We start from the raw sequence: 282,091 nt of genomic DNA, 5'->3' as shown, positions 1-282,091 counted from the left end.
ATAAACGCACTGTCTCTCTCTCTTTGGACTTTATCCAAAGAGCTGCAATCAAGTCTGGAAGTTTTACAGCAGTCAGTGGCATCAAAATAATATCCATCACCCTTTTGAGCTTTTAGAGAGGAAAAAATTGTGAAAAATACAATGGTTTCTTCGGCAGATTCACTGTTATTTCTTGGCTTTTTGTTGGCACCAGCAGTCAAAACTCCATCTCAAACTCTGAGCTGTCATTTATCTTTAGATATCTGGTCCAATTCATCTTGTCACCCAGTTCTGAAGCTTATCCGTAGTCCCAGACGCAATGAGGGACTAATCTGGTTATTTCTTCCCGATCGATGTCGCTGTGCACACCTATCATTAAGGCTGTCTCACTGAATGAGAGGAAAGGCTCCAAACCTCGGGAGCCGCACACAGGGCCTCAATGCCAACGAGTTTGGCAAGTGTTCTAAAGACGGCCACAAGTTCAGCCCCTGTCTCAGCTCATTGTCCCGGGGCTGAGCCAGCAGTCACCACACAGTCACTACAAGAAAATCTCACACTCAGAGGTGGAAGGGAAAAAGACCATTTCTTCCTGCTGACAATTATTCCATACTGGCAAGGCACTTTGCTCAATCCAATAGGGCTGCTCCGGGATAGCTGTGAGTGAGTGTAACACTGATGTTTCTAGAGCTCATTATTGGCAGGCGGGGTGGCTGGAATGGCTCTGAGTAGAAATAAGGAAGTGAGAAAGAAAGGGGAGGATGGCAGAGGCAGACGTTTACGGTTGTGCCGCCGTACAGTATGATTTGGGGAGTTAGCGGCGGAATGCTAATCGGCCTCTGGGGCGCTGAGCCGCAGCAAATCAACTCCTTGGAGCGGATCATGGCCTGGGCTGACATTAGACCCCCCCACCCCCCACCCCACCCCCCCAACACACATTCTCGTCTTACGACTCAGAAGGCGAGAGGAGGCGGTAAAGGAGAGAGGGAGAGTGAGCAGAGGACGATGTGTGATTATAACTGTGTGAGTTTTTGCGACAGAGATCCAGAGAGAGAGGAAGGAAAGAACAGAGGAGGGACGAGAGGAAGACAGAGATGCAGAAAAACGAGACAATTGAGAAATTAAGGAAGAAAAAGTTTTTCCACTTGCCTCACCTGCCAAGCTGTCCATTGTTGAATGGCACCTATGCTGTTCAGATTTGCCACTTGAAATTCATAGTGAAATAACAACTGACGATAGCAGGTCTTACCCGGTGTGGCTAGCTACATAATTAAGCCAATGTTAGTGTCGTAGGTTGAAAAGGCTACATGCTCATTTTCCTATGGAAACAGACACCCCCTATTTTTTTGTTAAATATTTGAACTGATTTAACATTTACACAGTTAAGTTGATACTTAAACATGTCAGTAGATGACGATATTATCCCACTGTGGATACCCTAGGGAGAGTTGTATAACCGCTCTGCTCATGCGCAGCTCAGAATTAAATGAGCAACGGCTGGAGCAAGACGCAAACTCATGTCCTCTCTCTCATTAATCCACAGGTATGTTTAAACTTGCTTTTCCGATATAAGCTGTTTAAGAACTAATGTAAGGTTTTTGTAAGTAGTTTTGTGTTGTTTAGAGATGCTAGTAAGATGTATAGTAACAAGAGAAGAGTGTATTTGTAACGGCATAGTGAACGGGCAGCACCGAGACCCGCCGTTTCGCGATTGTTAAGCTGTTTTAAAAGTAGTATTTTAAGTGTATGTTACAGATGTTCGTTATTAGAGATATACAGAAATGTTACAGAGTTCAATTCAGTCAATTAAAAGTAGATATTAGAGAGAGAAACAGCATATTCAAGTTCAGTTTGCAAAGCATATCCGCACCATATATGCGAGACGGTTACTTTCAAAGCTAAAGCAGTGTCAATGTCAATGTTGTAGGGATTATGTGTTTGTTATGTGAGTGCAGGATAAGTGTGGAAGCATGTAGAAGTGTTAGAACATGAGTGAATGTAGGTGTAAAAGTGAGAATGTGATTTAAGGATGATTTCACTGAAAATGTATTATAGTTCTATGAAATTATCGAGAATTAAATGAGCAACAGCTCAAGCAAGACGCAAACTTGTGTCCTCTCTCTCATTAATCCACAGTGCACCCTTGCCTGTGGACCTTGTCTGTTGGCCCAGATTTCCCCTAGGTCTGGCGCCAGTAGCATTAGCTCCATGAGTTGGATTGAAAACATCATTTTCAATCTGTCTTTTGACTATTTAAAATTACTCAGGTCTTAAATATGCACCTGATGATAGGCTAATGGGCTAAAAGCCAGGGGCTGAAGCTGTATGTCCCAGACAAAAACTCAGCATCCTCACCAGCTGATGATCCACGTCAGTAAAGAAACAGCATTGTTGTTGTGTTGCAGTGAGGAGCTAGTTAGTCCTAGTCCTAGTCCTGTGTAGCTGCTAAGATTAATTTAGTTACTTGGACAGCCAAAAGGTCAGATTTGTGCTCATTTTTTTTTTTTTTTTGGCTGGGGTTTGGCTCGTATTTTCAAACCATATGTTTTACTTTGAATGCCACACGGTGTATCTTGCGAACAAAACTCAATCTCTGAAAATGAGATTGCTTGAGTGTAAACTTGCCCAAATCCCACAGAGCATGAGAGCCACTAATGTTACCCTCCACTCTGATGTAACCCAAAACTGGCTTGCAGTGGGAAAATGCCACACAGTGATTGTGCTAATTGTGTACAGGGCTTTTATTTCACTGTAACACCACAAAATAAATGAACTATGAATGTCATTGGCCTCAGAAGGAACGCTTAGGTGCTACAGTGGGTAGCAAGTTAGTCAGATATTTTAACATCTGATGTTATCAGTGATGAACAAATTCTCTTGTATTTCAGGGTTTGGATAGTCTTACATAAAAGAAATCATCACTCTTACTACAACCCCAACATGTGGAGAAATCCAAACCTAAACAGGCCTGCTGTGCCAAGTCACGGCTGCTAAGCTATGATTGGACAGTTGTTGTGCAGGGAGAGGGTTGTGACAGCGGTCAATTACCTAATGGCTTTCTCCATAATGTTTTTATACCTTGTCTACAATTTTATTTGTTCCCAAAAAAGGATTGTGGGGCATGCACTCACCAAAATAGTTTGTTGTTTTTTAGGCAAAGGAAAAACAGACGAGGGGACACGGTAGCAAAACCATTAGGTCCCCGATTGGAACCAAGGTTAGTGGTAACACAATTGGTGCTCCAGAGATGTCGCTCTGAACCATTTGATCATTTCTGAGCATCCGTGTTTACAATTTTAATCCTCTATAATCCTGTAAGGATCAATCATTCAATGTTAAATGCCAGCGGAATGCTAACGTCCACCAGTTCGTCTCATAGCTGATATTTCAGAGGGGGGAGGCGATTCCAGTTGAAGCGCCAAAGCCTTGCGACTAAGGTGATTTGGAGAAAGTGCAACAGCTTGATCAATTAGAGTGATTGCAGCCCATTGTGCTTTCGTCCGCCATGACACTGTCCGCCTATAAAAGCACCTGGAGCAGGAAGGGGGGAGGAAAGCCTGTAGTTTCGAAACACACACATAATTGCAAACACACAGTTGCCAACAATCAAAGACAATGACACACAAACAAATTACTTTGCTCCGCTCTGGTCTTTCAGGAGACGTGCTTGCATCAGCATGCTGAGCCCACAGCATCCCGTCTCACCTGGGAGCTGTGTTGGACCACTGAGGTGTGGTAAGATACTACACGCTCCAGGGCACCCATGACCTTTGAGTTATGGCCGTCAGAAACTGTATGCCTTTGTGTGTTTGCGTGTGTGGGAGATAGAGCGACAGAGACAAAGAGGCAGAAAGGCGATAGGAGGAACAGAAGGTGTATGTGAGATTTCACTGACAACGTAGTATTGCGAATGACTTTTCCTCTAACTAGCACGAGAATCAGTTTTTGTTTATAGCTGCATCTACAGTATGTGTGCCCTTACCTGTATGGAGGATCGGTGCCCTTTTCTGAACCATGATCATATTCGCACACCGTGCTCTGTTCCCATTTACATTCAGGCCTCTGAGGAATACGCAATTGTGATGGCTGAGCATCTCTTTGTAGCATTCAAGTGCTTTACGAGTGGGGTTGATTTAAGATCCAATGACATAAGGGCATTATTTCATGTGAAATGCAGAAAGTCTCCAAGAGCAGTTCTGTTTTTTCATGCAATGACCAAACTGTAGCTTTTTTTTTTTTAAAGGGCCGTGCCAGTTTCATACAACAGGGGTCTTGGTCGTTTTTTAATCATTCATACTGGTGGTAGTGACATTGTACTCACCAAGTCAGCCAAACATATTTGCATTGACTGTTAAATTATAACCCAAACTGTCACATGCATTTCAGTTTACAGACAGCAGTTGCACTACAAGGTCCATTTAGTCGCTGTTCGTCATCAGCAGATGGAAATTTTCCAGTTGGTGGAATTGTAGACATTCAAGTTTCCAGTTTTTTCTGAGGATTGGAACAATTTCTCATCCATATTGGCTGAAAAGCTGATGTCCATTATTATTTGTAGTAGTGGTAGTTGTACTGAAGCTTTTGGTTTTTGTCAGCAGATACAGTTTGACCAGTATTTCTCATTGGCACACATGTTTTTTTTTTCCTGTGTAATCAGGAGGTTATTAACATTTGCTTTGCCCTCACTTTTGGTTTTACTCCAAATGAAGTGGTTTAGATAATGTGCTAAGCTGCTGGCTTTGTTTACAACCCATCTAATCCTTCTGTTTATGCTGGATCTGACTTCATTGGGAGGATGTTGACATGCTCCCAGATCTCAGAAATTAACTTGGTGATCCCAAGTTCCAATAAAGAGAGATTTACCTTTAACTAGCTTGGCAGAGAGAAGCATTTGCCTGCCCTCAAATCACATTTCCATATATTTTTCTGCCTCTAAAGCCCTGCTCCTTTGACACATTTACTTGCTTGTGAGGATTCACCTCCACATGAAAATGAACCTGAATAACATCTTTGCCAAGTCCTCAGTTTGTTGTGAGTATATGAACAAGGTAAATAAATTCCTTCTGCGCAGCATCATCAGTATGACTCTGACTACTCTGGAAACATGAATCTGTCTTATTCCTTTGATTTTCTGTTTGGTGTTAAGAGGCGGTGTAGTATGGCTCCACAGGCTCCCTGAAAATAGTTTGTTTTGTTACTCCCACGCACACAAGAGCAGCAACCGTCTCCCATAAGATGGAGAGCAATCTGATATCTCAGCAAGCCTGCTTCATTTAAAATATGGTAAAGCCCTCTGCTTTGCTTCTGAGAGATGCTCTCTGTCTCGTGTGTGTGTGTGTGTGTGTGTGTGTGTGTGTGTGCTCCTAAGATTCAGGGATGATGCATAGACTCTGACACTTTGACAGATGAACAGATTTAGAGCGCTCGAAGGACCCAGCCTGTTCAATAGAGGCAGGAGCGAAAGCGTGAGTGTGTTGGTGTGTTTGTGTGTGTGACTGCTTGTTTATATGTGACTGCTAAGATTTGCTAAATGTACAATTCATGCCGCTTTTATTTCTCCTCATTGATACATAGTGCCGCGTAATGGGTAGGGATATACGGGCGTGTCAGTCACGTTTACCGCCATGATTGAGCTAAAGGGAGTATCCTTATGTGCTGTCACAATCAGATGGGGCATGTGTTGAGGGTAACATCCCACTATTACAACCAAGCAGGCCAAACTCACACCCATGTTATTACTGCTGGTGTCCTCATTTATGTCTGGCATCATTCGCTAACAGGCTCTGCGTATGTCATGTGACTTTGTTTTGTAAGGCCAGGCAGCTTTTCCTAGAAATTCTGTCCGCATTGGACATGAGTTGGGGGATTGGGGTGGGTGGGTACTGCTGATTGGGCAGCACGTGAGAGGCTTATTATGCATGTGCAATGCAGGGGGCTCTGGGTGGCGGCCCTGGGATGGCGGAAAGTCAGGGTGAAGAGGTCAGGGTGGTGGATACATGTGTAGCACATCTGGGTTTCATGCAAGAGAGTGCAGCGTTTGTGCGTCACAGGTTGCCATACGTAACAATATTCAAGCATACATTGATAAATCTCATCTGTCTGTGGAGTCGATTTCAGCTACAAGTAAATAATTCCAGTTTTTGATCATTGGCCACAGTTCTTTACCTCCCAAAAAGGGTCCTGCTCCTGAGAGGAGGAAACATTGGATCTCACACGAAGGCTGTTGTGTTTAACCTTTATCAGTCTCATTTGTCTAATCTTCACAGTTTTTCAGAAGCAGAGGAAACACAAGCGGAAAAACTTTTTTGTTCCCGCTGTAGTTATTGGCCTCAAGGACTGTTTGTTCAAACAGGAGCATTTGTTCCATATTTTGTCACATTTCCCGGCCGTATATGCGTGGCCATTTTTTTTTTTAATGCACACCTGTACACACAAGACTTCAAGATAAATTCAGGTCATTGTGTGCGTGTGAGTGAATGCTCACGGTGTGTGTGTGTGCTTCACTCTGAGCACGTTTCTACCAAAATACCAAATATTGTTCACTCTGCCTAAAAGACACACTTAAATTAGCATTGTAAAAAAAACCTCAACAGGGAACACAGCGGGGAAAAAGGTACGATCACAGTCCAGCTCAGCTTTTCCCAGGTTCTGAAAATTCTCCAAAAGCATCCCTGAAATCAAATTGTAGCCTCAGTGTAGCTGACTGCAGCTCAAGACATAGATAGTTAATTAGTGTCTTCCCAGAGACCACAAGACTTGCCTGGCTCCAAATTCCCAAATCCGAGCAAAGGTGACACAGTGCCCCAGCACGCGCGCACACACACACACACACACACACACACACACATCCACCAAAAAGAAGAATTATAAAAAAGCACTTGCATCAATGAGTCGTCATCCCTGCTTTTCTCCCCCGGCTATCGTGCTCCAGTCCCCGTGCCCTCATCCGGACACAATGTTCTCCTGTTGAAAACTGCCGAACACAGACAAAACGTGCACTTTGTCTGCCTAAGCAAATAATTACTCCGATTAATTAGCCATGCTGTGGATAGCTGCAGGCAAACATTCCATTAAAAAGAGCTAAAACACAGCAGAAAATAGCTGTAACGTCGCCACTGGAGGGTGCTACTCCAGTGACCTTCCCTGACAAGGCCTGGGAAGGCGGATGATATATCGGAGGAGCTGAAATTTGGACACAAGGCACTTTACGTGCTCTTTCATTTGACTTGTTGCCTCTTCTGCTTCTGAACAGACCTAATTTGAGCCATATGATTAGAGTGGATTAGACTGCAGTACTTCTGATGGATGTTAATTTCTCCAACATATTTTTCTTTTCCCTTGCCAAAAATGTCCTTTCAGTTCCTGATCGACCCAAAGTTTATCTCCCGTCTTACTGTATACCAATAGCAGCAGAAACATCCTGTCCTGTAGATAATCTTTTTCGGGCTATGAATTAAGATAAATACATTCAAATATTCTAAGCTAGACTCTGTGGGCAACATTTTGCCAGAGAGGAATTATTTGTTTCAGTGTTAACACACATGAGAACAGCATGTAGTTTCTCTTCTTTGAATTAGTTTGTCCCCAAATTGTTTTGAGGGGCTCAAGAAATAAGATTAATAAACCAACAATTACATATTATGTGAATTTGTTTTTCATTAGATCAGTGCTCACAAGAGTTTTTTAAAGCTGCTCTACTCAATATTTTTAGATCAACAATGTGTGTGATGTCAATGGTGTCCCTCACAGTGATGAACCCAGAGACAGGTTCACTAAAAAGCTCTATTAAACCCACAGTACACTACTCATCTAGCACCAAATGACAAAGTTAGCCGCTAATTGCTGAACATAGTGGAGCATTTAGCAGCTAAAGAGCCAGACACCTGCCACAGAATTTGGAGGAGACCAAAAATGGGGCGAAGAGCATGAATATTGAACTTAACCAGGTAGAATGCAGCATATTAACACACATTTCTGAGGTTTATCTCCAACATTACCCTTCCATCCCCTTGTGTCATTTAAGAACTGGCAATGTTGCTTTTTGTGTGTTATTGTGCATAAATCTGTATGTGTGTGTGTGTGTGTGTGTGTGTGTGTGTAGTTTTGAGTGTCCACTTGTTTTGTGTGTAAAAAGTTAAGACTGTAATCTCTCCCATTCTTTTTACCTGCCCTTGTGGTGTTGCCGGTGCCGTCCGACTGGCACCATTACCCACTGAGTGACTAATGAGTCTTACAAATGTGTATTATCTGCATCAAAAGACAGGGACAGATTTCAGTGGTGCGACGCATCGATACCTAAGCGATGAGAGGCAGTTACAGGTGGGGCCTGTTGATCTGCCGACGCGGACAGGGGATGAGGAGAGGAAGAATGGCGATGGCATTTGTTCTGTGCAGCACTAATCACTTATATAAGAAAGTTTTCTCCCTACTCTGTTCACTGAATGTTACTGTGTGCACATTGATCTTCCACCTGCCTTTGTAGCCTGCTCCAGCATGCCAGAATACGGATTGGCAAAACCTGTATTTTGCTCCTCGTGCTTTATGCATCTGCTAACATCTGTATCTGTATGCACAGCACATTCATTCAAGTGTTTGCGTATGTGCTAAATGCTCTCAAGCATTGTTCTTCCTGTTCTCCTCTCATGTTTCGTATTCTGAATATGACAGGTGAATATGGAGTACCTTTCATACAGAAATTGCAGCTCAAAGTACTTTAGAAGAAAGAAATCACATGCACAAAGTAAGTGCTTTACATGGAAAAAAAAAACAGAATGGACATAAAACAGATAAAACGATGAACGTAAAATAAGATGAACGGAGGAAAATAAAAATAAACACAATGCATAAAACCACACAATACAATATTAAAATCTAGGTAAAAGCAGAGTAGAAGAAGGATAAAAATCTGATCTAAAAGAACTCTTCATTTGCTATCTCTGCTTTCTGTGGCTCTCAGACACAACAGAGTCTTCAGATACTGATTCCCCACAGGTCTTGATCACACTGAAACAGGCATTTCACAGCCACCTCAGAACGTCTTCCTCATGGATGTAATCTCACTGTGGGACTTATCTACCTATAGGGCACAAGCCATTGTTGCACCACCGTATTCACAAATCTTTGTTCTAATCACCAAGAGTAGAATAAGGGTCAAAATATAAATGAGGATAAACCATCAAATCACAGCATAAAATGATAAATATGGCTTAAAATTGATGACATAGAATGCATAAAATTAAGCAAAACAGAGCATTTTAAAAGAAGTGTACAAGCCCGAGGCAAAGCACAAAAGTTTCAGGCCTGTATCAGGAGGTCATAGCTAGTGAAAGGCTAGTGAGGAGGAGGACGTTAAAATCAAACCTGAATGTTACAGGAAGTCAGTGCAGAGCAGCTAAAACTGGACTTATGTGCTCTCTCCTCTTGGTTCTGGTTAAACTTACTATCTACATTTTTCATCAACCGCTGACCCCAAAGCTGCTGCAATGATCTCAAATGAGGCCCTAACATAGCACCATTCCTGCAAAAAGATGATTCACATTGAGGAGATGTGGAGCAAGCTCTTTTGGAACTGAAAACTACCACTCCCCCTAGTGGATCTTGAACGAACATCAGCCTATTTCCCCAACCTGGGATGTACATCTGCGCCTATGTGCATAGTTGCTTTGTAAGGGCTCTTGTTTACCACAGAGGCAAAAACAGGTTGAAGTGTGTCCGCATCTCTGTCTCTTTGTGCAAACTTTTGTCCCTGTACATTCACTTCAACGAGTCTTTACTTTCTGAGTATACATGTGCATGAGACTGTTTTGCACATCAGGATGAGTCCCAGCACAGAAATTCCTCGCAAATTATATTTTCTCCCTGTGTGTGGGCAGAATAGGAAATCCGGTCCCATTTGAGCAAGTGACTGCAGTAATTTCATTTCTATTTTCGAATGAGCTTTCTCTTGTGTTTCATTTTGCAGCATTTCTAAGTGCTTTGTTGCAGCTTCATTTTCATATTATTGTTCACTAAAATGGCTGAGACATTACCACATGCAATATGGTGCAGTCTGTCCCCTTGATTTCACTTTTGCACAACCGCTGATTGTCCAGGACCAATGAGAATTCCATCTTTATCTTCTGATGAAGTGCTGATATCGTGGACTCCCAATATACACTGTTCACTAGACAGTAATGGAGTTTCATAGTAATGGAGTTTATAAGTCAGTTATTCTGATTGTGGACACATATGGCTGGATCCATCCTCACAGGGGGTCTAATACCTTCATTTGATGAAATCAAACATCCAGGAGTCCAGAGGGAGCACATCGCCTCCTTGGTGACACACCATGGGTGGTTGGGTAATGTAACCAAATATATTCGCTACAGTGGAACGCTTGGCAACACTTGCCATGGTTGTGGCAAAGGTAATTTAGAGCTCTAACAGGTATGACAGAGCAAGGAGTGTATGTGTGTGTATGTGTGTATTACCAAAGGAAAGGTTAGACTCCACCACATATAATGAACCATGGGGCAACATCTGGGTTCGTATAGGTCATCTATCGCATGTAATCGAGGCAGAGGTGTCCATTTCTCCTATCTAACTCTGGATCTGTGATTTTAAAGTCAGACATGACATGACAGACTGAAATCCACCTCATGACTGGCTCTCCAAGTTTGGATTGAGCCAGTGGGGCAAACCAAGGACAGAATTACTCTCTCAACCCGTGTGAAGGGACCTTGTGAAAAGAAGATAGGGCCATCCCAACACCCATCACTATTCCCTCTCCCTTTCCTTCCCCCTTCTCCCGATCCATTAGATGGAGCGCTTCTTACACCGGCAGGAAGCAGCAGAGGCCCGTCTCGATAGCATCCGCCATCTATTTTATTTTTTCTTATTCTTATTTTTCAATTTGGTGGCTGGGGAAAGGTCAGGATTAGTTATCGACGTGGCTGTGTCTAAGCCAGAGACAGGGAACCACAGCCGCTGCCATGGGTCCCCTAAAGCCATTTTCCTCAGTCCCAGCAGTAGCCTAATCTGTGTGTATGTGTGTGAGCGCACGTGCACATGCGTGTGAAAGCACCTGTGTGTGTGTGTGTGTGTGTGTGTGTGTGTGTGTGTGTGTGTACATTTACACGTGTACACCACATGTGTAGTTGTGTATTTATTTAAGGGAGAGTAAATACTATTCGTGTGTGGTTTCAAGCATACTTGCATTTGTATGGGCGCATGTGTTTGCGCGTGTGTGCATGTGTATGTTTTTTTTTTTTCCCTGCATTATTTTTCTCAAAGGACAAGTCCTCACATTGTGTACAATGTATATGCATGCCCTCACAGAGTTGTATTTGCATGTATTTGCACAGAAATTGAGGAAAACCTCCCGGCCTCTCACTCGGCAACTTAGCATTCCAAATACATTTCCGTTCAAGTGGCTCTCAAATGCTGTTGTGTACAATTTCAATCAGTCTAGCAACTCACTCACTGGCTTTAGTCGGTGGCTCCTTAAGTGGCAGTGTCTAGTCCACCAAACTGATTGCGTTCCACCTTCCTGTAGCATCCTACTTTTCTTCTTTTACCATCTCCCATCCGTTCCCAAACCAGCGGTGATTCCCACTGTGAGAGGCTGCTGTCTCACAGTCCCAGACCTGTGAAATGATGATCGAGGAGCACAAACTCCCTGCCCATCAGTCTTTATCGCTCGCTTTTGCCCTCCCCCGCTTCCACCGCCACCTCCACTGCCTCCCGTGTGCTAGACTGAGCTCTGGTTGTGGTCACTCTGACGGTGACGGATGTTCCTGGTCAGACAGGGCTGCCGACCCCACCCCCCCAAAAGTCATCTCAGTGTTGGCCTTAACCTACTGGCCAGGTCCCTTAATAAGGCCTTCACAGGTTAGAGGTCAGAGAGTGATGTAAGGATCTGTTACTCAGAGTAGGAAAGGTAGAAGAGGAGAGTGCTGGAGTGCGAAGAGAAAGTTTGCTAAATCCTCCGTCAGTGTTCTCAACAGACTTTCTTTCCTCTGTGCTCCTCTTCTCCAGCAGAGTTTAAGCTGCTGGAGTGGTGCGATTTGTTTCATGTCATCAATTTATTTTGAGTAGTGCATTGCATTATTTAGATGATGCTTATCCCACCCTCAAAATCATTATCTTGTCCAGACTGGCACAGAATAGCATCCGTATCTCTTGTGCTCATCAGGCATCTCATTTATTAACCAAAAGGAATTCTGAGGAGAGGAAGATATGCAAGAATGATTAGATGCTCAAAAATTTGATGCTATCTGTCAGCAATTGGTTTTCCTTAATCTCTCTGTAGCTGCTAGATCTTTAAAAGACATTAGCCACATACTGTAAGAAATAAATCAAACAAATGGATTAGCAGAGCTAAATAGTTGTCAGGAGCCTCACAAGGCCTTATGAAGACAGATCTGCCTCTTATGGAGGCAATCAGGTATGGAACTTATCATAACAGAAATTAGGAGTGAGACCCATTTTTTATTCCACAACCCAAGGCTATATTTCCATAAAAACTAATGGCCAAGTATATTATTCAACTATACTGACTTATGTGCTGGTTCCCCTGTATTTTAAATATGCACACACATACATATATATTTATATATAATGTAAAAATTGCCTAGATTAATGTGGTGCTGCATTCTGAGATAAGGTGGAGCAGGGTAATATGAACAGTATGTCATTAATGTGCAATGCCCTTCCCACCACTTGGCACAGGAAAAGAGGGCGCACTGGGAGACTGGAGTGGTATTTCAGTGTTCAGTGTGTATGACCAGATATACATTTCAGAACAGCTGTGGTCTCTCTGCCAGCGATCAGCTGATAGAAGCACACAGTGTTTCCACTATAGTCTGTCCCTGGAATATAACACACATGTTTCCAATTTAGCTCTTCATCCCTTACTGAAACTTAACTCCATGGACCATCTGCTATTTTCATGAAAGGTAATAATTCAGTTCGGGTAAAACACCGGTGGTTCATTTGAATGCGAGCTCGATGAAAAAGGTGAGGTAAACACTGCTGATTAGAAATTAGAGAACCTTCTCTTAATAGGAAATTTCCTTTTCCTGCAATCTGGTAATAACAGAATTTCACGAATATAAAGTTAAAGCGGCATTAATTAAATTCTTCCTTTTTTTGGCCACTTGGGGCCACACACTAATCTGCAAACACAACACCGACATGTTATCAGCTTAAAAAGTTGCTATGACGAACATGTTAGCAGTGATTCGATTTGCACATCTAAGCCTAATATTAGCATTCATTTGGTTTCTGGCCACCTGACTCTCTCCTTCTAACTCTGTTATTGTCTCTACTGACTCCTGGGTGAAATATCTGGCTCTTTAGCCACTAAATGCTTCACTCTGTTCACCAGCGAACGTGCTTGCTTTGTGACAGTTGTTTGTTGCTGGGCAGGAGCCACACAGTGGGTTTATCGGAGCTTTTTGCTGAAAACAACTTACTTTTGTAATATCTAAAACAACATAAAACCCTAAATTGAACTTTTTTTAAATTCAGAAACAAATTCAGACAGTGTGTAAAGTAAAAAGGACAAAGGGCATTTGAGGCTGGTCTCATCCTGTGTACTGACCTCTGGGTGGAAAGAGCGTGGGCGCGCAAACATCCTGATATGTATAGGTCACAGATTCTACATGTAACTCCAACTCAGGCGTCCATTTCCTGTATCTCACTGTGCATCTGTAACTGGAGGACTGACGCACACACAACCCCTGCGCGAACCCCGTGATGATTGTTTTTGAGAGTTAACCTGCGAAAGCTGGACAGTTGGCATGTAAAAATGTCATCACTGTAAAACTCCCCCGACTTGGAAATGGGAAAGTAAGGGGGTGGGGGCGCAGCAAGCCAAAAGGCCATTAAAATCTGCGATCATTTATTTCCACTCCCTCGTCTAATCCATCTCTCTAGGGAATGGTTCTGTCCTTATCCACCCAAGGCTACCAATCTATTCTCCTGTCTGTCTCCATGCATCAGAATGAACCTGTGAAACAGTCAGACACGCTCTCTTTCTCTTTTACCCCTTTCTCTTCTTCTGTCTCTGTCTCTCGCTGGCTCAACCCCTTTTCTGATTTGTTTCTTTTTATCTCTCCTCCTACCCCCCCACGCCCCCCCACCCCTCTGTCTCTGATTGCTCCTGTGTCTTTCTGTTCTCACCTTTCCTCTCCCCCAGCGCCCGTCCCTTCCTCCCCCCATCTTCCTCTCTCCATTTCACTGTGTCAGAAATGTCTACATGAATCCAATTCAAATCATATCCAGAAAAGAGAGAGCAACAACAAGACTTTGTCAATGGCAATTTAATCCATGGTGAGCAAGGTGTATGTAATGCTGTGCATGTTCCAGGAAGCTGTCTGATTGCATTTGGATTTGTGCAGATCTGGTTGCTGCTCACTTGTAGAGAGAGGAAAAATTACACAGAAAGAGACAGCTGACTCATTTTTCACAATGTACTTAATTTCTCTCCTTTTTTTGTGTGTAAGATTTTTTTTCAGAGAGGGGTGTTTATTTAAGTTTTGATTGATTTGTTTTGCTCAAAGAATGGGTGTACTTGTGTGCATGGGGGGGGGCTTCCCTCCCCTCCCCTCATCTCCCCTCTCCTCCATCCCTAACCTTGTATTTTGGGAAGATAGGAATGAGGGGTCTGAAGCATGCAGCTCATCATTCACGGCCTCACTAGTCATGAAAAACAAGAGAATAAAAGTAGTGCCGCAAACCAAGGTCCAATTCCCCATCAGGCCAGATACCCAAGGTTAGCCACACCATTGCACTGTCACGTCAAGAAATAAAAAACGCCCCTCTGCCTCCCCGCCTGACACAAACGTCTTTTGCTAATGGCAGCCACAAAGTCCCACTAAACATCGAGTGCATATTTATAGACCATTAATAACCTATGTGTAAACCGCTAGTGTCACCAACCGGGTGCAGCAGATGATGGGGAATCACGGTCAGGGCATTAATATTGGCTCAGACTTCCCCAAAGGTAGATAAATGGGCCTTAGTATCTCGGACTGTGTGCACATGGGATTGGCTGCCAGGAATCCCAGACGGAGAGGTCTGTGATCTGAGCCCGTCCAAATTCCAGCGACCATAATTGGTGTAATCGTGTGATGAATTGCAGCCATTTAGCTTTTTTTTTTCACTATCTGCAAGCTTCAGCAATTTTTCTTAAAAAGGTATATGCAGCTGAGTTCGTCGGGCATCTTCTTATAGTCGAGTAGGGAGAGGACCGGGGCGATGTTAAATATGTACAATTGGGCAAGTAATTAGATTAATAAGGCCTAAATGAGCTCCAGGCCAGGAACTGAAACCCAAAATCCCTCATCCTTTGAGAGTCTGAAGTGAAACACATTACAGTATCTGCTCAAAGTTTAAATGGAGCCTGAAAAAAGTTTCTGCGCTGTGGTTCCTCTGCTCGTTTCTCCCAGACAGACTTAAATCCCCCCCCTCCCGCTCATCTCTCTGTTCACCAGACTAAGAAAGAGATGTTCAGCAGAAGTAATAATGAAGCAAAACTCGTGAAGCTCTGCAAGGGGGGGAAAAAAAAGAATGAGATAAGAAAAGGCCCTTTAGGATTATTTAACTCCATTCAATCTTTGGATGCACAAGTTTCATGTCAGATTTTCTTTGATTTGGGTAGTTAGAGCATGATATAGATTCCTTTCGTTCCTGAAGCCTTTATTGATTAAAATGTATGGCCCAACTATGCTGAATGCACAAACTCAATTCAATTAGAGAGGGGTCCAGGGAGGCTGCAGAATTTTCCTCTCTGAATGATAGTAAAAGGAAGTTCCGAACAAGTTCTAAACAAGATTAGGAGCCTACAGCCGTGCTTAGCTGTATTTAGGCTTTAAGATAAATGCTAATGTTAGCATAGCGACATGTTAACAGTTTCAGTGCTAATATGCTGATCTTTAGCAGGTGTTATGTTCACCATATTCGCCATCATAATTTAGCTTGTTAGCATGCTGGGCTTTGCTAATCAGCGCTAAACACAAAGCACAGCTGAGGCCGATGGGAATGTCATGAGTTTTGTCGGAATTTAGTGTCGCATATTGAATAAACTGACATTTTGACCTGATGATGGCGCTAGATGAAAAGTCAAGGGATCCGCTAAATAGTTACAGTTCCTCCTGAGAGGGACATGAACATCTGGACTAAATTTTATGGCCAATCAAACCAACAGCTGTTGAGATATTTCAGTCTGGGTAAACGTGGTGGATGGATCGACCGACACTGGCATCCCTTGAGCCACACAGCTAACATGGCTAAAAAACAAATGATGGCTGCCTCAGATTTGGCATATTGTTGCCATCCCTTCCTCTCTTGATATTTATTTGTAAATTGGAGTTACGTTTTGTGTGCCAATCCTCCTCTTTCACAAGCTAAAATTAAGACCAGAGCATCCATCTTACAAATGTCAATTATGTCAGCAAGTGCCACCACTCCCTTTCAGGACTAGCCTTTTCTTGTCTTCAAATGCAAATGTTTGTCAACATGATTGACAGCGGCACTTCTGATCGGGCTAATTCAAAGCGCTTGCCATTGAATAAGGCGAGCTATCACTATATCACCTAAGGTGGGAGTGTAATGAACCTTTTCACCTCCATTAAACCTGAAAATTGGTTGTAGAGCCTTTTATTCTCCAAACATCATAACTTAACTAAAACTTTTTGTAGCAGGGGAGAGGATTTTTATATCGCTTTATATATTTTATATGGATCGCACATTTTAATTTCGGCTATTTCTACGCTCCTGATTTGATGGCGCAAGTTGAAATTGGGGTTATGTTGTGGTCACATATATGAGCCCAGCATGAATTGTCTTTTGAAGATATATATTATTTGTTCCGCCCCCGCTAGAAGGCTGCCTCAGTCCTATAGTGGAGAGAGAGTACAATGGGACAAATAGAGCTTTAGCGGGCATTAGAGACATGAAAGTGCTGTAGGAGGGCCGATGCTCCTTGGGGGTCCCAGATTTCCTTCATGAATGCAAAACAATACAGCGCAGGCGTGTGTGTGTGTGTGTGTGTGTGTGCGTGTGTGTGTGTGTGTGTGTGTGTGTGTGTGTGTGTGTGCGTGTGTGTGTGAGCAGTGGAGTGGGGTGGGGTAGGGGTGCTATAATCAAAGGCACCTCATACTTCAGCTCGTTTCCCTTCATTTTTCCTTCTTCTTCTTCTTCTCTGACCTGACATGGATTAATTACAGCCCTGCACAATTTACACCCTGCTGGAACTGTGGCAGAGAATAAAGAATGGTTGAAATGTGAGCCCAGTGACAGGGCGTTAGAATGCTGAATTGCTTTGTGCGCTGCACGTGCTGCGCTTCTATTGCCTTTGCAGGGACCATGTTTACGAGGCCCGACTCAGGGGTGAGCTCCCGGGCCTTAAAGTGACAAAATGCATTCACTTAGATCAAGACAGCCACAATGTTTTACGGACTACGCAGGATCTGTTCCATTTTTGTCTTTTACACGCTGCGTCTTGATCATATCAAGCTTATCTTGAAATTACAGCGTGCCTCTTAGGGTCTGTCACTGCTGTAATATGATGCAACTTGTTTCTGAAATCCAATAGGGAACCGACATCACATGCATTACATACCCAGACGAGAGCATGCAAAATTTCTGCTTATAAAACATGCACTATGGGGTATGCTTATTGGGAAGGCAGCATTAGTAGACACCGCAGCCAGAGTCGGCCTGGCGCTGCCAAGGAGGTGTCAGTAACAACTGGCAAAGCAGGCGCCCTGCCAGCCCGCCTGGCCGCCCTGCCTATGAATGGTGCTTTTGTCAAAGGTGGCAGTGAGGACACTTGAGAAGGCCGCAATTAACACCACCTAAAATTAGAACGCATGACCCTGTGTATCTGGCCCAGAATAAAAGCCCTCCTCCCTTTTTTGCTGAATACATTACGATTTTAGAAAAAGCAATATTTTTTGCGCACAGAACCCTGTATATGGGGACAAGCACATGTCTGAAACCAGTTACTGAGTCCATTCAGGTTAACTGGTTGGGAGGAAGCGAGATGAGGGAAGCCATCTTGGCTCAAAGTGACCAGTGAATCAATGCACTAAAAGGCAGAGCCAAAGGTCAGGCTGCTCAGTGGCAGCTCAGGGATTCACTTTGACAGCCACCAGGATGGGGGAGAGCCACCACCTTCATGTGACCACACATTCTCTTCGGCTATATCCTTAGTTAGCCATTTAACACGTGCATTTAAACTATCTGTCACACAGGACATCTATTGGTGAGCGAAGGGCTTTCAATCCCCTTGAATCTTAAAGACCTATTCAGAAAATATTACCAATTTGTCACAGATTGGATGCTTGAAAGCAACATCGCGGCCCCTCTCCTCAAAACTCATCACCTCACAAAGGCTGTGTTGGCTCAGGGACAGAGCAGTTGACAGACTGGTATGGACACCTGCTTTGAATACCACTTTTGTTGAGTGGCATGCTTGGCAGACCACACCCGAGGCCGGAGCTTTTATAGCAGGCAAACTGACAGTGGAACATCCTGTCCACCTAAACACTGACCTTCAACTCTCAGTCCAAAATCCAGCTGTGTTCGGCACATTTCGATTTAATGTTTTATTGCTGCGCGTTTCAATCGTATTCAGACGTGACTTAATTTTAGAATTTTCACCTCCATCTCCAGCTCCTTCATCAACCCGCTTTTCTTTCTTTCTACCCCTCTTCATCAGCCCTTCCCTTATTTTCCTCCTTTAGCGGATGATAATATCAAACTGTCACACAAATCCAACTGAGTTACAGATTTTCTGCTGTGGTGTGTTTGGCAGAAATAAACAAGATGCCCACCAAATTGAGAAGAGGGAAGGACCCCTGCTGTGCATTCAACTTGGTCCGCGCAGCTTGACAGGACACTGTCGTACACATCTGTGGGATTAGCAGGCCCAGAGATGCTATTTATTCACGTCCGCTCGTGCTCATCCACACCTTATCATCCCACTTCCTCAAACACCTCTGTCACCCAACTACCCTTAGTAGCAACAGAACTTCTATCAGGAAGCACTGACCCTTAAATCATCATCTTTTGATGTGTGTCTTCTCCATGTTTTTTACTCCGAAACAATCAAATTGGGAATTCACCTCGAGAATTATCCACACTGCCTGACAGCCACATCGTAAAGTTGGATAATGTTGAAATATTTAATGTGGAGCTGAGGCCATTTCCCATCTATCTCACCAGTAATATGACGGCAAAGCTTGCATTTTTCCAGGAGATATGTTGTCTTCAGTGATCAGCATTATAACAAGACTGGTGTTCTGTATTTTTTCCCAAACCAGTTAAATGCACCGAAAAACATCCAAAAGCATTACTCTCATGCAATCTACTGCTCATTCCTCCAGCTGTGAATAGTGCTGCACAAACACAGAATCACCGCCGCCTCCATGCAGCCCCTATTTTCCCCGGGATAGCTGGACGCCAAACAGGCAAGAAAAATGACCAGCATGCTCTCCGTACTCCCCTGAGAAGTGAGTCCTACACACAGGGATGTGGCTATTACTTATCATCATCAAAAAGTGCTTGTTTGGTGATAATAAGGGCCTGGGATAGAAATCTCAGCTAAAGGGAGGGAGGGAGGGACTACCTGAAGAAGCAATGGAGGAATCCTTCCTCTGCTTACCCAAGCACTTTTTGCGTCTCTGTAAAACGGAGGGCCAGCACTAAGACCTGGCTTAGCCCAGAAATGGAGGAAGATAGGAAAAACTGTTATTAGCCATGGTTAGAGGAACGAAATGAGATAAAAAAAAAATAATAATAATAAAATAAAATAACAGACAACAACTTCAAATGTGCTTACTGTGCAAGAGACAATCATAAGGGAAAAGAGAAGGAGGGTATAATAGAGCATTAGGTCGTAGCGTCTTGTTTTTATCTGCAGTTCTTGCGACTGCAGTGGTAAACATGAAAGTAATATCGCTTCAGACAAGAAAGCTGTCAATTTGTGAGGCCCACCTTGAAGGACTACGAGTGAAACGCTCTTGAGTGAACAAGCTTTATTGTGTATCACTGTGCATTCGATCCCCACAGTATTCGACCTGAAGCCTGGTCACATATTGCTAATAGCAACATTCAGCCCAAAGGCAAAGTCGCAGCTCATAAATTTCCATCTACCTTTTTATTTTTTTTCTATTGCAGTGGGTCAGGAGGACCGTGCACCCTGGGGGAAAGCAGGACAGCTCACAATTCAACATGAAACATACCTCATGTCACGCTACGTGGGGAGAAAGTTCATGCAATACATAAATTTAGGGTCATATGCTCCAGTTCTCGCAGGGGTCAAGCTTGATAATAGCCCAATTGCTATGCAGGGCTAGCAGGCCTTATCTGTAAAAGTTCTCGACAGTGCGGCGCACATCTCCTCGCCTCCCTCTGCAGGCAGCTCACGTTCCTTGTTTGTTTTATCTATCGCCATTCAGCTATTTGAGTTTGACACTAGGTTCATGACCACTTCAATTCACCTCCTGGTATCTGATGATTCCGTCGCTCACACTCCTCTAATGTATTCTGAAGAGAGAAGGGGATACGTGTTGGGGAAAAGGCACACGTCCCATCTGATTGCAAGGTCTTCCCTGATGAATCATGCTGCAATGGACATCTCGGCTTTATCAAAGGATGCTTTCCATCTCACGAGTGTGATTAATCAGAATGGGACTTTATTGTTAACACAGAAGTCACTGCAGATCACTGGGAGACTCATAAAATCAAGTATTTACTCGCTCTGTTGATGAGACGAGACCTCAGCGTAATGGGGTGATGTGCCAAAACTAATTTTTACCAAGTTCATCCTCAGTGTCTTTTGTCTTTGCTTTGTTTACTATTTGGTAAAGTTGGAAGGGTGTGATCGGTTTGTAATGGAGGAAGAACAAAACACAAACAAGACAGATTGGCCTTAAAAAAAAAAAAAAAAAAAAAAAAACGTACGAGGAAAGCAGACAGAAAAAGACTCATATATGCATGCTGACAGAAATACCTGCCTTGCCACAAGCATTTCTCCGTTCTGTGCAGATTTCTCCACTGGTCACAAGCGGTAAAGTTATACCTGTAGGACAGAGAGGAGAGAGAGAGGGGAAGAAAAATTGAGAGAATGAAATAAATATCTATTTAAAAATAGCCTCTCAGCATGGCAAGGAGAGATTTGAAGATATTATCCTCAAAGGCTGCTGTGAGTGAGGCCGGGAGAAGGGAAGGCTGTCTACAGTGAAATATGAAAGGCACATACTCCCTGACAGCCTATGGCTTTTCCTGATACTGCCAACACCAGCCCACTGGAGTGATCCATAGACTCTTTGTGGAGACTTGTGATATAAATGCTGAGGGCTAGATGTTGAAGATCCTCAGCTCGCCGCCGCCCCACCCTCCCTCGTCATCCTTCGCCATCGCTTTGCCCGTCGCATGGGGGGAATTTGTTATGTTCCCTCTCGTACGCTTGCCTTGGATATATCAGGACAGCGGAAGGGGGGCAAGTCGACTGACTTGTCCTTGTCCCTTTTCAATTTGACAAGGCAAGCAGCCTTGGGGACTTTCCAGTCTATTTTCAAATTGACCATTTATAATCAGTTTTCTAAAGGAGAAAAAGAAGGGGTGGAGGAGTCGAGCCAGCCCTGTGTTGTTGTGGAAGGTATAGAGCTGGGGGTTGGGAGATGATAATACGGCAGCGTGTTGTCAGATGTGTCAGCAGGTAAGATGAATGAAGAATAGGGAGTGGGTGCATAAAAGGGTTTGCACGGTGGGGAATTGACCTCTATTCAAAAAAAAAAAGAAAAGGTGGAAAAAAAAGGGAAGAAATCTATATCCTCAAGCAAATAAACATACACAGCCTGTCTTTGAAACATGCACCACCTCTCAATGAACTCAAATCGGAGGAAACAGTTGTGCTGGCGGTGGCTAAAACCGTCCAGAAAAAAAGAGGCACCCGTTGTCCATTTTTTGACACCAACGTGCCTGCATATATCAGCACCTGCAAGGTCAGGCCGACTCGGGCGTGGCAAGCGTGGCGAGGGCCCCAGCCTGGGAGGCGTTACAGCATTCTGTCACACTGCTTGCTCCACCGGCACCACACGATGACATTTCCACAAGATGGCTCTTCTGAATTATGCGGCCCAGCGGAAGGGTAAGAAGGGAAAGGGGGAAAAAAAAGCTCATTTTCTGGGTGTCTGCTTTCGACCTGAAACCGCCACTTGTTTTCATCAGCGCCTTTTGCCGCTTATGCAAAACGGTGTGCAGGGTAATAGGGGAACAATCAAGCCGGCCTGCTGCTTCTGTTCTCCATTCACCAGCCACCTCTCTCTCTCTCTGGGGTGGAACGACACGGTGTCACCTCTACACTGGCCCCCATCCTCCCCAAATTAATCCCAATTTGGCCATCAAGCACAGGGCCATCTAAAGGGGCAGGCGGCAAGTAATTGACATTCTCAGGTGCATGAGTTTTGTTTATGTAGCAACGCTGAGCCAAGGCCTTTCACCGTGGATGACAGCAGACCCGGTTTGCATACACCACTTGATTCGGGAGCCCCGCATGAGTGACTGCTCAGCAGCCCGTGGCCCTGTGGCATTTCAGCAGAGGACATTTCAGTAAAGATCGCCTCAGGTGTCAAGCGGCTTGGAAGGTGCGGGTGGCAGCGGGAGGTCGTTTGTCCAGTGCATCGATTCCACCATGACCCCATCGCTCTCTCTAACTATTGATCCGTCCCCCAAGACCCCTATACAATGCCCATGCCACACTGGGGAATTAGCAATGTGGCCTACGCTTAAACAAAGGAAAGGCAAATTTTCAATAGGACGTCACACATCACTCTATGAAATAGGCATTGCGCTGGCCACTTACCTCCGAGGTCATTCCAACGAGATGTGGAGTCCATTTTGGTTATTGGGATTCCATAAATGTGGGAGTGGGGAGTTTATAAAAATGAGAGCATGCTGGGAGCAGGGGATGTCCGTAAGTCATTACAGGTGGGGATTCTGAGTGTGTGTGTGTGTTGAAGTGGGGGTGCTGGCGCTCGTACACGGAATACCCTTTCCTAAATGCTTTCCTAGGCAGATCTCCCATGCCTTTTAACATGTCACACAGGGCCATGAATCACCATTACGGCACCTACAGTTTTACCTGGGCACCTCTAAGGCTTTTTCATTAGGGTAAAAGGGACCCTAGGCAAGCGCGTCAGGGTTGTTGAGGGGGTTGGCTGTGTTTGTGAAAAGGAGGGTCAGGGATTTGGGTTGGGTGGGTTAATTACAATAACAATGGGGGCGGCCAAAAAGGAAAAAAAAAAACCATGGCATGGCTGAGCTGCTCTCATTTGTTTCAATAAGGTAAATTGATTCCTATGTCCTCTGGTGCCATTTGCATCACATCCATTTAGTGCGCGCCTCCCATCCCACTCTCCTCCCAGCCTTCGCCACCTCCTCCTCCCCCTCCATTCACTTCACGTGCAGAGGGCAAGACAACATCGACGCGGACGCATTGATCTTCCTGGACAGCATACGCATGAGAACACTCATACGTACATACATACATCCACATGCATTGATATATCCCACCCGTGCATGGACGTGCATGTATGTTCATACATGCACGTCCATCCAACACACGTGACCACTAATAAAGACATGCAGGATTCCAGGCTTCTTCAAATACTACGACAGTGAACCCAAGTGAACCCCAAGTTTTGTCTGATGTGTTTGCTTGTTTGAGCATCACCTGTTTTTTTTCTCATTTTAACAGTCAAAAATCCTTCCATTCTACTCATCAATTCATTTTGGAAAATCATGCTTAGCCTTGTTAATGTGAAAGCGCTCCTGTTTGTTTTTTGTCCCAACATGAAACAGACTCCACTTTACAGACTCCTGTTGCGATGCCTCACTTCCCTCCAGCGGACCTCTACACCATAGTTTGACAACCACATAGCAAAGCTATGTATGAAAATTCTCCCAAAATACTGATGAATTTGAAGCACACCACACCTTTTTGTTAGCCCTCCATGCCATCCAACTACACAGTGCCAACTTGCCTTCTCTAACTTTCCTTTTCAGTTTCATGCTGCCCAAGTGACAACTGATCCATCTCACCAACCCTGTTGTCCTTGTTTGGCTGCTGTGCCGAATAGCCCCTGTATTGCTGAAAGCATGGTCAGTGAATGCAGCACTGCCCACTGGCCTCTAACCCAGGCCTCAGTCAGGGTGGTATCCATCTCACCTCCCTCACTGCCTGCCTACCTGCCACGGACCCCCCTTTGCTACAACACACTCTCTGGTGTTAACACATACACACTCCCATCCCGCACTGCCGTCATCAGTCACCGTCAGGGCAGATAGGAGCGGCCGTCAGGCAGATGAGTGACGACTGGGCCTGTTACCTGAGCGACTGCATGACAATGGGCCTGTGGGCTGCGATAGAGAGACAAAAGCTGCAACTCTGCCACACGCGCGGCACAGCACGCCGACTGATCTTTATTGTCTGCTGTACAATTAGCTGTCAACCGGCTGCATGTAAAGATGTGCTATACAATGCACCCAACTTGGTAACATGTAATTTAATACTGCCTGTCTGTGCGAGTCATCACAACAAAACTTTTCACCCGCCATAATTAGAGCAATATTCTGACACTAGGTTTGATCACACATGCAGCGCAGTCAAAATACTGTCTGCACTGATTCTAACTAGTTGAATTCAGCCTACTGAAAAGCCATATAACAGGGAACAAAAAGGAGCAGCACAATAAATTATCTAATCCAGTTTTTATTACAGTTTCAGCGTAGAATCTTTCACCATTTTCTTCAAGATGACAACACTCTGAAAGGCTTACTCCTCAGTTAATACTTTAACTTAAAAATATACATTGCAGAGCAAAATTGCTACCAAAGGTATCGCGACCGCCTCCTTAAATCAGCAATAAGCCAATCCTATTAAATCCCTTTTAATTGGTCCTTGTTCAGGCAAATCCTAACTGCTTGTGAACAATATAAAAATATAGATTCTAATGACTTCAGGGAGGTGGAAAGACCTTGCATATTGGACTCATTAATAGTTTTTTCCTCCCTATCCTGACACGTTTCTGCATGCTGCAAGTGTGGGATGGTTGCAGGCCAGGAGGGTGCACTTGCCTTCTAAACCTGCACAAACCTTGCCGGTTTACGCAAGCAGACGTAGGACCCAAGGTTGCGTTCAACTCCCTGGCACACACAAACACGGTCGCTCAAACCTACATGCTCAGAGTACCCCACAAGATTTATAACAATAAAAGTCTCCCCAAAAGGCATTGAAACGCACCAACCATTTCGCGAGCAGCCTTGAACTCTGGCTGATCTGCTATTTGTTACCTCGAGCACTTGGCAAAACAAAAACGTCTACAGCCCAAACACTTGAAAGGGCTTATTGCTCATGTTGCCCACAAGTTCAGCGCTGTCTGGCTGAAACAAACCATCGCAGTTAAGCTCGCAAGACAACAAACCGAAAATACCTTGATCCAATTTGAAACACAGGCTTATTTGCTGCAGTATAAATGCTTAAATTGGTAATGCCAGCAGGTAATTATTAAATTCCCCCGACCCGCCCCCCTGCAGAATGTTTGCATTGCATTTGGAAACAGTGTGAGCACAACAACCTAGTCACAGGTTTGGGCACCAAAGTACGATTATGGTAATCCAACAACGCCAAAGCTCTATTGTATGTCACAGATTTTTGTTGCAAACTCGTGACCTTATTAACCTTCTTAATCCTCAACTGGGTTCTCATGATAAGGGGCTTACACGCACACACACACGCACACAAACACTTTCACTTTGATGCCCGGCAAACACTTTAGAAGCCATATCCACCTGTTTTATCCTGCACACCTGAGGTTCTCTGCATAATATCAGCAGAGGCCCTTGAGTCATCCAAGACAATTAACGCTCTCCCTTAGATCAACAGTGGAAAAAAAAACAGTGGATGGCAGCATTTGGAGCAGAGGGCCCTCCCAGTGTAGGCACATGAGAAAGCAGGTCTGATTGGTATTAAGTGGTGAGATTAAAAAGCCATCTCATAAGTCAGGTCAGCTGGTGTTCATTTGAATGCATTACCAGGGTCCGAGGCTAGATAATTCTCTCATTAGCGCCACTCAAACCCTGAGTGACAACACGGGTGAGAAGGGAGCATGTCGTACAACACTTAGAGTTAATTAGTCCACGCGCACTGTTGCTCTGCGCCCTATGCGTCCGCTCTCTCTTGAAATGGCCTGAACCTAAAGCATTTGCAGTTAATCAAAGATGAGCTGTGGAGTTTTCCAAAGGAACCACTTGTTGTTTCAGGAAATACCTGAAAATAGGCTGCTCAAAAACTCAGAGTGCACACAAAACTATAAATGTACTATAGCGCATGCAGTGTGCCATTAACTACTGTAGCCCAATTCCGTCAACACAACCAGAATGCAATTATTTGCAAGCAAACTATGTTTACCGATGTCAGTTTTACCTGGTGTTCCTGAGCCCGAGCGGTGATATCCTTGATAAGATCATGTGTTTCACATAATGGCGAGCCTCACCCCGTCCTTGCTTGTGAACGACCTTTCATTCATTCACTTATTGCAAGGTGAAAAAAGGCACATAGATGGGTGCACACAACTGGTATGCAGGTATGCATGCACAGCAAAAATCAGAAATGCGTAACATCAGCTAGGCAACAACTGTCAGCGGTCGTCAATTCAAATATCTTGTCTACACACGTTTGAGAGCTGTCCAAAAAATGATGACATTAAGTGGCTACTTTAGCGTTCTGCCACCAACAAAGAAACATCAAACCGAACCGAGCGGAAGAAGACTCCGAGATATCCCATGGCTTGAAGCTAAGGGTGAGTACACCAAAATGTGTACGTTATTTGATATACATAAAAACAGTAAGTCAAGCTGATATGTCATTTGGGCTGCTCTTCGATGGATGGAGGATATCACAAAAACCAAGCAGGAGTCAATGTGTGTAGAGACGGGGCTGCTGTTAATGTAATTTTACCAAAACTACGGCAACCGGTTGTGATCCAGGATTCCCTTGACTTGGTCCAAGTAGTAAATACAAGTAGTCCAGATTATTACACCAAGATCAACAAGGTGGTTAAAGTGTGTCTTACACAGCCTGTGCAACGCAACATGTGAGAGGAGATTCTCACATCTCAACATAATGAAAACCAAGTACGGATCTCGTCTGTCACATTCTCTTCTCTGATGCACATTGAACTGTCAAAGATGGCCACAGACAGCTGTCTCCAAAGCCAGCTGTTGGAGACAGCTAATCAGAGGCTCAACCAGGGCCTGGGGGGGTGCATCTTCATCATCTGCCATCCAGGAAGCTGAAGCAGAGGACAGCAAGGAAGACTCACCAAACACTGGTACTCACATTAGGCACCTGACTAAAAAGGTATGTGCACAACCGCACATTGAGCAGCTACGTGGGTGATGACTGGCTGATTATCTCACATTAGGATGACCTAGTTCAGCTCAGAATCAGTATCCTGCTGTTGTGGGCATGCCAGGGAGTGATGAAGAAAAATGCATCAGAGATGGATCTTGACAATATCAAGGTAATTACTGCACAAATTGCCCATTAAATGATAGAATTGAATGCTGCAATTTCTAAACCAGGAGTTGGGGACAAACCACTTCATTTGGAAATAAAACCAAAACTTAGCATATTCAATATATACCAGCAAAACTGTAGCCACTATTTTAAGTAAAGTGGGTCAAAATTGAAGCAGGAAGTCATTCTTTATGCTGCGACTTCAAAAAGTACTTTATGTACCACTTTTATATGCAGTATAAGCGATGCTGTCGAAATAACTGTTTTGGAAATATAACTCATGACATACAGTCTCTAGAAGTGTATTATTTCTCATGGTCGAGTGTTCATGAGAATAATCATAATATCGAATCGCTGTACTTGTAGAATCATAATACACATCGACACCCGAGTATCACGATAGTATTGAGTCAGGAGATAAGAATATCGTCCCAGCAGTCCGAACAATTAACTGCTCACCTCCGTTTGGCGAAGCGGGTTCGCTTGTGTTTCTTGCCCTGTCTGAGTTCTTGTTAACGACGCATTTCCAGAGCTCAGCAATTATCTCCCTGTCCATTATTATTACCCCCGCGGACAATGATCAAAACTATGAAAATGAGAACCAGGTTGTACGAAACCGGAATTGCCCATTACACTTTTGACTGAAGTCGGACGTGAGAGGCCAAGGTAAATGTGGATTGAAGCTTAAACTGTACGTTGCCCTCTGTATTCCCTTCATTATTTTCAGCCAGATAAGACCCACAGGTAACCATTTTCTGTCTCTCAAGTTTCAAAGGAGATTGAGAGCAGATGAATTTTTCACTCTTTCTTTGTTGATGACATTGTGTTTGCATATTGGGAGCATGAGGTTATATCCACGTCATTAGTCTCTCTGCTTGGATCCGGGCCTGATAACTACACCGCCATCACAGTCACATTCACTCTGGTTCTAAAGGTTCCACAAATTGTCTCTTTCTCGCTCACGTTCGCTCGCAGTCCTTCCACTGTTCCCCTGAGACACGGCGCTCGGCTCATTGGCCACCACACACACGCACACGGAGGGGGGTTCTCTCTTGCCACCACCGCTGGGCTTACCCACCACACACACACACAGACCCCGAATACCAATCTCTGCATGCCGCCCCCCATCACCACCCCCAACCGAGCGCATAGGGTTAGCTGAATATTCTAGGAGCTTTCAATTTTTCAGGCAGGTCCGTGAACCCCCTCCCATCACGCGGCGCCATCACACTCAAGGGAGTTAGAATTTCAACAGTCGTTAGCAGGGTCATCTCCAGTCCCTCAGGGAGGGACTTAAAAGAAAAAGATTTGAATTGCCTTTCTCTCTTTTTATTCCCTTTTCGCCTCCCCACTTTAGCTCTCTGTATGGGTCTGTCATAATTCCACTTCCTGTCTTCAAGGCCTAGCAATATTCATCCCCCTCAATCTTGTCTCCGCCGCCAAATTCATCAATCACAGACGAGGTCTTTCAAAGCACTTTTTATAGCTCCGATGCCACGCTTCTTACACCACTGTCAAAAGTGGTGACAGAGCTCCAAACCGCTGGTTATGCCACGGTAAGGCGTTTATCCACTTGTATAATGTACTGTAGTGCTCATACAGGATCAAATGGGATGTGAGGAAAATGGCTTCCAGCTGAAAGAGAAAGAGAGGGAGGGGGTTGTGAGGAAGACGGAGGGGGTGGGGAGATGAGAAAACATTTCTTCTTCTAACTCTTTTGCACTAATATGAATTCCCAGTGAAATGTCTGGCGAAGTAGGTCAATGGGATTTAGAAAGTTTGTGCTGTTTTTTTTTTTTTTTCCCCCCTCCCTCTCTCCTCATACTCTCTTGTCAATGGAAAATGAGCAATGCGATTAGGAGAGGGGAAGATGATGAGCTAGGGAGAGTGACTGAAAAAGTGCAGGAGACCGAAAGAAAAGAGACGGGCTGAGTGGCGGTTTGGGCCTCTTGCGGGGTCCCTCACCAGCTGACTGAGAGACCCAGACAAAGAGAGGGAGAGGGAGGGGAGCAGAGATTTGTATCTGTGCTCCAGAGGAAGGGAGTGGCTGATGTCTCCTCATCTTGATATTGAAGCAACAATCTAATTACACAATTTCCCCAGGGAATATGCATATGAGGATAATCAGTAAATAGAAAAAGGTAATTATGTGCCAGAAGTCATACCCTTTGCACCTGTAAGCACTGCACCGATACACAAGATTGTGCTTTTCCCATAATTCACAATAAAGATAGTTTATCAGCAGCTAAATGATTTCCTTAATTCATAATAAGTAAATGAATTTCCCAGTTATTGAATATTTCATAGTGCCTGTCAAAATATAATGAGTAAAGTTTGGTCAAATACAAATAGGCCTCTCTTGGTAATTTGCCAGAATGTTCCTCGGGGTAAATCTCTGCCAGTGAATATGATTGAATGTTACAATTAAACGTACTAATTCATTGTCAAAAGCAACTTATCTATACACATGATATATTTGGCACTTAATTGGAAAGCACATTTAGAAATGGTTTCTTTGGTGACTTTCTACATCACGGCCTAATCAGAATAAATTCTGCCCGCTGTAATGAATTGAAGTTGAATATTCGTCATTGGGCTATTAAAGAGACTTGAGGAGTGAATTATTTAAATGCTAATTAATGTTTTAAGCTTTCCAACCTGCAATAGGCACATATTATTCCTCAAATGGCTAATTCCAGCATTCACTAAGCGGAGAGTAAGTTCTCGCTCATATTTCGCTCAATCAAGTCAGCAGCAGCGGTGGTTCTTTCACCCATGCAGCTACCTCGAACTGGTGATGGAGGGAGATGGAATCCATCAATACTGGGAGACTGTTGGTGGAATTACTTATCAACTCTTATCTGTGAATTCAGTTGCCCAATGGCAATAGGAAAAATCTCTGCTTTAGTCCTGAGAATTCTCAGTTTCTTAACTTTTTATCAAAACATGGCTTGATTTTTTTTCCCCCCACCACCAGTCTCCGCCTGACAAGATGCATATTTGTTGACTAAATGTTTATTGTTTTGCAGCAAGTCGCCATCATCCCGCAGAGACGTACAGCTCACCAGCCGCTTCTGACAGAGCCACAGATATTAGACGAACTTCATTAGCGTTGAAATAGTGTGAGATGCGGTTCAAGTCTGTGCTCAAAGCAGCCTGCAAAGAAGTTCTAATGCGAGCGTGCAGTGGCATTATTCATGTTTCCACAATAGCTTGTTATTCATCATAAGACAAAGGAGAATCTCACTCGGCTTGACATAGATGGAGGAGGGCCACAAGGGTATTACTCACATCTGTTGAAAACAGTATGCACAGCCAACTGGATGTCACGATACACCATGCTTATTAATGCAAACAAAGTCTCCCAACACAGAATATAAATGACATTTTCCTTCACATCAGAGCATAAATATTAATTGTGTTAAATCTATGATGTATTGTGGTTAGGGAGCTGCTTTAGTTGTTTATTGTTAAACCAACAGGATGCATTTTATTAATCAAAACAGCACATCATGTGACACCATATTGTACAGTACACACTGGGCTGCCGAATTCAAAACTGTAGTTCCCCTTAAGACCACAAGGTGGCACTGTAGGCTTACAAACAGGTGCCACCAAGCTGCTCATCCTCCCCTTTGGTTCTCTGATTACTGATAAGAGCAAAGATCAAGTAGATTTTAATTAGCATTTGCTTAAACTTGCACCTAAAACATTAGAAATGATCTGCGGTGCTCCACTTTCTTTGAGACACACCTGCACGCACTAATGTCAAAGCCTAATATCCAATATGGCTCTCTCAGCCTTGTGGATTTACAGTGCACTGTTCAGCATGTCATATAAGTAATCCTACCTCAACCACAGTATGCACAAAGAATCAACAGAAGGCTTTTCGCCTTGTTCCCGTTTTTCCTTTAAGTAGAGAGTTTGCACAGCTGTCTGCGGAACACAAATGGCATTACACTCTCTTCCTGTGGCAGGACATCTGTTGCTTTCAGCTGGCATCCCTCCTGAGTCCACTGGAGTGTGCTTTGTGCAGCTTGGTGGCATTATAATAACTGAGCTGCTTTTTTTTTTTTTTTTTTTGATGGATTCTTTCAAGTGTGATCAGTGAAGACCTCCACGAGTTTTGTGTCAAATACAAAAAGGATAACCAAACTGACCGGATGATGTGTGATTTATTGACTTCAACCTTCTGGTCAACCTGAAACTTCCAGAGTAAAACACGAAGTATTACACTGTATTTCCAGGTTCGTCGTGGCATCTGCATATCACTGCACACCTGTTCTGACTCTCACAGGTGCATCTCCCTGACAAATACATTCGTGCACATCCCTCTGCTGCAGCCCTGTGAAGTGGCTGCAGCAGCTTGGTCTTACAGCTGGCTTGGCCCTCTGAGTGAGGGACTCTCCCCTCTCCATAAACCTCCTCACACAGACTGACTGGGAACCGGACAGGACAGAATACTAATTTGCACTCCACTGAATCAAATTAACATTCTTCATCCATGTCCTCATTTCCCCTGCTGAAGTCAAGATTATTTTTTTTTTACAGCAACCAAGTAAACCTATTCGTATATTAAGATAATTTGGGGTTTTTATTTCTAATTGCAGATGGACCGAGCTGTCAAATGGCACCCGCTTGGCTCTTCTTTCATTTCGCAGAAAGAGGGATGCAAACACTGACCAAGAAGCAATTTTAAAGAGACTACGGCTAAAGATTACCACAAAAAAGATGAAAAAGGCAGCATCTCTTGAAGAACCAAGTCCGGCTTCCACTGTGCAAAGACATACAAAATACTAGTGCAACAAAAACCACACGGAGAATTGAGGTGGGCTGGCTGCATTTTCAAAGTGATGATTTTCTTTCAGTGAGGTCCAAGAATGGAGGCAACACTCGGCAACTGACACTGGACAAAAGTACTACAGCTACACAGATCATGGAAGCTGCTCAGGATCTGTTTTTTCCTGAGGGCCGGTCACAAAGGGGACCCATCAGAGACTTTCCATTTGACATGCTCGACTTCAAGAAACAGACATATCGATGGCTGCTACGCTTGTTGAGGCTTCACCTTTGCACAAGAGATTTAGCTCTTAGAGATCTATGAATGGGTCATTTACGTAGAGCTGAAATCATTTACATGTCCTGGGGCCTGCTTTTCGAATGCTGTATGAAAATGATTATCTTTGGACAAAACAAGGTTTTTTTTAAATGAGCTTGAGATGAAATGATGATGCATACATTTTAATATCAAGGTGCTTTGGGAAGGTAAGGGAAAGGGAACAGGAGGTAACGCACATCAAAACAATCTCACTGTGACCCTTGGGGAGCTCCATCGGATTGACCTTGTTTGTATTTCAAGATAATCTTTGCATACTCCCGTCCTGACTGGTACATGGTTCGCCTTAGCTTTGCATCCGTGAAGTCCACGTGGAACAGTCCAAAACGAACGCTGAAGCCATCAGCCCATTCAAAGTTGTCCAGCAGCGACCACGCAAAATATCCACGGACATTGACCCCATCTTCTTGAATCGCTGTGCAAGGAATAAAAACACAGGAAATAACTTTTTGTAGATTTGAAAAGCGTAAATGCAAGTGCCCCTTTCTTTTTTATATAACTGAAGACAAGCATCACTATCAAGGTTTCTGAAGCATACCAAGAGCATGAATTATCAGCAACACGTAGAAAGCACAGTAGCCTAGTTTAAAGCATTAACTGTGTTTTCTATGACTTTCATCAACATCTCTGATGTCAACTCCAACCAGAGTCTTTGGTATTGTACTGTATGTGGAACCTTGCCATTTTCCTACTTTATCTCGCCTTGAACTGCGACTGTGCCATCCCACAGAAACCAGCTGCTGAATGTGGTCAATGACTCTCAGTTTCCCTGGCAATGAACGTACACAGATTGGCCAGGTGGTGGTGCCAAAACAAACAGCTGGACTTATGGGTAATAATTCTGAAGCCTGACAGTCTGAGAATAAAATAATATTGATAAAAATGTTTTCCTCTGCTTTCATGGATCAGGAAAAATCTTGGGCACATCCAGATTTTTGTGCAAAACAAAACTGAGGAAATATTCAAAACTCTGGATGCTAGAAAAACCAAATCTTAGACTGGTGACCAATGTATACCCATTGTAAACGGGATGAAAGAATAGCATTAATTTACTCAGGAGAGTTTATCAGGTAGGTATTGATTGGCAGCTGCAGGACTGACAGCAAAATAGTGTGCAGAATGTTTCCAAAATGCTCAATTAGCATAATATTTACACTCATTTGCCCCATTGGCTTGGATTTTGTTACTGTCTGCTCATGGCTTTTTGCTTATTTTCCAGTGCAGAATTACCAGCCATTACCTTTAGCCACTTCCGTGATGGTGTCCTTGTAAAACTCTGAGCGCTGTACATCCTCAATTTGCAGCGGCCCCACCTGAGAGAAGCCATTCTCTGTAATGTAGACTGCTGGGCTGTTGAAAGTGTCCTGGAAAGTCATGGGGCAAACATTATTGTCAAACAAGGCATCTCAGCTGTCAGACACTTCAGGGAGAGACCGATTGGTCTACACTGTGCCGTTTAGCTGCATTTCAACGGTGCCAAGCTCAAACTAATGGCCTGTGACAAGTCACAACAGCAGGAAATTGCAATTGCAAACACTTTCAGCAAAGTAACTGTTTCATTCAATGTGACAGCACTAATGAAGCATCAATGTGTTTCTGGAGGTGTTAAAAGGAGATTACTGCACACAAAATCAATAGCAAGACACTAAACAAATGTCACGGCGTTCTCCTCGTTTGGTTGAAGGCGATTTGTCTTTGTGTTGGTCAATTCAGTTTGATGCCAAGAGGAAAAAGAAAAATGACTTCACATTTCAACTGATTGAACTCACAGTCAAAATAAAGGATGTGTTTGAGCCTTGTTTGGGGTACTGATGAGGACAGGCAGCTGAGTTTCACCAAAGCATGAAACAGAAAATGACCCCAACAGATGAGCCAGTTGTTCTAGTTTTACCTTAATGTACTTGAGAAGTTTCCTTAAGCCGTGGGGCACCACAGCGAGCCAGGACACCCCACAAACGGGCCAGGATGGATCCACAACTTCTCCTGCGTCTCGGTCACTCTTCATACTCAACATCTCTCCACAGCCGCCTCCTGGCGCCACTTGACGAGACGTATAGTAGTTCAGCGCAAAGAAGTCAGCAGTGCCCAAAACGGCAGGCTCGTCCTTTGAGAAACTGGGCAGTCTTGTGCTGCCATCGTATCCCAGCTTCCTACTTTGAGCGTCGATGGCTGATCTCATTATCTCTGGATAATCTCCAGTTACGAACACAGGCCAAGCAAACCACCCAAGTGTAAATGCGAGGTCTCGTTCAGTGGCGGCGATGTCCTCGGCGCAACCTGCTCGCAACGGCTCAAGCCAGTCGCTGTTGATGGCGAGAGACACTGCACCCTTCTGCTTCGTCCTGTAAAAGGTGTTGTAGCTGTGCCACGCCATGGCGTGGGCTCGCAGCATGTTGTGGCCCACCAGGTAAGCAGCAGTGCCTGGTTCTTTTAACCCTGGAGCATGGATGCCATCTTCATGGCCCAGTTTAGCGCACACGTAAGGCTCGTTGACGGTGATCCAAAGTTTGATGCGGTCACCAAACGTCTGGAAGCAAAACTTGGCATAGCTATCAAACGTGCTCGCTGTACCCGGTGATTTCCAGCCACCTTGATCTTGGAGAGCTTGAGGCAGGTCAAAGTGGTAAAGTGTGACCATGGGCGACACATTGCAGGCCAGCAAATCATCAATCACCTTGTTGTAGTACTGCACACCTGTAGGACGGGTATACAGTGCTGTCATTAATAGGTTGTAAGGTTAAACAGCACTGCAACCATCAAATGAGCTCATTTCATTGTGTCGTTTTGGATTCAACCATGGCATGGGTCTCACCAGGATATGGAAATACCTTTTTGATTGACATGTCGTGTGGTCCCATCGGGCAGGAGGCGGGCCCAGGAGAGGGACAGGCGATAGTGCGTCAATCCAAGCTGCTGGATACACTCCAGGTCCTTCTCCCACAGCTCATAGCTGTTGCAGGCCACATCTCCATTCTGCTCCCCGAACACTCTGCCTTTCTCGTGACAAAACGTGTCCCAGATACTCGGTCCCTTGCCATCTGCCTGCCAGCCACCTCAATGAGCACAAAAACAGGTTGTTTCATTTCACAAAAGTAGGTAAGATGTTGACATAGAAAAAATAAATCACAGTAATGTTTCTATTGGGACTTTAAGTAAGCCGACAGATTTCACTGAATTTATTGTTGCTGTATCTTTGTCTTATCACCTGCACGATTTATGGTTTTAATGATGGTGCAATTATGTCATCTATTGTGAGCAATTGTCTGTTGAGTTTTTGCCAGTTTTAAATTAGAGTGACCAGTGGGCGAGCTCAGGTTGGTCCATAGACTGCATACAGTATATGAATTGGTCAGATATTCCAGTGGTCAAAATCTATATGGGTTATAATTGAACATTCATTGGGTAACAAATCATTAATTAAGTTTATTCAACAGGTACAGAAAGTTCCGGGCTCAACGACAGCAGTAACTGAACTCACGTCTTTGCTGTAGGCCTGTTTATTTCGATTAGACTGCACGACTGTTGGTGGATACTGTGTCCACTTCACCCATCATCCTCACAAATCTGATAGTTGTATTTACATACCTTCTATTTGATACGCAGCAGTTCCGGCTCCCCACGCAAAGTCACATGGGAACATGTTTTTTCTTCTTCCCGTGACGTGTTACTTAAGGACTAATTAGTACTCCTTTTGCGTTACTTACATCAATATAACCACAAAGGTAGCAGTGCATGCTGCGACCTGGACTCAGCTAACTATACACCTTTCGTTGGCACAACCTTGCTGGAAGCTGGAGCTCTAGCGACGGCCCACATTTCCCATCATGCCGTGCTGGACTGAGTTGTTTACGCTTGGTGTTACATACTCCAAAATACAGTATTACTTTGTAACACTAGTGTTTGTAACATTATTGTCCGGTTATGTTGCACCATGTGAATTCTGTGGCTAAATAATAGTCAGACAAAACTACTTTTAGTCTTTTTATTTATTTATTTATTTAGTTTTCAGTCCTTTGAATTAAAAGTTGTTTTCACGAATCGCATTTCCAGATTTACCGAGGAGCACTTGAAAGCAGCACACGAGCCTCGAGTCCTGCGTGAAACGTCGTCACGTTCAGAACGTAAAGTTTTCACCGTGTGCCGAGGGAACTTTTACTTACTGAGTTTTTTTTGTGTCATTTTTCTGCGGACGTGTTAATATGACATGTAAATAATGGGAAGTATTTATCGTAAATCATTTGAAGAAATGCTGAAGTTCAAAATAGCATCCGAACCATGTTTTTGTTTCAATTTGTCAGCATACCATTTTGTTCTTGGTGATACAAATGATATCAAATGAGCCAACTTACATAGCAACCAAATTAGACAACTTATGTGTAACTATGATTGCAAAAGAGCCCACATTTTATTAAATTATTGAAGTGGGAAAAACGTGACCATGGGTATCTCTAGACTTTTTCAGACTGTGGAATGACTTTTAAACTGTTTGATAGGTTGTGATGAGCAGACTGATGAGTAAGTGAGTGAATAATCATTCATCAGCATCAAGTTTGTATCATCCATTCCACTGCTTTACATGTGACATCCTGTATGCAAACAAAAAGGTTAAAGGGTACTTGTCAGAGTATGCCAAGCCTCACAGGGCCTGAAAACAAATACACTAGTGGAGGTGAAAGGATTATAGCCTAAAGCCATATGTTCCCTGGCCTGTGACCACTTCAATGCTATCCTCTAGTCCAGTTTTCTGTGACTCACTTGACTTGATCATAACAAAGAAAATGGACTGTTTGCCAAAGGGCAAAAAATCCTTCAGCTGAACATCCTCATATAGCTACAGGATACAGTTGGATTTTCGCTCCTCATGTGACAATCTTTCATGCCTATTTTGTGTACAGCAAACTAGAGCGAATTTGTTATTTTTACAATTTATTATTATCACAATTCTTTACAAGAACAAAAGCATATAAATCGTCTGAAAGTATCAAATGAAAAAGTAGGCAACTACAAATGCATAATAATAATAATAATAATAATAATAATAATAATAATAATAATAATAATAATAATAATAATAATAACAATAATACAAACTTGATTGTCATACAGAATATTTCCGGATTGTTATTTTATTTATGCAGTAGCTATCCAAAGAGAAGCTATATTTTAACTACTTGATATATCGTTTCATATTATTGTGCGTCTGGAAAGTTATTAACGACTGTGAAATACACATATTGGAGTCAAACGTAGAATAGTTGCACCCCAAAGTGAAGTAGACATCAAAAGCTGCATAACGTGGAAATATTCAAGTGAAGTGCCTGTGACTTAAACACATATTTGTACTGTACTTGAGTACAGCTACTTTACTACAACGAATCCTTGATAAAGGTAAGGCCATTGCAACGATGTCCTTCAAACTTAATATTTGACAAAAATGGCTCCGCTAGGGTTTTGTTCTGAAATTCGGACCGGATGTGGTTGGAGTCCCGACTGACTTGACAACAGTGGATCCCGGGGCAGGACCACGGGAAGAGGACTTCTCAATGGACAGAACGGGCTTTGAATGTTGTCTAAAGACGCGGTGGAGTTCATAACAATTAATTTCGATACGCTTTTCCAAGCGACGTACAGCTTTTCACTTTATCGAGCATTTGCGGCACACCCCGCTGAAAAGGTGTCGTTGTGGCCCTTTTGTGTTTTTTTTTCCGGGAGTAATTTCCTGTTGGTGCCTGGAAAAGAAGACACGGGGAAAGTTTAGTCGCTCGTGCTCGGGTCAGGGTATGTCGCCCGGAGTGCTGGGAAGTTAAAGTGGGTGTTGTGAAAAAGCCTGGACGCTATTCCTAAAGTTAGTGCGGATAACCTGGGACCACTGCAGCCGCCTCAGTAGACCCCACGCCATGAGCAACAAAGAAGAGCTCTCAACAACAACCGGACAAATTATTTAGTAACCAGCGAGTTTACTCGGCATGTGAAATTTTGGAGGAAATGAGCTGCACGCCGGGATGGGGAGGGAAACATAAACGAGTCGTCTGCCGAACAAAGAAGAACACCTCTGTCGGACTGAAAAGCGCCGAGCTAAGGGGAAGCCTTGCGAGAAATGGAGGAGGAAGGCTCGCTTGAGCCGAACAAGACACGGGCAGAGGTCTCATTGTTGTCTTTAGCGGGCTCTGGTTTTCAGGTCACCTCTTCGTAACAAAGCGACTCGGTATCAACTCTCCCATCTGTGCTGCTTGAGTGTCTGAACATTGGTTCCGGAGCCGATGCCGCAGCGGGTCTGCCGAGGCGCGTGAAAATGAGGGCGGATCTGTTGCAGTTGTTAGCGATTCTGCTGCTCGGCCGCGGCGGCGGCGGCTCCTCGGTGGTCTCATCCGGCTGTAAGTCGTACGACGAACACTCGAAAAGCGGTGGGAAAAGCCTGGCGTCCGACAGGAAGGTGGTGTGCAGCAACATGGAGCTCCGTCAGGTGTTACCTCCGGACTCCTTCCCCAACAGGACGGTCACACTGTGAGTGTACACTTTCATTTCACCGTCTTTAAACACATTGCTCACAGCTTTTAAACCTGTGTTACACTCAAGTTCGATTTTTCCAGGTTTCAAGAATAATTATCCACTTTTGTAGTTGCTTTACTTAGATTCCCCGTGCGGTCTGCTTCCAAATAGTTTATTTCATATCACTGAAGGGACTTAAACATGTTTTGTTACACTAAAACTACAATTTTCCAAAGGGGAGGGGATGCTTAATAGCTGTGCTTGACTTCCTTGTATCAAATAAAGCAAAACATAAGCAGTACAAGATACATATGGCTTGACAAGTGTACTTAAGCTATACATGTATCCTGTCTATGTCAGACTCTTTCACACCTCCATACTGTGACGGTGTAAACCCCGAGGAACAGTAACCACCTGTCTTCCAGCAGTGCAGCGATTCACACACAGGAAGATATTTTGGCTACTGAGTCAGTGCTTGCAGACACACTTATCTCATCATATCTCCAAGGCTTGTTAATAGATATCAGAGCTCACTGACTGTTGAGTTAATCCTTGTGATGTTTTTTTTTTTCTTTTTTGCTTCTCTTGGCTGAAATATACACTCTGATGGGGTTGGACCAAGTAAGTGAGGTACTTTCTTACTGGCAACGCGCCTCAGTAAGCCTGATGTTGTGCCCAGTTTTTGCTGGGAGCTGCCACTTGCACACACAGTGATTATATGGATTTTTAGCTTGGTTCTTGGTTGGCAATCAGCCACCATTATTCTTAATTCAGAGGCAGCAGTTGTGATTGTATGTCCCCCACAACGCTAGTGGAGCCATCAGTCTTATTGATGCAGTTGTTAGTTTTTGTGTGGCCGTCCTCACACACACACACATACTGTGCACTGTGGATTTCCTTTCCAAACCTGTTCACGACCTCCTGGACTCAGGTTCTAAAATGTTTCTGCAGATCTGATGAGTAAAAAGACAGAAATTCATAGCTGTGCATCCAGTTTGCACTTGTGCTTTCTGGTGGTGGTGAGTGATGGGGGGAATATGAGAATACCAGGGCAGGGTGCTGGAGTCGAAAGCAAATAATAGACTCCAGGTAGGAAAAGAGAGAGCAGACTGGGTGGTAAGTTAAGTGAGCGTACATGTTTTAACCTGTTTACCACAAATCATATGTATAACTTTGAAGCACTTTCCAAAGCCATGGACTGTTAGTTACAGGAGCCAAAAAAATCCAATTTAGGGCAGTGTGGTGTCGCCTGGGTGGAGCTTGAACACCTGGCAGCCACTCAACTGAGTGTTATAGCCTGAGAGACCTGTCAGTAAAACAGACTTTATGCCTCTCTTTACGACTAAATATCCCTTTAACAACAATTTCCTCCATGCTGACTTCCATGTTGTCAGGCCTTTTTTAAAAACCCAACATTATCAAGCAGCCAGTGGAAGTGCATCGTAAGGCACTTTCAAATTAGCTTCACCTCTTACCTGTTGCGTTTCAGCAGGTGAAATCTCACGCTGGATCTTCCCACTGACACATAAATGCACCACCCTGGTGAACTTCTGAAGAAATCAGTCCGACTGTTCAACTGCACGACCACCAAAATACCAAATGTTGACTGTGTTGAATTATTTCATCCCTGATCCCCATTTCCTTCTTCATTGTGGTCAGTAATCATCTGAGTGTCCTCTCTGATATTTGTAGAATTTGAAATATGCTCATCTCTTTTAGCTGTGGTCTGTTCTAATGTCATTTAGTAAGCCTTGTATCCATTCCTGGTGTTTGCTATGTCTGTGTGTCGCGCCGTGAGCTTGGGCCTCTGTCATCTTGTTCTGGCAGTGATGGATAGGAGGAGGTCGAGCCAGGCTCCTCATGATTTAGCACTGAGCTTAAGCACTGTAACATGGAGGATGGCCTCCAAAGAACAAGAAGGATGTAATTAGAGAGCACAGACAGAAAGCAGTGTAACTCTCAGGAATTCACCCCAGTCTCCACTTTTGTGTTTCTGGACATTTGCTGTCATCCACTGGAGGAAAACAACAGGACTGTGTTCACGAGGAGCCCTCTTCACAGTCCCCTTTAGATACGAGTGGCGACGAAGCAGCAATTTATGTTGACTGCACAGTTCTTGGGTGTCAATTTATGACTTGTAAAGTCAGCGAGCCCTCTCAGTTGGTGTGGTGGTCCTGTTTTACCACAGACATCTCTTAGTTTTGTTTTGTTTTTTTTTAAATTGCCAGTAATAATTTTCACTTCTCCTTGAAGATAATTGTACAAATTTCCATTTAAAAATCATCACAAATAAAAGTAAATAAACAAATAGTGTCAAAATGTCAGACCTGACTTTTCAAACTCATCCATTTTAGGATAATGCTGTTTTGCAGTGACTGGTGGCAATATATCTCCCTTGTTATATGGATGTTTTTCAATTTGTGTGTTGGCACGCCTTGTTATGTGTGTTAATTAAAGGCCTTGCCAGAAACGGCGGTATAAACTTGGTGTGATTTCGAGACCCATTCCATTAATCTTCTTGCCCCCCTAATTTGTGTGTAAGGTTCCCTGTTTCCTCTTCAGGGGTCTGGAATCTAATGAATAAAAATTTTAGTCTGGCTTTTCAGTGAACATTTAAAAAAAAGAGAGCGAGAGAGAGATTTAAACCACAAGCGCATTTTTTTTTGAGCAACTGCTCTTTCGGGTTTGGTGAACTAATTCAACCACTGGGATAATTGTTTTGACTCCACACCAGAAAATTTACCCCAGATGCTCTCACGTGATGGGTCTTTTACCTCGTCCTTTGTTTTAACTACGCCTGTCTGTACACGAGCAGTTACACAGTTAAGTAGCCATTATTTTGCCTGACTTTAAATGATTGCCCGTTTTAGTTTACCCTACCCTGACATAGAATGCAAGAAGGTGCTCAGTGCAGCTCTGCTCTGAATGCCTCACTGTAGAGAGGAAAAAAAAGTCATGCATTCCCTGCATTTGTGCCTTCCAAATGATGCCGCATGCCGAGGTAATCCGAGAGGAAATGACACGAATGTGTTTACAGCTGGCCTGTTCTTCCATGTCAGTGTGGGCTCGGTTAAAATACGAGGGGTTGAATTCAACCTTTGCCTTTCATGGGAGGATAAATCAGGTTGTGTGAGTGCTCTGGATGGGTGTGGACATGAGCATTTATTTCTGTGTACCTGTTTAAGTCTCAGCCTACATACCCATGCAGACAGGAACTGATTATATTTAAGCTTTCTGCACTCACCCGGCTCATATTTCTTTACAGGTCTTGTTTAATGTAATCAGGATCCATTCATAGGAGCACCTGGGCTGCACAGAGCAAATAAGCGCACCTGGTTTTGGTCTCTACAGAGCAGCACAGGATTAATGTCAGGAAGAAAGCAGGGATTTCCTTTCTCGCTGCAGGAAAAGTGCCCCAAGTTTGATGACACATTAGAGTGCCATAAACTGTCTTGTTTCACAGCGGTGCAAATTGGGAGTTAGGGTTACGTTGTCATCTCGTTTCCCTGAGACTTCCTTTCCTTCAGGTCAGGCTTGTGGAGAAGTTTCCCGTCACATTTCAGGTCTTAAAAATCAGACTCATCACTTTGGAATGTATGTGATGAGTCCTCACGCCTGTGTGTGTATTCTCCCAACATTTAGAAGCTGCTATGTTCTGCGGTGAGCTTTTCAAAGTGCTCGTGTAACCAGACCACAGGTGCCTGCTGTCATGCATGTCCTAAGAGGATTTGTTTTTGTTGCTTTCCAGGCAAGCCGCTGGTCTAACGGAATGCCCCTGTGCTTTTCATAGTAGTTCTGCTGTGTTTGCAGAAGAAAGTAAATTCCCAAAGGCGAGGCACTGACAGCTGCACATTTAGTCCGTTCGTAGCCTTTTATTTCACGGACCTGTTGGGCTTTGACTTTGCCAGGTTGCCCCAGGTCTCATTTAATCCCAGACAAGCACTTCAGTTTAGTGCGTAGACATGAGCTAAGGCTGTGCAATGCCTTCTTGTCTGTGTTAATTGTGCTACTCATCTGCTTTTATCCTGATGTTTGCATAGTGGATCATTTTTCCATTCAGGCAGACAGCTGTGAGGTGAATACCGTGCTTCAATGTCTTGGCCTGTTGGATGTGGAAAGAGGATATTGCATTGCCTCCTGTACAACTTCCGAGAACGCAGGGGCAAAAAGAGCTTGTATGACAAGTGCCATTTTAAGCTTGCCCCAATGCATGTGAATCCCTTTTAATGACTTCATAAAAGCTCAGTTACATGTGAAACCTAAATCCTCCCCTTTGGTGCCTCAAAATAATTTCGAATGCAGAAAAATCTTCACACTTGGTTTATGGAACAAGAAAGTGCTGGATAACTGCAAGAATTACCCTGGCAAGTCACAGCATCTTAACCACTGGACCAGTTCCCTTTCCCACCTGAGCTGAGGCCCACTTTTCCATCCACTGCATTCAGAGGAAGTCACTCTAGAAGGGTTTTTATGAGCTCAACTGCAGCCTGAAACTTATTTGAAAACCCATTGAAGAGTTACAGCCCTCCGCTCTTGGGAGTCCTTTGTTTAAAAGCCTCTTGAGCATAAAGAAAGTGTTGAGAGAGCATCAGTTGGCTTTGTCCTTAAAACGCCATGTGCCTGTGAGGGGAGTGTGTAGTGGCTGGCCATTTCAGTCCCTCTCTGGATAATGTGCCTACAGCCAGGGGTGTATGCTTTCAAAGGTGTGTTTTCCTAAGTGAAAAAAACATGGGACTACCTTCAGTGGTGTCATAGTTACTCACTGTGAAAGCAAGATGAAATCTAGGCCAATGTATTTTGTATTACTCTCCCACTCGGAGGAGAAATTCTGGCTTCAGAGACAGCTTTTCCATAAATTTGCCTGAGATTTATAGCATCGGTATCAGGAGACAGGATGTGAAATTTGGTCACATCCCCCTGCAGCTTGTTCTTGGCTTTAGCTCAAGTAGGTCTTATCTATGCATCAAGATAAGGAGACTCCCCTCCTCCATCGTTTGAGGCCCGGCCCGAGGAAATTCCATAGCCACATCTTTTGCCTGGAGACCTCAGGCAGACGTCCAGAGACAGACAGTAAGGAAGCAGACAGTTTAGTTACAGACGACCTGAGGCCGATGGAGATGCTGGCGGTTTAATGGCTGTAATCGCCCTGCAAATTTGAGGCTTTGCTCTGTGTACCTATGTAAGTAGTGTAGTTTGCAGTAGTATTTCTTTCTCACCAATGCATGTGTAGAGAAGACTAACTTCAGCAGCCGAAGCAGTTTCCAACATAACAAGGTCACACTCCTGTCATGAGGAAGAGGGAGGGACAAGGCTAGTGAAGGAATGAGGGTAAAGCCTGCAAAGAAGGGAGGGAAAGAAAGGGGCTCATGACTCTCAGGAGAGCTCTCTTTCACACATATATTTTGACAACCCGATAGATTCACAAGGCTAGAAATGTGTATTTATGCAGCCAGACTCGATTGATTTCCAGGATGTGTTGTTTTATATTCAGGATCTATTCTGTAAACTGAAGTGCACAACTTTGTGTGAAGATGAAAGGCCTGTTTATGCGGTGTACAACTTAACGTCGGTGTTGGAGAGGGTCTGCTTGTGGCCGCTCAACGTCTTTGCTATGAGACTTTTCTTGTTTGACAAATGGTTCCATGATGTGCCATACTTTTAGCATTATTTTCCCCCCTTTGTACTTCTGCAATTTGTCTTGTGATGCCAAATGAAAAGGATGATTGTCAAGTCCAAATTATGACAACTCTCCTGGAGAGAAGGTCACATGGCTCATGTACTGTCTGTTTGGCAGAACCTGGAAGTTGCCCGATATCCTCCCGGATTATATTCTCCATGCATGTTTACATTCCATTTTTTTTGGGGGGGGGGGTTTTCCCCATCAAATCAAGGGTCTAAGGATAGAGGGTGTTGTGTGCTTTTTCCCCCTTCAGATTTGTGTTAATGGACTCTATAAATAACCTCGATTTGACTACGAATTGTCATCCAACTGAAAGAGTCGCCACCTTAAAATCTGGTGCCAACGCTGTCGTCTGAACATTATGGGCTTCCCCAAACTGGTATTAACTGCAGATCTATTGTTTTGTGAGGTGTTTTTGTGTGCTCACTGTATTATGTGGATTGAGTGCCACATTCCTAAATTCACACAGGCCTCATGGTAAATGCATCTCATTGGTATGTTAACTATTTTTCATTCTAAATGAGGCTTTTGTGACCACGATCTTGGGAGGCCTGTGTCTCTGCCTTATATCATCAGATCACGTGTGCACAGGCAGTGATAGAATTTGCAGCCTTGTACATCACCGTGTTTTAACATCTGCAATTTCAGCATGTGGAGGTCTGTGGAACACAGGAACCGTTTGTGTGCACACTCTCTGTGAGCGGCAGAGAGCCAAGCAGCAAATCTCCAATGAGTCTCCACCGTCCAACCCTGTAATAAAACAACCCCTCAACACCCCATAATGACTCCAATCTGGCCCCGGGTTGTGGGTGCCACTAGCATGTATGTCACCCACCACATCCCCTCCTTGCTAGCCAGAAACATATGCTAACCGCGAGTCCCTGCTTGGCTTTTCTGCAGGGAGTTAACAGCGCTATTGATTTCCCAGACCCATTGGGAGTAGTTTAGGAGAAAGACAGGAACTCCCGAGGACTTGGGCGCAGAAAGTGAAGCTTTACTTTGCAGCTTTGTATGCAGGGAATCAGCTTGTGTAATGCACCGGGAATAAACTGGATAATAAAAACTGGTTTATTAGCCAGGGAGGAAGCAATCAAGAATTCACACTTGGACTGGGAGGTTTTCTCAAGCTCGCTTTTATTTTTGTAGTGATAAAGTTTAGTTTTTCAAGAGATATAACCTCGGTTGAAGATTCAGTTGGTTTGGTTTACTATACTCTTGTGAATAAGCTGACGGTGTCTAATTTTTTGTGAGATCTACATTTAAAATGACCGCGTGTTCGATCAGAAACATGGATCTCTTGTTGCTGGAATATATTTATACATTAATACACTGCAGTATCACTGGTGCTACAGAGCAGATTATCAGATCTGTCAAGTTAAATGTGTCACAGAAAGATCATTCTTTATCTTGTATTGGCTACCCGTCTCAAGGGAGATCAGATGCTGCCAATGTAACATGAAAGTAAATACTCAGCTGAAGTTCACCTTGTTTTTCTTCTCATGTCTTCCTGGTGGTGAGGAACATTCTGTGACTGCAAGCTAAGAGGGGCTAGAGGACAAAGAGTGACATTTAATATCGTTACCTGTCGACAAGTATCAGTGTGTCACCGTTCCACTTGTCGTAGAAAGCGACACTAGATTCTTTTGAATCCACTTTCACAATTTAATTAACGCTCGTTCCTTGCCGATCTTTGGAGTGCTGTGGCTGGTTTTCTGTGTGACAGCTGCTATCTGACAAACATTAAATGTGGGCCAGTATTAAATTGGACTTTGTGTGGTAAGTTGACAGAAACACTTGAGCTGCCAACAATAACACAATGTATCGGAAATAAAAACTTACACACGTGTTTTTTGGTGCAATAAAAGACATTGCACATCATATATTTTTATATTAACAAAACAGAAATATTGCAGTACTTTGTGGATGTACACTGAATTGTAATGGCTGTACTCTTTTCTGTGGCTTTGTGTTAATAAGTACTTTTCTCTTCGTAGAATTTTAAACAACAACAAGATTCAAGAACTGAGAAATGGATCCTTCTTTGGATTGTCTACATTGGAAAAATTGTAAGTATTATTACCATTTTCCCTTTTCTGCCAGTGATTCGTATGAGCATGAATGTATCTGTGTTCACCATTATTCCTAAACTTTGCTTTTGTCCAAGTAAAACATCACTTTCTGAAAAGAAAAAAAGTGATTGCAATTACTTGTATGACAATTAATCATCACCTAAAATGTCATGATCGTGACAGTTGTAGCTGTATGTAGCTATGAAATATGACCAACGGACTCCACAATGGTGGGGCCTCGCAATATTTCACGTTCTATCTACCAGTGCATTAGCAGGAACCATCCATCAGTCCACAGCTGAAGCTCGGACTCACGGAGTCGGAGGTTTGTAAGACTCACATTGGCCTTGTGCCAGTGGAACATCCAGGTCATAGAAAATGAGTCGGCGTCAGCGCAGCACTTAGCCTCAGTCAAGAATGTCAGTCTGTGATAGAAGACTAGAGATGGTCCGAGAATGGCTAAATATAGATGTAGCCCCAAGGGTTGGTTGTTGTCTGCCTGGTGACATACTGTCAACATACAGCTGCTTGGGTCCTCTGGGGATGGGGCCTATTTTAGAGTAAAATACAGGCAACCTCATTACTTCCCCAAGAACCAATAATACTAGTATGCAACACAGGCTTTAAGGTTTTTGTACTTTATGTTGGAGGAGAACCTTTTTGAGTGCAGAAACTACGGTAGAGTTGAGAGGAGAAGGCCTGTAGCTCTGGATGGTAAAGACATTTGTTGTTCTAGTCGTGCATGCTTCCTGAGATTCCTTGAACGGTGGAGAGATGTCGTTCATGCCGTGTGACTCTGACTTTGGAGAATGGAATGTCATCACCTGCGTTTCCTTCCGACAGAGATTTCAAGAAAATGGCTCTGGGCCTGCGTACACGGGCCACGGGTGATTTATCACCCCGGAATGGCTTCATGCAGATAAAATAACCAGACCATTAATGGCCGTGCTTTTACCCAAGGCTACAATAACACATGACTGCATTGATATGGAATTCTAAGGGCATGTTCTCCCTGTCGCTCTTCCTGGTCTGGTTAAAAAGACCAGAAATGTAGAAGGCATATGAAGCCAAATTAGCCACATTTGTTCTTGTAGTACGAGTTCAGATTGTACATTTATTTGTCCGGCATGACTTTTATCTGCCTAACTTTTTTAATATCAGATTTGCGGGAGAATCCCCTGTTAGCTTTCCAATTGGGTCAGCTGTTAGTTTTCAGAGCTCAGGCCTTGAGGATAAACAGAAGGCTGTGTACTGAATGTGTTAAATAAAAAAAGAAAGAAAGAAAAGCTTTGATCTTTCTCCACCAAGAAAGCCTTTAAGGCACTGATGTGCTTTGTCTATGAACAGCCAGTCGATTTGGTTGTAAAGTCCGTTCTGCCTGTTGTTGCATCAGTCCACAGGCAAGTTTACCTCCAAAAGCAGCTCCCATTGTGCCTCGCAGACCACACCCCACTCCTGTGTGCCCTCGACCAGCGAAGCGAGATCGCGAGATGGCTTGCTCGCTTTTGTCATTGTAATGAGGCCAAGCCAAGGCCAGAGGTGTCAGCAGTACAATTCCCAAACACGCTCTGCATGCTGAAGCCTCCCCCTCTCTGAAATGTTCCTGTACCCCCCCGCCACACACACACACACACCTTCAATCACACCCCCCTTTTCTCCTCAAACTCTCAAGTCTGTCTGAACGCGCTGAGGCTCTCCATCTTGCCTTCCACCCCTCCTTCCTCCTGCCTTCACAGCTTCTTTTTTCCCCCTCAGTCCACAAAGAAACTCTGCCTCATTTGGACTGCCTGTATGCAGTCGCGAAGACTGAGACAGCAGCTGGCTGTGAGTGCCAGAGAGGGGTAGAGAATCGATTACGCCGATCCGGCACTCTGCGTGAAATTGCAAAGTAACTGTGGAGACCGCTGTGTTTTGTCAGGGCCAAAAGGTGCCCCTGCTTGGATATAAGCCACACAGAATCCCCATTATCACTCTCCTCATAGAAATAGGAGCCAAGCAAGGCGACCGTCACATGCTAATTCCTCACTAAATCCGCTGCTGTGGAGGAATGCTTATTGTGGAAAACAGAGCAAGGATAACGGCTCTAAAGAATTCAGTGTCTTGTTCGTGAACGGCACAGTGCTAGTGGAAGTAAGTCTGTAAGCAAGTTACGCATAAGCAGAAAGTTAATTTGAAATTGATAGTGCTGTACTGATTTTACTTAGTGCCCCATGGAAAGGAGGACACTGGTGACAAGCCTCTAATTTGCTGAACCAGTGGGATTAAAGAGACGCTATGGCTTTTTGTCATAAGAAATAAAATGCACCATTTCTCAGATACACTGAGTAATATTGTCAGTACAACCTTATTTGGTCTAGTATGACCAGAAGCTTTTGGTGGCTAATCTTTGCAAACTCTATATACAGTAGATATTGCTGTGTAACTGGCAGTGTTATTTGTAAGCAGAAGACAGGCTTGTACTTCATTCAGGAGTTACAGGGCCTGGCTTTAAGCTGGAGTTTTGCAATGAGTCTGTACAGTTGAGGAAGACATCTTTTTTATGGGTTCTTTCATTGTTTTTATCTGTTAAGAAGGAACCGTTTATATCTGGAGGCTTGTTTAACAACCTCAGTTACTCTCTCCTCAGAGGGAATGTCAGTGTCATGCCAGGAACCCTCCATACAGATGCAACCCCCCCCCCCCCAAACACACACACACACGCACAAGAAAATGATGCCAAAAACAAATTCGGAAAATAGAACTTCAATTCATCTTGTCACATGAGGCTTGATGTTATTATAAATAACACCTCTGGAAGACTGTATGGGTGCCCTTACAAATGGCAGCAGATGCAAAACCACCCTTTGGTCTGGGGCCAGTTCAAGAACAGCCCTGGAACACACCAGCTATTTCAGTTTGAACATGTTGAGAAAAACCTGGCATTTTTCTCTGCAAATAGATTTTAAAGGTGCCAGGTCATGTGTGGTCAGTGGTCTTGGAAATCTGAAGCGCTGTTATGGGTGGTTAAGCACGGACTGGTTCTCCCTGACTCCCCATATTTTATCCACCAGTGTTAGAGTATCGGAGAGCTACAGTGCTCTTTTTTTGTCATTAGTACTGGTGGTTACAGGCAGTTTTGCAGGTTTCCCAGTGTGACTGGTGTCTGAACTGTCAAGACCACCTGCAGATATCGTTCAGTAACTCTGTCCTTTAGTATCAGCCTCTTTCAATAGCTTTCTTAACATGGGAAATTGAGTGCAGCAAATGCTGATGGGACCTGCTTTCCCTCACCTGTAACAACCACGACTCAAAGCCGAGTTTATTTAAAAATAAATTAGCTTTAGCAACAGGCAAATTAGTAGACTTGTGGAGTCGAAGGATATTTTTCAGTTCTTTGTCTTGTGTTCTCATTTTTCTCTCAACACTCCTGCACAAAGAGGCCAAGTCTGCTCTCTCACATCAAAGCTTTAACAAGCTGAAGTTTTTTTTTTGTCTATGACTTATCTATGGGCACCTACCCGCCTTCAGATGACAGGTCCTCGACATCAAACAGGCAGAGTTACCCAGAGGCTCTTTGTATGGGTTCAGGTGGCAACTAGAAAGCCTCCTGAACCTCCGCTGTAATGAGTGACTAGGCAGTGCCAGCGCAGGTGAGCACCACAGGAATTCTGTGACCGCAAGCCTTTGAACCTCCAGAGAGGGAGGTCTGAGAGTGTGTGTCTGTGCATCTGTGGGTGGGGGGGGTGTGGGAGTGAGAGAGGGTCAGACGGTCAGTGACGGCGGCTGTGTTGTAATGATCATGGCGGGGATTGTGGAGGTCCGGGTGTTCCAGTTAGGTAGAAAAAGAAATGTACGCATGTGCAAGATACGCTCCATTGTATGTATTGTTACCATGTTATTATGGATGACAGTGAATTTGTATCATTGTGTTTTAAGGATAGTATTCCAAGTCTCTCCTCGCCACTTTTACTTCCCTGCCATGTTGATGCTTGCGCACTGAAAAGTTAATTTCAAGTCCAGTGGTTAAAGTGGTTTTCATGTCAGCAGAATACTGAATCCCTGTCTGCTAATATTTCATAACTGTTGGCTGTAAGAAGGTCCAAAAAATGTAAAATGTATAATTGGCATGAATCACATTCTGTAACATGCTGTTTTGCAGACCTGCAGCTGTTACTACTTTCATTATCAATTAATCTAATGATGGCTTCCTCGATAGGAAATTTCATGAAAGAGTGAAAACATGCACATTAAGCCTAAAGGCAACGGTGTCATTTTCAGGTACCTGGTTTTGTCTGAGCAACATCCCAAAACACAAAGACATTCAGTTAAGTCGCACAGGAGCATAAGAAAGCCAGAAAAAAATCATATTTGAAGAGCCGAAACGAGTGAATCTTTTCCATTTGTATCCTCCAATGATTCAAATTCTCAATATTTTTCCCCACAGGGACCTGCGGAGTAACATGATCAGTCGTATTGAACCGGGTGCTTTCCTCGGACTGCCAGCACTCAAAAAACTGTGAGTAATAGTGACAGAGCTGTCTCTTTAATGTGGTTTCTACGTGTGTGTGTGTGTGTGTGTGTGCGCACACGCTCTACAGTCACACATTCAGCTCCTCCAGGACTTCAATGAGGTGTTCTCTTATCAACCAGTAAGATCTAAATTCCATCTTTTCTTGGAGCAAGTTTGGAGTGCTTGCTTTAATTATTAGCCGTGCGAGAAAAGTGGATTATGAATATTGTGTGTCACCGCTCCCGTTGATGCTGCTGCTGTTGTTGATGTCGAACTACTGAAAGTCATTTTCCTTTGGTATTTTAAATTGCTGCTTTTGGAAGATTTTCCAGATTCCTGAACAGTGCGGGCTGTGTTCGTGTCAACAGCGTCTGATCAGAGGCTGCTTCGCTGCTTTCAGCAACCACTCTGATTGCATATATTGTGTTTCAAGCAGCTGTTGTTTTGTATCTGTCTATGTAATGTGCTGTGCATGTTCCAGCAAGTCCAAAGTCTATCCATTGTCCATAAGAGAGCATGGTCAGGCAGAAGTCTATTTCTACTGCCTTGTTTTGTCTGGCCCACTGCCAGTCACCACTGCAGACAGCAATGAGGCCTTATATACTTTCACACAATTTAAAAAAAATAAAATAAAAGGAGGCGGCTATGTAAACATGTGTGTGGTGGATATGAATATCACTTGATGATAATTTTGATATGCCGAGAATACATAAAACTAATCCATCTGGGATATGTGGTGTGTGAGCGCGGTAGGTCAGAAAGAAACCGTGTGTCAGTGTATGGTCGTGTCTTTCTCTTTGTGTATTGCCTGTGTGTGTGTGTGCGTGTGCGTGCGTGTGTGTGTGTGTGTATGTGAGTGAGAGAGAGCATGAGAGAGAGCAAGAACTCAGCGTGAATTGGAATCATCCAACAGTACCCAGCCACTGCCAACACAAACTTGAGCTTGGCTGCTGCTGCGGAGCAATAAGAGCAAGACAGGAAGGCAGTCAGCTCCTTGGCTCAGACCTGGCTCCTCCCCCCCCCATCCTCAATGCATATTCATGCCACACTCAGATGGATTCATGCCTGCCTGTAGGTCTCCTGCATATCAAAACCTCCACCCCACACACAAGCTATTCATGAAGACCGTCCTCGCCACCACAGAGCTGTCGGCAGCCTCACACGCCTTGTTCCAGGGTACAGTTTGGTTTTGCCCAAGGGCAACAATGTTTAATTGGCCCCACCAACCGTCTCCGTTAATTTCAAAGGGGAGTTGTCACTCACTGGACTGTGAAAGGAAGGGAGCACAGAGAAGAGACGATGAGGTAGTGCCGGACCCTGGGAATGTAAACACAGAAGCCCGACATCAAGGGTTGGCATCCATCTCTACATATCCACCCTACTTTTTTTCCCCAGTCTTTGGAAAATGAAAGTGAAGTTAATTTGCAGCAAGAAGTCCATAAACATGGATTTTTAGCAGTATTTATATCACCTTTATTTGACATACCTTTGGCATGGTCTTCTCTAGCTTTCTCTTTGTCCTTATCGTGGACTCAACTGTAGCCAGTCGTTGATTTCCCTCTACCTCCCATCTCAGTATTGCATAATTAGCAATACTCATTGCAAGACATGCCATTTGGACAGCCTAATTATGTCTTGTCACAGAGCAGTGACGGGGCATTTAAGGAGACGAGTGCAGGAGTTTGGATAGTATGGGCTGAACACGAGGCATTGCTCTCACTGACACGCTCAAAGGGTCGTTGTGTTTAAGAGTTGTTAGTTTAGTCGTAATAAGCAACGTTTGAGTCAGATTTTCATAGCAGGTTGGAAAATAAGGGTTTGGTGGAGCTGTTGAGAAACACTCCAGCATCATGTGGACTTACGCGCTGCACTGACCGCAACCATGTGCGTAGGCTTAGTAGTGACGCCGTAGCTGCTTCTGTTTGCTCCTACAGTTTTCTCCTCCTTTCTTGTTGCACACATCGAGGAAAGCCGTCTCTGTGCAACCCCGTGGAGTATTGAGTCATGAAACAAGTTTGACTTTCCCGCTGTTGTGTGTGTCACAAAGTAAATGAATGTTAACACGGATACTGGGGGAGTATAATTGAAGCACGAACATGTGCGAAGCGTTTATCTTGTGTTGCAGTGGTGCATCAAACACGGCGCCCTAAACCGCAGCCTACATCACAGGTTTTTACGGCGAGTCTCCCGTTAACCCCTTGTGTCGACCATAAATCCAACTATTCTCAGTCCCTAACAAGGCGTTGAACAAGGCACTCACACCATGTCCACACTGAAGTGGAGACATTTCAAATGTCAGTCTCGTCATCGTCAAGTTTTAAATGGTCAAAGTTACGGATGGAAGCTGAAAATTGAGAAAACAAGACACCTGTTTAAATCCTGTGTCCACCAGTTTGGGAATGTCCGAGTTACCTTGAAGCAGTGTGAATGTAAAGCCAAACAGTGGTGAGAAGCAAACCCTTCACTGGTTTTATACAACAACAAAAATGCTGTCCATGTCAAATTCAAGCCAAATCTACAGATGAGAAGACTGACATGGACCATTACAACAGGTCTAACATCTATCCTCAAATGGTCTGAGTTCCTTCATTCGTGCTGGGGGTTAGGCTGCACTGTTGGTTCCACCCACAAGGGAAATACAAGCGTGTCCCTTACTTAACATTACACGCAGTTCACACACACTTCCCACACGGTTTTTCCCTTACAAATAAATGCAAACACAATATCCGAAACTCAAACCGTCCGGATGTCTCTGGCCTCAGCCCGTTTTTACTCTGCATTCCACCGACAGCTGAACAGACCCGCTGAAGCCTCATCACACGGGGCTATTTTTGCCTCTGCTCCTTGTATCATTTGCAACAACTGAAGCACTGCTATGCTGTTAATGTGCTACATGCCTGTAGTTGACAGACGCGTTTGAGATTGGGCTCTGGTCATGAATACTAGGCGACTAGTAAAAGCAGATGCACAGTAGACACATTAGTCAGTAATGGGTGCGTGGCCAGACAAGAAAATCAGTGATATGTGAGTATAACTCACCAGCTTGTCTTAAGTCCCTTGATGTAGCTGTAACTCTAGTATTTGAACCTAGGTGATAAAGCGAGATGAAAATTTGCCTTTAGCGAGGGGAGCCCCCTCCCTCCACCCCTTCACTTCTGCTGCGTTATCCTTCCCCTGACACAGAATGCTCAAATTGGCAAGCCTGCAAAAGGCAGCTTTTTCTTCTCTTCCAAGTGGAACTAATAACCTCACACAGTAAATTCCCCAGCTGGTACCTTAAGGACCAACACCAATAATTACATAAATGCTGGGATGTTAGCATATGCCTGACAGTCATTTTCCAGGTATCACTTTGTGTCAGTATCACATTCCTCGAGCACCCCAGGATACAGTGTAGCTGGTGGGTTGAGGTAATGATCTGTCTTTTCTCGCAGGCTCTCGTCTCTTCACTTGGCGCTTTTCAATGATTGGATCATTCAAAGTGGAATATGTGTGACAGCGAATGTGAAGGTGCTGGGACTTTGAACCGTGGTTGCTTTAAATGTTATCTCTGTGGGAATGCAGAGAGATGAAAATGGAATTGTTGGATAATAACCGTGTTAGCACTTGATCAAAGCTTTTTTTATGTTTGGCTTTCAGCTATTTTAAAGCTGCACTGATAAATGTTTTGTTTTTTTTTTCAGGTTTTTATCAAATAACTGTGTGCATTGTGAAACATGCCGGTCGTTTTGGCAAACTCACAGAGAAATATCACCGGCGATGGCAGTTTCTCTTTCTTCTCTCTCATTTTATCGCCTTTCAGCTCATTGTTTTGGTTCTGTGGCCCACACATGTACTGTGTTCAGCCTCTCTCATGCTCTCACAAACTTTGTTTCCAAATGCAGCAAATTGAAGTAAATAACTCCAATAACACTCAAAATCTAAAAGATCAACTTAATCGTGAGACTCATGCATTCTGGCTTCTGGGATTGGGGGGGGGGGTCCCAACCCACAGGTGTGGGACCATTGTGTCAGAAGATTGGTTTACTTAAGTTTACCTGGAGCCTCAAGTCAATATTTTCTCTTTGCAGTTCTTTATGAATGTTTGCACGCTGGGTGCAATTCACAGAGGCAGGATCAGCCTCTTGTATGTTCAGTCCTGAACTCGTCTGCGATTCCTTCTGAAAGGCGTCAGGAGTCTCAGACGCTTCGATCTGATGCTTGCCAGAGACATCATGTCAGGTCACATGCAGGGGAGAAACACACGCTTTTGACGTGTTTGACATTAATCACAGGCGATTAATCATCTCCCAGGGTGTTACCTTTGATGTGCAGGTTTCCCTGGAGGCCCACATAGACATTAGCTAAAATCACCTTCAAAGTTGTAAACCTGTCAGCTGAATTTTTTCGGCGCCTTTGCCTCAACCTGCCTCTGTTGAACTTGGCCCTTTCTTTAGGAAAGTCCTGCTCGGCTTTATCTCAGCAACTTAAGCATTTCTCCATTTATCAGTTTTTCTCTGGATGCAGTCTGATTTTCAGGGCTTATCTTGTTGGAAAACATAATGCAGCATGCTAATTGATGGTCTTTTAGACCATTGGGGCTGTCATAGTGTGTTTGTGAAATACTGCAGAAATAAAACCAAAACTTTCTTTTCCTTTGTGTTCTACAGAGACTTGTCCAACAACAGCATCGGCTGTCTCAAAGTCGACATCTTCAAGGGCCTCAGCAGTCTCATCAGACTGTAAGTCATTAGCATTTTTGTGAATGTATCAATTGTACACTAAAACAGGCATTTGTCTTAGTACCAGACCAGGGTAAATGATTTTCCATCATTTATTTTTTTTCCAGAAACCTTTCAGGGAACATGTTCTCTTCATTGGCTCAGGGGACCTTTGACAGCTTGGTGTCTCTGAAGTCGTTGTAAGTATGATGAAGAGCACGTTGCCATGCCTTTCCAGCAGGCGAATCAGGCTTTTTGTGACTTAACTTGATATTCGGTAGATCCTCACCACTTAACTTGTCCGCCCCCCCCTGTTCCTGTCTGCTTCTACACATCCACAGGGAGTTTCAGACCCCCTACCTGCTCTGTGACTGCAACCTTCTGTGGCTGCTGCGTTGGATCAAAGAGAGGAACATCGTCGTCAAGAACACCAAGTGCTCCTACCCCCAGTCTCTCCAGGGCCAGGTCATTACCTCCATCAGGCCGGAGCTCCTCACCTGCGGTAGGGACACGCACACCTGGCCGAAAACATTTGCCTCCACACTTGGATGCATGTAGATTTGATGGAGCGTCTTCACTTCAGTGACGCGATGTGTCATTTGTCCAGGCATTTCGAAAAGGTTGAAATAAATCATGTTGAGCTGTGACACAGATTGTCGCCTAAAAATGGAACACTGTCTCTTTAATTTCTCTGTTTTGGTATCAGTGAGGCTGCTGGTGTCTGGGGAACAGGGGCTTGTGCAATGACACGGGAGATAAGAGAAGGGCTGCCCAGGCCAATGCTGCCTTTGTTTGTACTTGCTCATGTCTTATCAGTTCGGCACTCATCACAGTGAGGGATTATGAAATACATGGCACAGATCGAGCAGGAGCTGTGGCCTGACGTGAATGACAAATACCCGGAATTCAAGACACTGTTTTAGTTTCCCTGTGTGTTCAACAAGTGCCAAAAGTGAAACAAAAAAGGCACTGTGTCTGGAGTAAATGGGATTACATGCGAAAAATATGAGCCAAATAACATTTTTATTTTTCTGTGACGAATGACGACCTGACTCTTTTGCTCACGCCTTGTCTGGCTTCCTCAGATGCTCCACTCGAGCTGCCCTCCTTCCAGCTGACGCCGTCCCAGCGTCAGGTCGTCTTCCAGGGGGACAGCCTGCCGTTCCAGTGCCAGGCCTCCTTCGTGGCCGAGGACATGCAGGTGCTCTGGTACCAGAATGGCCGCATGGTCAAGCCCGACGCCGCCCAAGGCATCTTCATTGAGAGGCGCATGGTGCAGAACTGCTCTCTTATTGCGAGGTATGGCAGATGTGCCTTTTTGATAGCATTAGCGTTTAGCTTTTGCTGAATTCCCCTTCAGGACAAACAATGCGTCTCTGTCTCACTCTGTGTTCAGCATCAGGCCAGAATATCTGAAATGTGTTGATTTCTCCTTCATGTTTCCCATCAGTGCGTTGACCATCTCAAACATTCAGCCTGGTTTTACTGGGAACTGGGAGTGTCGGGTCAGGACAAGCAGGGGCAACACCACCAGGACCGTCCATATTGTGGTGTTAGAGAGTTCCGCCAAGTATTGTGCTCCTGAACGCGTCGCCAACAACAAGGGAGAGTTCAAGTAAGTGTACGCGAACAGAACCAGACAGAGAGGTCCACAAACTGATAAAAAAAAAACTACTAAAAGCAAACAGGTTTATTCAAGTAAAATGTTTTTTTTATTATTTGTTCATCAGATTTTGTAATTAGCCAATTCAGTACTTAAATGTATACATACATCCATTTTCAGAAAATAAATATAAATATGAACCACTGTGTTTAAAGTAATGCATGGACAGCATGCAGTCATGTCAAGCTCTGTGGCTCCCCCTTGTGGTCAAATTGTAAATTACTGGCCGTCATGGTTCCATTACTCTGTCGCTATTGATGTCACACACGTTACTGCGCACATGACACAAAGTTAGGAGGAAATAAGGACATCGTCTGTATCAGTTAATGAGGAATGGAAGCAGCAGGACTGAGCTCTAATTGGCTCCTTCCAGGTGGCCCCGCACCCTGGCAGGGATCAGAGCGGACCTCCCCTGCACCAGACTGCCATCCAGCGCAGGCACGTACTCAGGCAGCTCAGGCGAAGAGCAGCGGGCGTGGCGCTACTGCGATCGCAAGGGGGTGTGGGCGGAGGAGGACTATTCACGCTGCCAGTTCCAGAAAGATGTCACAAGATTTCTGTACGTCATCAACCAGGTCTGTGTCTGGTTGGTGAGGTCGATATTTCCGATAACCTCATTCACTTTTATCTTTTCTTTCTCCTTGTTGCCATGTTAATTCAGTTCCTCTTATCTTTTCTGCTTGTCCCTCTGTGCTTGGACCATTTCGAGACATGCAGACTGATTCTCCCTCTCTGCGTCTTTCCTCCAGATGCCTCTGAATGAGAGCAATGTGGTGGCCAGGGCTCGGCGCCTGTTGGTCTGCACGATCGATGCCGCCAACTTCTCCGATAAGATGGACATTATCTTTGTGGCTGAGATGATAGAGAAGATTGGCAAGTTTGTCGAGAAGTTCAAAGATGTAAGTACTGTCCTGGCTGCGCTCATATTTTCAACCCGACACCAAAGCAAAAATCAGAATGAGGCACTTTCTACAAACCCGATTCCAAAAAAAGTGGTGCCATCATTTGCAAACAAACTGTTTACCCGCAACGTTTTTACAAGGGACAAACAGATTCATGCTGAACAGCTGTTTGTTGTCATGTAGCTTAATGAGAAAGCACGTCTTGTCACAACGTTCAGCACAGCTGTAGGCCAGCAAGAAGACGAGAAGTTTTCAAATGTTGTAACTGCTGTTGGCAAAGAGCACCACAGCTTTAAAGCAAGTTTCGTAGGGTGACACCATGCTTGAAATGTGCTTCCAGTTGTCACGTAGCTTCAGAGTCAAGCGTCTCCCTCAAGCATGTGTTTCGTGCTGTTTGATACAAACAAGATGCTGGGTGAACACGTTCATTTCTTGTGTTTCCACTGAAGCAATTAAGAAACTGAGCTGCGGCTAGATATACTAAGAGTCAATGTCTTTGGCTCACAGAAGCTGCAATGGCAGCCTTTCCAAATCAGTGTCATGAATTTCCCAGCTATCTATGTGCCTGTTCACCCATGTCCAAATTTTCCTTGTCTCCCAGCTGGGTGACGTGATGGTAAGCATGGCCAGTAACCTGATGCTAGCTGATGAGAGGGTGCTCTGGATGGCTCAGCGCGAAGCCATGGCCTGCTCCCGCATCATCACGTGCCTCCAGAAGATTGCAGTCTACCGTCTGGCCACAGCACAGGCCTTCTCCCTGGTTCGTCCCATCAACAACACCATGCCCGAGTCGAACCCTTGTGTCATATTACACTTTAAAATTTTGTTTTAGATTGAATTGAATCATATTTCACCATGCCTGTCGTCCTTCCAGACATCCCCCAACATAGCGCTGGAGGCTCACGCTGTCAGGGCCAACGACTGGAACGGCATGACCTGCATGCTGTTCCAGAGGCCCAGCCCTGAGCGCACACCCGGGCAGGACCGCCAACTCACCTTCAAATGCAACACAACCAGCTCCTTCTCCAGCATCCTTCACAAGGTCAGCATCCACCAGAGTTTGTTTGGCGGTTGTTTTGCTGAACGCAGCATAAAACAGAATTCGAAAATGCTTCACGTAATCCAAACAAAGCAACAGATCTGGTGTAAAAGTGGAAGAATTTTTGCTTGATTGTATGTTTTGTCCCTGTAGAGCACCATTGTGGAGGCTTCCCTGCAGCTTCCTCAGTCTCTCTTTACCCAGACTGCACTTCCCGGGCAGGCGGAGGACACGGTCTACAAGCTCCATCTACTGGGCTTCCGCAATGGCAAGTTTTTTCCCTCCACCGGCAACTCGTCCCAGCTGGCTGATGGTGGGAAGAGGAGGAGTGTGGCCACCCCTGTCATCATGGCCAAGATTGGTGAGTCATAATGTCTTTTGTTTTTTTTGTTTTTTTTTGTAGTCGGTGAGGACAAATCTGAAAACACAAAATACTGGCATGCAAAACACCCAAAACTTGACAGCAGGACAAGAACCAAACAGCCATTCAGCTCAATTAGGACACATTACCACACAATAAAACAGAAAGCTGTCCGTGTTTTCCGTCAGACGGTATGTCCCTGCACGTCCTGAGAACGCCCGTCAACATCACCCTGCGACGGTTTGCCCGCGGCTCAGACGCCGTGTCCGCCGCCTGGAACTTCAGCCTGGTGGGAGGCCACGGAGGATGGCAGAGTGACGGCTGCCGCATCCTCGGCCATCATGACAACTTCACCACCATATCCTGCAACTCTCTGGGCAACTATGGCCTGCTGATGGTAGGCTGGGTTACTCCTCACGTTGGTTGGATGACACGTATCATGAACTATACGTATTTCTTGGAGTACAAAATGTTAATACCTAAAACTGAGGATTGATCCATCTTCTGTCATGCAGGACCTCAGCAGCGTGGAGTACTTCTCTCCCAGCATCCAGCCGCTGCACCCAGTCATCTACGCCACTGTCATCATACTACTTCTCTGCCTGCTCACAATTATCATCAGCTACATCTACCATCACAGGTAAGAGATTACCTCTATTGTTGCTTTATTTTTCAGCAATTACTGTTGTGCTGATTGTTTATTTTTGCCCCAAGCCACCATTAATTTCTGCTCAATAGACTGAAATCTCTTTTTCTAATTATTATTAATCATATTGCTGTTATTTTCTCCCAAATCTGATTCTTTTTATAGTTTTAGTTAATTCTGTGATTTGTTGTTTCTGTGGCCCCAGGTCTGTCCGCGTGAGCCGCAAGTTTTGGCACATGTTGGTCAACCTCTGCTTCCACATCTCCCTCACCTGCGGGGTCTTTGTTGGTGGCATAAACCAGACGCGGTACGCAAGCGTCTGCCAAGCAGTGAGTACAACCCAACCCGCACCCCTCCATCACTGCTGCTGCTGCGAATGCTTTCCTCCTAACTAATAGTCAGCAGACAAACATGAACACTTCGGATGTTTTCAAGGGAAAAAAACATGGAAAAAGATGCCTTTGGCCAAATTCACTCTGCTCATAAAACTTGTGGAAGCACAGTAAAAAAAAAACACATAGAAAGATACAGTAGATGGTTTCCATGGCTGGAGGCAATCCTGCACCTCCCCTCATGGCGTGATGTACCAAGACACATTACTTATTCATTTTTCATTGCACAAAGTACCTGGATGAAAGATCTTGGCAGAGAACTTTTTGTTTATTTATTTAATCCCCCCTGACATAATGACATATCTCACAAGGTGATTTTTCACCTCAGGCTGATGATGATGACATGCTCAGTACAAAATTGCTCAAGGATCATCTTGCCGTTCAGAGCGCTGCCATGTGCTGGAGTCCATCATTTTTATTTTTATTGGTGAAACTTAACAACGGGGGCGTGCTGTCACTCTGATGAAGGAGATTGATTGCGTTCCTCTCGCTTTAGTCAATGTCATATACATATAATGGTGCGATCTCTTCTTAGGTGGGCATCTTGCTGCACTATTCAACTCTGGCAACCGCTCTGTGGGTGGGTGTGACCGCGCGCAACATTTACAAACAGGTGACGCGCAAGGCCAAGCGCTACGAAGAGCTGGACGAACCTCCGCCACCACCGCGGCCCATGCTGAGGTATGACACCAGCGCTCTTACATTACAGATGTGTGCATTAGGGTCGCATTTTCTTTGCTGGATGAGGCACCTTTACATGTTCAGATGGCAGCATTAGGTCGCCAACATGTCAGTATGTTTACCAAGCAAGCCTCACTGCGACGCTTAATATCAGTGACTACCAAGGGGACAAGATGTTAATTACAGCTTTCTTTGAATCCAAGCTCGCTGCTGTATCCAATTCTCCCCTCTTAACTTGTGTTGTGCTGTCTGGTTCGTTTGCACTGTACCTGGATCTGCATTCACAGATGAGATCACAGCAGTGTCACACAAAATTCTGCACTCGTGGAGTCTCTTTTAATCTTGTCCTTGCGTTTCTAACACAAATATAAACTACGCTTATGTTTCTACCTGTTCAGAGCAAATGGATGAATGTTTTTCAGTGTTTTTTAGAGGACGCTTAAGTATAATCAGGCAGTGTGTGATTTTGTTTGCTTGGAATATTTTTAGTTGAAGAGGACAAGAGATGAGTATGTTATTGAGCTTTCTTGTTTTAAGGAGCCATGTGTGATGCTTGCCAAACTGCCACATGGTGTCAGTGTAGAGGCCTGAAATACCAGTGGACCTCTGTGCCCAGCTCATACCCGCTTGACGTCCTGCAAACAGAAAGACTCAAGCAGAACAATGTCTCTGTGCTTTCTCCAAAAGGTTCTACTTAATCGGCGGAGGGATACCCATCATTGTCTGTGGGATCACTGCGGCGGCTAACATCAAAAACTACGGCAGCCGCACCAATGCACCATAGTAAGTACGCTATATAGGAAGCAATTAAAGGTCCCGTCCCTCAGGATGCGCTCGTGGTAATGCTGTGTCATTTTTCTTTGGACCACAGCGTTTAATAAAGGAGCATCCAGGCCCAGGAGATCTTTTACATTCGGTCCTCTGGAGGAGTTGGCTTTAGCTATCGACCGGCCGGACTGCATAGCTTTTGTAAATAATGGATATTTTTATGAGGGGAGGAAAAGTTTATTCCCCAAAGTTCTGATTATGTAGGCCTATTAATGGTGTGTGCATCCAAGCAACAAGCAACTGCTGCCAGTTTACAGCGAGCCCCCCCCCACACACACCCCCTCTACAGTGGCAGCTGTTTAGACTGTGCAACGTGGCTGACTAATTGAGAAATCTGGACCCGTATCTGTCTGAAGTCTTTGGAGTTTAATTAATTTCTTGCAAGCGAGATGAAGCCTGCCTGTGTTATTAAATGTAATGGGACAGTTACTGTAAAAATGCAGAAGTTTTCAAAGAGCCGTTTTAACTTCGAGAATGAGCGCTGTTGAATTGTTCCTTTTAGGACGTCCTAGCTCATTGAAGTTATTGCTCAGAGATGATCTTGAGATGATATAATAAGGAAAAAATCTTACAGAACATTAAAAGCCACATCTGTTATTTCACTGTCTGTCCGTTCTCCCTCTAGTTGCTGGATGGCATGGGAGCCCAGCATCGGGGCTTTTTATGGCCCGGTGGGATTCATCATCTTCGTGGACTGCATGTACTTCCTCAGCATCCTGCTCCAGCTGCGGCGCCACCCTGAACGCCGCTACGAGCTCAAGGAACCAATCGAAGAGCAGCAGCATCTGGCTTCAGGCATCGAGCCTGGGGCGGACGGTCCCAGCAGCCAGTGCCACCCGCTCACTCTCCAGCTGCAGCCTCACGAGGCGTCGTCCTCCATCGTGTCTGCTCCCCACGCCGTGCCCCTGTCGGCTCTGGAGAACGAGCACACCTTCGCTGCTCAGCTGATGGGCGCAGCAGGGGCGTTGGGGCTGTATGCGGCCCTCTGGGTGTTCGGGGCCATGGCTGTGTCACAGGACCACCCATTTGACTTAGCTTTCACGTGTCTGTTTGGGGTGGCAGCACTGGCACTGGGGGCGTTCATGGTGGCGCACCACTGTGTCAACAGGCAGGATATGAGGCGCTATTGGTCCCAGGCTTGTTGCTCTGGGAGGCGCGCCTACTCTGCTCAGGAGGATGTCCTTCTGCCTCAGTCAGGCGTGGCAATGACATCCACAGCAGGCTCTGCTGACAAGGCAGACGGGGAGTCAGCAAAGTGTGGCCACAGCAGCGCAGACTCCTCTTACACAAATAAGAGCGCCCCCAGCGTGCGCAACTCCGCCCACGGCAGCAAGCTGACCAATCTGCACGCAGAGGCGGCTCAGTGCAAGTCCGCCTCGGCACCACCTGCAGCCAACGGTGCGGCCGTTTTGGACAACAGCCTGACTGAACATTCACTAGACAATGAAATTAAAATGCACGTAATGCCAGTCGAGGTGCAGTTCCGCCCAGTGAACAACATCAACAATCCAACAGCTGCCACGAACGGACACGCGAGCAGGCATCACAAAAACAGAGCGCGAGCACACAGGGCGAGCCGGCTGACTGTGCTGCGAGAGTACGCCTACGACGTCCCGACCAGCGTGGACGGCAGCGTGCAGAGCGCCTCACACAGGCGCCACCATCATTACGACATAGCGGCGCGGAACAGTCGGAGGGCGGCCTACATGGCCTACAGAGAGCGCCATCAGAGCCAGCTGCAGCAGGACAGCAGCGACAGCGCGAGCCTGCCGCGCCGCTCCCGCTACGCAGATAAAGGAGGCGGCAGCATCCTGGGGAATGGGTCATTGGTGACCGTAGAGACTGAGCAGGAAGCTGCCGCCGCCACGTCAGGCTCAAGTAAAGACTCCGGTCCCGCAAAGCAACCCAGCAGCACCGAGCTGGAAAGCCAACCCAAGTCGTACGGGCTCAACCTCATAACTCAAAACGGTGGCACGCTCAAAGAAAACGGACAGTCGGTGCCTTTAATCAGCACAGAGAGTGCAGCCAGTGTCAAGACTGGCTTGTGGAAACATGAAACTACTGTGTAGCGACAGTTTCCGTCCCAAAGACTGCATCGTGATACGCCCTCGCCTCTAAACTGTGAAATGTCTTTAGTTTTTCCATTTGTGCATTTGTGTCAATGTACGATGAAATCATTACTGCCACTGAACTTTCTCTGTCGATATGTTTTTGTAAATGGTCTATTTTTATAACTTTTAATCCAAACCATTTTTATTCCATTTTAGAGTTCTGTACATGAACCTGCATGGTCTGAGCTGCCCTGTGCATACCCTTCCCCCAGGGATTTTGTCTCCATTCTCTAGTTTGTTCCAACGATAATAAAACAAAAAGTCCCTTTTACCTAATTGCGTGGTTTTTTATTTTATTTTTGTGATAACTCCTCCACAATCTCCTCTTGGGTCTCTGCAGCCAGTGCAAAGGTGAGTCCGGGCTGTTTTGTTTCCAAGAATTACTCTTGCTGACAATATATGACAAGCTGGTAATTGGGTTTTTCACTGACCTTCAGGTGGCTTCAGGTTCCTTCCTCTGCAGCGGAGCACCATTTTAATTGCAGCTGGCTGCTGTGGCTCTGGGCTCTATAGGTGTTTTCTCCCTGCCTGCTGACAGGTGTGATGAATGCTCTGTACATCCTGGGCTCCTGCTGACTTGATGCCCCGGCCGTGATTGACAGCTTACTCACAGGGCAAGTGAAGCCGCCATGAGAAGAAAGGATAATGAGAGGAGTGTATCTTCTTCCTCTTCCACCTCCTTCCGTTCTGCGTCCGCTCCACAGCCGACAGCTGAACTGGAGTCCCACTCGCAGCTTGACACCGCTGCTGGGGAGAGAGAATATAACAGCAACAAAGTACGGTTTGACTGCTGAGTGCTCTGACGATGGATTAGGATGACTCTTCGCCCGGTGAATGCCGCGTATCTGACTTGGTGGTTGTGTCAGCAGCCACGGACTGTTAAAGTCTGACTGTGAGTCGGTTCTCCGTGTTTGTTTGGTCTCAGGGTCGTTGAACAGTGATTGAGGAAGTATTCAGATGCTTACGTAAAGGTACTAATGCAGCCATGTTAAAACCATCCATTGCAAGTAAAAGCCCAGGCTTCAATGTTCTGGATCTCAGGACCCTTGAGATTTATCTTGTGACAATGGAGGGGGCCTGACCACGAGGTTGGGAACCACTGCACTAAATTATTGATCAGTAGTTTAAAAAAAAGTAGCTAAAACTACCAGATACATTGATAAAATGCTGCGTGTTGCATCAATATTAATCTCATAATTAAATATACTGTATAATAACGAATTGGTCACGGGACATTTTACTGTAGAGTTCTTATATTTTTGATATTTGAGACATATTTTGCTGATAATTCCTTTACATTTAAACATTTTTACATTATTGTATTGGTGCCTTACTTTGAACAATGAACTCCAAGACACTATTTGAGCTGGAGGAATCCTCTCCAGTGAACATCCATTATGAAACAAGGCCAGAACTCCCCATTCAAGATCTGTGCTCTTGCGAACCGTCTTGAAATTTTGAAGGTCATGTCGCCAAATATTCCCACAATTTTCCCTCTTTGAGAAGTGATCAGTAATCCTTGTCTCCAGATCATCCCAGTCAGAGAGACAGCAAAGCTCCAACAGCCTCAATTTTTCATTAATGCCGTATTAATAAAACACATATTTCACCCAGGCAAAGATATATTGCCCAGCCATCTTGGATGTGACAAATTATAATAAGACTTTTGAATTATGTAGAGAGCAGTTATGCCTTGATTAGTGGCAGCCTCGCTGATTCCCTCCAGGCATGAAAGAGCCATCTTCAAATAATTGCTGAGGTTCTTTAGCTCTGCCATCTGTTATTAAGTTCATCTGAGGTTGTCAGCGAGGCAGGAATGACAATCGGAGGATGTTTGTGCCGTGTGGGTGGTGGTGGGGGGGGGGGGACGCTCATCAAGGCAAATGAACTGATAGGATCTCTGCTTTAAGATCACAGGGACACCTTGGGCAGAAATCGATACTAAATTAAGATAAAACAAATGAAGTCGTTCAGATCTTTTCTTGGTCTCGTTCAGAAGTCTTAGGGTCAGATCAAAACATCTCACGAATAATAAATCAGAGATGAGAGACTCATATTCAAACACCCAAAGCGTCAGCTGCTGAGAAACGGGTCTATTTTCAGACGCAGAGATGATCCCTTCCGCGATGTCTCGTGTAATTTTCCGCCCAGTTTCTACTTAGTGTGCTCCGCGGAGCGTATCTGAGCACCGTTCCTTTACCGGGAGGCTCAGGGACGACCGACGTCAGACAAGTGATGTGTTGTTTACATTTTCCAATCGCTGCTTGTGGCGCCTGGAGGAAGCATCTGGCTCTGTTGTGGAAACTTGCTGCTGCAATGAAGATTGATACTTTCGAGAAAGTGAAGCCATCTGACTGTGCTGATTGCAATTAGGTGGCCGTGGCCGTCCAGGGGAACCAAAAATATTTTTACCTGCAGTGCTGCTAATCACCCAAAAGCCTCCGAGGCCTGACATATAGATCAGAGCATTAATTAACATCCGGGGTTTGTGATGATCGCCGTCACTGTCAGGCAGCTGTCTGCAGAGATAATTGGCGGATTTATGTCATTTATGTGGACTTTATGGAAATACTTGCGAATGAGGCGAAGTCTTATCAGTATGCAGGTTGTGTTTAAGCGAGGGCCAGGCCTCTTCTGCAAATGTTTGCATTTAAGCACTGAGGCATTCAACACATGCAGTTACATAACACCGCACGACTTTCTTTTTAAGACAGGTGCATGATTGCTAAGCAGAAACCGCCGGCTGTCCTTCACACTGCAGGAATGCGGTGACATTATTAATTGCTTTTTTTTCTCATCAGACATATTTGCACATCATTTCCTCAAAAAAAAAAAAAAAAAAAAAAGGCTTAGTCACATCCTCGTCGAAGCCAAAGCATGTGACCGTCTGCGAATTTGCATTCCGCGATGTCGACTTGGTTTAAACGCTGATAATGCGAAAGAGGCATTTTTAGGGAAACTGAATGTGCAATAGAGAAACTTTCCTGTCCGAGTTATGTGTATGAATGATATGAGTGGAAGTGGAAAGCCTGGAAATGATTAAAATAGATGGTAAATGCATTCTGAGGAGAAGGTTTCAAAACAACAACCCTGACTTTAGCTTTAGGTTTTCACTGAGACTCATGGTCAAAGCTCACAGCTCCCTCTATGTCAAAGGCATGTCAGCTTGTCATCAACTCTCCTCTGTAAAAAGGTGCTTTGTTGTGGGGGTGTGTCTAATGTGCATTATCACATGCTCAAGTTCAGGCTCTCATTTGACAGTCCAGTGACCTGTCAAAGACCAAACCAGACAGGTACAGAGTCCATCACCTCCTTTTCCTGTCTTTGGTAACAGTGCATTAATGGCCTTCGAGATGGCCTTTGTGACATTCAGTCCTGTGCATGAATAAGATGAATGCTTTACCTTCCTGTCTTATTTCATTTAAACTGACAAAGGTGTCCAAAGGCAGAAGAGCGGGCTGCAAGTGGCGCCTTAAATAATGGTGTCGCACATCAGGAATCTGCCCGTCATCTGTGGGAGATTGCAATTTCATTCTGTTAAATTACACAAGGCTGCAAAATCAGCCACGCTTTCCACCTCGTAATTGACTCTTCTCATATATTGTGGAGCACCAAAAACTTCGGCCGTAACCCCGCAGTCGTTTCCACGCTCCCGCGATGCGCTTGATGAAGATATTATGTTCATTTTTCAACTGTATGTTTAGACGAATCGAAGTGACGAAACTCTAATATCGGCACAGTCTTCTCATTAAGCACAGCGTGGAGACCCTGAGCACACCAAAATATATCATGATTAAACTTCGGGCACATCAGAGAGGAGGACAGAAATAGATGCTCATTTTGTGATCTCTTGGGGGGGGGGGGGTTCACTCTGCTATTGGTTTGATATCATTAGATCAGAATCAGGCTTGAATGTGTGTGTGTGTGTGTGTGTGTGTGTGTATTGGAAGACTTTTTCCTGGACCTCAACTAATTGATGCTAAAATCACGTTTCATTGTCTTTTCCCTCAATTATTCCCAAATTTACTTGGGAAACTGAGGTTCAGTCACTCTCTAATGCCATTCTCCATCTTGCTCCACAAAGTTCCAAACACGCATACACACACACTGTCATATAATGATGACATCAAGCCATCTGCAGGCCTCTCATCCCCATGTGTTGGCGGACCCGTGGTCTCATTAATGCCCTCACATTGCCATCCATCTACCTGTGCCAGTCTGTCTGAGCAGACTTTGGCTTCATTTTTCTGTCCAGGTGCGCCGTTATTTATAGCCACCTCAAAAACGGCATCAGTCATTGTTCACGGTGACAGTTGCAGACAGTAGCCTTCGCTCAGACAAGTCTCGGAAAATGATGGCTGTCAATTGGAATGCATTCGTCTTGTCTGCGCGCTGGAGGGCTGAGGAAGAGGCCGTGCGTGGATGGAGGTTTCCAAAATGTTGGGCAAATGCTAGGAGATTTTCCCTGACATGTTTCTGTTGAGGAGGTTATGTTGTGCTCCACAAACACTCCTTGACAATGAAGCCTTAAAAACACGCATTTGTTGTTTTAGCAATGTGCAAAATTAATTCATTTTAGGCTGTAAGCTAAAGCTTGGCATTTTGGGAAAATGTTAGAGAGCAGCTGGTCAGCTTAGCGTAGCAAAAAATTTGGAGAGAGGAGGAAACAGCTATTCAATGTTTTAGGACAGTGCAAAAAACAAACAGGAGGCTACTCAGACTGTACTGCTAACTGCCAGAGTACCATTTTAAAGCACCTTTTGAATAGAGAAACGCCACATATTTCCTATGCAAAGCTTGTAAGCTGAATTAAAAAAACTCAGGCTTTTGCTGCTTCAGCCGTACTTGGTGTAGTCGTAGCTGATGGGGGCTAATGTTAGCAACCTTCAGGCCTCCACAGATTTTGCTGTGTATCTGTCAGCAATGATACACTGACTTTGTTCCCCCCCTCTGCTTGTGTTATTGTTACAGTATCTTAACATTTTATATCAGCATTTATTTAAGTTAAATAGCCGTGTTGTAAGAGCTAGACAAGTTTTAGTGCAGTGCCTCATGATAAATCTCTCAGTGGTTTTCAGAGTTGATGAAATGTTTAGAGTGGAAATATGCTTACAGGGCATATTGACAATACATCAGGCATCAGGCAAACTGTGCTTTATATGCACCTTTCATCTTGACCAACGACGGTCTTGATGGATCACAGAAGCTCCTGGATTCCTTTTTCCTCTCATACATCTTCTGAAATCCATATCAGCTGTGCGGAGCACCACACTCACGCTTTCCTTTTTATCAGCTGCATATGATTCATGTATATTACAGAAATAAATGTGTCTAAAAATACTCCACGGTTCAAAGCAGGTACTTGCTCGAACACCCGTCAAAATAGTTTAAGGGAGAAGCTGCTGCTTTTGAGAAGTGTCAGCAATTTCACATAATACCAGCCGAGCAAATGGCCTCCTGTTTCTGGATTTGTCTAAATCTGTCTGTTGTTGGACTGAGCTGCGTGTTTTACAGTGAGACACAAAACTCCATCCTTTGTGGTATTCTTGGGAGACAGTTAAACAATCCTTTCAGACTCTGCTTCATGAACCAGATGTGCTGTGCTGTTAAAAATGTTCCAATCTTCAAAATAGCTGACAGTTGTCTTGGCTTGCTCAGAGGAGGTCTGGTTTATTCTGGGTTTATCTTTTCATCGCGGCCTGTATTTCGGCTTGCTTGATGCTCCCTGGCCTCTTTGCAGACGCAGAGTTCTGTCCAGCAGCTGATGTATTGTTTATACTGCAGCTTGTTTACGTGCAAGATGGAGAAAAATGGAGCAAGGGAGATACTGTGCGTTGAATGTGCACTGTGCACGGTGGGTATTTGTCTGCTGTTTTATCAGGCAGCATCCTTGAGTGTTTTGACTTACTGCAGAATTATATAACTGTCTAAACTGTTTGTGGTGAGTAGGGAAAGTGGGGAGATTTATGATGAAAACACCATTTAAGACCTCTGCTGGTCCATGAACCATACTTTGGGAACCACTGCTTAAAAGTTTAATGCAGCCCATGGCGTGCCAAACAAGCCGCACTGTAACAGAGATGCCATAAATCTAGTTTATGTCAGTGGACGGAAATGCTACATTGCAAGACTGGAACTGCTTTATGTGCATTTCTGCATTTCTGAGATACTACAGGACAGTGATTTGACCATCAGGTGCGAAAAACTATGTGCACAAAAGTATAAAGAGACTATACTTTCCACTCTTCTAAGAAGAAGGATTTCAACAAGTTTTGGAACCTGGCTGCAGGGATTTATCTCCCATTCAGCCACAGCGGAGGTCAGACGCTGTTGGGTGATAAGGCCTGGCACACAGTCAGCGTTCAAAGTCACTCCAAATGTGCTGGGATGGGGTTGGGGTCAGGGTTTTTTTTTTAAATAAAATTTTTAAATGTACACTAATGGCAAACAGAGGAGCAAATTTTCACATTTAAAAATCATTATCTGATCGACCAATCGTTTCAGCTGCACACATCATAAAATATGAACACACAAAGGCATTTCTCTCATCTGCAGACGCTGATCTGCACACACGCGCGCGCGCCATGACCACCACCGCACACTCACCCGCTTCTGCGCGCCCCCGCTAAGAGCCGCGTGCACGCGCGGCGCACTAGCGCTCTCGCTCACTGCGAAACTTGAGGAGTTGAATGAGCAGCAACTAGTACCAGCCGCTGACAAGTGAGCGCCGACGAGCTGAGTGAAAACACTCTGAGTGAAACGAGCGAGCGTCTTTCTAACAAAAGTCCAGCCACGGGAAAAAAAAACTATGGACGCGAAGAGAGTGGAGACCGTTTCTGCCCGGGTGGATGCTGCTGTTTCGTCACCTGGTAGGACAGTGGTCGCATGTTTTGGCGAGTTCACCGCTAATTTGGTGATTTAGGGGTTTGCTCTGTTCGGTCTTGCATGGAGAAAACGCTCAGTCAAACCTCCAAGCTTAAGAATTACAATTTAACGTTGCCTTGCTTTTCGGGCCAAAAAAACTCAAACCTGATGCAGTGTAAGTTCATTTTTGGGTGACTCCAGGAGCACAGTTCGATTCGTCTTGTAATTAATATCAGGAAAAACGCAGTATTTTGACAACTTGCAACTTTAAAACATGAACGGTAACGTTGGCTTACTGTTTTCTTCCCAACGTTCCTGAACGTTGCACCAGTAGACACAGGTGATGGCGATAGCTCGCCATTTAATTCAGTTGAATAAAGTTCACATTTTATCAAAGAGATTGACGGCTGATGAGCAACGCCGCTCATTGTCTGTCTGCATTATCCATTTATAGTCGTTAATCTCTTTATAGTCAGTATTTGTTGAAAGGCAGCATTAAATTGCTAAACTTAAATGGAGTTTGGCGTATTTTTTCTCACGCCAAAGTTTAGCTTGCATGCTTCCGCAACGTAAATTGCTCACGTTTTCTTTGTCTTTGCGCCACGTATCTGGACTTTTGCCTTCTCTTGAAAAGAAAAATATGTTTGGTTGATGCTCTGTTATGAGTGCGACTTCCGTCAGTTTGTCAGAAATTCAACTGTGCTGCAGCTACGTTTGCTTTTCACTGTTGCAGTTTGAGGGCAATTAAAATTGTGTTTGGGTTGGTCATGTTTACAAATCCCCTTTGCAATAAAGATGATGTTTATCATCCACTGTAGCCACAATCTGTACATACAAAACTTCTGTACCTCCTTGCTTGATAATTGCATGTGAGTACATGGGCACAGGGGCATCGGTGAAAAAAAACGACCATGATGGATTCAGCAGCTCAAGTCCTCTCCTGGGTTCCCCCCTCCACAGCACTTGGCTGGCATCCAGAATAATGATCACTCAGTTATAGTCCATAGGTTTCCCCTCAGGCTCCTCGGAGCCAGAGGAGCAGTTAACTGCTCATCATTCCTGGCCCAGGTTAATGTTTGTTTGCACACCTAATTGAGTCCTAATTATCCTTTGTTAAGGATATGACTCATGCATTGGAGGTTTTAAAGAGATCTGAGCTGTCCAGAGGTTTTCCTCTTGAACTTAACACTCCATCGGCAATGCTTTATTCAGGTATGTCTGTAATTTTGATCTCCCATCGATAGCCCTTGCTCACGGCATAATGAATGGGAAACAATATTGCAACCGCTGAAACAACTGCAGTGAAATAGTGAAACGCATGCCAGCTAATGAGGAGACGCAGACTTTGATGAATGCTTGAAAGTGGGCTGAATAATAAGAGCGCAGATGTGGGCACGGAGAACATAATGTTCGGCTTTTGACCAGAATAAGTCATGAGTTGTGGCGAAGACATCGATCTGACAGTTCCTCTCAGCTGTCTGTAATATCTTAGTTGCAGTATTAGAATGGAAACTCGTCGGTGTTGTATTATTGAAGGACATTGATCGCTATTCTCTCCCCAGAAAACATCATATTTTCAAGCTGTTAACTTGAATTTGTCCTTTTTCTTAAAGTTTTTCACCAGCTTGCCTCCAGCAGCAAGTCACTCAGTCTCATTTCTCTCAAGTCATCATCCTTTTCTCCCCCCCACCCCCCCCACCCCGCTCTCCCAGCCCTCACTGCTTTGTCCCCAGCGGGCTAGCACATCATGCATTCCCCAGGGAAATCTTAAGAATGTAATGATCGCCCACAAAAATGCTACAGCCACCCAGCCATGAGTTGATCCTCCCAAGAGCTGCTTCCGTGGTGCAGTGCTTCTTTGCATCAGTGCCTTGGAGCTCTCTCCGATCACCATTGCAACTTCTGTCGGCGCCTGCCAGAGGCTCCCCTAGACATTTCCTCTCTTTTAGTACCTTATCCCTGAGTTTCAGAAAGGCGATATATGAAATGCAGCCCCGTAAGGTTTATCGTTCCGAATGAGCTACTTTCAGCACCACGGCCAGCTCCGCGTTCTGCACAGAAACACTCGAGAACAAGCTGCGTCCGTTGTGCGCTTGAGGTGATGAATGTCCTCCTTTCCTTTGTGTCAGTATGAATTATCATTGCTAATTATGCCTGGTGTTGAATATCCAGGCCCTTGAACAGCATTAAACAACATTAAGTAATAAAACATAAACAGTAAAAGTGTTACCACGAGGCATCACCTCATAGCTGTTGAATTGGTGCTTCGTTTATTCTGATTTGCATTTAATTACGCTGGCTTATGTTTGGCCTGCTGCATGCATATATTTTCCAGCAGAACCAGTTGATAAAGTGAAAACTTTGCAGATTACTGTCAGTCAAAAGGCAACCTATAATAAATGCAATGTTTGGGGCGCCAGTGGGGACGAGTGCAGGTGTAAAGTGGAGGGTTAAAAGTCGTTAGTTTGGTGTGGTGACATGATTGCACCCAGGTGACGCTGTAAAAGAATAGTATATTGAGGATGTTATGATGATCGTGGGATGTTTCAGTGAAAAATGTCCTTGAAGATGTGTATTTGTTTAGTCGAGGCAAGGAATGAACCGCAGTACACTTTCTCTGCTGTTAAATGTCATCTTTGAGCTTTTACGGTGTCGGGAACTGACCACATGCGGCGTGTGTGTGTTTTCTCAGCATCTGTCAGCCAGGGGTCCTGCGATCAGAGTGACACTGCGGTCTGAAAGTGCTCCAGATCTGTCAGACGGCACAGTGGTGTGCTTTGGCTTTTCAGAGGGAAGTTTTGACAGCGTGCAGTACAGGATCATTGATCTAAAAGTTCCTCTGTCTGTATTCCTGCAAAAGATGTGCTGTTTGATTCTGGATTCGAATAAATTACAGCGTGCTGGATGTGAAGGGAAGACTGTTCTGATGAACACATTTAAAAGCAACTTCGGGAGACTCAGAAATGGGCCACATATTGTTTTTAAGGACAGCATTTTTAGCAAGTGGCAGCTTGAAATTTGCACCTCTTGATGAAGCAAAGTCTTTAAAGCGTTTGCAAGAAGTCTAAGAATCCCTGTTTTTTGGGATCTGTTTGCCTACGTTTACTTCACTCTATAGATAGATTCAAAATTGGACAGTTTGGCTTCTTAAATAGTGAGATCTGGCACATCAGAAAGTCTTAATGGCAAACCAACTGCTGTGAAGTCAAGCGTACTCCTTAGCGTGAAGATGGGACCCAGATAGAAGTGTTTGTAATTGGTAGATTTTTTTTTTTTTTGTTGGTGTCCACCTGTGTGCTTCCTCTCTACATGTCAATTAAAAAAAAAGCTGGTCTTTGGTCAAATCCAGGATTAATTGTACCATGAACTTCCCCGCTCATCTCCTGGGCACCCTCCAGTATTTTCTGTTTGCTTTGGACCCAGCCTTTGTTTTTCACTTCGTGAGACTGGGTGGGGAGCATCTGCTTGCATGGACCATCTGCCTCGGGACTCAGGCCAGAGAAGAATGAGGGAAGGAGACGGGGAGGGAAGAAAATAGGGTGAGGCGAGGATACAGGGGACAGGGAGGGAGAGGTGGAGTAAAACAGTGACGGATGAACGGCGGGTGACTGATTGAGGTGTGGAAGGGAAACCGTGGAAGAGGAGTCAAAGCTGTGCCTGCAACTATAGGGACAGCGGAACATAAGGTGCTTGTTTATGATTGCTGAAGCCTTCTTTCATGTTTATATTTCCACCCGCAGGCTTGTTTATGCCACAGATTCACTCCATTTGACTTCCTTGGATAGAGTGCCAAACAGCGGGTGCCAACTGGGTGGCAACGCTTGGCCTCAGCCTGCAAACGTGTCCGTCTTTGTTCGTGCCAAGGTCATATTGAGGATAAACCACATTCCCTGGTGCCCGGAAAAAATAACAGAAAAGACAAGGAACTTGGGATGTTTGTCACCTTTCTGTTCAGAAAATCAAGTGGTTGTCAAGAAAAGTTCGATTTCCACACGAAGCAACTGTGAAGAAGTGAACGATCAATGACTGTTCTTCGCACACATCATTACATGGTTCAAGACGTTCGTCACTATGCCTCATTAAAACTTCATTTGTCGTTTTTTTTTATATGTCTTTATAGATATTTAATGATGTTCCTTGCTGTCACTGTGACAGTAAAGGAGTTTCAGTGAATGAAAGGTCCGCTGCCTGCTGTTTGTATGCTAATATGTTTTAATATAGACACGCGGTGAACTGACGCACCCGTCAAGAAGTTTCTTGCGTTTCATTTAAAAGCCAAAAATTGAACAGACTGGAAGGAAGAGGAACTCTGAAAAATGTCCATCTATTTTTAAGGCAGTGGTTAACTTTGAATTGCACTTACCTGCCTTTAAAGTCCATGCTGGCTTTGGCTCCAGCACCTTACAAATCCAGAGAATAGTCAGCAGGCAGCAGACGATGAATTTAGGTTGGTGATGTTGCCGAATATTTTTTTTTGCTTCCTCCATGACTTAGTTTTTGCATTAAGACAATTTAATTTGTTTTATTCCCCGATGACCGTATGGATCCTGCTGTTTACTGTTTTTCCCATTATTATGGAGTTTAGCTCTCATTTCATTCATCCTGCAAATAATCACAAACAGTGCGTTACTATGTGCATTTGAGATCGGCTCCAATGTGCGAACTTTGCCTCATCTCGCTCCCCCAGCCTTACCCTCCACTGAGCCTCATAAAAAACCAGTAATGGAACAAACACGAAAGAATCAGCCATATGTTCTAGTGAGATGGGTTTTTCCAAGGAGTCCTTGATGAAATTGTGTCAGAGCTGAACATCATACAGGCCATATGTGGAGGCAGGCCTGGCACGAGTGGCAACTGGAGGGTCCGTCTGTCTTTCTTCTCGTCCCGGTGGGGTGGGTTCAAAAGCCTCTTCTGGCCTTTAGTCCCTCCAAAAGTCCATATACCACTGCCATCGCTTTATATAGACTACACAATACCAAACATGTGTCGTTCCGATGGGAGATGATGACACGTCAGGCGTACGGACCTGAGCCATATGCTCTTTTTGGACCTGAAAATAGATCGGGAACATAACAGCTGTGTGTATTGAACAAATGTCAATAGGCTTATCTGCCGTGGATTAAGTAATTATCAGGAGATGTTTTTCAGTGTTATGTCAACTAACATTCAACCTTGAAAACCATGGAAGGAATTTCTCTGCTGCATGGTAGTCGTGGCATTCATGCAGTGTGCAAGGCTGACACCAAGTGGTGGCACCGAGACAATAGTGTCTCAGTGTAAAGATGAGCTTTTCACACACAAGTGCAAAGCTTCAAGCCTGCGTGCAGTGGACAGACGTCCTAGCACTGTGTCTTGTGTTATTTGCCTATTTGTATTGGCATTGTTAGACAGTCTCAATATGCCTTTTTACCTGTCGTTAAAGAAAGTGATTTGACGTACATATTTGGATTGTTTGTTCAGTTCACCACACCAAAATTCACATTTATGCAGTTTATTATCATAGAAACGAAAGAAAACCAGAATATATTCACAGTGAAGAAGCTGGAAAGCACATTTTGAATTGAATTCTTGCTTCAAAATGACTAAATCAATGATTAAAATAGTTAAATGACTGAATAATAAGATAATCATCAGCTAATTGTCTCAGCTCTGGCTGCTTTTACAGCTTCAGCTTTTTATTTTTTTTACATCAAACAAAATATGTGTATGTAGTTAAATGCAGCCCAGGTAATTATATGTGATTAACAGAGTCTGAGGCAACATGGAGAACCTGTAAGAAGCGATTTGATTGCTGGAAGTATTATTTAATACACTTAAAGTTTAGATAAAACAACCAAATTCATGGCTTATGTTTCATGATCCCATGAAGTCGTCAGCAGACTATTTGTGTGTTACTTGTCAGTAAATAAATAGATTCATTTTTTCTGTTGTGCCTTTGTCCAGATAATATAATATATAGATGACAGGTAACCTTCCTGATCTTTAGTCTATTCTGCTTTAGTAGTTAAATGGCAGCAAAAAAAAAAAAAAAAGCTGTCTTTGATGAGCAGAAAATGAGACTATCCCCAGAGAAAATGAAAGTGACCTTACAACACAAACCTTCAGATAGGCTCCATTCTTCTGTATGCTTCACTGCCACAGTGACACGCATCCTTACACAGAAGGTGCCCCGGTTGCCTCCAGGTGCTTGTATAGTCACCAGCGCAGAGTCTCTGTACATGCTGACCGATAAAGAGCCACTGTTATCTTCAGATAGCAGGCGCTGCGGCTGAATAATTTATGGAGGCATTCCAACACATTGACTCCGAAAACGCCACACAACCACAGAGGGCAGGGAAGTGGTAAAAGGTTCCGCGCGTGTCTCTGGAGATGTGTGCGCGTGTGTCAGGTTTTTTTTGCTTGTCTGAAAGTGCGCATATTGTGCGTAGCGTCGACACGTGCAGCTTTCTTTTAGCAGTGTGTCCCGTGTGTTGACTTCTTCCTGATAAAATGCCTTAGTGTCAGTCCCTTTTAACAAGTGGAAGAGGGAGAAAGTGAGAGAGGGAACAGGAAAAAGTTCACTGCTGGACCGTCGGCGAGATTCATTTTCATTGTGCTGACTTGCCCGTTTAGAAAGTGCTGAACCGGTATTCACGTAATAATTAACGCCGGTGCATAATTGAAGCATGATAATGAACAAATGCAGTGATTGACACATAATTGTATCCGCGAGGCTGTAAGTTGGGCATCGCGGCCCCGTTGTTCATTATCTTGTGTGACCTTTCGATTAGCCTTTGCAAGTGAAGCTGTCAATGTTTTGAACAGGCCAGTTGCATTGTGGGATCGCAGGACACACAAGCAGGCGAGGAAGGAAGCTTCTCGTAACACAAGGTTACATAAAGAAGTTACAGACACCTTTACTCCTGTAAATCTGACACTGATCTCGGCTGTCTCGTTGCCGGTACGTTCTCCCTCCTATCAGATTGCACAGCCCGCGGTTCAAGAGGCGATTGTATCGATTTCACGTCATCTTAAGTAAATAAGTGAACAACCACTGTTTCCGAAAGGACGCCATTATGCAGCGCTCGTGTTTCAAAACGAGAGAGCAAACAGATCCGGGATGTGCTGATTACATAGTGTGACGCTCTCCATCTTTAAATACTGCATTGCAGTTTATTCAATCCACAAGGTTGTTTCCCCTCATGCATTTTTGCTAATTTTAGCCGCCACTTTGGAGGACAAGGTCGCGGTGGGTGTGTGGGAAATCTGGAAGGGTGAGAGAGTGTGTGTGTGTGTGTGTGTTGGAGGGAAGCAGAGGGATGCACATTGCTCAGTGCATCGTCTGTCTGGCACTGCTGTGACGACCAGCTGACCCGCTAACACTGAACTGCAGGGTTTCTGACCACCATGACATTGGAGCAGGGAGGGAACGATGGCATCGAAAGCAGCAGCTCATTTCAAGCTATTGCAACAGAGAATAACGAGCACTCTGATTTATGGCTCCGACTTGTGACAGCATCTTTCGCAGGGTTCTGCAGTGGCTGTAGCTAGTGTGTGTGTGTGTGTGTGTGTGCGTGTGTTCACTGGGGATGGGTAGGCATGAGGCAATAATTTAAAGAATTTTAGAAATCCTAAAATGCAGTGTTTCCCGTCTTTGTTGCTTTTTTTGACAAATGACAGCCTCGACAAAACAAAAGAGCCAAAAATAGAAGACTTGACAGGCCAGAAATATGTGAATTTCAAGTGAATAAGTTATAATTGCTTAGAGTGTAATTGGAGCATGCAGCCTCTTCATGCACGTCAGTATCACAATAACAAGTCCAGGTATCTCATTGTAGAGGCGGTATGCCATATATATTATGAGCACACAGGTCTAGCTGTATACTGCAATAAAAATTTGAGCATCAAGGCAAAAAAAAACCTGTTTTCCTTCCATTGAGGCATTGAAAATATTAAGATTTTCCTTCTTTCTGGCTTCAGTCCATTTCTTTCATCTTTTCTGCCTTCATATCACAAACACGTGAATTAAAATAAGAATCTCACGCACAGTAGGCTATTAATTAAAACCTCTTCCACTGCAATGGCTCCGTGTTGGCCTAAGTTAATGTTTTGATTTCCAAAAGATTGAACATATAGGAGGCTCGGCTGCATCCCAAAGCACTGGCATTACACTTGAATAGTAAAGGCAATTAGTGAGCTCCACTTAACTAATGTGGTGCAGAACATTCAAAAAATAAAAGAGCTGAGTTCATGTTATGTTGCTGATGCTGCTGGGCGGCCACCTCCTTTGCTACGGGTAATGGCTTCGGTAATGGGCTATTGCATTATCCTTGTAAAGCTTTATGGAAATGCAGGGCTTGGTTCAAATGAGCCTGTTGTCTTAAATGTGTGTCTTCCATCACTTTATACTGAGACAGCAGGGTTGTTAATATTCCTTAAGCTTGTCCAAAATCACCCCCTACAACACTGAAAAGACAAGCGCCGCAGTTGGCCTTAAAGGGACAGAGGACGTAAACGTGTGTGAAGTTCTGCCAGGTACCAATGGTGGGCTGGGTCTGGATTGGGCCGCGTTGGACCCCTGGTAATCAGACAAACCCCTAAACTTTTGTATTTATTCAATGTGTTTGCTGCTTTGAAAGGGCAACGCATTTTAATGCAAACAGCACAACAGAGAATGTAAATTTGAGAAATAAGACCTGACCCAGGAACACACAGACTTTGCTCAGAAATGACCTGTGGCAAAATGGAAATGATATGATAATGCTCTGAATTATGCAGTAAAAGGTGAAGTTTGTGTGTGGCTTCGTGCGTAGCAGCGCCTCCGTGTTTGTGTGTGTGGTGAAATAATGAATGCCATGGGAAGGTGTTTTCTGCATTCTTTACTTCATGCACAGCAGCCTAATGAGTTGATGTATTTAACAGAGGAACAATTAAGAAAAAAAGAAGAAAAAACGAAACCACCTACACCTTTAAAAAAAAAAATCCATATTGAGTTAACAGAACTCTGTCCACTTTTTTGCATTTGTTAACTCTGTTGTTCCACTGCTGCTGTTCATGTGAGAAGGAATAAAATCCATTTTGTGCAGCGCTTCTTACTGCTGCTGCTGCCTCAAATGGCACCTCAGGCAGGCTTTGTCAGTGCTGGCAGCCTGGGACCACATCAGCTCCACTGAAGTCCTCCGAAGCACGCTGAGGCGATTGGGGAGTCACTTCTTTGCTTCACCAGGCAAAGTGCTCGCTGCTTGTGCTAAGGAGCCTATTGTGCGTAGATGCTTTGGCTTTCTTTAGCTGGTATATGTTCCCTAACCCTAACCCTAACCCGCAGTGCTCCCCCAAGAGCACTGCGCTTTCACCCAAACCTAACCCCAGGGCCAGGTCACAGTGGCAGCACGCTAAGCAAGGAAGTGCAGACTTCCGTCTCCCCGACACTGTTTTCCGGCACCTCTTGGTGTATCCCAAGACGTTTCCATGCCAGATGACATATATAATCTCTCCAGCATGTTCTGGGTCTACACCAGGATCTCGTACCAGTTGGACGTGCCCAGAAATCTCTAGTGGGAGGCAACTGGAAACTCATTTACTGCCTCCTTTTGATGCAAAGAAGCAGCAGCTCTGCTCCAACCTCCCTCCGGATGTCAGAGCTCCTTAACCTGTTGCCCATACCCCGTAAGAGTCAAGCAGTATTATCATTCTGTAATTTTGTTGTATGGCAAACATCAGTGCACAAATAGTCTTAGCTCCTGTTCAATGGCTTACACTGTAGCTACAGTTGCTCACTGCCAGTTTTGTCGATGGTCTGTCGATCATGGTACCCATCAATGCTGCATTTCATTCTTCAACAACCAAGCAGCAGTTGGTGCCCATCCCAGACGCACCACTAACTGTCCATATTTTTCGTATCATCTAGCTTTAAATCCGTGCCACACGAGCGGGCTGTCTGATCTGATTTCAGAACACATCACAGCAAATTCCTTCTGACATAGCCAATAGAGTGTCTATATTAGAGGAACAATGATTCCTGAGCAGTACAGTGTACTCAGCTGTTTGTAAATGTTACCCAGCATGTCATTATTTATTAATGAAGTTCTTATGCATTATTTGGGAACCAGGATGCACAGAGCTCCTTCAGCTGCATTTTTTGTTGAGCCTAAGGCTTGCATTAGTTGATTAACACTGCACTGAAATGTTGTTGCCTTATAATGTGACACTGTTTCCACACAGTACACAGCATATACAGTGTAACATAAGCATTCATTTGGAGTTATAACGAATGCAAGTGCAGTATTGACTCTACTTTTGAGCTCTTTTTTGGTCTCCAACAACTCATGAATTAAATATGTGTCTCTTTAGCATCTAAACGCTCCACTGTGCTCACCAGCTTGTTGCTAACCTCATCTGTCTGTTGTTTGGTGCTTGATAAGTAATGTATGGTGGGATAAAAATGGCTGCATGCTGCAAATGGAAAGACACTGCTAGCGGTGAGAGCAGGTCATAATTGCGGATTTTTTAATGCGAAAGAATAACTAGAGTAGTACAGACCAAAAGAAGTGGAATTACATTAACCCATTGCTCCGACCACTGCCCCTTTTACATACATGGAGTCCATATCAAAATATTAATTACAACAGCTTTAAGAAACTCTTCAGAAACCTGGTCTTGAATCAGAAGCCCTCTGTACCTGGCCTTGGAGTTAACTAGTACTCGACTGAAGTGGACTTGAATATCAATGTGCAGCAATGGCTTCTTGAATATAAATGATCCAATATATTGAGGGACAAAGCTTTCAAGCCCCTCTCCTTCAGGATGTGGATGTAGCTCAGGCTGCGCTCACTTAACAGGTGTCACCACAGAATCCATATCATACCGTAACACTGCGACCAATCTGTTCACTCTTTTCAATCAGGCGTGTGTCTAGGCCTGCTGGGAACGGATGGCTCTATTCCCAGCTCTCTGTCCAGGGCCCCCCTTTGTCTTCTCAGGTACAGAATATGCCTTGCTCATCTCTGGGGAAGCAATTAGATTTAGCTTTGCTGTCTCCCCTTCAGCATAACCATCTATCATTGCATGGTAGTTAATGTTATGTGCATATAAATGTAAGCTTAAGCTCATTTGGTGGATGACCAGGGACAAATCATTTGCATGTGATGCATGTAAATTTAGGACACTAAGTGTATGTCGTAGCAGAAATAAAACGATTGCTTTGAACAGTGCTGACATAAAGTCCAGTGCTGACATATTCTGGAAGACATTAACACAGTGGTTATAAATTAGTGGTAGTAAAGTGTATGCGGTAATGGCTGAGCTGTAGTATATCATCTTCAGCCAAACGCTGAAGTGCAGTTTTGAGAGGGCTGCAAAAATCCGCCTACATCTGCCCCCCAGATACGCTGATCGGCCACATCATTTTTTTTCTGTAATAAGTCTCTGCCATTAAAGGCTGACTTGTTAATTAAAATGAATCAAATCAATTTGGCACACACAGAGATCAAAGGGCAGAAAAAGGTGCAGGACGAGGGTCCTGGAGCCGGGAGTTTTAGGGATGTTTCTCCATGACATCCTACCAGCAGTGTTTGCCGTGAACTCTTTTCTGCAAAACTAATGGCATTCTCATGAGCCTTAGCTGTACTTTGTGGTTGTTACTAATAAGCAGATGTTAGCATGCTAAGTTGATGAACATGGTAAACATTATACCAAGGGGTGCACCGATCCACTGTTTTCAGCTCTGATCTGATTCTGAATTCTGACACTGAGTACATCTATGATAACAGTGTTTCATCACTAATCTGTGTACCTGATTGTGTGGTGATCATTCTTTTATGTGTTTGACAACATTGACTTAAACGTTGCTTTCCTAGCCGTGTAAAGCGAAATGTAACAAATACATACATGCATATACATTTACTGAATTATTAATGATTAAAATGATGGCATTCAATACCACATCGGCCCATTGTCACTGATACCTGATCCTGCTATATGGGTCCCTATCGGACCAATATCCGATATCAGTATCTGTGTTGGTGCGTCTGCAGTTATGCCTGTTAAACATCAGCATGCTAGCATTGTCATTGTGAGTATGTTTGTATGCTGACGTTACTATTAAGATTAAAGCACTGCAGTGCCAAAGTACAACCTGATAGAGCCGGTAAAGACACTTGTCTTTTGCCTGAATAAAGTGCAGTTTAAAACTGGCAAAAGTTCTATTAAAATCAGGAATTATCTGATCAAAGAATAAGTCAACAATACAATGAATCTGATGAGGCGTTCATTGTCAGCTTTTTTGATTCTTTTTCCATTTCAGTCCTTTCAAAGAAAGAGCTGATGTTCAGCACCCAGCTCTTCCCTTATGGAATAGTTTTACAACGTAGATTTTTCTGATTGTGACACTGATCTGTTTGAGGGAGTGGGTGTGTTAAGTGTGTGTGTGTATGTGTGGGGGTGGGGGGGTGTTGAAGGCTTTCATGTGTTTTAAGAGGCTCAAGGAGGATGATCAAAGGGATCCGATGTGAACGCAGCCCGACCAGCATCTTTGGCTCTCTCCTCTTCCTCTCATACTTAAATAAAAATGCACAAATAAGGTCTCCAACTTGAACCAGAGCCATAGTGTCTTCCAACAGTCCTCTCTCTCTCTCTCTCTCTCACTCATTCACTCTCTCTGCTTCACAGAGCGATCCTCACTCTCTTCTTCCTCCTCCTCCTCCCACCCCCTTTCACACTCTGTTGATCAGCTCAGGAAAGGGACAGTGCTTGCGTGAAACCTGAGGATCACTTGCAGACTGAGGAAGCAGAGAGAGCGTGAGCCTGATCGTGCTTGAGCCTGTGAAGCAAGGTAAGATGAAGCTCAGAGGGACAATTGATAACAGTTAGGACCTCAATTTCTGTGTGTTGGAGGATAGAAATTTGCGATCCTGAGAGCAAAGCAAAAGCCCTCCGGTCAGACCGGCTGCATGATGGGTGTGAGGTGTGTTGATGTCTGAAACTTCTGCTCTTGAAATGGGACCTTCTGGGGCATTGTAATCATAGTACTGAATGAGGTAGGGTACCTTGAGGTCATGTTTTATTTAGTAGCGTCATAAAATCTTCTATGTTTGACCCAGGGAGAGTGATCTGGAGACATTCAGGATATTTGCTGGTTTCATTTGAAAATCTCTTAGAGCAAGGCAGATCACAGGCAAGGGATCACTGCTTGCCAGTTTGCATTAAGACTATCTGCTCGGTATGTTTACTTTCACCATCATGGGCGCTGGAATAGCTGGAGGAATAACTTGCCTTCTTGAAAAAGACGAGCAGTTTCCAGTTCCAAAAGGGCACGCTGAAATGTCTCGCATTTCATTATGGCCATGCATAACTGGGGGCAAAAAAAACCTCCCTAATTAGCATGTTCTCAGGTGTATTGCCTGAACTTCTAACAGTTTGTTTTGCACGCTGCAGAGGCTGTAGTTGTTTGTGTTTGAGTGTTTACCAAGAGGATGTGAAGGGGTCATCATTTGAATCATGAGGCTAAGAATAATCGTGTTTAGAATTACATTTCCGGCCGACTCGCAGCCCTTTGAGAAGTACCCAGATGACTAGGCCTTTATCTGCACAGGATTTACTCGCAAATCATGCAACGCTGTATTTCAAAATAGAGACGTTCCAGCCATGTGTACACCAACCAAGAGGACCCAGTGGAGGGAAGACCTGCAGCATTTCCGCAAAGATGGCTTCTCCAAGAAAGTCCTGCTCAACTGCTGCCTGGTGCGGCGCATCATCACCTGGGCCTCCCCGAACCCTAAAGGTACAAAAACCACAGTTGTAGGGGTACAGATAAAAGCTATGCAGAACCGAGGCGGTGCACCTCATCCACGTGAATGTGATTTAACCCACTCTCATTCACACTGTAAGATAATTGGCTGTCAGCTCCTCAGTCGGGTTTGTCTAGATTTCAAGACACTGCCTGATTAAAATGAGCTGCAAAAGATGAACAAAATTAAGATGAATGACTTTGACGAGTGATTATATCTGGTGGCTTTTAAATAATGAAAAGTAGGGTACCTTCACATTCAGAGTGAGCTTCCTAGTGAGCACGTAAAGAAGATATGGTCTCTGCAGCAAAAAAGGGGAACAGCTGTGTCTTTATGGCTGTGTGTGGTCAGTGCTCAGATGGCCGAGGGGACTGTAAAACCAACACAAGTAAAATATCAGCATTTTACAGAGGGAAGGAACATTTTTGCAGGGCTAAGTACAGAATTTATGCGTTTGTGTAATAGAACAGTTGGTGCCTGTTGAATCTGGCAATATTATGCACGGGGTGGATTGATGAGGGCAGAAAAATGAATGCAGGGTCGATAATGCATTCATCACATCATTTATTTCAAAAACAAGGCGGAAATAGCGTTTAGTGTACTTAAAGTCAGTTTAGTAAGCAGTACGTTACCCAGAGAAAGTTGTCTAAACTGGAGATCGAAGTTCCAGATGTATGTCCAGGGAATGTCAGAAGTACAGCTGGCCCTGAAAGAGGACCGCAGTAACGACTGAGGATAAACTGATTACACGTATTTAAGATTGAATTGAACGGTAACACGATACACCCATTAAATGTGCTATTAACCTGAGATTTGACCAGACCAAATGGAACAAAAGCGCCAGAGTGCAGAATGCACTCGGTCCAAAAAACACTCAGGCTGTGGACGACATCTAAAACATATTCATGCGCTATTGATCAGTCGTCCTTTCGCCTCATAGCAACAGCAGAATTTATGATTTTTCGGGAGTGAGAAATGATCAGAGCGGCGTTGCGCCACGCGTCACAGTCGACAGCTCCAGTAAATTCATTCACTTTGAATGTGGATCGGTATTGATTACTTCTTGGGTGATATATTCACAATGGCCACATAGCCTTAGAAAACAGGATTAATAGCTACATTTCCTTGCGAGTGGAAGAGGCAACATATCAAGCGGTAGAACACAGAGGGAAATCACTGGCAGAGGCCATTAGGTCACATTTCAAAACACCAGAGCCCCTTTTCTTAAATGAGGAAATCATTTAAATGTCTGTTTTTTTTTATGTAGTTCTATTATGAATAGCAGATTTCTGAGAGCTTGGATTAGATGTTGGCATAAAAAAACATGGCTACCTTTCTTGTAAAATATTTTTTTTCTTCAGTTTGGCATTTATGCACATAAACTGTGGGTATGGGCATATTTTAAAACGTGATACTTGCTCTTGTGTGTGTTTGTTTGGCCACAGTACAAAGTCTTCTTCTTCTTCCCTTATCTGTTTTTATTGTTGCTTTTCATTAGTTCCACATGATTGTGTTAAAAGTCAGTGACATGTCAAGCATTACCGTAATACGTGGAGCTTTTTGTAATTGGCAGGTGCTGTTCCACATTGATATGCCTTGTCAGATTAACGTGTTGTGTTCGGATGTGATTCAGGGTGCTGTTCAACAGTCGTGAATGTCACTGTTGGGACTAAATGACATCTGCAGGGAAGATTTTTCTGCAGGGGAAAACAACAACAGAAAGACTCCAAAACAGCTGTTCTTTCCATGAATAAGAGATGAGAGATTATGCATATTCACCTTTCGCCGGAAAAAGAAAGCTTTTCTCATTCTGTATTGATTAGGTGGGGGCAGGTGCAGGTTCTTGATCACATAATCAGGATAGTTTCTTCTTGTTTGTAGCCCAGGGTCGGCCCCTGTTTCGTGCGTCTGCATGCATGCGAGTGCGTGCACCTGCACAGTTGTCATCTGGATCTATCCCTCTAATAACATGCATGCTGGCAGCCACAGCTGGAGCCACACCGGGACCCAGGTGTTTCTGTCAGGCCCATTTTGAATTAGACAGAGCATTTATTCAGACTTTCATTCCTCTCGCTGCTCCCTTTTTATTGGAAAACATGCAGCCTCCATCCCAGGGTAGGTCGCATTTTCATACCGCCTGAAGCTGGAGCTGAAACAGGAACACAGCACTGCGAATGACAATAACTGTTTCCAGTAGAATTGCAGCAATGGAGTTAGGAACTTTATTTAGGTTTGAAATTGAACTTTGACTTTCCAAACGTTAACTGTTTCTTCTTTGTCTAATGTCTATGTTTAACACACGCATCAAGAAAACCATGGAGAGCGAACACAGGAACAATAACGTAACAGTTATTTTGGATTTTAAGCCTTCTCTCCGAGCATATGCAAGGTGTTTTCGTCATTAGGCGTTGTCTCGAACTAATAATATTATCCCCTGGTGTTGCCCAGAATAACCTCCCAGCATGCAGGCGTTCACACTATAAACCTGCCAGGTGGCAATCGTACCCTCCGGATGTTGGAGCAGTCTCCAGAAAATGAGCACGCTCACCAAAGCAGGTGTTTCTTGAAATACACCAGCCCCATGTTGTGCCCACGGGACAGACGTCTGCTCCGAGGGACTATTTTACAAAGTCCCGCTGTCTCTCTGACATCCTCAAATGGGTCAGCTGTTTCAGCCACTGAGGGAAATAATGACATGCAGTAGTGCATGTCCCAAATGTTTCTGGCCTGTTTTTGGATCAGGTATTTGTGCAGCCAGGTTCAAATTTACTGTTGTGTAGCAAAGATAATATTGAAGAAAAATTACTTTTTTCTGCAAGAATTAGAATTTGTTAGTGTCCCCTTTTATGTAATTTAACTCCTTTCATTCCAGACAGTTTATTGTTGAAACACAACACTGTACCTCATCTTTTCTGCCAGCAGAGGGCAGCAAGCTACAGATTAAATGAATGGCTGCTTGGTGTAGTGTTTGCTGCATTCAAAGCACTTAAGGAGCAGTGCCTTGAATAAGATACAATTTTGCCAAAGAGTGAATCATTTCATTTGGTGCTGCCAATATTACATAGTATGCATAATTGAACATGTATGTCATTTGCTGCAGCAGCGCCTCAAATCCACCAAAAGAACAACACTAATATTGTTAAATAAATATTGTTTACCTGGCTTATGTGCAAACGCCGGCACAATATCAACACCAGTGCAGTCAATATAATACAATATAATCTAATACAACAACACTGCAAGATGCCCCCCCCCATACATCACGTGTCTTTTAAAACTCAGGTGGTGATACTGTCATAAATTCAGTCAATGCACTGCACTGCAGTAGCCCCACATGCACTCAATATAACTGGGATGTGTTTCTTAATATTGAAATATTAAGCACACATGAATGCTCAGCTCGCATTCTGCTTTCTCTTCAGACATCCAGCACATCGCGCAGAGTATCGTTATTTTTCTGACTGGTCGAGAACCGTTTGTGTATTTTGCTTCTTTATCTCCTTTGTTGTGCTGTTAAAGATAATATTCTACATGCATCCAGTGTAACAGCGGCTGCTTCGCTCAATGGAACATCTACAGCGCGGTGCCATTAATTCCCACCTTAGCCAACACACCTTTGCACTCTCTGGCTATTGCTTCTCTCAGATCTGTGCCATAGCTTTAGACATGCAATCTGAGTTGCTGTTACCCAGTTTCTTCTTATATACATCCACGTGCGTGCTCCACTGCTCTCCATGGCTTTACCTTGCGAGGCCATAAGCAGCAGAATCCCACCACCTTGAGACTGCATGCCAGGGTCATGTCCTTCAAGCAGCACAGGAATGCCTGAAGATTGATTTATTTAATGTCAACGCTAATGAACCCTCACGAGGAAGCTGTGAATTCAATGTTCTTTTGTCGTCAGCCTAAAAACCTCCGGCTTTTTTTGAATTCCGCACGCGTCAGGATGTCTTTGTGATAACTTCATGTCGCAATCCCACTGCTTCTCGTCACTGATTTGAATTAATTGCTGAAGAGCTTGCTCGCGGCGTGAGGCCACATGCAGCAGTCCGACACCATGGTGAGAAGCATTGCTGAAAGGACCCTTAAACCTTGAGAAGAAACACCGGTCACCGCAATGCTCTGCTTTGGAGAAAATGTTAAATATCATTAAGAGCTTCCTGGGGTGGTTGTCCTTGATGAGTGCAGTGGGAAGGATTTATTTTTTTTCAATCAGAAATCACAAATTGGCTCGTCGGTCTAGATCATGTGTCCTGCTTTTGGAGAAGCAACTCACTTTCCATTTTAATCTATTTCCCCACTTGGTCAAGAGTGCAGGCCTCTGTAGATGTAAGGTGAAAATGGAAAAAGGCAATGATGGATTAGAGGGGGAGTTGACGCAGCATGTAGCCTCTCAGTTCGGAGCAGAGGGGAAGAAGAGCGATTGCCGAGGGACTGCTGGCTGCCTGCGATGCAGACATGTCCTAACTGTTGTCATTTATTTGATTCATATGTTCTAGAAATGGTTGGTAGATAGTGAGGAGGCAAGGATCCAACGGTGATGCTTCTCCCTGATATTAATCTTATTCATGGAGCTAGCTGCTACTGGTGACAGCCATAGAGAAAGTACTGCACTTTGTTTACAGCAAGTGCACTCAGAGAATCATGAATTTGTAGAAATGCCTTGGCCAGTGTGTTTTGCATCTCTGCATACTTAGAATCTTGCATATTTTATTGGTGCATTAAAGTTGATGTTTCCAGTGCAGAAAATAAGTTTATAGTCATCACTGCCTTATTAACAGCTGAAAAGCTTTTGTGCTGGTCATATACAATGCTCTCCAAAACAATTCTATAAATGGCTCAAATGTCACCCGTCCGAAGCACCCGTGATTCGAGAAGCACTTTCCATTATGTCACACGACAGTGAGCCTCGCGTTCTCTTTCTCAGACTTGGCCACGACCCACACGCCTCCGTTGATAAACAGGGATTAGCAGCTAATAGCCAGGGATTAGCCAGAGAGGAGGCGACCCCAGCGATCCATGTTGTTTGTAAAACACCTTCAAGTAGCCTGTTGACAGACAATAACTCTCACACTCCAGTCGGGTCCGTTGGATGCAGCTGACTGCGTGGTCCAACACGTGACAGCTCGCTGGTAACCAACCCGGCTCCTTTTGTCTGAGCTATACCAGGAACTCATTGTACACATCATTAAATATGCAATTGTTGTCGCATGCGGGGGTTTTTCCACAGACTTGGTAACTCTTTGAAAAAGTAACTTCTTCAGTTTCCTGACAGTGGGCGAACTCCGTGTGCTGATGAATGTTATGGTATAGAATCAAAAGCTCCAAAACGGTGACGAAATGGATAATTATAATATGATAATCAATAATCAATCAATATTAATCACGATTTTGAGTTTGATGAGTATCCTCAATAACATCTAAATGTAAACATTTGACATTGCAAACATGCTTCATCTGCCTTGACAAAAGCATACAAGTTAGCTTTCATTGTACCTCATTAAAATAATGGTGCAGTTGCTGTTATGGGACCTTTTCCGGTGATGATGAAGATTTGTCGTGATTTGCGTCTTGGTTCTGTAAACTTACGGCCGATCCTGCAGACCGTCTTAGCGTTTCCTTGTCGCCTTTGAGATATCCAAAGCACTTCTGTGTAACTGACCGCTCACTGCGACGTTATATCCCTCCATATTCAATAAAAATGTCCAAAACGTATGATTATTGGTAGAAATTTTATTGCATCCCCCGTCAAGACGATCAGCAGTGAAGTATCTTCCACCAGGTGACTGTTCCCTGTTTAATGGAGCAGGAAAGACACCACAGAGACAGCAAGGCTCCTTATCTACCTGCAGACTACAATATTAAGTCTGGAAAAAGTTGGTGTGAAGTTGTGAATGTCATTAATCATCAACTGCTTCTGCATAACTTAACTTGGCCACCTTCATTTCCTCACACGTCCTCCTCTGTCCTCCTGTCTGCTGGTGAGACAGCTGTATGCTGGTAACCTACTTCAGTCAAGTGTTTGTATTCTAGCAGAGGCCCGGGCCCTCTATAAATAGGCCCTCCTGATTGATACCCGGTACAGTGAAACCTCGTAAGCCTTTGGCTGCCGTGGGGCAGAAATGACTTTCTTGTGTCTGTGTCACTCGGCTTGAACACACCTGTCCCTGTCACGGTCTAATTTATCTCCCCTGGCTGTTTGTCAGGCAGCATCCAAGCAGCAGGCAGAGGTTCGCTGCCAGGCCTAAAAGAGCATGCAAGTTCATTCATGTGCCCCCCTGAGATCGCCTCTAATAAGGTGTGATGTGTTTAATGTTCAATGTGAAGGATGAGCATCTCAGGCCGAGCATAATTAGGTATGTCTGGATATTTTAATGCTTTGAGGAGAGACATTTTAAACAAAGCTCTAACATTTCCTAATTAAAATAACACTGTACACTTCGAGTCTATACCCAGTTCATTAAATTTCTACTTAGCTTGAAGCAGCTGATTGGAGTAAATCAAAGTACTCAGGAGTCGCATTTGTAGCAAGCTTTATGTTGCTGATTTGAACAGTCACGCCCTGCTTTAATCGGCGATACCACAGATCAACTTGGGACAGGTCTATCACAATCTATTGTGAAACCATACGTTAACTGGAATGCAGCATTTTGCCATGACAAACATGTCAAATGACATTTTAGTGACAAGTCTAGCACAAGGTGTGAGCACTGTCCCAGATGGCTGCATCAACCTGTCACTGTGGGAAGAAACAGAAATAAGATTGAAGTCCTACTGGGAGCATTGCAGTGAAACTGCCGTCCAACAATGCACCTGCCGACAGATTGGTCCCAGAGGACGGGGTGCATGCTGCTTAGACTGTGTCTGAGGGTTGCACAATAGAAAAGACGTCATTATTAACATGCCATTTTGGAGTTGTTTGGATCGATTTACCGCAAATTTGATTGGCATGCCGCTTATTTGGCACTGAAAAATCCGTCTTTGAAGGATTGAAGGTGTGTTTATATATTTTTACTCATTCAGTTTTTCACTTACAGACTCAAAAATAATTGTTATTTGTGAAGTCACATCAAAGCTGTGCAGAAAACGGTAGATTCATTATGCAGCTCTAATCAGTTACCATGGTGAGCAACAGGATTCAAATGAGAGCGCAATTCCTCTCCAGTGAAAGTGAACTCAGTTGGCAGATTTCAAGGTGCCTGATGAAAGACTGAAGTTAAAACACCTCAGAGTTCACTGTCTGGCTGTCGGAGTTTTAATGTGCTCTATAAAGATCGCGCCTAAAAGCAGGTCGATGGCGGGAATATATTTGACATTAACATCTTTACTAATCGAGATAACGGTTTTGAAATGATACCACAGTAAAACTCATCCATTTGGAAGTGAAAGTTCTGGTGGCTGTATTGATTCAGCATTCCAAACAGCGTCATTACACGAGCGCGTGACTTGTAGTTTGTTTTCCAGTGACTGCCTCTCGTCTGATAGAGTGTGCTTTCTTCACTCCTAATTGCAGCTCTTTCTTTGGAGGAATAAATATTTGCTTTGCACTCCGGAGTCAGACCAAAATGAATAATTCAATGATGGTAACATTGTAACCTCATTAGGAAGGCAAATCACCACCCCGGTAACAGAGGAGACAGGCTCACCTGTGCGCATCTCCTCACTATCTGTCCTGTACTCCGATGTGCACACTGATACAAATGGAGAGGTCTTGCTGTTTCTGGACTTCATTAGTAAAAACCAACAAAGCAAGAGCCCACAAACTGAGCAGGAAAGACTAAAGCACAAGTTGCACAAAACTCAAATGACATTCTGGGAGGCTGTGAAGAAGTCCTGCCTTCTAGGTGGTTTTAATGCTGTTGGCATTTAAATGCTCTCACAGTTTTAACTGTTGAACTGGAAGTCCTTCATGTGCCAGTACCCTGCAGTTGAGCCCGTGAGACTCACTGTGGAGCTGGAAGAGACCTCTCAAGCCCAGTAATGCAGAGCGCCGAAGCCAAGAGGGACATCTGTGAGCAGATACACGCTGGACGGTGAAGAATAGGAAGACAGGGAGAGAGACACGTGAGACAATAGAGAAGTCGAGAGAGAAAAGGGGAGAGTAATTAGCGGGAGAAAGAGTGGAAGGAATAGATAAGGACAGCGCATGCACAGGAAGAGAGACAGAGACAGATGGCTGAAGGTGGGAGCTCTGTCCGAAATGCCAGAGAAAAGTTACACATTCTAGCTGGAAGCTGGCAGGCTGCAACAGAATGAGAACCTGCTCCTCTGAGACACGAGCAGGGATCTGCTGAAAAGACTGGAGTCTGCAGCAGCCAGACTGATAAACCTGGACACGTTTGACAGGAGCCGAGCCACTGCAGCGCCCCTTATATTAGCCTCTCCCAGAACATCCAACACAAGGAGGAGGAAATCAGCAAGCTAACATGCTTACCGTGACAACGTTTAGATGCTAATGTGTAGCAGGTATAGTGTTTGCTGCTCTATGTTCACCTGAAATTAACATGCTCACATTTGCTACTTATTTACTTTTGATGTTCCTTTCAGTTGGATGCTGGAAGAAATCACATAGTTATATCATTACGGAAATCAGAGGAGGTATTGACGATGGTATTTACAAATTTCAAACAATACTGAGCACTATGTCGGACATACAGTAAAGGTTGTAGCCAGACTGAAACACCAGCAGGTGCCTGCACCTTGATCGTCCTTGAAGAATTCCATTTTTGATGCTGTCATAGAACTTAGTGTGAAAGAAAGCTCACCTTTATGTCAAAGTCGAGGTCCTTTTCTTGCTGTACAATTGGAAATTGGTGTCTTATTAGTTCCTTGGTAGATCAAATCCAGAACATTCTTTTTAAATGGCACTTCTGGGTTTTTTTCTCACTTTCACAGAGAACAAGGTGGGAGATTTCTCACCTATGCAGCTACACATTAAGGGCAATCTCTATATTTGCTGCTCCACTAATGGCACCAGGCCCATTTTTTGTCTCACTTGAGGCGAGTATCAGCGCTCCCAACGGACAGGGCCGACACACTCTTAAGTAGCTGTTGTAGTTTGTGCATGTCGGCCTATCAGCGGATGTGCACCCTGCAAGAATTAGGTCAATAAACCACACCAGGCGTCCTGCAAAAAAAAACCAAACAAAATGAGGTCATGGAAAAGAGAAGGCTCTCAGCTGGCCTGCAGAGCTTTTTAGCATGGCACAATATACGCTTTGTTATGACAGTTAACTCCGTCTTAACACTAACAGAGTCACTCGGCAGAATAAATTGTACGCGTGAGTTCTTGCTGGGTGTTTGACATTATGGAACCTGCTTAAGTAACAGCACCTATTATGGAGTAATAGTGTTTTTTCATTCCACTCAGACCGCAGCGCGCACGCCTGGATTCATGCAAAATGTTCAGCATCTTTAAATTATTAACAGGACCCTTCGATCCTCAAATAGTTTGTTTATATTAGTAACACTGAGTACATCATTCATACATCATGCAAACAGTGTTGAATGAGCTGAATTGTTTACAAAGAAACATGAACTCTTCTCCGGGAACTGCGAGTTGAGACAACGGCACCTTTTTGTAAAACGGGACATTAGCCCACCACATAATCCTCTTGTGATGCATTTCCTCGTACTTATAGGAGTGCTTACTGGCAATCCACTTCTACTGATGAATTTCAAACGTGATGGCCTCCCAGTAATTACAGTACTAATGATCATTTGTACTGCATGGCGGTGGGTGTAATCTTCCTATTCCCATGGCAGCGACTAAATTGTTTTATTTTTCTCATCTTCAAGGCAGCCATTCAGTAAATAGCTTTTTGCAAGAAAGAATAGTGTTGTGCCCCCACTGTTAGAAGGTTCAGATGAAGCCTTCATGTGCAGCTGCAGAATAAGTGAATTAAAAGTTAGTTGATGAGGTGAGCGTGGTACATTCGGAATGCGGCGTGTTTCTCTCCTGCCACAAGTCGTTTCACACAAGTCGTCTTTGGAGGTGCGCAGTCATTTAAAATAATCTCATATCCAGGAACACCTTGCAGTTGATGCATTTGGATAATAATGTTTCTATAAGACGACGCTACTATAGAATGGATTTAGATGCCAAGATACCAGAGCTGCTATCTGGGGGGGATTTTTCAAGAAAACAAAGTCCCGTCTTGTGTTATAGAGGAAGGTAATTCTCCCACAGCAGTGGGAGGTTGGCACTTTGATTTGCTCAGTGCGTCTTTGCTCTGGGCTGGTTAATAATAGAGACAACCATACACCAAATCCTAATTGTTCCCAAGGGACTCCGTATTACTTTACTGGTGATTTAAGGGCAACTGAATAATTTAATATTGAAGGTTATATCATGGCGGAACTACTGTACATGGCCTCCTGTTTTGATTACCTTAATAATATGGAGCATGCTTGGCCACATTTCTCTTGCAAATGCCATTTCTAATGCTACGCACGGTAAAATATTTTCTGGCTCTTGGGACCCGAGTTCAACACGGCTGTGAGTTACTGTAAATGAAGTTTGAATATTTACATCAGCTGAACACAAATACCGATAATGAAACCATTAAGATTAATTAACATCCTCTGTTCAGTAATGATAGCAGTTTAAAAAGTTTTGAGCTTCAAAAAAAAAAAAAAACCCTAATCATCCCCTTAAGGTACATGCTGGCCTATTAGAGGGATCTCCAATTAAATAGGTCTCATGAGATAACTGTGGAGAATATATAAAACCACGAGCCTCCCTCTTTGATCCTAAGCAATTATTCATGTACATGTAGGCTTTTTTAAAAAAAAACAAAAAACAAAAAAAACATTTGTGTTTTATGTAGAATTTTAATGCATCGTTTTTTAATTGTTAAAAAAAACATGGCGTATTGGTACCACCAGCAAGCATTAGCCACTAAACATCTCCATGTTTGCATTGTTGATGTTAGCTTTTAGCTCAAAGCACCATTGCGTCGACAGCCGTATGTGGCTGTAGGCTGTGGACTCTTGTTAAAAGGCTGAAGTGGGATCATCATATACTGCATCTCTCGTCGACACTGACTTGTCCTGTCAGACGGGGGTTGAGCCTGGTTATGTTCTGCAGTGTAATTCTGCCTTTTTTAAGTGCTCCCTCAGTTGCTATACTCTCTGCATGGTCCATAACAATGGCAGTTAGTGGATCTTTGTGGGTTAGCTCTGAATTATGAAATAAAAAGCAGCCACACAGCAGTAAACCCAATCTCCAGCCTCGTATTTTTTCTCTCCCCTCCACCAAAGCTCAGGGCTACCTCCGCCACATTATTAGTGAGCCAACCAGAGGTGGCCTTGGTGAATTTGCTCCAGCACACAATAGCTCTTATCAATGATTCAGTGTGTCAGGATTAATGTTCGCACTCCATCCAAATGCTCAGTCCGTTCTTTGGTTCAGTGATCTCAGGTTTTGTAGCAAAATCCGTTTCTTAGGACTGTACAAGGGGAAAAAAACGGCTGTGCCCGAGATGATATACATCCCGTGCATGTGCATTGGTCTTTACTAGGTTACATCAGCATGTTAACAAGGAGGCTGCCCCCCCTTATTGGCTTTGCTTGCCTCACATTCAGTGCTCCTTTGAGATTAAGGAAAGACAGATTGGCTCCTGCATAGAGAGATTTCCATAACCATCTCTCATGTGATTATCGGAAACAACAAGAGTTGTGCAGTTGTTTGAACATGTATCAAAGTAACAGTATTTAAGACATGCAGTCAAATCTTGGGAGAATGAGACGTGTCTGTTTCTACGAAGGGGAACGTGTTTGATGCAGCTTCCTAAACAGAACGATCTGCATGCAGGGTGCCCGGCCAGCATATCAAGATCGATGCCCTAGAAAATCTGCGATTTTATTCAAACCCAAGATTTGCACAAGATTTGCATCTAATTCCGCACTATCAACAACATTTTGAGCATTTCCAGGCTGGAAATAAGAATATGGAGATGAAGCTGTGTCCTCATGTGGCACCATTCATCACATTGTCAGTCTTGGGCTAAACAAATGCATTGTTTTCTTGTCAGTATCTTGTAACATGACAGATTTGGAGTCAGCCAGACATGCCATGGATTTTTTTCTGTAGGTTTCTGAAAATATGTGTGTTGACCCTTTTGTATTATGTCTATTTTTTTGTGCTTTGTCTCATGATTATTCCCCAAACAATATTTCCAGCTGCTTCATATTCATCCTTGAAATACAGTGTATTTTTTCTGGAAGTTAATGGTTTACAATATGAGAGCACACATGGCAGCTTTAAAATTAATTGCAAGATGCCAGATGACTTTAAGAAGACTCTGTGTTTTGAATAACATGATATGTGACCAATAAATTGATAAATGGACCAGAAGTTGCAGCCATTATGTCCTTGTAACAGATGTGAGCAAATGGAAAAACTGCTGTTTTCAGACATTAGCTTAACATTCAATACTGAACCAACGACATTTCAAATTGAAGCTGAACTCCACAGTATAAATCCATAATTTAAACACCATCTACATTTCCCTGGTGCCGCACTCTGCCCCCTTCTCCCCAGTCAGTCACCTCCAGAAAACGGTTCGAGATTCATGATGTCTGCGTCTTTAGTGCCATCGTGTTTAAAGACCCGGCTGGCCCGAGGAACAGTAAATGTGGGGGGCTGATGCTTTCCACATCATTATTGTTTTGGCTCTCAGTGAAATCGAACGCTGACCCCTCACTCAATCACACTGAGTGATGAGGTTGAGGAGGAGAGGGTGAACTTCATTACCGTCCCCGGGCTTGATGTGTTCATTACTCAGACGTATTGCGATTTCCTTCGACTATGCTCCTTTTTTTATCCTCTCTTTCCTGTTCTCACGACCCGTCAGTGATATCCCAAAATGCCACCAAAATCTAAGGAAGAGATCCAGAGTCTGTAACCAAGGTTTACAGATCTGTGAGATTTGAAGCTGGCGTCACGCTATGAACGTGCCAACTGGTGTTCCTGGCTGGCTGAACAATTAATTGAAATATTCGCCAAATTACAGAATGGCCAAGCGCATTATCACGGGAGCTGTCGTACAGTACCATTATACATGAAGCATTGCGCTGCTACACCGATGCCCCAGCCTACAAATTCTGTCCTCCAGACGTGAGGGATGCATGCTTTCTTGGTTCAGACCTCAGCAAAAAATCACCTTGTCATTATTCTTAGATTTTATGCAGTGAAAATTAATTGCAAAAATTCCAGTTCCCATTAAAGTCATGACTCATCTGAATTGCAATATCTGTCAAAGTAATCGCAACATGATCTTTTTTTTTTCACCCCGCCTGCATCTGGGGTTTCCTTTTGCTCTTATATTCGTCTTCTCAATTACTGTTCATCCAACAGATGGATGCCTCATGGTTTGCTGATCCAGTCTCTTTTCTCTCTGCTGTTGTCATGAAGTCCCTTTCCTTCTGGTGTAATGTAGAGTTTATTTAAATGCTTCTGCAGCGGCGTCACTGTCTTGCTGTGCGTATTTCTTAATCTTTTACTAGATTCCATGCATTATTTTGGGCTGTCTGGTTTTGGTTTATAACAAAAAAATTTGTTTTAAAAACGGCAATTGAATCAATATTGCACACTCCATAAATATATGCATTAAACAGGACTGATAGGAAGTCAGAACACAAACTTACATATGTATTTACTTACCTTCAATGTCAGTTACTTTCCCATTTAGCCAGTTGAGACTTCAAACTTTGTATTTCTTTTGTTCAAACATTAGAATCACCAATCAGTGATGCTCACAGTCAGGTCACCTCCATGCATTATCAAGCTGCAGGGGCCCCATGCATTAACTTCTTTGCCCCCACATTATAAAATATCCAGCATCCTTTACTGTTTGATAAGTCCACGCATTATGCAGAAGGTCAACTGCTCTGCTGACAGATGTAGGCAGAGCTGTCTTTGGTTCAAAGCCAGAGGTGAAGAGCTGCCTTAATGACAGTGCTTAAGATGCACCAGGCTTTGCTGCTGCTCTCCAAATCACTTATTTTCCTTATGTATCACACCGATTGCATTTTTTTTTTTATCATGTTATGACAAAAAAATCAATCATTTTCAATTTGATCCACTTTCACATGTGGTTACAAATCAGATGCATGGTCAATCTGAACAGTCATATTAGAATTCATACAACTTTTATGTCCCTCAGCACTCTTCTTTGTCACAATCCCATAGTGTGGGTTTAACATATAACACTGTTGGCAGAGCTAGTGAGCATGAAGGACAGTGTTCAGTGGAGGGATAATAAGGTGCTGGACCTCATAAAGATTTAGAGAAATGCTTCAAGCTCAATTCAAAGCACCTATTATAACTGGCCTGTGTTAACAGGTGAATGTGGCTGCAATGTCATCGCAAAACTTAAGAGCCCTGGGGATTGCTTCAAACATCCAAAGACTTCAACAAAAGAAGCATTCATGGTTGATTTGACATGGCATGTCACCTTTTCAGATTGGTTTTGGATATTGGCCACACTGAAATCATAAAAATCTCAACAGCACATCAGAACTGAGAATAAAGGCTTCCAGTGTGAAAGCAGCTTTTGTCAGCAGGCGTTAATACAAGACCTAATGCCCCTTGAAAAAGAGCTGGAAGTCAATTTCACCATTTCAGATCCTGCGATTAAAATGCACGCAGGAAGCATTTGTCTGTCGATCAAGCTCATCCTGTGTTGGGCTAAAGTTTCTCAGAATATAAGAGTTTATCCATTCCAGGCTCCTTCTGGGCTGCATGTGAAGGGACATAAAACGCGAGTCACCCTTATCAGTGTTTTGAGAGCCTTCATCTCTCCCGGCAAGATAGTGTAGCGCAGATAAAACGTCGCCTGTGCAGTCGTAGTGACAGATATAAAGTACTGCGTTCTCACCAGGAGGAAACTGAGATTGCATTTCAGGCTTCACGTATTCAAGTATCCCATCAGCAGATTTATAATGAAGGGGATTATATCAGTTTCCGTAATGACCTTTCAAAACAAGCCTCCTTATTCTGAAGAATGGTAATGAATGCCAATGAGGACGGACTGCGGTGGGCATCCCGATGAGCATTTAGACCGAACCTGCCATATGTTCAGCATGACAATCCATTACTCTGTTGTACACGCGCACGTCTGAGCAGCCTGTAAAGCGCATACAAAGCGGGAAAGTAGATTTTAAAGTGAGGAGGCATCCCGTGTGCTTTTCAGCAGCGCCCTGAAGGAGCACTTGTGCTAACATTAGTACACTGATGTCATAAGCAATTCATTACTGTCCTCTGATATCGACCCGACTCTTATCTGCAGCGACACCCTGCATCGTCACAGCTACCGTTCACCTTGTGTTTCAGGAGCAGCGCTGAATTGTTTTACTCGCCTCAAAATGGTTCCTTCCCAGAGCTTTTCCCCCAAAGCCAGCCGATGGCCTCTCTTATCACGTCGTGTTTATTCCACAAAATGATATCAGCGCTGAGCTATTTGAACATGTAGTTTAGTATTCATTTGTCGTACTTGTAAGTAAACTAATGGAGCGGCTAAAGCTTTGATTTTATAACATCCCGCCGCTTCAACTTCATTAATCCTTCAATGATTTTTCTGCCTTTTGAATCAACCATCAATATGTTTGCAACCACACACTTAACAACAGTCCCCTTAAGAGTAGCTGCCACCCAGTTTATGTGCATGTTTTGTCTGTGCTGCTGACCACTGACCCTTCAGAGTTGCTGTATTTTTGTATTTATTTATGTACACCACCGATCAAAAGTTAGGAATCACCCGTGATATTGATGTTTTTCTTTGGGACCTCTGTGGTCTTCTGGTTTATTGAATATGTTTTAGCTGTGATTTGTCAGTCCAGAGCATGCTGATCAAATACTCTGTGGTCCAATTCCAGTTGCGCTAACCTCAGGCTAACCTTCAAATTCTGTTTTAAAGTTATAAGAAGAGCTTTGCTAAAGCAACACACCTGTTAATTCCAGCTTGTTACAGGCATTATTGTGCACTTGATGCTGAAACAGGCTCCTGTTCGTATTTTAATCTTCACAGATTTTCATGCTAAGCTTGCAGTTTCTCTTACCAGTGCCTGGTGATTCCTTATATTCTTATTTAACTGTTGCTCAGAGGTACCCTTTCAGCTGTCTGGTTGAACCACTGCACAGCGTTTTGTTCTCCATCTACAAAACATTACTTTTTAGTAGAAGTAGTAGTAGCACCTTTATTCCCAAAATGCTAACTTGAGCTGCCAAGCAAGATGCAGCATTAATCTGTGTTTCATGGGGGCACTTTATCATCACTAGGGTAAATGATCCCCTCAGACATTGTTGTTGTTTTTTTCTTCCTAATATGCTTTTAGCAAATCGGCTAACCTTTTTCTTAATGGCGGCTTAACAAAATCGATCAAGCTTTTTCCTGATGACAGCATCTGCGTGCTTTGTCTCTTCATAAAGGTTACTATAGCAGCAGTTTGGCTTGATAGCTCTGGAGTGTCCTGCGTCTCCAGAGGGACGGCTCTTCTCCTTGTTTCCTCATGGTTGCACAATCTAGACCCAGTGTTTAAAGCCATTTAGTCATGAAAACCATCCTTTCACATCTTGGACGACTGACAGTTCTTAAACTTTGGCAGCTGTATCATGCCTCGGAGCAAAACTATAAATGTGATGTGTAGGAAAAAAAGAGCTGCACTGCATCCATGTCCTGACTTTATTGGGTTCACCCTGACAGAAAGTATGAGCCAGGCACAAATGAGAAGTCCCACCGCTCACTCATCTTTTGCTTTTATGAGAGGATGCTTTAAAAAGCTGTACTTAATGCTGATAAAGTATTGCGGTCATTTGAGGGCAGGTGCTGAAAGATGTGTTTAATTTCATCTTGCAGCATGTGACCCAGGTTTTTACTGCCTCTGTTGAAGTGATATGGATTCAGAGATCGTCACGAAAGCACAGCATGTGCATTTTCAAGCTTTTTATTTGTTTGCTTGTTATTTTGTTCTTTAACTGTCTGCCTCTCTGCTCTGAAAATGTCCCATTTTACTGTCATTGTGCATGTTTGGCAATGATGCATCATATTACCACCTCATCTTTTGATGCTTATGAAATGGTGTATTCAGTAAGCAACTCTGGGCAGAGAGCCCAGCCTTAACTGTTCCATCTGAAATTGAATGCATCTCCCTTATTCTACAGTATATCTACTGTTTCCAGTTATTTCTCCCCTTGCTCTTGCAGGAGAAGTGTTTATGCAGGCAGTCTCTGAGGATTTATTCCTATATGAAACGCTAAACAGAATGGATGCTGCGGTTATCGTCTCCTCCTGGGTTTTTTTATGTGCAGTACTCTGCAGAATGTCCTGTACCATAGTGCGGTGACTCATGTTGGCTTCTGTGATCATGACAGCGCTGTCTTTACGGTGAATGTAACTGTTTCTCCTCCACGTTGCAGTCACAGACAAAGGTGGAAGTTTGCCATTTTAGATATTGAAATAAGTGCTAAGAACAGTTCGATCAGTCCAGCTGGATTTATCATTAACAGTTTTTAATTGGATGACATAATGAGAATTGCTGTTTGCAGGTTATCTTTCAAACTTTGATGAGGTGTCAACATTGAAGTTCAGTTTTGTCCTGAAGTACAAGGTAGAGGCTGACATCTGCTCTGTGATTTGCATCCACTGGTTGTTTACTTTGACTTCTGTTCCCTTAGAGGTTCCTGTGCTGTGCCGAAGGCGTATTGGCGTTTGCCTTGTTTACCAAAATTCAACTAAGCTGACTGTTGCTACTGAATACTGCAGATATTGCTAATCTGTGCGCATGCTGGTGTTCAGTGATATGTTCAGGTCCTGGAAGACATAACAGTCAGCGCTCGTCTAATGATAGCCTGCAGATGCCGTGCCGGCAGGCTTTGCTGAAGCAGACATTTGTGGCTTTGCTGTTGATGAGTTTTCTTGTGTTGTGGCTCTTGTATTGAGAGAAATAAGTCCTCCTAAAATACAAAACTTAATAATTCATGAGGCACTAACAGCCTACAGTATACAGCCAGCTGACAACAGGCAGTGTCCTGCACCACTCCAGCAACTTTCAGAAGCCTTTTCTGGATATTGTCGAGCAGGGGGAACGTGAGGAGTTGGAGCACTTATCGAGCACAGTGAAGCACACTTCACTGCAGATGGCTGCTTTATAGATTGTGGCTCAGCTCTTGATGTTCAATTTCGTGGCCACATTCTCCAAAGCTCCCAGTTTCTGACCTGCCCTGATGGAGATGTATCATGCACTTTCATTTGAAGAATTCAGAAGTGGCTTAACGTTCGTCCCTCCAGATGTGCTTCGCATTCACAGTCGAGCTGGCGTTCTTCTCTCTTGCAGGACGTGGATTTAATAACAGGGACATTTTACTGCTGTTTAGCATGCATACATCTCACAAAAGAGAGTCCATGGTCGTAAATTGTGGCCCCATGTTGGATGACGAGCCGTTGCTGCAGTTTTACAGCTGATCAAGCTGCTTTGACACAGTAGGGAGGGAAAACGCTCTCGTGGTAATGGAGCCTCTCACCCCCGGGTACCTGCAGTTACTGTTTTCTATATGGATCAATATATCTGCCAACTTCTCCCCGAATGGAGCCCATTTCTTGTTAGTCCTGTCAGTGCTGCAGGGTGCAACATGAACAAGGGCATGTTCCATCAAAGCCTGGGAAGACAGAAACATTTCCGCGGGACTTTCATATTCTATATGATGGGGGTAAATGCTGAAGGGTAAGATTTGGGGAAATACACCTGCTGCTTTGATTTGAAACTTTTGTGGTGCAAAACACGGCAGATCATTTACATCTAATTCTTTTTTCGTTTGTAAAATAGCGAAAAGAGCTGAGGCACCTTCCCACTCTGTATCTGTTCCCTTCAACTGAGCTTCAAAGAGGCCGTAAGGCCAAAGCAATATTGTTCATTTTAAATGATGCACTGCTTTGATTTTAGTTCCCCTTTGCAGGGAACACAGGTGAAATCCATCCACACTTCAGCAGGCGAACTCTTCTGGTGGGCTCAAGGGTGCTTAGGAACAGAGTGTCAAGACAAACCATTCATGCATGCATGGAGGATGCGATTGCTTTGATGGTTAGTAGCTATATCTGTGTGTGCTTTAGGAATGAACATGATAGTCTCAGTTGAAGAGGATGAGGGTTTGAAAAGGACCCAGAAGGCTGCAGATACTTGAGGCTTTGGATTCCTCTGTTTTGTTCAAATGTCCAGAGGGTCTGTAATTCATATTCATGACATGTACAGTATGTATTCTTATACATAGATTATTACTATTATTATTGAACTTTTAGAGTTGGATTTTGTGCCACAAACTTCCTTTGTTGGCCAGATGCATGTTTTTTCTCTTCAAGCGTACCCGCACATCCCACAGCATTTCAGCGTTTGTGTTTGTGTTGACCCCAACTTCCATATCACTTTTTTGCCTTGACCGTATTCATTCAGGTAAACACGACTCATGTTGGGAGATTTTCCTGACTGTATATGGACTTGGAATGTCGGATTTGTTCCACGCATCCCACTTCACTCTCAACAGCAGGGTGGGGAGGCCTTGAGAGTGATCTGTGAGTTACTTGTAGGCTTGTCGGGGGGGGGGTTATTCTAAGCCAAACGTTGTGTTTGCCAGCAATGCAGTGTACCTGAATGATGATGTTTTGGTCAGCGTTTGTTTGCCGATCTCGAATGTGAACTGCGGGCCATCTGTTCACAGAAATAGTCATGTGTGTGCATCCCGTGACCTGAAAATACTCGAGAGTAGTGGCCCCCAGGCGACCTCATGGGCGTGTTTGTTTATCGGAAACGCGGATAGAAATGGAAACCAGGACCCACAGTAGATGACAGGTGATGGAGTTGCGCACGTGTTGCGCTCAAGTGTTCTCAGGAGGTCAGTTGGGTGGGTGGAGCCTTAAAATGTGGACCAAGTGTAGACGTAAACACAAACTTGGTGGTTGCACGTGTGAAACTGTCTATTGCAACAGCTGTAGAAGGCATATCTGTAGAAGTAAGTGTTAAGGCCATCCCTTTAACAGCAGTCCGCCAATAATAAGGCTAGCGACCATAACCATAACATTATTTTGTGGTTTTTCAGCGTGGTATCATATATACATCATAGATAGCCATATGGCAGACGTAGCACCAGTGACCAGGGCTTCGCCAGCCGCCAATTAAAAAAAGCAACTCTTCTTTAGGGAACACAAAACAATCTTAAAAGTCATTTTCTATTTAAATTAGCCCGTCACGTCCCCTGCCAAAGTCTACAAAAGCAAGTCATGTCACCAAGGCACCGCTACGCCCCACAGGTACCTTGTAAATTATTCACCTAATTGAGACGGTGTACCAGTTCTCTGTGCTGCTCTGACCCAGTAAGAAGTTTCACACCACACTTCAAGTCCTTGAATCTTTATTTTTCTCTGAGCACACTTTTTATTCCTGCCTGTGGAACAATACCCATGTTGCTCGTTCCTGTCCAGAACGTGTGTGTGTGTGTGTGTGTGTGTGTGTGTGTGTGTGTGTGTGTGTGTGACCAGCACTCCAAGGTCAGAGTCTGCAAAGACTCTACACAGAGGAGGATTCACCAAAATAGACCTGCCTTTCTGTCGAGTGACCTGTGGAGTATCAACCTCCGTTTCAGAGCAGATTTTAGTCCAATCGTATTTCACACCGTCGCCCGTCAGCCTGATGGACGTACAGTAACGACAAAATGTGCCATCAGTGTTTTCTTAAGCAAATTCACTGCAGTAATACGACCGGAAACAGTTAAAGCTTTGAGTTAATGACAGCCTTTTCAGATGGGGGGGGGGGCTTGGCATTGATAGATGAGTGCAATTGAGGTACAGTATGGGCTAATTAGTGAAGAAGATGATGCACTTAGCTCGTCTTAATGTCATCACAGGCGCTGGTGGTAGCCTGTCACTCATTATTAATGCCGACCTTGACATTTTGTTGTAGGAAATCTCACCAGCCATGGCTTCACAGCTTTTCTCTCTCCTCTTTCTGTCTCAGGGCTTTTTTATTTTCAAAGTATTTTTATCTCTCCTTCAACCACTTCTCTTATCGCGGTGTACCATTAAAGTCGTCCATTACTGTCATCCACTGTTTTAACGTGCAATTACACATGATGCGCCGGGCCCATAACGTACTGTCAGTGCTGATTCATTGGTGGACACTTTCCCCTTAATTCTCCTTTATTTCTCCTCCTCCTCCTCTTTGTGTGCTTTCTACCTCTCTTCTTCTTCTCCTCCTCCTCCTCCGCTTGGGCCAATCAGGCCACGCCTCCATGGCAACCGTCAGTGAGTGTAAAACATCCACAGATGGTGCTGAGTAGAGCAGAGCAGCAGGCGCACTACGAGATCAAGTGTGGGAGCGTGCGTTTGTTTGTGTGTCTGAGAGAGACTCATTGGATAACCACTGTATTGTGAAGCCAAAAGAGTATTCTGTAGTAACGCAGAAGAAGAGCAGGAGCGTGTCTGGCCGGCAGAGTTGCAGGAAAAGTCAGAAGAGAAGGAGTGAGTGTTGGAGGAAGAAAAAAAAAACTGAGACAAGCCCCCCTCACCTTCCCCAGAGAGCAAGAGGTAAACCGCCGGTAAGCAAATATTAATGACCTGACAAAATCATCCCCGTGTTGATCAGACAGCCTGACCCTGCAGCCGCGCGGCAGAGGAGCCCGGGTGCACACACACACACGCACACACACACATACACGCACACACACAGCCACACACGCGCAAGACGAGCCCCCCTCAGTGCTCTCCACTCACTCATGATCAACACTCCCGCCACACGCAGACACAGGGGCCACGCTGACACAGCCACAGGAGTGCAGGAGAGAGGAGGACGCTCGCCCTGTTGTGGGACTTTGTCAAAGTAAAAGACTTCCTTGGATTTTTTTTTTTTTTTTTAACCCTGAAGTCCTCATTTTTGAGCTGACATTTCCAAGCCCCCCCACCGCCCTGCTCCCCGCCTCCCAGGAGCAAAGATGAGCTGCAGGAAAAGGTGCAAACGAGAGATCTTCAAGTTCGCACAGTACCTGTTCAGACTCGTCACGGGGACGCTCCACACCGGTAAGGCTCCTGGTGGACTTTTGAGAGGCGGATTTCTGCGCTTCCATTTACGGCAGAGATGTCTGTGTTATCCTCACGGCAGTTTGCTCAAACTGAGAAAAGTGGCTCATTGCAGAGTTAACATCTGACACGCAGAACACTTGCATGCCATCAGCGTCTCACAGTGTTTACGTTGTGTGTACGTTTATGCTTGTGAACCCAGAACAGGCTTGAATTTATGACCTACTCTGCATCATAATTCGTGTGTGTGTGTGTGTGTGTATATCTAAGTGTAAAACTACACAAAGACATACTATGACAAGAGGCAAAGGTGAAATCACTCAAATGAGAAAAGTTGCTCATAATCAGTTGTTATGAGCATTATCAACGCAGAAGTTCTACTTTTGTTGATTAAATGTGTGACAGTAACGGTAAAAATAATGGGGAGCGGCACGCTGATGCTGAATTCTTCTGAAATCGTCCCCACAAGCAGAAGCTGTTGCACGACGTGTCTGCGCTCAACGTTATTTCTCACCATTTTTGTTCCTGTGTCACTCTGCAAAGCGTAATAGATTTTGGTTTCCCTTTTGTTCCCGCCACGCAAACACCAAGAGCTTTTCTAATAAGGCAGATAGTGAATCAATGGTATTAACAAGATTAAATCTGGGATTATCGTGGATTACAGCAGATTACTTCATGAAGAGCCGAATACGGGATAAAGGTTATCACTGATATTGCTGGTATGCAACCAGTGCGAAGGAATATTCGCATGCCGATACTCAGTCAAGTAAAATGAAATATTTAACTAGTTTCAAGCTTTTTTATCCTAATTATAGACATTAGAGATTGATATTATAACTTGTCACTGACATATTATTATTGTTTGAGAATTATCCACATTAGTATACTTGTTTTTAGTCTGGCTGCACTACTTTTAAGATACCCGAGCTTCTTTGAGGCTACATACGGTGCATTGTGTTATTTTTCTCATGCAGATGACGTGACTGCACGCGCATCATGCATTGGCACCCTCGCCTTGCTTTGCTCCTGTCTCATTCTTGCATTAACTAAGCTTTGAGTAAGTTGTTGATTATCATGCCGTGTGAGCGAGATGGTGCTAAGCCCCAGAGAGGTGCTACATGAACATGCAAATGAATCCCACCATGATTGCAATATTTTTTTCCCAGCAGTGGCTCTGTCCAAATTGTTTTACGTGGACTTTAAAATGAGGCTGCTCATATCCAGGAGAGAATATTTCCATACAGCCGTGGCCTACTTTCTGCTGTCTCCTTGACCTTAGAGACGTGGAGAACAAGGAGGATGGGAGGCAGCTATAGGAGAGGCTCTCTGTCACTGGGCTGCCCTATAAAAACGTGTAGAGGGCTTCAGCTTTCCAATCATACCGATAAATATAGACTCACGGGAGACACCAAGCTTGGAGAAATCCATCGACTGCATCTGCCAGAAGAAAGGGTTTCCATAGCTACCAGCAGGTCGTTAAGATCACATGGCAGTTACCACTTGGTAATAATATGATTAGTGTGCATTCGGTGGTAATATCCTTCAGCGTCCTCAGAACTTTGGTTGATAAAAATGTGGCATTGCTTTCTCCTGCAGGCTTGTTTGGGTGCAAAACTGCGGTCTTTATTGCCGTTGTCAGTACTTATTGATTATTGACCGTGTTAAATACAGGGCTGGACATATTTCCCTTTGGACAAAGCTCAATTTCTGTAGATGTGCTGAGTAAGAGGAACATTCTTTTTTATTGACTGCAATGTCTGAAGAGTGTTGGTTTGGTTGTTTGTTTTATCAACCTGAGGACAAGAAAAACCTCCATAGTCATGAAATATGGATACACATTAGTCTCCATACTGGTTTGTTGCATATATACATACAGCCAACCCAGTGATAAATGCTGCATTAGTTAGTATTGATTGAATTTCATTTTCAAGAATCCTAGTGGGAAACTGGCAGTACTGTAGCCTATTTTCCATCTTTGGAAGATGATGTTCTCCAAAACCACACTGCTCAGCATCTCAGCACAGTATGACCTTGGTTCTTAAATGGTTGGACACATGGTGCAACTCCAGCCTCTGTGTCCGAAAAGCAGAGAATGACATTACGCACATAAACCCATTATTAGCCGTTCATTCCACTTGAGTGGATCCATTTCTCTACAAACACTCCGTATTAACTTATCTTACGCAGGCTGTGCTGCAGATTAATATAAATGGAGTTTGACCAGACTGAAGCTGGCTCGGCCATATATGGGTGACCGGGGGAAGAGGATGATCGATGGCGTCAGTTAGCAGACCATGGCATTTTAATTGAGATGTTCATCGTGCGAGAACAGCCTCACATTCATGACTTCATTGGTCATGCAGTCGCCAAGGCCAGCACAAACGCGTAGTGTAAGGTTGAGGGTTACATGCATGAATGTAATGGAACCAGCTTGGGCAGATCGTGCTGTACATAACATCAATGATGTCATGGTTGGTTTTTGTCCACACAGGCTTGTTCTCTATGTATCTGTGAGCAAGATATATGTTAAAGGTCTCTTTGCCATCATTATCCTTGTTAACACAGCAATATTTCCATCGCTGATATGATGTTATAATCCACAGAGAATTCATTTGATGTCCTCAGTGAGCACAGGAAATCGGTTATTGATCCGAACAGACTTACTGCACTTGCACAGCCGCTGTTTTAGAGACACAGCGGAGAAACTGGCCACCGTTCATATTCACGCCGCCACTGCAGGCCTTGAATTTTCTCGCCATGGAAAGCAAAAGGCAGGGAAAACAAATCACAGATGCGCAGTCTTCCAGGTCATAAACCCAAACGGCAGCGTCAGCACATATTCAATTTATTGGAAAAGGAATGTATTTGTATTGTATTCATCTGTTCCAACATTTCCAGCACAGCCTGTGTGACAGAAGCGCAGGGGGAGCGACCAGAGTATCCACCAGGATCATTTAGATGTCCTAAAGCCGGGTGATTTACGCTCCTACTTTTAAGTGGCACATTTTCAATGTCCATTTGTCATGTAGTCAATAGCCTTAGTTGTGCAGTGATACTGCTTTAAACACGTCTTTCCCACCATTCACCATTCACCCGGATTGCATTGAAGTACACACTCAATCTGCCGTGTGCTTTGGATCAGAGCGATGCTTCTTGGAATCTTTCACCACATCTTCACAGTTTGCTTGCTCCCTGAGTGTTTGGCTGTCGGGCGTCTCGGCTTCTGTCATGCATCTTCCTTTTATTCCCATCAGGAGTCCAAGCGTATCGCAGCACATGCCCTCTCAACCCGTGCGCACGCTTTTTTCTGACAAGTGGTAAAAGTTTGCTTGCTGCGTTTTTTTCTTCGCGCGATCAAAGCCGCTTGTATCAATTTCAAGTACTTTGATTCAGCTGTGCAGTTGTTTTTTTTTGTTCCTTCGGTATAGATGAATATTTTCTTGGCTCTGTTCTTTATAATGGAACAGTGCTCACTGTAATATCTCTGAGCTTTCAAACGATTATATGTTGGGTGCGAAAGGCTGCGGTAAATGCCAAACAAGCGTTTCTTTCTTCCCTTTCAAGATGTTTCATTTTTATTGCTAAGTCAACTAAATGGGATTTTGTTTGTTTCTCAACAATGCAAATGAGCTTTCTTTCCCTCAGGTGCTTGGGCTTATGATTTTGTATATTCGATATTATCTGAAAGTCCAGCCTTTAGTTTCACTGACACCGTTAGACACCGTGTCTGGGTCAAGGCTGCAGTGGCAGCAGGGCAAGCAGAGAGACTCCTACATAATTTTCTTACATTTCTGCCTCATTTTTGCCAGGTTTTCTTAAGGTCATCTCAGAGATGGCATTGCCCCAGCTTGTCTCGGGCCAGCAAAATGTAGAATACTTGTGTTGAATAACTGATGTTTTTAGGCGTCTGTGGTTCTGCAGTAATTATAAGCTGAAAGGAAAGTCTTATCTAGTGCCAAAGAAACCACAATCAAAGAACAGATAATGTTCTTCTGTGAGGAAAAGGTCTGTCCACTTTGTCTTTGTGGTGGTCCTCATCCAATCTGTCAGACAATGCGGTGTAAAACGCACTCTGTGACTTTTCTGCATGTACTTGGGAGCACGTGTGTGGGGGCCTGCCCAATGACGCGAGGGCCCGTCTTTGTTTCCCTCTCTTTGGTTTCCTGATGGCTATTAGCAGGTCATGTTCCACCTGTCCCACGAGGACAGCACATTCAAAGCCCATAATCCCTGACCAAACACTGAATATTTGATATCCACAGACAGGTTGGTAATCATGTCTGAATGGCAAGAGAAGAGTCGCTATTTAGCACTGCTTTTTTTTTTTTTAACCCTATCAGCTGTGGTTTAGAGCGTTGTCGGGTGTGCATGGCCGTTCTATGGACTGTTGAAACATCACACATAGATGTTTGTTATAAGGTTGTGTTAGAAGTCTACAGCTACTTTGCTAATAAAGAAACCGCTTAACCTTGCTTTGTGGGTTAACTAACAGCCTTTGTTCGACTTCTGTGATAATTTGCTCAAGTTTTTGGATCTTTGCCACCTCTGCAGAGCTCATAGAAATATTAAGGTGGAACAAAATGACCATGGGAGCATTAAATATTGATTTTTTATTTTTGTTCTGCTGCTAGTTCAGAGCTATTCCCCCTCATTTAAACGCAATGTCCAAAAGCAATTACGTTTTTCATGAAGTGGCATGCTTCCCTTTGTAACACAGCATTTCTCCCGTGATGTTTGGACAGGCACGACAATAACAGATGGCTAACCATGTTGCATAATGTTTCCTTTCACACCCAGTGAGCTAACATGGCATCTGCTTGATTCACCTGACAAGCGTCTGTGTGCACCGTGGTCTGACGTTTGATGCTTGTGTTCATACCGTGCAAAACTTGATTGCTCCCTCACAATTCGCTTTCAATCCTATGATGTGTTTAACTCCTTGTATAGAAAATATAATTCAGAATCATTTGTGCTCAATTTGGTGCAATTAGTCCCTAACTGTCCACCTGGTAAGTGAGATTCTTTGAATCTGGAATCAGAGAGACCAAAAAAGCTTGCAAGCAGAAGCGGGCATGCGATGACAGCGGATATCAATCGACTTTCAAATGCAGAGGCAAAACTTGGATAACTCTACAGTTCAACAGCATGGACTCTTTGTGCTCAAAACTTCCTTTGAGAGAAAGCCATTTTAGGTAAATCCCATGTAGGGCTGTCAAAATTGGCCCTAAATGATGTGATACCCTCTAAAAGAAACAAATGTGTTCAAACGATTTGATGATCTATTTTCGCTCATTGTGTCCATAAGAGGCATAGCCATAAAGCAAGAGACATACGGCTTGTATGCATGTATTTATTTAAACATAAACATGTCTTTGAAAAGATCTACATACCTACACATTACACAATAAACAAATGAAATGCTGTCCTATGCTGTAAAACTTCTTTTATAGACCGTAAAGCCCTCTCTCCCTCTCCCTCTCCCTCTCTCTCTCTCTCTGCACTGTCTAATGAACAAATGAATCATTTGTTATTGATATGTTATTCAATAGCCTAATTTTTATGCAGGTTGCGCAATATTCTTTTTTTCCCAAACGGGGCTTTTTAGCTTGCTCGGAGTGGAAATCACTCTCTCTTCGGCCGAGTCGGGTTGTGTGAGCTCTGCCATCGTGTCAACACTTGTTATTGTTGAATTATTTGCTCGCTTCAGCCTGACCTACATTTCGTTTTCAATCATGGAAAGTGTTGTTGTGTGCAGAGTTTCTTTTGGTGCTGGTTCGGACATTGAAATTGGTCCAGTATTAGCTGAGAAATGGGCTGCAACCATCAATGTACATTGGCTAAAAGCATTTGTTTTTGCCACTGACAGGCTCATATTGTTATTATCTGACAACCTTATAGAAAGGATCCCCGCAGATCATTTGATTATACAATTTAGAATATTTATTGACAGCCCTAATCCTGTGTACCTTTTTATTACTGGATTTTAAGAATCCACATTGTGTTGCTTCTGCCACTACACAGTAAGGGAACACAGCAATATAAGTATCGTAGCTTAACAAGATGCCTGACACAGCCTGTCTTGACGCAACAGATTAGGATGTCATAGTGATCCAGAACATCAAAATGTCTCTGCCAAGCCTCTTACATAATGGAAAAAGAAGTATCAGTGTTATCTGGTAACCGCTTTCTTTTAACCTTGCACCATGACCTTTCGCTGTGACCCCCTTTCCTAAGGTTCAATGCCTTTGGCGAGGGGAGAAAGAAGACGTTTGACTGTGATATCTGTATCCATATCAGCTTCCTGGCAGGCCCAGCTCACTCCTCTTTGTTTCACAGTGTCCCTGCCTTCTCCTGGTTTCTGGTTTCTGCTGCTGCGTTGCCGTCCAACGTGAGAGCAGCACAGATTCTTTGGCTCGTTCGGTCAGCACACACGGTGCTTGGCTATGTTACGAGAATTATCGGGACTCGCTGCTGTCCCGCAGTAGCTAAACCCCAGGCTGGTCCTTTTCACGACTGAAAAGGAGTGATGGGTTGTCAGTGCCTTTTCAAGTATTGCAAAACAATCTGGCCCGGCGTTATGTAAAGGAGGACAGGGAGAGGGTGCTCACTGTAGTGGAAAATTAATGTCACCACCTAGGTCGGTGTACAACTCTTTGTGAAACCAGATTGAAAATACTCTTTGACCATTCTATTGTTGAGGTCACAATTTGGAAGTGGTGGCACATCATAGGTTGAATAAGCTCCGAGTCCCTCCATCATCACTTCTGCTTTCTGGAAGTCCCCAAAAGAGACAATGTCAATGCAGCCTGTGATCGCAGAGAAATCCCTCTGTCGCTCACCATCTCTGCAAATCTGTACCTTGTTATTAATTACTCGATGTAAAATGAATAATTAGGTAATGATGAGCTTGTCAAAGAAATGTCACCCTCTTAGTTGAAAAGAGTGATTAAAGCTTTGTATGTCAGGGGACTCTTTGTGTACTGTACGCCCTCAAATCTGGCAGACTCTTACTCCACTTACTGAGAGAAATGGATGAACCCAATTAAAGGGACATTGATGCGATTTAGGATTGTTCTTCTATGAAGTTTGGAGAGATTGGAAAATGAATCAAACTCGAAGTGGCAATATGCACTTATCCCGACTTTTAGTGGGTGTTCTACCGCATCACCAACCTGGCCTTCAGGTGAATGAGGGGACTGCGTTTTTGTTCAAGTGCTAAAGTTGGTCTGAATGTGGCTTTTCCCGAGTTCAGCCTCCAAAGACACTGGATCCTGCATTTCCCACGGTGCAACTCAGTGGTGCCTTTCATTATACCCTCATGGCTTTGCAATAAAAATTAGTGGTCCAATCATCGGGGTTACTTTCTTAGGCATAAGAGAGCTCCCTCCAGCACCACAGAGGACATTCTACAACTGTTGCCACCGGCTGCGTCGAACGCCTTATGATGATTGAACTGACCTTGATTTTTACACTTGCATTTCTCCTTTAATCAAATTGAGAACGTGGTGTAGATGTGAATGTATTTTCCTTAAATGGGAGCTTCAACAGATGCACTGATACATACAAAAAATGTGTTTTTGTGCTCGTATCGATCACCCCTGAGTCACCACCACCACATCCACCAGTCAAAATCAGTCGCCTGGGTGTGATGTCCCCTCATTTTTCTATATTTGCCCTCTACATTGGCCTGTGGTTATCCCATGCCACCGTCCATTTAAATCCACCCTCGCTAGCCCGTGTAATCAGTTTTCCCATTTGCGCTAATGTTTGTGAACGAGAGTCCTTCTGAGTGGAAAAAATGACTGGGTTATTTTTAGTTTGGTGAGCATGGTTGAGTTACAAAGCTGCTGCGTGTGAGGCATCACTTTATTGAATCCAGGAGGAAATTCAAATCAAAAAGTGGAGAAAAAAAAAACAAAAAACAGCAGAATCATTGGTCCACTGTTTTCATGATGAAGTTAGGTATTAAGAGGAAGGGGGCAACTTCAGTGGACCAAAGCTAAACAGCACAGAAGAACTGTCAAAACAAGACTGTGCCCTTTAAGATTGCAGACAATTAAGAGGAGCCTTAATTTGTTTGCTTTGGATTTGTTTCCTTTGCTCATTGTTGTTATCACCACAGAGAATTGTTCTATTACCCCAGCGTTTTTGCTATCTGCTCCAACTTCCCCTCAAGTGATCATTACTATTGTTAAGTGAAATTAAAAAGTTCTCCCCCCTCTGCTGTCCCCTCTCTTCCCTTTGCTTGCTCTTTCACTGTCCATATTATCCTGCTTGCTGTTTCCGCCTCTCTACCCCCATTTCCCCTTCGCCGGCTCAACCTCATCTCCTCTCTCACACTTGTAATCGCTTAATTTTAAGGTCCCGTAGAGGCTCTTTGTTTCAAACTGTCTGTGCTATGCGCCGTGCAACTGGCTGCGTTTTCACAAAAAGTGAACCCTCTGCCCCAGACGCTCTGCGATACGAGAGACAATGTCCTCTCCACGCACCGTTAGCTGGCAATTACCGGGACTGCAGCCCTGCTCCAGCTCCCTGCCAACAAAAGGAGACTCAATACACCTTTGAGGGTTGGAGTGGAGACTCAAGGAAAACAACTTGGTGTCATTAACATGCGCTCAGATTATGACACATTTTGACCAGACCAGAATCATGCTCAATGTTTTTAGTGTTGCTAGCGATGTCCAAGAAAGTGCTGAAGTGCAAGTGGAAACGCTCGTATTGAACACATCATGTTTTATTGAGGGACATTTGTGAGCGCTGTCCCACAGGGATCCCTGTATTCTTTCTTTTTCTATATTTCATTTTCCTCGGCTGTCGTGTGAGATGAAAATGGCAGTTCTCGAATGGTTTTGCTTGTCGTCTTTGATTGGTCGCAGATTGAAATTTCAAATGGATCAATCTCCCTCACCGAAAGCGGAGGTTTGCGCGAAATGTCAAGCAGCTGAATAAACTGAGGCAATGAAATCTCTGAGAAGAATCAGGACATAAATGACTTGAAACTGTACTTTTTGACATTTTTGGTGTGGAGTAGTGTGTTGAGGCTGTGATGTTTCGGTCAAATTATCACCGAAAAGGCTGCCGCTGTTCGGTACTTTTAAGCAGTTTTGGACAGGTACGAAAAAACTTGTGCAGAACCTATTATTTCTGGGACTTTTTGTTTCAACAGCCAAGTTAATGAAGTGCACCGTATCAGGAAAACAAAATATGTGAGAGCATCGTATATCAAGGCAGGCAGTGCAAATGGTGTTATTTCTTAATTACACCCTGTTAGGTTTGTTTCTCACACTGGAGTAAGAGCTCATAAAAGAGAGCATTTTCTCACACACACACACACACACACAGACACACACACACATTGTATATACAGTCCCATGGAGGGATTACGTGCACCTTTCAGCCCTTGCTGTTTGTTAGATGTACCACAGTGCTATTGGAATCTGAGGCACTGCGGTCGAAAATAGCTGCAGTATGGCATCAGTATTGCGTGATCATTGTCAAAAAGGTCGATTTCAGTCAAATTGTATTGCAGTGGTACATTTCAACTGTGGTTTGTGGGCGTTGCAGGGTGCAGAGGATAAAGTGCCGCCGTGTGACCAGAATGTTGTTGCCCATCCTCGGCACTCAATCCATGATTTTGACTCTATAAGCTCCAAGTCAAGGACACTAGAACCCGGCTACATGTTACAGCCTGGTCTGTGGGAGTCATGGCCAAGATTGAGCTCAGGTACATTTCCCCATCAACTCCCCACACCCCTGCTGTAAACCGGTGTAATCATTCATTCTCTCCAGTGCGGCCCGTCGTGGACAGCCATGCAGAAAATGGAGCTCCTTCTCCATCATTCTGGAGACAGATCCACCCTTGGCCCCATTACTTACCTGGCTAACTCTGTGTCAACACAGGCAGGTGTAAACAGGAGGGCTCTGGTTCGTCTGACATCACTGTTAAAGCTTAACAAAGGAGCCTCCAAAGGCACAGATTCATTGATGAATTAGCTGGAGCAAGACTAATGCTTTGTAGTGCAACTTTTGTCTGCTTCATTAGTACTCGTACGGTGGGTGTAGCGTCAGTGTTTTAGCATGTTTATGAATGCATCTCTGAATCTGAGAGCGCGAGACTTTAATTTGTTGTTCAAATAACATGAGAGATTAAAGTGAGGCAGAAACACTCAGCTCAAGCCAAAAAAGAATAACACAAAAAAAACACTGGTGCATGAGAGGTCAAGATGTCCTGACAAGAGGGTGGCACTGGAGTGGATTTTCATTTTCCCAGTTACACATGCATCGCACGCACACACAGTGCTAAGTTGCTAGGGAATGCAGTGGTTGTTGATGTCTCTGTAGTTGTTATGGATTTACCTGTCTGAACACGAAAAACATCTGAAGCCTTGTTCACCGCAAAGTCCTCCACAATCAGCTCACAACTGCTTTGCCTCACCAGTTCACATTATAACCAACCAAACTATGTATCAGGATTTAGGATTTAAAAAGGGATGTTGTCATCAGACGTGCTGTTCTTCAACATGTTTCACTCATTTTGAAATGAAATTCAAAATAAGGATGCAGTGATTCATTAAATCCTTTTTTATCCTCAAAATCAGCATTTGCATGCTTCTTATTAGCAAGTTCATCAGTCATTCATGCACTAAATTTATCTGACTTTGAAAAGATACATACTGCATCTTGACTCATCATTTTGTCTAGGAGTCCCAAATCTGTGTGGGATTAGACAGAAAGATAAACATCAAATCCATGAACAGTGGAGTTTGGAAACCATGATGAATTAGTTCTATCATTCGCTGATTTCTGACTTCATAGACCACATGTCTTTTGTAATGATTAGCAGCCGATTCCAATCATTGCTTTTTGCTAGAATTTTAGCAAAACTTGCACAGCCCCTCAACAGAAGCCTGACAGAATCTCTTTGCTGAACAGTGTAAGACAGGTTGCCAAGCTGTTTTCCTTTAGGAATGACACAGCAAAATATCTCCGATTAAATGGTTGCAGCTCAACGTGCGAATGTAGCAGAGGGGTACAGGAGGTGATGTATGACACGCCAAGCAACAGAGCATCCTCTGTGGAAGCAAGGTGTCATTTAGAATTTCTCTTCAGTCTCTTGCATTTTTCCACGCACCACTGGAACCGTCACAAATTCAATTTAAATGCAAAGCAACGGAGGAAAAGGTATTTGTGTTTGCCGTTTACAGTATGTCTGCCTCAGCAATCACTGAGCTTCGGCCAATGTAGCTAAGGCATATCCACAGATCACACTGACCCTTCTATTGCCTCTAACTGGCTGCTTGATGCGTGAGATGTGCACCTAATAAGGATGGATCACCCTTTTGCTCTTGTCCCTCCTTTCAGGTTCTTTGCCCTATTTTTCCTCCTGCTGCCGTTCTCTGTGATTTAACCGTGGACCCAAAGGAAATCTGTGCCTTTTCCTCTGATCTGTTATTCTGTTGAAACTGATTCTAGTGGGAGTTACGGCAGAAGATGTACAGTTGAATGGCATTGCTGAACAGTATAATTGCATGATTGTGGACCATTTAGCAGGATTTATTGTCCGGATAATGGTTTGGTTGGATTTGATTATGATTGATGGATTAGCTTTGATTTAAATGGTCACATAATTTCAATAACCCTCCTTTGCAGGGGACAGGACAATCTGAAAATAAACTCCTATTTGGATGCAAAACCACAGGTTGTCAGTCCAACAACAAAGGGACGAAAACCTAGTGTGTACCATGTATTTCGCATCTCTCATTGGCAGTTACAGTATTGTACACAGCGTTGCCAGCCTGCTTTAACCGGGTCACGTCAGGCCAGGCCCTGGTCTGTCAGGTCAGACAGCTTGAGGACAATGCAAACAAGTAGATATTTGTGGCTTAGTCTGTGACAATAACTGCATTGGTGCCTTGCTGTGGTGTCCACGGGCATTCAGACCGAAAAACAACCCTGCAAAAGTAGCTGGTTGTATTGGGACATGCTGCTTCACGTTCCAGTGAGACAATGAAATGCAATACAGGAAGGAGCAATAGACCCTTTAGTTTAAAGCATAACAGCTTATAATGCCATGAGGAAGCACTCATCACAAATTATGACAGCGGCAGGATGTTCATTAAAGCAAGGCAAACAGAGTGTACACGGTGGAAGCGGTGCCGTAGCAGGCGTGTTGTTCTTGTTCAACCCGGGGATTCCTTTCTTGCAGTGTGCACTTCTAATCTCCAACAGACAATAAAACAGCTTCCTGTTTGTGGGCAAAGAAAAAGTGTAATCTGAGCTTTGCTCGAGTAAATAGAGTGGAATCAGTGGAGTGGAGATGGAAAAGCTGAAGGAGTAAATAGAGATGCAGACAAAGCAATATTTGCTTCCTGTATCTCCATTCCTGTCCTCTTTGAAATGTATCAGTCGATGCCAGGGAGTGAGTCAGAAAAACTATTCTCTGAGGTAGCACCAACCATTCGTCCATGCCAGCTTTGACAGACAAGAAAGACAGTAACGAAAAACAGTGCTTTTAATTAATTTTAGCTCCTTAAACTGTTCCCCTTGACAATTTCCAGCAATACATAATAAAACAAACATGTTAAATGACTATTACACCTTAAAACAACCACAATAAGAATAGTCATTTTGCAGCCCTGTTTGTGTATGTGCACATGCACACTCAAATGAAAAGATACATTCTTAAATATAACATAGAAATAAATAAATTAGCAAGGCCACATGACATTCCCAGATCTGTGCGGTCGATGCTGTGATGCACCATTTGCAGTGCATCATTCCAATGGAAATAGTCCCCAAGTGTCCCCATCTTGAGATTAAACTTTATCTACTGAGGCAGAAGATAAGTTTCAGCAAAATTCAGAGCTTTGGCTTAAACAGGCCTGCAGGGTCAGTTCAAGAGTTGGGCTTTATAATCATGTTAAATGACTGTGACTACTCACAACTCAGAATCACAGTGGAGAGACTAGCAAATATAGTTCTATATTTCATGTGCATGAGTCAGTGTATGATTATATATACTTTGTCATAACTATACTGTAAGTAAATACACATCTCCTGACTCGTATATATACTTAGTTACAAAGTGTGTTTCGACATTAACCAGATTAAAAAATGCAACTAAATGAGCTTTTCCACCATGTTTTGTAACAAAGAGCTGGAACGGTAGACTGATTTCATTTACAGAGGGTAATATTAAGTCCTGGAAAGAGGGAATAGTTGTCACAAACTCCAACCATTAAGCTGCTTTTTGACATTTAATGGCTGGATATATGCATTTAGGTTTACTGAAATGATGCAGAAGATGAATGAGCTTGATGTTGCCATGTGGTACGATAGAAAGTGGATGTCATGCATCGACCCTTCATGATTAATTGCATCATTTTACTGGATTCTCATCACTGCAAGCATGCATGTACCCATACCATGCACAGAATGCCCAGCTGGGCCTCACGTGAAATACATCGCACCCTTGGTTAGATCTCGGAGAGAGGCCAACATGTGGTCGACTGTGTTGTTTGTATGCCACCATTAAAGAGCAATTTAAAAGAAATTAGGCTTGAGCAGTAGGATATCAACCAAGTAACAAATAGGGGCTTTTTTTAAAGTGCATTCCTCATTACTGTCATATCACAGCACGTACCCATCTATCATTGAGATTACGTTTCACTTACTCTGCAGTACATTAATAACTTTTTTTGTATATAGAACAGTCTAGTGGAGCCAACTTTATGACAAATGTGTAAATTAAATTGTGGAGTATTGCATGCATATCTGCAAGTGTCTGCTGCATAAGTATGAGCCTCGCTGTAATGATATCAGGATTGGGATGCTGTATTATACCCAGGCCTTACTGTAAAATTCTTAATTGTGGAAGGTGGAATCCCAGTTCAATCAAATCAGCATACTTGGCCACTTTTAATGCGTCCCACCTCAGATTGCCCTTTATGAATTTTTTTTTTTAGGTCTGCTTTAACTTTTCATTAGCTTTCTGATTTAGAGTCTTGTCACTTCACTTAGGCTGTCTGATGAGCTATGACTTCATAAGTAAAGGGCAAATATTGGGTGCCAGTGTTCTCTCAAGGGCTGCAGCTGAAGCGGTGTACTCCACAGTGTGCTGATGGAAAGTGCCATCAAAGGCAAGGCTTTCTCAGGGAGGCTGATCCTGCCTGTCATGCAGGGAGAGTGGTGTGGAGTTTCACTATGGTACAGTAGGAGGCTAGATTTCTCTGCCATGTTTCACACTGGCATTGTCTGTGTAATCAGACACTCATGGGTTTTGATAAGGTATTATGAAAAGGATTAGTTGCTCGTGACTGCTTGTTCTTAAATCTGTTATTACCTGATTATATACTGCAGCATGTACTCCTTATCTACGTAGATTTGGAGCTCAGCAAAGCTCAAATTTAATCTTCTGGGATAAGAGACCAGATATCTGTGAACTCCCTTTATTGCAGTATCATGATTTTTGCTGAAGGTTCCAGTTCCATCAAACAATGTATTATTTCAGAAAACATATTAAACTGCCGTGCAACGAGCTCTAAACACAACACTGACATATTATCAACGTATGAAGCTGATGTGGTGAAATGTGTTCACAAACAGTTGCCTTTTCACACATGGATCAACATTAGCAGTCATTGTCTTGTTTATGACCACCTGGTGGATGTAACTCTCCCTTTAGCTCCGCTTTGGTCTTCGCTAACCGACCCCTGTAGCTGCTAAATGCTCCATCATGATAATTGCGAACTTGATCTGTCTGTAGGTGCTGGGCAGATACATTACATTGTATATCAGAGCTTTCCCACTGAAAACAGCTGTCTGCTGTGGTTTGAAGTGAGGTTGATGAGAGCGGTGACCATTAACCAAAACAGCATAGGTGCAGGCTGAAAAACCAAAACACGAAGCCAAAAGCTGCTAAAGTGCTCAGTAGAGCCGAATTGCAAAGTTTGGTCATAATTACCTGTGGGTTCGACTTTATGAATGATGTAATTCATGTTCCACATAGTAATTTTTTCCACTTTTTGTATAAAAATATTCAGTAGTGCAGCTTTAAAGCCATGTAACACAATTACAGTATGCAATATATCACACATAACACACACTACACAACACATTACTCATCAACAACTGTTTGGATAAATATTTTTCTGGAAATACGAAAGTTAGTACTAAAATATTTCCACATTTTCCATTTCAACACATTACAGGGCTGGGATTTTGCTGAAAGTGCAGGTTTTGAGCTGTTTAGGTGTAACATAGCGTGGCCCAATATGTGTTTTGAGCTGTGGCAAATGGTACCATGCAGAATCCTCGTGATACACCAGACCAAACGTTGCGGAACATTTGAGGCTAAGGAGAAGTGTGTCCTAACATCTCACGCTGAGAAAGCCATGGTTAAGGGTAATTAGCTTCCCTTCAGATCCGCCCTTTTACCTGCAGGATGCCAGAGGTTGAATGTGAACAGCTTTTCATCTGTTCTTTGTTCTGTTTCCCTCTAAAGCTTTACCTTTTCCATTATATCTCATCTCTTCTAGTATCTGTTGCTGGTTTGTGTAAGTGATGGCGCCAGGCTAAATGACCGTACCTCCAGGTTCATGTTTAATGGAGGACCCTGTTACATGTGAAAGATGGCCCTTGCTCTGTAACAGCTTGCTCAATCCAGAGCCCCAAGCAACCATCGGGAAAATGCTCTAAAAAGGGAAGACACATGAGAGGTGATGATTGCTCTGCTGTGTGTGATGTGATGAGGTTTTCTGAGAATGTGTTGGTGTAGGTGCCGCAACAGTGAAGAATACATTTACAACACGCCGTTTCCATTGGAGAAAGATGCCGACGGGAACGTGTGAAATTACATTTAGCTTGAAACAAATGGGCTTGTTATAGATCGTTCCTGCCGATCTTATTGGCATATTGAATGTTGCTTTCAGGAGGTGATGCTGATTAAGAGATTTGCTTGGTCAAGTCAAGGTGTTAATTCTCTCTGGATCATGGGGAATGGATGAAGCTATTCAAAAGAGGGTCTGTTGGTTGTTGTTTTCTTGGTGCTCAAACTGCAAAATTGCCTTTTAGTGTGTTCTACTTCACTATAAAAACATTTCAAACTTTGATTCCCACAGCTGCCAAATGAATTTACCTAATTATTTCAGAGGAAGAAAAACATTTGTATCCCTGTGACTACACTGAGCAAGTCCCTTCTGAAATATTAGGCTCTAAAGCAACAACAGCCAGCTACGCTACAAACTCCACTAAAGGAGCCTCATTATTGAGCGTCAGTGTTGCAGTGCCCAGCAGCACGCACAGAAAAATACACCCACTCATCAGCAAGTCAACTCACACGAACAGAGGAGCAGGGAGCGCTTGACACGTCAGAGGGAGATCAAATTTCCCGTCAGGCTCCATCCCTGCCCCACGCTGAGTTCTGAGCCCTGGCCCTCAATTGACAACAAGACAAATTGGTGTTGAAGAAGCCCAGAGGCAATCAGGGCACACCACTCGCCCACAATTACTTGTCCTTTAACAAAACGATCAATGTGCTCAGCGAATCTGACCATCGCAAGCTGGGACATGCTAAAATAGACTCTCTAGTTAGGTGGGTGAATCCCTGGAGTAATGACAAAGAGAAAGGTTCAAACGGAAATATTTGATACGAAAAGGCAGTCAGCTTGAAATGTCCTCGGCCTCAGTGCATCAAACTGCAGGTAAGGTGATATTTCCCCTCTATGTAGTATAGCACTTCCTTTTTCAGTCCCTGATGACCAGTATAAAGAAATCCAACAGAGACACCAAGCACATACATTACCGTAAGCGGATTAGCTGAATTTGGGTTGTTTCGACAATTAAGCACACCATAAATGTAGCCTTAGTCCCATAATGACTGACCCAGACAGGAGAAGAAGAACGTTTTCCTGCAGCCTCACTATGCAGTCACCTCACGCACTGCTGCTCTGATTACCTACCACTGTTTTATAACCCTTGCATGGGTATAACCTATGCTAATACTGATTGCCCCGACTTTGCAAGTCTGATCAGTCAACCATAGTGACATAATGGGCTATCAAAATAAGTGATGGGAAGGGTACTGGAAGTTGATTTATATTGATTTCTTTGTGTAAGCCAATAGCACATGCATGTTTGTTGGCTCCATTGGATTTTTATGATGCCGTTTTACAATATCCCCACATGCAGGCGCTTGTTTCCTCTGTTAACCCCGAACTGCCAGGGTATTTTTTTCCATAGCAGGTGGTCACTGCAGAGGCTTTAGAGTGCCTTTCACTGGGATTGTGAGTGGGTTCATGTCACTATGACAAGGCTGCTGCTGCTGCTGGCGCATCTGCTTTGACAGAACAGTGCAAAACTACTCGTACTGTACATTTCAAGAGGACTTGTGCATGTGTGGGCTGTCACAATGCATCCGCGTGCTGTCATCAACACAGAAAATGCTGGGCTTTTATACGCAGATGCTATCTGTTGCATGTGGTTAAAGAGCGTTTTGAGAAAAATACCAATTCCCTTGAATATTAATGACGAAGGGTCTGGTTTCAGTCTGGTTACATCAACAGTTAGCCCGTTTAGCTTCCTCGCTGCAGTTAAGTTGAACCCGTATTGTATTTATTAAGTTCAGTTTATGTATGAGATTATTGAAAGTGCCTCTGCTGATGTCTTATTCATGACCTCAGCACGACTCCACTCATCTCACATTGAGCCCAACACATCAGCTATGAATACAAAACACAAGGGCTTCATGTTCACTATCAAGACAGTCGCGTTCTCATTATTATTTCATATTTTGCCCGTCTTTTGTCTGTCTGCTGTTTTGTGCAAACAAACTTTTTGCACCTACTCTTTACTCAATGTATAACTTGAGCTATGAATCACTGATGATTTGTGTTGCGTCAGGATTTTATTGGGTTAAAATTCAATTCCCCACTTCTGGCAAATGGAAGAATGTGAATAATTGATGTGTAAGCCATGTCTGAGGGCAAGAATGAAATGGAGCGCGTTCCTGACTGAGCTTAAAGCTTTACAATCCCGCGGGCGATAAAGGAGCTCTTGCTATCAAGGATCCTTTCAGAGGTGGGAGTTTGGTGTAAATCCAGGCGTTTTGAGAAATAGGCTGTTTAAACTCAGCCGTATAAAGTTGAATCTGAAACTTTGGTGTCAAAATCAGGTGTAAATCATTCTAAATGAGAACAAATTTGCAAGGTTTATTCATTTTAAATGTGTAAATGAACAGGGAGACAGGGAGAATATTTCAGTGTTTTAAAAGATGATGTCACTCTCAGTTCATTTTTATTAGTTGATTGAATGCCATGACGAAATTTAATAGGACCTTCTTCCAAATGTAATGAGTTTTGCTGTATGCACTCAGATAGAAATATCTGTGTGCACATTTATTTCTACTTTTCAACAATATTCTTCAACACGTTCAAATGTGTTTAAAGTTGCACGTTGCTCTATAAGATTAATATCCTTGTCATCATGCTAAAATGCGTGCCATGCAGAAATCCGACCTGGACAGCATCTATTGAATTTTTGCATGTTCTCAAGTGAAAGGTCCGTTTCTGTTGCTGAGCTATGAAGATGGCAGATTACATTCATCGATTGTCTATTGACGACAAACCCAGATACAGAGCAGCGCAGTGACGCCACAGCTTGACCATGAAATGTGATTTTATGATGCTTGCAGAGCCTGCGCTGTTTGATGCGGACTTTAACCCTCTGTGCACTGTTTCAGCGTGAGAAATGATGAAATGTTGATCACAGTTAATAACAGGAGCCGCTGTGACGCTTCATGGATGTCAGGACGGCTTTAATACAACGTCACTGCGGCTGGTTGGGATTCACTGCTTCCCTCAAGGATTTTTCAGCGATGCAGACACCTGCCATAACAGGGATTCCTCCAGTTGAAGGCAGTTGCAGCCTGCTTACGGCTGCAATATACTAGAAGTACATTATCAAACTTGAGAAAATTCAAATTGCTGTTGAGCTGCTGTCAAAGTGCGCCGCAAGCAAACGTCTCAACACTCACTGTGACTTGAGGTCTGTGTTTCTTTTTCCTGACACCCCACACCAGATGGGGGGAGCTTATAGATGGCGGTTTTAAGTATGAAATATGAGGAGATAGTCTGTCTTGGTTGTAAGCCTGTGCGCTCATGTATTGTAAATACACAAATTCCCTCAATTCAGCCTGGAAATGAAGAAAGGCTATGATGTATTTGCTGGAGTGTTGAGCAAATTAGTCAGTCGTTTGTGGTATATTTTCAGCAGTTCTCACCACACTACCCAGCTGCCTTTGGTGCATGGAGCAGTGTATTAACAAAGCAAAAAATAAAAGCATTTGGATTCATGCTGAAAAACTATTATTTATTAATTTTCTCTACAGAAAGAAAATCTTCCTGTGTCTGAACCCTGGTTGTTCCCGCTCTGTCTTGTCATTCCTAGAGAGCAGAGAATAATAATAATCCTGGGTTATGAGCTCAGGCCGTGGCAGCTCATCTTGTATCAATGATGGATGACACAGGGCAGCGGTCCCTAACTACATTAAGAGACCCTCATTCAACCATTTGTCTCTTACCCAAACACACACACATCTGAGGTCTGTGTGGAAAGCTCACCTTGGGTTGGTGTGTATTCAGCGTTTGTGTGGTTGTGTGGGAAATGCGGCCAAACTAAATATTCCTGTTCCCTCGCACCGCTGTGACGAATGCATGCTAAATGGCAGTCGCTGCAATTTGAGGTGGCCTCACATTAAAACAGCGCCGAGGCCTGTAAACCTGCCGAGCGGGTTACTGTAATTGACTCCACTGAACAGCGTAATCAAAATTAATTGTGTAATTGCAGAGAAATGTGCTGCTTTCCAGCATTGTGTTCTGATTTAAAAACTGAAACCACGAAAAGCCTCCCACCGAGCAAGTGCTGTCGCGGCCAACAATGCTCTGGTCCCTGCTCGGAAAATGAATTCCTCCCTCAGGTGAGTCTGCAAATGCTGGACTGTATTCACCTGCTGTATTTGTCATATGCAGTTGGTGGGTGGAAGCAGAGAAGGAGTACAGTGTGTCCGTGTCTGAGCGTGTATGTTTGTTACGTTCACTTGGTGGCACCGAACAGGCAGACCACGTGATTCAGAAGCTGCACCAGCCTGACAAGTGTCAGCGAAGGGGGTTTGGTAGGGGGAGAAACTGGCATGCCATGAAGAAATTAGTTGCCTCCATGAATGGATGATTTGACAATGAGCTCCTGGGCACAGACATATAAAAGGCCCCCAGCCTGTCCCACATAGGAGCACGACCCCCCGACTGAAAGAAATACTGAACAGCTGTGTCATTTGGAGTCATTTTGTGTCACTTTGTACTTGTTTTCCGTCCCTTTGCATCTTTTTTGCAGTCATTTTGTGCCCTTTTTTTGCAGTCATTTTTGCATCTCTTTGTTGTTGTTTTGCATCTTTGAAGTGTCAACAGCCACTTCAATTAGAGGTTGTGGTCTAAGGCCCCCCCTTTGGCCCCTGAGCCTGTGCCCAGAAGGCCCGCTCAGTCATCCATCCTTGGTTGACTCACACAAATTGACAAATTGGTAACTCATGTCATTTTTATAATGGCTCTCACTACATGCTCCCTCATATCCACGTATGAATTATTAATGAGCCACGAAGGCATCACTTAAGGAAAGGCCTGACTCTTAACATGCCACCAACAAACACAGCTGCCAGCATCAATAAAGCAGTGCCGTTATCCACCTGACTTTTTCCTTCTTCAAATGATTTCTGTACCATTAACTGCCTTCCCTCAGGGGAGCGTTCAGTGTTTTATGTCCGCCTTACATTGACCTGAAACATCTCAGGAGGGAGTACACTGTCGGGGCTCAGTGTTTACCATGCCATGCATAATTCAGACAAACATTTCTGCCTGTCAAGTTGACGCCATGTAATTTTTATGAGCAGGAACTCTACCGAGTTCTGTTAGGTACACCAGAGTTCTGGAAATAGTTCCTGCAGGGTGAAAGGTCGGTGACTCCAGTATCATGTGGGGGTAGATTTAAAGGTTCTAGAGCTCTCTTGACATTGAGCTTGAGAAAAAATGTTGAAGTCTGTGACAGATGAGACAAGCATCAGCAACAGTAGCAATCACACAGCGGAGAATTGCCGTGTGATTAATTCATAGATTTGTACCCTCAGTTATGCATGGCTTGCATTCTATGGCATGCTCACGTAGGTGGTTTACCTACTGTATCACCTTACACACCGTCAGGATGTCTGTGGCATTGTAACTAAATCAAGCGTAATGAAAAGTAATTGGATTTTCACTCTTTTGTAGTTTCCTAATTGATTAAAATGTGTACACTGAATCGTACTTTTTTTTTTTTGGCACATCTCTGAATTGTCCCATTCTCTTTCAGCTTCCTCGTCTCATTTTACGTCTGACGATGGCCTTTTCTTTATCAACTTGTTCCAACTCTTGATTGAAGCCGCAGCACATGCCGTTGATGCTGAGTAAAATATTCGAGGAGCCTCATGTTTTTTTATGGCCGCGCTGTTCTATCAAATGGAAATATTCAAGATGCCTTGTGTGTTATTTTATGCAGATTTTCAGCCTAACGTATTTGGGATTTCCACCAGAGTTTGAAATACGTTTTGTGGGTTCGAACAGCGTTTGGCTACACAGCTTGAGCACGTGTAACCTCATTTCATCCAAGCTGGTGGTTTCTTAACCTGGCGATCGGGACCCTCACAGGGTTGCAAGATTTCATTTGAAATCTGCGGTTCTGGGGTGAAAAAGCATTTTCATCTCTGTTGCACAGAACTATGCTTGTTTTTCTGGCTATTGCTTATTTTGTTATTTGCTGTATTGTTGTGAAGCACTGGATAGTTTAGCATAAAATTCTTCCTTTAAATATGTCCCCTTGACAAGGGAGCACAAGTCGACATCGGTTTGCTCTGTAAGGGTCACAGGCTGAAAAGGAAACAACTGATCCAGGCTAAGCCACAGAGGAAACTGCCATTTTGCTGTTTATTGCCCTCTCCACATCCACCCCCACCACTGCTGATATCTACAGTGCATTTGGTAGAGAAGCAATTGTCTTTCCTTTATCTCAGTGCGTTGAGAGACACCAGCAGCATTAATCATAGCGCTTGTTCCCCGCTGTTGGTGCGAAGTGCGTGCAACTGGATTTGCCTGTAGCATCCACTTGGAAGACAATCTGTGGCCAGCAGTGTTCAGGCTTTGTTTCAGTCGTTCAGAGGAGGCACATTAGTGCCATGACAATGGAACATAAAGGCATCAGAGACTAACAGTGGTGCAGTCTTTCTGCATAATACAATCCTGAAAGTGCACGCCTGTGTGAGTTGTACATTTTCTGTGAGGATGGTTGATACTTTAGACACCTTGTAGATTGTATATATCGATTGGAAGTTTTAGATCAAAGATGCCGGGAACCACGGACGATCCACCATCAGGATTAAAGTATTTTAATACAAGCAGACTTGATTTGGAGAGGCATAAAACAAAGAGAGAATCTTCTATCCCATCCCAATCTAAAAGGATTAATGACCAAAAGCTGTTGGCTTGAGTTCAGATTTTAAATTAGATAGTAAACACATATTTTCTCAAGGAATACTCCTCTAATCTCATTTTATACTGCCGCTATTCACATTTTAATCATTTTGCTTTTCTTCCTGCAGTTGATTAGATGAGGCTGATAATAACAAAGTGAATCCACTGTTTCCGCCAAACACTGTCATCACCTTTTCTCTGCTGCTCAAAGTGAACTGAATCCTGGCATAACATGACGAAACGGATGCTGCAACTTCCCAGAACTGGCACGTAATCGGGCCTTGATGTGGCAAACATGAGAGACACGGTGATACTTCAGCGTTACCCGAGCCACAGGCACAGAAAGCGTTTGGTTATGGGCTGCGACTCTGTGTGAGAAGATGGCTCGCAACATGCCTCGCCATTTACCCAGGGAAAAGGGTTTCCCCTCCACTCCCTGGTTTATTAATAGAGAGCTTGTCGGGCGGGGCCTGAGTGTCGCTGGGGCGTTAGTATCATTGACACGGTTAGTGTATCGCTTATCACTGTCAGTGATAGGCTGTCATCAGAACCAGCTTGATGGTTTGATGAATATGTCATTGATTGTGACCCCGGCACGCTGAAGGTTTGTGCATCCAAGGTTGAATTTCTCAGCTGGTATTTGAACTTGTCTTGTGCAGTAAAAACACCAGAACGCACACAGGCACATACGCTCATAGCTCAGAATGAAATTCCTATCACAACACTGACAAGCCAAGATTCTCTCGCCAGTCTGTCACATACAAAAAATAGTTGGCAATGAGTGTACGATAAATGGCTTTAGATTTGAAGACACTATAAGGGGATGGAGGTTATGTACTCAGGTGCAGGACATTCATGTATATAAATACACATAAAATGTCAGAGAAAAGTGAAATATGCTGACTGATCTAGAAGACTTAAAGTAAATAATCCTGTATGGCACACATTACTGACTCAGTTTCCATATTGTAGGACTGTTTCCCACTGTTTCAATAGCTTAGCATTATCGCATTGTAACTTGTAGCAACAGTAGCAGTAGTCCAGGGAAGTCTAGTAATTTAATATTACGCTCACAAAAGACTGATGAGTGAGGGGAGCTCCTTTTTCAGAACAAGATCAGTGTTTAAAGGCATCGACCAGTCACGTTGGGCAGAATGGACGTGATGTCACAGTGACAATGGCGGACCTGTTGACTGTGTTCCTCATAACACTGTACACATGGAAAGAGCAGGCAGAGCTTCCAAAGCCCATCCTCAGTGAGACTGTCTGCCTCAGCCGCTATTCCTCTCTGTCTGCTTCCCACGTCTTCGCCTGCCGCTCGTCTCCCCGCCCGCCTGTTTTTGAGGGCAAGCGAAGCCCTCAGCCTCCCTTCCCTCTCCGCTCTCATGTGCCGTATATACACACTCCTCTGCTCTCCTGTTAAATGAGTTCTCCATGGCCCTGCAGGCTGCAGGATGGCAGAGGAGTGGAGCAGAGACGGGCAACAAGTACGAGCACACTCGTGCACGACAGTCAGACACACACACACAATTCACATCGGTGCAGATATGAACAGGTTTGATAGGAAATATTCACAGCTGAGTATCTTTGCTTTTTGTGTTGTTTACCTGTCACACCCACCACATTATGACCTGCCTGTCCGCCCCCTTGTCCTGACTTGTTTGCTCGTTTGGACTGCCTTCTTGTCCTGCACGGTAAGCTTGTTCTTTTGAACATTAATAGAGTGAAGTCTCTCTTCTTCTGCCTCAGTTTCTGCATTTTAGGTCCTCAAACCTATTGCCTGTTGTGCATTGTACATACCTCCATGGCATTGTTTCTCATGTAAAAATGCCTGTTGTGTACTTCTATAATGCTAAGCCTTTGCTGTGCTTTCAATCAGACCAAAACAGATCGTATTGGTGTTTTTGCTTGCCCTCTTTTTTTTGGCCAGCGGACCATAATAACCATTAAAGCCTCATTACAAATTCTTTATGTGCAGGGACCACTGCTGTGCTCATTCTCCTTCATGACCTTACATTCTGGTTAAATCCCCACTCTATCAGCTGAACAAGATATGTGACTGAAACCGAGCAAGCTGATTAAACTGTGCATATTTAATAATATGTTTAAGAGCTCAGTAGAAATTTCTCATGCGGAGGACTAAACTGCTCCCGTGCCATCTGAAGCGGAGCAGAATTGGCTCGGATGGTGTGTTGAATGATAATGTACAGTACACAATATTGCCAAAATGAAGTGGGATGAGGAGTAATTTTATTGCAGCTGGGGTTTAGGAGCAGTCAGATTCAAAGGAGCATTAAATTATGTTTTCATCCATCATCTGGATTGCTTATTTAGTGGCATTTGTGCCCCCAGATAACAGCGGTAATCATAACACTGCGTACTGTACCGCGGAAGGTTTTATTGGGTTCATCTTCACGTCTCAGCATGAAGTTCATAGTTTTCTGATTTGGAGATGAATTGGGTCTGAGGAGTTATGATTCGGAGTGAATGCTGCTCATTACACTGCCGTAATGCAATATCCCCTGTGTTAGGAGTTGAGAAGGGTTTTGGTTCGGGAGAAGAAAACCACAATTGTGATGTCCTTGCCACCATCTGTGCAGATTTGCTATTTGTTGCTGCTAGGTTCAAATTTTGATATGTTGTGGCACGGCCTGATAGATTTCACACCTGATTGAGTAGAAAAACACCAGTCTTGCAGCTCTACTGTTGTTTTTAGCTGTCAGGCTGGACGCTTTTTGACATCCTGTACGGCTGGCTGAGCACTGATCTGTAACAGTGAGCTCAGTGTCACACATTCAGCAGCTACGTGTCAGGGTGTAATAAAAGAATGTGACACAGGCTGGGCCTACAGGGTGCAGGATGGCAGCAGGTGGGGCTGTGCTAATGACAGATCGACTCGAGCGGGTGCCATTGAGACTCACACAAGCCTGTGACTGCCTGGCTGGCGTCCACGCTGGACAGCCCCACAAGGACCGCTGGTGCAGGATGTGAGATAGTTCAAAATCTTTGTGTTGGTTCCTATCCGCAGTCAGACTGCAGCAAAGAGAAGTTATTCGTTTTCAACTGTGCCTCCGTCATACTGAATTTTCTGGATGTGCCTCATGGTGCGTCAGAGCAACTTGATTTAAATTATGACTCTGGCCAACTTCTCGGCTTTTATTATGGCTGGAGGAGAGTTCTGTACGTGGATGCAACACTAAACATAGTGCTGAGTCATGCACCTTTTTCCTTTTACAGTCAGCAATTGTTCAAAGAAAAACAGGACGGGAAAAAGAAGAAAAAGCCAAATGCATGCCAGCTCATATATATTAATACAGACAAAAGAGAGTGTTTAATTGTATACATATCACAAGCAAACAACGTGTGTTATGAACTAATGATGCTCAACAAAGGCCTGCAAAATCGAGCTTGCCAAAGCATCCTCATTATTTATTCTAGATGTCCCCAAACAACTGTGCTACCTCATTGAACACTGTGGACAAGAGATATTTTATTAGCCAAGATATGGTGCCAAACAAATTGTGGATTCACTGGGGTTCAGTAAACATAAAAGTGGCTGAGCTGCCCTGCTTGGCCCAATTGCGAAAATAAAGGCTTTTGTTTTTGTGCCACCATTTGAAGGGAAATAACCTTTTCAGCGGACGGTATTTGTCTGTGATTGATGGCAGTTGGACGCGGTGCGCACCACGTGGGCCGATGCCTGCTGATTCGGACCATCTGGGCAGGTAGTGTAGCCCGTCATCGCTGCAGAAACATATTGTGTTTGAACTGATCTCTGGATGACGGCAGCTTTGCAGACGGAGGTGTGCAGCACATAATGGTGACAGCAGACGCTTTCGTGACGGTGCAGGAAAAATAAAGTGCTGAGTGTGAATATACTGACAGACGTTTTTATTGTTGCGTCATTATTGCTGCAGTTGTTGTTGGTGCGTGGCCCAGCCATCCCTCACACATGACGTTAACTGTACACAGAAGCTTGCATTTGCAAACGCTCCCACTCATCATCCCCTACTGCTGCGGCATGACTTTGAAAATATGCCTCATGACAACCTCTGTGCCAACTGCGTGTCTTATGTCCTCTAAAAACCATCCTTAATTGATCCCTAATTAGAAACAGCAGGTTGCAGATTCTTTCCAAAATGAGCATGTGGTTGTTGAGCCTTCCTTTGCCAACTGCCAAATACTCTTGTTTTGGACAGGCAAGTCCAAGAAAACTGCTTTTATGTCAGTATTTTCCAGGTTGTCCTAGAATCAATGACCGCTTTTCCGTACATCCATTATTAGTGTTCAAAAAAAAGTGCTTATGGCATGATGTAAATCCAATATACTGCAGCAGAGAATACATTTCCTGGAATGCTTCTTTCAGCATCCTCCCCCCCGCTGGAGGAAACAGCACTATTCATTAACAGTTTTCAGTTTTTGTCTTATTTTGATGAATTGCCACTGGAAATGCCTAATGTGAACCATTTTTCTGTGCTCTTTATATATAATTTCCTCTTTAAACAGGACTGCTTTGCTTGCAGTTCTGAGGGACGTTTGAGAAAATGTTGCAGGAAAGCACAGTTTTGTTTTGCGTTTGTTTTGCGCCACAAAGCTTTCATAAAAATTCAAATTTACATCGGACAAAATGAAAGATTTGTATTTTGTTTTGGAAAGAGCTCTGACGCCTTGCAGAGTGCTTTTGGCAGGCCTTGTATTGCATCATGGAAGAAAAGCACATCTGCTCTTTGTTATTTACATTGTTCTTTTACTCCAGGGCCTCCTCCAATCTTTCTTGTAAAATTTATGTTGCTCGTGATGTCCACTTTTTCAAAGGAAGAGTGGTTTTGATCTAAATACTCTTTGATATTCAAAGTGGAATCATGCTTTTAGCAAGATAACACGAGGTTGTCGTAAAGCAAACAGCTCAAAGATGATATGTGTTTGCAGATGTAGAGGACTGCTCTTGCTGCTTCGCTTTAAAAAGGTAATTGGCGCCCTCTGCTGTGTAAAACATGACATTCTGAACTCCAACATTTTTCCATTATGTGCTGTCATTAAAATGTAGGAAAAATACCTTAAATTGGAAATATTTAACTTTCTCTTTGGCATGCAAGGTGTCAAAATGATTTCAGATCTAAAAGAAAGAAATACTTTAAAAATGTGGCATTTGGTCAGCGACTGTATCCGATTACACCCTCATATGGATCATACGTTTGCTAGTAAATCCTCTTTTGCATCCTGTTGTGAGGGTTACACAGTAAAGGATAAAATAAAATGATTAAATGAGTGCAACAAACTGTACTGAGTGGAAGGTTTGAAAAGCTGAGATGTGTGCAGTACAGATGTGTGAGGAAAAATAATAATCTCGTGTAAGTATCTTGCTGTATTGTCACTCCACCTTTTTTCCTGGTGTGTGTTGTCTTTGCGTTGTACTGCAGTAGGTTTGCTCCTGAAGCAATGTCTAGAGTACGTGCACTCACTCACCTGCTGCACACCAGAGCCACAATGTCACTGGTGCACATAATCATCCATCACAACTGTGCTGCAGTGGACTGGTGGTATGTGAAAAGAGGGGCTATGTACACTTTAACACTCACAACTAGAAGCTTCCCACTTGTGAAAAATTTGTTGTCCAAGTCGATGTATGAAGCTAATTGGCCCTTTATTTTATGTCTGGTATGGTTATCTTGTTTGTAAAATGAGAGCTTCCATTGAGAGTAGAGTGCTTCTATTGTAATATACTACCCTAAATTCCTTTTCGCCCCTCTAAATTCTAGGAAAAACACTGCTATAACTCCTGGCCGTGCAGGTGGCATTTTGTAATCAGCTACTGTCTGGTTTGTAAGTCCATATTTCTCCCTTCTCTCGTTCTAATTAAGAGTGGACAACATGAAAGGCATCACAGGAGCTGCTTGTCTGCTGCCATTAAGATGGTCATCACTGTCTGCTTGCTATAGTCGGATAATGTGACACAAATTAATCAGAGCATTTGTGTCAGTTCCCGGCACTTAATTAATCAATGGACAGAAGCTCCTCCGGTCTTTAAAAGAACAAGCTCCCGCATTAGCTTTATTGATCAGGTGTCGGCTCTCTTGCTTGCACGTGTCACTCTTAAAGGCTGATGGAACATTGGAACAGACAGTAACATGTGTCTGATGTCGTGCAGGGAAATAAGCTTGAAGCTCCCATGCCTGAAGCACCATTCTTTTTAGTTTTTTTAATCATGGATTATTTAAGTATCTATTTTTATCATTATGTGGGTAAATTTACATAGATTCTATATGGATTAGATGTATCTGTAAAATAATGTTTTTTTTAATGAAGAACTGCTTGTTATACATACATAAAAGTTGTATGGAAACGTGACCATGTTGAGGTTCTTTGAAAAGGCAAAAGCAGTCAGAGATATATGGACTTGACATTGTTTTGCTGCCACTTAGTGGACAATATAAATACTGTTCCCAGAGAGATGAAGCTAATGGTCCTTGTGGAGAAACTGGGCCACTGCAGAACAAAATAAATATTCATGGATTATATTAACATACCCAGCCTGCAAAAAACATGAAAAATATATGCAGTATACAAATAAAATGATTTCAGGATTTGGCCAGATACAACAGATAATACACAAGGTGCATGCGTATTCTCATTTCAGCTTAATTATAACATGCTGAATATAGCTGAATGTATAGTGCATGGTTGGGTCTATAATAATAATAAACTTAATTGGTCTAGCACCTTGTCAATGCATAAGACTGCACAATACAATATTAGAATCCAGACAAAAATAGAGGAGAATAAGGATGAAAATCTGAAGAAGGCTGTGAGGATGAAGCTCTGAAAAAGTCTTCGTCTGGTGTCTCTGCCTTCTGTTCTTCTCAGACACAACAGAATCGTTTTCTTCCCTTCAGATACTGATTCACCACAGGTCTTGATTATGCCGAAGCGGGCATTTCACAGAACGAGATTACATCCATGAGAACGTCTTCTCATAGGGCACAACCCTCTGTTGCTCCAGAGACTGCCATAAAACAGAATGGAAATAAAAAACAGATAAAAAATGAATGGGAAATAAGATGGACTGAAATCACACAATAAAATATTAAAATCTAGAGTAGAAAAAGGCAAATCGCAGCGTAAAATGATAAATTGAATAGATTAGATAGAATACATAAAATCAAGTAAAATACAACATTTTAAAAGAAGTGCCGCAGTGCATAAACTGAAGCGAATATGTTATATGTTAAAATCTGGCATGTGGCATTTGTGAGATCTGGATGATAGAATAGTAATAATACTGCTGATGTAGTTTACTGTTGAGCAAAAGTTGCACTTTGGCTTGAGAGTGAGTTCATTCCCTGCACTTTGTGCTTCTTTCCACGTAGCACTCTGGTACCTTTTGCCTGTCAGAAAGTGGACAAAGGCGAAACAACACGCAAGTGGAATAGCTGTCAAAAATAGCTTTCAAAAGATTTGATCCAACGCTATCAGCATCACTAATGTCCTGCACAAACCTCGAGCCGCCACTGCGCAGCTGATATTGTCTGATTCATCATCAGCTGCTGTGCAAAAGCTTCCTGCGGCGATGGCTCTACTGCATTTCCATTTGCCTTTGCGCACTGTTCGTTCAAAAGACAGTGGGGGCAACTACCCGCTTATGGCTCGCCAGTCTGTGCCTGAGTCACAAACACCTACAGAATAACAGCCTTTTAACGAAGTGCTGTGCATGGCATCACATTGATTAATAAGAAAAAGATGAGGAAGAAAGGTTATGTGGGGTTGAAGGAGAAGCCCACCACTCTGGATAATGGACCGCCATCTCAAGTATGTAGGACGTCTGTGGGCAGCAGAGCACTTATAGTGCTTCAGATGTGCAAGCATTTACTTTTTCAAACAGATGTTTATGTGATGTGTTGAAGACTGGCACTTGAAATGACTCGGCCTAATTGTTTTCGACGATCTCTGCGTGACGAGTGTTCTCGGTGCACTTAAATTCAACTTCAGTATCAATTATAAAACGCTTGCGCTGCCATCGCAATGCCTTTCTCAAATCCCATGGAGTTAATCACATTGTTTTTAGATTGTTTTCCTCAAGTGGTGTGGAATAAGCCTCGCTATGTGTGGAGATGATTTACCCCAGAGACATTTGATTATCCCATGCTATCCTCTGGAGTGTCTTAATTTCATGAAAAGTCATTACTGCTCCAACATAATTAGGCTACCCTTTGAAAAGCCATGCTGAGCTGATTTGGACCCATCAAACTGGGGCTGCAGCTTAAGGGGTCATGCTAAGTGGCTGTGCTTTTGTCACCTTCTCATTTCCACTTATGTCTGGTACAACTTAATTTTGCTCTGAACTCAACTAGGGTTCCCTTCCATTATGCATGTGTATGACTGGATCAAAACATGGCGCCTACATTACCCACAGTGCCACGAGATTTGTGTGTCTCACGCCAGCATTGGTTCTTGTAACCTTGAGCTGCAACATTAAACGGAAATGTGGATTGGGCTTATGGGGACTGGTGAGCTCACCTCTTTCTAACTCTGCACCCCGAGATGTTTTTTTGTTTTCAAAGTAGGAGTCTTCAGCCCCAACTGATGCTGATTCAGGTGTCTTGAGGCAGTTCATCAGATTTTACTCAGCTCCCTCCTGAGCCACAGTCGCTTTTACACAACTTCAGAGTTTCCCTTCAAGCACAATTTCTCATACTGCAGCAGGTGTTTCATGAGTTTGCAAGAGCATCAACTGATTTTGGTGGACAGTTAACACCTCAATGTGTGGATCTCTTAATACCGTGTTTGAAATTATGCTGAGGACAGTTACGTTCATTGAAGTATTGTTTTTAGACCAATAATTCTCATTGCCCCCGATTTGTCGTGGGAAGTAGGCGGATACACGCACCTTTCTGTGAGCAGTTGCCTTTCTGGCCACAGATGAATTGCCATGAAAAGTGGTTCAGACATTCGTGTCTCCCACAGGATGAACTGTAGTGACGTTGGTGTTCCCATGAATGTTTTGTTTAGCACCGTTGTCACATCAAATTTTTGAATTGTTCAGCACTTTGGCTTCAAACCAAATGCATGTAAAGCTAGTTACATTCCCATCAGCTGCGTTTTTTGTTTAATGCTTATTAGCAACATCAGAATGTTAGCATTGTCATTGTGAGTGTCTTGGCATGGTGACGTTAGTTGTTCACTTGGTATTGTTTTGCCTCAGTAAGGGATTCATGTCAAAGTGGTTGTTAGTGTTTCAATGCTGGCATCATGCTGAAGCAATTGCACCCAATGCTGGTCAGACTCCTTCAGGAGAAACCAATTACCAAAGAGATGGGGTGCACGTTGGCGATTTGAAGGTCCTTGACCTCCAGAATGACCTCAGTCAAGCCTTTGTGTGTGTGGGGGGTGGGGGGGGGGGTGGGGGGGGGGGCTGTTGACATGGTTTATATATGTGCACAGTTTACAGAGCCTGCCCCATCTTGTGTACCTTACCTTCTGTCTGACATCTGTGGGAGGCCTCAGAGCAACAAAGCAGGGCCCGACAGGAAGCAGGTCAATGGAGTGGGAGCTAATTGGTACTTGATGGCAGCAGTTGGCTGTTCCACCGCTGAATTGGACTGCCGTCACGCAGTTCATGAAATGGATTGCACGTGGGTGGCACCAAAGTATTTTTCATTCTGTTCTCGTGATGCGTCACATCAGGTGAGCGCTGCTGCATTTTTTTTTTGGTTTGTTTGTTTTTTTATGTGGGCCTTGCCGTGATGCTTATCCTTAAACTTTCTCCATAATCCGGAGGATCTTCCCCGAAGTCGGAGGATCAAATCTGAAGAGGCAATCACTTTTTTTCATAGGTTGTATGATGTGATGGGAAATAACCTTAACATGGAAGCAGGGGATTATCTCTGCGGTAACAAACACTGAATAATTCTTCCTTACTTAAAATTCAGCGTTGCCGTATGTTTCCAGAGGGTGGAGGGGGTCAACCTGTCGTTCCTCTTCCTATTTATTATTTAATGTCTCTTGGCAACACATAAGACTGACATTTATATTATAAATCAGAGAGATGATACTAATATAATTTCAGTTATCATCTGGAGATTTGAATATCTGTTTCCAGTACAGATCACGTTGGTGCTACCACAGGAATGTTTCCCCCTTCTCTCATGAATCTGTTTAGAAAATGGCTCGTCAGCATTAGTGGGTAGAAGATGCTCGCCAGGGATTGCTCATCATACATCGTATTTTCACCAGCCACTGCCAGCCTGAGTTCTCGGCTCTTACTCTGGAGTGGACACAGCGTGGCTCTCTCCTCCCTTCCACAGCGGGAGATGTAGTTAAAAGGCAGCTAGTAAGGAATGGTTATCTACGGCATGGGCTCTTTTTGCCTTGCTCCAATCTCTCCCGCCCCCTCGTGAGGATAGAGGAGCGGCCGTCGCACTCTCCCCAGCATGTTGCTGGCTCCTTCTCCGAGTGCTCAATTAATCGAGGTGCTCAACTGGTACAGAGAAGCTTTTGCAGAGTAGAGACCAGCTAACGAGCTCGCACTTCAGAGCGGGAAATTAGGGAAGGGAGGGGGCCGCGGAGCATGCGCGTCAAAATTCAAAACTCAACAGAGGCACGCGTGTTTTACTCCCACTCGTACTGCCCACCTAGCTGGGGTGAATATAAAGGGAAGTTTGGACCGAATACTTCGTTTTTCATGTAAGGCTCCCCGGCATCTCTTTGGTTTTTTTTTTTTTAGTTTTTGTCCCCTCAATTTTCACTCTCAAGCCTAGTGTGGGAGTGAAAGTGTGTGTGAAATCTAGCAGGACTTCCAGATCACTAAGCGAGAGAGTCTGGAGGGCATCATGGGGGCTTTGATGGTCATCTTCTCTCTTCAGCCGAAACAAAGAAGCAAGGCGAGAGGTAGGCGTGATGGGAAGGGGAGGACACGGTTTGATTTGATCCATTTCTCACAAGTTAGCAGCAAAAGATTTTTTGATCTTTCGTTATGTTGTACCTGAGGCTGTGGAATTGTTATTGAAATGCTTGCACAGATAAATTGTTCTTTCTGTGTTGGAGAATGCTCTGCATCAGCCTGTGTGTGTGTGTGTTTTGGACTTAGGGGTCCACAAAGTTCCCGTTTAATCTGCTGTTTTCTCTATACCCCCATCTGAATTCATGTCGCCACACCAGCAGTCCATGAAATTGACTTGAAATCGGCCACCTTCTGGTAAACATTTCAGTCGGAACTCCACAAACTTGCTTGACTTTTTCCATTTGCTTTTCCCAATATTGATTTTACAGTGGCAGCACACACACGCAGCATGCCACATCGACTCTGTGCCAACACAGTGGCACAAGCTTATGTTACATCTCTGTCTCCCTGCGATAATGTGCTGATCAGCCTCACTGTCACAGCTTGTCACTGGAACAAAAAGACGAGGAAGTCCGGTCTTTATTAACGAACAATGAAATATTTAGTGGGTGGCCAGCGGAAAATAACTGGTAGATGTTATATTTAGTGGTGTAGTGGGAGAGAGACAGAATGGATGACACTTGAAGTGCAGTAAGTCATATTTCATTGGGGTATTGCGAGAGAGCTTGAAAGCAAAATGAATGAGGGACTCTCTCAAGCAATAGATCACAGGGCAGGCATTTGTGCGCACTGTAAGCACATTTCACAGGGACCCAGAAAGGAGAATATAGGTTTCAGATACACACACAGTCCTAAAAAAGATTATACACATGTACTGTACCATTCTGCCATGTTGCTGAATTGTACATGTAGATACACCGAGCATGGATTGTCCTCAGGTAAAGCAGATAAAGGGAAATTTTAAAATGGATTATGCTTGAGAAATGTAGGACATCACAGCAGTTGGTGGTTTATGATTGCCTAAGAATGGTCATTAGTCCTCAAAGAAGTGACAGACCCATTATTGTAGCTACACCTGTCACACAGTGCATATCTCCTTTAAAAGTGGCAGATTAGCATATTAATGTTTGAGAAAATTGGTCCTCGATTTCAGAGAAAGGAATACATTGGCCAATTTCATATTTCTAGCTGGGGCTGTTTGATTTGAGCGGCTGAAACAGTGACTATAAATAAAGATGGACACACGTCTCCACTTGCTCCCACTGAGCAAAAATGTGGGCAAAATATCTGGGATACAGCCACCGCCATTGTTTGGAGACATTTGGAGTCAACATCCGTACAGTAGTGATAGAGCGATGCAGCCGCAGTACTGAAGTCCCGCCCATACACCCACGACACGAGTCGTGGGTGGGGTTAGCTGTCAATCATGGCATTACAGAGCTTTTTTATGGCAACAATTAACGAATTAAAACCAAACTTAGAAAATGATCAAAATGACCTATATGGCGGCCAACCACCAGGGAGCAATCGAGATGTTTTGGCTTCACTTTTGGAGACCTGTCATGTCATCCATCTTTATGTCCAATCATTGGGCTGAAATGAACCATAGTTGGCTCGTCAGCTAATATTAGCTCCATGAGTTGGTTGAAAATGCTGTGTTTTTTTATTGACTCCAGCTCAGCCCCATAAAATGTAGCTGCTGATGAAATGCCCCTTGATCTTGGAACTCTGGCTTAGTTTACTGCCGTAGCCAGGCATGCTAATGTTTGCATCTTATTTTAGAACATATAAAAACACCATCCAATGAGCTCTTTCAGTGCTGAGTGGGCCTATAGCTCTTCTTACAGCCCCATGCACACCACCACGTATGCCAGCTGTGCCTCATCAAAGTTTCTAAGCTACGGATTAGGCAATCGCTGTTCAGGGGAGGAATTTAGTGAATGTGCAATTTAGCAGATTCACTGATTTGATATTATATTAGTTGACATTTATTGACAGAAAATTAATCAACAGAAAATTTGATCATTAGTTTATTGTTTCAGTAAGTTATCAAAAACAAAAAACAAAAAAAATCAAACATTTGCTGGTTCCAGTTTCTCGATCATGAACATTTGCTTGTTTTTACTTTGTGTCATTGTAAGGTGTATATTTGTCAGCTTTGAACTGTTGGTCAGGCAAAAAAAAAAAAGATATTTGAAGGTGCTGCTTCCTGGAAATTGTGATGGACATTTCTTGCATTTTGTTGACTGAACAGTGTGTGAATTGAAGGAACTATCAAAAAATGAATTGACAGTGACGGTAATTGTGAGCGGCGGCCATATTAGTTGTTGCATTTCAGTCCTAATATAGACTTACTGCAGACACGGTGCCACATCCGCAAAGAAGGTGAAATTTAATGAGTTCATTGTGCAAGTCCAGCTCAAAGCGGTTTTTGTATTGAAATTTCTCTCAAATCATGGAACATACTGATTTGTACTATGCAGTGCTCTTTAGATGAGGACAAAATAATAAAACATGCTCTGTCTGAGAGTGCTACTCCACTACCCACTCTAATGCCTTCTATCAATTTTCATCGTTGCACTCATCTACATGACAAGAGATGATGGTCCAATAAGCACCCAGAGGAACTTTGCCCTCCATATCTTTTTCAAACTCACCCAGACCTGCTCTGAGTGTTCCAGCGTGTTCTAAATGTCCCAAGGATATGAGACGTGCCATTGTTGTTACGGTGGTACTCGCTGATGCGTTTGGCCTTGTTGTGGTTTCTGTCATTATTATTTGAAATGCCTTGCTGTTTGTGCTGTCAGGAGCTGTTATGAGTAGAGTTTGTGTAGGAGTAAGATAGGTGCACTCAGAGGTAGAGCTGCTCGTGTGAAAACAGCAAAACATCAACTGTGACTCAGGGAACCAACTGGTAAATCAATGTTGATGCTGTTTTTGGTGCCTTTCAGTCACTGAAAAGACTACAAAACCACATTGAAATTTGTTCAACAAAGTCTGAACTGGTTGTTGTCAGTTCCAGAATAAAAGCACCACCGGTTGTCGTCACCAGACTGAGCAAATAAGTAATGTAAACTGAGCTGAGATCTCTTTTCTCGAGCTCGTTCCTCGTGACATTAACACAAGGTGTGATGAAGATGTCCAGTGTGGTTCTTGTTGCTGGCCCCGTCTCCTTCCAGGCCTTCTGGTGTTTACAGAGCGTGGACTTCGGCCGACCACAGGGAGAGCAGCTGTCATTTTTGGGGGTAGCCATGCCACCAGTCACCACCATCGCTCATAGCCAAATGTGATCGCATGCAAAACAAGACCTTTTCTGTTTCTGTTGAAAATGCAAACACTCAGAGCTGATCTCTGAGCTTTACATCGCCTGGCTGAGTCTTATGGCAGGGAAGGAATGTGTTTGAACTCCAGTCAACATCTTTCAGACAAAACCTCTGACGAATCCTCGTCTTCTTTAGTCTCAAAACAAAAAAAAAAGACCTAGACTAACAGTTTTTACCGAACGGACTGTATTCATTGAAAATCTCTTCGTCAAAGGACCATATGTCCAAAACACTTGAATCGATCTCATTAAATCTTTCCAACCCATCTGTCACATGCAGCATTTCTCACAGAACTACTCATCTTGCTCTGAAGTGCCGGGTAGACATCACAATGTGACAGATTTGAGAGAACATTGAGTATGCACATGGTTATTTAGCACTCCCATCTCACATTGGGCGCAAGTCAATTGATCCATGTCACAGTAATGCAGCCCTGTGAGGGACTGGATAATTCCTGGTGGCCATTACCATAGGGTACATGGTGTTCTTAGTTGTCTTTTATAAATTACTCTGAGCGGCAAATGACTGCAGAGCAGCACTTCCACTTTCCAACATGGTCTTGATTATAAGGCTAACCTTGCATTTTAAAAAGGCATATGGGTGACTCTATAGTCTCCCACTGGAAAATTATCTCAAATGAAATGGATTTTTTTTTTCTTCCAACAGCAGGAAAATGCCATTGGTTTAATAAGCCACATGGCACGTAAAAGAAAAAAAAAAAAAAAAAAACACTTGAGTTTTCCCTATTGTCTGACATGCAAATGTCAGACAATATGGCTCCCCTTACATGAGGAGATGAGGAGAGTCACCTATGCAGCTCCACCAAGATCCCCCCTGGGTTTCTTTTTTCCCTTTGCTATCAGTAACATGTAATCTCCACGCATTTCAAAGTCACTGTGTCATTACACTGTATTGGTTTTTCAGTTCTCTAAATTAGCATATAAATTGAAAAGTGAAGCCGCATCAGTTGGCTTTTGGAGCTGCAAGCATGTTTTGGGCTTCCCATCGTGGCACTGCACTCAGTGCTGCAGTTTGCTCTGTGAAATTAATCACTCCAGTCCCACAAGGCACAGTGACCAGTATTAAGAGGACTCACTTAGAACTGGATTAATGAGCAGCATCCCGCTTAGAGACGCTTCGCAGGTGCGGAGAAGTGGGTTCAGCCACGTATAGACAGTGATGTGGCTCACAGTTGGTCATGCTGACATCTGCAGAGCAGCCACAGATAGCGTCGCCCTGGGGTGCAGCCCTGGTTCACTTTTACACCTCCTTCCCTACCAAATTGTAGACACCTTGTGTAAGTATTACCCTGTTAAAACATGTCAGTACACTGTATTGTTTACACACCATGCGAGGGTATTTATCAAGTGACAACATTTTAATTATTTTACAGCATGTAAATAATTGAAGCTACAGTTACTTCAGGTTTTCAGTCTGCTCTCTGCTTGCGCTCCTGCATTTCTTCCAACTGTTTCAGAGCGTTGACTTATTGTTTCTCACTGTGTCCACTTGATGGCAGCAAAATCAAACAAACAAGCTTCATGCAGCCAGTCGAGGACATGTCACTGGACAATTTTGCGCAGTTCCTTTCAACCATTGCCTGTTGAATGGTTGAAATGCAATGCAACACTGAAATGACCGCAATACATGTATATGCATGGCCAGTCTAATGAGTTATGGTCATTTACTGTCAGAAGCAGGACTATCAATATGGATCCTGTCATTTCTCAAAACCCTAACAAATTCCTCAGAATGTCACAGATATATACAGTTTATCTGTGGAGACACTTTCAGATCATTTGATACACAAACAGAAGATTTCACTCTTCATTTATCACCTGTCTTGCAGAGATGAACCCTCAATGCCCTTTGATGGTGTCTGATTACATGAGTTCCTTGTATGAGGTTATATTCTCCTTCCAAAAAAAAAAAAAAAATGTCTTCCACAACAAATTTGACTGCAAGCTCATTGTGCCAACCATCCAATGAACAAGACCCAAATCACATTAATTTGCAATTGGCCATATAATTGCAAGGTTGCAGGCTACTGGGGCCTTCTTCTGTAATTTCTCAACAACAAATGGAGGACATTCGTTTGTTTTAACGCCATGTTGCCACACTGCGCTTTGATGAGAATTCAATTGTAACTTAATTGAACGGAGCGCGAGGAAACAGATTCTTCCTTCCGTTGTGTTAATTCAGTTACGTTAAGAGGAGGTTTTATCTGCAGGCCCACCAGTCACAGTTGTAATCACTTTGATTTAAATAGGCCTAAATATAGGGAGGAGAAGGAGGAGATATCGAGAAGGCTACTCCCTGACTGGGAATGCTTGCCGAGAAATTGTCCACAACCATAAGACGTCAGTTGGTTTTGTGCTTTATGTGGATTCTGTGCAGTAGATACAAGAGATGAGGCAGGTGTTCAAACCAATAGGGCTTGGCTTGGGGGTCGGTTTGAGTCCACCTGGAGCGAACTGCCAGGCTAACCCGTGCTGTGGTGACCCATCACTCTGACATCTCTCCACATCAATGGCATAAATAGTACAAGCCTCTGTGTGTGAAGTATTAAATTCAGTGTTGTTTTGTCATTAAATGTGAATTGGTCATAGTAAGAACAATAGAAATAGCAAGAAGCAGATACAAACTTGCATCCAGTTAGTTTCCAAATGTCAATATGTGTTCAACTCTTCACCGTTTAGATTGTTTAAGAATTATCATTAGTGATTCACCGACTTATTTTAATGGACTGATTCACTGCTCCTTTATGACTCAGTTTACAGGTGCTGCAGACATTCTCCGCCACCTACAGTAAAGTGAAGCTCCCAGATCTTAACCAGCACACCACAATGCTCCACACTGGCAATTACCTTCATCACCAATCATACACTGATTGATACGGCATACTGTGTGCTGATGACATGCACAGACCTTGATTATTTTCATTACCATTAGCCAAGGGCCTTGATTACGCCCTATGCAAAGTTGTGGGGTGATTGGAGAGCAGATGTGGGGAAAGTTTCTCCTGAGATTAGGTCACGCTCTGATGAAGAGCGAGAAGTAAAATCTCACACACCTGGAAGTTCTTTTCCTCTCCGTCTGGCTTTGTCTTTTGCCTGCAAGACTTCCATCACACCTTCTTTTCACCTTTACAACCCCTGTTCTCCGGGAGCTTCCTACGCAGCTGTCTGTCCTGTCATGTCCAAAAACAACACACACTCTCGCTCTCTCTCTCTCTCTCTCTCTCTCTCTCTCTCTCTCTCTCTCTCTCTCTCTCTCTCTCTCTCTCTCGGGGCTTGGCAGCTATATTTGGCTTATGCTCAGCTGCCACAAATAAAGAAAAAGTAACTGATAGTGGGCTAAATGAGCTGCCCAGTAGCCCGCACAGCCCAGAGGTTGTTTCCATGGTAAGTCGCTGTCCTAACAATTCCCTTTTGCTGTGAAGATGAATGAGATCAGTTCCATCCCTGAGAGGCCATGCAAGGGACCTTATCTGTGGGCCGGCTTTTAATCATTAACTAAATTGTTATTAAAGCACGGAAAGAGTATCTTGGAAGAACGAGGCTGTGGTGGATATTGCTCTGCATGAAAGAAATGCATTTGTTTTGGCTCATTTTGAAATTTTGATAAAAGCCACAAGCTCCTTTTCATCTCCTATTGGCAGCTAGATATCGTAAGTCAACATGGCCCATTTTAAAGACACATCCAGGCCACACTCAGTTGTGGAAATGTCTGTTTTAGTGTCTGTAGCATGAGATGCAGTGAGGAAGAATTGTCTTTCTGATTATGTTATATGTCCGTACATTAATATAGCCCATCACGTTTGACTGGAAATTGAAGAATAGAAAAGACATGGTGCTATCCGCAGAGACACCAGATGAATCGCCGTCCTTTGTCTCCAGCAGCCACCTGCTGCTGACCGCAGGCGCTGCTCCTAACCTCCGAGTCCTTTCCTCTCTTCCGTGTTGTCTTTCTCTCTGACCCCTCCCTTGTCATTTCCCCCGTAAGGTCTCCTGCTATATTTTAAGTCCGGATGACGCTGAGGTCACACAGTGGGCTCTTTCTCCAGCTGGCATTTTACTCTCAGCAGTCCACCTGCAGCTTCTTTGTCGTGTCTCAGCTCAATCATACCTGTTATTAATTCTTAGTTATTAAGGTGGGAAACATTGTAAATCTTCTCACATCATCGGCTCAGGGAGGCAGTGAAATCATGACAGCGATTGATTTGCTGCTATTATTCAGACGAAAATCAGTGTTTGGGATAAGCTGTATTTCCAGCCATATTCAACCTCAATTGTGAAGTATTTTGCTCTTTTTTATTTCTTCTTTTGCAGACTGTGAATTGTGTACATGTTGTGTGAGACAAAGGGTCATCTAATTTATTATATGAAACATGTTCAAAATGGAAAACATCTGTATTTTACAGCTGCTACATATACTGTAAATCCTACATGTTGTGACCTCTGATTAACTTGGGTATTCTGTATGTTCCTTTGTAATTTTATCCCAAGGACGAGTGAACGCTTTGCCCCAATCAAGAGGAATGTTTCATGTCATGGGTTATAATTGTCAGACAATGAAGGAGAACATAAAGCTACGCAGGAAGAAAATCAGAAAATATAAGTGCACAAAGGACACAAAATCAGTCTATACCCATTATACACAAAATGATTAAATAATTAGCACAATACCAGGAAACAGAGTCTTTTGGAAAAATAGAGTTTAATTTAATAATTTTAAGAACACTGGTGGTCTGCAGCCATGTGAGTGTTTTTCGTGAGTTACTGCGAGCTGCATGTTAACATGCTCACGACGTTCCCAACCCGCTGTTTGTTCTGCAAGTAGTGTTTACAGCGCTCACCATCTTTAGCCTTTTAGCGAACATTTGATAAGCAGCACTTACCGCAAAGTAAAGCCAATGGGACTTTATTAGTTTTGCAGGGATGTAGTCATCAAACAAAGGATCCAGACCTGGTGACGTTAGATGAACTGCTCCTGAGGGGAACAGATTTCATGCCGGTCCATCCGATAGTGAGGAGATATTTGAGTCCAAACCACAAATTTCAACCTCATGTTGGGACGAGAGGAGAAGTCAGGGGATCACCGCAGTCACTACAGTTCATCCTCTGGGGACTGTGACTGTCATGGCTCTCCAACTCATACTAGAGATGAACCAAAAATAACCTTATCAGTAGAAGTATTGTCGGGGAATAATGACTTTCTGTCTTGTGAAAAAAGTCCTGACTGAGGTGTGTTTGACCTTTGCACACACCCAAACCCAGACAGTTCTCAGTGTGTCACCGCCATCTCTCTTTTTAGCACTCTGCCCATCATTTCTCTTTCTTTCAGTGATCAAGTTCACCCCCCCCCCCCCCCCCTTGCCTTTTTTCCGTCCCCTCCTCACGCCCCCTCGTCGATATCCTTGCCACTCCATCTCCCCCCTCCCTCTTCCTCTCTCTTCCACACGTTTCTTCTCCCCCTCCCTCCCTGTCTGACTTGTGCCGGTCTCTCATCAGACCCACAGATGCAGGGCTCTTAAGTGGAGTTAAATGGCCTGCAGGCAGTGCTGCACGCTGAGCTCTGTGTCTTTGGCCATGGGCAGGCTGTGATCGGTCCGACATGTTGACTATGAACTTGGAGGGACTGGAAATGATCGCTGTGCTGGTGGTTGTGGTCCTCTTTGTCAAGGTGCTCGAGCGGTTTGGTTTGTTAGCAGCCGGCTATGACGGTAAGGAAACGGCAAACTCCTCTCCTGTTTGATACTGATGGGGGTTTTTTTTTCCCTCTCTTGATCTTGACAGCGATCAACCACTTGTTGAAGCACAAGTTTAAAACCATAGAGTGTAGTTTATTAAGCCTGTGTGCTCACTGTGAGATGGGCTGAAGCATCTGCAGTGGAGGTTATCATCTGCTGATTTTTGTGTTAATAATGTGCTGAGACAAAGCGCATCTTACGATGTTCAGGCATGATTCCCATCTGTTGCTCTCACCTTTGGTAACACACATGATAGTGCACACCTTGAGCCATAAAAAGTACTCATCTGATCTGTTTGCAAACATCCTGAAAAGATGCAGCATGGCACAAGCTGTGCAGAAGCAATAAAAAGAGTCAACTTACTTACTTTGTTGACTTTACAATGTGAATACTTTTTCCCTGTTAAAGCTTACATTTAGCTTCTAGCATGATGTGTCTTTTTAGGATATCTGCAACAGGATCAGACTGTTACTCATCAAAAGTTGTCCGCAGCCTCTGCACCTGTCCTTTAAGCTGTCTTAATTGAATAATCTCTTCGTTTAACTGTCAATTGGCTCAGTAGTCGGGATGACTCACGCAGGTCAATTATTCTAATCCAACATTATGATTTTAATCTTTTCGCTTTTGACTTTTCGCTGTCAATATCGTTTCAAGCTTTCACTTTAAATCAAATAATCCTCGTAGCATCTTGACGCTTTGATTCCACCTTGATGGCAAGTTTATTGAATTTGAACGAAATTAGATTGGATGTGAACGCTTGCATCATCTGTGGGTTGGCTAACTTGTTTATCCAAATGAGAGCCGAGCACTGAATGTAATTCTGCGGCAGCTGGAACCTTGAGAACCTGGATCTTAACCAGCGAGAGCAGCAAAGTGCCACGACGGCGTTCACTTTTCTCTTGTTACTTCAGAATGAAAAGGGTCAAATGTGAGTGTTAATGAGTTGCTTGCAGAGGAAGAAAAAGTTTCGTCTCGTCTTAATGATGAGAAGTTGGCACCGAGTTGTCACCGTCAGGTCTTAGTGCAGTGATTTGCATGCACACAAATGCTGCATGTTGATTGCAGTGACTGTGAGGGACGCTTTGTTTCGTGATGAAGCTCTGTTTTCACTTTCTCTTCCATGTTTTCGGCGTCGCTCAGCAGAGGACAATGGTTGAACCTGTGCCCACTGGAGATTTGTCAAGGCACCACACTGATTCTTTCCCTCGAAAGTGTGAATCTAATATTCGGGGGTTTGGTCTCTCTGGCACTAAAGACCGCATGTTATTTATATGCTCTACTTACTGTACAGGCTGCCAAGCTGTTTGCCTTATGGCTGAGTGAGAGGCCAACAAACGTCTTCCAAAGGAGTGCTGCTTGTTTGACTTTTTAAAATTGAAATATTTGCTTATTTTACTTCTATTTTTAATGTTTAGGTTACTGTATGAATGTCCTTCTTTCAAGCTGCGCCTCCTCAATGTTTTCTACGTGTGTGTTTTCTATCAGTGTTTTTCTTTGAACGCCCACTTACAACACGCAAACATGGGATAGTGAAAATCCCACTAAAGCCACTTTCCTCTATTTTGGTCTTCGCTGTCTGTGTGAGGACAGACTGAGATATGTGGTTTGTCTGTGGCGGTGGCACTGGTCTTCTTTTTTTTTGTTTAAATGGCTTGAAATGTTTTTCCTGTGTTGTAACAAGTGCTGAACTCCTGAATTTGAAAAAATTACTTGCAATACGCACAATGTTAAAGCTAAAGCACATAAATTCAGCCATTCTGATTCATAAACGAATGATATTCTATAAAATTACAGATATCAGCTTTGTTAAAAACAATTGAAGAAATGGTTCAGAAATGGCAAATGAATGGCACTGCCGAAAGCTTCAATCAGATGATTCATGAAAAGTCTGATTAATTAAAACCTTAATTACTCTTTCTTGCCTGAAAAACATAATGATTGATGTGTGGCATTTGGGAAATTTGCCTCCTAATTCTTAAATCAGCTCCACGCCAGGAAGTCCATTATACTCACCATTGTGACTTAAGATGCAGACTATTTGATGAATATGTCGTGCTTATTTTAATCAGCAGTTACTTTTCAGCAGAGGTGGAAAAGTAAGTAATCATTCGTAATGAATTCGATTTCTCAAAAGTGACAGGGACAGTGATGCTGTCAGGGATCCTCATTGCCAGATTTGGTTTGTTAGGCTCCCGAAATTCTGGATTTGTGTAAGATCTTTCTTTCCGATGCAACAAGCCAGAAATGTGTACGGTGTCGGGGCCGCTCGTTACTCTGCGGTACTCTCCCACTTGATGGCTTTTGGTTAAAAATAGACTTCCAACACAGCCGGACGCAAATGGCTCTTTTCAGTCTCTGTGCCTCTCTTTAGCGGCGTGACAGTGAGTGACAGCGGCGTGCCACCAGCACGCGGGGACGTGACAGCTGACGAAAGCAGCCTTTGATACGCCACTTTTTACAAATTATTCCCCTGCCGAAGGTGTGGCTTTCATCAGCCAGGAAGGGCTGCCACAAATGATTCCAATTACAAATGGACAAAACCACAGCGCCGTGCAAAGTGTCACGAACAGTTTCATCTCTTTGGCTGCAAATTGCAGGGGCAGGGGAATGATTTTTTTTTTTTTTTTTTTTTTTTTTTTTTTTAGGCTTTCACTGCACATCCTTTTTGAAAGCCAATTATTGAATCATCGCCATTTGACTCGTAAATTGCAGTCCGCATGACGTGATTTAGCCAAGTAAGACATGTTCCTGCATCAACATCCCACATTTCTGGATCCAATGTTGCGACCAAAAACTCGTTAACCCTGCAGCAGCTCGTATAGGACATGCGGTCAAGGGTTTTGTTCAGTTGTACTCATTTCAATCAACTTGCGAAGCGCAGAGGACTTTTGAAAGAAGCGCAGGAGCAGCAAACTGATGATGTCAGAGGGCTGTGATTGGTTGATCACAGTGTTGCTCCTGGAACACGTCCTACCTGGCTAAATCACACTTCACATTGCATCATGCTAAGTTAAAACACATGTTTTTTGAACAGCGTTCTCATTCTTTAAGAGGTTAAACATGTACTTTAGTCCACTTTCAGCAAATATTTGGGTGTTGTGCTCGCAGAGCCGAAGTATATCTTAAATGTGAAGTTGTGGCGCATCGTCCGCCCTTTGTGACAGGTTTTACTGAAGCGACTGGCTCATGTTTACTGATCGGGCTGTGCATCCTGTGCACCTTTGACTAACGAGCTGTCTGCTTTTCTCAAGCATTGTGTGCTGCATTGGTGTGATAAAAAGCTGTGATTCGACAGGGAAAGGGTTTTCTGTTAGAGAGTGGAAAACTGTAAGTGAGCACGAATGTAAGTGGATGCAGTTCAAACTGCTCAGGGAGACGCATTTGATGATTTGAAGAAAGGCTTCAGCAATACGCTTGATTTTCACATTCCTGTTTGTCACAAAAGCCATGTGGTGTAGATGCAGAGGAACCCAATATTTTCCAGTGTGAATGAACAATAGAGTAACATTGTGTTTGCATAATAATAATTATATTGGCTAAGAAGATCTCCTAATGCATATGAGTGCTTTACAACACATAATGTCTAGAGACAAACATAATTGTACTGTAGCTGAAGAACATGAAGGGCCTTAATCCTGTCTGTCTTTTATGGACAAACATCAACACATTACAATAGTTTCATTTGCCAGCTGGGAGATTTTCTTCTATCATAACATTATATTCTTCCTGATTATGTCCAAGTACATTGATGGCTCATAAGTATAAGATCATAAGACTAAGTTTATTATTAAAAGTGCTAGTCTTTGAACTAAAGGGTAAATGTTTTAAGCTGGGAATCAAGTCTACGTTCTGGTTCTCTGCGTATTTCACGAAATGAATTTGAAGTTTGAGCCTCTCTTTCACTGAAGTGCATGTGAGAGTTGGCAGACGTGCCAGCAGAGGGAACCAAAGCTTACTGTCAGCCTCTGTTTGTTACACAAGCTGAGAGTCTGGTATTGAAGCAAAGCCATTTTTTCCTCTAACAAACACTAAAATCAAATGAAAACACAATAGTTCTGTGTAGATGAATTAGTTTTGTCCAAAATCCTGCAAACCGCTCTCCATTATTCACACATATTTGATGATTGGGCAGTAGTTGTTCAGGGCAGTGTTAATTTATATTGCACTTTCAAAAGAGTGCTCTCCAATGAGTAAAAATGTCTTGCATTGATTACAAGTAACCACGCAAATAGATGGGAAGAACGAGCAAATCACAAGATGTGTCAAAGGCGACTTGCAAAGCATTAAATGCAGTGAAATTAACTTGAAAAAGAAGGGCTGCAGGAGTGTGAGGCCTTGCCCTCGTCTCAGCAGGCATCTTAAAAGCAGCCAGGGGCAAAAGTTCAGTCTCTGGTCACCACAGTTAAAAATGGCATATCCCATCCTAATTGCTTGCTTTTAAAATATTTGTAAGATCAGACTGATCCATCCTTGTGATCTCACTCGCTACTTTGACAGGCTTTCAAAGGCCTTTTTTTTTTTTCCTTGGCAGGTAAAGAACGACATACCCTCGCCGCAGTACAAAAGGTTAAAGCTAATTTGGACATTACAGGGATGATGTGACAATTCCAGTGTACATTTCAGCAGCCATTAGTATCTAAAATACAAATGGGGAAGATAACAGAGAAGCCTTGAAGTGCTTTAACAGAGCAGGTGAGTGAAATGAACTTGACAAATGGGAATTTTGCCATTGTTCTGTTATGAAATGGCATGTTTGTGCATTCATATGTGGAGTTAGAAATCAGTCTTCCTTTGTTTTTTGTTTTTTTAATATTTGCAGTGTAATTCATTTTCATGTTAGCATTGCTAATGTGCTCTTTATTGCCTCCTTTTTACATTCTAAATAAATTAGTTGGATATTATTCAGTGAAGGAGTATTAAAAACTCTATTATAATTTTTGATAATGGCCTGGAGTCTCCGGCAGGTATTACAGGCATAATGTTATGCTTCATAGCTTTCCACTGAATTAAACACTGTTAGTGGTGTTTCCACAGGCGTTAGCTTCACCCTATCATCAATCACGGCAATGATAAGGCAGCAACTAGTGACTGATTTTCAGAGTCCACATGTACGCTGCTGTAATTTCTTTCAGGCTCTTGTATAAAAGGGCAGATTGTTTTCTGTGTGATTGAAAAACGCTTGAGTTGGAGCCGCTGAGCTGTAAACAGTAAAGCCACAGTGCTGATTATGGATCCTGTACAAGCCTGTTTGCCCAATCCTGCTTTCTTTAAAGCTGTATTGTCTCAATCATACGACCTCAACTCACTTTTGTTGTTAGCCAGTTTTCCTAATTAAGGAAAAATGCAATAGTTTTTTCAACATCTTAGGAACTTGCTTTGGTTTTTGCTTCACAGATGAGCTCATGGAAAAGTGTGGACTTCTGTTTTGAGCCTCCTCTCAGTTTCTTCATTCACACCCATTATTTTGCCACCTCCCAATGTAACACTCCGCCACACGACAATATGCTGCTATTTATTGTTGCAAGGTTTGACGTAACTGCCCCCACTGTTATGAAACTGGAGAGTACTACAAGGCTACGCATTGTCATGGCAAGTAATGCTTGGAAAGGGTTAATTGTGTTACCAGCCCACGCTATGTCATGTCATACCAATTTGTATTGCACGTGAAAAATTGCATGTAACTTCAGCTACCTCTGCCAGAGGGCTGAGTACATTTTAATGTAACGTGTTGGTATGATACTGAGGCACTTTCTTCTCTTTAGGGTCATTAAAACATCTATTTCATTCTGCTGCTAAGTCATATCTGTTGCACCTCACAGGTCTATAAACAAAACGAAACATTATTTTCTCTCATTTCATAGGGTTGGAACGGGATGTCTCTACCCATTTAACAAGAAATTAAGTGGAATTGAGTACCACAATATTTTAGTGGAGGGAGATTATGAACACATCAACCAGATGTTGCTTCAGGAATTTCCCTTGCTTGGAATATTAAGCAGCCCTGCAGCAGCAGGGCAGATTTTAGACTGAAACAGACCAACCTCCCAGTTGAATCCTCATTCTTTCTACCTGTTGAATGCAAGTCCAATATTCATGTTTTCGTTGTGGTTCAATGGATCAAATTCGTCTCTTTGGGCAGCCAACTCAGCAGTCCTACAAATGTTGCAGGGAGTCATTTGATTCACCGCGTTAATAGAGTTAGAGTAACATGATCTGTGTTTTCAATAAGCCTGGAAATTGAATGAGGCATTTGCATTGATATTGCCCGGGCTTTGTCTTAATCCCTAACTGCTCTTAATATTATTTTTTTTAATAAATGAACACACTACTTATCGCTTCTCCCTGGTTCTCATGTTTACCCAGCAGAGGCGCTCACTCTGACATACTGCTTGAACAGTTTTATACCCAAATTCATGATTCGTTGAAGAAAGAACCACCTGCATTGATTTTCTCTCAGTGTCCGTTCCTTTCTGATGAACTATGCTCGTCATATCTCATCCTCTGGACAGTGGCTCCGGCTGCTCTGCGCTCTGTCTGCCATTTTATGTCCCCCTTGTCTTCTTTCTTTTTACTGTCCCAGCTAATGCATATTGCTTGTTGACCTATGCACTTGAAGTTCAATTTGACTGGCACTTTGCAGCTTGAAGGATAGCACACCATAAATCAGATGACGGGTTGGCCTTGCAAAGGCAAACCATGTCATGCTCTTTGCCTCTGCATGTTGTCCACGGCGAGCTGGAAGATAGCCGTGCCGACGCTAATATGACTAAGACACAGAAAAGCAGGTCAATGTTATCAGCTCCAGCACACTGCCATGAGCGTTGTGGTGCCATCCTTTTGCAGACAATCCCATTGACTTTTCCCTTTCACACTAGAACTAATTGTCTGGAATGAAGCGTGTTGATAAAAATCTAGTTTTCCCGCTGTAGAGAAAAGGCACGTCCTGTGAGAATGACATTCACAGAGGGAGGTTAAAAAGTCTTCAGAGAAGCCCAAGTGGACTTTAAAATCAAAACTTTGTATGTTGCTTTTACTCCTGCAGTTCTTAAGCTGAGCGTCACCACATTTTCAACTGGTCTTCATTGGCGCAACGCCATGCCTGCAACTAACAATCATTTCCATAATTATTAATCTAGCAGTTATTTTCCCAACTAATTGTTACTCATCACTAAAATGTTCGAAAAAGTTATTGTCCTAATTTCTTAAAGCTAGGTCTTTTGTCAGTCAGCTTAAAACCAGGAAATATTCCCTTTCACGTGAGACAAAGAAAAACACTGACTTGCGTGTATCATAATAGTTGCTGATTAATTTTCATTAGTTGTGTCAGCTAAAATGCTGTGCTGGCACATTTGTTGTGAAAGCCCAGGCAGGGTTAAAATCATGAATTTTCAGTATCTCCTGAATTGGCCCATTGCTTTTAAAATTTGGGTCTTTCACAGGACATGTTCTTAACTTACAAACGGGTGAACTCGACTGAATAAAACTGATTCGTATGGGAAAATGATCAGCAAACTCGTGTTTACTACCCAGCCGACCTTGACATCACCACAGGATCCGCAAATGTACATTTAGATATCATCGTTATAACACCTAACATTCGACTGGACTGAATGACACGGTTGTTATGAAGCTGAAGTAGTTAAGTCATGCTTGTCGATACCTTCTAACATATATAGAGGTTGAAGGGTTGAAGGGTTGCAAATTGCCATAAATGCATGCATATACACACACGCATTTGGCAGAGTGAGCCTGTGTTACCCAGAGTCCTCAGAGTAAGTCTTCAATATCAGAGTCACCCGATGGCAATCCATGCTTGATTGCACATGCTGCTTCGCTGAGGGTTGCCCCGGTTCACATCTTATAATTGCCTTCCCCTTCACAGGTGCCGCTTCAGTAAATATGACAGCCTCATTTTAATGTGCCTTGGAAAACACAACCCAAACACTAATGCTGCTTTGTATGCCTGAGCAAATCGCTGCAGGTGTCGCCTAATTATATCACCCACTTGTACCCTAACCTGATCTGTAATCAGTGGGACGATCCCATCTTCGCTATCTTCGCCCGTCCGCTGATCCGCCTTTGCTTTGATTGATTACATCGAAGCCAGCTCCCCTCTCCTGGTCTCGTACTCGTAGCTCACCGTTTGCCTCCAGAAAGATAACACTTGTCCAAAGCTTAATGGAAATTTTGGTTTTGGGGGTTGTTTAGTAAGCAACGTTTGTCGCTGTGTGAAAAAAGAGTTCTCAGGAGAAGACTCATTTAAATTCCTCATGCACCTGTGGTGTTCAGTTTTGTTTTATCACAATTTACTGTTCTACACGAAATAGTCTAAGCGGTGTGGAAGGAACTGTCCTCACCATTAACGACTGTGTGGATGGGGGAGCATTTTAGGCTTGTTTGCATATAATAGATGGAGTTTCGATTTGTTTTTTTCCTTTGATATGAAATACGGAACATAAGTACTGATTCAGTGATCTCTGCTGTTGGTCATGTCCGCCGTGTTCACTCTGCCCAGACAAGTAGTGATAAGATCCTCCCCTTGCGAATACTGAGGATGGAACGTGGCGAGACAGGTGGCAGCAATGAGTGAGAAAAATGCACAATCTTTCCCAACATCGGTGTCTATCAGTCTACGGGGGCAGATGAACAAAAGCGTTGGCAGGTTTGTCACTCAGACTCATCCTGTTCATTACACAGAGACGGTATTTGGACTGCAGAGATGGTGATATGCCAGACCTCAGCGCTGCTTGACATTTCAGACTTTGATCAGTTAGAGATACCGCCTGTCAGAGGTTCCGGACGGTGGACTCGGCCTTTGTGAAACCCTTTATTGAAGCCATGATGGTATGTGGTGATTTGGATGGTGCGAGCTGTCATCAAGTGATTGGATGTTTTGTTTTTGCTTATCCGTTAATTGGTTCCTTCTTCAAATGATTCACAGGTTGGTCCTAAATTATGCAGCAATGTAGAAAATGTTTACCCTTTAAAAGACAGATATCCATACAGTCATCATTAAAAACTCCCAACCGCTAATAGCAGCCATTTTGTCTATACTGTCGCTTTTTAGATTTTAGCTTCAACCCCACTGTTATTCAAGTTGTCTGGTGTTACAGTGGACCACAAACTTTTATCTGACGACTCAGTAGATGAACCAGAAACAAGAGAAAGTTGAACCACGATGTGTCATACATGAAAACTTGGATTGGACTGTTCTGATTTTATTTATCATTTTTGGGACAGTTGAATCCATTATTGCAAGTGAAAGTTAAAAACACTGTGTGAAAACAGTTAACTGGCTCTCACAAAACAACTGTATCTCTTGAGGAGTGAAATGGTCATAAGTAATGGCTGCAAGACGTTTCTTTACATTTCTGTTTTCATTGAAAAGGTGTTTTTCTCTTTACTTGCTGTACATTTAAGTACGTTATCAATAGCGCTAGAAGACAAATTCCATTTTATAGGTTGTTAAAAGATGATTTAAGAGCAATACTATTAAGGTCAATCCTATTCAGTGAACTATCCTTCATTATCTCCGCCAGGCATCATTGACTTTTCTGTTTTATACTGCCATTGACTGCTGGCTCCTCGCTCCTCTTAACGGGACATTATGGGCTGCAAGTGATGAACAACCGCCTCAATTCGGAGTCTTGTTTTCACGTACAGGGTGCTCACGTTCATGCCAGCGGGTTTTTTTTTGTTGCTACTTTGACTTTACAAATGATATTTTGCATCACTGGTGTTTTGGAATCATTCATGTCCACATTTGCACACCAGTGGAGTAATTACATCACTGTAGTTGAGTCATCAGTGTTCTCAGTAGCCCTTCATACATCCTCATTCAGGGGCCATTTTCCCTCAAAGCTTTGTTTCTCATCACACAGTTTCAACACTCCACAGCTCCCATTTCCTTTTGAATACACAATCATTTTGTAATTTTGAATCTACCAAAACAAAACAGCCTTATCAGGTCCCTAAACGCTGAATTCTTAGCCTCTCCGTCTGTCAGACCTGCCATGCTGTAACAGCGTTACACTGGTGATTGTCCAGAATTTGTGACGTTAATGGAGCAAGATGTGGAGTGTAATATTTACCTGTCAGCAGCATTGATAGAATCATGGCTCCAGTGATATGTGGACGGATGCTCCGTGGCAGAAAAGCCCCACCCCCCCACACTTTTTTCTCATATGTCTCTCACCTCCACCCTCATTGCTTCAGTGATTTATTGGTTGGATATAGTATCTCCATGCTGGAGACAGGTTAGGATTGGTCAATCATTCCTACATGTTTTATTAACCATCAGTCTACCAGGGACTGTTACGACAGCGAGGCCTTGGCAGAGTAACGCCTGAGGCAAAACATCCCCCCAGCTTTGTGGAACTTGGCCACAGTCACATGTGGGCAATGAAGCCACTGTGGCTTCATTGATGTAGTGCCAGTTCCTACAGTTAGGTCAGCTTACACTCAATATTCTGTAAAGTATATGACATCTGGGCAATGCTAGAAACTGGAAATGATGTTTTTCTGGTTGATAACCCAAAAAACAAAGAGAATCCGGAGACTGATGTGGTCTGATAGCAATAGAAGGCTCATTCATAGTGGTGCCTTGGGAAAAAAAAAGGAGACTCTGCAGTCAATCTTACCGGAATAAGATAATCAACAGACTAATTCACCATCCAGGAAGCATGCGTCACTGCATTGTTGTCTAAAGATGCACTTTTTTCTCTAATTCTATTCTAAGAGCAACACAGACACTCACTCTGTCCTTGGTTATTATATACAATACAAATTACCCTTTAGCCCCCCATCATATTTCCACGCAGTCTTATTTTCAGTGTGTATTCTTCTCTGTCTCCCAGAACAATGATTCCTCACATGGCTGGGAGCCATCCAGATTAAGTTGGATGTGTCTGCTGAATATCATTTTCTTTTTCAAACAGCATCATGTGAAATTATTCACAAAGAGTATATATATATATATATATATATATATATAAGCAGAATTCCATCCCTCGTTTTCCATTCTGCACTACTCAGAAAAGGGCAGCAGCAGATGGACTGAATGTAAATGAATACATTTTTTTTTCTTTTCCATCACTGGAATAAAGCTGCATCTTATTGAACATTTATCACAGGGCAATTGAGTAAGTGGCGAGTGACTGTTTCTTTCACAGCGCTAATATAATTCACCGCCGTGATGATTGTAATTAAGGCGGCTTTGTGCATTTACATCAGTGATGTATGGCTGACTTCACTGTAGGTGGAATACAAGCAGAAAAAACACAGCATTGTGTATTTGCTCTGTTTCGAGCTGCAGATGCACGAAAAAAATATTCATGAGCTTTAAAGAGTGTTTTGGGACGTTTTGAGCTCGTGGTTAATCACGTCATGTCGAGTGCAGTCATGGACGGCTTATTTTAAGCTCTGTTTTGGTAAATGAAAGTCGGCCATTTCAGGCACTGTTTTCTGCAGATTTGTCAAGAAATAATCTGGTGGTGGATAATGATGACTATGACTGCACGGGGACAGTAGATGGTGGTGTCTTCACTCACTCCTCTGCAAACACCGACTGCATGAATCCACCTCACACACACACACACACACACACACATTCACACTTTGTTTGTTCCCTTCATCAGTCTGTTTCATCTCAGCGGAATCAAACAGCCGGTTATTTTTAATGGAGTGGAGTCGATCAATGGTATTTTTCCCCTCACTTTCTGTACTCTGTTACGGTGTGTGAAAGACCACCGAGCCATATTCCCTCCCCTGTTCCCATTTGCCATCATACCCTTCGATGCTGAGCTTTAGAGACCTGGATAAGGCAGAATTAGCAGTCCCATAGGTGGATTTTTTTTTAGAAACATTTGGTTTTGTTGCTCGACATATTCTTTTCCCCATTCTGCTTCCATATTCTGTTTTGTGTGCGGAAGAATTGGGGTTTTCTCACAGCTTTAAGTTTTGTTTTTTTTTTGTGAAAAATTACCCTGAATAAGCCTTCCAAAAGCCTCTTTTCAACACTAGTCTGACGCATGGGAGATTTATTTTGTCTGTTTTATAAATGGAGATTACTATGAATGCCTCATAGGAAAGCTATTTTTCGACCATCCATCCTGCTTTCCTGAGTGGAATTATTTTTTTCCCTCGTTTTTCCTCATTGTCTTTAACTTCAGTCCTTTCATAAGCTTGGAAATAGTGCCATTTTCCTGATTTAATGATATGACTATATGCAGCTGTAATGTCTAAACACAAACATCCACACAATAGCTCAACACTGACTGGCGTTGACATATCCTGTGCTGTCCTTTAGGGCAGTTTTAGGATTTGTTTCTGCATGTGTGTGAAGTTAATGTGAACACGTTGAGCTCACGAGAGGTTGTGCGTCTTCCGTAGCGCTGTAGCACCACACCTCCCCTCTGCCTCCGTCTCATCTCTCCTCCCTCCTCACTCCCTCACTCATATCCACTCCCTCTCATCTTCCCTGCCTTTACTTTGCAGTGAGGCAGTCAGCGCGCCTGAAAGAGCGAGAGAGAGCCACAAACTGTCAGAGAAGAGCAGAGTTTCACTGCCTTCACGTGTCTCCTCGTTTCCAGGGAGAGGAAAGAAAAAGAAGAAGGAAGCATTGAGATCAGCATGTGTGGACTTTTTCTCTCCTTGAGTCAGCTTTTCTAAATTCTCAGTGACCCCTCAAGATCACAGAGATCCTTCATGACTTTGGGCTCCTCTCAAAACTGAGGCCAATACTTGTTGTTCTGAACCTCACCCCGTCTTAACCTTACCCAGACTGGATCTAGGGAACGAGCGGGCAGTAGGCGGGTGCCAGGAGGCGCCCGGCCCGTGCGTGTGGGCCGGTGTAGCGCTGGAGTGGGTGCAGGGGAACTGGAGTGCTGGGCCGGGTGGGAACGCTGGTCCTGGCGGCGGTCCCGAGGGCGAGGAGGCCGGCTCGGGCTCCGGGTACGGGTCAGGGTATGGTGGCGTGGAGTGGGCCGAGGGCGGAGCAATGCTGAGCGCGATCTGGGAGACGGAGGGGTTGCAGACGGTGGGCATCGTGGTGCTGGTGTTTGCCTCAATCAAGCTGCTGCACCTCCTGGGGCTCATCAGCTTCTCAGAGGGTAAGACGCTAACAGAGCTTAAGGATGAGAAAGACAGGAAATAAGAACAAAAATGGAAAAAAAATATATATATAGAAATCACAGCTGGAATAAAGAATTGCTTGTTTCTAGATAATGTGTGGTGAAAATTGCTAATGCGTTTTCAATCCGTCCCTTCAGTTTCCAGCTGACACGTCAGGGTTACTCTGCAGTAGCTACAACTCCTTTGAAACACGCTTGAAGTTTCTGAGACAGCAATTGGAAAAACTTAATTGAGGTCACCGCGCCGAAGCAGAAAAGACACAATGACTTAGAAGAAAACAAATGAACCGTCTTATCTTATGCGTTGACGGTATGAAAACAGAAAATGTGACAGGAATATGCGTGAGCTTGTGATGTGACTGGAGGAAGATCTCGAGCAGGGAAGATGTGTCACTTCAGACAGATCGGAAGGCTTGAGAGGCAAGTTCTGACTGAATTTCTAGAGCTGAGAAATGAGACTTTCTGTCATTTTCAAGCGTCTGAGTTCATTTGTTCTGGCTTTGTGGGGGTGGTTCCTCTGTTTTTTGTGTGCATAGTTTATAAATGTGTTTACTTCTTCACATATATGCTTCTCATTGTGCAAACCCATCAGTCTCTTCTAAGTAAGAGCACAGTAAGGCTCACTAAGCGCAGCGTGTCAGGCCTAAATAAACTGTTTAGCTTGGATCTGCTGCAGTCGCCTCATTAAATAAAGTAGAGCAGCATGGTAAGCAGTTTGAGTTCAAAACCAGCCCATCCATCAGACGTCCGTTAAGTAAACACACCTTATTTTCTAATTAGGATCATCAATCCTGTGCCCGATTTTGTATGCATGTTCGGGAAGATGAGAAACAGTGATAATGTGTAATAGTGGGGTGCTGGAAAAGCTGACTTGGCCTGAGAGAGGTGTTTAGATCGAGCACAGAGGTGTTAGCGTCTGTGGCTGTGTTATTTCAAAGGCGCGGGGAGCTGTGTTTTCATTTGGGGGGACAGTGAAGCCCATGCTCAGCGTAACAATTTCCATACTTCATAAACAGCGGCAAGATCAAACTTGCTTTCCCCTCGCTCTGCATTAACAAATGCAGCCAACATGATATTGATCATTTTCCACGGTGAGACGATACAGATGTCAAACCAGCGTGCCGAGCGCTGTTTGCCGGTCGATGTAATCTGTATTCCACACAGGTGTCTCGGAGTGTAATTACTAACAGAATATCTGCTATCTGAGCCCGAGGTACGTGACAGGCAGTCAATACAGGTATTGATGCTGTGCATGTGTTTGAAGTCATGCACAGGAAAGGTGGAGGGCATGGAAGAGAAAAAGACTGAAAATAAGGGAAATGGTCTTGAAAATGAGAGATCAAAGGTCTTTTCAAACATATGAACCCTGATGTTTACAGATGAATCATTGTCAGCTGCATGTTTTTTGGGGTGGGAGGAAACTGAACTTCCATGGTTGAACGTGGAAAAGCAATTATTTTCATCATCCATGAATGTGTTGATTACTTTCTTGATTATTCATTAAGTAAAAGTGCCTGTTTTCCTTGATTCATCCAACCAACAGTGTAAAACTCAGACAGACGTTGAGGAAGGGAACCAGCAGATTTTTTGCCATTTTTCTTGAAAAATAATGATGAATCGATCCTAAAAATAGTAGCCAAGCAATTGACAAATTAACTCTGCTTTAATGCAAACTTCTCCAGAGCGGCACCTGACTAGTATTTTGATCATCCAGGTATCGCATGATTATTTTTCTGATTCACTGATTCGTCTTTTAGTCTGTAAAGTGTCAGAAAATAGTGAAAAACTGTTGCAATTGCAATTTCCCAGAGGCCAAGGTGATGTCTCGAAGTATGTTCATGTCAACTAACAATTAAAAAAAAAGAAAGAAAGAAAGAAAGAAAGAAAAGATAAGGAAACACAGTAAATCATTGTGTTTTGGAAGCCCTAACCAGCAAATGACTATCAGTCATTGTTGTTAGATTAAACTTAAACAAATAATTCTGTCCATCTCCTAACTGATTAATGAACAAAGCCAGTGTTGAGATCAGAAAATGACAGTCCTAACCACTGAGCTATTGCACTATTTTCTTTTTTCATAAACAGTCACAAGAATTACCTTTGTTTCCATTTTTGAAACACAAAATCGCTTTTTGCAGCTGTCGCCTTCTGAAATTGCTAAAAATGCTTGTTTTTCGCCTTTTTTGTTTTTATAGAACCTCTAGGGAGGTGTTTCATGGAGCATGCACGCTCCGGTTAACATTCATACAGTCAGACATGTTCGCAGCTGGGGGCTGCCCAGTACGATCACATCCTTCTACTGCCGGCCACCTGAGCAGCTCCACTGAGGCATCTGGGGGATAAAGGTCTTGCTTTAAAAGCCTCTGTGTGGTAAACGCTGAGGGAGTTTCTCAGCTGAGCTGCAGATTTGAACTGGCAACTATCCATTCGCGGGAGGAAATGCGAGCTGAAAGCGTGCTTTCGATGTACAGTATTGAACACTGTCCCACTCTTTACTGTAGCATCAGCTGCCAGCAAAGAGAAAGCTTTGTTTAAGATCAAGTTGTAGCAGGCCACACATTGCAAAGGGGCGGGGGGGGGGGGTCTGCAGGGACTGTACGCTCTGATCTCTTCTGTTGCACATTCTGAGAACTTCAGACCTGAAAAAATAGTTTATGAACAGCCCCCCCCCCCCGCCACTGGCACGCTTCCATGTTGGAGAAATATATTAAGATCATTGCATCACCAGAGCATTGTACTCAGCAAGGCGGCAAGGCCTGGCAAACAGCGTATTGGTAGCAACTTTCAGTTTAATTATGAATGTGGCTGGACTGATGTGTGCATGTATTCCTGCTAACTATCCCAAGGCTAGTATTAGAATTTCACTGCAGCTGGCTCAGTGTACGCTCAACTTGGCTTGTAAAATTATATAAAGAGCCCTCTTGCTAGACATTCTATTGCTTTTGCAGAAAATTGTTGTCATTTATCTTCACATTTCCTTGTCTGGTTTGCTTGGATACATTGCAGCATAACAAGGAGCGTTTTTTTTTTGTCTCTCTCTTACACACACACACACACACACACACACACACACACACACACACACACACACACACACGTCCTGATCCATTTCACACTGTTTGTACATTTCTACACTCGTACAACACAGAGCCTTTAGTGCAAAGTGCCTCATAGGGTACAGACTCATCAATGTGGCACACAATGATAAATAATTCTCTGTTTCAGCCACACGCGCTCCCAACTCCAATCACACACACACACACACACACACACACATTCACAAGCACACCCTTACCCATCAGGGATGGGACGCTGTGTCCGTATTACAAAGTTCTCGTGTTCCCTCTGTCCTTGATGGGGATTTATGGTCTGGCAGCGGACAGACTTGGTGTCAGGACTGACCTGGACCGGTTTTTGCCACCAATTGTCCATTTTCACTTACAGTAATTAGCAGCGCACAGCTGTGGTGGCTCAACAGGTAGATGCTTAAGTATCTGAGTTGAACCACAAAATATGTTTGAAGTATGTGCACAGACCACACATGTGCTCAGACTGAAATACCTCAACAACTGTTGGATGGATTTCAATAGATTTGGTGCAGACTTTCATGGTTCCCAGTGGATAAATGATCTGAATGACTTTGATGATGACTTTTCCTCTGGTGTCACCATGAAATTGACATTTGTTTCAGCAGCTTTTGTGTAGATTGTTATGAAATTTGGTATACACATTAATATACCCTTAACTATCGATCCCTTTATTTTTCATTGTCACACATTGTCAAGCTGAAGTGGCCAAGATGGTACACATTACCTGCTAAATATCAACAGCAAGTATTAGCATTATGGTCATATTAGCATGCTGACATTAGCGTATAGCACAAAGCACCACTTTGCCTCTGTTTAGCCTCGCCAGAGCTGCTTACATGGCGGTAGAATAAAGTGGATGCACTTTAGCGATCGTGATACATTTTATTTTTATTTTTTTTACTGATTTTTGAGTCAGTTGTTAAGGGTTAACCCTTGATCACGCTTCGTCTTGTTCACTGTCAGATGCAGGAAAATGTCCCTGAAGGAAATGTTGCTGGGTTCGGGTGCGTGGCGTGGCTTTGAGTTTGTACACTGAGACTTTTAAAAATCAAACGAGCCTGTTGAATTTTTCATGATACAAAATTATGAATGACCTTTCTGCTGTTGTTTGTTGGCATTCAGTTGTGATCTAGCGGTTCTGACGTGCCTGCCATTGATAATCACATCATGTGGGTATAAAGCTGTGCCAGGCCCAGAGTCCAAGGCGAACAGTGTTACTCACGGTGATCATTTCTTGTACAGGTAATCGTAGTGTTGTTTAAAGTAGGCCACCGGAGAGCGATTTGACACTGTCAAATACTGAAGTGTGTTCTTCATTTTGTTAAGTGCACAAGTGTTTCCAGGACACACACACATTGGTTTATGGACGTGATATAAACTGCGCTGCATCTTTATGGGACTGTTTTCTTAGTTGAGTCACACATCCATCATCAGAGTTGAGTCAGCAGAATTGTTTAGCATCTTTTACATTATTTCAGATGATGGCACTTCATATCTGTGCTGTTCATTTAATTGCCAATGTCCAATGGGGAAATAAATCTTATTATTACTCAAGCAGGCATGTAGGATTTATGAAATGAGAATATGGCAACAATGAGTGTGTTACAGGTAGTAAAGTGGGACATATTTTGCGAGCAGCTCCCCTGCAAGCTATAATTCCTCATCAACTTACCAATCCATTAAAAGGACAACAATCAACTGCCCCTAATTATCCATTGGCTATTTGTCATGATACCTATTTAGAGCAGTGACATGATTGACTTAACCTTTGGCTGAGCGTCCTAAGTTATAGGTCCCTCTGGTGTCTTTAAGAGGGATGAAGAAGAAGGGCACGGCAGAGGAGCTTGTCGGAAGTAAGACGACCCTGCCTTTCAGTTTGAGTCAGGAAAGCAAGGACAAGTATCACACGAGCAATCAATTTTGATGAAAACATCACAGATAATAAATTCTGATAGAAGGAGGATGACGAATACGTCTGAGCCAAGGATCTGATATGGATGATTGCTGTGCTTAGAGGCTCCTTGTGGAAGAAGAGCAGGAGGCAGATTGTATTCCTAAAGATGTATTTAATTAAATGACCTCTTTACCATAGTAGTGCAGGGATGCAGTATAATGTACAGCATCTCTGACGCACCAGTTTGTGATCTCCTCGGATGTTATTGAGCCTGAACACAATATGCTGTTGTGATGTGAACCACAGTGCTATTTGACTATGCAGATTGCGAGGGTCGTATTGAAGGAAAACGTTGCATAGTTTAAGCTTAAGTGTTGTTATAAAAAGAATGAAAATCAGTCTTTGATAAACCTTCAACTATCTCTGGAGCTTTGAAGCTGCACATGTGGTATTTATTTTTCAATCAAGGTTATACAACCAGCAGGCTCATTCATGACTTTAATTAGCCAACAAAGTGAATAATCATGTTGCCACATGAATCCAACAACAATATTTCTCATAATTAAGTCAAGGACATAGGTTCTCATGCATAATGCAGTAGTTCCCTGCAAATAGTATAGCTAATTGCAAACGTGAGCTGGACTGAAGCAGGGCTTTTTCGTCCCTTCTAGGTTGATGGAAAAACATGTTTGAACATTTCTTTTGTGAAGTCTGCAACCTGTCTTCCTGGTTCAGATCCGCTTTGTTTCTGGCTCTACCCAAAATACAACAGTGAAGTGGTGGAAATAGCCTGGTCTTCCTGCGAACTTCATCAGTCGGGTGCAGTAATGTAAAGAGAACTGGGACACTGGGATGGAAAGTGCTGACTTGTATCTATGGTTAATCTCATTACCAGTGACTTATATACTATATTGAAACCATTAACTGTGCAGAGCACAGTTTTAATTCGCAGAGTCTGATAAAATATCATCAGCAGTGAAGCCAGCCACTCTTAACACACAAAATAATATTACTTTTCCGAATAATGAAAGCAAATCTGAGCTGATGTTAGCTGCTGATGTTGCAGACCAGAAATCATTCTGTCACAGAACTGGCCAGAACCCTTTCATTACAACAGTAAACTAAAAGCCTCTTTGTCTTAGAAGTAATAAAGTGCGGTAAGTTAAAAGATAATCAACACTTCAAGCCAATTTTCTTTCACTTTTGGTGATTTTCATGGTGACTTTTCCCTGCCGTCTGAAACTGCAACAGATGGCGTGTTGCCCCAGACTGAATATTTTCTGTGTCATATGGCTGATCTACAGTGTATTGAGAAAATTAGATTCTTGTTCAAAAGGTTGTTTTGGGATCCCAGGATGTTTATGTGAAATATAAACAGTGAACACCATGTCAGAATAAAATCCATAAATCCATTAATGCACTTTTCTTGGGTGGCTGGTAGCATCAGCGTGAGTTTCCTGTCAGCGACTGGAATACAGATGACTCACTTGGAAGTGAGTCATAAAGACTCTCTACTCTTCGTCTGTGTTTTTTTTTCTTTGGCATGAAAGCTCTAAACTCCAAAGCTGAAGTGTGATAAAGTTTCCTCCCTTTTCCCCACTTTATAGTATTTAGAATGATTGGAGTAGAAAGGGACGGAGGGTCTTTCCTTCCAATGCAGTTTTTCTTTCAGTTGGACTGTTATTGAAACACATCCAAGTGACAAATGATTGCAATTAAGAGCATAGACTTCTCTTTCCCCCTGATTCCAATAAATGCCTCAACCCTCTGACAGTGTGTCATTATGGCCGCTGTTAGAGCTTGCTCTCACTCATAAAGAACCTTGGCATCCAGTCTCCGGTGGTCCAGTCAGTCACACTCAGCTCAGAACGGTAAAGGACAGCATTTTGTTCCCCGTCCATCTTCAGGCTGAAGAATCACCCTCCAAAACTTAAAGACGCTGACATTTCTTAAACTCAGGGTTGGCTGGTTTAAACTGATTCTAACCACTGTAAGTGCGTAAGCCAAAACATATTCAAGCAAATTGCACTAATGGCAGAAAGTGATGGCTAATGTGTTCTTTTTGCCAGTAAAGATCGACTGTAGCTTCTGCTACTTTGCTCTCTGTCTTGCAGTAGCAAACCTGAGCGGAATAATTAACGCTTGGGTCCATTTGGTTGTCCAGACAGATCTATTCTCAGTCATCTTGGACTGGATTTATTTGGACCTGCTTCCCGTCATTGGCAATAAAGCAAAAACTTGATGTCAGGATGAGTAAATTCATGTGTCAGAAAGATTTAAAATGCAAAACAGTGTTTTGGGGTTTTTTTTTCTTTTCTTCCTTTTTTTTTATTCAGGACTGTTGGACACAGTCTGTCTTTTTGGTTTCAGTAATGTTCCCAGTTGGCTTTGGTTCTAAGACAGGCCATTCAGTGACCCTGCCTTCTTATTCCTCCTAAGCCGATTCCACTGCCATAAGGAACTGGAGGCTGTTTTATTAAATAACGGGAATGACATATCGCTCTCCCCAACTCCAATCTTGGGGCTTATTTGTATCTGGGCCCACCAAATGGGAACAAATGGCAGATCTGTATCAACCTCCCTCATCGTCCATGTGATTTATCTGATATAAAATGAGCCTTTCTACACAGCAGGGCCTGTGCTTGAATTACTTTTCTTTTATTGACTTGGATCTGCAGATCTAACACTTGCAAAAGCAGAATTGTAATCAGCAGATGTCCTGTTGGCAGCTCTGGTATTCTGGATGTCGGCTGTAATTTGTTTTGGAGCATTAGAAAATATTTGGTGCTCCAAAGGGGAATTCATTACACCTCAGGAAAGGCAAAGTCAGCCTTCGCAAAAGGAGCGAGACATTTTATCTTCTGTCCTCAGGCAGATCTGGATGCACATTTGTTTTTGCCCTTCACCTTTTTGCAGTTCACTCATTTAATTTCAGTTGGCACATTGGGATTATTGAAAGCTGTTTCCTCTAGTGTTGAATACAGAGGTATAGTTCGGGATGTTTTTGATTTCCGTGGAATGCCGTGTTTAATTACCTCCAATTATGTGCGACAGATACAGTGAAAATTTTAAAAGTTTATGCGAGTAAGTAAAACTGCCTAAGGCAGAAGATGCTGAACTCACAATATTACTCATTGCCTTCCAATTTAGACAAGTTAGACAGAGTTGCAGAGTGTGTATATCCAAAATTTCCCACTCCAGAGAAGCACACTGAAAGCATCCCTCTGAGCTGTGGAAGGTAACACATTAATAAATGCAATAAATCAGAATAGCCACACAACACTTATGCCAATTTCGTATTCTGCTGGGTAGAAACTTAGGCCAGTAGCGTTGGTGTTACTCTTTTTTTGTTATTGGGAATCATGCCAACATGGATAAATCCACCACTGGCCAGGCTGCCAGACCCCGCTCGTCTGCTGTCCTCGTCCCCTGTCTCGCTGGGTGTAATTTCAGTTAATTGCTAGCTGCCAAGTGTCTGTCACATTTGTCCCTATTTAGCTCAAAAACAACATGCAGCCTTGGGACTTAAACACTGCAAGGAGGTGTTAAAGTGAACCTGCTGTCTGCCCACTGACCCAATGAATATTTCGTTTTAAAAGTAGTCTCCTGTCCCCTGGCTCTTGCTGATTTAATTTGCTCAAAAGGATTTTGCTTCTGCATTTGTGTAATTGACCACATGACAATGTGCTACCATTGCTAATACTGAGTTGACCTTTAGAGAGATGGGAGAGTTTACACTCAAAGTCGAAACGGGTATTGACCAGCCTGCATGGCATGTCGCCAGTCATTAGCTTCAGCCTAAATGTCATGCAGTTAAACTGTTGTTGTTATTAATTAGCTCTGCAGTTGCAATGAAATTGTTGTTTCATTTTTGTGGAAAGCTTTCCTTTTGAGTGTGGCAGTGATTCACTACTTTTGGCTTTGATGCCATCTGTCTCAAGATCTACAGGCAACAGATTAAGGTGTTAAGAGATTAACACCTGGGAACCATTCCCCTTAATGCCTGGTGTGAGTACAGTGAACACATCAAAATATTCCTTCTATAGCATAAGATATAAGAATTCAGTCAAGATCTTGACATGGGCTTATATTGCAATTTCAGGAAGACTAGCAATCAATTTGTGGAAGCTAATGGGGGATCCAAACAGAGAATGATAATGATAAATAATCTTCCTGTGAGTGTCCATAAGAGAGATGGCATTGATGAAGCAAAGAGAAAACATCAAAAACCGTTCAAATCTTCATTGAAATCAGCTTCAGTATATGTACAACAAATTGCACAAATGGTAGCTTGTTGTGAACTCCCAATGGACATTTCCTTGGTCCCATTTGAGATACAGTTTCCTTTAGAATTTCTTAAATGACCATAAGAGATCAGATGTTCACCATTCTATCACCTACTTTAGACATGATGCAAACACCAAGTGTCAGATCATGGCTCTTGTAACTTTGTGTAATTTTGGGGAATATGCTGCTGGTGGTATGTTGGTATCATGTGTTGACTGGGAGTCATGATACGGTTCACTGACCCAGTATCACACTGAATCGCAAACATGGTGATATAATTAGTGCCAGAGTTCCAGTTCATGGAGTAATTCGTAATTTCTGAACAAGGAACCACTTTGAACTCTCACCAAAGACTCACATTAAGATGCAAAAAGATGGGAGGGCTGCACTGGTGTCCACTGCCGGATAAAACCTTCACAGAGGGGACTGGAAATATCCCGGAAAGTGTCTGCTGACTGTACTTAGCCTAAAGCAGTGATAAAATCGAACCGAAGCCCAAGAATTTAAATTCCAATTTGAATTTCCCTGAGATACTGAATGCTGCTGTCAGCTAATCATGTCCACCTAATGCTGCGTTTGTCTGCCACTGCAATCATCCATACCTGCTGTGTGACTCCATATCTCTCCCCTCAACAGACAGCAGTAGACACAGTGCAGCCTTTTGATGAACCCGACACCCAAATATTGGTGGCAGACTGTTCTGTGTAAACAGCCAAGTGTCTTCCTCCCTTCACATGGTGTCACTAGCTTTTCTTAACATGCTCCTGTGTAGGTTCACGATATTCCACCAGATCCCACACATCCCCAATTACTTTCTGCACATTCAGCGAAAGTTTGCGTGGGCAAATAAAGCTGAGAACCTGAAGCAAAAGATGCTGATCTCACCATATTATTCATTGCCTTCCAAGTTAGACAGTTGGAGAGTATGTATATCCAAAATTTGTAATACAGTCAGCTGAAAGCCTGAAGGTAATTTCTGATCATGTCTGATCCTAACTAATGCTGCTTTTGTCTGCAAAGGCAATCATCCATACCTGTTTTGTGGCTGAGTTTACATATTTTGCCCTTAAATGGACGGCAGCAGACTCAGCGCAGCCTTGGGATGAACTCGATACCCCAAGATTGGTGGTTGATTGTTCTGTGTTGTACTGCCAGGACGAAAAACAGCCTATATTAGGAGTGAGCCTGGATTGAGATAAGATCAACAGTGGGATCTTATCGGTGTGAAGCGTGGGGATGAGAGGTTTTTGATCAGGTCATCAGTGATTTACTGCCTCCATGGAAACTTTATTTATGATACACTAACTTGTGATAACAGCATTTCGATAAAGCTTATGGTTTGTTTAGTGCCATTCTGAAGTTCTACCGTGTAATATTTCACATGCTGTGGCTTCACTTAAATCTGCATTTGAAATCAAAGAGAAGATCAAATCTTTAAATGCTTGTTATGTTATATTTTGTGTAAAATTTTTGCTAGTGTTCCAGAAAATATACTCTGGTTACATGGCTGCATGCAGCTTCTAAAATGATTAAATACCAATCCTGACTACAAAGTGTTTGTACCATCATTAGCTTTAATAGAAAATCAGTTTGACTCCTGCCTTGGTCTGCCTATATTTTATTTATACATGCACTATATGCATCTAAGACCATACATCTGTTCCAAATTTTTAATCACAAAGAATATTAATGATGTCCAAGTGTGATTGAATCAAAGGGTCTATCTTGTCCTTCCTCCAGTTACAGTATGTTATGTATTCCTAATATTTCTACTGTAGCGAGCGTTTTAATTTTTTATGCCAGGCGCAGTGTTTAATGCTGACTAGCAGCTGTTAGCATGCAGAGGTGGTAAACATTGCGAAACAGCAACATGTTGGCATGTTAGCATTTAGCTCAAAGCTCACCTGAGCAGAGCCTCGCAGGGCAGCTAGCATTGCTGTAGACTCTTGGACCAATAGAAATAAGTGGGTTAGTGTGTCTCTGAGGACACACTAAGGAGTAGGGAATGATGGGGGCATTCTGGGTAATGTTTTCAAAACCAAAAAGAGCTATGCTTTAGCTTTTTCATTATTTAAAAGGGTTTTCATTACCTATGTGGAAACGGGTGTTTCTATTCGAAGCATTAAGTGAAACGAAGAGAGGTCACTGACACTCATTCAATTAGACTAAGTCAGCCATCAACTGTAACACAGAGCCACTGGCCAAGCGTGGCTGAAGATCCTCAGACCACGACTGCAGCTGTAAAAGCTCGCATACTGATCACTGGTGCCGGTAACACTATCATGTAAATGGTCAGAGGATAAGTAAGTGTTCCCTGCGAGTCGTGGCCTACTTTTGTGAGCCCCGCCTTCTTGGCGCTGCGGCGCTTAAGGGACAGCGAGGAGCTGAAGTCAAGACCTCCTCTCAGGCGCACACACAGAAACACGCACAAACAGTAGCTCTTGAGAAAAGACACATGGTGCGAGTTATCACACACAGATGTAGTGGCACTATTTTAGCCTGATATCAGTGAATTAAAAACTATCTCGGCCAATTTCACATAGATTAAACCTGAACTTTCCTCATCATAGATCCATTTAACAATCTCAATTTGAATCCTGTACAGAGAAAGGGGCTTTAAGCACTTACTATATTAAAATCGTTGGTCCCATGTGGCCCCCGAGGCCATTTGCCTCTGTGTCGCAATCACTGAACACTTACACCACAACAAAGAAGCAGCAAGCTCAGCAGCACCGTTCATCAAATCGTGCGCTTCAGCACAAAAATTGACACCAGATTTATTGATATCAAGCAGCCGTCCGTGGTCAACTACAAGACCTTTTAGTTTGTATACAAGGCAGATTTATCAGCTATTTATTAGCCACTCTTTTACGGTTTATGGATCCATCTGATTTAGGGCTAGTGAGGTTTTACCCTCTGGTTTGACTTTACCTTTGAAATAAATGACTCCTGAATCACACACCTTGAGGGAGTGAAGCAGTTGAACCATGATTGATCAGCCCAGACTCATTTCGGTGGGGTAATATTCTCACATTCATATTTCAGAGTTCAAGTATTTTTGCAGCTTTGTCAGCTCATCGAGGACGGAGACACTGTGTAGTAGACCATTTTATCGCTGTAGTCTACAAAGCTAGTTCCGCAATGTTCTGGGGTAATTATATTTTGCTGAGGCATTTTTCTTCATTTATAACCCTCCGTCGGGCGTTCTGTCTTATTCCCTTGCATTGCCGCAGGCTAAAATGGCGAAAGCAGCTTTGTGCCTGTGAGTTACATTTCTGATGAACTCTCCGGTCGGCAACAACCTGCCATTATAGCAGCTGTCACTCAACAAGCTGCCACGGTCTGTTTTTTTTTTCTCTCAAGGAAGGCAAAAGTGTGGCATGACAATGTGTGTGGACATGATGAATGCGTAAGTGAAATGTGTGTTCCTCAGGACAACACCACCCATTAATGTATTTTTTATGTTGTTGTTTTGTTTTGATTTTTTTTTTTACCTTTGACCTTTGAGTAAGGGCACCAGGACACAGCATGAGCCGCTCTCTGCATTATCACACACATACTCAAACGCCAGATCCATTTAGTCAATAAACTGAAAGGGCAAACATTAATCAGACAGCCATGACTGCATGCTCTTTTCCTGCCTGATTAAGCCCTCTGTCACTCATACTCTTTTGCTTTATTCCACTTTAAAGATCAGTTTGTACTGCCTTCATGTTCGTTTAGCTTTTCACCAACAGTCATGCTTTCAGTTTATCTGATCAGACCGTCTGATTTTGCCATTTCAGTCGTAATGTTTGCACTCAATCCCAAACTCGTTCATTGTCCGGGTGCTAAAGAATACACCGAAGGCCACCACGTTGTCCTTGAGCTCCAAGCTAGAAAAGATGTCTCTGTGTTGTACAGTAATGCTTCCAAATAAAGCCAGCTGGCTGCCAAGACCAATATCACGAGCAAAAGCAGTATATGTCTAGTTCAACCTCAGTGAGGGCACTTTGACGTTTCCTCTCCACTCAGGTAGGAAGGAAGTGTCAGGCAGGCAACAAGAACAGATGAGAGCGTCACTGTGTCTCTTCACCCTCTAAATCTCAAAGTTATTGTGTCATTATAGAGGGCAGGATGAACTGGCCTTCAGCTGACAGCAAGGCTTAACAGAATCAACAGCGTTTTTATGAGAACTCTGTTGAGCGCCATTGTGTACATTGTGCCAGATCTGAGCCAAGAGCCAAGAGCCATCTGCTCTGTATCTGTGCTGTGTTTAACTCTGTGAGGGTAAAAAAAAAAAAAAAGCTGAGACAGGATTCTAACTTTGCAACCTTTCTGTTAGGGGTCCGCGCCAGCTTGGCGTCAGAGTGTTTTTCAAGATTTTGAAATGATAGGAAATCTGGCTTGAGGTCAGGTTTTGTTGAGCTTTTGCCTTTTTCTCAAAGAATGTGACATTTAGCACATGAAGTAGATATAAATCACTATTGGAAGTATAAAACACAAATTTAAAATGATAGAAAAAAATAATTATATAAAAAAAATGCTTCACTTGATTTATGTGATGCAATGTTAGCCACATTAGCTGCTACCATAAGGTTGAGTTTTTTATGATTTTTCATGATACATCCCAACAGCTGTTTTGACAAATGCAAGTGCAATGTATTGATCAGTTCTGGTATTGATTTTGTAAATGTCTTAAGACATTCCTACTGACCTACGCTCGCACACAACAACCCTTCTCAGGTATCGTTTTTCTCTTGCCCGGTCATGTTCGACTGAGTCACTCTTTCGCTCGCAGCCAGTGTTCTGCTGGACCACCATGATTTGGCCAGACTGGGCTGCAGATTTATGACGCAATTTTCACAGCCTTTATTCAATGATGTAATTGTTACCCCTCTGTCCCTTTATAGCCCAGGTTTATAGAGACCTCGTACAACTCCCAGAGGCCATCTTGACGTGAAGTTGACTGGTCATAAACATACTGTGAGCTCTACCTCTGCTTTTAGTTTTTACCTGCAATCGCAGCCTTGAAATTAATTGAGCACTGGCATGATTGACAAATGGTTTGCAGCTCTCGAGAGCTCGTCCTTACACCCACTGCTGCCATCAAACCTCACACTAAATTTTTCAGCATAGCCTGCAGCAGGAGGGGAAATGGGCTTTTGTGCTTTTAGGCAAGGCTGTGAACTTATTAGTTGAAGACTTTCTTACTCACTGTGCTGATTCATATAGCATAAGAGCACTTTTTTCTATATCGCGGTCATCGTTTTAAACCTTGGATAGGCCACTTGCAGCAAGCTACCTTTGTTACACTGACAGGATACACTTTTGTCAAGGAGCATGCTTGGCCGTGTGTGAAAAGAGTTGACGCCTGACGAGGAATTAAATTACCCCTGACGTGAGGTCACAGGCTCCAGATCATTTTCACAGCATGTCTCTTACGCTGATGACCGACAATGTGCTTGGCGACTTTTTAATAAATAATGTAACCCAGTGAACTAGATGGAGGTGACTTGCAGTTATGCCATATTTAGGAAGCCTTGAACTTCTGCTTTGCTGCTGTAGGTTTAAATGTATCGGTCCCCAGACTGTGAATCCTCGTGACTTTGGTGATCCTCTGACTGTTCAGCTAGTGCCACCAGCGTGTCCAAATTTTCATGTGTCTCAGCATCGACTAAATGTTTTACAGACATTCATTCCCCTGCCTGTCCTTTCATCTAATTCCATCATTATGTCAAAATTTGGATGAAACCGGACATTCCCAACAGCCTCAGATGTGTTTTGTGTGCTGTGTTCATTAATGTTAGCATGTACATTTAAGAACATGGTAAACATTACTGCTAAACATTGTGAGCTTCGTAGCATGCTAATATTAGCATGAAAACCAAAGCACCACTGTCCCCGTGTACAGTTTCATTAAACAACTGTAGTCTGTGATCTGAATTAATAACTCTTTCAGTCTACAGCCATGCTAGCAGACCTCTGAGGCTGCACTCAGGCACACCGGTGCTTTGAGCTAAATGCTAACAACAGCATGGCAACAGGCTCACAATGCCTGACTGAAGTGAGTCTATTGCCATGCGAGATGTTTAAATATCATTTTCTTTGTAGCTTTGGTAATAAAATTACTGTAGTTTACATGAGTTTACATTAACAATTCATGTTCATTCCAAACCTGTGTGTTTTTGTGTCCAGGTTACTGTGCTTGTTAAGAGTATTTATATGTCATGATACAATCATCATTTTTGGCATTTTCAAGACGGCCAAATTCAAGACATCATCTCGTGCTGCCTTTTGAAACTGCCAGGTGCAGCTTCGATCTCATGCCGTGTCAAATTACTGTGTTGTTGTCCTGAAGAACCAGCTTGGAAGTAGCCTTGTGTCTGTGTGAAGTTTAATAGACCCTCGTCTCTTGCATGTCCACTTTCCCTGAATGTACTGAGGCTCTTAGTTGCCTGGGTAACCGTAATACCTAATGCTGTATTTCCCAGGTTACCCTCAGATTGTCCACAAGCGCGGGGTGAGAGCTCGGCTCATGAGGCTCTTTCCATGCTCCACAGCCAAAAAGCCATCCTCCAGTAATCAAAGCAAGTGGCTTTTCCAAGGCTCTTTCTCTCTATCTGTCTCTCTCTGTGATGATTTGTTTGTTGTTGTCTAAAATTCTGTTCCTTTCTGTGGTTTTTCTTGCGATGGGGACATACACTCAAGATTGGCTTTAGTCTCATATGATTGCTCGAGCAGGAGTTCAGTTGAAGAAGTAACAAAAATGCTTGTTGAGTGTGTGATTTGAAATGATATTTATGTACAGACACTGTTCGCTGTTAAATGTTCTTTATACATTTGTTTTGTCACAGCTGAAATATATGTGCATGTTGCATCATATTCACATGATGAACATACAAATAAGTAATAATGCAGCGATACATACACATCTTGTGCACTAATTTGATAACGAGAATGAGATCAAATGGCTATTTTATTTCTTTATAATGTATTAGTTAACATGACCAGTGAACACAAAGCATTAGCTCCACAGCAGCAGGTTAATTATGGTCTTTTAGAAGACCTGGACTTTTGGCTGTGGGCCACAATAAGACCTTTGGAGCTAATGAGGCATTTAGACACCGTGTCACACTTCAGGTATATGAGAGGCCTTGCGCCAACAAGATGAGTCTCAAATGCTGTGCTGTGAGCACAGTGCAGTCGGTGACAGGGCCAAGACAGCATCTGCCATCATTACAGGCCCATTAAAAAGTTTCACAGGGTTCAGTTGCCCTCCTTCATGAAGAGGCTCTCGACTATGAGGACTTTGTTCTGGGGTTGCAATAACACTAATTACCACTGCTGTTGTGTTCGGTGTAGAGAAGAAGGCGTTCAGATTTTTGTTTGGTTTAGCGAGGTAATATGTGCAAAAACGACGTGATATAAAGAAGAGAAAAGGACCTTTAAAAACTGAATGGCTTGAATGGATTTTCTTTGTTATCCAGAGGGTCAACTTTGGGGCCATTTCATGCCAAAATGTGTCAGGTTGGAAGTAAGTTGCAGATGTGTTGCTATTGCTGATGGTTGAATTTAAGGTTTATCTCAAATTCTGTCCTCAAAAAGGTTATTTTTGCACAGACTCTCACCAGCATCTGTTCACATCTGACCTTTTTCCTCCTCCTCTCCAGACAGCGTCGAAGATGAGCTTGAACTGTCTGCAGTCCGCCATCGCCCCGAAGGCCTGGAACAGCTTGAAGCCCAGACACGTTTCTCCCGCAAGGAGCTGCAGATCCTCTACCGCGGCTTCAAGAATGTGAGTGATGAGGTCACCACGCTGCCTCCCTTCCATTCATAATGTACAGCTCTGCGGGCTTTGTTCTCTCTTGGATGTCTCTCTTTCTTGGACATCAAAAAACATGTTTTCCTTTGATTCCATTTGCTTTATTCTTTTGTCCATCCTTCTATAGTTGGAAGGGATGTTTCTACAGCTCCGCTTCCTTCTAGTTCTCATCTCGATTCAGCGTCCACTTTGCTGGTGTAGCAGTAAAGTCATAATCAAGCATCTGAGGGATGCTATTTGCTGAATCATCCACATCTTGCACTAAGTGTTATCGCGTCCAATTGTGCTTACTACAGAAAATTGAAATTTCTGTACATTGTTCACTGTGCCAAGGATAATTAGGTCATTTCTCAAACACATTGGGGAAAATTACTGATGAGCAATCAGGTCAAAGTCCTCCAGAGCAGCCCATATGAAACCACCTCACTTCATTGTCACCTCTGGTGTGAGGCGTAATGAGATGACCCAGAATTAACTCAACCCAAATTGTCTGGCAGTGAAAGAGAGGAGGATAGTGAGAGTCCTGTGATAGGGAAATTCCCTTGGGGCTTCAGTTTCCTGTTGAGCCCGCACTGTGCTCCAGTCAAGTCCCTGCAAAGCCAGCCCATTAGTCCGCTTCCACTTGAGACAGAGTAAGAGGTAAGAAGCGTACTAATGAGGCCTTTAATTTGTACCGCACACTCTGCCTGACTTCCTCTGACATTGAGGGAGAGAATATTGCATATGTTTATAGACACCCTCCTTTTTTTTCTTACATATTTTGCATTTTATTTTTAGTCACACTAGCAGCACGGATCTCGTGATGGCACTGTCAGTCAGTCGGTCTGCCACCTTGGTCCCGCAAAACTAAAGACGTTCCCATCAGCCTCAGCTGTACTTTGTTATAATGCTAATTCACATGCTAGCACACTAAGCTAAGATAGCGGACACAGCAAACATCATACCTGCTAAACATCAGGAAGCTGTTGACTTCGTCATTGTGAGCATGTTGCCACGCTTGATCTTCGCATTTAGAAACCTTTTCATTTTTGTTCAGAGGTTCTCGACAAGACAAATGTTGTTACCCAAATTGTACAAAGACATACAATCATGGCACTTAAATTACAAGTACAAAACAGCTTTTGTCCCTCACTGAGTCTTATAGCGTAACTCATTTTTTAACAGCCACGGTCAAACAGCTCATCTCTGTCTTGCCCCAACCCGGTGATATTGGCAGAATAAATGTGGGCTTTTAAGGCCAGCCAGACTAATAGAAGCTGGCATGGTTCCCCAGATGAGAAATTTGGCCCTTTGTCCTTGTCGTCCAGGGTTTCAGAGCAAATCAAATGCCTTTAATGCAGGTGGCAGGATGAGGTCATTTGTCTTGACAACAAACTTGTCATTCACTTGAAGTGCAGGTGGTCAAAATGGAGCTTTGTCTTAGATCCAGCAATATGTCTAGCAGCGACCAAAAGAAGACCTCTGGATCTGGGTCTGGGTCTTAAGGTGGAATTTGAGCAAAGATCACCTTAAAGGTATGACAGAACCCATTGTTTCAGACATCCCATGACCCCAGATTACAGGAAATATCACCATATTGACCTCACATCCTTGCTAAATCTGCACAGCTCTCACAGTCAGGGGCATTGCCTCGGGCATTAGATTAAGGTCTCACAGTTTCTATTCCATCGGCAATGACGCTTCTGTTCACAGGTTTATTTCATTCCCCGCGCTGCTTATTGTCGTCTTGGTTCGCCAATCTCACAATCGAATTTCACAGATTGTCTTTTGGATTTTATTATCATGCATGAACAAATTCTACAAGCATATCGAATGAATACAAATACATTTTCTGACCTCTCACTCCATCTAATGGGATTGGCACTGAATAATGTGTAACGTGGAACACCAAGGGCAAGTGGAAAATCACACCCTCACTTGTTATCGTTCTACACAACATACTACTTACATTGTTCCAATTGCTCTTTGCCCGTTAGTTCAGTTTTGATTTAGCTGGAGATAAAAGACAATACAGATATGAAAAACCCCAATAAAACAATTGGAGATGAGACTCGACCCCTCTGGCTTTACAGATAATCCGGTAGTGAGATCCAGCCTTCGAATCTGATATCAATTAAGGCGCCACTTCAGATTCCCTGGCAGCTTCCTCTAGGACATCTTGAATGAAGAACAATTTATTCACCCCACCACACAGGTGCTATTTTTCTGCAATGGCACGAAAAGGCAGAAATAGTTTTCAAGGTGTATACAAAAATGATGTCTTCCCCAATTATGCAGTTTTCCGCTGAATTTGGACTGCCAGCAACCCACCTATTCTGCTATTTTGAGGGCCTACATTGTGCAATATCCCTCTTTCCAAACTACCGTTCTATGCCTCCTGAACAACCCAGGGAAGATCTTCTTGAGCTCAGCCCAGAACAGAGGTTACTGATCTCCAAGATCTACGATTAGCTCTCATTACTAGATGAATATTCAATGACCAAAACAAGGGCAATGTGGGAGCAGGAGCTGGGCATAGAATGAGCAGAGAAAGGGTAGAAAGGGGGGATCAAAAAGACCCATACATGCTCTCTCTGTGGAGAGTTTAAACAGTTTAAAGTCCATTTTTCTAAAGCCTGATTGTCTGTAACATTTCCAGATGTGACAGGTGTCATACATCTCCATGCAACCTCAGTCACATGTTCTCATTCAGGCTTGACCTTGTATCATTTCTGGCAGGAGTATTTTGAGACCTTGTCTAAAATGCCTAGGATTGAAATTAAGAACTGCATCCCAATATTTCATGGCTCTCAGGTCTGTACTCTGTTCTCCTCTAAACAGTGAGACACATTAGCTTTGACATCTTTATTAGTATGAGGCCATCTTGTACTCCTTTGGAAATCTAATCGAGCCCCAAAGATCTGTGTTTTCCAGGTCTGGTGAGGGTGGATGAAGGGGTGATGGGTTGGCTGTGGGGCAATTAGAATAAACAAATGAGGAGGACTGCCAGGGCCAACACCACACTCATGTATTTGTAATTGTAACCATAAAACTGCTCTGATAGAACCTCTCCCGATATCACTTTAAATGGCAAAGCGGCGCTAATCTGTTGTCAGTTGAGCAGGTTAGGCGGTGGAGGAGCAATGTTAGCAGTTTGGAGATATATAAGCAATGGTGCCAAAAGTAGAGCAGACTGCAAACTACGCTCTGCTGAATTGTCAAGACGAGAAGTGAAAAGTAGCTAATTCAACGAGGAATTTGATTAAACATCTGAAGAGACAACACAATGCAGAGTTCAAGGAGTTTGCTAATGCTAAAAAAGTGGTATCAGTGCATCCTTAACTCGAATACCTTTCTTCCCATAATATGTTGAATCAGCCTTTTACATTAGAATGTCAAAAAAAGCTCAATGTGACCTTTAAACCTGCACTCATGAATACAGATATTAATACAAAAAAATGAGATGAGATGTAAAAAATAAACAACTATAAATGCATCTTCACAAATTCCACGAGGAGCCATTGTTCTTTGGCAAAATTCAAAAAGATATCCAAATCTAAATGATCTTATGTCCTTAATGTGGTAATTTATTCATCTATCAGCACTTCACTGATGCAGAGAAAAAGATATGAATTCCAAGAAAATAGCTTTCCCAGTCGCTCAGTAGTAATAACTTTTGGAAAGAACAGTGTGCGAATGAGGTCCTGACTTCTAGCCAAGCAACATCAGAGTTTATCCTGATGGGACCTTAAGGCAGTTCAGGCATCAAGTGAGTCTAACTGTTTCACTGAACTTTAAATTGAATTGCAGAGGCACTGTGTTGTACGTGATGATAACTTGATAACACGCTGGCTTCATTCTCAATTGAAAAACCGCCTCTCTCGCCAATGTCACCACAAGGCTGAATAGAGACAATAAAATACAATCAGATGAATTCTGCTGTCAGTGTGAGACTCGGTGCAACAATCACAGAGTTTTACTGACCTTAAGTTTTCCTCCAGGTTCGTGAGGATGAGTTTGCGAGGCCAGAGGAGGAAACTGACTTGGAAGACAGCCATTTGTATATTAGTGTCACACTTCATCAGTGTGTTATTGGTGTTGACAGCTGTAATTGCCATCTGTGTACAGACACACACACACACACACGCAGGCACGCACAGACTTGATAAGCAAGGTGGAAATGTTAAAAAATCTCCCCCTCCTCACTTTAGGTACTTAATTACATGACATTTCCTTGCACTATTTAACAAAAGGTTGACTGTTGACAACCCATTCACTGCAATGTTTGAGAACATAAACAATGCTCTAATTAATGGAAGCTTCTCTAAGCAGCAGAGAAATGCAGTCTGTATCAAACATACCAAGATGCTGTGGAGCCGCTTTGCTTTCAGAGTGGATGTGTTTCTCCTCTTGTTGACCATCTCTGGAGTGTTTGTTGGTAGAGCTTTTTGAAATTGTTTAGCAGACTGAGATACTCAGATTACTGAGATACTCAGACTCGATACCACTCTCATATCTGTGTGTTTAGCAGGAGGCTCCAGCCAGGAGAACGTTAGCTTAATTAGCTTGTTCAAGGAGTCACTTCACGCAGCCTTGAAGTAGTTTAGCACAACCGCCCATCAAACCTCAACCTGTTATTTTCACACCTCGGTCTCTGTCCTGATCAAACAGAGGAGAAATAGTGTTAAAAGACTGCCGTGTAGGATTCAGTGGCATCAAGCAGTGAAGCTGCAGATTAAAGCCCTCGCCTCACACAACACTTTTTTCCACTATAATATTACCCAAAAAGGCAAAAATTAAGAATTTCAATCAGCTTGAGTTGTTTTCTCAGTCCATGCCACAATCAGCAATATAACTCAGATGCTACTTAGCCTGTTCCAGCCAAAGAGAGGTCACTTTCCACATGCTACATCATTTGGATTTATACGCTAGTTTAACACGAACAGCAGCACACACTCCACAGACTCTCAGACTTCAATAAATTGTGTCGCAAGAACTGCCAAACGACAATATAGAGACAGATTTGAGTTCGTTCTGTCTCACTAACTTCCCCAGAATTCTTGACCTCGCCTCACCCCGCGAGATATGTGACGGGGTCTGTGAGACAACAGCAGAGTGTCAGGGGACTTTTGCAGACAACCTTACAGCATCCTCTGAGCGTGAACCACAAGGAGCCCGTTTGAAGCAAAGCGACAAGGTTTCATCTTTATTTTTTCACACCCACAGCTCCGCTTCCCGAAGCTGCTGATCAGACGTGGTCAAAGGAAGGAGGAAACCCAGTGCACCCTGTGATTCTCACTAGGTTGCTCGCACTGAGGAAATTGTCTGTATCTCACGTCCTCATCATCCCAGAGAAATGAGGCAAATAACTGGCTGTGGCAAACTCACTCGACTGAAGTTTAACAAAAGTGAAATGGATTGGAAACTAAATAAACATGTGCAGATGCAGATGTACAGGTATTCTTGTTATTGTGTCCACCTCATGTAGAGTCCCTTCCTTATCTTTGATTTCCTGCTTTCACTGTGCCCATTATTTATCTTCTTGTATAGGAAACCCAGAGACACATGTGCCCCCTGGTTTGGAAATTGTCTGTATGGGTGGCGCATTTCCTCTGTTCCAAAAATTCAATATCCTGCCAGAGTGTGCAGTGTGCAGCCTCGCACCAAACACAAATTGAACTTGCAAAACTAGCTGCCTCTATCACCAAGCTGCTCCGAGCAAGGTCATCCGCCGAGTCTTTGGTTTGTCTTTTAAAAGAGACAAAAGCGTCCATCTCTCACGTGTGATGTAAGAGTATTCAGCCTTTTCCACCAGATACTACCAGACAAACACGGGTGGGTGACTTTGAATAGCTGTGGACAAGATATCTTTTGAGGCTTGGATGGTTTGCAGTTTGAGTATCACCAGATTTGAAGAGTCTTTATCTATTACATAAAAAGGTGGGGAGGTAGCAGAATTAAGTGTCAGCATTCAGGCATCTCGCCTCACTACAGTCGAATAAAACGATCCAGAGATGAACTTGCAACTCATTTGTTAACATCAGACTGAAAAGCTGTGTTTCACTGGCCTTTTCAGTTGAGACTTTCAGGGCTGTTGCACCTTTAGCAACAGCCAAGAGTGATGTCACAGTGTACTCGACACATCAGGAGTACACTGCTACACCACTGAAGCAAGGTAACCAAACCACTCGAGACCAGTAAAACGAAGGTTTTAGCTGCAGCGCTTTCAAGAAACGATTGTCATCGAATCACTTTTCGAAAATAAATATTGACTAATGTCCAATGTGCCTCTTCCTACGCTGAGAATGGACTTTTCAGTGACGTACGTGCACTGGAAGTTTCAAGTTTCAGTCACACTTGTTTCAAATGTGAGAGTTGTCTTAAAGTCAGATTTAAAGCAAAAGCAGGGAGTCTTTAATATTGATGCTGAATGGCCTGTCCAATTCCATTTTGTCTTTCAGGAATGCCCCAGCGGAGTCGTGAACGAGGAAACCTTTAAAGACATCTACTCACAGTTCTTCCCACAAGGAGGTTTGTCTTTCCTCTTACAGCTGCGTCTCGTCTCCCCTCGTGTGCTGGACGGATGCAAATTATCTTTCACTCCTGCAAAATTGTGTTGACAAAAATTGCACCGAGTCCAGAGTACTTTAAGTTAAACTTCTATTGAAGAAAATGCCTGTGTGTGTGTGTGTGTGTGTGTGTGTGTGGTGAAGGGGAGGGAGTTGCAGGCTCTCATCGTTATGCAAAGATTCGACCCGAGGAACAAGAGAGAAAACATTAGCAGGCTTTGATATATCTGTGCAGAGAGAAGAAAGGCAGACCAGCACATATAATGGCTCACCACACAGGAGACAATGATAAAACTCTGTGCTCCAAGCATATTGGGCCCCTCTCTTATCATGAAAGAAGAAAAAAAAAATCATCCCGGGGAGCTTTTTTTTTTCTTTGAAGCTGCTCAGAAAAACTCCTCAACCCTCCTTTTGAACCACTCTCTTGTTTGCAGGAGGTGTTGTGGCTCGTGATGACTGAGAATGGCGGCAGATGTTTTTTTTTTTTTTTTTGATTTGCCGTGTGTTTGTTCTCTCCGTAGATGCTTCGACATATGCGCATTTCCTGTTCAATGCATTTGACACAGATCACAATGGCTCTGTGAGTTTTGAGGTGAGTCAAGTGCTACAGGCTAACGCTTAAAGTAACTCAGCCTTCATGTTAATAGCTAACCATATATGTGTGTTTTGGGAATGTCAGCAATTTCCATAAGCCTCCAAAACTGTATCAAACTTAACATTTTTAAAGCTTCGACCCTGCGAAGCCCGAAGGCATTCCTCTGGGGTGTTATATAACCTGCAAACCCCAGTTCTTTTAATTTAGCTTGAGCAAGTCTGCTTGAGATGCCATCAGCAGGTGATTAATATTTATGAAGGGTGTATATTTGCTTATTAGGAGGGAAAAGCTGTCATTATGCCAAATTAAAGCTTCACTGGCTCACGTTTCTGTTCAAAACTGCGGGTGTTCCCGGAGGGCTGACGCAGATTATGAGTTGGCTAATCATTTGAATAACGAGGTATTCTTGATTTATAGCGTCGGCACACTTGCTGTTTCATCGTTTCCTTCTCATTAATACCTGACATGATGTCTTCGCTGAAACGTTGCATGAAATCAGATGAAATGCCTCCCGTATTGAAGGTGCATTGTAGTTACTTGATGCGTTTGTTGATCTCTTGAGCTGTTTTGTACAATTCTCAGTGAGTCTTGTTGTTTTTGCTGCAGGATTTTGTTATGGGCCTTTCGATCCTCCTGCGTGGCACAATCCAGGAAAAACTCAACTGGGCTTTCAACCTGTATGATATCAATAAAGACGGATATATCACTAAAGAGGTGAAGCCGTGTCAACAGTGAAATGTCATGAGACGATTGCAATATCAAATGTCCACCTTTTGTATGATGAGATACTCGTCTCGAAGATATTTGCTTCACTCCAATGCGTGCAAGCTGAATGGAAGTTCATTTTCCCCGAGAGGCAAACTGTGATTGTGATATTGGGCTGTATCAATAAAGTTGAGTCAACTTAACATTGAATGAAATGAATGCTAGCGGCTCGATGATGCTGCACTCAGGCAGAGCTGCTTTGAGCTAAATGCTACTGTCAGCATATGCTCCAAGTGACAATGCTAACATGCTTTTTTAGAGCTCTTATGTTTAGTTTAGCATGTTAGCATGCAACATTAGACAATGGGCACTGCGCACACAGCGCAGGCTGATGGGAATGTGACTCATTCTGCAGGTGTTTGGTTAGAAATGACAAAGATTTTGATCTGATGATGGAACGAGAAGAAAGTCATCAAAGTTATCACAGTCCATCTTGTGGGGACGTGAATGTCTGCACCAAATTTTAATTGCTATCCATCGATAGCTGTTTAGGAAAGCTAGCCACGCTGCTAACCTAAAAATCCAACAGTGACAATGAGACAGTGCTCAAAACCTCAAAACAAATGAAACTGCATTCATCGTAATTGCACTGGAGTAGCAGCAAAAATCTCTTGAGATGGAGTGGATTGTGTATTGCAATTCGGCTAAACTGACCATTTCTGCTCGTCGTAGGAAATGCTCGACATCATGAAGGCCATCTACGACATGATGGGAAAATGCACATACCCTGTCCTCAAAGAGGAGACGCCTCGTCAGCATGTAGAAGTATTCTTTCAGGCAAGTGTGTCACTGGCAGCATTCACCGCACCGTCGACGTCAGTCACAGCAAACAGGCTTTAGAAAACCTTCTTTATCTTTGTCATCTCTCCTTCTCTCCCTCTCCAACAGAAGATGGATAAAAATAAAGACGGAGTGGTAACCATAGACGAGTTCATCGACTGCTGCCAAAATGTAAGCTGGATATCCTGACGCGCCTCTTTCATGACGCCTGGCACACTTTGCCTGTTCTCATTACATTGTTTTCTGTTTGTGCACAGGATGAAAACATCATGCGATCAATGCACCTCTTTGAAAATGTTCTTTAACTTTTGCCTGGCTGCGGAGGCTGTGGAAGAGAACGTCATCTTTAGCTTGGCCCAATAACTGACTTGGACTCATACTGTGTACAGTGTGCTATGCAGACTTTTGACCATAGATGAAATGTTCATTACTGTGGGCCACAAGTCGGAGTAGGCTGTACGGTGCGAACACTCTGGAATGATTTCCCTTTTGAACATTTAACTGAATAAGTCGAATCGCACAAAAGCAGACAGACAGCAGAGGAGAGTTTGCCTCTTCAAAATGAAAACATCTTCAAGGTTGATTTCCACCACGTGTCCCTGGAGTGTCTTTCTATTTGTTTCGCAAACCGCGTTAGCCTCCGAGGCGCCGACATTATAAACACACAGCTGAGAAAGACATTTCTGATGAAGGGGGTTCAGACCAGTCCTCTCCATCTCTGTCGCAGCCGTGATTTATTTACTGCCGAGTGAAATCACTGTGACTTTTTACAGCATCCAAAAAAAAAAAAAAATGACATCTCTGTTTTGACACTTCCGACACTTGGCTCTCAATTCCAGAGTGTTCGTACCCCGACGCAGTGAACATCTGTCTTTTGCTCTTCGGAGGAGGCATTTAGAGAAAGAAAACACACATCCATTGTACCATTTCCAATTGTATATACTATAGATAAAGATAAGAAACTTTTCAACTTTGTTCATGTTTACTTGCCAACTAGAATGAGACAACACAAGGATTGTATTGATGTCAAACTCGGACCATAATATCGATGGTTTGTCCACAGAAGCACACAGGTAGCTATATATTTACCATGAGTATAACAGTAGACGATATCTTTGTCATAAGATAAATGCTGCTTTCAGTGTATTTCATTTGACCCTGTGTATGTATGTTCCCTGTAAAGTTCACCGTCTGTCAGCGTGTTTTTGTTCTTGAGACGCTGTTCGGGAGTTTGCACCAAGAGCAGCACTTGAGTTTATTTATTTGGTATTATGGTCATTGTACAAAAGATCGTCCGTTGTACAGTATTAAAAGAACGTTTGCTCTTGGGTGTATTTCAGGTCTTAGATTTGTTCATAGAATTCACTGTTTTTAATCAGGTGGGGTTTGGCTGTCCACACATACGCTGTAACTTTGTATTATACTCATCATTTTTGGGTGGTGGGCTAACACCTGCTGGTTTCCTCCTCGTACTATCCTGTGGGCCACGCCTCTTCAGCCTGACTGGTTCCTGCTGTCTGTAATTAAAGCACTGCTTCGCCCCCAAATGTGAGCAAACACATGGCATGCTGGGCAGAAGTCTCACTCACTGACTTCCTCTTGCTTGTTGGAAACTACTGGATCAGTGTCTGGACATTATGTAAGTAAGATATTGAGTGTTGCAATGTGACTTTTTCTTCTTTTCCACAAAGACTTGGATGTTGGATTCAGGACGTATCCATCGAACCAGCTGTTTTCTTGAGAAGTGGCTGATTTTGGGTGAATATTTTGCAGCATTTGACAGGTTATCGTGTTATTTTTTCAATCATACAGTACTAAACTGTATTATTGGCAGTTTCAGTCCCAAATGTAAAGATCTCCTCAGTTGTTGCTCATCCATTCATTTAGTAAAGAAAGTAGCGCCTTTTTCTCAGTAGGTTTCTTTTAACTCACGTTATTGGAGATGATGTGTAGATTTCCATCAAGACAAACCTGCTGTTTTTTTTCCCTTAATTTGTGTTCTGTGTGCCTTCCTGTTTGCAAAATGTTATGTTTGTTTGGTTGACAACTCAGAAATGTGATGTAAAATATGAAAAGTAACTGCTGAGATGCGGGAAAACAAAATTTTTTGCAACTTCACCGAGCATTTCTACATTTCTTCTGTAAATAATACCCAGAGCTCCAAAGTCAGCAGTCTCTGACAAAAGTGGAAAAAATAAACTGAACACCCCAAACTTCCAAATATGTGTTAAATGGCTTCATACACCTTAAAGGCTGCCGACTCCGTGCTTAGTAAACATCACTTTGACACTTGGCATGATTGATTTTCAGCAGGTAGATTCTGAAAATCGATTGAGGATGTTGTCTGAATGTCTTTCTAAGAATAAGTATATTAACAAAAAAAAACTTGATTTCATGATGAAAGTCAACATGTTTGAATCAGTGCAGAGACAAACTAATTATATATTCATTTATCTTTCTTCTATCAACCAGTTTCCCTTCATTATGAGCAGATCCAGTTCATTGTCCAACATGGGCAGATTGTGCTGAATTGCATCTGACTGAAAAAGTGTCGTCTGGCGCCCCCTCGTGGTGGTATGAAGATAACGCATGCTCCCATTAGCATTAAAGCTTCTCAAACAACAAAATTCAGTTCAGAAGATGACCACCAATCAGCAGACGGACGGTCAGAGGGTTTTCTGTGTTGAGTATCTGGACAAACATTCACATTTAAAGAGAACTTCTTTAATTCTTTGTCTGCTAAATTTTCTGTGCTTGTGAACTCAATGTAGTTGTCATGACTAAATAAAAATGAGCAACAATAGTTATGTCAAGAATTTAATTCAGACAAAATTGTTGAGGGTTTGGAATAAAATACACACCATGAATTTCTATAAGTGTGCTCCAAAAACAAAGCGTCCAGCTTTCCAGTTCAATTGAAACCGTTTCCACCTTCAAACAGTAAGGTACTCAAATTACCTGAGATATGTTTGCATACAAACCAAAAGGATTGAAATCAGCCGTAGACCTCGAGCACATATATATATTTTAAGATTTTTTTTTCCAACAGCTATTATATCAACTTAAGGCAGATGGTAATATTTTGAAAACACAAGTTGTGTATTTCATGTACAAAAAGACTTTTTGTAGTCACACATAGACATAATCATACAAATGCATTCAGGAGTTACACAGAAGCGATTACCTCTACAAAAACGAGCAATGCGTTACGGCATGATGCTGTTCTGAAACTCAGGACTGAAATGTTACATATCATCACTGCAGATTACAGTTATTAGAAGGACGAGATATGACTGAGTTTCAGTTGGACAGTGAGCTTCTTTCACACGAACAGTCTGCTGACAAAAGTCGGATGATCCAATAGTAACTGCTCACTTTCCGACTGTCCTGGCACAAGCCCGATCTGTGAAACTCAATCAGTCTGACGAGCTCTGACCTTCTGTGGCTGTTTTAGAGAAAAGCTTTATATTTGGTCCCTAAAGCTTTGACTAAGTCTCCCTTAAGTATCCCTTTTCAGTTCCTATTCTGACTAGAGAGAAAGAAAAAAGTCGAGTTGGTCCTTGTTCTCGATGCAGAGCAACAGCTGTGTTCATTTCATTTTAATCTCCGAACACCAAAACAAAACGTTTTCTGCATCGCTGCACGGTGAAAATCAAATCTCTGCTCTAAATGGTCAAAGAATCAGATTTTTTATTTATGTATTTTTAGCTGGGAGCATGTGTCAAACGGATTCAACGCGCTGTAGCGGCGGTGGCTTTTATTTCAGCATTGTTTCTGCATGAGCAAGAGAAGATCACGCGCACTGCTTTTGCTCAGCAGCACAACTGATTGATCATCTCATGATCTGGACCTTTGTCTAGCGTGTTTCACTCCCCTGATCAGCAGACTGTGATGCTGAGTAAGAGCAGTGCGCGTGATCGTCTTTTCCCACGACTGAAGAGAAAAATCTGAGATCGCTGGATGTGCAATTATCTGCTTTGAAGAAAAGGCATAGTTCCTGCTAAATTCTGAAGTACCTGATAATGTGGATACGCTATTTAAATGTTTATTTTAGGACACTTAGACAGCAAGTGTGATAAAACGTAGAAACCTCTAAACGTACACTGTTTAAATACTGTAAAATGTCTTTTGAGCTTGTTAAAAAAGAAGATTTTAAAACTGACTCTGAGTCCTTACGTGTGTGTTTTCATGGGAGAAAGTTACGTGTAACAAAGACGGGACGCTATTGAGTTTCAAAGTCAACATCGACAGTATTGCCCACAAAGAACGCCTTGTCTTAACACTAAATCTACAAAGTGAAATAAAAAAAACAAACAAAAAAAAAAAACGCTTGCACAGTGGAGAAATATGCTGTATTGCTTGTGCCAAAATGCATTCCAGCCTCAGGCACTGATGTCATTCCGGTCTCCACAGTATCTGCTGGAAATGTCGGATGTGTCCGTTTCATTTCTCCAGTTTTACAAGGAAGGTCTTCAAGTGACAAGCGGCTATTTGAAGATCATACTGCGTGGAAACTAAAGCGCGTCTGAAAGGCAGCTTTGGACTCTTGAGGTTACATCTCAGAAGGCTCCCCCTGGTCCCTCGTTTCTCCCTCCGTCTTTGTAAAACACTTCTTTTCGCGGACTGTCCTTAAGAATTCAAATGGAGCCAAGCGAGACTGACCCTGTGTGAAGGGGACGCCGAGGCCGAGCGTCGGGGATTAAGTGAGCAGCTGCCTGATCTCTCGGTGGACGTAGCAAAGGAAGTCCATGTAGGAAGCTCCGCCGTGCAGGCTTTTGTCCTCCACCAGGAACTGACGGAACAGCATGTCTGGTTTGTCCTTCTGCCTCACGATTTGGAGCTGAGACAGGAAGAAAGTAAGCAAATGTGATCTGCTTCCCGTACAAATGCTGGTCAGGAGAGGTTTTACATTTAGCAGCTGTGTCCCACGTACACATTGACCTTCATCCTCAAAACGTACCCAGCCTGCTTTTGATACACTGAAATGTGACTAATGACTGTTCAGATTTCACATTTGTCTTTCTTTCTTTATCTTTTCCTCTGCGGATTTAGAGTAATAGATGTTATTCTAACAAATGCTAACGCTAAGTAAGGCTGATTTGCTGGTTTATAGAGCTACATGGCATTAAATACTAATGAGGCTGTTGTAGCAGTTTGGGGGGTGCAGTTACTTGAACGCCCCACTAGATGGAGGCAGAGATCACTCAAGGCTTTTGCCTCAATTTGTTCCCTCAACCTAAATTTTATTTGTCCCATGAAACTGTTTGGTTTTGCTGCTCTTGAGAACTTACCTTCATAGAGTTAGGCCTCTTTTCTAGCAGGCCACTGATGATGGATCGCACCTTCTTTGATAACGGGTTGTCCAGTTCTGGCAGAGCGCTCTGAAAAACACAATCAGAAGGTTGGTTAAGCCTAAAATAAGCGCTGATAAGCACACGTGTCACACTGAGAGAACATTAATGATGCTTTTCGCTGAGATTTCTTCCAAACGACGTTAAATGAAGCTGTTCCTTTTCATTTCTGCTCTGCTTCCTTCTCCTCTGTACCGCTCGCACATGCTGAAGTGTTGTTTGAACTCTGCCTTGAAAATAAATGTTTGAACTTGGTGGGAGGTTTACATGTTTGATTCCAGGATCAGTCAGTTGAGCTCATTTTACAAGTTCAACTGGTTTCATATTTGGACGTGTCAAATGATTCGTGTTGGATCAAATCGTGGTCAGATGTAAGATGTGAATTCAAACTTTGCTGAGTCATGAAGTGTCCATTTCTCAAAAGTGGACACCCAGACATTCTCTGAGCGTCCTGTCATGCCTCCAGGCACCACAGAGGTAACAAAATGTCTCGTCCCAACGTCTCCAAAAACAGATACTGTTTCGTTTGCTTCGGAAATATGCTGAGGTCGAAGTGCTATTATTCTGACCATGTGTCCTTGCAGGTGGGCGAGCGAGGGCAGGTTAAAGAGGCTCTGGATGAGGTCTGGCGGGCTCGCTTGGCCCAGCCACAGAAACATGGAGTGGCCGTTCTCCAGCAGGAACATGCCGGAGTCTGTCAGACGCTCCTCCGAGCAGCGCAGCGGAGCAGGCAGAGCCTCGCTACTCACGTCCATGTTGTGCTGGAAGACAGATGAAGTAGATGACATTATCTTACATTTTAGATGCACACATGCTTTTCTGTGCACCACCAAATGTGCTAAATATCACTTAGTCAAGATTCATCCTGATTTTGTCTCAACAATGTGACTGAAAATAGCTGCTGTACATTCTGCGTGTGTGTGTGTGAGACAGAGATTTCGTCCCCTACCAGCGGGATGAGGCGTGGGTAGAGCAGCAGCTGTGTGTCCTCCACCCCCATGGCCATGACCGACAGCCTCTGATGGGCTCTGTCGTCCGTCGGGAGCTCTGTGCTGCCGACCAAGGGAGCAGATTTCATGAGGCTGTTCATGTAGACCGGAAACACCTTCATGGCGTCGGGCAGGATCAGCTGCATGTGGATACAGGCGTGAGAACGTTTATAGGCGGCATAATAAAATCTTTGTAAAATCAAAGCTTAAATTCAACACATTTCATTCCAGGTGTTGTCCTGCACTGACCTGGCTGGCAGCGGAAGGGCTGGCACAGTTCTTCCTGTAGCAGGCCAGCATGTGGGCTGTCTGGTTGACCAGGATCTCCCTCACGTTCTTTAGAGGTTGGTTCAATATGGCACGGTAAGCTGAGCGGGCATGAGAAAAGGTTGGTTAAAAGGGAGGGAGGGAGCACAGGGGCCTAACTGGCAGCTGAAGAGAAGCCGGGGGGTAAAATGCGAAAGATGAATGATGAAAGAAGGCAACTGAAGGTCAGTAATCCAGCTGTACTTAAGGCTCGCTATGTGCAGATTATGTGAAACATGTGGTCCTTATTCCCACAACTCATTCTGCTTTAACTCATAAGTCTGCGAGCATGAGTAGATTATCGAGTGATGCATGGGGGGAATTCAGCAAAGGTCAGGATGACACTGCAGTACATCAGCAGGCTACGTCTGCTCCATTACACTCCCGAATAAAGAGCGGACTCTGTGGAATGACTCCTTTCAGAAATACGGGACTGTTCATACATCACGGGAGGGAAAAATACATCTTTTATGCATTTGGCTGCTGTGAGCTTATCTGCGCGTCAAGTGCAAACTTTAAATCAGAGATAAACTGAAGACGCCGTCGTAAAGATGGACACCTGATTTGGCGAAGAAGTTGATGAGGGAGTCGGTCTCGCAGCTCTTGTAAAGCTCCGACAGCTGCGAGCTGCAGTTCAGGCTGAGGTTGTGGATGCGGAGACGTCGCTGGCCGCTGGTGGTGGTGTACAGCAAGGCACACTGGGAAACAGAGTGCGAACGTGAGTTACGACCGAGCTTTGGGGATTTAACTCTCAGCTAAACAAACCACCATTTTTAAAAGGCGCGTACCTGCATGAGCGCCCCGGTCTCCTCGTTGAGCGTGTCGTCGTGCTTCAACTCTACGGTCACAGCCTTGTCGCAGTCCACAGCTGCCATCTCTATGTCTGTGGTGTTGTTCATATGGATGGCTCCAAAGAAGTCTGTGGCTCTGAAGCCTGAGGGGCACGCACACAAAAAATGCAAACGACTGAGAGGCACCTCCTTGCGGTGCATGGGTGGTCTCGGTGCGTCATGGACCATTTCTTACCTGTGCTGGTACGAACGCGCATGATGGTGTCGAATCCGATGCTCTTCTGCACGTCTTTCCTCAGATCTCTCAGGAAATGCTCCCCGTCGATCTCCACCTGACGACATCGAGGACAGTCAGCGGTGAATATGATTTGAGCTTTGACCAGCAGATGGCAGTGTTGTTGCAATTTGGCCCCATGACAACAACAAGCAGCCTGGGGGGGCTCGTAAATGTGCCTTAACAGAAGAAATTTCATCTAATACCAAGAGAGATGATTTACTGCAATGTCGGTTTGGGAAAAGGTAAAAAAACAAATGAACACTAAATCTGTTTTTATGGGGCTGTAGCTCTTAGTAACAGACACTGTCACATGTTAATGCCTATATTGTGCTGTTATATAAGTATTTCAGTGTATGTTTAGGCCATGTGTGTGAAACTGCCTCGGTATGTGGTGGGTTTGTACAGTTTGGAGCGATTTCCCATGCTTGTTGCACCATTCCTATGGGACAGGTCTATAATAGTCTGTGGGTACTGCGCCAAAGTCATTATGTGGATACAACTAGCTTTTATTAGGCTGCCTGTGTTAAATTATGACGTCTCGGTGGAATGACAAGAAATAAAACGAGCATATTGTCCATATCCTTTATGGGTCCGCTCGTAGAATCTTTGCGTGCGCAGTGAGAGGCCTGTAAACAGCACAACGTTGTACCTGGAAGTTGTTGTACTTGTAGACGGAGCCTCCGGTGTGCGAGGGGACATCGGCCATGGTTGCCAAGTCCACGTACTGGCTGGGGAAGAGGAAGAGATCCACACAGCAGCCCTGTGCCACACAGTCCTTGGACAGCTGCTCGTACACTGCTTTCTGAGGCTGGAACAGAGTCTATGGGAAAAACAGGGAATTGATTTGGTATGAACCCTCTTTATAGAGAAGAAAACTGCAGATGATCTTACAGAAAACTCTAATTCCAATGCTCACTGCAAGTAATTTGAAGGCACAGCCTGCACTGTGTCTACATATACAACGACCATCAGGCTGCATTTGGAGAATAAGACGTAGAATATAAGCGACTCACCTTCTCTTTCTCAGTGTTGACCAGCTTTTTGTCATCCCTGTTCTTCAATTTACCGGGAGCCTCAGCAGTTGGCATGGAGGAGTGGAAGATGAAGAGCTTTCCGCTACATTCTGCTGCCTGGAGGGGAGAGAATGATGAGAGAGAAAGATCTCAAAAAGAAAGATCACACGAAGGCGTGTAGCGTGCTCCTTCCTGACGTGCTGTTTATGGCTTTACAATGAAATCATGAGGTCAGGAGGTGCAAATTCCCACTCCTGCAGAGGATCAAATTTATTTACAGAGTGCTCCCCTGTGTGGCAAAATAAACTGATAAAGAAAACTCAAAGATGGAAGCAATACCCAAAATGAAAATATGAACATGAACCAGCATGAGCAAATAAATAAGTCTCAGACTCTTTGCTGTTGTGTAATGTCGCAACTGCTTCCAATTAAAAGAAAGCTGTGTGTGAACTTTTCCTTTGCTGTGCGCCAAGAGGCTGACCTCATATCACTGAGGAAGGTTTGTTGGACTTTAAAGTAAACACAAACACATCAGGAAGAGAAAGAAAAAAGAAACTGAGTCGATGGGTTGAATGAGTTCAGCGATCCATGCGAAATATTTTGACAAAACGAAACAGTCTTGTGGTGGCGGATGCATGTTGTCTGTGAGTATCGAGCTAAAAATGTCCAACAATGAAGACACCAGTGTTCCATTGCTCATCAAATGTGGCTCCCAATTGTGTTAATGCTGTTTTGAATAGCCGACATCGAAGCCTATGGCCTCAGCAGAAAGGCTGCAGAAGGCCCCTCGTCTCCCACCTCCTGTTGACACATGTCACACTGTGGCTGACCTTGAATGCCTCCACGCCGGCCTGGATGACAGGGGCAAAGACCGTTTCGCTCTCGTTGGTGTCTGCAAACATGTCAGGGATCTGATCCAGGAGGCTGGAGAGGAGAGGGACAGCATTATGGCTTGGGTAGTTTTCAGTAAAAAGAATCAGCATTGATTGAAGCTTGAGAAAGCAGTGTTAACCTCCATGACATGATTTAAAAATAAACTCTACAGCATGGGCCAGTCCTTCCACAAATTTCTAAGAAGTTGCATCTTACTTGGAGATGACGGCCTTCGACTCCTGGTAGTTGACGAGGAAGCCGTCGAGCAGCGGGACGAACATCTCGGCTGTGTCTGAAACCACCATCATCTGCGGTTGGGCCAGAGCGCTCTTCACGTTGTAGAAGTGGAGGATCTTGTTGTAGGTGACGAAGCCGACCTTCATCGCAGAGCTCTCCGTGCCGTCCTCTCTGGTGAGGGAGAACAAGCGTCGGTGAATTCCAGGATGTGACTGGTTGTGTGTTGAAGACGCGTTTGTGCTTGCTGTCATGTCTCTGCATTTCTGGACCTTTTGTATATGTCTACCTTAACGACCCTGCTCTGGAGGCATAGAAGCGTGAATGGAACGGTTAAACCGGCACTTTTCTGGTGCAGAAGAAAACACAAGAGAAAACACTGGTTTATCTCTGGGATGCATCCCACTCCAGCACCATTCCACCAAATAAACCATTTCCCAACCATGTCTAAAGACCAAGGGTCATCATTCATCAAGGAGTGAAAAAACATCCAAGACGGACTTGTTTGTTAACGTTAAGCTAATGTCCTAAGTGGTGATCCAAAGGAGGAGGAAAGAATCAGCCGCGACAGGTTTACAAAATCCAAGTCCATGATGGTCGCTGAAGCAAACACTGAAAGCCATTTACTTGTGAGTCATGCCTGTTATTTTACTTTATTCTTCCCGTTTGTCTTCTTGTCAGGATTACAGTCAAGGTGCTGCTTGATTTACACTGTTCGAAAAGAGGGTAACACTTTAATGTGTCTGTATTTTCCTATGAAGTGTATTTGTACTACTTATTGTTGGAAACTTTATTCTCTATATATGTTTAATCTAAAGATAAATTTCACATTTTTGCAGGCTCAGCTGACTTCCCATGTAAAATACTTTCTATGTTAAGCTCGCAATTCATTGAAAGTGTATGTTCTCCTTAATTAGTATCAAATTCCAGAGTCCTTTCCTGGAAACTTTGGAGAAAAATCACAAAGAAATCGCTGACATGTAAAAAAAAAAAAAAAAAAAAAAAGTTGGCAAAAAAAGTCTTTTGACTTGTAGATGAGTGCCACTAGAAGAACTGAAGACATGAAAACCCCTGACGTTTCCCAGAACACTCTGAATCCGAGCGTGGAACTGGTAGCTAGCTTGAACCAAAACCATACATCAAAAGCTTTCACCATCACAGTCATTTAAAAGCATTCTTCACTGACACTGCCAACTGTACACTATAGACCTCTCTTCTTATATCACCAAGGAACATGTGATGTGGCTCAAACCCTTTAAAATAAATATGCAATTAGCTAACTATGAAACAGCAGCTCCTCGACGAACATTAGTCACAGGTGCTTTTGGAAATAACAGATTCGGCGTGGATGAGTTTATTTTGTTTTCTCCTGCCAGACAGTGATTAAAAAATACCTGTGATGATAAAATGTCTACACCTGCATTCACTTAAACCGAGCTCTAGCTTTATCTTGAGTGAATTAAACATGCATTTCGAAAAAACCGCTGCAGACTGACATGAACCTCCTAAAAATGCAGGGTATGCAAACGCTTTAATCTACTGCCTGTAAAACAAAAGGAAAGATTCAAACACAGCTGAGGAGGTGGCTTATCTGGAGCAAACACTTTAAGTGTTTTAAGGGTGATGTCATGGCAGCAGACAAATATGGATATATTGCTGCTGGACCTAATGAGGTGGAGAGAGGAAAAGTACATTTCCCGGTTATTTTAGGAGTAAGCAGAGTTGAAGTACATCATCCTCTCCTTTGTGATAAATAGAGCTCACTTCCGGAGTAATGCTGACCACAAAACCATTGTTGTCTGCACAAGAAAGCGTTTCGCTTTGGATGCCTCTCAAAGATGAGAGCCCGCACGATAATTCTTTCCATTTTCGGCAGCCTTGGCAGCCTCCCTAACCAATACCCAGTATTTGCAAAACTTCATGCACAAATATTCAGCTGATGAGAACAAACAGTTGGATTGGCATTTAAGGCTTGAGGGAAGTCCTTTTTTGGCAAGGCATATGTTGGATTTGAACCGTAATAACAGCAGTTCACACGATTAACAGACTATACATATCAGATTCATCCCTGCGCAGAGTGAGTGTGTATGTTTTTCTGATTTATTGTGTGTACCTGGGCAGATTGTCCAGCAGAGTCTTCAGCTCGTCGCATATCAGTTTCACCAGCCCACTTTTAATGTTGTTGTAGGACACGTCAATCATAAAGATGTAGGCGGGAGGGTCCGCGGGCTTGTTGTTCTGTGTGAGAAGAAGGCAGCAGGTGAAGTGAGTTAGTTGCTATTTTAAAAATCTTTCCAGGCTAACATGGCTTGACAGGAATGAAGCATAAAAGATCTAATTTCTAAAGGAAATGAGAAAAATGGTCCTTAGGCAAACTTAAGCTCTTGAACAAACCAGTCATGAGCAACAAATTATTATTTTCAGCACTGTATCCTCTAATTTAAGGATTTAATCACAGCACCCTCATGCCATCCACCTTACATTTCTCTTATTAGTTCTCTAATACCAGATATGTTTCCGCTTGTGCTTGCTTCTAACTTAGCTGTGAGGAGACCGTGTCCAGAGAGAATTCCTGATAGGAGGGCAACGGGTTGTGTGTGAGGGGGACTGACAGTTAGACATTGTTATGTTTCCACAGTTACAACTCATGAAAAGACACTCACCTTGCAGGCTTTTGCTTAATAGCTGGCCTGCAGAGGTTGTTTACACGTCTTGATAAACAGAGCAGAAGTAGACCAGTGGAGTGACTCAGCTTTGCCAGCTTACTCTGACCCTCTGAAGTTGTTCTCGGCAGCCACAGCCTCCATGGGGACATGCAGCTGGTTGGCATTACTGTCTTTCTAGGGAGATTTCACACCTGTATTTTGTTTGCTGTGATCTGGATCAGTTGATATGTTGGTGAACTCGGTGCATTTCCCCCTTATTCGATATCTTTTAACATGGAGAAAAATCCAAGCGAGCTGAGATGCAGCACGGAAAACATGAATGTTCACGTCACTCATTGGTCAGATGTGTCTGGGTCATAGCGGGAACATAAACACAGAAAAAAGCACCTGAGGAAGGTACGCTGGCCAAATCCAACATACTACATTACACTATTCCAGCTGCAACCTCGATTCATTCTCCGGCTGGTTGCTCGCATGTGTTAAATTCGCTCATCTGCGTCCAGCTGTGCAAAACATATCTGGCTTCGGGAACGGTTTCACTCAATCTTACTCAATCTTAGTAGTTGGATTGGATTAAGGTTGGATCTCGTTCTCAGCATAAGCTTCTCCAGACTTTGTTTAGGACCGGATCGAGACCATATCCCCTCAAAGGTCTCAAAGGAACCGTGCAAACCGGTCAGGTCAGGACAGGTCAGGTGTGAATGCACCCTTAGTGTTTGAAAAAGAACTGAGCTGAACACTTCCTGTCCTGCATTTGGTTTTATGATTTTAAGTGGCTGTCTCTTGCCTCTCACTTCACACGTTCTGCATTATGTGCGCTGACAGAGTTTTAGTCGTTGCTCTGTACCTTGCAGTAATCCAGGGTGGCTACAAACTCGTAGGACCCCAGGGAAAGCTCAGGCCGCTCATAGAAGTCCACCCTCCGGCCCATGTGGTCCAGATGTTGGAAATAGAAGGCTGGCACTGGTAAGACAAAGAAACACAACTGAATACACATCCTATTCATACAACCCTGATGGGTTGTAGTTTAATGCTTACCTGTTTTCTTGTTCTTTCAATTAAATTAATTTATTTTTTGATTTCCTAAATTTGCATGATATATCTGGCTTCTAATCATGTTTTACGATGACGCAGCCTTTCTTGCACTGTGCTGTACCTTCATTGACACAGTTGCAGAAACCACACTGGTAGCGACGCCCTCCGTCGATAAACTGCATGTAGGGACACATGTAGGCTTTGCACCGGTTGCAGCGGATCGGGCCTGTCTCGCCATGGTTCACAACATATAGAGGGGTCTACATAGACACACACACACAAAAAGACATTATGATCTGGTTTTCAGCAGTTTCTGGAACAACGATAAGACCTCACCGACGTTCTTCATTGTGTTCAGAAAAGCACACACACACTCTCACACATACTGTCCTGATTCCATGGCACCCAAACAATACACACTGCACCTTCATATACAGAACATTTCTCTGTTGGGGAATGTAAATGCTTAGCATGAAGCTGTTTAACGTACATCCTACAGCACAGTTACTGTGTACTGTATGCAGGCCTGTAGATGACGGAGATCATCTTCAACACTATTTATTTTAGACTCCCTGCAGGCTTTGGCACAACATTCATTTAAAACGTTTGCTTCAAATGAACTCAAATACCATACAACACATGCAGACGAAGCAGCAGGCTGGTTTATTATTAGACTGGAGACTTCGGGGTGGAGAGTAAAAGTGTTTACATTATCTTAGGGCTGTTTACCCAGTGCAGAGAATAAAATCTGTTGGTTAACAAAACAATACATAGAGCATCTAAACAGAATAGCACACTCTTCTGACTTATGAACAAACTCAGGGCTTAAGAGTCTAAGTTTTACTGTTTTGGTCTGATTGCAGAGTGATTATGCACCATGCCGCATGAGATGCAATCACATCTGAGAGTGCAATACGCTCAAGTTTAATTCCTTTTGTATAAACCTCCTTTCTTCTTCAGTGGTCTCTGCACATCTGACATTAGCTAATTAGCCTAAAGTCAGATGAGAGAAAGCTAACATTGCCTAAAAAGGCCAATCGGTGCCTGGGACAAGGCGAGTGGAGGGAGGGAATATCTGAGGCAGGATTCTTGGATCGCATAGGATCCAAAAGGAGGTCATTCACAGGACAAATGAATTTTGTAGCACACAGAGGCATCTATCAAAGGAAAAGCACATTTGGTAGTTGCATATTGTATTGCCCCAAATTACTTTTCATTTTTAATCACCAATAAATAATATCAAAGCAAATATACTGATCTCTATCATACAGGTAAGCACCACAGAAGGAAATCCCAAGTAAAACACAGCTGTACTTATTTTGATTTTTAAAAGTGTGGCTCAAATAGAAATATATAACTAAACCCATTAGAAATGCAATATGGGGTTCCTACTGCAGAAAAACACGTGTGTTCTTGTAAGTTTCATCAGTCATTCTTGAGATGACATACACAGATTTTAGGCCCAGCCAAGACAGTTTTTGTATTGCATGATTTCCAATTGCATCAAAATGCGAAAAGTGCAGATTGGCTGACAATATGAATGATTAATGTGTAAACACACGTAGAGCGGGAACTAAAAATCATCAAAACTCTGCACACAACTGTATCACAGCCTGCTCAAGTGATGGATGCTTCCCAACACAAGGCCGACCACCACAAATAAATTCTCAGTCTGTAGGAGACGATGGCGTGTATTAGCGTTTATTATTCCCCTCAAGAGTTGGATGAGGAAAATGTGCTTTTTCACAACAAAGCTGCTGCAAATCTGTTCAGTCTGAGCAGGTAATTATGCATTGTTGACATTATCTGAACGTTTGTTTTTAGATAAGGCAACTGGCTTCAAGTTACAAGTTGTAAAACCATGACTTACCTCATTCTTTGGCAAACTGGCAAAGGGTTTAATGACACAAGCCAGGGGCACCTGGCACTGTTTGGCCAGATCGGCGGTGCAGGGTAGAGTGTAGGTGGTGCAACGCATGAACCTGGGACTGGCATTGCCTGGGATTAGCGAAAAGAAGGTTGTCAGTCTCTTTGAAACAAAAGTGGACCGTGTAATTCTCTTTGTTTAATCAGAAGTCAGTAATTAAAAACAGGGGATTACGAGTTACCTTGGTCCTGCACTGTGAAGTCAGTCGTGACCAGAGGTGGCACCTGTCCTCTCATGTTTGTGCTGAAGACCTGCCCCCCTTGTTTTACTTTGTCATCCTCAATCACTTGGGTCTAAAGCAGACAAGTTAGGCATTACAGTAAAATCTGACTCCTCAAGAGTTGTGTGGTGCGCTGGTATGTGAGGGTATGCAGTCCCAGGAGGATTAGTCCTCTACTCACCGTGCTGGGGATTGAGTCAGGGTCCAGTTTCTTCTGAGGCGGTCCCGCCAGTCCGGCTGCTGCTCCAGGGAAGGCCCCTGGCATGCCTGGCTGGGGACCAGCCATCTGTCCCCCAAACTGACCTGAACATTATATTAAAACAGTATATACAGGTTATTAAATGACATTCATTGGCTGCAGTGTGAAGTACAGAATTGGTAGCAGAACTCTGTTCTGTTGACTAAAAGCTGTAGAATAAGTTCAGATCTAACTGATCCAATAGCAGCAAAGAGAACATTTGTTTTCATGTATGTCAAAGACTGATTCTCCTGCTGCACTCTTCTGTATTACAGAATTGTTCAACAAACAAATTTGTTTTGAGACACAGAGCAGCCTCATAGGAGAATCAAGCACCAAATGCACACGACGTGAAATGATTAAACATTTTCTCTTGTGAATAGTTCATTTTTGTTGTGATTTCAAATCTTTTCATGTGCATTCTCCATTTGCTGTTGTTAATTTCTGTCTGTCAAGCAGGAAACTCCTGTGACCACAGAATCCGCACGCTGAGCTAATGACCACGTATCAGTGTCACTATCAGTAAGTAACTAAAACAATCTTGTGTCAATATCCCTTTCAGATCTGTCTTTTTGACTGGTGGGAGCTCAATTTTTATTTTTATTCACAGTGTCACAGTTACCTGCTTGCTGGGGATATCCTGGTGGACCAGCAGCGCCGGGACCAGGCTGCTGGAAACCTCCAGGGCCTGGAGGAGGTGGTCCAGGGAAGGGTCTGCCCATGCCTGCCATTGGAGGGCCTGCCATTGGAGGGCCTGCCATTGGAGGGCCTGCCATTGGAGGGCCTGCCATCTGTGGGGCTCGCATCGGTGGGCCTGCCATTGGCATGGTTGCTTGGGGTGACTGCAGGCCTGGGGGCATCTGTGGCTGGCCCATTGCTGGAGGAGGGGATGTTTGGAAAGGCTGCTGGGCTACAGAGCTCGTTGGAGGAGGAGGGCTCTGCATGGGACCAGGGGCTACACAATAAAGGAATGAAATCTGGTGAGTACTTTCTGGCTGTTGTTTTTCTAACCCCTGTCTCATCCCTTCCACTGAAATACTATAATCAATAAAAACCAATTGCTTGTCTGCTGAGATCTGTAACAAGTAGCAGCACAGAGAAAACTTACCATAGTTGCCCAGATTCATAGCACTCATCTGATTGGTGAGCTGCTGTGTTGGAGGCGGACCCTGAGAGGCCATGGTGTTGTATGGAGACTGTTGAGGTTGTCCATAAGCAGCAGAGGCAGCTGGCGGGGCAGGGTATCTGAGGAATATAACAACAGCTATGAATCCACAGCAGGTACAGTGTGGTACCACGATGTGTGTAACATGCAGTATGAAATTTTGCCAACATAGTCTGAAGACTGTTACCTCTGTGGGTGTGCGCCATTCTGCTGGATATTTGGGTTGTACTGAGTGGACACTGGAGGTGGAGGCATGCCAGCAGCAGGGGAAACTGGTGATTTCATCATAGCTGCAGTGAGTAACAGACACCATGTCAGCAGTGTATATGCAGTATGTACGGTTTTCACTGTATGATTCTATAGCTAACATTTAAAAGCAAATGAGTTACTGAATCTTTCTTTGTGCCGCTGGCATGTAACGTGTGGCGTAGCGCATTAATTATTTAAAGGAGAGACACACAAACACACTCCATGACAGATAAAACATAATGAACAATACAAACTTAGACATGTTCGCAGCCATTAGCTCATAGTCTCCAAAGCACTCACTTCAGGCCTGTTGTTTGAGAATATCAATGTCGGCCTGAAAAGTCTGGGAAATGTGAGCTTCTGTTGTTGTTGTTGTTGTGGAGAAAGGGCACTTGTTGCTACAATTGCTGGACTTCAAGAATGAATGAGCTGTTCTTGCTTGGTGGCAAGACTGAACTTGTTACATGGAAGCGTCACAACCATGTTATGTGAGAATAGAGCTGCAGCAATGAATCCTTTAATCAATTAGCTGTCAAATATCAGTGACAGTAAACTGAATATCTTTGGGTTGTGGACAAAAGATTGTGGACAACATTTTTCACCTTTTTTTAGACCAAACAATTAATAAGCTAAGAGTGAAAATAATCATCTGATTAACAGACACTGAAATTAATGGTTAGTTGCAGTCCTATTTGAAAAACAATCCAAACACAAGACTAGAAGTCCTTTACCTGTTGGAGGTGCGGCGAATGCTTGAGGTGGTCCCCCATAGTGCCCGTAGAGGGGCTGTGCAGGGCCAGTCCCAAATCCACCTTGGTAGCCTCCCATCCCTGGCTGGGCCTGGGAGTACGGGGGTGCAGCAACATAACCCTGTTGACTCATGCTGATGCGATGACTGTTACTGTCTTCTCATGCCAGGATGAATGAGTCTTGACAACCTGTTAAACTGAAAGAAGAATATTTAGAGATTGCATGATGTAGTCATGCACTTCATTGCTGATATAGAACAAGGAACCAAAAATACATTCCCGGTGAAAACCTTCTGGACAGTTTGCATCCATCCCATTAGTGGAACTCTGTAAAATATTGCCTACATAAACCAAGCATGTTTACAAAGCCACGCCAACAACTGATATTTTGACCTCATGCAATCATCAACACTCCTGTCACATGGACCTTTGATATTGCTTCTTGAGAGATAAGGCCGGCTTATCCATGCTAATATGATCTTGGAGTGACTCCATGAGTTTCAGTTTTGCTGTCAGAACTGCAAGTAATTGACAGTTAATGAAGTAGTTTGCAGTGTTTACACTCACCGTGGCTATATGAATACCCCCACGGGCATGTAATTAAGGGCAATTTAACACATGGAGTCAGCTTCATCGTTTCACTTGTCTATGTTATGGCCTACAGGCTGTTAAGAGTTTTGCTGTCATCCACAGTAAGTGGTGTGTTGTGAAGGCCTTTAGACTTTTTCAGGGTGTCATACCTTTAAAAAGAAGAGAAACTTCGGCACAACTGGGTCCCCAAAAACAACAGCTGCGCACTGACAACTCCATGAAAGCGATTTATTACTACATAATAAAACCAATTTAACACATTTTACTCACACAAAATGTACAAAGAAAATAAAATAACCGTGGTTACGAGTTCACTTCAACAGTTAACTGTATTTGCCACTTCCCGAGCATTGCCACGTCAAAGACCGTTAGGATGGCTAAAAATCTGCGCATCCCTATCGTCCGTCAATTAACGTCCAGCTGAACGGGCACACACGTTGTCCTCTTTTGTAATTTAATAGTTTGGTTATAACATAGCTTTGCACCTTATCGAAATAGTGTAGTATCGTGACAGCACAGCTCCTCGTTCTGTGTTGATTGCATATTGATGGAAAACATCTTGCTAGCTACGCGGAAATTACTACAAAGTTTTCCTTTGGACCACAGGCGCGTTCACTTCAAACACAAATACCGTCAAATAAAGACGTATCTGGCGCAGGACTACACATTTGTATTAGCAGCAATATAAATACTGTCCTAACGGTATTTACCTGGATATTGGGCAGAGTCCTCTTCACTATATTGCCGTCAGTGAAAGCAGAGTGCCACGTCAAACTCCACCAAAGCACCGGTCGCTGTGCTTGCTACGCGGCGAAAATCACTCCGGTCGATCGATGCGGAGAAAAGAGACGATGTTTCCGGCTATGTATTTCAAAATAAAATCCAAAATAGCGATTGAATGTTATTATACTATATGAATCACACAAACACGATATCTATTTATAAAGCCTGTCGTCTGACAACTCAATAAAGCGATCTCAATCTTCTGAATATCCAAACATTTGTTTAAAAGTGTTATGCTATGCTTTTATGTTGAAGTGTCTATAGTTGAATTTCTGGCTTTGGTCGAGGTGTCTTCAGCTACCTTGATGGGGCTGTGAGTCTTGTTTGTGCGCATGCGTGAAAGAGAGGGAACCCATACACGTCAGCATAGGGGATGTGGACCTGTGCGGCCCCGATAACACAAATGTTTCATCACCACCTGAACACTGAACCGAACAGCTTTCACTCTCTGCTCGTATATAACGATATCCGAGGTAATTTATTGATAAAGCAAATTAAAGTGAAGTTACGTGGTTACAAAACCTATAGCATGCATAATATCCTGAAAATATGTAATCATACAGACAGTTGGATATAGTCCCTGAAAATTTGGAGATATGAGACTAGCTGTGGAGGAATTCACATTCTGCATTTAGGCACAAATTGAATCCTTTTTCTGTTGTCATTTTTGTTATTATTATCATCATTTTTTGCAATCTCTGGAACAACATTAGATGATTTTGTAGTGAGAGGAAATGATATCATTTCCTGGGTGGTTGCATGTTGCATGGTTGTACTTGGACAATACGGCCCTGATAGGTTATTGTAATGTCTCATGCCACTGAAGAAAAAGCACAGTAACTCAGTAGGAGTCATTATAAAACCAAACCACTCAAATTATGCAGATGACAAACACAGACAAGAACGCTAGCTGTACAATTGTATTGTATGTAATTGTCTTGAAAAATAAGATGGGGTCACACAGCTGTCTATGCATTTATACACAATAATATTCTCATGTTGCATCTTAGATTAAAGGCTACAACTGTCGTGGATTTGTGCTTTGGAGTATTTATCTAGCTTTTTATGGCGTTTATGGCTCTTTTCTGCTGAAGCTGAAAAATCTTCTGTTGTCAAAGTCGGCCAGTCATGTTGCTACCCTCCCAAGTTTATTGTGATGATGTAGCTCGGGGACGTTGAACAGAGAGTTAAATAGTCCTGGAGCTCACCAACCACCAGTTGCATGCAACGCCTGCAGGCGGGTCCGTGCGCCGTGACGTTTCTGGAGCGGGCTGGACTCAGGCAGAACTCAGATGATGGGGATTAAACAGCGGTGCGGTGGAGGTGGTTTCTACAATGTGCTGCTGGTCCGGCTGACGGTTCGATGATCGCGCTGTGGAGGTTTGGCTGAGGAGCTGTGCGCAGCATGGGCACCGGGGATTACATCTGCGTGACGCTGCGTGGTGGTGCGCCCTGGGGATTCACCCTGAGAGAGGGAGAGGGGGACACCTACAGACCCTTCTTAGTCTCCCAGGTATCTGTCTGTCTTCGTGTTAGGTGTTAATTTATTAATATAAGGTGTTCATTTGAGATCAAACAGGATTATGTCAAATTTTTGGGCACTGACAAACGTTTTATTCAACTTACTGTGGAGATCTTAGACATTCTCCAGTTTGGATTACAATTTCTATAGAATCAGTTTTTCTTGTGTTTTGTTCAGGAATTCAGAGATACAAAACAGAATAATAATAATAATAATAATAAAAAAGATTATTCAAAACGTTGAACTAACTCTGGTGGGAGAGGATTTCTTCGGAGCAGTGCGCGTCGCTGCATTTTTGTGTGCGTTGGCCGTGTTTTGGTGAGAGATTCCTCGGGACCCTTATATGGTCAAGGCCAAGGGAGAGTGTGAAGCTGAGGCCAGTGCGATCTGTTATCACTCAGGAAGACTTAAGCGAGAAAGCGAGGCGCATTTCATTTCAGACGGGTAACCAACCTGGAGAGGCAAAGGTGTGTGCGTTGTGCAGGAACATGCAAAATAACAGAAAGATATGAGCATGCAGATCACACTTGAAAAGAACAGTCAAAGAAATACCAGAAATGAGGTCAGGCAAATGATAGGTTATTCTATAACCACTCTGGCTCCATAATATTTGTTTCTTGATAGTTCGGTAATAAACCTTATAGACGCCCTTTGATTCACACACTTACCTCCAGTACTTCACATGTTACATTCATCCTATGCATCATATCAGCAGATATTGCAGAGTCACAGATGCTGTGCCTCAGGAGGCCTGCAGTAATGCACTTTTACAATTCACTACAATTTGTGTATAGACAGTAAAATGAACTCACTCTTGTCAGATTCATCTTTAAAGACATTTGGTTATGTAAAATGCTCAAATAGAAATGTCAGATCAATGCAGACGTACAGAGAGCTGTGATGTAAATGTGCACCGAGAGAGGTAAAGCCAGGTGGCTTTACTTTGAGGAGCTGCTGACAGTCTATATATGGCTCAGCGATGCATGTTCGGAAGTACTCAGGCTGCACTGATCCTTCATCAACTTGTTCTCCATGTAGAGAAAATGTAAATGTTTCTCTTGAGCTGCATTCCTGCCACATCAAAGCTCAGGCAGAAGAAAGCACTCTCAGAGCATCAATAGATCATTTTAATGACAGGCGCTTAGCTCGTTTCAAACAATTAAAGCCACAATTCTGAAGTTCATTAGTGAATTTATTGTGATTGTTGGACGAGTACACATATTATTTCCACATTCGTTGGAATGAAATGGTCTCTTATAATTGAGAAAGTGGATACGCATCCGCTGAAGCTTCAAATCAGCTCATAAACATCTGGTTTGTTGATTTTTAGAGATTAAAAGCATAAAATAGTGATAATTACTTTAAACTTTTGTACTGTTGGTCTCTGTTGAAGATGTTCACATAAGTGGTGTTAAAATGCACAAACAAAAGCACATAAATACAAGATCACAAATGTAAGCCACAAGCATCTTTGTGATCCAATCAGAATTTTTCCACAAGCTAATTCCTGTAAGTCCACAGCAAGTTTTCAAGCATGCTATATTTCATTTATACAACCCCCCCACAATGTCTTGTACACTGTATGGAAAAACTATTGAGCATGAGCCAACATAACTGTTACAAAATGCGATGCCAAAATTAACAGCAATCGTGAGGTTTCGTCAGGAAAACAACCGTCAAAGTCTCCATATGGGGTAATGCCCCCGACTTCTACCACCTGCTCCAGTTTCAATCTTCCCTAAATGCTTAACTGTCAATTTTAGAGTAAGTGTTTTCATGTGTTACCTGAGGTACTTGTGATTCACTGCCTTTAAGTGTCGGCCTATTACAGTGAAGTAGCTACATATGATGCATATGCCTTGGACATCTGGGGGTCTTAGTCCACCTCATCTGGAAGATATAACTCTAAACATACCTCCAAACTCTTCTTGTAGGAAGGACAGAGAGCCAAGTCTGTTCGTTAAAAGTAAAAAAAAAAAAAGCAAACATACCAAGATCATGACAAATACTCTTAACCTCGAGGCTCTCCCGTGTCTGATAAAATGTGTTTTTGCTCAAGCTTCTGTTGAATCTAGTGGAAACTGTGTTTTGTTCCTTGAGAGAAAGTGATTGTTCAGTGTACTGACAGGCAGTACAGTGGAAGGGCATGGGGTATCCACTCTTAAAAGGTTCTTTCCATATAAGGGAGGGCAGTATTTTTCTTCTCATTTGGAGTCCTGGCCTGAGTACAAAGTTGATGAGGTCACTTCATTTTTAAAGCTACAGAAACTGCAGAATACAGAATTTTAAAAGTCGTGACCCACAAATACACCAAATCATAGTAACAGCATAATGGTTGTTTTGGATAACTTTGCAAAAAAGACTTTTAATCAACAGGTATTCCAAAAAAAAAAAAAGAAATGTCTTGAATCCCAACAACCCGAGCAGGAGATATTTTGCCTGCTGCCTGTTCAGGTATGCCATCATGTTATGTGGAATGTCAACATGCATTAGCTCAGTTATGGAGCACTGAATGACAAAAAATCTGAAATCTTCATGCAAGTCTGAGGCTTATAAGAGCAAATCCAAATGTTATCCTCATTCCATTGAATAGCTAGACCTTTCATGAGGGTTATCTTGCCCTTTACTGAGAAAAAAGGGCTCTTGTTGCAGATGCCTCAGTCCTAATAGCGCACCATAGGAACCTGATTAAGCTGCCAAGCAATCAGCAAAATGCGGCTGCTGCACTCATTCAGTGCCGTTCTCCCGGAGTAAACAATGTGCTTCACAGCTCCTTCCATCACTGGAGTTTTTTGGCTTTGCCTTCTTCAGCAAAGCATCTACATCCTGGTCCTGGGAGAAAGCAGTGACCTCAGATGATGACTGTGCTCATTTTTTCCCCTTTTTTTTTTATTTCACACAATCTCAATAAATTAAGGCCAAAGCTCCAACGGCTTCATATTTTGATGACATAGTCTTGAGCTGTTCCTGGCTGTGAATGCTCTGTGCCAGTGCCACCCAAAGTGAGGCCCAGAGATGGGGAAAAAAAGGATCACACATAGTGATACTGATGTAAAAATGTTATTATTTTCACTGTTGCAAATATGTGAAAATCATGTTTTCATCTGTCGTATTTTTCAAGTATATTGTATGTTTATCTTAAGAAGCCATAAACAAACACTGAGGCAATTTCTCAAGACAGTGGCAGAGGTAAATGTTGCAAAATATACCTCTATGTATTTAGTTTGATCCCCTGTTAAACGCATCAAAGTGAACATCTGTGCTCTCAGTCGTTTATGGGTCATATTAACTCCCATAAGCTTCCTTTCAATGTAAATCCATTTCACAAAAGCAGAATTAGGGAAGGTTTGAGCAACGTTTCCTCAGCTCAAATTCAAGTAAGGAATAAACTAAAGTGATCTGGAAATGTTGTATAAAAACCTGGATAGAACATAATTCATCATAACACAATATGTTTGCAGTAAGTTGGGGATTGTTCGTGGCAGGCGAGAATTTATGTTTGTACTTTGAAGTTGTACTTGTATTAATTGCATTAGTAGTGCGCCCACGGATTACAGATCGGAATTAGCCAGTAGCCAAACAGTGAAAAAAAATGTGTTCTTTACATGCTCCCTGACAAATAAAAGTCATAAACTTAAACGGACCTAAACTCTCTTGCTCTAAAAATGTTTCCCCACCTCTCCTCTAAGACACAGATGAGCGGATGAGTGAGTGAAGACCAGCCATCCTCCCACACGGTGTGAGTGCTACCTGTACGGCAGCTGGAAAATATTTTCTTGAAATGTAAAAACTTAATTGCTTAAAGCTGTGAAGGGCAGGAATTGCTGGGAGCTATTTGGGCACATTATGCAGCCCTGTGCTTCCTGTGATTTTCTCTTGCGTTTAAGCCTATTAAAGAGATAATTTGAAAATGGGCAAGCGAAGATAACATGCCCATATGCTGCTGTCTAATTGTGGCCCTCACGTGATGACATAAATGCTCACTTTATTTGAGAAAAAAAGGGCAACACTGTTTATGTTCCTCTCTCGTGATACCTCCAGTAGCATTTATTTGCCATCCTTTCCTGCACAGTTACTCCAGGCTGTGTTTCTCTTTCCAAGCAGCGCATGACAAACAGGATTGAGACACTATCTGCCTCCTTTGAACTGTCTGTGTACCTTTGCGTTGCGAGGAGAGACAACGACAAATGTTTCCCCTCCTTTTTTGGGAGCAAGAGCGGTTGCTGTGGCGTTCCACACAAACCATCCTCCCTGTTGTGAGGAGTGAGTCCCCAATCGGCAGGCACATGGGCTGCCTTATAGGGCCTGTTTGCACTCTGTTAACTCTTAAAATCTCAGAGGGGTTTTGTCTGAAAGGTACCAGCTCTACAAAGTAAATGATAAAATACTTTGTATATATAGCAAAGTTGGCCCTCTTATGTGTTTATGGTTCTGCACAAGCAAGTATGGTAGTTCTCCTTGTTTATATTCTGTATATGCTGGGACCTTTGCTTTAGATGGATGCAGAAAACAGAGCTATTTAACTTTGCATCTGCTTTTGAGAAACAAGGGATGAAAGACATCTCGTCAAAAAATCTTTGCTCTGCAAAAAAGGCAAAAAATGCACAAAATAATGTTTTTTTGGGGGGGGCATTCTTTCGGAGAGTCAACGCTGATTTTGTGCTTATGCAGGGATTCTCCTCGTCTTCCCTCAGCAGTAAAAGATGTATGTGTGTGCAGCACCATCTAGTGACATAATTGTGTCACTGCAGGTATCCTGAGTTGAGCCGCATGTTGGCAGAGATGCAGCAGTTCGTTGGTGAGCCCAGTTCATGTGAAATTCCAAAATGTAGAAGATATTTACGATAAAGATTTCACCACGGCAGTTTGAGGATTTTGGATATTTCCATTAAGAAAGTAAAAGAGTGAGAAGGACTATTTGGTTTGATGGTTTGTCCCCATGCACTCGACAGTCAGTTTTCTGTTGTGTTGGCCTTATGACTGTACCAAATGACAATCCAGAAAGGCATAAGAGAGCAACATAGACTTTCCTTGTGTTGTGCTGTTAAAATAAACATGGAGATGGATAACACAGTTTTGAAATGCCTGAGCTCTGAGCTCTTTGCAGTTCCACGATTTATGTGTCTGCTGCTTGCCAGTAAGGCTTTCTGGGTAACAGTAAGTTTAGTAGAAGAAACCTAGGAGACTGTTTTTGTTTAGTGATGGTGCAATGAAATAGATCAACTTGAAGTGAATGCTGTGCTGGCAATAAAGGGGCATTATCATTATTGATGGCAGACTGGTCATTTACTCATGTTCAGTATCATCAAGGGTTAGAATGTATTGATGCTGATATATCATGTGTACAATTTTTAATTAATCCTTCAGGGGAATTAGCCAAGACAAAGATGTATGACCTCATTACAGTGAATGAACTGAGTTTTGTAACATTATCTCTTCCAATATTTTAAGATTATTTAACATGATGATGATGGTAACATGATGGAGAGAGAGAGAGAGAGAGAGAGAGAGAGAGAGAGAGAGAGAGAGAGAGAGAGAGAGAGAGAGAGGTTCTACGCAACAAGAATTAAACTTGAGATGTCATAGTGCCCAAAAAGTTATTGGAACATGAGGTGGTTACCAATCTCGAGAACAAAATATAATATATTTCCTGAGAGAATGTCCTTTAATTGCACGGTACTGAAGGAGTCATTAATTGCCCGAGCTGTATAAGTGGCCTTTTGTGCAAAATTTATGGGGTATTTCTCCTTATTAAATCCTCTTATTAATGAACCATTTTGTAGGCCTCAAGAACCAATTACAAGGGTATGAAACCGTCAGTCATTAGTTTAACTGCGTAAAGAGGTGCCTTTTAAATTGATCCGTACTGAGCTGGCCTGCAGCAATGATATGCAGCTGTGTGGCTAATATACAAGGTATACCAAGCCCATGTCTTCAATATCAGTGGCACTGACTGCACTTTGTAACGTGAATTGTGCAAACAACTGCTTGACTGTGCAGTAACTTATTGATCATATACTTTTCAGCTAATATATTTTGAATTAGTTTGGGGGAAAGGCCACTAGTTTACGCTCCATATCCTCATTTAATATCTCTCAAATATTAGTAATGCAGTCTGAACATGTGTTTTCACCTGATTCACTATATGCACTTCATATAGGCCTTCACGTGGAATTGTTGCCCAACACACACGTGATCATCTGTTGCCTGGCTTGAACTTCATGCACGTCAAAGTATATAACCCACTTAGCAATCACAGGAAGCCTGTATCTGTATCTGTAGAGGCCCTCAACATGAAGTTAGCTTAGTGCTAAACCACTGTTTATAGACAATAGTTCTCTGTTTTGCTTACATTATCATTATTTGCAGGCTGACTTTTGTGTTAATGCTCCACTTACAGGAAGACTTGAGAGAATGCATCATGTATTTTTACCCCTTTTTATAACCTACAAATATTGGTGACATTGACCTCAGGGAGAAGTTTCTCTAGCTGATAATGGACACAGACACAGTATTGTAATATCTATTTTTCTAGGGTTTTTTTTTTTTGGCATCTTATGAAGATTTTGTCTTCCATAGGTAGAAGAAGGTGGCCGTGCATTCCTGGCTGGAGTGCAGGAGGGAGACGAGGTGGTGTCACTCAACGGAGAGCCATGTGCTGATCTCACCCTTTTACGAGCCCTTGCACTCATCGACACGTCCCTCGATTGTCTGCAGCTGCTTGTCAAAAGGTAGCGCTCATATACCGCCCATTCAGTTAATGGTGGTGAAGTGTGACTAGCAGAAAACACGACACAAACACAACGCCAGATTTGAAAATGTCTGTACATTCAATAACTCTGCAATATCTGTGCATTATGACAACTGAGCCATGCAGTACTGTATGTCCTTGGTGTTCACAACAGCAATGCTAAATGATTATTGCACCACTGTATTAGCATTTAGATAGCATGTTGTTTTATGACCTGTGCCCTTTTCCATAGTTCAGTGAACCACCGACTGACTGCCTGTGTAGATATATGCAGTCATGTCTCTGTGTGTATTAGTGAGTTAATGTGTGTCAGCCGTGCTGACCTTCCAGCTGGCTTGGCCAGTGTGTTGCAGATTTGTCTCTTGATTGACATGCAGCTGCTCAGCCATTACTCAGTGGGCATTGGCAGTGTGTTTATCAAGGTGACATGTCCTTAAATATTGCTGCATATGCCTTAATGTGCCCATATTTAAACTGCAGAGGGATATACAGCAGCTCTGAAGGCATATTAATATTATATTATAATATATTATTAGAATATTAGTCAACCTGAACTATTAAATCTATGGTTCCTTTATTATTTTCTGAAGTTGTCTTCTTTGTGCTATAACGTGAATGTAAGCACAGTACAGGATTTGCATTAAAATTGTTTATATGACTGGATGACAATAGAATCTTGACCTCAGCTTGTGGCTATCAAAATGTATTACGACTTGTCACTCAAAAGGACTAGTCACTGAAGTCTAATTGACTGAAATTCAATAATTGCAGTCAGAGATAATGACATTCTGCTATGCTATTCCTTGCTGACCTTGAAAGTGGAAATTAGGCAGAGTGATGTTGAAGCGTGATTACTTTCCTCCTCAGTGACCTGGCCCTTTCATTTAACTTGCTGCATGAAGATTAAATCTACTTGATTACTTTGACAACTTGAGCAATGGGAGACAAGCTTTACATCCTCAACAATCCAATGGCCCCAATTTCTCAGTGATGATGGACTGCTCATTCAAATGGTATTGTAATTTAATGAGCAACAACAGATCGGTGTGAACTTAGCACCTGTCTTATGCTGTATGTGGAAATAATAATAGAAAGAAATGTTTGATGATAAAAAAAAAACTGACAGTTTAAAGGCAGCATAGATATTTTGTCTGAAAGTCACTTATCCTTTAAATGTTCATGTCCAAAAAACCAAGCCCTGTTTAAAGAACGAATCATATAACGGGTGTCATGATCACTTATTGTTATTAATGATAAACAGTAGTTGTTGAACTAAAAACACAGGCTCCACTCATTTGTTCCTCTTCTCCCCTCTCTTCTGAAAGATACTGCACCATCCCTCCAGAAGACTATGAATCAGAAGAAACATTCTGTGGTCGGAGAGACTCTTCTGGTGCGGCTTTAGAGAGCACCACACTCCACATCTTCTCCTCAAAGCCCAGGTCCCAAAGCCCAAGGGAACTCTACATATCTGAGTCACACGATGAGGCATACTGTGGGGAGTTAGACAGTGACTCAGTGTTTCCCAAGGGACCACAGTTGCTTTGCACTGAGCTGCATTGTCCCTCATCTGGCATTCAAAGAGGCCGGGTACCTGTTTTAAAGGAAAATGATGAAGAAGTGCAACGATGCTTCTCCCCTGGGGACATGGTCGAGCTTCAGGTGTCCTTCTCTGAGCAAACCTTGGACGATGTGGGCTGCACCTCTCTTGGGAGTGCTGTTGGGCTCCAGGGAGAATTCTCAAACAGAGAGGCCATTGAGAGACTCCACTCCACCACCACGTCACACAGCGTGCCGTGCTCCGTCAGAGAGCCGCTTGGACAGCGTGGGGTGGTGCTCAGCTCCCCTTTGATACTGGGGCAGGTGGAGGTCGTTTTGCAGGAGCCAGCAGCATCAGGAGCAGGGAGGGGCATTCTCGGTGTGGGAGGCCCCAGGGTCAGTGGAAGTGGTGGATCCCAAAGTGAGGGAGAAGGAGGTGGGCACTGCAAGGGGGTTCCAGGGTCTCTGACTGTCTCATTTGGAATTCCCTCAGAAGAGGCGACACCAGCTGAAGAACAGGACTCTGATTCTGAGGGGGATCAAGACAAACCCAACAAGCACCGGGCTAGACACGCCAGTAAGTACCTATGGACCATTTCCATCTGTACCATAATGTCTTGGTATGCAATCATTCTTTGTGGGAGAGTGTGTGGGTACTAAGGATCTATTCTTTAAGAAGGAATCCGCAAGCTAATAGGTCAACACTAAATTGCATTTGCCAACAACATGTGTGCATTCCAAAGCCTGATGTCCAGTGTGTGTGTGTGTTCCTCAAAATAGTATGTGTCTGTCACTGCAGTTGGAGGAGGGTGCTCATTCCTTTGACTGGAAGCAGATACATCCGGGTCTAACCTGAATAACAACAGAATCAAAGTGATAGTATGGAGGCACGGTGCAGATGGGATGGTGACAGTCAATGAATGCTGCACATAAAGAATCAAAAGAAAAAGAGATTGAAAGAGCTAAAATGTGTGAGAAGCTACTACACTTTCTAAAACGTCTTAAACCATCCATTTGGTGGTGATGAATATGGATACCGAAGCGTTCGTCCGAGCTGTGCTGAAGACATAAATATAACACCAGCACGCTGATGATGCCTGCAGAAGTAGCCCCTTTGACAGACACCAGCATGTGCTCCCCAAGCCCGTTACCTGATCCTTTCAAACTGGGTGCTTTAACTGAGCTAAAAAAGTGAGTCCGTTGCTCACTCCCGCTGTCTCCTCCACCTTCAGGTTAGTCTTGCAGGAATATGGAAAAGTAAACCTTTGTGCTATTTTATTACTGCCTCGAATTCTTGGATCATTTCAGAGTGGATTTGTCGTGTGACGTCCGATATCAAATTGGCCAAGGTGTTGGCAAATGTGACAGATTTAAGAAGAACAGAGGGTTTTAAGTGGACAGCTTGGGAACTTGCAGATAAGGATTTATTGCATGCAGGCTGTCTTTAACCTTTCTTTGGTTCATTGTCTGTGAACAACTTAGGATATTAGACATGGGTCAGAGAATTTTATGATTGCTTTATGGGTTGACATTTATCTTCAACTGAATGAACAAATTTGGAGCAATACAATCACAAATGAGGAAAACCACATAGCTATAGGTCGATAAATATTACGAGTGGACTAAGAATATAGAATTTAATGCTTCTCATGTGAAAAAAAACAGTTAATAGCTTAGTTTACAGCAAATTTGTTGTGTGTTCAGATCAGTTCAACAGTGCATGCAGTATTTGTTGTTAGTTGTTAGTCTGTTGTCATTTCTGCCTCTGCTTTAACTGAGAACATGGGCTGGAGCTTTAAAACCAGTGCAATGTTACATGCTGGAATTAATTGCTGTGTGTCTTGCTTAACTTTGTTTTGAAATGTAATTTTGACATTTGTCACCATGTTGTTTGTGCAAGTTCTATTTTTACTCTTCAAAGTTATTCAGGATCACTGATATTCAGAATTGGAATATAATAAAAGTAGCTTTCCACATTAATTATTTAAAGTAATTTCGTCAACTACATTTACATTATCAGTGCAGATGCAGTGTGGACTGCCTGGAAGTGCTGCCTGGTCCTTCAGTCAGTGACCAAAGAGCTTAAGTTTATACTTTTAGTAGTGGAGACAATGGAGGAAAGAAAGTTTTTTCCAAAACACATTCCAACCTGACAAAATAATTTGAGCTGATCTTTATTGCACTGTATATTGTTAAAACTGATAATTTCAGGTGAAATCATTCCCAGAGAAGTATTTATTTTGAATCACCTCTCTAGGACCCCATATTTTAAAAACTCTCTTTTGCTTCTCTATACAGGGCTCAGGCGAAGCGAGAGTCTGTCTGAGAAGCAGGTGAAGGAGGCCAAGTCCAAATGTAAACGCATTGCTCTCCTTCTTACGGCTGCTCCGCCCAACCCCAACAACAAGGGGTTGTTGATGTTCAAGAAACATCGACAGAGGGCCAAGAAATACACACTTGTGAGCTACGGCACAGGAGAAGACGAAACAGAGTACAGTGACGAAGACGACGAGGAAAACGAAGGCGACAAACAAGAAACCCATACTGTTGAATTTACCCTAGTGCCTTCTGAAATAGACAAGCATTTCCTCCCTAATGCCCAGAGCAGCAAAGGTGTGCTAACTATCAACTGGGACAAGGGTCTCCTTGAGATTGAAAGGAACCTGAACAACAAAACAAAGATGGAATGTTTGCCTGAAACCAAGGGCAAGGGTGCCCTAATGTTTGCCCAGCGGCGTCAAAGAATGGACGAGATTTCTGCTGAACACGAGGAGCTGAGGAGCCATGGGATGCCAGTGGAAGGAGTACTGGAGGCTGAAAAGAAGACAGTGGAGCACTCCTACATGCAGTCCACAACAGAGGGTCATGCTTACATGGATGTAAATATACACCAACAAAGCCAACAGCAACAACAGTATCAGCAGCAGTACTATGAACAACAACAGAACTACCAACAACAGCAATACCAACAACAGTATCAGCAGCAGCAGCAGCAGCAGCAGCAGTATGAACAACAGCATTATCAACAACAGCAAATGTATCAGCAGCAGCAAGAATATCATCAAGCACAACAGCAAATGCAGCACTATTCTACAAACATCAATGGCACAGTGCAGCATCAAACCGGTGAAATGCAGAGTTCTTTCAGCAATCGTACTGCAAAGCCTTTTTCGGTCGAAAACATAGCGGCCACCCCTTATTCTGCCGCAATGAGTGGGACCAATCACGATTCTGTGGGCCAAGGAGAGCAGATAGCTTCCCGTGATGAGCGCATTTCTACCCCTGCAATTAAAACTGGCCTTTTGATGGATGCAAGGAAAAGAAACTCTGGCAAGCCTATGTTCACTTTCAAGGAAGCACCAAAAGTATCACCTAACCCAGCATTGCTAAACCTCCTCAACAGGAGTGATAAGAAATTGGGTTTTGAGTCAGGACCTGAAGAAGACTATCTTAGCCTTGGGGCTGAGGCATGTAATTTCCTCCAATCTGCAGTTAAACACAAGACTCCTCCACCAGTAGCTCCAAAGCCGCTGATCAACCCCAGCTCTCTTCCTTGGTCCCCACAGATAGAAGTGACCAACCAGGACATGTCTCAACAAGCTCAAAATAGTGTATCCACACCTGCTGTAGCCCCCACCACAGAATCTACCCCTGCTCCAGAACTAGAGCCAACCCCTGCACCTGCCCCTGAACCCTCTCCCCCTCCTGCCCCCCAGGAGGTTCCTGCCAGCAGCACCACAGAGGAACCACACACATGGCCTCTCCCAGAGCCTGAATCTCAACAGCAGCCTCTGCAAGTGACAGCTCAGCAAGAATATGGTCATATGAATGCTAACCTACAGCCTGAGCCTGTCCCTGTGACTAGCTGGGCTGCAGCACAAACACAAGCACAACAACAGCCATCTACCAATTCTTGGCATCCATCTCAAGTGGAACCCCAGGAACCACCTCCTACTCAGTCCCCTAAACCACAACCTTGGGTGACAGGTCAGCCTACTCAGACACAAGTACAGCCCCAAACCCCTACAAATGCCTGGACCCCTCCAAACCAACCATCCTGGAGTCAGCCTCAAGAGCATGCACAATCTCAGCCACCTTGGGCTCACTCTCATGAGCAGCCAAATCTGCAGCAAATGCAACCAACTTGGGGTCAACTTCAAGACCAACCAATGCAGCCACAGGCCCCATGGGCACAACCATCACAAACGCACTCTCAGCATCAACCACCATGGGTTCAACAACCCCAGCAAAAATCTCAAGCACAGCCCTCATGGGTTCAGCAGGTTCAGCCAGAATCCCAGCAACAACCGCCGTGGGTTCAGCAATCACAGCATCAGGCTCCACAACAAGCATGGCCACAGGCACAAGCACCAAGTCAGCCTCAACCACCTTGGGTCTCAACTCAGCCTCAACAGCAACCCTCAATTAATGCATGGCCTCCATCACAAACTCAAGCCCAAATTCAGCCACCTTGGATCCAAGCAGCCCAAGCACAACCTCCAGTACAACCCCAAGCGAATTTGAATCCATGGGCGCCAGTACCTGTCCAGGCTCAATCCCAACCGTCATGGGCCCAGCACCCTTCAGAACATGGTCAGCAACCCATGAGTTCTTGGGCCCAAGAGCAAAATCAGGCCCAACATCAAGCACCTTGGGCTCAACCAGTTCCACCCCAGCCTGCACCGCAGCCAAACTGGCAACAATCCACTTCAAAGACTTCACCACAACCACCAATGAATTCATGGCCTTCAGCTCAGACAGAGCCTCAGACACCTGTGAATGCCTGGGCACCACAGTCACAGCAAACACCTGTGAATGTGAATGTTTCCACGTCAGTGGTGAACACACGTCCCTCTCCAAAACCTTGGCATCCACCACAAAATGCCCCACAAAACCGAACCCCTCCACCCCCACCACAGCGAATGCACTCTTTTACTGTTAGTCAAAGGGCTTCATCACCCATCAACCCAATGGCCACTGTCTTAAACCCATCATCCCTGGGTTCAGCTTTTGAGATGCCAGTCATCAGAGGAAAAGGAGCTGATATGTTTGCCAAGAGACAGTCTCGTATGGAGAAGTTTGTTGTGGACTCTGAGACTGTGCAAGCAAACAAGGCAAGCCGGTCAACATCGCCAACTGCTTCTTTACCAAATGAGTGGAAATATACACCAAATGTACGTGCTCCGCCTCCAAGGGCATATAATCCTATTCAGTCTCCTTCTTATCCTCCAGCAGCAACAAAGCAGCCCCCTCCAAGTAGCCCTTCAATCAAAGCCAAGAAAAAAGACAAAGAACAGCAAAAGCCCGCTCCCAAACCCCTCAACGTCATAGATGTTATGAAGCATCAACCCTATCAACTCAATTCCTCACTCTTTACCTTTGGCCCAGCAGCAGAGGCTGCCAAGCCCCCTGCACCTAAGCCAGACTGTTCACCTCCTAACCCTCCTGTTGAAAACCAACCAATTAGATATGAGCAAGTGGCCCCTGTCCAGCCAGCTGTACCATTTAATGCCCCATATCCCCAGCAAGCCTATGGGATGCCCATGCAACCTATGATGCATGATGGCCACTATCAGCAAAATCCAGTTTATCCTCCTTCCAACCCTTATCAACAACCTCCTGGTGGTCCTTACCAGCAAGTGTATAACCAACAATATCAGCAACCTGCACCACCTGCTTATCATCCCCAAGCTCCTCAGTCTCCAAACCCTCCCTACCAACAGGCACCGCAGGTCCCTTACCAACCAGCCAATAGCCCTCCCTACTTGGCAACTCCCTCAGTACCTTACCAGCCACAGCCTCCCAGTACCTATATTGCTCCTAGTTTCCCTGTAGCTGCGAGACCCGAATCTGCTTCAGGTGGCAGCACTGTAGCAGCTCCTAAACCTAAATTTACTGCTAAAAAGAGCTGCGCTCAGGTGTGGAAGCCTACGGCAGTTGATAAAGAGTGATTCTGCTATAGATTCATGACATGCTGAGTGTTTTCTTGAGTCAAAGGGTTGGTGCTTTTGTAGTCCACTACGAAGTGGACTATTTTGAGCACAAACTTGCTGTTACAATAACCTTTGTCACCTCTACCCACTCTTGTTATTGTGATAGGACAGAGCTTGATGGTTGAAGTTTTGAGAGCTGATGCAAATGGCATCACAAACAGCGTAAGAACATAGGAATAAGAACAGGATGTGAGTATATTTTATTAGACACAAATGAGGCAGACAGGTGTTTATAAAACATGTGCATTTTGACATATTCACAGAAAATGATGCATATGGAAAATAATTATAAATTAATGTAATTTTAAATAAAAGAATCGAAGGTGGTGGCAGTATATAAATGTAGGGGAGCATGGTGCTCAGAAAGAAAGGAGTGAGAGAAAAATGCAATCAGAAGTGTGGTACCTAACAGTGATAACAGGATGTTGATTTTTGAAAAGAAGAAAATGCGAAATGTGTCTAACCTTATCTGATAAACTAAATGTAACGTAGTGAGGGAGGAGGTTGGGGTCTGTGCGTGTAATGATACCAAGCAGAAGGCTAAATTTGCAATGTCTATGATGTCATAAGTGCAGAGATTATGTAACAACTCTGGAGTTTCAAGTGAAGGCTGGAGAATACAGGAATACGAACACAGTGTCAGCAAACAATGTCTTGCTTGAATTTCAAATGTTTGATTAATAGACACCTTCTTCAGTGGCTTTCCCCAGTGTCTTTTCCAGAGCACCTACTTCAGTGGGTTGATTTTATTTTAAGCTTTTTAACAGCTGTTGCATCATGTTAGCAACTATATTTAAACTGCCTCATGGGAGTGAGAGCTGAGGTCCAGAGATAGTAGGCTTAAATTTCACCTTAAGTCACTGAAACCGCTTTAGCACAGGATATAAAAAGTCTTTTTTTTCTGATAACAGAAAATATATAACATTGCCCACTCCACTAGTTTCACTCTTCATGCATCTTCTCCTGCTTTTGTTTCATATGAATAGATGATAAATTATTAACAAAAGAGATTTATTGAAAGGACACCCAGCCTGGTAATTTTCCACAAATATATTTTTGGTACAGGGCTGCTTTTGTTCTTCATGTTCTTTTCTTTTTCCTTTTCCTTTGTGTGTTTCTCTTCATAGTGCACTTTCTGTATGATTCACTGCAGTGCCATTAAAATGTCTTTTATCCTTGTTTGGCTTTCCTTTCTTTTGTCCTTTGAGCATGCTTTTGGGGTTTCTCCTTTTTCTAGTCTCTTTTCTTTTCATCTTGCTGATCTTCACCACTCCTCCACTTGCACTATAAATAATGACAAAGTTTTTCCGGATTTGTTCAGACAAACATTTTGGCTAAGGTTCTATCAGTTTCTGTGCAAGCACCATCAAATATATGAAGATGTAAAGAGCTTGTTACCATCAGCCAGAAACACCTCATTAGCCGAATCACCTACTTTTACAGCGATTGAGGCCAGTGCTTGAGAAGCACATTCCTGCAGCATGACTACCTGATGATGCATTTTTGAAGGGTATTATTAGATCAGTGACTTCACTGAATACAAGCGACCACACCGGATAATTCTGGAGGTCAAGTGAGTGGGCCCCTGCTGAAATGTATATCCATGGTGTGTCATGCATTTTCAGAAATGGTTGTGACGTGTTAAGTGGAATTTTAAATAGAAAGTGGTGTCTTGAGTTTGTAGATTTCTGTAGGTTTTGATTCATATGGCTTATAAAAGTGTCCCCAGTGCCGTCTGAACACCATTTTCTTTCTTTTTCAAAAAAAGGGGGATTTTCTCCAAGTTCAGAGACCACACATGAATAGATTATGTATGCTGATACTACTAAATGCTGCTACTTAATGCTTTACATCATCTGCGTTTTATTCACAATTTATTCACAACAGATGCTTTATGTATCGATAAGATTAAAACATGACTTCAACCATCTACTCTCAAATATACTGTCTTATAGAACTAGGACCCCAAAGGAAACCTGACCATAAATCTGGATAAACAGAGGCGTAACACTTCAGTGCATGTAGACTATTTTGAGCACCAGTTTCAACGCACACAGTCTTGGACCATCAAAAGACTTGCTCATGCCCTGTGATATATTTTATGTTAAATTTTTGCAGAATGGCAGGTAGATAATAGACATAAACAATGTGAGGCAAATATATAGTCATCTGGGCAATCTTCTTCGGTAGAATGAAAATATGGCCTTAGACCGTCTTCTAATCTGCTCATACATTCTTGTGTCCGCTCTAATCCAGGATAAAGCTGCCAGAGGCATTTTAGGCCAGCTACCTGAGTCAGCAGAGAATTTATTCCCCCTTGACTCTTTCTTTCTTTCTTTCTTTCTTTCTTTCTTTCTTTCTTTCTTTCTTTCTTTTTAATGATTGCACTCGCTTCTATTCTGTTGTTTTTGCCACCTCTTGCCATCTGCTGATCTTACACATCTTTCACCAGATGATGGCAGCACTAGCCCTGACTTCTCTGCATGTCCGTCATATCCAGCAGAATGTTAATGTCAAAGTCAAAGAATGGCACAGACCTCCTTTGTCACCTGACATAACCCTCGGCTGTCCAGGCATACGAATGGAAATTTTAGTTTCGAGCATTTTGCAGTTTCACCATCTTATTGTTGCACTTTGCTGTCAAGATCCACTGACAACAAGCTGAATGTGGCTTACTCTGGGAAGCTCATGCACTCTCATGAGCCCGTTCTAAGAATTAAGAGAGCTGTTCACTCTGTTTGGACAAATGCTCAAGCACTGGGTTGAGGAGGCTTACAGTGGAATGGACAATTAAATCCACAAAAAGTTTGAAATACTAAGTTTCATCGAGCCTTTACCAGCTTTAACAGTAAATTATTTTGCAGGCGATTTCATGGTTTTACATATCTACACACAAAGAATGAATGCTTTTCACTTTAGATACAATGTGTGAGAGTGTTGTAGCACAGCAAGAAATGTGTTGACAAAGACCTTCTTTATTTTCCAGTGTTTTCCAAGTTGATTTGATTTGGCCTTAGGGCTAGTCAGCCAAACAAAAATGAACCCTTACTAAAATAAACATGTCTGGATCTTACTTTACAGGCACTTGGCAGGAGCTACTCCCTTTCCCCACCAGCCAGAATACCATCCACAGGCCAGAAGTCAGCTTCGGCTTCTTCTTCCCCCAAGCCTCCGGCTCGGGCCTCCGAAACTCCCCCACCAAGACAGACATCCTGGCTGGAGAAGGTCCACAAACCCATTTCGCCCTGGGAGGCCGCCTCCCGGCATCCCATGGGCCTGGTGGATGAAGCCTTTACTTTCCAGAACCTCCAGCAAACCCTCGCCTCAAATGTTCGCTTGGCAGCCCAGCGCAAAATGCTGCCCGAGCCGCCAGTAGAGTGGAAGGCCAGGGTTTCTTACCAAGCCCCGCAGAAAACAGGCAGCCACACGTGGAGCCAGAACCAGAGCCAAAGCCGCAGCCAGAGTCGAGCTCCGCTGCCATCATTCGTGTCCCCAACCAGGAGCACCGTCTCCACCCCTGCCACTCATGCTGGTTACAGGTCTCTGCCCAGACAGTGGCAGCCTCAGAGGTCTTCCGCACAGGCAAATGCGGGGCCCTCAGTGTCCTACTCTGAGTCTAAGAGGCCCTTGGGAAAACAAACTTACAAGTCTGTGTACACCAGCAACACTTGGAGTTTGAAGCGGTAGGATACAACTGAGCCCGTGTGACCTTAAAATGAGTCAAATCCAATTTCATTCACACATTCAAGTGCAGTTAGAGCATTTTTAATTCATCAGTATCTAAACAAACAGTAAAATGGTTGAGTGAGGAGAATGAGCTCATAATGAAGTGGACATTTGGAATTATGATTGATTGATGATGATTGATAGATTGCTGTACTTCTAAAACTGCTTTGTATGTTTTGCTCTTCAATCTTTAGTTTAAAATACATTAGATGAAATCTTTGCATGGCATAATCAAACGTGAAAATAGTTTATTACTTTAACAACGTATGGAGACTTAAAAATGATGTCATTAACATTTAACTGACCGCTTTCTAGCTTGGTGAATACACTGAAGTGGGCCTGTAGTTCATCAGATGAGGCGATGAGGATGTTCGTTAGAATGGAGGTAGAGTCTGACGTGTTTAGTGGAAAATAAGCAGAGAGATCTGTTGGAATGTATCATAACAGTATATCTGGAGATAACCATAACTGTTCATTGTTCAGTGACCCTTTCAGAACATAAAAGGTAATCATACCATCCTGAGAACAGAGACGTGAGGATGCTAAGAAGGAGGAAGAAACAGTGACCTTGAAATTGCTGTTCATGCAGGTTTGATTTTGTGCTGTGGATGTATGTATCTAGCATGCTGGTTCTTGCAGTGATCGTGCACTTTTTTTTGGAAGGATGGGGCTTTTTATATATATATATATATTCAATCCATGAAACCTGAGGATGGTGTTCTCGGATCAGGAAATCATTTCACCGTCAGAATACAATTAGAGATGCATCACAAGCGAGGCTTCAGGCTCGGGGAAAGGTTAGCGCTATAACTCAGCATGTTGTGGGCAGACACGTCGTTATGTAAGCTCTCATAAGTGAGATTAATTCACTTATTTACCAGGTGCATTTTAATTAGTGCATTAGCATGTGGACATTAATTACTCACAGGGAGAGGGAAGATGAGAGGCAGAAAATGGGACATCTCTTTCGACCGTTACAGACTCCCAAGACTTTTTTTCCTTTGAATTGTCACATTCCAGCACATTGTGTATGAAAACAGATTAGCTTGCAGAAGGACGTTGGAGTTTTACTACCCTGATTCCAAAAACAAGAATGCAATGATTTGCATATATATGTTCAGACTGATGAATTTTGTTGTTTTTTTGTAAACATGCACTCAATCTGAATTTGATGCCATGTTCTAAACAAGCTGGGATGGGAAATGCTTTCCACTGCACTGTATTACATCACATTTTCTTTTAGCAACACTCAGCAAGCATTCAGGAACTGAGGACAGTGACCGTTTAAGTTGTAAAAGTGAAATTCTGGCCCTTTCTTGCTTGATATAACTTGTTGTTTCTCAACAGTCTGTGGCCTCTGTTCTGTCTTGCATTTGCAATGGGAGAGAAATCTCAACTGCAGCCAGGCCAGTGTAGTACCCCCACCATCTGAAAAGACTTTGGTGTAATACGTGCACAGTGTGGCTTGGCATTGGCTTGTTGAAATAAGCAGGAATGTCCCTGAAAAAGACTCCATCTGGATGGCAGCGTGTGTCGCACCGAAACCTCTATTTACCTTTCAGCAATAATGATACCATCTACCCATGTCATGGGCACTGACACACCCACATAACATCACAGATGTTTGCTTTTGAGCTTTGTGCTGTCGATCTCAGATACTTCACATGGTCAAGGTTGAACTTGCAGTTGTAGATGCAGTGATGAACTGTGTGATGCGTAAATGTGTGGCTGGCATCAAACTCAGAATAAGCGTATGTTTATATAAAAACCATAAAGCTTCTCAGTTTGTGCTGTATTCAGCTGAGGTTGGAAAGGATTTGCAAATGATTACATTCTGTTTCTATTTACACAGTGTCTTAACTGTTTTTTGGAATTGACGTTGTAGTTGGGAGTAAAAGTTGAATTGAGGAATGTTGATGAGTCCTAGTTGTGAGTACAAAGAATTGTTTTCCTTTATGACTGGTTTACTGGTACTGGGAGAATTGCTTACAGTATGTATTAGGTTTGTGGTTTGTGTTTGGTTTGGGATTTTGTTATCGACTTGTAATCACCTCCAAAGACTAAAGCTAGGTTGCTGTTTATTTCCACAGAGTATACAGAATGTCCAAATGTGATTCCCACCAAGCAGTCTCATAAACACAAATAAGATTGATCACACAGCATTGTGTTGTGTCTTAGCTGACTCACTCAGCATCCTGACATACTGTGGTGTATCTGTGATAATCACACTGTGTTGCTTCCATTCAAACAACACTTACAATGGCCACAATACAATACCAGCAATCAATTTCTGTTCCAGACTAATTCAGATATGGATTAACATGAAGCATTTTACAAAATAAATACAACCAAATAGCACTGTTTCACAACTTGCACCATGTTTTTGTGCTCTTTGCTCTCTGTTCCAAGCATGAAATACTTGGCTCTGGGCCATTTGTTGCTTGCTGTACCATCCCATGAAGCTTTTCGTATGATGTGTTGTCTCACGCTGTACCCAGGGGAGGGGGTTGGGAGGGGTTGGTGGGGACTTGTTCCCATGGTGACCACCAGTTACATAATAACAGAGGGTACCTACTGTAGCTGAACCATTAGAGAATGAGAGATAGGGACACTGAGGGAGATGATAAACAGAAAATTATTTCCCGACTAATTTAGATTTTGAGAGCAGGATAGGATTAAAAGGGTGGAGCTGCAATGAGAGTGTGAATCAAAAAGTGCAACACAAATGGCTTTAAATATTTAATTTAGTGTATGGGGTTCCTGGCATAGTTTTCTCTGTGCCAGGCGTTAGAGTTTGCCAATGAACTTGCTGCTTTTAACATCCAACCTTCTGCTTTCCTGCCCCACTTGGTGCTGCAAACTCAACCTGTCTTCCTTTATTTGCCTCTTTTACCAAGTAAAGAAATATATAGGAGGCCAGTTTCATTTGGCAAGGTCAATTAAAACATAGTAACAGGACTACAAGGTGAATGAATTGTATTAGGCCTATATCACATGATGGTGTTTAAAACAAATAGTATCTGATTGGTCTGCAGGCCCTGAGGGAGCCATGTTCCCAATGCTGGATGTCACTGAGTATATTTATTGTTGGCTGTGCACTGCAATTCTGGAGCGCAGATAAAGAAAATTGCAGCTGACACAACTATATTTTCGTTGTTAAAGCTTTGTCAGGGGTTTCTAAGAGGGTTTTCAGGCCGTTGATGCTTTTTTATTTCATGTGTATTTGCAGTGTTGCAAGACTGCAACAGATTACTGCTCTTTGTCTCGGTGAATCAGAAAGACTAGTGGTTCCCAACCAAGTCAAGTACCCAGAATGTTCCAAATATGACACCTTCAACTGATTTTCGTACATTTATAATGATCTACATGTTAATATATACTGTTATGCAAATGAACTAATGTTGAGGGCTGTTCGGTCAAGTTTGCCTTTCTACTATGACCACTGCCGACTACTTCACACCACTAGCTATTTCTGTTACTTGTCCATTATTTTGAGTGATTTGAACCATTTATCCTCTACTTTTAGTAAACTGTTTATCCATTACCGTTAGCTGTTTCAACAATTTATCCAATTCTTTCAACTATTTGTTTCAGCTGTTTATACTTTTAACCATGTATATCCATTAACTTTTGAACCTTTTTTCACTGTTTATCCATTAAGTCTATCTCTTCCAGTTATCTATGCATACTTTTAGCTGTGTTTCTCAACTGTTTATTACCTATTTCAGCCATTTCTCTTTAACTATTTCAGCCATGTATCTCTAGTTTTAGCAAACTCTTCAGCCTAAAACGTATCCGTGACTATTAGCTATCTGTATCAGCTTCTTAGATTTTAAGCCATTCCAACTGTGGAGTCTCAACCATTATTCCTAACTTTTAAGTGTTTCTGTTCACTTCCTAACTAGTTTTCTCACACTTTTAATCACAAGGTTGTTCAGCTGTGATACTGTGGATGTGGAATTAGGCCTATATTTTTTAATCGAATCATATAGACCGTCCTGAGCAAGTGGAACAACACTCTCAGAGAGAGAGAGATAGATGGAGGGAAAAGAGAGCAGTAGTGGCAGCGCTCTAAATTTAGTCGACCCTCCGCTTGTGAACTAAATACCAATGACAACAGAACAAACTGATACCCACCCACCCACTCATTCAGTCACTCAGTCAGTTGTGCCAGGCTGCAGCCCCCTCCACCCACGACAAGCCCCAGTGTCGGGGAGTGCGAGCACCCACACGGGTCGCACCACCCAGTCTGACCCTCTCAGCTCTCACCTTTCTGACTTCCTACCCCGAGGAGACAGGCACAACAGGAGACCCCCCCGAGGGTCCTTCAGGACAGGTAAACCATCACCAGGGCTCTCCACAGGTGTGCTGTCTGGTTCTTACATGACACTTGCACTCTCACGACCAGTTGTACAGTTGTTCGCTCACCATTTCCCTGTCACTCACAGCTTGCTTGAATGTATGTTGATATGTTTTTGATAAATGCATCTTCTTTTTGTCTTAAAGCTTGACATTTTTTATGCTGCAAATATCCTGTTTTTATAGCAGCAAGTATACAAACACACAGATTCTCATGCTCAATATATTAAAAAGATACATAAAATGCATAACAAGATTCTGGTGTTGCTTTGTTGAAGCTAAAATGAAACCTTTCATCTGCTGAGCTGAACCCAATGATTTCCAAATGATGAAGTGATTTGCATGGTGAAAAGACATTCTTTCATTTGCTATGAAATGCTCCTTTGTTCCATCCAGAAACTTTGGGAAAAGTATGTTGGACTGGAATGAAACGTCTCTGTTGTGTTCACTGACTGCTCACTGCTGTTTCATCCACTGTCTCACATGTTTGCTGTGACAGCACCATGTTCTCTATCTGTGTCCTTTCAGCCCACTTGGGTAATTTCAAACATATTGATTCCCAGACCCCTGACACAGCTGGTTGCCATGTCTGAAGAGCATGTGCTTAGCGTTTAACAGCCCAAGGTTATTTAAAGGGATGTGCAAACTTTGCCCTTTTCACTGCTCCAATAAATTCTGTCCGCTTCGGTGGGTGTCGTGAGGATGTCTGACGTCGGCCAATCGATAGCCAACATGCAGCCGTGCTGTCTTGCTTTTGTGTCTCGTTGTAAGTGTGAACAGGCTGTACTGATGTGCGCTGTCTCCTGTGACTTTTTGCCTCACCCCCTGACTCCCCAGGGGCAGCCATGTCACAGTTCTCCACCATGACAACCAGGGAGAGGAAAATGCAGGCGGCAGCAATCTGCAGGGAGGTTCAAGGCCAGGAAGGTAGCTGTATCATTTCCTCTTCACCTCCTTGTTTTTTAATCCCTCCGACCTCTCACTTTCTCCCTCTTTCTCTCATTTCATCCTTCCTTTGCTTCTGTTTCCGTCTCACATTCTCCCCTTCTCCTCACATCCTGCTCCTTTCACCCCTCTGCATTCTCTTGTTGTCACGCATATAAACATAGACACGGATTTAGCGCCTTAACTTAAAGTACACTTTTGATTCTCAGACATTAATTTCACTATAAACACCAGCTCCCCCTGCCCAACACAGGCACACACACACACACACTCACACTGGACGCGGCCACATTCACTTTATAGGAGGTATGAGCCCACCATTTGCAGCAGTTGCCAACCCTCCCTTCTATGACTATAAATAAGCAAATGAATACTTTTATGGGCCAAAGTAACTAATCCCTTTGTCGTTGTCCTTTGAACGCGCTATTTCAGGGTGAGGACAACTGTGCGGCTGGGATCGGGAGGGTCTGAGGGCTACTGACAGCTGAGAGATATTCTGGCAAATTATACGTCTCACACTTGGATATAGGCCTGTGACATCTCCATGATCAGCATGCAGTAGCTAGCATGTGGCGCTAACCACAAAACAAGCACTGGACATGAGTGGATTACGAGGGAAGATAATTCCTCGTTCATCATATTGGCAGGAATACCAAGTCAGCAATCCATGTGCAGGGCTTTTTCCAGCAGGGTGTGAATATAATTTGTGTTCAATGAGGTTTGATCGGTGGGAGTATAGAAAATAGGAAGATAAATTTGTCTTGTCAGACATTATTTGCATGTTATATTGTACACGCAGGCTCTTTAGTCTTGTGTTTGTCTCCTTGTGTCCAGATATAGAGATGGATCTTGGGAAGAAAGTGAGCGTGCCCAAGGACATCATGTTGGACGAGCTGTCTTTTGCCTCAAACCGAGGCTCTCGCCTCTTCAAAATGCGCCAGAGACGCTCAGAAAAATACACTTTTGAGAGCATCCAGAATGACAACAACAAGCAGCTCAATGTAAGCAGAGACTGAGATCGAATAATCATGATTGAATGAACACATAGGAAAACATTGTGGAAAAAAAACTCGTGTTTTAAAGTCAATTCTATCTAAATAACGTGTCATAGGAAATCTCGAGCCAGAGCCAACAGGAGACGTTAGCTTAGCTTAGCATAAAGACTGAAAGAAGGGGGAAACAGCTAGCCTGACTCTGCCCAAAGGTAAAAAATATTCACCTTCCAGCACATCTATATATAATATCCTGATTTGCTTTGTCTGAACACACACAGCCAACCATTAAACACACTTTGATAAAGGGGTTATTGTAACTCTGTCACACTGCCAGAGCGTGTTTTCGTCATGCACAGTCATCCATTTTCACCACATCTTTTCCCTCCATCACACGAAAAACATTCGCACAATACCTTACATCCTGACAAAGAATGTGTGGCAAAGATTAAGCGCTTGAAGTGTTTGTGTGACTCGTGCTACAGACACGGAGCGGCGCGGAATAGTAGTGCTAAAAGTCCTCCAGCTGCTCATAAGTACCTGTATTAATGCCCCTTTGTGTATAGATGGGCAGTGTGCCAACGCAGCAGTTTCTTTAGCCCGACCTGGTCACACATAAAGCAATTAATGCTCTGACGTTCTCAGGTAAATTTAATCAAGATCAAGATAAATAATAAATAAAGATCAGATAAAGATTTTTTTTTTTTAATCTAATTAATTATCAACACTAGTTGTACTCTCTTTCATTTAGTTGTATGCTGCCCTTGTCTACTTTTAATTGCCCTCTTGAAGTCCGTAGATATAATTATTATTATTATTCCCCGGGGAAGTTTTTCCCCTCATCTTTGAAGTGAGAAGGATCTCTGGTTTGTTTATCGCTCGGGGCAACCGAGGGATTTTGTTTCAAGTTGTCAACATTTCCTGAGGAAGTCCTGGAGTCGATCATCATAAATATCTTTCAGAGGGATGAAAGCTGGATGTTCGGGCCTCAGTACATTACTTTCCAGGCCACAATGCAATGTTTCCTAATGTTAAAGAAAAAGCGAACGCACTTCTGCTTCTTGTAGTTGTTGGATAACAGGTAAAATCGATGCACGACGCATGCAAGTCAGATTTTTCATTTTAATTCAGCACATCTAAATAAGTCTTTAAAAAAAGTCAATCATTTTGGCCATTCTGTCAAAAAAAAAAGAATTCAATGTACCATGAGATAGAAACCTCACCATATGGTCCGCTTACTGTGATAGCTGATGCAGAGCTGTCAGTCATGTGATGTGACCTTCCTGAGCAGATTTAGTTTGTTCAGCTGCCATTGAAATGTAGATCTTAAATTTTTCTGAGCACTTTCAGGACTTCTCTCTTCTATATTGGTTGCTGAGATTGTGGTTTTATCACCCAATCTTCCTCAGCAAGTGTAGTATGTCCACATTGGTCCTTTTGTGAATTAAAGGTGGTGTTTGAGAGTGAATGTTGGACTTATATTAATTCACTTCTTCCGTCTGTCTTTCAGGACGCACTGGTTTCTCAAACCGAGAACGCCACAGACAGCCACAGCGGCGAGAAGAACTTAGGTGACGACCAACCACCTGAAGCGCCGTCTGACACGCCAGAAAAAACAATGGTGCCAAATCCAGACAGTATCGCCCCCGGTAGGTAACACCGGCGACCAGGGAATGCCAGGGGATGGAATTAGCACCTGCCAAATGCAGGGAAAAAGTTTGTCTTTGGCAGGTTAAAAATTCAGGTCACCTGCCACCAGGGCAGTTTTTCGAAACACGCCAATGCACTGAATGTACTGTGCAGCTGATGAGAAGCGGTCCTGCTCCAGGTGGATCGACTGTGTGGATGTGCTCTCCACAAAGCACTGGATGTGCCGTGTTTTGATAAGGATTCAACTGCTCTTCATTGTTTGTGCTTGCGCAGGCTTTGATCGTGTAGGAAAACATTTTCTTCTTGCCTGGAATCTGCTGGCCTCGGGCAGAGTGCGATTACACGTTTTTGTTCCTCCTCTCTCCGCCTGCCTCCTTTCTGTCTTCATCCCGCTCCTTTGTTTCATGTCTGCTCCTCCACATTCCCTTTTTCTCTCATTCCCCCTCTCTCTCGCTCTTTTTTTTTTTTTCTCTAACCCCTCATCGTTCACAATCAGCTTTGACCATCTTTCACAGAATTGTTGAGTTTTACCCACGGGAAGTGTTTCCTGTTTGCCTCTCGTGCCACTGATACCATCAGTCACATCCTCCCTCCTGTTTCAGTTCTGCCCAGTTGACACAAAAGCGATATACTGATTTAGGGATGAGTACGACCTCACAGGGGTGCGGTGTTATTTCTGGAGCTTCGGACCAGACACCACCCTTCAGTGTCTGAATGAAGTCACTCCAGCTGTAACAGAAATCAGGCCAAAGTGCATCAGGTATCAAATGGTAAGGACTCTTAAAATAGCACACTCATCATGTTCCATGCCCCCGTACTGGAAGAAAAAATGTTTTAACCAAGCTATAATGACAGACAGTGAACACTCTGGATTCTAATTGGCAGATAATATGCTGACAGTGTGGAAAGTTTGAGCTTGTCAAGTCTTGGTTTACCAGAGGATGTGATAGCTGTTAAAGCTTTCGAAAAATGCACTGTTGTATGTTTGCATTTCAGCTTTTTCGTACAAATTTTCAAAACAAAGCAGAGAAAAACATGAAATGTGCCTTTAGTTATAGGACCACATTTCTTCACGTTGCCACATTTGAGTGTTTGAGAAAGCTTGAAAAGCCCTTTATGTGCTAAAAGCCAGCCTGCCCCTCTTTCCCTCTGTCCTTTCAGGGCTTTCTGGGCTCCCGCTTTCATCTCCACACAGAGTAGCCGGCTGTGTGGCAGTCCTCTCCCACAAAAATATCAAGTCAGCCAAATGCGCAACCGCAAGAACAATCGTCCGTGGCCTCAGACGATCTTTTATCCAATGTTTTGTAATAGATTCCCCCCAAAATCTGTAAACTTCCCCGCAGGTCTGTTTGGTCTCCCCTGCTTCCTCCTCAGGGCAAAACATAAACTCAGGAAGGGGGATTGTTCATTGTGAGAGGTTAGGACGTGACACGACGGCCCGTGTTATGTAATGCCTGAGCTTGCAAGCCCCCCTGAGTGAAGTGCTGGGTTTGAAGGATAGTGCTTTGGATAGGTCTCTCCCATCAACACACATAGAGTACGTGGGAAGACATACATGCAGGCATGCACATACAGTACACACACACACACACACACACACACACACACACAGAAACATAGGGAAGCTGCCTCTTGATTTGCTTTGCTGTGAACTTTAACAAGGAATAAAGAGGTTAAAAAAACAGCAGTGCATTGCAGTGAGTGACATAACAATAAAGATATGTATTGATTTTTTTGATGCTCTGAATATTTTAACATATTTTAATTGTTTTCTGTTTTCTCTTTCTTTGTAACTGAACCGTTCAATCCTCTTTCCTCACTCATCTTCTCTCTCTCTCACTCTCTCTCTCACACACATACACACACACACAAACACACACACTAGGTTTTCATCACTTTTGGGGACATTACATACGCTTACATTCATTTCCTGGAGACTCACCCTAACCCTAACATTAACCTAAGTCTTCACCCTGAAAACACCAAAAACCCTTCCTTGTGTTTAAAGAAGGTGGGACTCCACAATGTGACTGTGTCAACGGATTTATGTCTCCACAACACGGGCAGTACACAAACACACAGACACACACACCCCAAATCTTGAAATCAGTGTTACAAAAAAAGATTGCTTAAATTGCACGTAATACTAGGTAGTTTAAAGCTCCAAATGGCAACAAGAGTGTAATTTTGTAAACTTTACTACCCAGAAATCATATGATGAGTTATCAGCAAACTGCATGCACTCCTACTCAGGCTTACTCATGACCAGCTGACTGGTCTGTGATCGTTTTATACGACTGGAAATCAAGGGAAGGATCAGCTGTCTTTGGGCAGCATGTTTGCTTGTTGTCGTTAAAGAAATAGTTTTGAATTTGGCTCAGTTTCACTTCATTATCAACCAACTGTGGGGAATTTACCCAACTCTGGCGCCAGAATAGGTTTGGAAAAATACACTGAAAAATATGAGTAACTAGATTTTGCACACTAAAAGAAAACAAACAAAAATCCCCCGCTCTTTATCTGACATATGAAAAGCCTATTGCCAATCACTGTCTTCTCTGTAAACCCACCCAGGTTACAGAGGTCCTTTGAAAGATATCCCCCCAGAGAAGTTCAACTCTACAGCTGTACCAAAGTCCTACCAATCACCATGGCAGCTGGCCATCACCAGTGACCCGGCCTTGGCTGACACTCTCATCACCTGCATGCCTGAACCGGAGCCCCGACCAGACCTACCAGGATACAAATGTTTCAACAGGTAACAATCTTACAGGTGGACAGGCAAGTCATGAATAGTAGAAAAATGGCCACAAAAGGCGACATTGATAGAAACAACATGTTAACATTAGCCACCAGGAGCTACTGGTCATAACAGACCAAGTAAGGCTGCAGCAGCTCAACCCATACGTGCATTGAACTGAGCAGGGGTGCTCTCTATGGCTTCTAAATTCAGCTTTTCACTCAGAAGAGGAAAATCGGGATATTTTGTTATTCAAACTTGACATAGCCCTGCTTTAATTTATTATATGCATGCAAATGCTGAGTGAGCAAAACAAACACTGTCCTTCATCTAACTCATACTGGACAATGTACTCGAAAAACAGCTATCTCTTAGAACGTGTCCCCTGGTCAAAGTCTTTGCTTTTGCTTTAATTAGTTGCATCACTTCAAATGTCACTGCTGTCCCTCTCACTAGCACATGATGACTACTATTAAAACACTGTCACTCCATCACCTCCAGGGTGGCGACCCCATTCGGTGGCTTTAGCAAAGCACCCAGACCTGCTCCCATCAAGACCCTCGAGGTGGAACCCCTCCCGGACTACACCGCGCTCCAGGGGGACGCAGGGGTAAATCGACCCTCCTTCAACAGATCTGCTCTGGGGTGGGTGTCAGCGGGCGATCCAGTCGTGGTCCCTAACATTTCCCTTGAGCCTGCGCTCATCCCTGAGTCAGACGACCTTTGAACCCATAATGAGGTCACACAGAGATGCTGTCTACTTAGTTGCTGCACCAGAGGTTGTGGTGAGCAGGGTAATGTTTTGGTCAAAACAGAGTCAGGGTGGGAGAAAGTGTCCTGTTGGGCGTCGCTGGTTCAAGCTGCCATGAATGCAGCATTGTTGGTTTTTCCAGGGATGATAACTATTGCACTAAACTCAAGAGGAAAGTAATCATCCTGTACACTAGGCACAGACATGACAGGAAAAAATGAAATTTGCTGTATATTAATGTGCACAAGAGTATTTTAGTTTTTTGCTCAATAAAATGGCATAGAATTCAACATGTCCAAGTTATTTTTTGTAAGTTTTTTTTTTACTTTGTACGCTTCAATTTCATTTCCTGCCACCACAAAAAAAAAAAAAAAAAAAAAAAAAAGTTTTGGACATAGATGTGAATCTGTAACATATTCCACAACATGCCCTCAGGTAATCATTTCACAGTGAGTTGGCCTGAGCTACACCGAGGGCTCGCTTGAATGATGCTTCGCCTGCGTGTTATAGTCATATGCAAACCCATCACTTATCACATCGTGTGAGAGGCCAAAGATACATGTGAGCCACTGTAACACGCCTCAAGGTTACACCGCCTGACAAATCAAATCTGCTTCACTGACGTGAGCGGCTTGACTGATGTGTCTCTCATCTTTTGGCTATGCCCAGTCAAAGGAGTGGGATTGATGGGAGAGCTGCTTGATGAGCTGTGCCCACTCCTTATCTGTCTGTATGTTTATTACTGCAGCGCTGAGGAATTTATCTCAGAGATAACGGGCCTGAGCAAACAGACTTGACTGACTGGAAGCTGCCAGCAGGTTTTTACAAAAGATGCACAGACAAGGCACAGTAGTTTAATGGTGTATAATTCAGCAAAAAGAAGACAGGATTTAATTTTACTTCAATGAGGTGTTTGAGTACTTGTAGACAATATTTGCAGTGTTATGCTTCATTGGAAACAGATTATGATGAAGTAAACAACTTGTATTACACCAACACAGCTGACATGCTAGCTTGTTGCTGCAGTGCAAATTGCTTTTAAGGAGTAATGTTCAAGGATGGTGTTCGAGATGTTTGTACGCACGTGTCTATTCACTGTCTTCAACACTTTGGCACATTTACTGCTGCTTCTTAGCTGACAGAGATATTTGAATAACTTAAGATAACCTGAGGCACCGGAGAAGGTCAGATATTTTGCAGCCCTTTTCCAGCTCTTTTACTTTTCCATTTACATTATCATCCTCTTCCTGTGCAATCAGTGACCATTTGAGTCCACCTGCCGCAAGGTTAAAGCCATAAAAGAGCTTATCCACTCATTTCACCTGTGACCACATATTAAAGTGCTTTGACCTTTTAGAGTATTAGGTTGCTACTCGTAACTGCAGATTTGGCATAAAATGTAAGTATTCAGATCCTTTATTTAAGTGAAAGTAAGGAGAAAACTCCACTTAAAAGTACTCAATGCAGAAAATGTCTCCTCTGATTGTATCATATATTAGATTATTAAATTATTATTACTCATGCATAAATGTAAAAGCAGGCTATTACTGTAGTTAGTTGATTTTTGACTGCCATTAATGATTTTGTCCATTGTGGATTAATCTGCTGATTATTTTCTCCATCAATCAATTGATTGTCTGGTTCATAAAAGTTCTGAATACAAAAAGAAATGCGGTTACGAGGGACCCCTTCACAAGAACAATATTTTCCTCTGAGATGGAGTGGAGTACAAGTGTAAAGTAACATTTAACATGAAATGGAAATACTCAAGTGAAGTATGTTCTACAAGTGCCTCAAAATTATATACGTTCCACCGCTGATGTACAGTCATGAGAACTTGGATTTAAAGGTCCAATCCGATTGATGCATATGTGGCTTGAGGAAGGGCGAATACCTAGATAACATGGCAGGGTGATGCATGACTGAGACATCCAGTATAACATCAGATAAGTCAGTTATGGGTGTTGTTTGCAAACCATGTGACAAACGCAGTGTGTTCCTGTAAAGAATTGGTTCTATAAGCCAGTGTCTGCTTATTGTGGGTATGTTGGGTCTTTCCAGGTTTTTTTGTCACACTTTCAGCTGCAGTGGTGCAATTAAAATGAACAGTGTAAGAGATGCAACATGATCCTGCAAATGACAAATGAAAATTTGTTTGCTCCAAACATTTGCACTGCAGTTCTCATGAGAACTGTGTTTGAGAACGCTTTTCTGGCTTTGAGCACTCTGGAAGACCGCTTTGTCTGAAGAAGAGATTTGCTTGGTTTTGTAAAAAGTTATTGAAGTCGTCTCTGTCTCCCAAAAATGAATTAGGAAATGCCGTTCCTTCAGCCATGTGAGTAAGTCCAGCATCAGCATTCCTCGCCTCTGTCGGAGATCCTTTGGAATGTGCGGCTCCCGGTGCCACTCCCTTTTGGAGTCCTACCGAGTCCCTCCTGCCAGACTCCTCGGGAGAATGGTGTGTACAGCAGCCAGCATCCGACAGGGCCGGTAGCTCTGCCAAGTACCATAGTCAATATTGAGCAGTGTTTATCAAGGGCAGGCATGAACTCTCTTTGAACTTTGATTGTAGCCATTATCAAAATGCACCAACGGAAATATTGTTGGCAGAGACAATAGCGTAGGCTGAGGGTCGGGGAGCCAGACGATTCGATTATTAGTCTCTAAATGCAACCAGTTTCCCCTCAGGCGTGTTTGGCTTGGCATGCGATGGCACAGTAGGCACAGGACACTGGATTATAGGCTGTGAGGTCTGCTGTTCTCTCTGGATGAGAGGATGGCCTATAGCAGACTGTCCCATACTGAAAAGTTATTTGCAGTTATCGACTCTTGTAGTGTCCCTGAACAGGAAGTCTGTTGTGTTTAGTCCTTCTCAGTCACCGCGGATAAGAGCGTCAATGAAAATGAGGTGACGGCAAGGTGGAGCCTGAGTGACCTCAAGCACAAGGCACCTGATAAGGATCTTAGATTGGAGTGACCAAGTGTTATGTAAGATGACGCCTGACAAGATGGGAACATGCTAGGTATTTTTTTTTTGTACTCAACAGGTAGAAGTGAGAGTCAAGTTCAGTTCAGTTTCATCACTCATCTCGTGTGTTACACTCTGTGACCCAGCTCAGTCTAAAACCGAGCAGCTGGCCTTCAGCCTCTTTATCAGCAGTTCACAATGAACTCTGCTGCTGTTGCATTCACTGTCATGTTGTAAAGCTGAAATCCCTCGGGTTTCCATCTGCACACACAGCACCGCAACACTGAGTGTGCAGTGTGCTGCTGACACAGACAGCTGCTGAAAGGTTGAGCCACCTGACCAGCCAATAATCCAGAAGGGCTTCTTTAAGAATGCGCAAGGTGAGAAAACAAATATGTTGAATGAGCTGAATTTAGAAGGAAATGCGTGCTTCTGTCAAAGGTTTTAGCAGACAGACACACCTCCTTGAACGGGCAGTTGATGCACAGATTTTCCACCATGAATGCTGGAAATCTAGTATTTACTTGTGACGTTGTGTTGAAGTGACCCCCTGATCCATAAATCCATAAACGACTGTCAACATTTTAGTTCTACCTCGAACTTGCCTCGTGATGGATGTGCGCAGCAGGTGGTCATTCTCACAGGAAAAGTGCAATGGGATGTCTAAAAATATGAGTGAAAATAAAGCATCTCGGGGGTCAGTAGGGTGGTGTCGGGTTGTTGACGAGGTGAGGCAAAGGGGGACGGGGGGCACACATTCCACTCCTGAAATGAGGTGAAATGACGCAACGGGTTGAACTATGTTTCGCTCTGAGAAAATGTTCAATCCATCAAGTGTCAGCCGGGCGTGCGAGGGTGGATGCCTGTGTGCGCACGCGTCCATCCATAAGCAATGACGGGTACGCTTGTGTGTAAGTTTGTGGGGGAGATTTGTTTGGATGGTATCACAAGGTGAGTACAGGAGTTAATCTTCAATTTTGTTGCACAAATGAATACAGAAAATTATTGTTGAGTAACATGCGCTCATTTTCATCGAGTGAAGGGAGGTTAAGTACACAAAAAGTCACCGCTGTAGTGACCACGGTATGGAAGGGTGCACACAGCAAGGCCAGTAATTAGCCTGTTTGGACAAACGAACATTCAAAATTGCGTTCCTGTTTACTTGCAAAATCCCTTGAGACCAATTAGAACTGTGTTCTCTCACAGTAATCCAGCCTCTGACTGTTACCTCAGGAGGCTCATCTATATTCCTGACTGCTCAACATATGTTAACCTCTTCTCTTTGGTTAATAGTCAGTGAAGAATTATTAACTTACAACTTCTAACTCAACCAGTAAGCAAACAAACTGTCACACTGAGACCTTTAGGTGACAAGGAAAACTCATCTAACACAGGAAAGAGCAGAGAATAGCTTTAACTGTCCTTAATGTGGAGATAAGGAGGAGGTAGCCCATTTTTGATGATGTTGCTGGGGAAAGAATAATTAATGTGTCTTATCTTAGCCAATGAAGGGTATTACTTTCCCTAATAGACAGCACTGTGGCGATAGCATGCTTCTCCTGTGCGCTGCAGCTACCACAGATACTCAAACACAGCAGTGAAATATATCACAGTCACCGCTTTGGCTGCACTCCAGAATTAATGTAACATGGGCAGTTGCCAAAAAATGATGCTTATGTCATCCACTTTTCTGCAGTAAAACAATGAACACAGTCCTACACGGGGCAGAGAAAGAAAAGGTGAATTACTACAAATGAACAAAATGTTAAATAAATATACACAGATTGAGTCTTTTCCTCTGGCCCTGAAAAAAGCGCTCACCTGCTCCGGCAGAGTGTTATGAAATACACCCATGCTGTGTTTGTGGTCATGCAAAGTCATCATGATAGCACACAAATACCATTCTAGTGAGCGATATACAATGTAGAAAAGATGCAAAGGATTTTTTGTTGTTGGATCTTATCAGGGATTCTTTGATGTTTTCTGCAGGCCCTTATTTTGAAATTTGACTGGACTGAAATTAATGTCCAGATGTCAGTTGTACTTGAACAAAAAGTCCTCACCAACACCCGCTGACTTCATTGTTCTTTAGAAACTTGAGGATTGGTTTCGTTCCACAAAACTCATCATTACCTTATTTTAATCCCCGGTTAAATATAGCGCGAGTTGCTTAAGAGGCGTTGCCTCCTATGGCCCCCATCGTGGCGTTGGAGCATGTCTAATCTCTTACGTAACAGCAGGGCATTCACTGCTGTGCGGTATCTCATTAGTCGTAATTCAATAGTAACACAACAGATGATGTTCACAGAAAACATTGCAAGCTTTGCTTTCTTTACTCATTCCACTTTGTGCAGTTTTTGAAGAAAGAGACAAAAAGGGCATTTTCATTGAAATCCAGGAACCGTGATCGACAATCTCACACACAAATGCCTTCTTACAAATACTTGTTTGTGTGTATGGAGCAGGACAACTTACGTCCTCATATTACTTTTTATTTGTACAAGCTGTTCCATTTGAATTATTTGCATTTCCCATGGTATCACACACATCTGGGTTTGCATGCGCATACACAAACTAGGGCATTTATTATTACTTGGACTCAGAAAAGAGCTGATTAAGTTTACATTTGAACTCGACACTTAAACTGCGCAGTTGCTCCAACAGCAGGTGATACCAGCAGCATTTCAACCTCGTGTAGTTCACTTTGCAGACCACACTGAAAGGGCAGACTTTTAAAAAAAAGTCTGTTTCTGAATTGTTTCCCTGTTTTGCCATTGTGTCTCCGGGTGGGGTTATAGAGTACATTAAGTATGGATTGACAAGCCACACAACAGGGCTAAAAATATCCCTTCAAATGGCACAGAACCTATGGGTGAAATGGAATTCAGCTGCCCAGTGACCCAATCAACATCATCAATGAATCCATCTAGGAGAGAAAAAAGACACTGGTAGCATGTGTAAAGACAGAAACAGCAAAATAAAACATATCAAGAGTACACTTGACTCCTCAAAGTTGATATGTTGTGGTGTTGTTGTCGTTGGTGTTGGTGAAACAGTAAAAAGGGCAAACAGGCAAAGCGGAGGACGCAGCTTTGTCATTTGAGCTGAGTTTATCCACTGTGTTCAGCAGATCTCTTGCTGTTCACTGGGGCTTTCTCAAGGTGAGAAGTCAGGGCAACGGCACCGACTCTCAGCGGGACATTCACTGTGTTCCTTACAGAGCTGGCAAAGTCTCGCTAATTAATCTAAAAGTCACATCCAGCAAGTTCCACGGATAATCTGGTTGAAATACTTTCAGAATTAGCAATACAGGCAAAGAAGTGCACACATAAAGGGGCAAAAATGAATAAATCATGACAGAAAGCCAATGAGAAGATGACTGCAGAAGTCATTCAAAGTGCACGCCAGCCAGGCAATGATGTGTCAGTGCAATGATACAGACATTTTTAGACTTTTGGCTCACAGTAAGGCAGCAATGCTGACAGGGCACAAATTGTCAGATTCAGCGGCCGGATTGCAAGCTGTCTACCAAGGTCAGAAAAGAAAAGTTTACATTTGTGGAACTTGTTAAAGACCTGATCTGTTTGAGCGGTCTGATCCATAATTTATGGCAAGTATATTCAGTGGCAGCACTTCAAAGTGAGGAGGCCTACAGCCAGGGTGGGAATGTCCAACATCATAAAGTGGATCATCTCGATGTGAGCTCAGAGTACCACACTGATAACAGAATACTTTTTTTTTTTTTTTGTTAATCCTGTCTAAAAAGTTACCAAAACTTAACATCTACCCTCCAGAATGCCTTTAAGTTTGCTGGGTTATTTCAGTGTAGTGAGTCAGTGAGGGGTTACAAGGTAAATTAGATGCTTTTCCAGCAAGATTATTAAAGTTCACATCACTCAAACTGGTTATTACCACTCTCTTGAACTTTTTTATATTTCAAAAGGAAGCATTATATGTCCCTTGAGGAAATGTGCAGAGAGGGAAATTGTCTCCTCAATGGACCCTTTCAAGTACTTCCTGGGGAAAGGCTGGACCGCACTGATATATTGTGACCCCTCACCGCACACTCGATCACTGCATGCAGTTTCCTCAGCCCTCATGAGTGACTGTGTTGATTTTCTCTGGAAAGCAGGCAGTTTTTCCTTTAACACAACCTACGCTTGTCGGACATATGGTCTGTTAGAATAACCGACGGGCTTGATCTTAGAGCTGATCTATCTAATTAAGCATCTAGGCTTATTTTGAGGGTTTTGAAGAAGGTGACACAACACACCACCAAAAGTGAATTTCCTCCTTCAGTCTAAATTAAATAGACATTGCAGATGAAATGATCAAATGTGGAAACAGTGCGGAATTAGCAAAAATGACACTCAAAGGGGGCTTCTGAAAGACAGCTGATAAAGCAGACCGGCCTTTGCAAATCATGAAGCGCTGATTACAAATAAATAGATTCCTCCTCTGCAAAATCAAACAAAAAATGTTGTTTGGCTATATTTCTCATTTATGATCAAGATAGCCCAGAGTCATGGCATAAGTAAATGTTATAACCCACAGTGGAGATATTTTTGGAAATAAATGAATGGAACATCAAAAAATTTAGTTTATGGCCTCATAATCGTATATTCCATATAATATGCCCTCTTGTGGAGGTGATCCAACCTACTTATTTAATTAATATAATTTTTCCAGATCAAAATGTGGTCAGCTCACTGGGGGCCTGGAGCCCAGAAACATGATAGGGCTATTAGACTCACAAGTCTCTTGCTTTAATTGCACATCTCTCTTTCTTTATATAACAGGATCAGGCAGATGGTGTTTGAGCCTTACATCACTTTCCTCCACTCTCTTCATCAGCATCAGGGATGTGGCTGTCAGCACATTGTTGGGGTTTAAGCATGCAGGTAAATGTTTAACAGCCCCAAAAGCATGTTTACTCATTACCCAGCACACTGCTGCAATGCACACTACTCGCAACTGTAATGCATGCATGTATTTTATTGGTAGTCATTGGCTTTTATGGTTTGTTTTGTATCCCTGGATGCAGGCAGCAAAAACAAAAAAAATATGCATCAGCACTATCCCAATGTAATTATTTAAGTATTTTTTGCATTTTTGATGAAACGCCAGCTACTTTTAAACGAATTTTCAAGTGTGAACGTGGTACAGTTTTGCAGTGGGAGAGTTGTAAACAAACGCTACGCATTGTAGTGCGCTGCAAACTGCAAACCCCTGCACCGTGGAGCAACATTAACGAGCCTGCCAGCAGACTTGGCGCTCTGCAAGTGTTGGAGTGTGTGTGTGTGTGTGTGTGAGTGTGTGTGTGTGTGTGTGTGTGTGTGTGTGTGTGTGTGCGCGCGCTGTCGCTGTGGCGGTGCTGTACAGTAGCATGGCAGACTGCAGTAAATACACTGTTGAAGAGGCGGGGTTTGACATCTCCGCTCTGAAAACATCTCTAATCCAGTATTTCAGGTGCCGAAGTCGACCGAGCGACCATTGCTCACTACCGCCGCGCGTCAGCGAACTGCAGCAGAACCGCACGCCTCCAACAAGCGGAATATATCGCAAGTGGGCAGAGACGGCTCCTGCGTCCGAAGTGAGGGAGAGAAGAAACCCGGAGAGAGTGAACTTCCAGCTCCGTGAAGGCATGACTTTGTTTTCTGGCTCGGTGTTTTAGTTCCCAGCGTCTGTCTCTGCTTTGAAGGAGATTTTAAGCAGCGACTCCTCCGTCTTCACAGTTTCCTCCCCCCCCCGAAACTCAGCCAAAATACTCCCAACTCTTGTTCTCACTGGAGGATATTACCGCACTTTGGGGTTATTTTTCTGCCGGAGGTGAGTAGCTCTTCGTGTGAGTTTGACAGAAGTAGTTCCTCAAACTTTCCTGGTGTGTGTTTTTGCAGCAGTACGTGGGGCGGAAATGGAGCTCCACCTGGAGCTCAGGTAAGTCGGACGGCAGGTAGGCCTAGCTTTAGCCGCCTCCTCTGGGTCACGTAGCTTTTGTTAGCACACTTGTCAAGTCGCCGAATGTGACTGGAGGCGTTTAAAACAACAGTTTATAATTTTTACAGTTTATTTATTTAGTTTAACCTGAACTTATTTTTGACCTTTTTTTTTTTTTTTTTTTAGAAGTCGTCGGTAGTGGCGTTGTTTTTGACAGCTGGCTCATATGTGTCGGTTTTTCATTAAATATTAAAAACCCGTAGCTAGCTAACATTACTCGTGTCGTGCTCGGTTTCTTTTCCAACTGTTCTCTTAGTCTGTCGAAATACGCGTTTACTGGCTCATAATTCAGCTTTACATGTCATTTTATACCGTGTAAATATCAGCTTTCCTCTATCTTTTATAGTGGTGTGTCCCCTCAGGATAAACAAGCACAGTTTAAGCTAACTGCCAAGTCTCCTGTTGTGTTTTGGAGTGGACTGCCAGCTTTCATTTAGTCTATTTTCCCTTTATATCTATCTATCTATCTATCTATCTATCTATCTATCTATATATATATATATACACACATATATTGAGCTTGTAGGAGCTCCTTTGCAGACCCCCACCCAGTGCACCCTGTGAACTGGTTTCTCCCACTTTCATTCACTCCTGTGATAAGACCCCCTGAGCGGCAGACCTCAGGCCCATCAGCACAGTGATGATGAAGCGGTGAGATCATCAGCCCCTGACAGCCGCCATGCACACTCATCCCGTGTTGATGCTTGTGGAACTTCTCCTTCAGGATGGTGAAGTAAATATGGAGGCATGCCGAAGAACCAGTTTTCAGAGGAACCTTTCTGTCACCTCTTTGTTCGCAGGCATGTTGAGCAAGAGCGCTCGTACTAAGTGTACTTTCACGAGGAGTTTTTTTTTTTTAATGTGTTGATCTGGTTTTGATAAAGATTGTGGCAGTTGCTGAAAATCCTGACCCAGGGGTTTTGCCGCTTTGCGTTCGGTGTGAAGATGGAGGGGGGAAAAAAGGAGCAGAGCTGTTGGTCATCACACTTGATATTTCTTGGCAAGCTGCATGTTAGATGTTGGGGCATTAAGGAAGCAATCATAAGAGCACAGAGGAGGATGTTATATTTCAATCAGATTCTATTCAGCACTGGATCCTGGAACATGTGCTTTTGTTCTCCCTTTTCCTCTCTTGGACGCGGCGAGGAATAATGGGTGACTCAGCGTGGTGTGGGTGACCTGTTCAGTTTCACAGGGTTGAACGCGGTGACCGTGTGCTGGAAAGCGGCGAGCCTTTGAGCAGGAAGGCCACACAGGAAACCACCGCCGCATTGTTGCCTGAAGCCTTAAACCATGTCTGCAGCCCGTAGGGAGTTTTACAGTCAAGTTTCACTGTTATATTAGCTTTTTAGCATGCTGGGTCATGTTTTATTGCTTTTTCTCATTCACGCAGTGGCTGCTTGTGTTCAGGCTTTTGTACATTTTCAGACTTTTGTGTGTTTGCCCAGCTCCGACTCCCAATTAAAATAAACAGGCTGACTGAAGAACTGTGGCAAGCCAAAGTGTTAAATCATAGAAAATTAGAACATGGTGTCGACAGTGGGGAGGAGATGTAGAGAAAAATGTTTATGCCCTAATGTCCGACACTTAAATGAACCGCTTTGTAAAAATAACGCATATAAAGTGGAAGTCTGAGTGGGAGAGCTGTGAGACTTCTCTATAAAAATCTGACTTCATTCCTATGTTTACCATATGAGTCAGACTTCTCAGAAATTTACGTGACTGCATCAAAAATAGTTGTGTTTTTTTTAAACCCAAGGCTAACTCATGACATGGAAATGTCAGTAAATATTCTTAAATTCAGCGGTGGGAGACGTAAATGCTTAAGTGAAATTCAGAAAAGTGTGTGTGCAGTCTATAACCACAAACACAATACAAACTGTTACCTCGCTCAGCATTTTTTCTTCCATTCATTAGGATGCCTTTTGTTTTTTCCCCACATTTTGACACAAGATCAGGTGTAGCTACTGGATCACACATTATCTGTTCGAGAAAAAGTTGCTCATAAAATGTTGTGTCTTTAAACAGAATTTCTTCGCTACTGTAGCAACAGTCTAATTTTAAATACCGTCTAATTATGTTGTCAGCCAGCAATTCGAGTTCATGTGTGGTTTACATAAAAGAAAGCTGCATGTGTGGGCTACTTCAGTGTAGGTGTGAGAATAGATGTTTGTTCATTTTACAGCTGTTGCAAGACACAAAGTATGACTCAACATAACTCAGAAGTATGTGATTTACAAGTTTCTTGCTGAATTTAAGAAAAAAAAAAAAACTGGCTATAAATAGAGAAAAAATGATGCACAACGCTTTCCCGCCCACGGGAGTTGGAGATGCTGTTGAACGCAACCCTCAGTCAGGAAAGTCATTCATCAACTGGGAGCCAGAGTTTAGGAGTAACAGCAACACTCTCAGCTGTCATGCAGATGGATAATGCAGCGGCTTGATGGAAAGATGTATTGATCTGCACCGAGAAAAAGATAGACCGTGCCTCGATTCGACTCCTCGAATTTGAGAAGTTGTAGAGAGCCGGGAAGTTGTACCGTGCTGAGGGACACGTGATGTTGTTATGATTTATCAAGAAAAGTGGATGGTAATTATTTTAATAGCTGTGTATGACCCATGAGCAACTGTATGTAATTGGGGTCTTTGAAAGAACTGTGATACAGAGAGAATTATTGACTTGAAAGTGAACCTGTGTGGTAAATTGTCCCCACAAAGGCCTCTTTGTATACACATACACAGAATGCTTCTTCTCTCCTTGTGCTATTCCCGCGGTGTGTTTCTCTGTTCACATCTTACACGCATTGCCTTAGCGTGACTCAATTTCCCACAGATTGATTCATTAGCGACTCTTTGCATTACCATATAAAGGAGATTAATTGAATCATTCTTAATGAGGCTATCCATCAGCAGATCGCTAATAGATAAATTCTAGCATCCGACTCGCCGTGCCTTCACACCAAACATTCCCACATCTCCCTGACTCCCTTCAGCTTGTCAAAGGTGCTGATGCACAACACACTCTTTGCCTGATTGCTCCAAGATGCTAGCCTTAGCATTTTCCTGATGACAAGGCGGGGGAAAAAAAAAAAGAGTCAATCCTGGAGTTTGCTTGACAACTCTGTGCAAGCCTTTGTTTAGAAAGGAAGACTGGACTTCCTGTACTTGTGCTCCTGAGAGAAAAAGTGAAATTGCTTCTTTTGTTTGGCTTCTGCTCACATGTGTACTACATTTTTTGGCAAGACTTTAGTAATGCGGGCAGAGTGATGTTGCTTTTGTTTTTGCAGTGTAGCCATCAATGTCGCAGCTCTTCTGGCACCTTTTTGAGTTGTTAGAAATTATTTATTAATGGCACAGAAGCACATAGGGTGCATCATTAAGGGTGATTCAATTGTTATTTGGTTTAATTCTTACCTTGATTATTTATTAAGTTTGTTATTAAGTATGTTCATAACAATAAGAGTTTTATTCTACTCCATGTCTTTTGCTGCTGCTTAGCTGTACAGTGTTAAAGATATAGTCTCTCTCATGCAGTAGAATTAATGTGTTTTAGCCAGCTAACATATGGAAATTATCCCCACTAAACAAAGAACTTTTTTTTTTTTTATCTTGAATTAAAAATTCTAGAAAAAAAATACAATATATCAAAAGAACCACCTCCTTAGCACTCAGCTGTGTCAGTCCTCATTCTCATAGGATCACAAAGACTCTGCTTTCCATGACAATTTGATCCGTATTGGAAATAGAACAGATGGTTGCAGTCCAACCAGCTTTCCCCTCTCGTCTAAAAACAGGGCTGCTAATGAGTTTCAGTTGGACAGTTTTTAGCAGGATCAGTAATCAATAGAATAAACGCTCTTCTCATATTTTCATGTTATACAGTGCAGCCTGTTGCTCTGCGCTTCCATCACTGCAGACCCAGTGGACACACTGCACGATGTCTGTGATTAGATGCAGTAATTGTTCCATAGAATAAATTAGATTATGTTAATACAAAGTATTCCCACTGTGCTGCGATTATCTCTTTAATTTAATAAAAGGAAGAATATCTACACACTGAAAATTAGCTCCTAATAATTTATTCCCACAAGCCTTTGTTCACAAACACCTTTATTGTTTGTTTTTTTTTTCTCTCTGCACAACAGCAGAAATAATGATGCAGCCAGCAGTTAATTGTTGGAGCTTCGTTACTTTTTCCTTCATGTGTACCTGACATGTGAAATGGCAACTTGGCAACTACTAATTGGGGGATTTGCAATGAAAATGTAGTAAAGCCTGAAAATGTAAGATTTGCACTTCTTTCTCAACACTGATAATACAGTAATTTGGACAGATGATATAATAATGGCAAAAAAAAAAGTACTGTTTTTCTTCTCGGGCGTGTGAAGCGTACGTAGACAGAACACTCACATTTGACACTGATTTCATATAAACTCTCTGCTTTATTTAGAATTTGAAAATGTCCAACAGATGGCAAGTGGTACGCTGTCATCAGGCAAAGATGCATTAAACTAAAATCCCTATCAATGGGACATGAACCTGCCCATGCCCGTGCTGATTGGTTGCTGTGCACAGACTGTCCAATAGACCAGAGTGGATCTTAGATTAGACACAATCAGAAGATTACAAAAGCTGCAGAAGATGGCGAGCGTTACACAAGCGAGCGATGAAGGCAGAACGATCGATTCATTCTCCACGAAATGCTCTTTTTCATCGGAGTCAACAGTGGTTTCTTATCGAATGAAGTGTCTCCTTTGCCTTCCCTGATCCCAGGAAATTTCTTCATTCAAAAAGGGTTTCTAATTTAATTTGAGATGAACAAAAATATAACATTTAACTTCATTTAAAAGGAGAAACTTCTTGATTTTCACCCTGTTGCAGCCCCATGAATTATGATGGGGGGATCTCAATAATGGAATTAGTTGTAATGTTATTATTATACATAATTTTACATTATAAAAATTCCATTACAATATCAGCTAGGTCATAGTATCGTACTTTTGGTTGTTATTACACTATGGATGCTTTCAGACATTATTGCATTTCCATGAAATGATTACATGTGGGGTGGGTGCAACAAGTCTCTTTTACCTCATTGAATATTACTTTTTGCTGCAGTCATGACCTCATTTTTCTACAGCGATCCATGATTTCATCTCATGTCAAATACAAGGCTCTTGTCAGTGTTGCATGAGACCGAACACTGCTTCTTTCATGTGCTTGAGGTCATAGCGGATTCGAAACACCTATGGTCATCTGAGCCATGTGTTACCCTGGATCTCCAATGTTAGGTTTATTAAAGCCAGACAACTCAAAGAGAACTTGAGAAAGTTGCTTGCTTTACGAGACAGGCCCGCAGAGACCAGTGCTGAACAAAGAGCTATCATATCAACATGAGCTCATGTTGGTTAGGGCTTCATATCAGCTTTAATATGGACAAACTTGGATCAGCCTGAAGAAAACCTAACCTGTCAAAACTTGAAACGGAAGGGCGTCAGCGGCCGTGTTGGCTTACGTTAAGCAATGATGTAAACCTGGCTCCTTGACAATATTGTGACCGGCCGGTTGAGTCATTTTCTCCACCTAGCTTTATAAACAAGGAGCTAGATATTTCACATGGCTGCATGCACTTGCAGTCAATAATGAGGGATCTGTTTTCAGTTTTTGAGAAGCTGGCCTGTGGATATCAGCATAGCCACCTGTGCAGACTGAACAAGGCTCTTTCCAACTCATCGCTGTCTCCTGCTCACATGTTGGGTACGATATGTGCCACTTTAACCTCTGTGGATTGTAACTCAGCCAGTCCATATCTAAAAATGTGCGCCAGTCTGAGAGTGCAAACGCCACACGGTCCCCGTCACATGATGTTGTCAGACGAAAGGTGTCATGCTTAATCCGATAAGCCGAGAATTTTTTTTTAATTTCTTTGGGAGGTGGAGGGGAGTTCATGTCAACAATGCTTCATCATATCACAGAGGGAAATGAAATGATGATAAAAGTCATGTTGGTTATTGTAAAGGAAGGACAAAAATGTTTAAAGGAAATGGCATATTTTTCCTTGAATTGGAGAATGATGCTCTTTGCCCTTAAGCAACGGAGCATAATCTTTTAAAATGATGTCACTGAACTGTAGTCAGCAGGTGCCAATTTTGCTCGGACTCAAAGATAAATTTAACGTAAGTGAGGCTGGCAGTTTTTCAAGTGGAACACCATAATGCAATAAACTTTCTGGGACCAGAAAGGCAGAGCCGTGTTTACTCTGGCTGTTGTCAGCAGAGTCACAATGCAAAACATGCGCTGGCTTCATTGTCCGTGCCATCAAACTGACATTGAATGATGTGGACGTGCGGATGTGTTGTTTTTGCTTGCTGGCAAATTGATGTGGAAGAGATGCTATGCAGTCATGTTGGATGTTTGTGTCGTCTGTGAAGGTATTCTGGGCAGGCATTGTTGGTTACTGTTCGTAAACATGCACTTTGGTCGCCATTTTTGTAGCTCCCTCTTGGGTGCATGCCTGCTTATGGTCTTGTACCTAGTCGCTACCTGATAATAAAGTCCCAACCTCACTTGTGGGCAGTTATTGGCCGGGGGCGACACACCCACTGCCCAAAGGTTGCAGCCCAGAAACATCCTGACCACAGTAAAATGAGACGAGGGTAAGAAAATATAGGCAGAGGGCAGAGTCTCTGCAGAAAATACACCCACTCACACTTTTGCATGAGTCCATACATTGTATTTTTAGGAAAATCCTGCACCTTAGATGCTATGCTATTCTTTAAATGTGGAACTTGATGTGTCCTGTCCTGGAGGGATTGATGTGATGGTAACAGCCCAGCAATAATAATAAAGGGTAATAATATTGTTACAAAAGAATAATGGATTAAAGAGATATGGTTTTTCTATTTGACCACACGCTGACGTCGCAGGGAGATGACTCGAGATGAGACATACAGATAGCTGCAGCTTGTCAGGGCATGCCGCTGGTAAAGGTGGGCCATATAGGTGCAGTGCACAGTTTTCCGCTCGGCCCTCCAGCCCTGAAACTAATCCGAAAACAGCAGCTCTTAAGCAACGGTGAGCTTAAGTGATTGCTTTGGAATGCTGTTGCTATGGAGTCCAGTTGCAGAGCACAGAGGCAGGGACGTTAGCATGTTTCGTTAAATCAAAGGTGACTGTAAATGCTCCATGTAAATACATACTAAACTTCAGGTTGCACCATTAACCTGCTGTGAAGTTCCAGCATTGCAACATCATCATCCGTTGAGGATTCCTGAAATACCAGGATGGAAATGTCGTCCAACTGGTTTTGGCTGAAACTTAGTGTGGTTCTGGAGACTGTCACAAGAGGGAAGTTTCATTGTTTGTGCAAAGTAGGGCAGTATTTTTTTGTTCTCACCCTGAATAACAAAATGTTTGAGGTTTATTCTTTGGGGGTTTTTTTAAGGTGTTGGAGACTAAAAGAATGAATCACTGTGTATCACACAAGGAATTCTTGTTCATTGTTGCTTCTTTGTGTGTTTTTTTGGTGCTGGAAGTACATCTGCTTTGCTTTGTTGTCATTTAGAATGACATAAAGGAATATCCTATAAAAATCATAATAAGCATTCAGACTTTCAGGCCTTGACTATATGCACCTCTTGGGGCATTCATTATTATAATAACCTAGAGACAGCTTCCACTGCCTCACTCAGCACAAACATATTCATCCATCAAACCTGTTGTCTGTGTTCAGAGCTGCTTTCATGGGTGTTTACTGCTTTTTCTTGATTTGTTGTTAAAGCTGTATGGACTGCACGTTTCATAAATTGAAATCAGTGCTTCTTTATAACGTCCTCCACTGCTCTTCTTGTGTTAAAACTAGGTCAGGTCGGTCCTCTTTTGTGTTTCAGTTTCGAAAAGAATGACAATGCCGGGAAAACGGACATAAGAAACTTGAAGCAGTATTTTTTCTCTGTGAAATTTAAAATCCCAGGCCACAGATTGCTGACCAGCAACTTCAGTTTGGCTTCTCAGCTGCAAACTTGGTTGTTTTAAAGCACATGAAAACATGGCGGTGCGGAGTCAGGGATTGTCTTTGTTCCATTCAGATGTCTCTTGGCTGTTCTTCTCTGTTGTTTAGAAAAGTGAAATTGAATCCTCCTGAATGTTACTATGCAACTTTGCCTCGGGCCAGCTCAAGTTTGACACGCCTCCAGTGCAAAGGGTGTTTGTAAAAGTTAATGTATAAGCCTTGTTTACACAACTGAAAAATCCAGTTGACATCTAATCTAGAATGAGGACAGATGTGAAGACTGTAGTCTTCAATGGACAGTTAATTTCTCTGTTACAGTATCACAGAACATAAAATGTTTGTCCAGTCAAAGAAGCAATTAAACACACCATAAAAAATAGTGTCTGATTCCATAATGTCATCTAAAATCTCATTCTGTCTTTCTCCAACACAGCCCAGCTGTGTCCAACCGGGAAAAAAACTGTGGATGAGCCTCTCAGAGGGACAGTTAACTGCAGCCGAGTATCTTCAATACAACCATGTGGCAACATGTGCTTATAGGGGTCCACAAGCCCCTCTGAAGCTGCTGTGAAGCTTTGAGCAGAGCCATCAAGAATACAAGATGACTGCGGCATGCTCCTCCATCAAAACGCACCTTATCAGAAGCATCCGCCCGCTGATCATCAAAGGCTTCCCAAAACAAAGACTTGGATTGTAGTTTTTTTGTGTTGACTTTTTTTTTTTTTTTTTTTTTTTTTCTGGAGAAACCTTCAAGTAGCAGACAAAGTGAGAGTGCCTTCTACAGGAGCTGCAGAAATGGACTAGAAGCCCATGTGTAGCAGGGCAGCTGCTGCAGTTCGTGGAATAACTTAGCCCCAGACTGTTGGGGAGTCACTCCTTCAGGGGCCGAGGGATCTAATCCCAGCACCAACAACCCTCGCCACCTGTCGTCGTTTGACTGTCCCACCTGTCTAAAGGCAGACCCCACTATCCAATGGCATGGGTCAAGTTCTTCAGGAAGCCAGGGGGCAATCTGGGGAAATCGTACCAGCCGGGGAGCATGCTGTCTCTGGCCCCCACCAAAGGACTGCTGAACGAGCCGGGCCAGAACAGCTGCTTCCTCAACAGTGCTGTGCAGGTAGGTCGGTCCTGTTGCTTTGGTTGGTGTTGGCTGGATTTAATGTGGCATTTCTTGAAATGATTAAGCTGCCCCTTATGTGCCTGTTGATACAGTGAGCAATTCAGCAGTTAAAAGTATGTCGAATGTGAGCAGGAATCAAGGAAGCCTCTGCCCTCTGGAACCTCTTGTAAACCTATGAGAATTACTTCCTTATAAATATCTATATTCCTGTACTTTTGTCCTTAAAAAAATGCAGTAAATACAGCCTCAGCCTATCTAAGATACAGCTTAATAAAATCAAAAAAAAAAATGTTTCTTACCAAATAGAAATTAGGTTTGCTAGCTTTTATGCTAGCATCATGCTAGCTAGCACATCGGTGCTTTAACCTACATGCTATCATCAGGATGCACATGCTCAAAGTGACATCAACATGTTTCACAGGTTATAATTCCAGTGTTACTTTCTCAGTATAGCATGTTAACATTTTCAAATAGAACCCAGTACGGCAAGGAATGGTGGGAATTAGTTTTGCAGGGACTGGTCATAAAGCAAAGTATTGTGTGGTTAAAAAGCTTGATGTGGCTAGATGAAAGGTTTGGAGATCACCACAGTTCATGGATATTTTACCCAAAACCAGGTGATCTTTCCTTAAATGACTATGCTATTGTTTTCACACACGCTTATTTATTCACTTGTTGCTGTGTCCCTGTAGGATCTGCACACCATGTTCCACCCTCTTAAACTGTGACCATTTATGTAGAAATTTCAAAGCTTAGTCACTGTCTAAATTCGTCAGAGCTTCCCAACAGTTTATTAATGTAGTTGAAGGTTGCTTTTGACTATTGGGATACTGGCCTGGTGAGTTAGGCCATGATTGCAGTCAGCCCCACAGTGAGGTCACTTGTGGAGAATGTGACTCAGAGGGTGAGACAGCCGATGAGCTGGTTGAAGATGATCATTACCTTCGGCTTTGTTTCTGTGAGGGCCTTGTTCCTCTTGCCCACTCCTCGTCCTCATGACCTTGGAGGCTCTTTCCTAAAGCCTAAATACTATACGTAAGAGAAAACCCAAGCCTCACACACCTCCTCTTATGCTTGCTTTGTTGTTTTAGGTCCTAACTAAGAAATGCTGTAAAGTCCAGGTCAGTGTTTCATAGCTAAGAATCAAGCTAACCTGCTCCTCTTTCCTCCTCTTTGTGTAGGTACTTTGGCAGCTGGACATCTTCAGACGCAGCTTGAGGCAGCTACCTGGACACTTCTGTCTGGGAGAATCATGCATCTTTTGTGCATTAAAGGTAGAATACAATCAAACGCATGCAATCTTTAAAACCCCGTCTGATGTTCTTGAGATCAACCTGCAGCCGTTCCCTTGATTCCCTCAGCCGTCCCCAACGATCTGTCTCATTAAATTCTAAACAAGCAGACATTCGCTCCACTTCTGTCTGGCTTGAAGAAAGCTAAACACTCGTTTTGGGGTTCAGTTGAGAAATTTGTTACAAAGAGTCACGTTTTTGCCACTGACTCCAAACAACTTTCAAATTTAGCTAAATTTTGTTTTATTCTTTGCATCATGTTTTCTGTTATTTTTCTACTCCATATTTCTACCATTTTCCATCTCATTTAGTCTGCCCCCCTCTACTTACATGTTATGTTCCCCTCACAATTAGTTGTGTGTTTGTGTATCACTCAGTGACGGTTTTGTAATGTGTTGTTTTTATATGCAACAGAATTTTTTTTTTTTTTTTTTTTTTTTTATCAGGAACGAACATTAAATTGCAGTTTGTCATCATGAATGTGGCAACTGTTTGTTGGGTCACATGTCTAGACTGTGTGTTGAGTGGTGAGGGTGACACAAATGCCTTTAATAAACAAAATGTTCCATTGTCTGTGTGCAATCAAGTTCTTGTTCTCCTCTCCAGGGTATTTTCTCCCAGTTCCAGCACAGTCGGGAGCGCGCCCTGCCCTCTGACAACCTGCGTCACGCCTTGGCAGAGACCTTTAAGGACGAGCAGCGCTTCCAGCTGGGCTTCATGGACGATGCCGCAGAGTGCTTTGTAAGTTCCTGTGGCAACGCGGCTGTCCCGAGGGAGGGAGACTAGCGTATGGAGAGAGGGATGTGTGTGCATGTTTGTGTGTTACCCTGCCACACAGTTCGGGGTAATGCACTGCAACAAACTGTTCGGCGAGGTCACTGAAAGAGCTTCTGTCCCTCCCATCAACCCCTGCCACATTGCCGCTAAATATCATCATGACAGGTTATATAAGCGGCGGAGTTGTGTTTGAATCTCTCTGTGTTGTGCCACCGTATTATGTCGCATCATTTCTGTGCTTTTTTTAAAGTCGATTTCATGCGTCCTTCGTCATTTTTACACATCAGTTCCAGTTTTTCTTGCTCTTTTTGGCACGCATTGTTTGGCCAGATCATGCAATTTACATGTCTTGTTTGTTTGAGTTTTATTTTGACTCCAGCCACCAAATATAAAACAGATCCTGCAGCATGTTTTTACCCTTTGTTTTTCAACCGTATTTTTGTTTTCGCTTAATTAGTTTATTTTCTTCTTGTGATTTTGATCACTTCTGCTTAATAACAGTGTACCCAGACAGCACAGATGTATCCTGATTTTCTGTCCCACCTCAGTCATTGTTTATCCCCTCAGGAAGTCCAATTGCACTGATATGGATAAACAAAATATAAAACCTCTGCTCTGCAACAGAAGTGTAAAGGACTGTACTGTATGTGAACACTGGTGTGAACATGAAGTCACTTTGAAACCTGCTGCAGAGAAAGCAGCTTTGGTGCTTTGCTTCATTCTGCGTCTGCTCAGTCCCAGTAACAGTAACTTTTTTACGTCGAAGACTGAATCCTGCGTGCCAAAATTGCTATCTTTTCTAGACAATCTTAATTCTTAATCCCGCACAGATCTTTGCCCTTGAGCATTCACCATGCAATGCATTGGCAGCAGGAAGCCGGCGTAGAATTTATGTGAGGAGTTAGCCGGTGTCAGAGTAACAGGCTGTGAAGTTGCGCCTGTAACCTCTGCAGGCCTACCTGGCAGCCTTAATATTTTATAAAGTCACAAGCACTCCATAGAAACAGGTGGGAGCTAAAAACGAGTGGAGCTTTTCTTTAAATGCATTCCTTCTGCTGTCAGGTTTACAACACGACTCCTGAAATTCTCCATTGACTCTTGGCATGTGCCACTCCAGTTTTGCTCTCAGAAATACCTTCATTGGTGTAAAAATAAATAAATAGCCCATTGTGTTTGAAAAGACAACTCCACAAGAACAGAGTTGGGAATGTTTTGCTCCATACCTGATCGATGTCCTGTTGTGTCACAGGAGAACATACTGGAGAGGATCCACCTGCACATTGTGCCAGAGGAGACAGACGCCTGCACTTCAAAGTCTTGCATCACGCATCAGAAGTTTGCTATGTCACTGTATGAGCAGGTCAGTAGGGGCTTACAAAGCATGTGAAATATTATGTTGTTATGTGATTATTTTTTGCTGATCTGTAAAAAGTGTGGCGTCAGAAATGTGTAAATCCAGACTGAAACTTTGGGCTTCCTGTTTTCTGCTGTAGATGTTTTACTTCATGGAGTGTTTGTTTGCTCAGCCTCTACAGTAATGTGTGGACAGCCTCACCATTCTAGCCAATATTAGGAACAGGCAACACACACACACACACACACACACACACACACAAACACAGGCAGGTGCATGAATCACTGTCTGAGACAGTCGAAATCCAATCCGTCATGTTTTGATACTGGGTTGCCCCAGTGGAATAAGGAGGGTGTTTCTGGTCAGATTCCACAGTGCAGCAGCAGCAGCCGCAGCAGCAGTACCAGATAAATCACAGATGGTGTACACATAAATTCCAGCACAACACACACACACCACCCTTCCCTGTGGTTGTGATGCCCATCACTGACTGTGTCCCCATCCCAAACCAGTTCTATCTCAGAATCAAACAGATAATACGCCTTTGGACTAAATCCCGTAGGGGCACAGTCAGTGGATATTGTTCCACCTCAGCTTCAGGGCACCCAATCCGGCAAATATGATCAAGGCCTTTAAATGAGTATTGCCTCGGTCAGAGGGAGATTGATAACTTCCGAAATGAAATCGGATGCCTGATGATGTCGATCACTTGAGTTGGTGACTTAAAAGGATGCTACAGAGCCTGCAGTTTATAACTGAGTACAAAGACAAGCGTGCCATAACAAATGAAGAAGGGTTTCATGTCTTTTACTGTGACTGTGTCTGATCTGGCTGTTCTGGAAAATGACACGCTGACTTGATAATTAGTCCTCGACAGCAGGTACGTGTGCTGAAATAACACCTGTGTATGTCGTCTTGTAACTTTTTTGTGTTTTTTTTTTAATGTCTCTGACTCTCTCTGCAGTCTGTGTGCCGTAGCTGTGGGGCATCCTCCGACCCACTGCCGTTTACAGAGCTGGTGCATTATGTCTCCACCACCGCACTCTGGTAGGGCACAGGCAATACGAAACGTTCTTTGCTTCCCCCGTTGTCATCTGTCCGGCTCCACTCTGTTTTCCCTTTTCGTGTCTCTCTGCACATTTGTCACAAGGCCATAACTTAACTTTTGAGCTGACATTTCACCCAGCAGTTTTTATTCCTCTCCACATACCTTCATCTTTATTTGTCTCTGCCTCCTATCCTCCTGCTTGCGTGTTCTGTCCTGCTGACGATGCATCTCTTCTTTCTCAGTCAACAGATGCTTCAACGCAGACACGAGTCATTTGGGGAAGTGTTACAAGCAGCAAGTACGATTGGGGACCTTCGCAACTGTCCAGTGAGTGGCCTTTGCAAAGTTTTAATAAGCACATTTTTCACATTCCCTCAAAGAGTGTCCAATGTCCTGCAGAAGCTCGTAGCTTTGGTTTGGATATTAATTTTTACTGAGCATTTCTGTAGTGTAAAACTGTTGTCTTTTCCAGAGCAACTGTGGGCAGAGGATCAGGATCAGACGAGTCCTCATGAACTCCCCTGAGATAGTTACCATAGGCTTCGTCTGGGACTCTGACCAGTCAGACCTCACAGAGGATGTGATCCGATCGCTGGGGCCTCATCTCAGTCTTTCTGCAGTGAGTCAATGTTTTATGTACATTTTACACTTTGTAGTTCTGTTTTTTTTTAAGTCCTCCATTTATATTTTGTGACCTGCAGTGTGTGCAATTCCCACATGGCAATTGATCTCAGATTCAAGATTAAGGCCGTTAAAAAACGTCATTTTTCAAGACCAAATGTTCACACAGCCAGATCATTTCATTTAAATTTTTAGATGAAATAGTTCTAACAGGATATAAAAAAGATAAAGTTCAGGTTTTCTGAATCTTTTGGGAATTTGCACATTCACGCAGCTGCCATTTAGTGTTTTTTGCTGTTAGGGTCAGTTTATTTTGGTGCAGTTGAACATATGTGGGAAATAAAGTGGGGATTTATTTCTCTGTAAGTCGGGCCCGTTGCGTAAGCAGTCAACGCCCAATGCCCAGTTGGCCCGGGCCACTGATCAAAAAGCCCCTGCTGGCCTTGGTCAGCTTGTCAAAAGCCCCTCCCTCATCTCTGTGTTTTCCTGTGTGTATGTGTGTTGCGTGTGTGTGTGCATGCCTGTCCGAGGGAACATGTGGGCTGGATAGACGTCACTGAGATAGGGGGGAAGAAAACATGTGTTAAAGCCTGCTTTTGTTGCAGTGTTTATATTCACACATTCTTGATGTTAAGTATGCAGAAAGGTGGGCAGCCGTTGCTGCTTTTCTGTCCATGAAATCCCATCTTTGCACACACATGTTTATGGTTAGGCTGTCTGCAGTGTTCACATGAAATATGTATGTGCAAAATAGGTGCATGACTTCCTAAATACTCCTCAGTGGCCTGGTCACATTAGTCCACTGTGCTGGATGAGCTTCGCAAGCAAAAAAAAAAAAAAAAAAAAAAATCGATCTGTAGTTCAGAGCAGGGCAATGCTCATACTCTCCACTCATTATATAACTTCTTTATTGAAGTATTCAAACCCTTTATTTGACAGCTCCCTCTTGCGCGTTTTCAAAGCATACCATCAAAAGAATTTGTCCACCGCCCCCCACCCACCCTCTACACACACACACACAAGTGGGCCACAAAAGCCTTGATTCATTAGGGAGTTTTTCTTGCAACTTTATTGGGTGTTAAAGGGAGCCCTCCGCCCCATCGTTTGCTTTGAAATCTATTGTTTAACGGAGTGAGAGGGAGAGAGAGAGCTGGCTGTGCAGGAAACATGGGAGGGAGAACCAAGTGACTGTCTCACTCACTGCTGCACCCTTTTTATTGATTTCAGTCATTGTTTTTTCATGCTGGTATTTTTTACATTATTTATGAAAGAAATAACATTAGAAGATACCACTGTGTATTCGTATTTAGGCCATCAGTAAGAACACTGTGGACCACTGTAGGATTAGTCTAGATATCAAGCACTGCTTTGGTGCCGCTGAGCCCTCATTTGTACCGATTGTCAAATCAATGCCAGTTCATTCCCTCACACCTTAATCTATAAACAGATGGAATAACTGATTCAATGAGCTGTGCCAGCCCACTTACTGAAGCATTCATGTCAATGAATAATTGGTGTAATATATTTGTGTGTGTGTGTGTGTGTGTGTGTGGACACAGCTCTTCTACAGGGTGACAGATGAGCATGCCAAAAAGGGAGAGCTGCAGCTCGTGGGGATGATCTGCTACTCCAGTCGCCACTACTGTGCCTTCGCCTTCCACACCAAGTCCTCCAAATGGGTCTTCTTTGATGACGCCACAGTGAAAGAGGTGAGAATCCTGAAATCATTTGCCAATTAAGTGAAGCAGTTGACCGACAGGTAGTTAGATCACACGCACGGAAAGCTGCATTAGAAGTGATATTCAATCTCGTATCTCCACCACCAAGTCCCTTTATCGCCCAGTGAGGGCCACATCAATTGCCCTTCACGAGCCTCTGGGTTGATGAGCCTTTATGGCACTGAAGAGTCAGCTAACCCCCCCAACAGCTACCCACATTTCTACTGCAGTTCCCCCATTCTGTCAAAAAAGTACTGCAGTAGTGAAGTGAAGCTTAACCAGTGAGCGGATCCTCTCACTGGTTCAAGTTGAAGGATCAGTGAGAATGCTAAGGTCTGATGTGTAGGTGTGTATGCCATCTGTCTGTGAGAAACAGGTTTAATTGTTTGTTTTTTGCAGGCTAATGCTTGTGTGTTTATAGAGTATATATAGGCTGTAAATCCTCTCTTTCACCCTTTCCCTTTTTTTTAAATAAATGTTGGATTTATTTCCATGGTGTGCACATGTGAGCATGCCTTTTGCACCACATCCTCACAATTTTCTCTGGGGCTGTGGTGCAGCGGCTGGCTGGCTCTGTGTCAATCCATCAGCAGCTTGTGCTGCGTGTGCAGGTCTCCCCACCCTCCCCGACTGAGATGGAGGAGCTACAGTGATCAGCAGCGCCTGCCAAGTCTATACCTGGGTTGAAACTTGCCAGCATTTCTGTGACTCCCCAAGTCCCAGCCGCTAATTGACCACTGTAGTGTAGCCTGTTCACTGCTTTCCCAGCGCATAGGAATTTCTTTGTTTAGTACTGGTGATGAAATACAGATGAGACACTGTTAATTGGCAAATAGTGACAAAAATGCCGAGTGCTTAGAGGCTACATTTGGTTTATGGAGCCAAGTAGGTGCAAACTGTGGCCTCATTATGGCCTCATTAGCATGCCAGGAGTAAGAGACTGCTCAGCATTGAGCTTTTTTTCATAGTGTTTTACATATAGAAAGCATGCACTGGACTCGTGTCTTCCTCCTGCTAGTTTATGTTCCTTCATTCTTCACAATCTGTTTATTTTTTTTTATAAAATGTTATCCATCTCTGCAACAATCCGTCTGTTGTGATTCCTTTGTGTTGCCTTGCACTCATTCTTCTTTACCTCATCTTTCTATCCCTCCTCCTCCTCCCCTCTCCACCCTCTTCTTCCACCATCATTTGCTTAATTAAGGAGCACACAAGCATCTGTTAGCCTGCAGCCTGCCTTTGTGGTGCCTTTGTGGCGAGACACGCACCTTACACAGCTTAGCTAATGTGATTGTGTGATTTGGCCTCAGCGTGTTATATTCATTCACAAATTAGTGTATCCACAAGAAAGGTGAGGTTTTGTCTTAAAGTTGCCCGTGGATTTTATGAAAGCTGTCATCATCATCATCATTGTCTTGTTTAAGATTGATTTGGATTGTGAGCTTCTCGTGATGCAGATAAAGCCGGGTATTAGTACAAAGTGTTCAGTTTGTAAGAAGTTAAAATGCTTTATATCAGATCACAGTTGTACAGCAAAAAAATTGTAAAGTGAAAACAGATGGGGTCACAGGAAAGCAAATTATCCTGTTATGTGCACAGTCTGGTTCCTTTTCTGAATTGAATTAGACCAAGGTTGCTTTATTTCCCGTTAGGAAAATCGAACTTTTAAACCCTCTTTGATATCTTCAAATTGATTGATCTCCCAGAAATTAGGATTTTTCACACAAACAGTGCTGTAAATCCTTTTCTGAGGGGGTTGTTTCACTGTGTGTTATTGCACATAAAGGTGCAGAATTCCCGTGTCTAATGTGAATCACATGCATGTGCGCTGACCAACTTCTTTTTGTCTTTTTTTGTAGATCAGCTCCAGGTGGAAAGATGTGGTCAGCAAATGTATCAAAGATCACTTCCAGCCTCTCCTCCTCTTTTACGCCAACCCTGACGGCAGCGCTATCACCGCAGACGATGCCTCAAGACAAAACATCAGCCAGTCTCACCACAAGACCCCAGTCAATGGAGAAGTGCAAAGTATGATCAAAGTTGAATTTTTTTTAACCTTCTGAACTCTTATTTTTACTCACTGTGGCCTCATTTTTCTCTGCAATGTAGTTTATAGTCCTCCGCCGCAATTGAAACGGCACAATCATGACTGGTAGGGAGAACTCGAGCATGTCTATTGAGCAGTATAACACAGTTATAATGTCATAAATCCTGCACTTTAGTCAACCCACTGAACTGTTGTCACATAACTGCAGGTCTCAGCAGAGCCAGTCAAGGCTCCCCAGTTGCGCTGAGGAGCGCCAGATTTTATATTTTTTTTACAGGATATGGTCAGTGCATTTTGAGATATGTAAAATGAAGTGATCTTGATGGAATATCAGTATTTTAAGGTTAGATTCGGTTATTTTTCCTGATGCAAGAATTTGTGGCATGCTTCGTTCAGGGACCGTCCGAAGGTGGTCATCATGATGATGTTTAAAAATCTTTATCATGATTAACATCTGCTGTGTCACTGTAGATGCTCTGCTTGCAGCACAGTTATATTGTATCTGGTAGGATGAGGTGTTGATTGAGTGTCCTTCTATGGAAATGACAACATCAAACTCCCTTGAGATGCATCCATCTTGGTTATTAGTGCTGTTAAGTGTTATGTGTTTTGCATTCACGAACCATAATCCCATCCCAAGTGGCCTTTTTGATTATAATGCCATACTGTAAAACACCCCGTAATATGAAGCCGATGTGTATTTCTTTCGTCTTTGTAGTCGTAAAAATAGTGCAGGATGTCGGGGGGAATAGAAGAAGAACTGTGAAGGAAGTTGGAGCAGGACTGCTGGTTGAACTTCAGAATTTAGCCTCTGTACACCCAGCTGGAGTTAAATATTTAACTAAGAACAAATGTAATCTCACATGTAGACATGATGTTTTTGACAAAAAGTAAAATTCCCTTCACTTACAAATCACTTTAAATGGAATTCAAAATCAGAGAAACCCCAGCAAACAAAAACCAGCTCTTAATAGGACGTGTAAAATCCCAGATCATGTTAGTTGCCTTTGCAGGCAGTAATGAAAATTTGTTGATGACAACAGCTGAACATCTCTGCTGTTTGGATTATATATCCCTGGATTTGTTTGGTTGGGGAGGTTTTTATCCCCTTTAAAGATCCTCCTCCAACTCTCCATGCTGGCCGTGCCCCAGGTCCAAGCTGTGGCAGCCGCTCACTGCCCATCAGAGCTGACAGGGCGCTGGACCAAACTGGATGATCCTGCAAAAACCAAGGGGAACATGTGTGGATTTTGTAATTTACATTCTGCTTCTGAGTTTCAGGTGCAGCCTGTGTATTTGTCGGCATCAAATTTATGTTTTCTCACATGAACCTTTTTTGTTGGAAAAAGGGAATCCTGCATAAAAAGCCATAGCTTGAAAGTGTGAAGTTTTTGTGTTTCCTTTTTTCTCCTCTGCAGGCTTTGAGTCTCCAGTTTTAGCTCCCAAGAAGCTGGACCTCACCAGGGAGAATCTGAACGCTCTGTTGGGTCAAGGCTCTTTCAAACAGAAGACCCCTTCAACCTTCAGCAGGGGCAGTGCTCAGACCAGCGGAGGGCGGGGACCAGGTAGGAGAGGACATAGGAATATGATCCGAATGCTAAGAGGGAGAGATTTGTAACAAGACATGGAGGAACACACTGCACGAGTTTCCATATTATCAAGTCATTTAATGTGTGTTGAGGGGTGGAAAATCTGCAAGTTGAGTAAGATTCACTGCAAGAGTGTTTTAAAGAAATTGTCCCAACATGACAAACAAACACCGGTCTAAACAAAACCTGTTTAAAAACACAATATTTGCTTGTGGACGAAGTGATCAAGAGAGGAAAGCATGCAAGAGGAGAAATGAGTCATATTGTGTGGTGGTTGTACTTTTTAGCCTTGAAAGACTGCTTAATTTCTAAATATTTGTGTCCACAGAGAGTGGTGACAAGCACGGATCTGGCATAGCAAGCAGAGGAAGAGATAATTAAATGTCTTTGCTGTAAAACTAAATCTGGCCATGCTAGTAATACAGAAGGGATTTGGGAGCCTCGTTGAAGAGAGAGGTCACAAAGATCTGCACAAATCTGCACATACTTAAGTGCAAGCAAGGAGAAGTGTGTGAATTGAGAAGAAGAGATTTGTTAAGATCAGCAAATGGCCTTACTGGATAGAAACAAAAAGTCGTCGGAGCAGACAAAATTGGTGACCTTGCATCTCCTCTGATACTATTCCACCTCCCATTGTCGTGAAGGTCCTTGAGATCTGCGTGTCATTGTTTCCCCTCGCTTGAAAGCTCATTGCTGAAGCTGTGGCGCAAGAAGGGAAAGGAACTGTCAATACACTGAAACGCCAGGAGTCGCTCAGAGCTTCTGGAAGCACCACAGTCAAATTTGAAGTCAGATGATTGAAAGCTGTGATTCATCATGTCGTGAATTGTTACACATTCAGTTTTTTTTTTCTTTTTTTTTTATGGCGTCCCAGAAATATAGTCTCAAAAAACATCAAGTGTAGTGTTTTTTCTGGAAATGTCAACATCTTCACAGTGAATCCTATTGAAATATCAGACAGCTAACAGAACCACAGCATAAGCGCGTTTTCCAGTGCCATGACCGATCATTCAAAGTGAATGTCTGCAGAGAAGCCTCAGCGTGCCCATGTTTTCACCCCACTGCCTCTCCCTGTATGTAGCAGAAAATCGACCGTATACATCGGAAATACTTTACAGCACGTCATTGTGCTGTAAAGTTCGCCTCTGTCTACACACTCAGCAACTGCTCAGTGCCTTGGGGGCACTGGAGTTGGAAACCAGTGAGAAGGAAAAAGGATGTAGTGACAATATGTACTCTGAGATAAAAATACTTTTAATGGTTTCTGCAGTGGTGGAAGTCCCCACCTGATTCTGCAGAGGTTCGAGTGAGATTGAAAAAACAAAATCCGCACGAATTACATACTGGAATACCTGACGTCTCTTCTGTTTTATAGTGAAAATTCCCACCAACGATCCCAAGAGTCACTTCAGGGACATTTCTCGCGAAGTTGCCCAGAGAGCAGGAGAGGTGCGTGGGATGCATCCATCCAGAAGAGAGCCTGACAGGGGTGGTCAACGGAGGCTGGAGTCACGCTACAGAGGTTGGTCACAGAGAGGTCGTATGTGGATGTATGGACGTGGACAGCACATGCAGTGCCACATAAACACACACACACAAGAATTACCAGGCTTTAAGGTAAAAAATCCAAGCCTTTTATTTCTCCAGCCCTTATGTAACCACCGGTTTGGGAGCAATGTGTCAGTAAGGGGATTAAGTGCTGACGTCTGTTGGAGCCTGCCTTCATCCCACTCTCTCATATTCAGAGCCATTGGTTCCCCTCTCTGTGGTCTAGAGAAACATTTACAAACAAACAAACACAGCAGACTAAGCAGATCCAACAGAATAGTGATGAATACTGTATCATTTAATTATAGGCTGAATTTAAATCCAAATATTCAGATTCCTCCTGCTTTTTTCACATGTCCCCTCCTTTGATGTGAAACACAAGTTGAGTGTGTGTGTTGGTTCTCATCAGTAGGCTGATTGGTCAACTCCTTTAATACTCTTTTAGTACATCGCTGCTCTCAATTAAGTATCAGTGAAAGGATTATGGAGAATTGTAACGTGCTCCCAAATCCACCGTGTCAACCGCAGTGGCTTGTGTTATCAGCAAGCTCACGTCCCATTATGATTGATTGTGGTCGGCTAAAGGAGGCTAGTGTCATTGCTGTGATGAATGGTGACGCTGGAGGTGACGCTACAGTTAATGTAGGGAGTCACAGTTTACCGTAGCACGGCTAATGCCCGGCTAGCACTTGGCTAAAAAGTCTCCTCCAGAAAGGGAAAAAAGCTTAAGCAACTTTGCTGCTCATGCTTGAGCGTGGGATAACCCCGGGGTATTGTTAACGATCTCTCACTGTGTCTCTCTCTCCGATGGAGACACGTTACCATTTTTCCAAAGTGATCTACAGCCTTGTGAGTTGTTGACAACACCGAGCGGGCAGCAGAAACTCTGTAAAGCACACCGGTTTCATATATACGAGCAAAAACATTCAAAGTGATTTAACTCCGCCGCACAGTCAGCGAAATCCAGAGCAATAGGCGCTCCATCTCTTGTGGGCATATTTCCAAGGACTGACAGTTATATTTAGCATTAAATTCCCTTTTTGGACCCTCAAACATGACATTACCACACATTAGATTCCTCCAGTACAAAACAAGCAGCCTCTGATTCGAGCACTGACAGTTTAAAGTTATTAAAGTGCATCGGATGGATGAAAGTAAGTAAATCAGGACTCGGCACAATACAAGTTTCATTTTCATGGAAATAGACGGAATTCATTTAATGGAATTATCGTTTTGATTTTATGCAGAAAACTAACCTAGATGATCGAGTGCCGTTCAGAAATGTCACTGCCCGGTAGATAAATAAGGATGTATAGGTGCATGTATAGTTTGACACGAATGAACTAGTTTCCTGGAAGGATGTCTGGCCATATATTTTGAAAGTGGCTATTATGGCTGGAAGTGTCCTTGGAGTAGCAGACACACATCCGTAACACACTATCATGTGCAGACGTGTCACATGGCATGTGGAAAACACGCGCATGTGTGCATGCACAGACACAATACACCCAACACCAGAGTGCTACCTTGTATCATCAGTATCTGCATGAATGTCTGTACGTGAACTGGCTAGCCACTGTTTACGCTAGGGACAGAAATCGACTCCTGTCGGTCGTAATTTTCACCTTGCTGTCATCTGCAGGCATTAATGTCAGTAACCCTGATGTGTCATGCCCCTTCCTCACTTTCTGCCCAACCTGCACTGTGCTTGAGAGCACAGCTTTGTGTCTTGGTGTCAGCAGACGTCAGTTTTTGGTTTTGTATGGTTGTTTGGAGGTGAGAGAGGTTTGAGTGGATATACTGTGAAGTGTTATATTCTGGAATCATTGATTTAAACCTTCTATTCAAAGTGTGTTTTGCTGTTCTCATAGTTTAAGCTCTCGTCCTTTGTTTAAAACCAGATCCAGGTCAGGACAGGATCTACTCCCGCTCTGCCTCCCCTCCAGAGAATGGATTCAAACAACACCTGGAAACTCGACTGTACAGCAGCCAAGGAAAAGGTCCCACCCGGACTGAGCGAACACCTCACCTTGGCGGACGGTCCTCGCATGAGCCCCCTCGTTCTCAGACGAGGGTCCAAGTGTTGCCCAGCGTGCCCAGCAACAGCAGTGGTCATCGCAGCCGGAGATTAGACCAGCTCTCCAACGGATACGACACTGACAGCAGCCAAGACTCCCGAGAGCGTCCAGGAAGTGGAGGTAACAGCCGCAGCAGGTCCAGCCGCCCGTGGAAGCCCATGCGGGAAGCGCTAAATGTAGACAGCGTTTTAAGCGGCGGCAGTAGCGGTAATTCGATAAGTCAAGAGCGACGGCAGCACAGCCCCCGGAGAAGACCCAGTAGTCAGTCGCCCTCTCGTGACCGAGAGCGAGACAGAGATTTTACATGGGGAGGCCGAGAAGAACGCAAACCCAAAAGCCTCATGACTATCTATGAGGATGAGCAGAGGCACGAAACTGGCGGCAGCCGGAGCTCGCTGGACTCAGACAGCCGGGGCGGCTACAGCGACAAAGACCGGTCAAAGGGCTCAGCGACTCTGAAAGTGCGGAACGACAACTGGAAGATCCAGCGAACCGAATCTGGATATGAAAGCAGTGACAGACTGAGCAATGGCTCAGCAAACCTTGACTCACCTGTGGTCGACAACCTCTCTTCCAAGGACCTGCGGCCTATACCTGAGCTGCACCTGACAAGGTAAAAACGGACATTAGATGGAATTTTTCAAAAGGGAAGAATGGGAAATCTCGCAAAGCATAACGCAGAAATAACCATCACACAGTTTTTGCTGTGCGGTGCCAGCGGCAGAATGCTGCTTTGTCATCACATGCCCCACTCATTTAAGGATCTGAGTCTCAAAAGTGCTGCCATTTTTAAATTATTAAACATTACAAACAAACTGTTCTAAGAATAGCAAGACCCATTTAACACAAATGCACACAAGGCAGATGCACCAGCCTTGTTATGCTGGGCTGTCACTTGTTGGCTTTGTAGTACAGGTCTTGTTTGGAGATAATGATCCCAACTAGCTGACAGCTCCTGTACTCAGAGGGGAGATCCAGTAGATAGCTGACTTCCTCAAGTGCATTATTCAAGCCTATCTCTTGACAGTATTTTGGTTAAGTGCTCCTTTTGATTAATAATTCTTTAACATATAGTTCAGATGTTCTGTCACTGGGTTAAGGTCTGAAGGAACTGAAAATGTAGAAACTTCTAAGTATTATTTTGCTTTTTCTTACCAGTTTTCTTTAGATTTATTACAGCTTCTTGAAGCATTTGATAGCAGATAGAAAGCCCAGCCCTTAAAAAAAGGAAACTACACATAGTGCCACATAGTAAACATTACTAACAACAAAAGGAGAAAAAAAAGTCTTTGTACTCGCGCTGTCTTCACATTCAAGATGTTGCATGAGTTAGTATCAGATTACACCGTGGAAAATCAGTCATGATAATATATATTTAGACAGAGGTCATGAGAGTATATTTCCCCAGTTTTGCTCACAGCAAAGGTCCATCTTAGCACTTTTAAGTGGTTGTTAAAAGATCAAGCTCTGGAATATCTCGTGGCAATCCACAACGCATGAATAATTGAATTTATTTTGTATTTCAGGGATCACTTCCCTCAGAGAAGAAGTGATGATTTGAAGGCTGACATATTGCACCCTGCATTTTCCACTGGTAAGCAACTCTCTCACACTTTGCATAATTCCTTATTTCTGCACACCAATGGCTTTGCTTTAGCTATGGGTGGAGGTTTCATTAAAACATAACAAAATGTCAAATACTGAGCCACGATTATGTGATTTCCACCGATAAATCCAGAAGAAATTGCGATTTTCTATGTGTTTCGTTGTGGAAATAAGTCACAAATTTAAGTATCGGTCTTTCCCAAAGGCTCGGCCCTGACATTAAAGAAATTTCCTCTCCCTCGATAGACTTCCGTGTGTTGTGAGGATCTGAAACATTAAGATAGTACTAAGCAATTTCCTTGATTTATTGTTCCATCAGGAGTGTTAAGGTCACAGCCTGATTGAAGGGATACTGTATGGAAATAAGTGTGCGCTGGTTCCTCACTGACTCGCCTTGACCTTTTTTTCCTGAGAAAAGTTTATGTTATGCAGCACGTAGAGAAATGTACATGGTTAAAGGAAAGATCTACTAAAGTAGAAAGCTGCCTTCTTCAAATAATTGTCTCCTTCAATGCTAGGTGAAATGCTTTCAACCTCATTGACAGAAATAAATATCCTGGTTTGTATCTGCTCTTCTGTCCTTGTTCACACATTACATTGAACCCTCTTGCACCAGGAAGTACGACAACTTTTAGATCAGTGAGGATACAAAATCTGGGGAGGAATCAGTTTGGACACAACTGCTGTTTTGTTTAAAGAAAAAAAATAAAAATCTGTAAAAATACAAAAATATGAGTCATGTTGCGGAGTTGCAGTAGCGGTTATTTTTATCTTCCAGACAGGATGGAAGGAGATTAGATGACATGAATAGCTCTAGGGGGTTTGTCGCCTGGACACCCTTCACATTCTTTATCTAGCACATGCTTGCTTGTGATACACAGTATCAGCACAGAGAAAATATCTTCTAAATTACTGAATATCTTGAAAAATGCCTCACTAATTCCCTCAGAAGGAATACGCAGAGTTAATCCCGAATAAGAGGGGGAGAGGAGTGAGCGTGTAGGAGCCACCCAGCTGTGCCCAGCCGGGCAGAAAATGCCACGACTGGGCCTGTCACAAGGTGGTATTCAAACACGAGGCAACGGAAATGCCGTTTTGTAGCACTGCAGTTACTTCAAGGTCCCGAAGAGTTATGAAATACAGCAGAGAAACATCCGCTACAGTTGTATCTGTCTTTTAGGTTTATTCAGAGTTAAAAATAGCTCTCACACAAGTGCAGTGAGTTGGGGAAACCAAAGCAGAAATGCATCGTGTTGCATGCTGGTCTCGTCATTGGCCTGAGAGCATCTGCACATGCAGAGTGATTCATGTGAAAGAATCACTGGCAAACAGACAAACACTTCTATGATTGGCACGGTTATTTATTCAATGCTGTAATATGTATTTTGATATATTTTTGGACAATTTTTTCTAAAGCATTTTCGCTGAAATGATTATTGAGACTCATGCTTGTCTGATAAATCAATTATTATCTTCATAGTTGATTGCACAGACCTTGAAAGGTGTATGTAGAGTGTTACATAGTTATATGAAGGTGCACGCTGTGATGCTTTTATTGACTCACTCAGGCAGTCTGCCCCCTAGTGCCTCAAAGGAGATATGACAGCATCTACAGATCACACACTGAACCACGTTCAAGCACTTGCCTCGTCTTTGATCTATAAAATCTCTTCTTTGAAAAGTAGCTGTAGCTGTATTATAACTTTATGTTGATTCCATTGAACGCTTTTAAATGCTGAATTATTAATTGTTAAACCTAAACCTGGCTTTGAGGTCCTTTGAGGTTTATTCTTCAGTGGCTATTTTAAAACCAGTCCAGGATATTTACGCCCAGCTGTCTGCAAATTGTATTGACAAGCTGCAGTAAATGTGTCCAAAGTCAATTTGGCCTAAAGTCAGCGGTGGTAGTCTGGCTTGAGCTGCAGTTTCAGAGAAGGCTGAGCAGATTCCAGTAGTCCATTAAAGTCCAAAATCCTTTCTAAAAGCACACAGATGTGGGCGGGCTGTTGTGAGGAATTCAGTTGAGACTTTGACCACAGGCATTCATTTTTATGACCGTTTGCTGCATCAAAGATGGACGTCTAGGTCAGGGCACTTCTGAGTTGCTTAATAGCAACCTTTTGTCCTTGTTGTAAATAAACCTCATTGAGTTGCATGATACCAAAATGGGAGCAAAACATCCTGTGGATAAGAGCGTGAAAGGTCACAGCTCTCAGGAGATGGGTGCACTTCAACCTGCTATCTTGACAGTAAATCAGGCCAATTTGTCCTGATTGGCCACTGCAGTCGTCATCAAGAGCCCATAGAAACACACTTGGGAGGCTGTTATGGCTCAGTTTGCACATGAACACATCATCTTCAAAGTTATGATGATATAAACCGAAGCGTTGTCTACTTAACTTTGTCCTCATGTATGCATAAAATCCTAAATTATCATAGATTGTACTAAGATAGTGTCCCTGTCTGAAACAATGCTCGTGATGCAAAGTTCAGAAAATAAAAGAAGATTAAAAAAAAGGAAATCTGAAGGATTTTTAAGAATTTGCAACGACTTTTCAGGAGTTCCAGCCACTGACAGATCAAGTTGATGAAAACTTGACATTTTTTTGTAGTTCAGGTCTTTATGAAAAGCTCAACTGTAAATATGCATGCGGGTCTGAGTGATGTTTAAGAATTTTAAGTACCCCAGACAGCAGAGAACGACAAATCTCGACTTGACAGCCTTTGAGCTGAAAATGTGAAAATGTGTAGAGTTTTTGTTTTTTCTGTTTCTTTGTTGCATCACCAACACTTCAAAGGGCTGTCAGGAAATTTTTGCATGCACAATTTATCAGAACCTAGGTAGGGTTTACTTTCATGGTCTGCATAGAGGCACATTTTCAGCTCTGGCAGTTGGAATAATTGAAAAAATGTCAGGTCACATCTCTGTTCACCTTAACTCATAGCTTTTTAGGGGGTAAGAGCAGGCCCTAAACAGCCTCTCTTGAACCTTCCTCAGAGCGATCCTTTATGCTGGAATGAGATTAGAGACAGGTCTGCTAGTGATTTACATGAGTAGAGTATCTTTATGCCCAAAAGTATTTAAAAGATGAATATATAGTCGCACACACAGCACGGCTGCTCACACATGGAGCAAATGTAAAAAGATATGTATGCATTATGAGACAACAACACTTTCTTTTATCCTATTTTGCACCTTGACTTTGTGCTTTCCATTTAGCATGGGAATGTCATAGAAATTTTATTGCACACCACTTGGTGCAGTTTAGATAGTACATTAAATGCCACTGAACCACAGTCTAATCCATGCAATCTCAGTACATGGATGGTTTCCCAGGCAAGTGCAGTAGGCCATGTAAACAGCAGGACACCTTGAGTACATCTGTTTTGCTGGCGTTCCCAGCTGTAGCGGTGATCCCAAAATTCCACTGACATGAATGGTTTCAGCCCGACTCTGAACCTGAGGAACTGGATGGAATCGTGGCGATTATTTGATACCTGAACAATCTTTTGATTTCAACAGTGAGAGACAGTCTTGCAACCCAACACCAACACACTCTCCTTGCTGTTTTGTTCTCCAGCTGCTTTCTCCTTCAGGCTTTCTCTTGGCAGCAGCGCATGTGACCGTAAAGATGAGGGGATTTTCTCCGAAGAAAGCATTGTAAACTGCATCCCTTTTTTGTTTGCGAGAATGATATTGTTACGGTTGCTTGCCAACATTGCAGATCAGCGTCATCAAATTGTGAATTGCCACATGGACTTAGCGGCTTAAAAATGCAATAGTGTTGTGGAGGGGATCTGGAGTCTGGAGTCTGACCCCGGCGTAATTGCATGCCAGCACAAAGGATTTAGCCACTAATGCTTTGAGAGAGCACAGGAAAAAAAAAAAGAGGGGATGCTGACACATCACAGATGGTCCTCCGCCACTCACTCTCTTCCTTGTCCTGTTAGTCAGCTGTTGTCTGTCTCAGGCCTTGTAAATCACACCCACCCTGCTAACTTGGCTAAGCTCCACACCAGCCACCCACCCAGGGGCCGGTTTCTAAACATGCGTTTTTGCTTGTTTCAGTTGATATCTCAAAATCACTGCAGCATAATTTGCTGATATCACATTGTGCCCTGATTGACCCTAATTGGTTTATAGAATTTTCCGTTGTTTCACCAGTTCTCATATGTTCCGACTTTTAAATCTGCCAGAGTTCATTCAGGGTCTTTATTGTTTCATTAGTACTCTTTGCTCAAAGCCAACAGGGCCTGGATATGAACCCAAATTCCCTTTGAGGGGCCATGTTCTTTGGCTGGATCAGACAGTCAGAGTGGTACACAGGGGGCCTGAGGGCGCTCTGCCAGACTAGCTGCTTTGATACTTCCTCTCCCAGCACCAGGCAAAGGGCCTCACCGTGACCCCTGTTAGATAACATGTCTTTGCTGGAGACACAGAAAAAAAATATATTGTAGCAATGTTCAAATAAAGGTCCATGACAGATGTTACCTTGCTCGATTTTCTGACCATCTGGTGGTGATGACCATGTGTTTATAAATGAGTGTGTTGTGATATAAAATGCTTATGAGGCTTTGTTATTGTCCAGGTGAACAAGGGAGGAAATCTCCAGATCTACCAGATGCAAACATCCTCTCTGGTCAGCCAATACGAAGGTAAAAAAAAAAAAAAAAGATGTTTAAAAGAACACAGTTGATTTGGTAGAAGGGCGAATAAGAACCTGATCTTTGTTTTTTTGCTGTGTGACAGAGGAAGAGCCTTCCGATACACTCCTGGGATCTTGGAAAGGAACAATGGTCTGGACAGTGAACGAGAGGAAGATGTGGATGGCAGCCCTGTGAGCCCTGTGCCTCCTTACTTGGCAAAGACCAGCAGTTCTGAGTGGAACAGCTCGGATGACCTTGCTGGACCTTTCTCTGAACAAGAAGAGACTGGCACTGTTGCCCACAATGACCCTTTCTCGCACAACTATCCCCCACCTTTACCCCCCAAGACCTTTGGCAACAGTCACGCTGACCCATCTGGCGTTCACTCCCAGCCGCCGGAGGTGCCAACACGGTCGAGCCCCCGCAATGAACCCAAAAATGGCTCGTCTCCCCTCTCGCACACCACCCTCCGTCGGTGGATTGAGACACCTGCGGAGCACAGGCTTTCATCTGATGCCAGCTCCAAGTCGGGGTCATTGGACCAGGACAGGAATGATCTGTCGGCCAGCGATTGCGAAGAGAGGTTACCCAGTCCAAAGCCCGGACACGACGACGGTACTGACTCCCCTGGTCTGACAGATAGGGTCCTTCCCACCACCTACTTCTCTGTGGATAACTGTATGACGGACACTTACCGGGCCAAATACCATAAGAGGCCTGCCTTGTACATGAAAGCAGAGGATCATACGTCATCAGGTGAGAGTGATGTCGAAGGGAGGGGGCTCACTTTGCCAGATGTTCAGCCACCAGAGCCTTCCAAAAGCAAATCAGAATCAGGTACTGTGCCCTGTTATTGACACTGTTCTTACTATTTACGAGTTTTCACTGTTTTTTGTAAATATTTGCATTGATTCAATCTTTGGCTTTTGTCTTCCAGGATATTCTACGATGAAGACTACTGCGAAGTGGAACCCAGTTACTTCAAAAGGACTTGATGAGCATGGTTACCTATGATTTTAGCAAATGCATCAATAGTTCTTGTCTGATCCAGTGATTGGATGCCAAAACGAACTGTTATACACCATGACTGCTACACAGTTTGAGTCCTACCTGGGATTTGAGTTTGTATACTTCTGTCATGACAGAAAGTCGAATATAAAACTGGATGCCGAAGAGATTGTTAAAAGAATGGCAGGTGTCCTTAAAAGCTGCAGTATCTCGCTGTTCTGTTATGAACGTCTAAAGCTTTGAATGAATAGTGAATTTGCACAATTGAGAGTCGGTACTGAGAAAGAAACTCATTGCTGTTGATGGAAGGGTTGGATTAGTAACGAATGTTTCAGAAAACAAGCCACTTTACCACACAATATTATTTAACATGAAGAAGTAACCAATGTCTTGCAGTTGTGCTTCGTCTCACTCCACGGAAGCTTTCACTTGTTTAATTACTCTCATTTCAGTGTTACGGGGTGTCTGCTCCAGTTCTATCTGTTCTCGACCTTCGCACCTTTCAGTGGATTTTAAAGGCTATCGTAATGTTCAGAACATGTTTTTTTGTATGTTTTGGAAAGCAATTCAACATTTTGGGCACTCTTAAACTTAACAATGGATCCCAAGGATCTGTGAATGTGACACTCCAGGACACCCACATTGGTTTTTGGCTGATGAGACCCCTTCGCAGGACTCTTGTTGGTACATGGAGTTGATTGACCTCCGCAAACAACACTCTTGGCTTTTTCTTTTGTCTTTTGTCCTTGTTCTTTTGTCCAAACTTCAAGCTGTGGAGTTCTAACATACCAAAATATCTCTGACCGCCAGTGTCGGTGTCCTGGGGAAGTAAAGTGAGGCATAAATATGTCAAATTGATTGCTAATGGTTGAAAAGTATGTGGCACACAAAATCGAGGCATGTTCTTCGCTTCTCACATGCACACCTGCACGCATCCTTGCATATTTTCAGAATTTTTTTTTTATGTCTTTTCACTGTATTTCTGGTTGATAGTTTTACTTTTCACACTCCTCACTGCTATAAATTTTAATCTTCTGTCTTTAGCTGAATCAGTTTCAGTTTTCTGTCCTGTTTCTTAAAAGTAGCTCCTGTTCGCAGCAAGTCTGCACTGATTAGACATCTAGAGTTAGACAGGGCTTGCTTTTTTTTTTTTTGAAGGTGGTTATTAATAACATGCTGTAAATCTGAGTAGTGGACTATGTTTTTTTGGTTCAAAATGTTTTATATATGCAGCAGACTTATGCACAGTGCCTTTTGTATTTTTCTATGTCATGACAAGGATAAATTGGAGCCATGGTTTGTACAATTCTTTGATTTTAAAGAATTTTTGTAACATTTAATTTTATTTTTATCGATTAACGATTGTTAAATAAATGATTTTATTTAACCACATCTCTGTGTCTGGCCATGTTATGTTCAAGAGCACGAGCTTGGTCTTTTATCTTTATTATTTAGTGAGAAGAAATGTGGTCTATGATCAATATGATCATTTTTAGATTATTCAAATATGAGTGATGACAAACACTGTCTTTAATTAGTAGATCGCTTCAGCTGAAACACAAATGGTGATCATTGTATTCAACATGTGAGGAAGTATAGTGGTTTGCTGCCACCTGCTGTCCTGTATCCTAAATGCACCTTCAAATATCAAGCTCTGGCGACACAGCTAATAATCCCCAGGCTGTAAAGAGATTTGGAAAACAAGGCAGAACCTTTTGAAGCTGCAGATTGTTAACATTCACTAAATATTTTCCCCTTCCTCAACCTCACAGTTTTCACCTCAATACAAGTTACACCCCAAGGACATGACTCGTCAAAAAGCATCAGGGAGCAACACTGCATATCTCTGATTCTAATGCAAGGTGCTGTCCAGGACACATCTAAAACCCAACAGTGTGTCACGGGGACACATTGACACTTTGAAAAATTATGCAAACTTTTACATCAACAGAAGGCCATTTTCTGCCCTTTCCATCTCTGACTGGGGACAGAAAAGAAATGATGTCACCATATGGGAAAATAAAGGCAATTACCTGATTAAACACTTGAAAAGAAAGGTCTATCCTGATGGAATGATAACCGGAGTCTCTGCAATCAGTTGGTAGAAAAAAGGCTTAAAAGATAAATCTGCCACTGGATCAGAATGTGGCCTGACATCATAGAATAGAACTAATTATGCATATTTCAGAGAAATGTGACAGTGCCTCTGCTAAAGACAGTATTTACTAGGATATATTTAATAATCAAGGCTGGGTCAAACATTTTTCATTAGAAAAAAACATCTTTTTAACAGATTCCACACACTTGTCTAAGGTTATTATACAACTGGACCATGCTAACACATTTCTGAATTCCTTCCACAGAGCAACTGTGCAGACACTTGCACGACCAGTGGATTCACTCACACCAAGGTCGGACTTTGAAGTGAAGGCATTTCAGGATTGTTGTAATATCAATGGTTTTCAAAGGTCTCCTGATCTCTCTGCCACCTCGATGAGTCACAACACAGAATAAATGAACATACTGTTTTTATCCTCAAGAGGGAAGTAGAGGGCTTTTCTTCCGAAATCAACAGAAGATGCAACTTGATCCAGACATGCACAACGTGTGCAATAATTTTCTCGAAGTTCTGTTGATTTAATGTGTTTCTCTGCATCTCAGTCGGTCTTTGTGACATATTTTTAGCATGTGAAAGTGGTCCAGTCTTTCCATTGTTAAGATGTACCCCAGGTGGAGACTGTGACCCTCATTTAACATCATTTTAAAAAAACAGACGCTGCCTGCAAAGCATATATACATATGTAGATATATATGCATACACAGACACACACACACACACACACACACACACACACATATATATATATATAGAACTTTTGCACAGATCTTCCTTTTCTAGCACATTGCCCCTCCACACGTCTTCATCCATCGACAGTAACAATGAAGGTGACTCACTGCAGGTATTTCAGGATTTTATTGACTCTTCAGCAATGCTGGAAATGTGCTAAATAAGTTCTTCAAAAAGATGTGAATACATGGAAACAAAATGGACTTCTATGCTTTTATGTACCAAAATGGCAACTGCATAATTGACTTTGAAAAAAACAGGTACAGGATGGATTTTCACTCCCACTCATCTGCATCATATGAACTATGTGTTGCCGCTTGTGGGAAGACAACTCACAAATAGGATCATGAAGGGATAGTGATTTTTTTTTTTTAAAATGTCAGTCCCAGACCGGAAAAGAATTCTTCCAGCGTGTACTGGAGGGAGAAAAGGGAGAGTGCATACCGTGCAATGTATTCAGAGAATCCTGACAATGTTCTGCCATTCAGTACTCTGCTCCTCATTGCAGGGCATGTCCATCATAGTTTTGGTATGCTTAAATCTTAGCTGTCTTCTGTTGAGTGTGTGTGTGTGTGTGTGTGTGAGAGAGAGAGTGTGTGTCTTCTCAGCCATCCGTCAGAATGGGACCCGGCCTGTCA

At 43.2% G+C, this 282,091-nt stretch overlaps 6 protein-coding genes across 12 annotated transcripts; 4 read left to right on the top strand and 2 right to left on the bottom strand.

Moving 5' to 3' along the window:
• Nucleotides 1-31,630: 31,630 nt before the first annotated feature.
• On the bottom strand, nt 31,631-36,470 carry gba3 (glucosidase, beta, acid 3). Its single transcript, XM_076725214.1, has 5 exons — nt 36,249-36,470; nt 35,492-35,716; nt 34,555-35,357; nt 33,904-34,027; nt 31,631-33,078 (listed from the first exon to the last, which is right to left on the bottom strand). Exons 1-5 carry the CDS (start codon nt 36,301-36,303, stop codon nt 32,855-32,857), a joined length of 1,431 nt encoding a protein of 476 aa, XP_076581329.1. The 5' UTR covers nt 36,304-36,470; the 3' UTR covers nt 31,631-32,854.
• A 1,669-nt stretch (nt 36,471-38,139) lies between these two features.
• On the top strand, nt 38,140-64,987 carry adgra3 (adhesion G protein-coupled receptor A3). The gene is made up of 19 exons (XM_076725487.1): nt 38,140-39,167; nt 46,827-46,898; nt 51,325-51,396; nt 56,040-56,111; nt 56,219-56,290; nt 56,432-56,592; nt 57,176-57,389; nt 57,541-57,705; nt 58,127-58,328; nt 58,503-58,652; nt 59,257-59,415; nt 59,530-59,697; nt 59,848-60,055; nt 60,244-60,452; nt 60,571-60,695; nt 60,907-61,030; nt 61,629-61,774; nt 62,462-62,557; nt 63,228-64,987. The coding sequence occupies exons 1-19, from the start codon at nt 38,956-38,958 to the stop codon at nt 64,669-64,671; spliced, it is 4,071 nt and encodes a 1,356-aa protein (XP_076581602.1). The 5' UTR covers nt 38,140-38,955; the 3' UTR covers nt 64,672-64,987.
• Nucleotides 64,988-71,354: 6,367 nt separating this feature from the next.
• On the top strand, nt 71,355-190,867 carry kcnip4a (potassium voltage-gated channel interacting protein 4a). 7 transcript variants are annotated; one of them, XM_076725204.1, is made up of 9 exons: nt 71,385-71,582; nt 178,734-178,829; nt 179,913-180,037; nt 186,505-186,574; nt 187,134-187,204; nt 187,814-187,921; nt 188,645-188,749; nt 188,861-188,923; nt 189,010-190,867. In XM_076725204.1, the coding sequence occupies exons 1-9, from the start codon at nt 71,522-71,524 to the stop codon at nt 189,055-189,057; spliced, it is 747 nt and encodes a 248-aa protein (XP_076581319.1). In that variant the 5' UTR covers nt 71,385-71,521; the 3' UTR covers nt 189,058-190,867. The 7 variants fall into 7 exon arrangements, with proteins under 7 accessions (XP_076581324.1, XP_076581319.1, XP_076581320.1 ...); XM_076725205.1 differs by lacking the exons at nt 71,385-71,582; nt 178,734-178,829 and adding exons at nt 84,227-84,385; nt 85,185-85,333; XM_076725209.1 differs by lacking the exon at nt 178,734-178,829 and having other exon boundaries at nt 71,355-71,582.
• Nucleotides 190,868-191,556: 689 nt separating this feature from the next.
• On the bottom strand, nt 191,557-208,211 carry sec24d (SEC24 homolog D, COPII coat complex component). Its single transcript, XM_076725202.1, has 23 exons — nt 208,137-208,211; nt 206,818-207,032; nt 206,025-206,127; nt 205,781-205,917; nt 205,295-205,627; nt 204,616-204,737; nt 204,396-204,507; nt 204,158-204,285; nt 202,409-202,547; nt 202,100-202,215; nt 200,700-200,824; nt 198,569-198,760; nt 198,310-198,403; nt 197,480-197,596; nt 197,116-197,286; nt 196,425-196,521; nt 196,187-196,332; nt 195,958-196,096; nt 195,342-195,460; nt 195,053-195,232; nt 194,673-194,864; nt 194,044-194,133; nt 191,557-193,592 (listed from the first exon to the last, which is right to left on the bottom strand). The coding sequence occupies exons 2-23, from the start codon at nt 206,966-206,968 to the stop codon at nt 193,452-193,454; spliced, it is 3,144 nt and encodes a 1,047-aa protein (XP_076581317.1). The 5' UTR covers nt 206,969-207,032; nt 208,137-208,211; the 3' UTR covers nt 191,557-193,451.
• A 1,356-nt stretch (nt 208,212-209,567) lies between these two features.
• Nucleotides 209,568-238,400, top strand: synpo2a (synaptopodin 2a). The gene is made up of 8 exons (XM_076725063.1): nt 209,568-209,722; nt 216,311-216,462; nt 217,808-218,598; nt 220,320-223,753; nt 227,096-227,697; nt 232,937-233,026; nt 235,547-235,685; nt 238,261-238,400. Exons 1-7 carry the CDS (start codon nt 209,615-209,617, stop codon nt 235,605-235,607), a joined length of 5,238 nt encoding a protein of 1,745 aa, XP_076581178.1. The 5' UTR covers nt 209,568-209,614; the 3' UTR covers nt 235,608-235,685; nt 238,261-238,400.
• An 18,490-nt stretch (nt 238,401-256,890) lies between these two features.
• On the top strand, nt 256,891-279,996 carry usp53a (ubiquitin specific peptidase 53a). Its single transcript, XM_076725256.1, has 16 exons — nt 256,891-257,270; nt 258,455-258,547; nt 259,172-259,306; nt 260,592-260,702; nt 261,661-261,743; nt 261,987-262,071; nt 262,217-262,363; nt 263,925-264,074; nt 265,943-266,111; nt 267,549-267,695; nt 269,095-269,241; nt 271,169-271,958; nt 272,872-272,939; nt 277,540-277,606; nt 277,701-278,434; nt 278,535-279,996. The coding sequence occupies exons 1-16, from the start codon at nt 257,127-257,129 to the stop codon at nt 278,609-278,611; spliced, it is 3,147 nt and encodes a 1,048-aa protein (XP_076581371.1). The 5' UTR covers nt 256,891-257,126; the 3' UTR covers nt 278,612-279,996.
• Nucleotides 279,997-282,091: the final 2,095 nt, after the last annotated feature.

This window comes from Chaetodon auriga, chromosome 24, assembly GCF_051107435.1.
Source record: "Chaetodon auriga isolate fChaAug3 chromosome 24, fChaAug3.hap1, whole genome shotgun sequence".
Lineage (NCBI taxonomy): Eukaryota > Metazoa > Chordata > Actinopteri > Chaetodontiformes > Chaetodontidae > Chaetodon > Chaetodon auriga.
This window is presented reverse-complemented; position numbering and strand designations above follow the sequence as displayed.

Excerpts from the sequence above, each read along its gene's own strand:
- gba3 (XM_076725214.1), bottom strand. The coding sequence starts at position 36,303 with ATGTTCCCATGTGACTTTGCGTGGGGAGCCGGAACTGCTGCGTATCAA. Across the intron at positions 35,717-36,248 it reads TGCTGCGTATCAAATAGAAG|GTGGCTGGCAGGCAGATGGC; the intron begins GTATGTAAATAC and ends GTGCTCATTGAG. Across the intron at positions 33,079-33,903 it reads CATCACGGAAGTGGCTAAAG|CGATTCAAGAAGATGGGGTC; the intron begins GTAATGGCTGGT and ends TTCCTTGCACAG.
- adgra3 (XM_076725487.1), top strand. The coding sequence starts at position 38,956 with ATGAGGGCGGATCTGTTGCAGTTGTTAGCGATTCTGCTGCTCGGCCGC. Across the intron at positions 59,416-59,529 it reads CAGCACAGGCCTTCTCCCTG|ACATCCCCCAACATAGCGCT; the intron begins GTTCGTCCCATC and ends TCGTCCTTCCAG. Across the intron at positions 61,031-61,628 it reads ACGCAAGCGTCTGCCAAGCA|GTGGGCATCTTGCTGCACTA; the intron begins GTGAGTACAACC and ends ATCTCTTCTTAG.
- kcnip4a (XM_076725204.1), top strand. The coding sequence starts at position 71,522 with ATGGACGCGAAGAGAGTGGAGACCGTTTCTGCCCGGGTGGATGCTGCT. Across the intron at positions 71,583-178,733 it reads TGCTGCTGTTTCGTCACCTG|GTTACCCTCAGATTGTCCAC; the intron begins GTAGGACAGTGG and ends TGTATTTCCCAG. Across the intron at positions 187,922-188,644 it reads ACGGATATATCACTAAAGAG|GAAATGCTCGACATCATGAA; the intron begins GTGAAGCCGTGT and ends TGCTCGTCGTAG.
- sec24d (XM_076725202.1), bottom strand. The coding sequence starts at position 206,968 with ATGAGTCAACAGGGTTATGTTGCTGCACCCCCGTACTCCCAGGCCCAG. Across the intron at positions 200,825-202,099 it reads CCACCCTGGATTACTGCAAG|AACAACAAGCCCGCGGACCC; the intron begins GTACAGAGCAAC and ends CTTCTCACACAG. Across the intron at positions 198,761-200,699 it reads CTGCTGGACAATCTGCCCAG|AGAGGACGGCACGGAGAGCT; the intron begins GTACACACAATA and ends CTCCCTCACCAG.
- synpo2a (XM_076725063.1), top strand. The coding sequence starts at position 209,615 with ATGGGCACCGGGGATTACATCTGCGTGACGCTGCGTGGTGGTGCGCCC. Across the intron at positions 223,754-227,095 it reads CCTACCAACAGGCACCGCAG|GCACTTGGCAGGAGCTACTC; the intron begins GTCCCTTACCAA and ends CTTACTTTACAG. Across the intron at positions 233,027-235,546 it reads GGAGGTTCAAGGCCAGGAAG|GACGCACTGGTTTCTCAAAC; the intron begins GTAGCTGTATCA and ends TCTGTCTTTCAG.
- usp53a (XM_076725256.1), top strand. The coding sequence starts at position 257,127 with ATGGCATGGGTCAAGTTCTTCAGGAAGCCAGGGGGCAATCTGGGGAAA. Across the intron at positions 262,072-262,216 it reads GGGACCTTCGCAACTGTCCA|AGCAACTGTGGGCAGAGGAT; the intron begins GTGAGTGGCCTT and ends TGTCTTTTCCAG. Across the intron at positions 278,435-278,534 it reads CAAAAGCAAATCAGAATCAG|GATATTCTACGATGAAGACT; the intron begins GTACTGTGCCCT and ends TTTGTCTTCCAG.